Source organism: Loxodonta africana, chromosome 19, assembly GCF_030014295.1.
Source record: "Loxodonta africana isolate mLoxAfr1 chromosome 19, mLoxAfr1.hap2, whole genome shotgun sequence".
Taxonomy (NCBI): Eukaryota; Metazoa; Chordata; class Mammalia; order Proboscidea; family Elephantidae; genus Loxodonta; species Loxodonta africana.
In genome coordinates, this window is record NC_087360.1 from 58,008,694 (window position 1) to 58,236,734 (window position 228,041).

At 40.4% G+C, this 228,041-nt stretch overlaps 5 protein-coding genes and 1 pseudogene across 15 annotated transcripts; 2 read left to right on the forward strand and 4 right to left on the reverse strand.

The window, feature by feature from the left end:
- Positions 1 to 14,733: 14,733 nt before the first annotated feature.
- SMIM19 (small integral membrane protein 19) lies at positions 14,734 to 27,742 on the reverse strand. 3 transcript variants are annotated; one of them, XM_064272777.1, is made up of 5 exons: positions 27,631 to 27,742; positions 23,234 to 23,373; positions 21,091 to 21,215; positions 17,121 to 17,218; positions 14,734 to 15,343 (listed from the first exon to the last, which is right to left on the reverse strand). In XM_064272777.1, exons 2-4 carry the CDS (start codon positions 23,365 to 23,367, stop codon positions 17,151 to 17,153), a joined length of 327 nt encoding a protein of 108 aa, XP_064128847.1. In that variant the 5' UTR covers positions 23,368 to 23,373; positions 27,631 to 27,742; the 3' UTR covers positions 14,734 to 15,343; positions 17,121 to 17,150. The 3 variants fall into 3 exon arrangements, with proteins under 3 accessions (XP_064128847.1, XP_064128846.1, XP_064128845.1); XM_064272776.1 differs by lacking the exon at positions 14,734 to 15,343 and adding an exon at positions 15,466 to 16,541; XM_064272775.1 differs by lacking the exon at positions 14,734 to 15,343 and having other exon boundaries at positions 15,466 to 17,218.
- SLC20A2 (solute carrier family 20 member 2) lies at positions 27,685 to 144,596 on the forward strand. 9 transcript variants are annotated; one of them, XM_064272770.1, is made up of 13 exons: positions 27,704 to 27,798; positions 32,602 to 32,718; positions 34,103 to 34,556; positions 92,896 to 93,447; positions 98,267 to 98,407; positions 99,750 to 99,835; positions 103,299 to 103,395; positions 113,364 to 113,480; positions 119,157 to 119,360; positions 120,895 to 121,486; positions 127,748 to 127,933; positions 129,419 to 129,503; positions 140,444 to 144,596. In XM_064272770.1, exons 4-13 carry the CDS (start codon positions 93,159 to 93,161, stop codon positions 140,606 to 140,608), a joined length of 1,962 nt encoding a protein of 653 aa, XP_064128840.1. In that variant the 5' UTR covers positions 27,704 to 27,798; positions 32,602 to 32,718; positions 34,103 to 34,556; positions 92,896 to 93,158; the 3' UTR covers positions 140,609 to 144,596. The 9 variants fall into 9 exon arrangements, with proteins under 9 accessions (XP_064128841.1, XP_064128842.1, XP_064128840.1 ...); XM_064272769.1 differs by lacking the exon at positions 27,704 to 27,798 and adding an exon at positions 27,815 to 27,882; XM_064272772.1 differs by lacking the exon at positions 32,602 to 32,718 and having other exon boundaries at positions 27,701 to 27,798.
- Positions 144,597 to 153,922: 9,326 nt separating this feature from the next.
- On the reverse strand, positions 153,923 to 167,860 carry VDAC3 (voltage dependent anion channel 3). The gene is made up of 9 exons (XM_003412502.4): positions 167,737 to 167,860; positions 165,390 to 165,458; positions 164,056 to 164,105; positions 160,289 to 160,441; positions 159,086 to 159,138; positions 157,770 to 157,997; positions 156,175 to 156,325; positions 155,297 to 155,354; positions 153,923 to 154,450 (listed from the first exon to the last, which is right to left on the reverse strand). Exons 2-9 carry the CDS (start codon positions 165,454 to 165,456, stop codon positions 154,359 to 154,361), a joined length of 852 nt encoding a protein of 283 aa, XP_003412550.1. The 5' UTR covers positions 165,457 to 165,458; positions 167,737 to 167,860; the 3' UTR covers positions 153,923 to 154,358.
- A 17,930-nt stretch (positions 167,861 to 185,790) lies between these two features.
- On the forward strand, positions 185,791 to 190,415 carry DKK4 (dickkopf WNT signaling pathway inhibitor 4). Its single transcript, XM_003412504.3, has 4 exons — positions 185,791 to 186,195; positions 187,206 to 187,359; positions 187,972 to 188,124; positions 188,967 to 190,415. The coding sequence occupies exons 1-4, from the start codon at positions 186,085 to 186,087 to the stop codon at positions 189,215 to 189,217; spliced, it is 669 nt and encodes a 222-aa protein (XP_003412552.1). The 5' UTR covers positions 185,791 to 186,084; the 3' UTR covers positions 189,218 to 190,415.
- A 109-nt stretch (positions 190,416 to 190,524) lies between these two features.
- Positions 190,525 to 223,743, reverse strand: POLB (DNA polymerase beta). Its single transcript, XM_003412505.4, has 14 exons — positions 223,519 to 223,743; positions 223,209 to 223,266; positions 220,436 to 220,502; positions 215,364 to 215,438; positions 214,708 to 214,766; positions 212,572 to 212,621; positions 207,476 to 207,527; positions 205,508 to 205,562; positions 205,346 to 205,418; positions 200,961 to 201,031; positions 200,191 to 200,277; positions 192,584 to 192,648; positions 191,920 to 192,059; positions 190,525 to 190,661 (listed from the first exon to the last, which is right to left on the reverse strand). The coding sequence occupies exons 1-14, from the start codon at positions 223,577 to 223,579 to the stop codon at positions 190,567 to 190,569; spliced, it is 1,008 nt and encodes a 335-aa protein (XP_003412553.1). The 5' UTR covers positions 223,580 to 223,743; the 3' UTR covers positions 190,525 to 190,566.
- On the reverse strand, positions 196,951 to 200,120 carry LOC111751284 (large ribosomal subunit protein eL30-like; annotated as a pseudogene).
- Positions 223,744 to 228,041: the final 4,298 nt, after the last annotated feature.

Below are 228,041 nucleotides of genomic sequence, written 5' to 3' on the forward strand. Positions count from 1 at the left end.
TCCTTTGCTCTAAGTAGGTTGGGACCAATTGATACATCTTAGATGGCCACTTGCAAGCTTTTAAGACCCCAGATGCCACTCACCAAAGTGGGATGCAGAACATTTTCTTAAACTTTGTTATGCCAATTGACCTAGATGTCCCCCGAAACTATGATCCCTAGGCCCCTACCCCAGGTATTCTGTCCCTCAGAGTGTTTGGTTATGTTCAGAAAACTTCTAAGCTTTTGCCTTGGTCCAGTTGTGCTGATTTCCTCTGTGTTGTGTGTTGTCCTTCCCTTCAACTAAGGTGATTTTTTTTTTTTTTTCCTTTAAAAGCCTTTCATGATGCCACACACTATGGCAGAGACACCTTCCTAAGACCATTGTCTACGACTGCCTGAGACTGGGCCTAGAAATGAAAAGGGAAAGGCCTCTGGCTGTACCAGTTGCCAATAGGCAGAGAATAAACGTAGGAGAAGGCATTCATGGAAAAAGGCAGATCTTATGTGTGCAGATCAAGGTGTTTGCTGACCGTTTGGTAAAGTTCGTATCTGCCTGTTTACAACAATTTCAGGCCAAGCTCCTGGTCATGCAAGGCTACCAACTGATTCCCCAAGAAGGCGTCCCGATAGTGCACATTAACTTAGATCAGGTAGCGAGAGACTTCTACCCTGGTAGGCAGGAACAACGCCCCAGTCCAGCATGAAGAAGTTACAGAAGCAGAGACCTCCATCTACATTCCCATAAAGATTTATGGGTTTGAAGTCTCTCAGGGGGAGTAAGACAGGGAACAGAGAGCCCCTCAAATCTGCAAACAAAGTACAGGAAATGGGCCAGGGTGCAGAAACAAAGCCATCCCCCAGAACGATGGGGCAGGGTATCAGAAAATAGCCAGCAAATTGCTTAAACTTGTAAGATGATTCTTATCTATCTAGTTAGTGAATTCCCCTTCCGTTCCCTCCCCACCCTCGTAACCATCCAAGAATGCTTTCTTCTGCGTTTAAACCTTTTTTTGAGTTCTTATAAGGGTGGTCTCATAAAATATGGGTCCTTTTGTGACTGAGTAATTTCACTCAGCATAACGCCCTCCAGTCATCCATGTTGTGAGATGTTTCGAAGATTCATCATTGTTCTTTATCGATGCGTAGTATTCCATTGTGTGTACCTACCATAATTTGTTTGGATAATTCATATGCTGGGATGGGCACCTAGGTTGTTTCCATCTTTTTACTGTTGTGAACCGTGCTGCAATGAACATGGGTGTACATATATATATTTGTGTGACAACTCTTATTTCTCTAGGATATATTCCATGGAGTGGGATTGCTGGATCATATGGTACTTCTATTTCTAGCTCTTTAAGGAAGCACTAAATCATTTTTCAAAATGGTTGTACCATTTTACATTCTCACCAGCAGTATATAAATGTTCCAGTCTCTCCACAACCTCTCCAAAATTTATTATTTTGCATTTTTTGAATTAATGCCAGCGTTGTTGGGGTGAGATGGTATCTCATTGTAGTTTTGATTTGCACTTCTCTAATGGCTAATGATTGTGAACATTTCCTTATGTGTCTGTTAGCAGCCTGAATGTCTTCTTTGGTAAAGCATCTATTCATATCCTTTGCCTATTTTTTAATTGGGTTATTTGTCTTTTTGCTGTTGAAGTATTGATCTTAGCTTGTAGATTTTAGAGATTAGACCCTTATCGATATACTGTAGCCAAAGTTTTTTTTCCCCCAGTCTGTAGGTTCTCTTTTTACCCTTTTGGTAAATTCTTTGATGAACATAAGTGTTTGATTTTTAGGAGCTCCCAGTTATCTAGTTTCTCTTCTGGTGTTTGTGCATTTTTAGTTATAGCTTGTATTCTGTTGATGCCATGTATTAGGGCTCCTACTGTTGTTCCTACTTTTTCTTCCATGACCTTTATCATTTTAGTTTTTATATTTAGGTCTTTGATCCATTTTGAGTTAGTTTTTATACATGGTGGGAGGTATGGGTCTTGTTTCATTTTTTTTGCAGATAGATATCCAGTTACGCCAGCACCATTTGTTAAAGAGACTGTCTTTTCCCCATTTAATGAATCTTGGGCTCTTTGATTTCTTGACTGCTGCTTCCATGGCTGTTGATTGTGGATCCAAGTAAAATGAAACCCTTGACAACATCAATCTTTTCTCCATTTCTCCTGATGTTGCTCAGTGGTCCATTTGTGAGGCTTTTTGTTTATGTTGAGGTGTAATCCATACTGAAGGCTGTAGTGTTTGATCTATATCGCTAAGTGCTTCAAGTCCCCTTCCCTTTCAGCAAGCAAGGCTGTGTCATCTGCATATCATAGATTGCTAATGAGTCTTCTTCCAATCCTGACACTGTATTCTTCTTCATATAGTCTGGCTTCTTGGATTATTTGCTCAACATACAGGGTTGAATAAGTATGGTGAAAGGATACAACCTTGACACACGCCTTTCCTAATTTTAAACCAGGCAGTATCTCCTTGCTCTGTTTGAATGATTGCCTCTTGGTCTATGTACGGGTTCCACATGAACACAATTAAGTGTTCTGAAATTCCTATTCTTCACAATGTTATCCATAATTTGTTGTGATCCGCACAGTCGAATGCCTTTGCATAATCAATGAAACACAAATAAACATCTTTCTGGTATTCTCTGCTTTCAGCCAGGATCCATCTGACATCAGCAATGATATCCCTGGTTCCACCACCTCTTCTGAATTCAGTCTGAATTTCTGGCAGTTCCCCGTCGATGTATTGCTGCAATTGTTTTTGAATTATCTTCAGCAAAACTTACTTGCATGTGATATTAATGATATTGTTCAATAATTTCTGCATTCTGTTGAATCTTTGGAATAGGCACAAATATGGATCTCTTCCAGTCAGTTGGCCAGGTAGCTGTTTTTCAATTGTCTTGGCATAGACGATTGAGTACCTTCAGCACTGCATCGGTTTGTTGAATCATCTCAACTGGTATTCCATCAATTCCTGAACCCTGGTTTTTGCCAGTTCCTTCAGTGAAGCTTGGACTTCTTCCTTCAGTACCATTGGCTCTTGTTCATATGCTGCCTTCTAAAATGGTTGAACATTGACCAGCTCTTTTTGGTACAGTGACTCTGTGTATTCTTTTCATCTTCTTTTGATGCTTCCCACATCATTTCATATTTTGCCCATAGAATCCTTCAGAATTCCAACCCAAGGTTTGAATTTTTTTCTTCAGTTCTTTCAGCTTGAGAAATGCCAAGTGTGTTCTCCCCTTTTGGTTTTCTAACTCCAGGTCTTACCTACTGAAATCATGGAGCCTTGTTACAATTTGATTCATCTTTTTGAATTAAGAACATTGATGTGCACTACTGTGTGAACTATATTACTGTCAAAGATGATTTTAAGCCTACTTTATATTTACAGTTGCTGGCATCCAAAATTTTCCACATGAAAATGGAAAACTTAGATAGCAATTTGATGTGTTGCTGGAAGGATCCAATAAAAAGGTAGGATTTGGGATCACTCATTTATTTGTTTTTAATTATATTTTATGTGTTCTAAAACATAATAAAACCTTACTCAATCAGTCTTCTCTAGTTTGACCTTTGTAGTAGTTTATTCAGAACTTGGTTGAGTATTTTTTAATTTAAATTTTTTATGTAGTAAAATAATACACTGATATTGAAAACCACACAAAACAAATACATAAGTGATTATGACAAATAAATAACAAATAAGTAATTACAAGACAGACACCCTTGTAATTACCATACAGGTCAGGAAAAGAGCTTGGCCACCCACCCCAGAAGCTACTCTAAGTGCCTCATCCCAATCATAAGCCTCTTGAGGTTAACTTTTAATTGTATAGTTGACGGAAACCCTGCTGGCATAGTGGTTAAGTACTATGGCTGCTAACCAAGAGGTCAGCTGTTCAAATCCGCCAGGCGCTCCTTGGAAACTCTATGGGGCAGTTCTGCTCTGTCCTATGGGTCACTATGAGTTGGAATCGACTCAACGGCAGTGGGTTTTTTTTATATAGATGATAAAAGGATTAGATAAGCAGTAGTACAAATAATTTTACAAAAGGAATGTTTACATATATCAGACTAATTTTTAGTACTTAAAATAATTGTAAAAGCCTACTTGCAGTCAAAAATTTATATTTGAATAGTCACCATTCTTATAGTTTATTGTGTGCTTTCAATATGTATAAACAGATACATACACATATATGTGTATGTATGTGTGCATGTGTGTAGGTATGTGTATGTGTGTGTTTATATACATATACATAAAAAAACATACATACATATAAACCAGTTGCAGTTGACTCCAACTAATGGCAACCCCATGTGTGTCAGAGTAGAACTGTGCTCCATAGGGTTTTCAATGGCTGAGTTTTTGGAGGCGGATTGCCAGGCCTTTCTTCTGAGGCCTCAAACCTCTAACCTTTTGGTTAGCAGCCAAGCATGTTAACTTTTTACACTACCCAAGGAGACATATATATATATCTGTCCTAAACTGTGTGTAACTACCGTATTTTTACTCAAATAACACACACATTCTGATTGTTTGCCAAATACATCCTCCCTCACAGGGTAGTTTTGTAAGTGTACTATATTAATCTTTTTTACACCAAAGTTTTTTTAAAAGTTGGCATAGCAGAGCTTAGGAAAATATCTCAAGGCGGGAGGGTGCAGTGGGCGAGCAAAAGTAGAAGGTACCTTTATTTGTGAAAAAATACAGTATATTAACTACTTTAACATCTTGCAAGATTGTTGTGAGGATAATATATGTGTGTAGGTTTATACATTACATACATGTTACATAAATATATTATCCTTACAACAATTCTGCAAGGTGTTATTCAACAGATGAGAAAACCAGGCATCATAGATAAAGAAATTTGCTCAAGGGACAAAGGTAGAATTGAAATCAGGCACTTCCAGTACATCCTGCTATGGTACTTCTAAGTGATTCTTATCTGTTCTTATCTTATCTCCTAAGTGATTCTCATCTGTTCATTAAAGCAGGTTGGGCATAATTTATGTGTGTAGTTCTGTTACTACGTGTTATTGGAAGTAAGGAACTTCATTATTTTTAAAATTATATAAAACAAATATTTCGTTCCTAAAAATGGCCATTTTCCTGATTCATCCCAGTAATGTGCCACATTACTTTTAGCATAAATAATGTAGACTGGTTTAAAGTGTTTATAACAATAATAACAACGTTAGAGAATACGTATTCTATTAGACAACACGCTGAGCAGGTAACACTGGCTATTTCATTTAATCCTGAAAATAACTCTTTGAAGTGGGTGTTATTATCTCCATTTCACAAATGAGGGCTTGAGGCTCCATGAAGTAAGTTTCCTGAGGGCACAGGGCACTACCAGTAAGAAAAAGAGCTGGGATTTAAACCTCCGCCTGTGTCTGGCCATAGCTCCCTCTGCTAACCCCTACAATATATGCCTACCAAACATACCTGCTTACTTCAGTGATCACTATGCAATCGAGTACGCATGAAGTATAGGAGTCTTTTTTTTTTTTTTTAACTTGGACTTTGAAGATAGTAGATAAAGAAAATGAACAAACCTCAAGCCCTTCATGTGCTCCTAAAGCTCTGTCTCTTGGCTTTCTTTCCCTGATTTTTAATGTGTCAGGATAAGTGCTTTGGAGGACAAGATAGACCACATCCAATCATCAGTTGAAAACCCTGGGGTCTTGAAGAAGGCTGAATCGAATCCTTTAGTCTGCAGTTTCCATGACTTACAAAAAGGAAACACAGGAGAAGAGGTACTGAAAACTTCATGTCATACCTACTCATTACTGTGGATATTTTTTAAAATATCAGAGAGTGTTATGACAGCATGTCAATGAAAGAATGTTTTCAATATGAACTGAAGTTTTTCTGAATTTAGTTTGTGTACCAATTTATATAAACCTGCCTATCACCATAAAAGGGGCCGTCTTCTTTTGTGTTCAGAGTCATAACTTAAATGACAACCAAGTATGTTAAGTGGCTTTTGTGGACTCACTACAGTCCTTGCGTGCCCAGACTTGTCTGGTACACAGTGTACAAAACAGACGTGCGATTTATAAACTACAGGGTAATCAAATGAATACAAAGAAAAAAGAATCCCCTGTGTCTGACTGTTTCGGAGATATTTTTTAAATAGGATAAGGAAAAATTACTTGCTACCATTTGCTTGACTTTTCTTTTATCTCAAAAGGACTTGAATAAGGCTGTTTTGTGATCTGATAAATTAAGCATGCTACATTATTCCCCGGCAATTATATCTGCATTATTTCCTGCTGGAAAGAACGTTTGAACCTCCAAACCATTACGTTTCTATTATGAGAATCGTAGTAACAGAGAGTGGAAAGGGACTCAAGAGAGAGCAGAATTCTGGTTGTTGACTTTGGGTAATCCCCCTAATTTCTCTCTGCCCATATTTCCATTTCCATCTAAAAAAAATGGGAATATTACCATGACCTAGAGGATGATACAGAAGAATGAAAGTTGTAAAAATGTAGTTAAAGTGAGTGAATGGAACCTAGCGGTGTACTCATAGATGACAGCTTTGTTTAGATATTTTGATTCATGCACTTGGTAAGTTTTCATTAGCTAGCTGTTTTTCCTGGCACTGCAGAGAAACCCAAAGAATGTATGCTCTAGTGTTCTAGAAGGATTTGGGACTCCATCCATTTCTGCCTGCCTTCCAAGAGGCGCATATGGTGATCTCATTTAGTATATGAATACTACTGGGGTAAAGGCAGTCTTATGCCAGTTGACAGATGAATAAACTGAAGCCTGCTAAGTTTGACAATATGCTCAAATTCAGATAGATAATGGCACAGATTGAAATAGGCTGGAATTCACGCTTCCTATTCTGTGTTTTATTAACTAAACCCTTTCCTAGTTTATTTTCTGTGCACACAGGTGCATTCAAAATTTTCCCAGAATAAACAGAGATATAGAGCCCCCTTTGATTGTATTAAATGTGACTTAATATAACTAATCTGAATTTAATTTTTATTTTATCTTCTTAGGAGAAGGATGAACGACACCCTTTTGATTGGCCGTTAATGACCAGTTATAACAGAGTTCAAAAGGAAAGAGATTCGTTGGACCATGAAGTGACTTTCCTCCATTCAGAATTGTTTCAAGCTAAATTCACTCTCAAACAGCTTGAAAAAGCAAATGTCAAGCTTCAGTCAAAGCTGTTAGCTAACAGAGCTGTAAGTGTCTACGTTTATCAGATGTTGGTTAATACAGTCACCTCAAATTTTTCCATTATAATTAAGGACTAGAGTTCTAAAGATTTATAATCCTTTTCAAGCATACTAGATTTTCTAGGTTCCTTTTTTTTTTTTTTTAAACAAAGAAAGGGTATATTTTACAAGTATTAAGTTAGCATAAGTAGGGATGGTTATTAATTCTATTTCACCATGACAACAAACCACAGGCCATTAAGTTAAGGCATCTAAGAAATGGCCAAAAACATTCAGAACCTAAAGTTAGAGTGCAACTAAATAAACAGATTTTTGGGTAATTAAGTTTCCAACCACTTCTGTTCATTTATGATTTGTAGATAAATGAGAATCTGTCTTTGGAACTGGCGTTTCTAAAACCCAATCTCCGGTCCTCTGAGGAAAACATCACAGGTCTTGAAGCGGAAAAGAGAGAGCTAACTCTGAGGATTAAGAACCTCAAGGAAGAAAGGGAGCAACTCCTTTCCCAAAAAAAATTGCTGATAAAAACCTTGACATCCAGAAAGGATGAATAAAGTTTGCCTGGAATGAGCCAGGCTGGCGTCCCCTCCCGTGCCCTGGACTATTGGCACATTTTCAGTTCAGATTGGTTTCCAACAAACAATATTTTATTAACCAATGTTTTACAGATATTCAAGACAGTAGTGGCATGTTTGACTTTGCTTAAAAAAAAAAAAAGGACTATAAATTGTGGAATTTGAATTGTGTGCCTCAAAAACAAGTGTTGTAAATCCTAACCCGTATATCAGTGGTTATAATCCCATTTGGGAATGCTTTCTTTGTTATGTTAATAAGACAGTACTAGTGTAGGGTGTATTTTAAGTCAATCTCTTTTGAGATATAAAAGAGATTAAACAAGCAAATGAGCAAGCAGAGAAGGGCGAAGTTAGACGCCAAGTCACATGAGGATCCCTAGGAGCAGAAGCTCAAAAGAGACAAGGACCTTCCCCAAGAGCCGACAGAGAGAAAAGGCCTTCCCCTAGAGCTGGGACCCTGAATTTGGACTTCTAGCCTCCTCAGCTGAGAAAACAAATTTCTGTTTGTTAAAGCCGTTCACTTCCGGTACTTCTGTTATAGCAGCACTAGATAACTAAGACAGATGGTGACTTACAAATTCAAAATGTGATGTTGTAACACTTGGACAAATAAAATTTGCCGTATATGATTTAACAATGGAGAAATTAGTTTGTAAAACAAAACAAAAAAACACTCTTACCAGGGCTACTCACCTGAAGATGTGATTGGTCCAATCAAGATTGTCCAAATACCAACTGGCGATTTGTAGATTACTTACACCCCCTTTATAGTCCCAGCTTCCTGCTCTTTGGAATTCAAATGGCTTTGCATTTGCTGTCTTTTTTCATAGGTTATAAGGAGCCCTAGTGGCACAGTGGTTAAAAGCTTTGCTGCTAACTGATAGGCTGGTGATTCAAATTCGCCAGCTTCTCCAAAGGAGAAATATGTGGTAGTCAGCTTCTGTTAAGATTTGGAAGCAGTCTTGAAACCCTATGAGGGAAGCTCTCCTCTGTCCTCTAAGGTCACTAAGAGTCAGAATCAACTTGACAATGGGTTTGGTTTTTTGGTTTTACCATATGTTATAACGAGCCTAGAGATAGCAAATCAATTAAAATACTGCTATAACAAAACTGATTTGGTATATAACAAAAAGTTCACTTTTTTTGGATTGTTTGCTTTTTTTTCCATGCAACCACTTTCACTGGCATGATAAAAAAAAAAAACTAGTGCCATAGAGAGTTAATTACTAGAAATTATTGAATTGAAGAATAATAACTATATAATTTTAAAAATTATAACTTCCTAAAAATATATAGTACACTGTGCTCTGGAATTTTTTGAGAAAAAATTTAATTTTTTTTTTTTTTTGCTTTTTTTGAGGGTGATAATATGATAGGTTGTTGGTACTTAACTACTTTCCCAAAGTGTACTGGACTGTCAGCAAAGAGCTGCAAGGATGGTTGCTTTCTTTTGCACTGGGGAAAAAGAAGGAAAACTATTAAAACTGTGTTACTCCCCAGACTGCCTGCTTTCTGGGGTGCACAATACTGATTCAACTGAATTTAATTAAGCAAAAATTTGTTAAACACACTACTATATATATTTTTTTATATAGACAATGTAATACAATGAATAAAAGGTAACCTGGGGGGTGCAAATGGTTAAGCACTGAACTGCTGGCCCGAAAGCGTGGTGGTTGGAACTCACCCAGATGTGCCTTGGAGGACAAGCCTGGCAATCTGCTTCTGAAAGGCCACAGCCTTGAAAACCCTATAGAGAAGTTTACTCTGTAACACATGGGGTTGCCATGAGTCAGAATCAACTAACAACATTAACAACGTGAATAAAGAAAATAATTGATACATGATTGGTATGACATAAAATATAAACTTTGGTTTATTTAAAAATGGATTTACAAATACTTTTTCTGTGACTTTTAATTTTGAAATTATTTCAAGCTTATAGAAAAGTTATAAGACTAGTATAAGACATTTCTATATACTCTTTACTTCCATTAATTCTCCCCCTCCCCACCTTGCTCTATCATTGTCTCGCCCCAACTTTCATTCAGTATACCTAAATTTTTTCTAGACCTGAGTTTACATCTGGTATCACTTCTCTTTAGCCCAAAGAATTTCATTCAGTATTTCTTATGCAACAGATCTGCTGCAGACAAGTCCTTTCAATTATCATTTTTCGGAAAGTATTTCATTTATTTAAACATATTTGTAATAGCTGCTTTAAAACCATTGTTTGCTAATTCAGCATCTGGGTCATCTTGGGGTCAATTTATATTGGCCATTTTTTCTTTTGACTATGGATCACATTTTTACTTAATTGTGGGTCTCATTTTCCTGTTTCTCCTCATTCCTGCAATTTTTGTGTGCGTATTGGACACCGTGGTTGATATGGTGGAGAGACACTGGATTCTGTTATCTTCCTCTGAAAAGTGTTGATTTTTATTTTAGCAGGCAGCTAGTTTGGCAGAACTCAAAACTCTGTCTCTCCTAAGGTGGGTAGCAGATCCAATATCTTCGTTCTTTCAGCCTTCGAGGTATTGGCTTTCTGATATGCTCCTTGGAGTTTCCCCTATACATGAGGTAGCTCAGGAGTCAGTCAAGCACTTGGGCAGAGTGTATATGTAGATTGAGGATTTCCCCCCTTCTGTGGCTCACTGATTTCTGTGCTGTCCCCTCACTTTCTAGCCTTCCTAGATACACTTAAGTCTGTTCTTTGACTCTTCAAAATAACTTTAGCTCTCTGCTCAAATTCTAGCTACTCCTCAAGTGGTGGACTTCAATGTGCCTTCAGGCAGAAATCCATACAAACATAAATCGCATCCAGTACAGTTCCTGTTTTTCCAAGGGTTGTCTTCCCTTCTGTTTCTCTCTGCTTACGGTTACCCTCCAGTACCTTAAAATGGTTATTATATTTTGTTCTGAATTATAATTGTTAGCTGTAGGAGGGTGAGTCTGACATAGCCACTCTGCCATTATTGAAGCCGACAACGAATAGGTTCTGGCCCAGCAGACCAGGGAACTGAAGTCAGCCAGACTTGGGGTTGGAAGAACAGAAACGTTTATTCACAATTTGCAAACTGGGAGGCAGACAGGGTCTCAGGACCTAAGGCTGCCAGCTCCCTGAACTAGGGCAGATTTGCTCCTTAGCCAGCCTCCCTGAACTAGGGCAGATTTGCTCCTTATATAAATAGGGAGTGACATATATATTCATGAACAATGAGGGGAGGATCTTCAGTCCTGCCATACGTGTGCAGTCTGCATAATTTTTGTGAATGAGTTTTTGGGTGCGGCTCTAAAAATACTGCGCACTGCCCTAAAAAAATGGCAACAGCTCACTACTGCCACCCCAGGAAGGTCGTAGAGCGGGTAAATTTGGAGTTGGTGCACCTGCACCTTGGCCTCCTGTCAGGAGAGAAAACCTTGCGACTCAACCAATCAAGGTGAAGTGTTGTGAAAGTTGTAACAAAAATGTAACAAGAGTAGACTTTTCTGAAAAACAACTATTATGGGGTGGTCAATAACCATCTACCCACATCACTATTAGAAGGAGATCCTACAAATAAACCAAAAAAACCATTAAAATAAAACACTGATTCTACAAACACAAGTAAATTAATTAATTCGACATGTAATTTACTGTGCATTTATTTTGTGCTAGCTCTGGAAATCCTTAGGGTATAAGAATTATGATAAATTGCAGTCAACTTGAATGGGCCTGGTTTTTTCAACCTCATAATAAAAATGTTGGAACCCTTTCCAAATGTATAGTCATAAAAGGACCTCATAAACATACATTTGCTTGTTCTTTCGTAAATATTTTACATTTATATGGCGTCTTTTCTCCAGAAATTCACATTTCTGAGGTCAAAAGTATTCATGGTTAAGTTTAACAACACCAGCAGTTGGTTGCAGTTAAAAATCTTCAACTTTATTCAGCTGCTTTAAAATTTGTAAAAATATACTTTTAATAAAAACCCTAGAGAAGAAGCCACTCTTCCACGGCAGTGAGAACCTGTCATTTCTCTTTTTGGAAGAAAAGACAGAAACTCTGGAGCTAGAAACATCAAAAGTAAATGATCAAAACAGTCCTCCTTTGGTATCAGTGTCAAAAACGGGGCTGAACTACTACCAATAAGCTCTGCCAGTGAGTGGCCTCTCCTTTAATTTATGTGGTGCAAAACTAGACAAAAAAACAAACCTGTAGCTGTTGAGTTGATTCAGATTCATAGTGATCCTACAGGACAAGGTAGAACTGTCCCATAGGGTTTCCAAGGAGCAGTTGGTGGATTCGAACTGCTGACCTTTTGGTTAGCAGCCATAGCTCTTAACCAGTGCACCACATGGGTTCCCTTATGTGGCTTTTTTGTCCTGAGTTTGTGAAAACAACAACAATGGGAGATTTCCTGAGTTGATTGACACTTCCTGGGTAAACTATAAACAACTCGGTTACTTTTGTCCAACACGGCCCTAGTAATTGATAAGGGCTGAATTGATTGATTTTTCCTGGGTAATCAAGGATTTGTTGGGCTCCAACCCAGCTAGGGAAGTCCCACCTTGAAATTGACAATAAATGGCCTACAGAAATGGCTAAAACAGAGGCTTTTGGGGGCTCTTGGTTGACGATAATCTGGAGGGGAGGGCATCCTTAGGGAAATGGGGCCCTGCGGTTAGAACATCCCATACCCAGTAAGGAGCTGTACACAGGTGAACAGCTGAAACACGTTTAGAAGTGTGACAGCACCAGAGACAGAAGAGACCAAAAGTGGGCTGGGAAGCAGCAAAAATCCTAGCTGGGAGCTGTAACACTTGGTGGCAAGAGGCCCAGAGGCAGTGCCAAGAGGCCACACTAGCCCACAGAGAGACAATGGCACAGGGCCAAAGTAGCCCACAGAGCAGCTCGTAATTAATTACCTTGTGTCCTTGGTGTTCTTCATTCTCCTTTGCTCCAGGTGGGTTGAGACCAATTGATGCATCTTAGATGGCCGCTTGCTAGCATTTAAGACCCCAGATGCCACTCTCCAAAGTGGGATGCAGAATGTTTTCTTAATAGATTTTATTATGCCAATTGACCTAGATGTCCCTTGAAACCATGGTCCCCAGACCCCCACCCCTGCTACGCTGGCCTTCGAAGCATTCAGTTTATTCAGGAAACTTCTTTGCTTTTGGTTTAGTCCAGTTGTGCTGACCTCTCCTGTATTGTGTCTTGTCTTTCCCTTCACCTATAATAGTTTTGTCTACTATCTAATTAGTGAATACTCCTCTCCCTCCCTTCCTCCCCACTCTCATAACCATCAAAGAATATTTTCTTCTCCGTTTAAACTATTTTTCGAGTTCTTATAATAGTGGTCTTATACAATATTTGTCCTTTTGCAACTAATTTCACTCAGCATAATGCCTTCCAGATTCCTCCATGTTATGAAATGTTTCATGGATTCATCATTGTTCTTTATCAATGTGTAGTATTCCATTGTATGAATATACCATAATTTGTTTATCCATTCATCCACTGATGGGCACCTTGGTTGTTTCCATCTTTTTGCTGTTTTAAACAGTGCTGCAATGAACATCGGTGTGCATATATCTGTTCATATAAGGGCTCTTATTTTTCTAGGATATATTCCACAGAGCGGGATTGCTGGATTGTATGGTAGTTCTATTTCTAGCTTTTTAAGGAAGCACCAAATCAATTTCTGAAGTAGCTGTACCATTTTACATTCCCACCTGCAGTGTGTAAGTGCTCTAGTCTCTCCACAATCTCTCCAACATTGTGTTTTTTTGGATTAACGGCAGCCTTGTTGGAGTGAGATGCAATCTCATTGTAGTTTCGATTCGCATTTCTCTAATCCTTTATAGCCAAACTTCTTGAAAAGGCTCTTTATATATGCTGTCTCCACTTCCTAAACTCTCATTCACTCTTATGTTACTATATTCTGGTTCCTGGCCTCCCCACTCACTGAAACTGTTCTTGCCAAAGCACTCTCTGGCCTCCATGTTATACAAAGTTCAGTGGACACTTCTCTGTCCTCATCTGACTAACTTCTCAGCAAGAGCATTCCCTATTCTTTGAAACCCTCTTATTCTTGCTTCCCAAATCCACCCTCTTGCTGTTTCTACTCAGTTTTCTCTAACAGTTCTGCCTCCTTTACCCAAATTTAAACTTTTAGGATTCCTAAGGGTTTTGTCTAAGCCCTTTTTACTCTTCTCTCTGCATTCTTTCCTTAAATGATTTCATCAATTCCCAGTGATTTATGTATGATTGCTACAAGGAAGCCTCTCAAATTTATATCTGAAGCTACTGAGTTCTCTGAGCTAAACTCATTAAAAGAAAAAAAAGTGAGCAGGGCTTTGAACCGGTTGATTTGGGTTTAAGCCCCTGCTGAGAACTGACATTTCTAACAAGTTCCCAAGCAATGCTAACGCTGCTGGTCAGGGACCAGTTCTGAGAACTACCAGTACAACTCAACAGCAATGGGTTTCGTTTGGTTTTGGTACTAGTAAGAGCAGTGGTTCTCAAAATTTATCACAATTAAGAATCACCTGGGGATCATGTTAAACTGTAAATTTTGATTCAGTGTATCTGGGGTGGAAATACAAATTCTCAGCAGGGTTTCGAACTGGAACGGACTGGTTCAAAGCTCTGGAGATAAACCAAGTGCCATGTTTATTTCCAATTAGTTTTCTGGCACCCAGTCCCATTCTAATGTTGCTATGAGAATAGAATGGTCTATAGAAAAGAATGGAAACCCTGGTGGCACCGTGGTTAAGTGCTACGGCTGCTAACCTAAAAGTCGGCAGTTCAAATCCACCAGGCACTCCTTGGAAACTCTATGGGGCAGTTCTACTCCGTCCTATAGGGTCACTATGAGTCAGAATCAACCTGATGGCAATGTTTTTTTTTTTTTTTTTCTTATAAAAAAGAATCACCATGTGGCTAGCACAAAGTATATGCTCCATAACTGCTGAATGAATAATTTGGCTCTGAAGTCCCTTCTAATTACATTTTCTAGATTAAATTTATTCTTATATCATCTTCATATCTGAAACTATTTTTATTACCCCTATTTTACCTTTTATTTCTACTCAATACTTTAAAATATTTGACCTTACAGAAATTTTACCATAGACCCTACATTTCATTTTCTGATGATATCATATAAATAACTCAACCTGAAATAGTATGAGGTCCACAGCAAACATCTGTGCCCTTTGGAGGCTAACTTCTTCCCTTAGTGCAGCTGCCTGGCATCAGCTAAACTTCCAATTATTTAACACACTCAAGCTGTGTACCAATAGAGGCTGACCAGCGCTCATGACTGAATGTCTTATGCATTAAAGAGAAATGAGGAAAAGAACACAAGCAGTTTATTAGTCATTGCATTTTTTCTTCCAAAAATAGTTCCACTGAATCCTTAGAAGCAGGACAATCAGCTGGTGTCACTTTGAAGTGTGGCTGCAGGGCTTCCACCCCTTGTCCAGCTCAGCTGTTGAAGCAGTGAGGAAACTTCAAAGCCAGACTTGCTGTTTCTGCCAGTGGGGTGCCTGTGATTCCCATCAGTTAGCTTTAGAGAAAAAAGGGGGAGGAATTCGTTCTCTCTCACTTGCCAAGGTTTGATGCTCACCAAACTACCTACCAGTTTTTAGTCATGACTGTCTCTATCTACTGGACACAAATAACACAATATTTCACCATGTGATTTGTATTTATTTATGAACATTATTTTTACAAATGAGCTGAGAGACAGTTTATGTAATTTGTCCAGATTGTGTCCTATGTCAGTGATAAGTAGAGCACTTCTCTTGATTCAATTCTCTTCAGAGAAATATGCAGTTCTCCTAAGCAAAGCAAAGTTTCAGACTGTTTGCTTGCTATCCTGCCCCTCATCCCAGATTACACGTTTACAATCCTTTAGCCAGTTTTTTATTCCAGGTATAGGTGGTGCAATAAAACTCATCTGTGAGTTAAGAAAGACTTACTCTATTTGGTTAACAACTTATCTCGTATAATACATACATTTTTGAATGATAGAATTAAAACATAAAAAAATAAAAGCAATTTTCCTGAATGATTTTATTTGGTCTAAACCTGAATTTTATCACTTAAAATTTATATTCTTTATTTCAAAATTATAAAGGGAAAAGGGAATAAGACTTGCAATGATTATTAACCCTTAAAAGAATAGCTTGGATTCAAAAGCAAGTTTTTAAAAAAAAGTTATATGGATAATTGAACTTCCACACCACTGCCTTCAACCAGTCTATATTTAAATAAATGTGAAAAATGCTGTAAAAACATTGCATTGTACAGTACAACATGGGGTACAAGATATGGGGGCCTCAGGGAAGCTTATTATACAGAAAACGCATAAGTAACCAGAGCAAAATATTAAACAGTGATAGTAATACGGCTGGAAAGCAAGTCGCCAACATCAAAATAGAGATGTCCATTTATACAACAGCATGGCCCTAGGACAGCCTCAAGAAGATCCATCTGGTGGAAATAAAACTGGGGGAAAAAAGCAAGGTAGCTCCTGTGAATATACTTGTTGTTAGCTACCAATGAGTTGATGCTGACTCATAGTGACCCATGCATACGGAGTAGAATGGCTCCATAGGGTTTTCAACGCTGTGACGTCTCAGAAACAAATTGCCAAGCCTGTCTTCTAAGGCACCTCTGGGTGTGTTTGAATCTCCACCTTTCGGCTAGTAGTCAAGCACTTAAAAGTCTGCGCCATCCAGGGACCCAGCCATAGAAAGCTTCTAAAATGAGCAGAATGGGATGGATCATGAAGCAGAAAAGACAGTCTATGGTGCAAGTTCTGAGAAAGTCAGGATAGTCAGTTCAATTAAAGGGGAGTTAACATGGCAGGAAGAACATCAATTAGCCATCGTTCGTATTACATTTACCACACAATATAATCCAAGAAGTTATCCCAATGACTGGATTTTTATTTTTGAATTTTGCAAAAATTTTCATATCAAGCTGGCCTAAGTGCTGGAATTCTCACTTCCAAAGATGAGTTTTCCTACTTGACTCATTGTATCCTGAAAACAATCAAAGCTCTTTACAAGGTATGATCACCTGTCTTTGGTTGTTTTTTATGTTCCTAGGCATGGGCAGGTTGTGTGTTTTGGAACCTCTGAGCCATTTTTATTTGTGTAACAAATGACTCAATGATTCAATTGAAAAAAAAAAAAAAAACACAAAACCACGTACACAAAAAAAAAATTGGGAAAAGTCCTAAGTAAAATAAATTTATGGGGCCAGAAGTTTTTAAAAAATGCTGTTTGTGATTTAAAAGAAAGAATTAGCAGCGTGCTACTGCACCGGTTACCCACAACTATTTCTGTCGCTCATTTTCTGCGATTTCATTCCAATGAGAGCCGCACACTGTCGGCTTGGGTCTGTTGTGGCTGCTGATAGTCATACTTCCTCGCTGTGAAAAGAAAACAAACAAGAAGACATAAGAAGTAATAAAACTGCAAGATAAATTATTAGCTAACAGTAAATCACAATCATGACTCTCAGTGAAGAATTAGTCTCACATTAAACAATTTTATTTCTTTATAAGAAAGTTATTATTCTTTGTGATTTTCTAATTTCTCCACACTGCTGATAACCATTTTCGAATGTTTCACAGACTATTTTTTTGGGACATATCAGGATTATTTAACCCATTAGAGCTCTAAAATACAGAGTAATCATTAATTATGCCATTAAAATTAAATGACTGTTCTATAATTTCCTTCTTTCTCACTCTCTATCTCAAGTGAAAAATAACACTTTTATCAACACTATAAGGACTTTGACTGTATTTTCACTTACAAACATTAAGAAACTTATTATTGAACAAAAATATCATTAATGTAAACTAGATAAGCAATTCTGTATTCTTCTGGTACTTCTAAAAAATGTGTTGAAGAAAAACTGAATTAGTCTGAAACTACAGAAATACACCTAACTCCTCACTTATCAACTATCTTGTTATCCAACATTTCTCATTTACATCAATAATAAAAAATCTACTATCTATCTGTTTTGCACATTAATGACGTACGTCTGGCAGTAACGAATGCTGAGGTGTGAGGTGAGAGTAACACTGAATATGATGGTATGGGTTATGTGTCAGCTTGCCTGGGCCATGATTCTCAGTGGTTTGGCAGTTGTGTAATGATGTGGTCATCTTCCATTTTTGCATAACACTGATTTCTACCCTAACCATGTCAATAAGTGAGAAGTGAGTGTGTGGAGCTAAAATCTTGGTGAATGTCATCCACTGCTTAGCTTAAAAACTTCCAACCTCTTACTTAGCTTTTTAATAGCCAGAAGAGAGATGCTATTTGTTTATGCTACTCAGGGTGGGTCCAAATTTTGTGAGGTCTAAAGCCGTGGAGGTGCAGTGGTTAAGAGCTATCGCTACTAACCAAAAGGTTAGCAGTTTGAATCAACTAACTGCTCCTTTAAAACCCATGGGGCAGTTCTACTTTGTCCTATAGGGTCGCCATGAGTCGGAATCGACTCAACGCCAGTGGGTTTAATTACAGAGCCCTGGTGGTGCAGTGTTTATGAGCTATGTCTGCTAACCAAAAGGATGGCAGTTCTAACCCACCAGCCACTCCTTGGAAACCCTATGGGGCAGTTCTATTCTGTCCTATAGGGTTGTTATGAGTTGGAATCAACTTGACAGCAATGGGGGTTTTTAAAGCTTGTATCAGGAGCCCTGGTGGTGCAGTGATTAATGTGCTTGGCTGCTAACCAAAAGGTTGGTGGTTCAAACCCAGCAGCTGCTCCATGGGAGAAAGATATGGCAGTCTGCTTCCATAAAGATTTATGGCCTTGGGAATCCTATGGGGTCACTATGAGTTGGAATTGACTCAATGGCAGTGAGTTTGGGTTTTTTTTTTCCTTTAATGCTTATTTAATTTTGGGAGTACTCTCCAAGAGAAAGAATTTTGTTTCCTGTTTCCTCTTGAACCACCAGACTTTGTCAGGAATGGTCTAGTATGTTGGAATGCATTAAATATGCAAATCCATGCATATATTCACTGCTTCTAAGAATGACTCCCTATCGATGTCAACATCCTAATCCATCTTCCATCGCAAATGGGAATATCCTAATCCATCTTCCATCGCAAATGGGCCGTTGAAGATGTGATTAAGGTAACAATTTTGAGACGGGAGGTTATCCTGGATTATCTGGGTGGGCCCAGCCTAAGCACATGGGACTTTAAAATCAGACAACCTTTCCCTGCTGAGTTCAGAAAGAGAGAGAGATGTGAATACGGAAAAATAGTTAGAAAGATGCAATGCTGCTAGCTCTGAAGATGGAGGAAGGGGCCACGAGTCCAGGAATACAGTCCACTTCTAGAAACTGGAAAAAAGAAATGGATTCTACCCTACAGCTTCGAGAAACACAACCCTACTGACACCTTGATTTTAGCCCAGTGAGGCCCTTGTAGAATTTCTAATCTACAGAACTTAAGATAATAAATTTATGTTGTTTTAAGCCACTTAGTTTGTGGTAACTGGTTACAGCAGCAACAGAAAACTAACACTCGATAAACACAGGAATTTTGATAAATCTTATTTTATGCCATTCCCATAAAAAAAAAAAATTCATATGGTGGGTTTATAATTGTATATGGTATATTACTGAGTATACTACTGATGAAAGCTAACTTCTGTTTTGACTAAGCATTGATGAGAACTTAATTCTTATAATTTTCCATATGAACTTCTGGCTCTCTCTATTTGTTTAGAATACTGAAGTTTTATTCCTTATTTTAAATTGGTTAACACATGCACGTGGTACAAAATGCCAAAACAACAAAAGGGTCAACAGTGAAAAGCATATCTCCCTCTTACCCAGTCGGTCCCACAGCTGCCTACCCAGCTCCCTTCCCCAAAGGAACCTCTGTTGTCAATTCTTAGGATAAAATTTATGCCGAGCAATTTATTTTTCAGGTTTTACTTGTTTGATACATATATATTTTTATTCTACTTTTCACCTCAAGTTCCACTCCCCTGGGGATATGCACCAGTTAACATTTTCCTGACCATCCTTTCGTGCTTCTTTCTATGCATACGTGTGTGCATGTACCTGTGAACATGTGTGCAAGCGCACACAAAATTTTATCTAGAGGGATTACAGAGTACATGGTTTCACTGTGGACACCTTTCTTTAAAAAATGTCCAGTTTTTTTTTTTTCCTTAAACCCCACACCGCCCCCACCAAGGTAACCAATGCTAATAACCTAGCGTGTTATTCTTTGATGTCCCCTTCCATGCTTGCATAATTATATAAAACCAAACCCACTGCCGTCTGGTTGATTGTGAGTCATAGTGTAATTATACGGAACGTTTATATTATGTGTCGATAAGCGATGTTTTGGTCATTTCATTTTACAACAGTGGCATCCTAATATACATATTACTGCATTCTTACTAACAATACACCATGGAAAACACCTCATTCTTTTAAAAGGTGGCATGAAGAGCTATGGTTAGATGTGCAATGGACTCTGGCTCTGTACATTTTAAACTGTTTCTTCTCCACTATCTACATGCTCCCAGTGCTCCGTACTACAAAAAAAAAAAAAAAAAAAAAACTCGTACTACAGGACACATTAATACTGATATGACCTCTGGCCTTACCCCTTCATGTCACAATGCCGTATTTCTGGAAGTCACCTCTATACTGTTTTGGCTCGCAGTAGTTGTAATAGGAGTAACTGCAAACCCCATAAATACAGACCATCAAATCCACACTAAACATAGCTCCCACTCAACTTCTCCTTAGCCAAATCCCCCAAATTCTTTCAGCCACTTCAATGCCTCCTGACACAAGAAGTATAAAAAGGGGGAGAATGGAATAGGAAGAGATAGCAGTCTTAACCGATTATAGTTAAAACAGCTGATTTTGCAAAATTTAATTTGTATTAGAAATTATAAAATTTACAGAAAAAATTTTACAAAAATATGATCACGTGACCACACTGCTAGGATCCTTCTCAGGGTCTTAAAGGCTCTGTACAAGCAAAGGGTCCTGAAGCATTGACTTCATGGTAAATCTGCCTTTGCTGGTAAAAAAAAAAAAAAAGTACAAAGTTTTCCTTACTATTTCTTATAACCTTTTGCTAATTGGATTCGATTCCAGAAAATCTATTTTAAATATGCTTACGTTTTTTTTTTTATGTTTACGGGGCAGTTCTACTCCGTCCTATAGGGTTGCTATGTGATGGTATCGACTCGACGGCAATGGGTTTGGTTTTGGTTTTATGTATCCAGTTCAGCGCAGGATATACTTACAAATAGAATGCATTTCCAGTTGCTGTCTTAAACGAATTTTGCTTATGGTGTCATAGAAGTTGGGTTCTGACAAAGTTTCTGCTGTAGGCGGCACACTGAATATCCTCATGATTTTTCTTTTATTCCTAAAATACAAAACCAATGCAGAATTGAGATTTGTATTAATGTCTACGGGACTGCAATATCCTCAAGATCGTAGTCATCAGGAGCTACATTAAAAGGGCCTAAATGACAATAAGCCCATCTCCTATTTGGTCTTTGTGACATGCTTCTTTGGCTCAAGTATTCTTTCTTTCACTGAAAAGTTTGAGGATGATCAGGACACTTCCATTTAATACAAGGTGAAGTACCCCCACTGTGCCTTTCTCCTATCCTCCCCACCCCCTTGAAAAGCCAAATAGTATCTGGAAAAATGCACACACACACACAAATCTGATTTTTCGTCCCCCTCATGTCATCTAAATAAAGCTAAATTACTGAGTTAGTGATTAAACGGAAATTCAGTAGACCTTAATTTTGGAAAATAATGAATAAGCATATTTCTTAAATACAATAGCATGACCTTAACGGGGCCATCTTGTTAAAATTAAAGAACAGTGTGCCTCTGCTTTTAAAAACGGGAGGTGGGGAGGAAGAGTTGCTATTTTCAGTGCTGTTACCTGTAAATGAGTCAGTGATGATACTGGAGCCCTCGCTCGCCCACCCCTAGAGTCTAGGCAGTCAGCGGTACAGCTGCCCAGGAGTCACGTTGCCGAGAAGGACAAGCATGCATGTCTGAGAGCAGGTGCAGGTCTGAACTATTCCCCAAGTCAAACAAATTATTTTTGGATTACCAGTTATTTTTAACTATTTAACCTTTTTACCTTGATTGAAGACACGCTGAACAATACAGCTGTAACCAGAAGTAACTCAGTCCAACTAACACTGCTTCTTCCTTTTCAAAGCATTTCCGCTTCCCCCTCCCCACCCCTTTTTAAAAACTCTACTCCAGGGAAAGGAGCCAGGGGGTGTAGAAGGGAGTAGTTGAATTAAGCTACAACATCTGGAGTTAAGGCAGCTGTGGCTCACTGGCTCGGGAAATATTTATTGTGGATTTACACTACCTTGCACGCCAGGGACACAAAGGTAAAGACATGGTTCTTGTTCTCAAGTGAAACCAGTCTGAAAAAAGCTACATATTGTATGATTCCGATTCTATGACACTGCGGAAAAAGGAAAACTACAGAGATGATGATGGTGGCCAGAGGTTCTGGGGGTAGGGGAAAGGATGGGCAGGTGGGGCACAGGGCATTTTCAGGGCAATGAGACTATTCTGTGTGATACTGTCATGATGGGCACATGACATTATGCATTTGTTACAGTCTATTTTTTTTTCCAAGTCGATTTTTTGGAATCCATCCAGTTAGATTCCAACTCATGGTGACCTCAAGAGTGTCAGAATAGAACTGTGTTTCATGGGGTTTTCAAAGGCTGATTTTTCCGAAGTGGATTGCCAGGCCTTTTTTCTGAGGTGCCTCGGGTGGACTCAAATCTCCAACCTTTTGGTTAGCAACCTATTATGTTAAGCTCTTGTACCACCCAGGGACTTGGTAAAAACCCATAGGGCTGTACGATTTTTGTTAATAATAATGTATCACAAAGAATGAACCCTGATGTAGACAATGGACATTTGTTAATATTAATAAATTGGTTCATCAGCTGTAACAAATGTACCACAGGAATGCAAGACGGTAACAAGAGAAACAACGTTCAGAGGGAGGAGGCACTCTCGGGGGTATTCTTGGTACATTTTTCTGTAAACCTAAAACTGCTCTCAAAAATAAAGCCTACCAAGGAAAGTGCTCATCTTAGGATGACAGTGAACCAGGCTGTAGGATAAAATTGAGTTATGTTAGAAACGATAGAATTGGGAGTTCAGAGCAGTCGGCGCTGAGAGCGCTGCGCCTAATACGCCTTCATCTCTGAAAGCAACGAGGTTTTAAAAGCCAAACCTTGGCCAGTTTAAGTAGACAGTGCTTTTGGAGCAGGAGCAAAAATTCTGATGATACTATTTTCAGTGACTCAATTCAAATTAGAAATAACACACGCAAACGTTGTGAAGGCCCAGTTTCTTATCTACCCTGAGATATACTCTGAAATTTACCTCTTGGCATACATGAAGAGACCAAAACTAACAAGGATCACTATCAAGTAAACGTTGGTGGCTTCATTCCAGGCTTCGTGAACGGTATAATCAATAGAACCATCGTCATCCATCACTCCGTAGCCTCCAGCCATGGGGGTCTGAGAGAGAAAAGACAGGATTGCTTTTAATTACCATACAACCTGTTTCTGTGTGGCTCACAGGCCAAGAGAGGTTTTTACATTTTTTAAAGGGTACATTTTAAATGGTTATACAAGAGTCTACATAATATCTTCAATTTTGCCTCAGCCCAAGAGGCTTAAAATATTTTCAGTTTGGCCCTTTTAAGAAAAAGTTTGCCGACCTCTGGCCAAGATAATCAAGGCATGTAATACAGGTCCATCTATTTTTCACTGAGACATTATATAGTTCCTACATAAGGGTTAAAACTCAGGATTAAAACATAATGTTCCTAAAAGCACACAGACTGAAACATCATTGCGCAATTTCCAAAATGTAACTATGGCCGAGATGAGAGCAAAAGGATACTTGAAAACACAGACTCATACAACTGGCTGTGGTCTGAAGGGAACAGGGTTGCACTCCTGATGACAGCAGCCTTAAAAAAGATGTGCTAGCCAGAACGATGCTCCTCCACTTGCCTCCTAACAGGACTGAAAAACATCAGGGAGCTTTATCTAGCTTGGGCCTATTGGCCAAATTTGGTTCACAGAAGCTATGCGATAAAAAGTTACTTTTTGCTATTTACACAGCTGTGACTTCTATTCAAAGACAAGCATTCTTCCAACTCCCCACAAAAAGTAAGAGTGGTAATAGCAAGTGTATCAAAGAATAGGTTAAAGAGTAATGATTTCATATTTATGTTTGAGAAGTTAATTGAATTTTTCCCTATAAAGTATCTTTCTAGTGTCCCACATAAAAGTCTAAGAAAAATGACCTTACACATGAAAGAAATCCAGAAGTGTTGTTTTAGACTCTAGAAAAAGGAGAGACTGAGCAAATAATAGCTGATAACTATACTGTAATTTCTAAGAATAAAGTCATTTTCTAATACCAAGAAATAAATATATCTGGAACGTCCAATAAGTTGTTTTGCCACTTTTTTTTGTCCCCTAGACTGCCTACAGCAATAAAGGCATTGCAGAAATCTTCACACTAAAATTATCTTGTGGTGTCCTGTAAGCCTCCAAAATGGGTCATCCATGTGGATTTAGCCCAGAAAGATAATAAATACGAATTAAGGGCAGACTCTGTTTTCTTTCTTATAGCTTGCCTCCGTACAAAATGAATGAAATTTCTCCAGAGGTCAGCTCCTAAGCCAGGTGACACGTTTTCTCCTTTCTGACATCTAAAGTCTTTGTCAGAAGTTTGGAGACATGCTGTAGTCATTTAGAATTAAGTGAATATCATGATGGTATTTAACTTAAACTCTTAACATTGAGGGTAAGAGCAATTCATCTAACTGGTGTCTGAGGAATATAAAGATTGGTCTTGTGAAAATGAGCCAGGAACAATAAAAATAGCACTTGATATTATAAAAATGTGTAAATATAATATCTAAATGTTAGACTATACCCAGTTCCTAGATATTGAAGACTGGCTATGGATTTTTTTTTTTTTGGAAAGAGAGGGAAGGCATGGGGGGATTTGGTATATTCACAGTTTCAAGTCTTAAAACTGAACTCTGAGCCTCTCTGAATGTCACATGGCTGATGGTTTAAGTCAACAGCCTACTTTAGAAATGGAAACTTCTGGAAGCCCAGAGACTATAATTGTCTTTACGATTTATGGAATCTTGTACATTGTCAGTGCCAAATGTAAAGTAACGACGACAGCATATGGCAAAGACAGATGGCTCTAGATGTCTGATTTGAGGTGTTGCAGAAGGCCCTGGACAACGATTTGGCAAAGGTTGTAGCTTTCAGGACTGGGAGTCATTCACAAATTGGGGAGGAAACAGGGAACAATATAGCAACGACCCCTAGAACATCTCGCGGATGTCATTCATGTGATAAATTATGAAAGCGTTTCCGGGCTATTGATCACCTGAATGGATCTAAGCCAGGTTACTTTCTTGCTTCAATTTTTCACAAAATTCTGTTCATGTGCCACTCAGTAAATGGTATATATTTACCCAGGGCCTGGCTTCCTCCCGCTACAAAGATGCCACTCTTTAATTACATTTACAGAAGAATCGCTAAGGACTGCTGACCCAGAAAGGTATGCAAGGCCACTACTCTTGCACAGTTCCAGAAACATACACTTGAGTTATTTTCAGTGGCGTAGTTGTGAAAGACTGGCATTAAGGGTAGGCCTTGCCTAAGCAGTCCTTCACGAGGACCAATGCCATGAGTCTGTAAGGCTGCCAGGAATAACGAATGGTCTAGTCCAGAGTCACAGTACAGACGCAAGGCCCACATGTGGCCTGGACTATGACCATGTCCTCCCAGCACACCACCGTCTAAGCAAGTGTACACACGTACGAACCAGCTGAATGGTTCCTGCCTTCTACCATAGCCTGTCTCGAGTACTAAAGCGAAACGCCCAGGGGCATTACAATGATGGTTCATTCCTGGCAAGTTAATGTTTTCAAGTTTACTGACACAGCTAGTCATGTGCTTGGAGTGTCACTGAGGGCTCTTTTAGGAAAACTGACCTTTTTCACATATTTTGTATAAAGTAAGGCTTGAATTACAACTATTTCAGTAAGGCAGTGCTAGGATGAGCTGAATTAAGTCCCAAGTAAACATGGACTTCCAGAGGTAAAGCTGCCAAAATATGATAGCTAGCGCTTGCTTTTAGGTTGATAACTAGGAGACATTTTCTAGGGATCAAGTGACTATCACAAGTTTTAAAATTCGTTTCTTGATTTTGGGTTCCTGTTTAGGTAGTTCCAAAATTGAGCATCGTATCTTAACGCCATTACTTTCTCTCACTTAGATCTTTCCTATTTTCTGTACAGGTTGTTGTTAGGTGCCTTCAAGTTGGTTCCGATCATAGCGACCCTTTGTACAACAGAATGAAATATTGCCCAGTCATGCACCATCCTCACAATCATTGCTATGATTCAGCCCATTGTTGCAGCCACTGTGTCCATCCATCTGTTGAGGGTCTTCCTCTTTTTCGCTGACCCTCTACCAAGCATGTCCTTCTCCAGGGACTGGTTCCACCTGGTAACACGTCCAAAGTACAAGACACAAAGTGTCGCTGTCTTGGTTTCTAAGGAGCATCCTGGCTGTGCTTCCAAGACAGATGTTTGTTCTCTTAGCAGTCCACGGTATATTCAGTATTCTTGGCTCATACACAGCGTCACCAAGAATCGACTAGTGGCAACTTTTTTACAGCTCCTTGGAGCCCTGATAGCGCAGTGGTTAAGAGCTTGGCTGCTAACCAAAAGGCTGGCAGTTTGAATCCACCAGCCGCTCCCTGGAAACCCTACAGGGCAGTTCTACTCTGTCCTATAGGATCGCTATGAGACAGAATCGACTCGATGGCAACACGTTTGGTTTTTTTTTTTTTTAACAGTTCCTTATAACAAAGACCACTGCATACATAAATGTGATTTTGCTTTTCTCAGCCCTCTGAAACACTAAAGAATTGGGCTCCTGATCAGAAAGGTACAAGGTAAAAGGCCCTCAACCAAGAGAAGAAAGGTAATTAACATTTGAGGGCTATGCACTGAGCAGTCCACATATTCATTTAATTTTCAGAACAACCCTGCTGGGAGGCATTAAAATTCCATCTACATAGGAGGCACCGGAAGAGGGGAGATGGAGGAGCAGGAGAAGGCTTAAATAACTTGCCCAAAGTCACGCAGGGTAGGAAGTACAAGAGCTGGGTTGTCACACACACTGACTTACAAACCTGAACTCTTTTCACTATAAAAGTGTCGCCTTTCCGGCTTTGACCCTAATTTTCTAAGACCTGCTCCTCCCGGGAAGAAATCAGGCCGAGCAGGTATAAAACATAACCCTCTCTCAGGAAGCAGCCACGGGCAGGCGCCTTCACAACTGCCTGGAGATCGTACACATTTCCGCCACTCGATGGTTGCAAGGGATTGAATCCCAACACACTCCTGCTAAACCCAGACAGCCCGGGGCCGTCTCGCCCCCCGCCTGCGTTGCAGACGGGGCTGTTTCCGCTGTTCTGTGCGCATTTCTGGAACTCGGAGCCTCCCAGTTTCAAACGACCTTGAGAGGCTACAGGCAAAGGGCTACCAGGGGAAAAGGCCGCACAGCCCCGAGCTGGGGGCGCGGAGACCCGCGGGCAGGCCCGGCCCCTCTGCTCCCCGGCGAGTCCAGGGGCGGGGCGGCAGCGGCGCGCGATCGGAGGCGGGGCCCGGGTGTGACGCGGGCCCGCCGGGGGCCGGGGAGGCGCGGGGACGCGGTGGCACTCACGCTGCTCGCTCCGGAGGCGGCACGTGGCCAGCGCGGCTCCGCTCCGGGGCCCTTTCTCCCCGCGTCGGAGCCGGGCACGCGGGAGCCGGTTACCGAGCGGACTCAGGCGACCTCTGCCTTCGTCATTTCCTGCCGGCCCGTCAGTTTCCGGATGGAACGAAGAGCCAGGTCTTTTTTTTTTTTTTTTTTCCTCCCCTTTTCAGTTTTGAACAGGAGAGACGCTGCGACGGCCCCGGTGCCGCCCCCGGGCGTGTGAGTGGAGGCGCGCTCCCTTCCCCTCCCTCGCGGCGCGTCACCGCCGCGCCCCGCCCCCGCCCCCCGCCCGGCCGCGCGCGGTGCCTCCCGGGACCCCCGGCCGCCGAGTTGGGGCCGCCGCGGGAGGGGCCGGGGGTGCGGGCGCCGGGGGGTCTCGCCGCCCAACCCCCCGGGGGTCTCGCCGCCCGCCCCCGGGGGACTCTCGCCGCCCGCCCCCCGGGGGTCTCGCCGCCCGCCGCCGGGGGTGCCTCGCCGCCCAACCCCCGGGGGGTCTCGCCGCCCGCCCTCCCGAAGTCCACGTGGACCTGTGTGTGCGGGGCGGCGCACGGGCTAAAGGCGGGCGGGAAGCAGCGGGAACTGGTCCTTGCCCGGGAATTCCGGGCCTCTGCCCGCCGGCTTCTGCGCCCCGCGGGTCCCTAGGCGTGGGAGGGGGGCATGTGCCTCGTCCCACGAATCGCGATTCAGCTGGGAAATGAGTTTGTTGTCGATTTTTTTTTTCCTTAATAATGTCCCAAGGTTACTTTTAGTACTTACGTGGACGCTTAAGAAAACATATGCCCTCTAAAATGTCTTTATTTTAGTTTTTCCATTTTCCCCATGGTGATAAATAATGCGTGGCTGAGACTATGAAGTTGTTTTAAAACCTAGATGTGGCCAGGATGTTCTAGTACTGCCAGTTTAAGCGACTTTTGGGTATTTCTAAAAAGTTTTACCACAATGACGTGAAAAATGTATTTTCCAGTATTAAAATGGTAACGGATTTATGTAGTTCCCTATCAGTATTGAAGTGATCAGATTCAGTGATCCGTGCAACCTTGAACGGTGACTTATTTGCACACGTGCTTGAAGTCTTAATTCATTTTGAGCGAATACTCTTGGATCAGCAGACTGCTAATTATAATTTATACTAGGTCATGTAGAGGTTATATTATTAATTGACAAACAGATAAGAGCTAATATTTAATACTATACCTCGTAGCAGGTTTTCTCTGCTCTAAAAACCGTTCTGCTTCAATGAGACTCGTGTGTCTAGTTTAAGAACAAACATCACTTAGTACAGTAGCATATTTTGTTGTATTAATATTTTGGTTTACTTATATATTATACATAATAATATGTATCATTTGATAACCATATACTTTGATTCTACCAAAGTCGTAGATTTCAGTCTCCTGGGACAGAAGGTTGGGAAATCAGTAATAATAGCCAATGTACTGTTTGTTTGCCAGTGGGCTGTGCCAAATGGTCTACGTCCTTTATCTGATTTTGTCCTCAGAGATGACTTTTCACTTAATCGTAGGTTGCTTAAAAATATTTGAATACGTGAACCTGATTTAAACATTTCCGAATTTGGAATATAAACGTTAAATACTGCCGTTTCTGCTTTTTTAAATAAGGTGATGGCAGTATAAAATGAGTCAGTAGATTAGTGTGTTTTTCAAATCGGCAGGTGGCTTTAAAAATTCATAGAACTGCAACCAGTACCTTTACTTGGGGTTCTCAATAGCTTTCAAACCCCTGTCTCTAATTTACTAAGTCCTCATTACCTAGCATTGAACAAGCAACATCAGCTTATTACTACCACACCACCCATTGCCATGGACTCATAGTGACCATATAGGACAGAGTAGAACTGGCCCCTAGGGTTTCCAAGGAGCCGCTGGTGGATTTGAATTGCTGACCTTTTGGTTCACAGCCATAGCTCTTAACCACTGCACCGTCAGGGCTCCTATCAGTACATTGGAAAATGGTAAATGTTCGGAAAAGGCTTAACGACCCCTTCTTAAATGGCCCGCTTTCATATTTAATTTCTCAGTGTCATTCCTGATTAAGGGTAAAAAAATGACCTAATGAAACATGACTGATTTTCCAATACCATACTAAAGAGATGATAATGGGCAGGCTGCCCCTTTGCTGATGAGTCTAGCCCAATTTCATAAGCATGTGAATGTTAAGAATATTTAAATTATCTAAATCTTAGGAGTCCTATTTAATTTTTCAGTTTGCTTTTAAATTTCTTAAGCCTGTGCTTGGTTTTGAGTCTAGTACTTTGTGTGTTGAGAAGTTAAGTTTTTAACTGGATTTCGTTAAGTAATTTTGGCTTCCTTAATCAAAAAAGTCTATTTTGACTATGTTTTGAAAGATACAATTTAATGATTTACGTAGGCAAAACGGTTAAAATTAAACACAAATATTCCGAGTGTGATGGTGTAACGCAGCGTCGGCTGTGAGAGTGAAAGCCCTTGGAAATGAGGAAGTGCTTGGAGGTGTCTCTTATTTGTGATGAGAGCATTTTGGACTTACCTGGCTTCTGCTTCTAGTGGTCCATTGTTGGGAAGAGAAAAGGTCGAGAGTGCTTTGCCAGTCAGTATTTATAAGAGGGTTCCTTTACTTAAGGACATTGTCTTTGGGGGGAAGGTGAGGGGAGAGTTGTTACCTACAGAAGGATGTAGGAGTTAATAATTTTACCCATTGTGATTCACTGATTCTTGCCACCACATGCATCTCAGGCACTTCTCCAGCTTTGATATTTGTGGGCAGCTACGACTCGACGGCACTGGGTGGTGGGTTACTAGTAGATGAAGTATAAAAAGCAAAAAAGATAGGGGGAGGGGTGAGCAGAGCACAAGGTTATATTAAACCCAAAAAGCCCCAATCCCATTGCCTTCAACTGGATTCTGACTCATAGCGACCCAGTGACAGAACTGCCCCATAGGGTTTCCAAGGATGTAAATCTTTACTGAAGTAGATTGCCACACATCTTTCTCCCATGGGAGTGGCTGGTGGGTTTGAACCGCCGACCTTTTGGTTAGCAGCTGAGCGCTTTAACCACCATGCCACCAGGGCTCCTTGCCTTGTGTGAGGTGCTCCTTAAATACATATGAAATGATCAAACACGTTGGAAATCCCCTTCCCTCTTTGCAGTAGTGAAGATCCCACTTATTTTAGGACCCACGCCACTTGTGGCTTATCTACCGAGTCAGCAGCCCACAGTGAGCTCTTGGAATGTTAGCACTTTATACCACACACTGGCATTTAATCTTTTATGTTTTGTATTGTTACCTAAATGTTTTATGTGTCTTGTTTCCCTATCTAAAATACAAGCTACTAGAGGGCCCAAACAAAAAAGACCCATTGCCTTCTAGAGGGCAGGGAATATATATTTATATACAGTAGTAGTTTTGAAAACTTCTTGGTATCCAGCACAATAATAGCCCTGGTGGCACAGTGGTTAAGAGCTATGGCTGCTAACCAAAAAGTCAGCAGTTTGAATCCACCAGCTGCTCCTTGGAAACCCTATGGGGAAGTTCTACTCTGTCCTATAGGGTCGCTATGAGTCGGAATCAACAGCAACGGGTTTGGTTTTTTTTTTTTGTTTATGTATACTGATTGAGAGACTTAGATTCCATAGGAAAACATCTAAAATATTAAAAATGTGGAACCAGCCCTCAAGTAGATGGTATTTTAGTTGGGCAAACATTGTTGACACACATGACGCTGTATGAGAATTTGGAGCTAAATAATGCACACAACAATCCTTTGAAGTAGGTACCATTATTATCTCCATTTTGTAAATGAGGAAACTGAGGCACAGCAGAGTGAGTAAGCTACTTGCCCAAAGTCATGCAAGTGATAATTAGCGAAGACTGGATGTGAACCCAGGCAGTCTGGCTCCAGAGTCAGTGTGGTTTCTCTGTAGAGTTTTACTTTATACGTGGAAGGAGGATCTGAAAGTTGAGGCTACTTTCTCTTCTATAAAGATGTTCTTTTTTTAAATTTCAAAGTCACGTAGAAGATCGCAGTGACCCTGCATTGCAGAAACAATGCTAGATTTTCTAGGGAGAAGAGGTTGATAACATGGGTAAAGGCTACTATTTTGAGATGACTAAAAACAAGTGGATAGAAACCGAATTTTGAATCTCAGAGCCGAATGTGGATTACAACTCTTTGTAGGAGTTCAGTGCTAGGACAGTGATGCACCAGGACATAGGACAATGATTGTATAAGACACTAACACCAATAAACGTACGCCAAATAAAATAATATTGAACGGCACTTGACATCTTACAGCCGTTCTTGCTTAAACACTTACTAGATTGAAAACCCTCCTGGTGGTAATGTACCAGAATGTGGGTGTCCTAAAGGTTTCCAGTGCCATTCCATCCGTTTGGTTTGTCATTATGGGGAATTTTGAGCCACTTTTTCAATTTGTATTGAGCAACAGTGAACACTGATGGGGCAAGGAGACCTCTTCAAATCAAGTAATACTTCTTTGGTGAAAAAAAAATGTAAAATTGTGCTGTTGATTTGGTGACAAACCTGAAATAATCATTACATGAGGGTCTGCAAACAAAATACAACAAGATGAAGAAAAAGAACAATTTTTTTTTTAATTGTGCTTTAGATGAAGGTTTACAGAGCAAGTTAATTTCTCATCAGACAATTAATACACATTGTTTTGTGACACTGTCCCCTTCTCGACCTTGAGTTTCCTGTTATCAGCTTTCCTGTCCCCTCCTGTCTTTTGGTCCTTGTTCCTGGGTTGGAGTGCCTGTTTAGTCTCGTTGTGTTTTATGGGCCCATCTGATCTGTGGCTCAAAGGAAAAATGGTCTTTTCTGAAAGCCCACTTATGTATCCTTTCTGTTGGGAGCTGACAACATTATTTTGGGGCCACTGAGCATCAACAGAGTCGCTCAGTCTAAATGACTCTACAGATCTGGGAGTATGTACATCTCCACACCCGCTGTCCAGGAATCAGAGAAGGAAGTGCCCTTGAATGAAGCATGGGCCACAAACCTGGTGAGCAGCCAGAGAGGACATGTACCTTACAGGTACGGTATTCTGTGCTATAGATTATTTCCACTGGGTAGAAGGTCATGATGTAATTTATCTTTAGAATAGCTTTATGATTTGATTCTGTAAAGAAGTGATATGTTCTGGTGTTATTTTAACATCAGCACATATTTTGAGATGGCCTGACATAAAAGCAACTTATGAATATTGGTCTACAGCTTGTGTTCTATTTAAATACTCAAGGAAATAATTTGGAAAGTCTGAGTTAAAATTAACTATAGATGTATTTACCAATTGGCACATCAGCCTTAATCTTAATTTCAGGCTCTTTGCTTTCGCATATGTTTTTCGAGAAAGAGAAAATGTTATGCCGATACAGTTTTTTTTTTTTTTTTTTAAGCCTATTAGGCCGAGATGATTTAGTAAAACCTTACGGCACCATTTATGAATTTTAAGGTTGTAGAGCCGGACCCTGAATATGATCTAGTGTGGTTGCTCTGTAACCAGGCATGCACGTCAGAATGACCTGGATTTATTAGAAAAGCAACAGATGTCTGGCCCTAAACCCAGGGATTCTGATTCATTAGAGCTGGGGTGGAACCTGGGCTTTGGTATTTTATACCTTCCCCAGGTGATGCTGGTACCACTTCCGCCTATAGGAAGACTCACCCCTGGGTTGTATAGATAGGGCTGCCTGGGTGGCACAGATAGTTAAGCACTAGACTACTAACCGAAAGGCTGGCTGTTCAAACCCACCCAGAGGTGCCTCGTAAGTAAGGCCTAGAGATCACTTTCTGAAAGGCCGTAGCCGAGGAAACCCCGTGGAGCAGTTCTACGCTGCACACAGGAGGTCACCATGAAGTCGCAATGACTCAACAGCAACGACAACAACAAGTTTTTAGATAAGAGAATCAGGACGAGTGAAATGACCTGTGTAAAGCTGGTTCAGTGGTACTAAGATGTTATCACCAGGTAGTATGTAATTTCAGAATTTGATAGCTGAAAGAAATCTCCCAGATCTTCAACTCTGTGATTCATTTTATAGCTGAATATCAACCAAGCTTGTTCATTCCATTTCCAAGTAAGATACGAATGCAGAGAAACAGGGTTTTCTCGCATTCTGTCTTCTGCCCTGACCATAGTAAAGGTCAAAAAGTCAGTCCATCTAAATTTCTTTATAATTTTAGTTGATTTTTAAAATTAATTTTAGGAATTATTGCCTATTTACAGTATTTTTTATTATGTACCTTGTGACGACTTTTTAATTTTTTTTAAATACAGTATAAAGCTAAAACGAAAGATTAAATTTTTTTATTTCAATTACTTTTCAGTCTGCTAGAATCTGAGAATTTACATTGCATTATTAAGTTTAGGTTTTTGTTTTATTCTGGTTGATTTTAACTTTATTTTATCTTATTTTAGACATCTTACTTTGGAAACATAGTCTGGCTTCCTTGTCATCTTTGAATCTGAGGGGTAATCCTAGTTTCAGCATGTCCTCAGTAGAGACCAAAGACCAGGTTTGGGCCTTTAAGAAGTCTTCGAAACCTGTGAAACAACAACCATTTCCCTGTGAAACAACAACCATTTCCAGAAGAAAATAATAAATCAGATGTCTGTGAACGGAATATATGGCCAAGGGACTTATTAAGATATTATGGAAGAATGGTTAAAAAAAAAAAAAACCCTGAAGAAAAGGCAGATTTCAAGAACAGACTCCAGTGCCATTTAGCATTTTCAAGCAGCTGAGAGAAGATGGTTCTGAAAATACGAATGCCAAGACTCTAGCAGACTTCTTTATACGTTTCTCACATTATCGTTGTTAATCCATCCATTTTTGTAATAAAAAAGCCATTTTCCTCTACTGCACCAGCAGGTAATTAGAATTTTATTCTATGTAAATAGAGAGAAAGTGAATAACAAATAGGAGGAGAAATAGTACCAATTCATTGGGGAGGGCAGGCCCCAGAAATTGACTTTCACAAATTAATGAAAGTGTGGTATAGTGATGATCGCTTCTTCACATTAATTGCCCCTTTAGTTTAGTCTTCCTTTATCTACTCCCAGCCTCTGCATACGCCTGCTGTTTTCTTGAACAATTTTTTGGCAGTGATGACTTGATTACCGTGTGGGGTTGGTTTGTTTGTTTTTTCAGTTTAAAAGTAAATATTGTATCTTCATAAATAGACCTTTGGCATGGTGGCTGTTCTACCCAAGGCTATTTTATAGGATTAAGAATAGAATAATTTCCATTCTTTTGCAGCATTGGTCTTCTTTCCTCTTTGTATGTTATTGTTAAGTGTTTTCTTGCTCTTATTTTGTAGACAGAAATGAAGGGTGATCCCTTGTGTTCGGAAACCCTGGTGGTGTAGTGGTTAAGTGCTACAGCTGCTAACCAAAAGGTCGGCAGTTCAAATCTACCAGGCGCTCCTTGGAAACTCTATGGGGCAGTTGTACTCTGACCTGTAGGGTAACTATGAGTCGGAATCCACTCAACAGCAACAGGTTTTACCTTGTATTCTGTTTTCCGTTATCTGGGAGTCCTGAATAGTCTAGATGGTAGAAATTTCTAGAAAATGTGCAAAATCTTTTAGTCACTGTTTTAAAGTTCCATCATACTTCTTTTTAGAAGTGCTTAGAAGTAGCAATATTGATTAAATGTTACTTTCTTATCCTGTCCTCTCCTTTGGGAGGGGGCGTTTTAAGAAGCAGGAAATTCTCCAGATGATGGTAAGCAGAGACAGAGAGAGCGAACAAGAGTCTGAGCGAGCAAGTGCATATTCCAGTGAGAACCTTTTGTGATTAACAAATGAAACAATCAGTCATTAAGTAATCTGTAAGATGGATGTACACATTTTCAGTATAAAATTTGTGAATTAAAGTTTAAGAGAATAACTGACGTGAGTCCACTTTATTGCATTTCAGCGCTTGTGACTGTCAGTTGACCTCCTTAACGATTTTCTCCTCTGTAAATTAAAGAAAGCTCTTGTTCTTATAAATCAGGTTTTACCAGCAAGGGGGAATATAAGCAAAAGGACAGATTTTTAACTTAATTTAGTTGAATGAAGTAAAATTCCATAAAGCATTTGGTCTTTAATATTTCCTTCCCCAGTAGGCCTGTTTTGCTTCATTCCTTCTGTCACCTGTTTCCTTTTTTACCTTCTTCTTGCCTCCCCAGAATTTCTTGTTTGGTTTATTTGTGTTTGCCTTTCTGTGATTCAACTTTCCATTTAAAATGCTTTCTATTGTCTTTACACTCTGTTTGCTTGGGTGTGCCTCCGTCCTAGTTTGTCCCCTGCACTCCTGTTGTTGTCCCCTGTAACTCAGCTCCTGTCAGCTCTCGTTCCTTTCTCTTCCACATCTCACCTCTTGTCCCTTTTCATTCCACTCGCACCCACTGTCATTGGTGGTCCTTTCTCTCCCACCACCTCAGTCCTCTTCTTCCTGGGGAGCTCACTGATCTGTCATGTGTTTCATCAAGCTCTGATTCCTTCTCATCTCTAACCTGGCCTTGTTTCCTCCTGTACTTTTTAGCCATTGTGTGTTTGCTACTTGAGGTCTTTTTTCCATTTTCCTTGTCCCTGGGTAGTAGGCACCCTTAGATGCATTTGTTGACAGAATTTGCATAGAATGCAGATCCTTGCTGTGTATTTGCTGGGTAGCCAGGATGGGTCAGTTATTGTTAACTTTTCTTGGAAAACCTGAGCTTTCTGCATTTTCTGCCTGGAAGAAACAGACTGGTGTTCCAGAAGACTAACGTTACTTTATGAGAGACAAGTTTGTCCTATGATACTATCATTTTAACTCTTTATTCAAGGACAGCTAATAAGTTAGTGACATTTGAATTAACTCCTATGTCTTGCTGGGTTACAGAAGGTGTCCAGAGCAGCTGTGTGGGGGTGGAGGGGGTGGTAAGCACTAGTAAAGACTGCAGAGTCAGTGAACATTTATTAGGTTAAAGGTCCCCTAAAGGAATAAAAAATATCAGTAATTCTGTTACCTAGTTTTAGGTTTGGGTCATCTGTATTGCTACACTTTCCATTAAATTTAGCTGCAAAACATTTTTTATGTTTAGCAAAACACAGACTTAATCTTATAAATATTCGTTTTATTTTAAGAGATTGGATGTCTGCTTATGCATTAACGTTTATCATTTTGTAATTATGCTGTAACATTCTTAAAATGCCATTAATAACTGATCCTATTAGTTTCTGTCTGGGAAAGTATATAAATTGTGTGGTCTTGCCCCTTCTGGACACTAGTTGTAGCTAAGTTTTTTGGTAAAGCTTTATTATAACTTTATGCCGTTAATGATTTACACTGACTTATATTTTTCCTTTATTCTTGTATATACTGTGAATGGGATGCTGTCTTGTAATTTAGTTTTCTGCAGTGTATATCACCTGAGGTAGAATGATGATGTAAGCTTTATTAAAGTTTAAAAAAAAAAAAAAACCCTGTACGCCACGTAAGATTCCTGGGTGGTGCAAAAGGTTTGTTCTTGACTACTAACCTAAAGGTTGGCAGTTCAGACCCACCCAACGGTGCAGTGGAAGAAAGCCCTGGCAATCCGCTTCCATAAAGATTGCAGCCAAGAACACCCTGTGACCCCATGGAGCAGTTCTACCCTGAAACACACGGGGTCGCCATGAGTCAGAGTCGCCCGGACAGCAGTGGGCTTGGTTTTTGTTTTTTGGTATACAGCACATATTGTAGTGTTTAAATAAGATTTTAAGAACAGTCCTACAAATTGAGGTTAACCGTTATTGAATATTCTTTCTGCCTGAGCCTTCCTTGGTTTTGGTGGTGTTTTGGGATGTCTTATAGCTAAAGGAGTGGCTGATGGACCAGAAACGGTATTGTAATATTCACTGCCCACGAGCAGCTGCTAAAAGTGGTGTCAAAGCCACAGTTAGGCTCCTAACAAGGAATTTATGTGACGTGCTGAGTACTGGCCTGTGTTCTGGGAAAGATGATAGTGCAGTCTCTCTGGTAGCTTGTAGTTGAGCAGGGGATATTGATAAGTGAATGATTGCAATACAGCGTGGCAAATGCTACAGTACACACACACTGAAGCTGCAATAGGAACAGATTAATTGGAAGAGTTAGAAAATATAGGTCAAAAAAGTCAGGTCCACGTATATAAATGCATTTTTTTTGTTGTTGTAAAAATGTATATACCACATCTGCCAGCTTGACACTTCTCACATGTATGATTCAGTGACATCAGTTTCATTAGTTGTGTTCTGCAGCCCTCACCGATATCTGTTGCCAAATTTTCCATCACCATAAACTCACTTCACTGCTTCCTAAACAATGACTCCCCTTGCCCCTTTCCTCCTGCCCCTGGTAACCACTGTTAAACTCTGATTTCTATGCATTTGCCTATTCTAGATATTTCGTATGAATGAGATCATACAATATTTGTACTTTTGTGATTGACATACCTCATTCAGCATGATGTTTTCAAGGTTTATCCGTGTTGTAGCATGTATCAGGACTTCATTTCTCTTCATAACTGAGTAATATTCCAGTGTATGTATATACTGCATTTTGTTTACCTACTTGTCAATGGACATTTGGGTTGTTCCCACGTTTTAGCATTTGGGAATAGTGTTGCAGTGTACATTGTTGTACATGTGTCTGTTTTCGTTGCTGTTTTCAAGTCTCTTGGGTATATACTGGTATATATACTATGTACCAAACCAAAAAACACCAAACCCAGTGCCGTCGAGTCTATTTCGACTCATATACCAGTATATGCTATATACCAGTTTATACCCAAGAGACTAGAAAGCAGCGATATATGTAAATTCTGTGAGGTAATAATCCCTGTTCTTCCCCTTACAACCTGTATGAATTGGGCAAGTTATTTAAAAGCAATGAGCCCCTTAGTGTCTCATCTGTGAAACGGTGATAACGCCTATCTTGTAGTGTTGCTGTGTGGATTAAATAGTATAAGGTGCCACTGTTTTCTTCCTTCAATTATTGTTTAGAATTTGGAGAACTAAACAAATGGCAGAGAACACAGTATAGGAAAAAAGAATATTCGTTTTGAGGAGTTATACACTAATTCCAGAGACACTACTGTCACGCAAAATGAATGGACTTCCTATTTTGTTTCTGTCGTTTTTAAGAAAACCAATCTTATTACCTTATCATCAATCCTTTTTTTTATAAATCAAAAATTTACTTATGGCTTCATCCATTTACCAGATGTAGCTCACAATGACTTTTGCCTCTTTCCATAAATCAAATCCAGTCTCAGAAAATTTAAAATTTGCCCCAGTTGAGCATATTTGATGAAAATATGCCACAGATTTCTGAAGTCTTTTTCAGCAAGACGAATGTCAACATCATTGGAATAGGCTTCCATAATGACTACTTTCAAAAGAGTTGGAGCAAGAATTTGTTAGATGCAGAAATTATGGAGTGTGTTATAAAAACAGTCCTTGTATAGTGGTAATTCCAATACTCCGTTTTATGTACTCATCTGACTATAGCTCCTGAATTATGTCTGTGCTTTTGAGACTTGAGCAGAGTTAACTTTTTGTAATTTTAAAAGATGTTGATTAGATTAACTTTCTTTAACAGAGCCAAACTGTACAGTAGAAGAAAATGGTACAGAGATTCAATATTATTTTGTTCAAGGTTGTTTAGTTTCTTCTAAACCTAGCAGGTCTTTAATATAAGGGTCTATGACCTGAAAAAAAAACCATAGCATAAATCAGATTGGTTAAACTCTTCGCCTGAAAGAAATTGATCCCCCTGACTTAATGGCTTGGCCATATTGTAAATAGTTCACTAGTTCATATCATGGTCAGACTTACCTGTTCTATTGTAATTTTGTGTGTTATAGGGTTATAACTGGAGTAATAAAAAATGTCAGTGTTGACATAGAACTGCCAGTTCAGGATTTTGATGATATCTGAAGTATATGTCTTGTTTAAAGCCTTTTTCTTTTAAATTTCCTTGTTTACAATCAAAAAGTTTAAGTAGCTTAATTTGTATTTGATGTGCTAATTTGTATAGAGAGCCCTGGTGGCACAACGGGTAAGCGCAAGGCTACTAACTGAAAGGTGGGCGGTTCGAACTCATCAGCCACTCCAGGGGAGAAAAGGCCTGGTGGTCTGCTCTTGTAAAGATTTCAGCCTAGGAAACCCTATAGGACAGTTCTACTCTGTCCTGTGGGGTTGCAATAAGGTGGAATCAACTCACGGGCACACAACAACTGTTTGCATTGACATTACAAATTCATAGATAGGCAAACTGTATTCCCATAGAAAGAAAAACTGGGTGTATAAATATTCCAAAACTTAGCTTAAGTTGCTTATAATTAGAAAAGTGGCTTTCATTTGTGTTCTGTGACAGATTATCAGTAGTCCTGTAGACATGTTAACAATGACATGTTTCATGGCCATAATAAATACCTAGTTGGCAGAGGTGTTTGGGCAATTGCTACAGGTGTTGTAGAATGAACTGAGGTACTGGTTTTGTGTTTCACTGCTCTCCCCTAGTTATTCTTTTAGAAACCTAATTTTTTCCTGATAGTGTTTTATTTCTTCTTGAATTTTATTTATTAGTATTATTGATAGCAATAATAGTTACCATTATGGAGCCTTTATAGGGCCAGGCTGTTGACATACATTTACTCATTATTATTTTACTTAATACAATTTTTCTAATAAAAGTTGATGTTATACAATATATTTTATATTTTCTGTATATACACGTGGAAACCCTGGTGGTGTAGTAGTCAAGTGCTATGGCTGCTAACCAAAAGGTCAGCAGTTCGAATCCACCAGGTGCTCCTTGGAAACGCTATGGGACAGTTCTACTCTGTCCTATAGGGTCGCTATGAGTTGGAATCGACTTGATGGCAGCAGGTTTGGTCTGGTTTTGGTATGTATACATATATGTTAATACAGTATGTGTTTGCATGACACAAATGGGCGAATGAATGAATGAATATGTATATCTGTTAGGCCTGTTCTGCAGATCAGTAGTTTTGTTGTATTACCTTGTGCCACTTTAAAGTGAAGAGGGACGTTATGAAACTGACCAAGGGCACATAGATAGTAAGCAATGAAACCAGGATTTTAATGTAACTGATTAAATTCCCTTCTTGTAACCACTTTTCTATAAAAACCAAAACTAAACCCAGTGCCGTAGAGTCGATTCTGACTCATAGTGACCCCATAGGACAGAGTAGAACTGCCCCATAGAGTTTCCAAGGACTGCCTGGTGGATTCGAACTGCCGACCCGTTGGTTAGTTGCCATAGCACTTAACCACAACACCACCAGGGTTTCCCACTTTTCTATACCATGTTTTAAAATTAACATTTCCCCTTGAAAAGTTAAGATTTAGCTGTTCTATAAATGCAGATTAATTTGAGCTAAGGAGTGGGCGGTCAATTCTGTGTTCTACACATGGTTTTTTTCCAAAGTAAAATAACCTTTTTTTTCTGATTACAAAAGTAGTAAGGCCTGATGTAAAAAAAATAAGCAATGCTTAGAAAAAAAAATTCAGATAATTCAGAAAGGTATACAGAGGAGGCTGATGAAAATCACCAGTAATTCTGCCAGAGGTTAAGAGTTTGTTGTATAGTCTTCTAGACTTTTTGATATATACATGCATATACATATTGTTTTAAAACAAAAATAGATCGATAGCTTGCATGTTGTTTAAAATCCTTTTATAGTATATCTTGGCCATCATTCCTTATTATCATAAGTTTATATCTTCATTTTTTAAATTTACTTTTAAAATAAAAAAAAGTTTATTTTAGGACAGTTCTAAATTTACAGGAAAATTGCAAAGATAGTGCAAAGTCCCCATACCCAGTTTCCCTAATTAATAGCATTAGTGTAGTACATTTCTTAAAATTAATGAACCAATATTGATACATTATTGTTAAAGAAAGTCAGTGCTTTATTCAGATTTGCTTAGTTTTTTATCTACTGTCCTTTTTTCTGTTTCAGGATCCCATCCAGGATGCCACATTGCATTTAGTCTTCATGCCTTGATAGTTTAGAGGAGTACTGGCCAGGTGTTTTGTAGAATGTCCCTCAACTGGGATTCGCCTGATATTTTTCTCATGATTAGAGTAGGGTTATATGATTTTTGACAGGAAGACCGGAGAGGTTAATGCCATTTCGTCACATCGTATCAAGGGAACATGCTATCAACATAACTTACCATGGTTGATGTTCGCCTTGATCACCTGGCTAAGGTAGAGTTTGTCAGGTTTCTCCTCTGTAAAGTTCCCGTTTTTTCTCTCCCCTTTGCATCCTGTACTCTTGGAAGGCAGCCATACTTAAGGAATGGGACCTAGGCTGTGCCTCCTTAAGGACAGAGTATTTAGATAAATTATTTGGAATTTTTCTACATAGGAGATTTAGCCATTCTCCCCCGTTTGTTTCTTTATTCAGTCATTTGTATCAGTGTAGGCAAATGAATATTTATTTTATATTTTGGGTTTCAATCTAATACTACTTTATTTATTTGTTGCCCATATTGTTCCAGCTTTGGCCATTGGGTGCTCTTTCAGTTGGCTTCTGTGTCTGTCATACCCCCATTGTTCGTTTATGTCTTTATTGCTTAAATAGCTGCATAGTTTTCCACTGTAAGGATGTACCTGATTTACTTAACTAATCCCCTATTGATGGTAATTTCGGTATCAGATTTTTCACCGTTATATAAACAGTATTGTAATGAGTGATCTTCAGAAGACATATTTATGAAACTGTCTAATAGTTTATTCAAGGTGAATAGCAGTATTAAATAGTCTGCCTATTTAAATTTTATGTATATGTGACTTTTGTCCTTAGACATATCTTAAGCAGGTTTTTGAGGAATTTTCACTTTACCTACAGGTGTTGGTAAGGTTCTGTTGAGTTCCTTCCGGTTCATAGTTGACCCTATGTACAACAGAACAAAACACCGCCTGGTCCTGTGCCATCCTCACAGTTTGAGCCCATTGTTGCAGCAACTGTGTCAGTCCATTTCATTGAGGGTCTTCCTCTGTTTCGCTTCAGAAAACAGTGGTGTTTTTATCACCACAGTTGCCTGCCTTCTGTTTTCTTGTTTCCTATGATCAGAGCTTGATGGTACCAGCAGTCCTGAGGAGCTGCTTTGAGATCACACATTGTTTTGAGACACCTGTTGCCATCTCAGTTTAGATCAGTTACAATCAACAAATTGTATTCAAACTCGTTTTGAAAAAAAAAAAAAACAGAATTCTCGAAGAGTAAACAAATTTTAGAGCTGGAAGCAACCTTTGGAGACCATCACGTTCCATCCCTCCATTCTAGAAATAGAAGGTGGGGTGCCGTTTACATCAGATGGCTTCCCTGGGATTAGGCAGTGGTGGAAGTATTCAAGAACCTAGATTTCTTCATAAGTCTCAGAATTCCTTGTTTTGTGGGTATGTTTTACATCCGGTTCAAGGAAATTTTCAAACAAACTTTTTAAAAAAAGTTTATTGTGCTTTAAGTTTGTTTACAAATTAAGTCAGTCTCTCAAACAAAAACTTAATACACACCTTGCTATGTACTCCTAGCTGCTCTCCCCTGAATGAGACAGCACACTCCTCCTCTATACCCTGTATTCTCCCTGTCCATTCAACCAGCTCCCGTCACCCTCTGCCATCTCATCTCGCATCCAGGCAGGAGCTGCCCACATAGTCTCATGTGTCTACTTGAGCCAAGAAGCTCACTCCTCATCAGTATCATTTTCTGTCTTATTATAGTCCAGTCCAGTCCCTTTCTGAAGAGTTGGTTTTGGGAATGGTTCCAGTTTTGGGCTAACAGAGGGTCCGGGGACCATGACCTCCAGGGTCCCTCTAGTCTCAGACCATTAAGGCTGCTCTTTTTACGAGAATTTGAGGTCTGCAGTCCACTGTTCTCCTGCTCCATCAGGGATTCTCTGTTGCATTCCCTGTCAAGGCAGTCATCACTTGTAGCCGGGCACCATCTAGTTCTTCTGGTCTCAGGCTGATGTAGTCCCTGGTTTATGTGCCCTTTCTGTCTCTTGGGCTCATATTTACCTTGTGTCTTTGGTGTTCTTCATTCTTCTTTGCTCCAGGTGGGCTGACACCAATTGATGTATCTTAGATGGCTTCTTGCAAGTGTTTAAGACCCTGGACACCACTCACCAAAGTGGAATGCAGAACATTTTCTTAATACATTTTGTTATGTCAGTTGACCTAGATGTTCTCTGAAACCATGGTCCCCAGACCCCCATCCCTGCTACTCTGGCCTTGGAAGTGTTTGGTTGTATTCAGGAAACTTCTTTGTTTTTGCTTTAGTCCAGTTGTGCTGACCTCTTCTGTATTGTATGTTGTCTTTCCCTTCACCTAAAATAGTTCTTATCTACTATCTAATTAGTGAATACCCCTCTTATTCCCTCCCCACCTTTATAATCATCAAGGAATATTTTCTTCTGTGTCAAACAAACTTTTTATATGTTTAATATGTATCAAAGAAGACAAAATTGCGTATTTAATCCCCATGTCCCCATCACCCAGTACTTTATCTGTCAATTTGTGGCAAATCTAGTTTATTTTATTCCCATCCGCTCTCCTTTTCCATCGTATTATTTTTGAAGCAAATCCCAGACATTAAAGCATTTCATTTGTAAGTATTTAATGTATTCTAAAATATAAAAACTCTTATTTTTAAAAGTAAAAACGTAGTTGTACACTCACATCCTAAAAGCATCTCTATTCAAAGATATTTATTAAAACTTCCAGAATTTTTATTTACTGTGGATTAGAATTTGGCATTAATGAAAACACAATTCCTTGGTATAATCCTTGAGTGAGAGTCTATGAGAAGAATCTGTGAGAGAAAATGACCTGGGTTATGGCTTTTACCAAAATTTGAGGATCTTACCTGGAAAAAATAACCTCTGATGCAATAAAAATTATATGACAGATATCTCTGAATTATATATATATTTGCTTTTTTACCGTTCTCAACTTTTACTTTGTCTACTCAAGGGGAAGAAATTCCAAGGACATACAACAACAAGAATTCTTTTTTCAGATTTTATCAGATTAATGGAAGCTGTGCGTGGAAGTACAGTGGTAGAGCCATACCACTCCAGATTCTTCAGTAAAGAGTTTTTTTTTCAGTTTTTTTTTTTTTTAATTGTTGAGTAGAATTCCTGAATGTTGCTTCCTGGACTGGGACTTCACAAAGCTTCTAAGAAAACTCACATTTTGATGACATCACTACACTTGCATTTGCTTTTAAGCGGATGATTTAGAGGAAAGAATACTTTTGATCTCAGAGACGATCCCAAGGGCAGAACGGATAGCAATTACTCTGCTGAAGCAACACTTTAAAGTGGGTTACTAGACTGTCTACAACTTGAAAGGGTGATTAATACGCCGAATGTTTTCAATATCGTCTTCTCCTGGGACTTCACTTAATCTTTAAAATTAAAATTAAATGAGATGATATTCCTCTAGAAAAACAACCCTGTCTCAGAGGCTTTGTAGCCAGACTAGCAAACTTCCTTTTAAATACCCATTTACTTGCATTGAATTTATTCTAAAATGCCTCTGTTTTTTGACATATATGATGATCTAAGTTGGAGATGGGTCAGCTAGAAGGACAGAAATTTTCCTTTTGTGTTTTCTAATCCAGACTGAAGCCAATCTTAATTGCATAATTTAAAACTATTTTATTGCAAATAAGTATTCATCTTGCTAGCCCGTTTTGTTCATTATATGTAGATTCATGTTTTAACCTAACCTAATTTAGGCTTTTCTACCTTGAGTTTGACAATACTACTGACTTGACTTGGCCATTTTCTTTCATGAGTAGGCTTTGCTAGAGTCAGTCAGCTTTATTTTCCTCCCATTTTGAGTGCCATCTTTGTATTATTTCTGAATTTTGGCTCTTTTTTTTTTTTTTTACTTATTATTTCCATTCAGTGAAGTACTTTAGAAGAGGAGAAATCTTTATCCAATATTAATTTTCTTCTAGTTTCTAAACAAAAGTAGAAAGATTAATAAAAATAACCACAGATTGAATACAGGTCTGGCTAAGTGTGTTCGGTTCTCCTAGGATGCTGTATATCGTCGATTTTAAGTTCCTGGATGACAGGGTTCAGCATAGTATGCTGTGAATGTGGGTATGTTAAGATTCATCTCCAGCATTCCATCTACTCTACTGATTTTAAGCAAAGTTTTAAATCTTTTCTTGATACCATGTTGTTGTTGTTGTCGAGTTGCTTCCAACTCATAGCAACTCCATGTGTTGCAGAGTAGAACTTTTCCATAAAATTTTCAAGGTCTTGACCTTTTGGAAGCAGATTGCCAGGCCTGTCCTCCCAGGAGCCTCTGGCTGGGTTCAAACTGCCAACCTTCCAGCTAGTAGTCAAGCACTTAACTGTTTACACCACTACTTTTCTCTTAAAATCCTCTTTGCTTTGAAATTGCCTTTCTTGACTTTGACATCTTTGCTACTTGCCAGCTGTGTGACCTTGATTGAGTTACTTCTTGGTTCTTCAGTTTTCTCATCTGAAAAGTGAGGATATTAATTAGCAACCACTGCGTCGGATTGTTAGCTTGTTGGGTTAAATGAGATAAGCTGTAGTGCCTGGCATATAATAAATGTTCCATAAATATTAGTTAATATTATTCTCTCCTGTTCTTTTTTTAATTTTTCTTCCACTTACTTGTTTATGCCTTCACTTAGAGCAAGAAAAGAATTTTTATATCTCAATGAGTGACTCCCATCACAATTTCCTGAAAACCTTTTTTTAGCTATTTGTTTTGAAATGATTGTAGATTGAAATGATTATCAATTCCCAGGAAGTTGGGAAAATAGTACATAGCGGTCGCATGGACCCTTCACCCAGTTTCCCCCAACTTCATATAACTTTAGTACAGAATCAAAACCAGGAAATCCACAGAGCTTATTCAGATTTCACCAGTTTTGCACAGATACATTGCGTGTGTGTGTGTGGTTCTATGCAGTTTGAGCACATGTGTAGATTTGTATAACTGCTACCACAGTGACCATATAGAACACTTCCATCACCACAGAGTTTGATCTTGCTAACCCCTTTATAGCCATTCTCTCCCCACCCCCATCCCTAACCCCTGGTAACTACTAATCTTCTATCCTTCTCTCTGATTTTGTCATTTTGAGATTATGTAAGTGGAGTCAATGTAGTATGTGATCTTTTCAGACTGGCTTTTTTAACTCAGCATAGTGCCCTTGGATCCATCCAAGTTGTTGAGTTTATGAGTACTAGTTTATTCCTTTTTATTGCCAGGTAGTCTTTCATGTTATGGCTGTACCAGTTTAAGCATTCACCTGTTGAAGGCAATTAGAGATGTTTCCAATTTTTGGCTATTATAGATAAGGCTGCTGTGAACATTTGTGTACAGGTATTTGTGTGGTCATAAGTTCTCATTTCCCTGGGATAAACGCTTAGGAGTATGATTGCTGGATAAGAAATTTTTTTTTTTTTGACGCACCATTGTAGGCTTCTTTGAAAATACATACAAGTGCAGTCTGTACTTGTAGATATATAAAGGCAGTTATTTCTTAATGCCAACCATTATAAGTGATATACATTGCCTTTTAAGAAATCTATCTTCCTGTGTAATTTGCATCATGAGTCCAAAGTATAGAATCCCATCTTATATATTCTGCAATGTAACGTGTTTTCAATCAATATTAATTTTATTTTCTTGATGAATTCCCTTTCATATTTTATTGACGTTTTTCTTGTAGGGTATACCACTGTTCTCAGATACTAACTTTGAATGGGGGTGATATTTCAAGTAATGGGTTTTCTTTTTATCAGTTATTTGCAATCTGGTAGATGTTGAATTTTTAAAATAATTATAAGGACTAGCCTGAAAAATCAAAACGTCTGTTAATTGACCGATGTCTGGCAACATTACAGCCACTTGATAGAGCAGTGCTGGCACTTCTGTCTTCCAACATTATGTTTGGAAATCCTAAGATGTTTTCAAAAACCCACTCATTGTCTCACAGGCATTGTTAGGGTAAAGCTTCAAATACTGTTTTAATATGTGAAGGGTTATGAAAGCTGTGGGTTTAGGTAACATACTTGGGCATCAAAAGTTCACATAAGGACAGTATAATTTATGGGTGGGACAGGCATCAGCTGGTTGATATGTTTCGGTTTTCCCAAATGTATCTTTTAGCCTTATAATAACTGATAAAGGTAAAGCCCTTTTTAAAAAGTTGGGAGAAGGAAAAGGATGAAATTTAAAAAAACAGTTGTTCTGAATACTGACTGCGTATTTGAATCATCTACATAGCTTTAAAAAACAAAAAACCACTATGCCTGAGACAATTACAATCTCTGCAAGTGGGGTCCAGGCATTGGTGTTTCTTGAAATGCCTTATAGGTGATTCTAAGCCAAGACTGAAAACTACTGAACTAACAGGAGCAGCTTCTGTGCTCTGATTTCTTCACCCTAGAATTTGATAGTATTTGTGCTGCATGCATGGATTCTCTATGTCTTGGACTAATATGGGTTCCACATGGCCCTTTCGTTTATGGCTCTCCTGAGATGAGTGTTTTCCTGAGGGCAGGGAGAGTCACACTTGTGATTTATACAGATTTAAACTATGAAACACAACTTTCACATGGATAACAGAGAAGCATGTATGAAGTAGAATCAAATACCCAAAACAGTAAGAAACTCAGAAACATTTAAAATTCAAAAAGGAAAGTAGGCTTTATCCAGGACATACTAGGGGTGGGAAACATTTTGGGAAATTAAGCACTCAGAAAACTGCGTGGACTGTGTAGGACGAGAGATTTTTGAGTCTTTGGTGATTGATCTAATTGTTGGTCTTCTTTAGTTTTGCTTTTCTTTTTCTAGTTTAGTGTTCTACTTTGCAAAATAATATTTACTTGTTGTAACAAGTGAGAGGATACTAAAAAACAAATACCCTAGGCTACATGAAGAAAAAGATAATGAATTCTTTCCAGTGTTCATAACCTAATGTATATTCTTCCACACCTTTCTCTATGCTCGTAAACGTATGTAGAATGTCAAGGTTTGTGTGTTTTTTTTTTTTTTTAAGGTAGGATCATACTCTGCACATTATTCTTAAGCTTGCTATTTCTTATCCATAGATATCCAAGAGGTAAATAGATATACATTTAATGGTTCTTTTGGAAAAAATGAGTAAGACTTAATAATTCAATATGTCATAATTTAATCAGCCATTTCTCTGTGAATGGACATTCAGGATGTTTCTTTTCTTCCCCCCTTCTTTCCCTCCTTTCCTCCCTTCCTTCTTTGTTTTCTTTCTTTCTTTTTTGTCCCTACAAAATGGTGCAACAAATATCTTTGTACATATAACCTTAGGTATTTGTGCTTTTGTTTCTAAAGTTTTATAATCAATGGTTTGGTTTTCATCAGATTTGTTCGTTTCTGGATACCTTCTCTGGTAATGAGAATTAATGAGTTAATGTCAGTAGATTTCCAGTTAGTTGTCTTCTTCTGGGTGTTAAGTTGGGGGCTATTGCCTCCCAAAAATGTTAAAAATTGATGATATATATATTAGATTAATCCTAAATCTAGAGAACACAAAAGAACTTTGAGTTCCCATGAAATACCACTTTTTTTTTAAATTGAACTTTAGGCGAGGGTTTACAGAACAAACCAGTCTCTCATCAAACAGTACATACATTATCGCAGATACCACATTTTTTATCACAGTGTTCTTTCTGTAAAGACCTAGATTGAAATAAGTTTGGTTGATTTCCAGATGGCATAAACCTAAGGGAGATAATTAATACCATAGATAGCATACTCTAGATTGATAATAATCTGGACAAGTTATAACAATGTTCTAAAATCAGTAAGATTAAATATACTAAGGATAAACTATCTATGGGAGTTAAGGAATATTTGGGGTCGAGAACTATCTCAGATCGAACAGGAGATGAAAAAGACCTAGGAGTTTATTTGACCACAGGCCTGAGTCATCTCTGTTGATGTGGCTGCTAAAAAAGGGAACAATCTCAGGCTATATCACTGCAGGCCTACGTCGCGTTAAGTCAGTTCTTTTTTTATGGGCTAGTTAGACCACATTTGATGAATTACGTTGACGTCTATTACCCACATTTTAGGTGAGACATTGACAAAGGAGGAGACCAGCATACTGATGGATCAGGAAATGAAGTCACATGAGGAACTGCTGCTAAACTAAGAGTTTGGTTGTTAGACCTGAAGGACAGGGTATAAAAGAAAGATGGTAGCAACCCTTATAGATGGGGGAATAGGAAGACCAGAGGCAGGTGTGTAGAACTTTGCACTGTGGGTCAAATAAGTGCTCAATAAATGTTTGAATGAATGGATGGGTGGAAACTGCAATGCAAAGGATTTTGACTTGAATTAAGATGGACTGTTGCTGGTAAGAGTTCTCCATCCAGGAGATGGGCTGCCATGGAAAGTAATGACTTCCATCCATGGATCCCTGCAAGCCTAGTGATGGGTGACTGTGAGGGGCTATAGAAGGAACTGCTGCTCTAAGTGAAATGTGTAGCAGAACCTCAGGAACTCTTCTTCACTGTAATTTTATATTCTCTCAGATACCTTAATTCTGCAACAGAAATTTCTCAGATAGTATTGTAGGCTCTTCAAAAGTACTTTTATGGAAGGAATTCTTTGACTCAAAGTTCACATGGTTGTCAGTATTTTCAAAAGGCGCAGTAGAAAGGTGCTGGAAAATTGAAATAGAGTTGTCCTTTTTTTACTGAAATTGCGACGTATAAGTTACTCCTCTATCAGACCTGATGTCGCTAATCTAGACTTGTGGTTTTTAAGTTTTTGTTTTTGTCACTTTAGAGAGGAGAAAACCACATTCTTTTCAAGTTACAAAAGAAAGAATAAAACAGGACATTTCACCACTTTCTATACTCATGGTGGCCTCAGGAAACACAGGCCTTCTGTCTACATTAAACCAATTGTTCTGAATTCCGACTCGAATAATGATAATCCTGGAATTTGTGTCCCGCTTTCTCATTTACATTGGTTTACACCCAGGTTTGCAGACTGACTTGTGGAAATGTATCTCCAGTATTTGTTGAAGTTGGTTAAGACAAAAATATCTCTTATTGCCCTTCAAATAATTGAAATACAGCCCTTCAGGTTATGCAAATGGCTAAATGTTGTCAAACTTTTTTTATATATATATATAAAGTTTTTTAAAACTCTTTATTTCATACTGTTGGAGCCCTTGTGGCACAGTGGTTAAGAGCTTAGCTGCTAACCAAAAGGTCAGCAATTCGAATCCACTAGGCACTTCTTAGAAACCCAATGGGACAGTTCTGCTCTGTCCTTCAGGGTCGCTATGAGTCAGAATTGACTCCGTGGCAACTGGTATACTGGTATCTTACACTATTAGTTTTTAGAACAAGGTTGGGGGCTGCTGTCACTTAGGACACCGTGGTTTCTACTCCTTTTTATACTGACAGGTGTAGTTTAAGGATTAAGAAGATGGGCTCCTGTGTTCAAGTCCAGGCCCACCACTTTCTGGCTGTGTGACCCTGATCTCCCCATGTCTGTTACCTTACTGTAAGGGGAAGCTAAGGATCCCTGGCAGTGCAAAAGTTAAGCACTCGGGTGCTCACCTAAAGGTTGGTGGTTCAAACACACCCGTCTGCTCCACAGGAGAAAAGACCTGGTCATCTGCTCCTGTAAAGATTACAGCCTAGAAAACCCTATGGGGCAGTTCTACTCTGTCACATGGGGTCGTTATGAGTCAAAACTCTTAACAAAGGGAAGCTAATCATAGCACACAATTGTGAGAAGGCACTTAGCCCAGTGCCTGGCACAAAGAAAGAACTCAATAAATGTTCTGTTACTGTATTTTCTGTTCTCATTCTCCAGCTCCTTTATATTTTTTTTTCTGATTTCACAGAGTCACCATATGTATGTCTATACTATCTTGAACACGTGTTTAAAACTAAATTTTTTATGCCCCCCACCCCGTCCTCTTCTGAAAGCAAACCTACTCCTGCTCTATCCTCCTGTGTTCTCTGCTTAATCAGTGGGTACCATTCACCAGAAGTAGTGTGGGAACAGATAACACCACACGCTGTGGACTCACACTATTTGGGATTTAAATTCCTGTGCCGCTGCTTATTACCATGTGACTTTAGACAAGCTACTGAATGTCTCTAAATCTCAATTTCTTCAACGATGACATAGTTTTGATAGTATCTATTTTACAGAATTGGGAAATTCAATAAGTGCATGTTAAGGGCTTATTGTGGTCCCTGACACTTAAGTGCTTTATACATGACAATTATTATTTATAATTCTCAAGCTAGAAACAGTAGTGTCATCTTTAATGCTCCTTTTTTCCCATCACCTGAAAGTCATCAGTGCCATTGAGTCTTCAGAGTCTGAATGCCCTCTTCTTCATCACTGCTTTTAGACCAGGGTGTCTTAACTGGAAGCCATTCTCAAAGAGGTTCATAATTCCCTGAAATTATACGCTCATGTTTTGACATGTGTGCATTTTTCCTAGGGAAAGGCTTTTAGCCTCTGTCATTGACTGGCACACTAGTCAAACCAAAAACCAAACCCAGTGCCGTCGAGTCAATTCCGACTCATAGCGACCCTATGGGACAGAATAGGGTCAGCACTCTCCCTTCTCAACCTTGGGCTCCCTATTACCAGGTTTCCTGTCTCCTCCTGCCTTCTAGTCCTTGCCCCTGGGCTGGTGTGCCCCTAAACCTTATAAACTTTTTATATTTCTGATGACCAATACCTCTGTCATAGGGAGAGTTTCTCCTAAGATTGGATTTTACGTCATTGAACAAAATAGCTACAAGTCATGTCACGCGCCCCGTGAGACTCTCTGAGGGTTTCTGAATGAGAGATGGAGAAGCAGCCGTTACGATGATGCAGCTGTTTATTTTGCTTAGGGGCCTCTACTAAGTCACTGATCTAAAGATGCCCTTATACGGACAGTTCTCCAGATGTTACATGTTTCTAATTTTGATCTTATTCCTGGCCTTTGTGTTTTAGCTGCTGCCTAATCCTTCTCTTGGCTATCTTTAATAGACTTCTTTTATTCCGCAAGTCTCAGGATTGTCCAACACTTTCTAAAGAATCATAACCTAAATGTAATTTATTCTTGTTTCTTTGGTGTCGAGAAACAGCTTAAGTTAAAGGTGGTTTTGAGGGAGAATACTTTCATAAATGTTCTCAGATTCTTTTGGATATTGCTTGGGGGAGGGGGTGTTTCAGGTTGTTTGCTCCCTTTATCTTAATTATTTTTCCTGAACACTGACCCACCACAAAACTCTAATGAGAAGAGATGGCTTATTTAAAGCCCCTACAATGAATAGTGAGTACTAGTCTGATGTTGTAATCTGAGTATACTTAGTTAGGATATGCTGTGTATGAACGCCTAGCATACCCTTTGTCTAATTGGCTGCTTATTACTTTAATGATCTTGACTAAAAATAAGATTTTCTTATTAAAAATCAAAATATTGGTTGAAATTTATAAATTATGGTTGTCATTAGCTGCCATCAAGCTGACACTGACTCATGGTGACTGTCTTACTTATCTAGGGCTGCTATATGTAACAGAAATATCACAAGTGAATGGCTTTAACAAACAGAAATTTATTTTCTTGCAGTTTAGGAGGCTGGAAGTCTGAATTCAGGGTGCCACCTCTAGGGAAAGACTTTATCTCTCTGCTGGCTCTGGAGGAAGGTCCTTTTTTTCCACCTTCTGTTCCTTGGCTCCTTGGTGATCTTCGTGTGGCGTGGCATCTATCTCCCCTGAACTGCTTGCTTAATCTGTTCTTTTATATCTCAAAAAAGTCTGACTCAAGATACACCCTACACTAATACTGCCTCATTAACGTAACAAAGGAAACCCATTTCCAAATGGGATTATAACCACATAAACTGAAAAAAACCGAAACCCGCTGCGTGGAGTCAATTTCGACTCATAGTGACCCTATAGGACAGAGTAGTACTGCCCCATAGAGTTTCCAAGGAGTGCCTGGTGGACTCCAACTGCTGACCTTTTGGTTAGCAGCTGTAGCACTTAACCACTACGCCACCAGGGTTTCCTGTAACCACACAGAGTTTAGGATTTACAACACATTATTTTTTGGTGACACAGTTCATTCATAACAGCCACCTATGTTTAACAGAACGAAACATGGTCTGGTCCTGCGCCTATCTTCACAATTGTTGATATGTTTGAGCCCTTTATGCTACCCTTTTATGCTTTTTTTTTTTTTTTTTTAAATTTTTATTGAGCTTCAAGTGAACATTTACCATTCCAATCAGTCTGTCACATGTAGGTTTACATACATCTTACTCCCTTCTCCCACTTGCTCTCCCCCTATTGAGTCAGCCCTTACAGTCTCTCGTTTCGTGCCAATTTTACCTTCTTCCATCTCTCTCTATCTTCCCATCCCCCCTCCAGTCAAGAGTTGCCAACACACTCTCCCGTGTCCACCTGATTTAATTAGCTCGCTCTTCATCAGTATCTCTCTCCCCCCCACTGACCAGTCCTTTTCATGCCTGATGATTTGTCTTCGGGGTTGGTTCCTGTCCTGTGCCATCAGAAGTTCTGGGGAGCATTGTCTCTGGGATTCCTCTAGTCGCAATCATACCATTAGGTGTGGTCTTTTAATGAGAATTTGGGGTCTGTATCCCATTGGTCTCCTGCTCCCTCAGGAGTTCCCTTTTATGCTTTTATCCGTCTTATTTAAAAAGAGTAAAAAAAAAAGCTTTCAGACAACCTGGACCTATCAAAAGCTCCTCTTTCAACATGCTTTACATGAAAAAGGATACTTTTTAGTCATTTAAAAAACAATTCATTGTGGTAAAATATATATAACTGGAAATGGATATGGCGAGGGTTGAACATGATAAACACAATGTCACTGAATTGTACACGTGAAGAATGTTGAAATGGCAAATGTTTGTTACATATATATTTGCCACAATAAAAAAGCTGTATATATATATATGTGTAGAAGCAAGGATGGTGAGACCGTGTCTTACATACTTTAGACATGTTATCAGGAGGGATCAGTCCCTGGAGAAGGACATCATGCTTGGTACAGGGTTAGCGAAAAGAAGGAAGACCCTCAAGAAAATGGATTGACACGGTGGCTGCAACAATGGGTTTAAGCATAACAACGATTGTGAGCATGGCAAAGGACCAGGCTGTGTTTCGTTACGTGGTACATAGGGTTGCTATGAGTCTGAACTGACTCAATGGCACCTAACAACAATAACATACATACGTGCGTATAAAGTATATATATCGTAAAATAACATACATATGTGTGTATATATATATATATATCATAAAATTTGCTGTTTTAACCATTTTTACACATACAGCTCAGTGGCATTGATTACATTCACAATGTTGTGCGACCGTCCCCACTATCTATTACCAAAACTTTTTCATTACCCCCAAAAGAAACTGTCTCGGTCATCTTTTAAGAGCATTTTTGTGGAGAGATCTTGAGTCAAGAGAACTGGGACATGCATCCTCTCCTGCTATTTAGAGAGACAGGAATATAATATCAAGAAAAAGAAGAAACCAGCTGTTACAATGAAAGCATTAAGGTCTAAACTAGATAATTATCTCTTATTTCACGGTTTAAAATCAACCACAGATATCTCGGTACTGTTTGTCCATCCTTCTTTATGTGAACCAAGGCTTTTGTGGAGGAACTTGTCTCTGGTGTTTCTGGGAATGGCTTCTTGGGCTACTCTAATTATTGAGCTATTAGAGTTGTTGGAGCTGAGTGTTAATCCTTCTGGGTTTTTGCTTATTGCTACTACTTTGAAACATAAACACTCATTGGAGCACATATTTAATAAATACTTAGTGCTAAGAGATAAGATTGTATACATTTATCATCAGAAGAGGTAGGCTGTGCTCCTCTGTTGAAAACTAGCTACCTACTGGGTTTTGTGGCCAAGTAAAATTAGAATATCTAATGGATCTTTTATTGCTTTTAATTTGAAGTGGATTTTGAAATCCTTACCCTAAAAGTGATCACTTCTCAGTTTATCTCGTTGGGAGTAGACCACATCCATTTACAAAACTATTAAAAATACTTGGGCATCTGCCCTTGAAACAGATCTTACAAACGCTCAGAGACTTGATCATGGAGTAGCAGGAACCATGAGAACATAGTTGAAATTATTAATAGTAAAACTGGCAGCATTGGGCTGTTATTTATGAGGACCCCTTTCAGTCCTACCCTGCAAGTTTCCTGCCCTCCTGAAATGAGTTACAGAGGGAACCTGAAAACCCAGAACCCCAAAGCAGAATCTCTAACTGCCATGTACAGATAGTTTGGCCAGGAATTCCCTTTCAGTATTACTTTATATAGCTAAAATGCATAAAAACCCATGTCAAGCACTGTTCTACATGTTGTTGTTAAGTGCTGTCGCGTCAGTTCAGACTTAGAGCAACCCTGTGTACAACAGAATGGAACACTGCCTGATCCTGTGCCATTCTCACAATTGTTGCTATGTTTGAGCCCACTGTTGCAGCCACTGTGTCAATACATCTCATTAAGGGTCTCTCTCTTTTTCGCTGACCCTCTACTTCACCAAGCGTGATGTCCTTCTCCAGTGACAGGTCTCTCCTAATAACGTGTCCAAAGTACATGAGGTGAAATCTCACCATTCTGGCTTCTAAGGAGGATTCTAGCTGTACTTCTTCCGAGACAGATTTGTTTGTTCTTTCTGGCAGTCCATAGTACTGTGTGTGTATAAACTTATTTTTGCAACAATCCTATAAAGTAGGTTCTTATCCTCATTTTATAGATGAGCAAACAGAAGCAGAGAAAATTCTGTTAAGTAACTTGCCTCAAAGCTACTAAGGTCTCAAAGCTAGTAAGTGTTGGAGCTGAGATTTGAATAAACTCACCAGTCCAGTTCTACAAAAGTACAGCCCTGTTTTCCTCAGGTAGTCTTAAATTTCAAGTTAGAAAGTACATTTTTAAAAAAAGGTTTTGCAACAATAACAACCACCAAAAAGGGGGGGGGGCTATATATGGTGATGCTAATTAGATACAACCAGTCACCTCATGGGATTAGTTTCCTTGGTTTGGGGGCTTAGAGCTGTACTCTCATGGGACCGTCCAGTCAATTAGTATAATGTAGTTCTTAAAGTTTATGTTCTACCTCCCAGTATGGTGAGTAGTGCCTGGGGTCTTGAACACTTAAGAGCAGCCTTCTAAGATAGAACTCTTGATTTTGATTCGTCTGGAACAAAAGAGAAAGAAGGAAACCCAAGAATCAGAGAAGGAACTGGGCTGCAGGCCTGTTTCCAGAAACCAGTGCCTCCTTCACCTTGAGACCAGAAGAACTAGATGATGCCCAACTACTGCTACTGAACTGATCAGGAGCACAGTAGATGAATCCTGATAAAAAGGAAGAAAAGTGTGGAACCGAACTTCAGATTCTTAAAGAATCCAGGCTTATTGAACCTGTTGAGGCTGGAAGAGTCCCCGGGACTATGACCCAGAGTTACTCTTCAAATTTTGAATTGAACTACCCACTGAAGTTACCTTTAAACTAAGTAACAGTTTAGTCCAAAGAGTAAAGATTGTCACCCTTGAGTATTGTGCTTAAAAAAAAAATTATATAAAACCAAAGAGTCACCAGCTATTTTAAAACACAGATGAGAAGTTTGGGGGGCAGGGAGTTTAAGTAAATGGAAGTTGAAACAACTAGAACAGAAATAATGAGACTGTTGACATAATGTGAAGAATGTAATGTGTCACTGATCATTCTGTCTGGAAACTGTGGAATGGGAACGGGTTTTGCTGTTTATATTTTCACCAAAAATAACATTAAATGAAAATATATATATGGCAAAAAAAAAAAAAAGTTGCTATTGAGTCAGTTCCGACTCATGGTGGCTCCGTGTGTCGCAGTGTGGAATTGTGCTCCATGGAATTTTCAGTGGCTGTGATCTCTCAGAAGTAGATTGCCAGGGCTGTCTTCTGAGGCTCCTTATACACCTTACCAAAAAAGATTGTAAGTGCTCTTGAAGTAGGCTCGATTGCTGTGAAACAGTGTGGTTGACATTGTTTCATGACAAAATTAGTATTTGTTACCAAATTTGTACTTGTGCTGGAAGATTTGGGAAGTCAGTACCTTGTTGCCTCAGTCTTAGTAGTTTTGCTATAATTGGATGGACTAAATTGAGAAGTGGACATGTAAGATTAGCAGTTCAGCATAGCTCATTAATTCATATTCCATCCACCAACGCAGAACTGGCAATAAAGTCTGACTTACAGTGGGTGACGTTTACCTTTGCACTACCTATTAAAAAGAGATTTCTAAACAAATAAGTTAGTATAAATTGTTTGCAGGAAAATGTTACCTCAACATAGAATATTTTCAAGTACTTTTACGGTTTTGTTTTTTAATGTAATCTGGTTATTCCAGCATTATCTTTAGTACTTTCATCTTAAAGATGGAGGTACCTCGGTTTAACATTCGTAGATTCTAGTAATAAAACTGCACATAAAAGTATTTTTCAATTTAGATATATAACTACTTTTAGCCAAATTAGCCTGGAATTAGTAAGGTTTTGTTAAACTACCTCTGGAAATACTGTGGATATAAATCTAATGTTTGTTACTTTTTCAAAATCTCAAAATTACAGTACATTTAAAGGTTCTTATAGATTAGCTTGGATACTAATGCAGTATAAAAGTTCAGATTTCATGTAATAAGCCTATGCTTATTCTTCCATTTAAGGTGTTTTCATTTTGTATTATTCCTCTTTTATTTTAAAAACTGGAAGCCCTGCTGTGTCTGTCTGGCAGTCTGGAACCTAGTATCTTATATCAAGTTAAGTGCAGAATTGTTGTTCCCCCAGAGAAAGAAGGGAGCCCACAATTGCAAAGAAGAGAAGGTACAGCTTCTTTTAGCTGAATGGAGGCTGGTGTTGAAGTACCTGTAAACATGTCTGACCTTTGTGCTCTAGTGAAAAAGATTTATGAGCTCCAGATCGAGGAGGAGAAAGAGAAAAATTAAAATATATTTAGCACCTTATATAGACCAGGCACTGGGCTTGGTGATACGTTGTTGATGTTAGGTGCCATCGAGTCAGTTCCGACGTACAGCGATCCCTGTGTACAGCAGAACAAATCATTGAGGAGTCCTGTGCCATCTTCAGAGTCATTGCTGTGTTTGAGCCCATTGTTGCAGCCAAGGTGTCAATCCATCTCATTGAGGGTCTTCCTCTTTTTCACTGACCCTCTACTTTACCAAGCATGATGTCCATCTCCAGGGACTGGTCCCTCCTGATAACATGTCCAAAGTACAGGAGATGAAGTCTCACCATCTTCGTTTCTAAGGAGCATTCTGGCTGTACGTCTTCCAAGACAGACGTGTTCGTTCTTCTGGCAGTCTGTGGTATATTCAACATTCTTCACCAACACCATCATTCAAATGCATCAGTTCTCCCTCGTCTTCCTTATTCATTGTCCAGCTTTTGCATGCATATGAAGCGATTGAAAATACCATGGCTTGGGTTAGGTGCACCTTAGTCCTCAAGGTGATATCTTTGCTTTTTAACCCTTTAAAGAGGTCTTTTACAACAGATTTACCCAATGCAATACGTTGTTTCGTTTCTTGACAGCAGCTTCCATGGCTGTTGATTGTGGATCCAAGTAAAATGAAATCCTTGACAACATCAGTCTTTTCTCTCTTTATCACGATGTTGCTTATTGGTCCAGTTGTGAGGATTTTTGTTTTCTTTCTGTTGAGGTGTATCCATACTGAAGGCTGTAGTCTTTAATCTTCATCAGTAAGTGCTTCAAGTTCTCTTTGCTTTCAGCAAAAAAGGTTGTGTCACCTGCATATCGCAGGTTAATGAGTCTTCCTCCAATCCTGATGCCATGCTCTGCTTCATGTAGTCCAGCTTCTCTCATTATTTGCTCAGCATGCAGACTGATAAGTATGGTGATATAGCTATATCTATATTTTCATATCTATCTGTCGTCATCTATATTGTTTTTTAACAGAATTTTGTGTATTAAGCACCAAACACTTTTTACATGCTTTACAAATATAAACTCATCTGATCTTCATAGCAACCCTATGAAGTACGTGTAATTATTATCACCATTTCAAAGATGAAACTGAAGCATAAAGACAGTAAGTAACTTGCCCTCAGTCAACAGCTAACCCCCAAGTAATGAGCTGGAATCGGAACCCAGGCAGTTATTGCTATAAGTGTAAAATCCATACTCTCCTTTGATAGCCTATGACACAGACTTGGAGAAGTTAAGTAATGTGTCAGTGGTCAAAACATACTATTTCATAGAGCTGAGTTTTAATCCAAGCCATTCCCCAGACACGCATTCTAACTTGCCTTTTCCTCTCTCTTTGCTTGTGTTGTTGGTTCTGTATAATGTTCTTTCCACTCCTCTTGCTGTGGAAAGCTCATATCATGCAAAGGTTCTATTCAGATGTCACTTCCTCCAAGATGCATTTCCTGATTACCCCAGCCGGAAGCCTCCTGTTTTCTTAGGTTCCTATTAGAATGAGTTTTTACCCTTTGGGATGGTTACTAATTATTCCCTTATATGGTAGAAAACTTATGTGTTCTCTTATATCTCCTCTCAGACCATAAGCTTCTTGGAGGCAGAACTGTGGTTTACATCATTTTCTACTATAGTTATGGGCTTTCTGCCATTCATACATATCTCGGAGGGTTCATAGTGGCAGGAACAAACTGTCTAACAAATGTGTATTAAATGGGTTACTTTCAGGAATGTTTGGTAGGGTGAAATTTCCCAGAAGAATTCTAAGATACTTTAAAATGTTAAAATATGTATTCAAGAACTAGCAGTAATGATACTGCCTTTACTTTCACAGTTCTGATACAAAGTATGTCACAATTATGCTGAATTAGCTATTTATGGAAGTTTTAGAAAGAACTACCCTGAGTTTGCTGCTGTGCATGAATATCTTTTTTTTTTTAAGCTTACAAAAAAATGAATGCTGAAGGAAAAGATATTGTGTATTTCTGTTAGAGTTGGATTTCTCTGTTCATGTGTGTGTAAATTGGTACTCTTAATTGAATTCAGAAATACAAAGACAGACTGAATAGCTATGAATTATGTCAGTGTAGTCACTCTGAAGGCTAGATGGAGGGATCTTTTCTTCAGCATAGCTGTAACGTTGAAGGCCACATATATTTGTTTCGAATATAAGATGGAATAATCGCTTTAGTTTGATTAACATGATGATTGATATGACAGAAAAAAAGTAAATATAGTAATCAGAACTGTAAATTTTAGGAATTAGGTAAGCATAGATTAGTTCGAAAGGATTTCATTTAGAGATAAAGGGATGGAATATTGTAGACTTTTTGAAAGTATGTATATTAGTGAGCTTTTGCTCCATAACAAACCACCGTGATACTGTTGTTGTTATTAGGTGCTGTTGAGTTGATTCCAACTCATAGCGACCTCATGTGACAGAGCAGAACTGCCCCATAAAGTTTTCTAGACTGTATTCTTTACAGGAACAGATCACCAGGTCTTTCTCCCTGGAGCTGCTGCGTGGGTTTGAATCACCAACCTTTCTGTTAGCAGCCAAGCACTTAACCATTGTGCCACCAGGGCTTCTTCACCCCAGTACTAAAAAAAACACTGTTGCCGTCGAGACAGTTCCGACTCGTAGCGACCCTACAGGGCAGAGTAGAACTGTCCCGTAGGGTTTCCAAGGAGCGGCTGGTGAATTTAAATTGCTGACCTTTTGGTTAGCAACCAAACAATTAAACACTGTGCCACCAGGGCTCAACCCTAATACCAGTGGCTTAAAAAAGCCAGCATTTATTATTTCTCATAATACTGTAGGTCACCTAGGTGGTTCTTCAGGTTTAAGCTGGCAGCTTGGCTAGGGCTGGATAGTCTAGGTTGGCCTCAATCACGTGTCAGGTAGTTGACAAGCCAGGGCTACTTCACGTGATGGTCTCAGGGTTCCAAGGAGCAGCAAGAGAGGACAGGTCCTGATGGGTCTCGCTTCTCAAGTCTCTGTTATACTTGCTATCGTCTTGCTGGCCAAGCCCACAGTCAGTGTGGGAAAGGACCATTCAAGGATGTGGATAAAGGGAAGGAGGAACAAATAGAGGGTCCTTTGTTCATAATGGTTGCGACCACTTATCGAGTGCTCCTGCGTGCCAGCTTCTGTACATTGACTCATTTAGTTCCAACACTGTCCTTTGGTGTAAGCATTATTGTCCCCACTTCACAGATGAGGAAACAGACTCACAGGGATTAGCTAAATTTCCAGAGGTCATGTAGTTAGTAGATGGTGGACTATGTTTTAAACCTAGGTCTTTCTGACTTCACACCTACAGTCCAAAAAATAGTTTCTTTCTTCCAGACTCAAAAAAAAAGACTAGACTTACTGGCCTGACAGAGACTGGAGAAACTGCGAGAGTATGACCCCCAGCCGCCCTTTTAGATCAGTAATGAAGTCACTCTGGAGGTTCACCTTTTAGCCAAAGATGAGATTGACCCATAGGCACACCATCCCAGGGGCAAGGACTAGAACGTAGGAGGGGATGGGAAAGCTGATAATAGGGAACCCAAGGACCAGAAAGGAGAGTACTGACGTGTCATGAGGTTGTTTATCAGTGTCGTAAAACAATATATGTACTAACAGTTTAACGAGAAAATAGTTTGTTCTATTAACCTTCATCCAAAGTACAATTTTTAAAAAAAAGAAGTTACTGTCTTAATGTGTTGATACAGTTTTTTCCTTCAGCATGAAGCCTTTGTGTATTATATGTTATCCTCTGTAAAACTGGCAACTATGGTGAAACCTGAATTTTTTTTTTTCCCCTTCTCTTTCCTTGCCCTATCACCTTCATTAGTGTCCAGTTGGACCAAATAACCAGGTTTAATTTAAAGAGAATAAATAGCTTAGAATGGATTTTTTTTTTTTATTGTGCTTTAAGGGAAAGTTTATAAATCAAGTTGGTCTCTCATATGAAAATTTATATATACCTTGCTATATATAGTCCTATTTGCTCTCCCCCTAATGAGACGGCGCACTCCTCTCCACTCCCTATTTTTGTGTCCATTCAGCCAGCTTCTGTCCCCCTCTGGCCTCTTATTTCCCCTCGAGACAGGAGCTGCCCACATAGTCTCATGTGTCTACTTGATCCAAGAAGCTCACTCCTCACCAGTATCATTTTCTATCCTATAGTCCAGTCCAATCCTTGTCTGAAGAGTTGGCTTTGGGAATGGTTCCTGTCTTGGGCTAACAGAATGTCTGGGGACCATGACCTCCAGGGCCTTTCTAGTCTCAGTCAGACCATTAAGTCTGGTCTTTTTATGAGAATTTGAGGTCTGCATCCCACTGTTCTTCTGCTCCCTCGGGGGTTCTCTGTTGTGTTCCCTGTCAGAGCAGTCATTGGTTGTAGCTGGGTACCATCTAGTTCTTCTGGTCTCAGGTTGATGCAGTCCCTGGTGTATGTGGTCCTTTCTGTCTCTTAGGCTCATAATTACCTTGTGTCTTTGGTGTTCTTCATTCTTCTTTGCTCCAGATGGGTTGAGACCAATTGATGCATCTTAGATGGCCGCTTACTAGCGTTTAAGACCCCAGACGCCACTTAGAATGGATTCTTAACTACTGGTTCCAGTGGTAATCTTTAATGTTTTGGAGGACCTGATTTCTCAAAGAATCTCCCAAAAAATAAAGTCAGTGTAATCATTTTTCAGGGTTCAAATGATTTCCATCCATGACTCCTTTGTTGTTGTTGTTGTTGTTAGGTGCCATTGGGTCGGCTCCGACTCATAGCAACCCTGTGTACAACAGAACAAACACTGCCCGGTCCTCACAGTCATTGCTATTCTTGAGCCGTCGTTGCAGCCACTGTGTCAGTCCATCTCGTTAAGAGTCTTCCTCATATTCGCTGACCCTCTACTTTTCCAAGCATGATGTCCTTCTCCAGGAACTGGTCCCTCCTGATAACATGTCCAAAGTACATGAGACGAAGTCTTGCTATCCTTGTTTCTAAGGAGCATTCTGGCTGTACATCTTCCAAGACAGATTTATTCGTTCTTTTGGCAGTCCGTAGTATATTCAGTATTCTTCATCAACACCATAGTTCAAAGGCATCAATTCTTCTTCAGTCTTCCTTATTCATTGTCCAGCTTTTGCAGGCATATGAGGCGATTGGAAGTACCATGACTTGGGTCAGGCACACCTTACTTCTCATAGTGACATCCTTGCTTTTCAACACTTTAAAGAGGTGTTTTGCAGCAGATTTCCCCAACAACGCAGCACATCGTCTGATTTCCCCGGCAACGCAGCACATCATCTGATTTCTCCAACAACGCAGCACATCGTCTGATTTCCCCAACAACGCAGCACATCGTCTGATTTCCCCAACAACACAGCACATCGTCTGATTTCTTGACTGCTGCTTCCATGCATGTTGATTGTGGATCCAAGGAAAATGACCTGTAATAAAACCCAGAATCCTGAGTTCTTTCAGAACATATATGTAAACACGTCACATCTTCATTAGAAAATAACCTTCATTTAAAAAATAAACCTTGTCCCTTCTGTATGCTCCCACAGCACATCGCACATAACTTCATTTTCACACTTATACATGTTGTATTTGCCTGAACGAGTCTGTCTTTCTCAGCGTAACTTGAGCTCCTTGAACACAGAGACCTTGTCTTTCATCCCTGTATCTTCAGCACCTAGCAAGTAACTGGAACATACCAATATTTGTTACATGACTTTTATAATTGAATTTCATGTCTAAGGATGGAATTATTTTTCTTTTTCTCTTCCACTCCCTTTGACCTATTTGTCTTCTAGTCCTTTCTCCTTTCTGAACCATCGTTTTCCCCTAAGTTCCTCATCTTTCCATTCCTTAGCTTTCTGATTCTCCACCACCTGCTAGTCTGTGCTCATGGCTCTTTACCTTTTGGGGTCACAGATACCTTTGAAAACGCTGTGAAAAAATTTATCTCCCCAGGAAAATACACACAGTGAACACAGAGCATTTTGCATATTATTTCAGAGGTTAAGAATTTTGGAGCTCTCAGGCTGTAAGTTCTTTGAGGACAAGCTGTTGTTGGGTGTTGTCGAGTCGATTCTGACCCACAGTGACTCCATGTGACAGAGTAGATAAGAACTGGGCTTTTTAAAGCTTATTTCCTCAATATCACAGTTTATGTTTGTTAACTGTGTGTGGGTGAGCACGTGCCCACATATATGAGCATGTTAATGTATGTTGTGGAAGAACTGCTGTCAGGAGGCTGTTTCTAGACTTGTGCCGTCCAATATGGTAGTCACTAGCCACATGTGGTTACCGAGCACTTGAAAGGTGGGTAGTCCAATTGAGATGTACTGTAAGCATAAAGTACACACTGGATCCCGCAGACTTACAAGAAAAAGAGTGTAGAATATCCCATTAATATTTTTTTATATTGATTACATATTGAGATGACAGGATTTTGGACACACTGAGTTAAATAAAACATTCTGTTATTATTAAAATCAATTTCAGCGGTTTCTTTTTACTTTTTTATTTTCTTTTAATGTGGATACTAGAAAATTAAAAATTATAGATGTTGCTGCTCAAGAGGATATCCAGGTTAATTCATTACCACTAAACCCCCCCCCCAAAAAAAAAAACTATACCCGTTGCCATCAAGTCGATGCTGACAGCTCATAAGAAGTCTCTTTTTTTCATGGATCTGTTGAACTAAAGATCCCATTGATCACCACCCACACTTATGTGGTGCTGCCTATCCCTCCTCCCCACTACCACAAATGTATGAGAATTAATGGAAAGAATTTACCTTGCTTTTAGTGATACACATGGCTCTTTCTCCACTAGCAGGAGTGTCTGAACAGGAGTACAGTTGGCTCTTAAATTATTTTCGCTAATGAGAGGAAGCAGCAGAGTGACTAAGGCAGATTGGAGGGGTACAGCATTTTCTTTGGAATGTTTTGGTTCTCGCATTTTGGAACAGGTGTGGGTGCTGTTGAAAGAAACGGGGGAGCCATCCTCAGTGTGTTTGACATGGAAGGAGCTGGAGCCCTGCTCGCTCTCCTCCTGCCTTCAGTGTAATCAATGTGGATTCTTTGTGGTGTTCTGCTCGGATGCAAAACAACAGTCTTGAGTTGAAGGATCAAAAATAAACTTCGTGTATTTGCTTTTTCTTACTTTCCGGTTTAGGGAAGAAATAATATTTTGGTTTAAAGACTCTTCTACTGAGTCGTAGCATAATGGGATGATAAGGATCATAGTGTCAAAAATAGCCTCAGTATTCTCTTTGGGCATTAAGAACTCCAGAGTAAATTTGCTGTGGATTATTGAGAATTGATGATACTAATCGAAGTCAGCCACCTTTGGTAAGTGCTCGCTTCCTCCCTTTTTGCATGGAGCACGTAACGCCCACCTCCCAGCAACTTTGGGCCGGGTGGTGAGTGCACACCAGCTCTGTCTCGTGTGGTGGCCTCCGTTTGGGCAGTGGGGGTGGAATCCCAGACTAGCAGCCAGCAGTTTTCATAAACAAAACGGAGAGGGGATTATGCTGGCAGTTATCAGTTGATGCCAATGAAAATCAACCCCTTTGCCATTTTGATGTGCGTGCCAGAGATGGACAATGCCTCATAAGGGCACGGTCGTGTTTTAAGGATCCATGTTACAGAATGCAGAATCAAGGGATGTTTTTAGAGCCCCTGGAGCTCAGAACTGGGATTTGGGAGTTGAGTAGAATAAATCTCTTGAAGTCTAAACTGACATGACATTTTTAAATTAGAAAAACAAACAGCTTGAAGGAGATCTATAGGATTATAGCTAAGTTGTTAATATAGAAGAATTGTCTCAGGAGGCTGGCAGGGATGGAGTAACGCAGTATGGATTCAGAGAAAAGCCTTGGACAAGTCCCTCACTTTCCCTGTGTTGGTGTATCAATCTGTTAAAAAAAAGAGTGGGAAAATGACTTCTCCCAGAGATGTTTGGAGATTTGATTGTTGTTTGTACAGTGCTTTGATATCCTTCATAAAGTATCTGGTAAGAGCAGACTCTTTCATGAGAACTTAAATGTCCAAAGTAGACCGGTAAAAGCCATTTTGAGTAACTAATAAGCAGTTCTGTGTCTTTGATATGTTATACTTATTAAGAGAGCCTGTATTTTCTAAAGAAAGTTTCATGTCCCTTCCAATTTCCTTTTAGATTATAAGAGCTGTAGATTTAGGGGTCTTTAGAGTTTGCTTGAGCTTCACTGTGCATTTGTAGATGGTCAGTCGCCTATGTCACTGTTGTTGTTGGGTGTTGTCAAGTTGATTCAGACAGATAAATCACCTCAAGCAGTTAAATGCATTTCAGAATGCTTTTTGCCAAAGACAATGGCTTTTGCAGATATGTAAGATGTTTGTTCTCAGTTGTAACTCATGAGTGAACCTGTATCCTCATAGCAACTCCTTGGCTGGGGCGGGGTGGGGGCGGGGGGTGGCGCGCAGAAGACAAAGCCGAAAATCGGGTAAACTAAATTAGTTCATTATACGTAAGGAGAAAAGCTTTTATCTCATGGCTACTTCTTTATCGACTTTTTTGGTATGTGGATTTTATGTCTATTTAATTTCACAAACAGTACAACATCTACTGTACGGTTGAAATAACCTGACAGCATTGCTTTTACTTTTCCTAGTGAAGAGCATACAGTACTGCCACCTTGTTGCCAAAGTTGTGTCTCATTTGAATGTTGCTGAAAAATCAAGTGACTGCCTGTTTCCAAAGGAGCTTACTCTTTATCTTTGTCAGTACTTGCAAAAGCAACTTAAAAGAAGTTAGTATTATTGGACAGACTTCAATAATTAGCATAACCATGATGCTGTGTATTGTTCACCAGAACACGCCCCTTGGCCAAATTTCCCATTAAGAGGACACTGATGTTGTCCTAGTGAATAAATCCCGGCACACATGATGCAAATCAGCGTGTTCCTGCCTGCTGCTCTGTGGCAGTTAATTTTAGCTGGGGTTTGTTCTGTGAGTTGTAAAACTGTTTACCCAAGTAGAAGTTGGTACGCTGAAATGTGACTTCTCGGCCTAACGTGATAGGATATCTATTTTAGACTTGAGATTGTGTTTATGAGCGGGAGAACAGCCTTCTGAATTGTGGCTCAGATTCCCTTTCAAAACTGCTTGTAAGTACTGGGTGAATTTTTTTAACTTTGTTCTTTTCACCTTACGTCTTCTTAACGTTACTATTATGGTGATTTTTTTTTTTAATCTCTTGGGAAAAGTGGAAACTTTGAGGTGGGTACTTTAGAGAAAGCTAAGAATGGTGGCAAAGAGTTTTTCTTCAAATGTATCCTACTGCAAGAAACCTGCCTTACTCAGTTTTCCTCAGGGAAAGTGTTTGATTCGGACTTATTTTTATCTTTACAAAAGCAGTTGCTAGCTTGTTACTTATTTTCTGTGATAAAATACTTGATTAATGGAAATGGTCCCTGCAAATATGGAAATGTTATGTTGTGGCATTGAGTTTTATTTTCTATGGTAACCTAACTCTTAGGGGAAAAAAAAATGTGAAAAGTGAATTCCTGTTATACCGTATTTACTCTTAGCTATGAGTTTATGCTGCAGAAATAATATGGGTGTTAAATGTAATTTTTTTTTAAATAGATGGGCAGTTTTTTGTTTTCTTTTTTATAGGAGAGTTTGTATTTAAAAATAGACCCATGGACTTCTAGAGAGAAATACTTGGAGGAAAAAAAAAATTAGGAAGAAGGCTGTAGAAAGTAACTGAAAGTATCCTCTGGAAGAATGAGTTATCAGAATTAACTAAAGGCCATAAAGCTCTGTAATTTTAACTGTTCTTAATCTAACAAATTGTTGCGAGTTTAAATTTGGCCTGACAACAAAACAAAAAATTTTAGTTTTAAATAACAAATCTGCATCACCTTGCCTAATCTGAAACAAGTTTTAATTCAGCGTAGCCTGACCTTATGCCAGACAACTTGCTTATAACACAGAAGCAGGTACGAAGTTCTTTGTTAATTAAAAGATAAATTATGTCAACTCGAGGAATATTGATTTTAATGACACAGTTCAAACAGGCGGGACAGTAGCTGCTTACCAGCCATCCAGGTCTCTGTCATCTTTATGAGCAAGGAGGGAGGCATGCCTTCAGCTAACGTTGTGAATGTCATTCTCCCATTAAGTAAAATGACATAAGATATTAACAATGAAAGGAAATGTTTTAGTGATACACTTAGTTGGGGAAAAATGTAAGAAAGGAAAATAGAACTGACTTCTTAGGCTATTTTTAGAAGGAAATTTTATTTTTTTAAATGTATTATTTTATTGAGGAGAAGAGAAATTTGCTGTCCAGATGAATTGTAATTATAACAGAAAAGTCTATGTTTTAACCCAAAACAGTAAAAGGAATTTTCTTCCAGTATATGCTGTATAATAAATAGATCCTTTTACGCAAAGAAGGTCACAGTTCTTATTGTTACTTTCAGCTGCTGATAAGGCACCATCAGAACTCAGTGCGATGTTTTTAAAGCTGTGCTGTAGTCGGATATGAGATCACTTCCCGAGCTTTTAATTCATTCGATCAATTGTAACCCAGTCCCGTAAAAAAGAAAAGCTCTTTAGAATTTATGTATTTTTTAATTGACAGAAAGAAATTTTTACAGATAGCCTTTTTCTACGAAGAAGCATGTTTTCTTTTAGGAGGAGTTGCTAAAATGCTCATAAATCCATTCGCGGTGTTTGTTTTGTTGATTTATGTGCTGTGAGAGTGGGAGATCGGTGGATGACAGAGGAGATTGTTCCAATTATGTAAGTGACAGTCCCGGAGTCGCTCGTGTTGCTGGTGCTGTGGTTCTCGTCACTACTTCTTCCCCTGTGTGCCTGATGAAGTGATCTTGGTTACGGTTGCCTGTTGAGCCTTGTTGACTGGTCATGACCTTGGGTGTGACAAACCACAGTGAGCTCGACTAGAGGCACAAATGGGGAATCCAAGTGCTGAGAAACATGGGCAGCTTTGTGACCTACAGAGAGTCGCTGGTTCCATCCCACGTGCTGTGCATGCCTGTACCTTCCACTGCCGTGGTCCTCACCAGATCTAACTGTGAACATACGTGTCCTCCAGCCCTGTTGCTTTCAGCTGTTTTCACTGGCGGCCTGCCGTCTCCTCCTCGTTCTCTACCTCTTAAAATAGTTATAAGACCCAGAGGCTCTGCCACAGTGGCTCCTGATTGCCGTAGATTTCTATTACTGTTCCTTTATTCCTAGATGATAGCCTTCTGCTCTGAAGCTTTGAGGGACTTTCAGAGAAGAGAGGAGTTTGTGTCCCTTCATCCATCTCAGGTTGTTAATAGGTAGCTTGTCTGCACAGCGTTATGTATGACAGGTTGCCTTTTGGTTTGGAGCTGAAGGCAAGTGCTCAGTAATCACATCTGTAGAATGCTCTCTTTCAAAGGGCGGTTTTGCAGGAAGAATCTTCGTTATATTGAGTCTCACCTGTTATATCTAAAATGAAAGAACAGTGAGCAGAGAGGTGCCCTCAGCTGTGCCTGTCTTGTACTCAGCATGTGGAAAGGAATGCTGATGTCTCCTGGGAATACTGGCACTGCTGTTATTATTTAGCATGTATTAAGCACCCACAGAGCACATACAATGCACAAAGAAAGCATAGTTTCCACTCTCCAAGAACTCACGTGCTAAAATTAGGCAGTACACGGAGACTGGCGCCATGACATAACACACTGAAGAAACTGTTGGGAGAAAGACTATGAAAATGAAGAAAAGGAAAACAAGAGGGAGTGGGGTGGGTGAGGGCAGTTTAGCTTTAGTTCATCTGGCCTTTTGCCAAATAGGATTACGGCAGACCACAGGGCCACTGGGGGTGCTGCTTCCCTTTCTCTCCCAGCAGTTGGGGAGGTGGTGAGGATATGTGAGAAGGTTCACCCCAGGAGCCTTATGCCTCAATTCCAGCTCTCCGTTACAGTTCCATCGCAAAGGGAAAGAGGAGTCAGTCATTTCACCGGAACCTGGAACTGTCGTTTATTATTATTATGAGGAGGGGGTAAACTTGATATCCTAATAAGTCCAATAAATCTAGAAACATCTTTCTCTACTAAATTATATTTACATAAAAAACAAACCCAGTGCCATCGAGTCGATTCCGACTCATAGTGACCCTATAAAAAAATAGACATCTGAAAATCCAGGTATTCTCTGTCCTCCTCAACTGATTTGCAAGGTATTCTTGAACAAGTTTCTTAACCCTACACAGATTTAGGATGTTGACTCAACTTCTAAATTAGTTAGAGAAGTGTTTTAAGCTTCTCAGAAGAAAGGCATTACAGAAGCCTACTAAGCATTACAGCAGCTCATGAAGGAGCCAGAAGAACATGAATCAGAAGAGTTAATAAGGCAAGCTCAGGTATTAGAGGTTAATAAATAGGAGTCCACTGCATGAATCTATGAGTCACTCTCCCCTTTATACTCATCTTCAACCAGTCTCTGACTAAGGATCTGGGGCTAGTTCATGGCTCCACAACTAAGAACCTTGGAGAAAGCTCAACAAAGAACTTCAAAAAACAAAAAAAACAATTGAAGGGTTGAAACATGATAGCTATAATAAGAGGCTAGGGAACTTGTATTATTTAGCCTGGAGAAAAAAATGACTCAGGGACTCGAATCTTCAAGTGTATATATGACTCAGTATCAAAGAATGATGGCCGACTAGTACCTCTTTCCATTGAGAAGATAAGTACTAGGTCCAGGGAGGGTTAGGCTAGAGCAGTGGTTCTCACAGTGAGCCTGAAGCATCAGCATCGCCTGGGAATGCGTCAGAAAGACAAATTCTCAGTCGCCAGCCAAGACCTATCAATTCAGAGACTGTGGGACTGGGTCCCAGCAAACTGTGTTTTAACAACCCCTCCACGTGGTTCTCAAATTTAGTTGAGTTAGATGTTACAAAGATGTTTCCGACAGTGGGTATTAGACAATCGGCTGTTTTGATGCAGGAAAATATAATCTTTTTTTCCTGAAGTCGTCTAAAAATGAGTTTATATTTGTTCATGGGGCGTTCAGTAGTCTCTCTGATATCAGGAGATAAATGACCTCTCAGAATCCCTTCTAGCCCTGACTTTGCTCTGGATTTCCTTTTGTCACTTAAAAAAAAAAAGTTTTTTTTTTTTTTTTTTGTCACTTAGAGAAGACTAGTTATTAACCAGGAAATTTTTGCAGTTACTTTTCAGAACTCCCTAGTTGAGAGAGAACCCTGTTTCAAATGATCAAATGAGGTGCTGCAATAATAGTGATGTTTTCTTCTCATATGCATCTTACTTTATTCTGTTACAGTGTTATTAAACAGACTCCCCCCTCCGCCCACCCCACTGAGTTTTTCACAGCCGCCTGAAAGGAAATTTGGGTGAAAGTAATATATGGTCACAATGGGGAGCCCACTTTCTCTTAGCCCTTGGCTGTTTCATATTGATAGTCTGCTGGTTAGACCTGGGTGAACTCTTCAGGAAACCCATTTCAGAAGAGGAGGCGAGGCTGTAGGGGAAGTTGGACTCTACCCTGTTTTCTATACTCTGTCACTTCCATGGGAGGAAGATCAGTAAGCTGTCATACCACCTGTGGGGAATGTCATTCTTCATCTTACAATTGTGGAATTCCATTTGACACCCCAGAAGTAGGGGTCAAAGTGGGAGAACCTATAGAGAATCAAAACACAGTATAATGTGTTAATAAGTTTCTTGGGTCTCCCCCACTAAAGGAGGAGGATTTAAAAAAACCTAAACCAAACCCCGTTGCTGTCAAGTTGATTCTCACTTATAGGGACCCTATAGGACAGAGTAGAACTGCCCCATAGGGTTTCCAAGGAGCTGCCGGTGGATTCCAGGTGCTGACCTTTTGGTTAGCAGTTGCACTCTTAACCACTGTGCCACCAGGGTAGGGACCTATTTTATCTTGACATTTTTGTATCTACAGCAAATAGCCCAGTGGTACACTTAGTAGCTACTTAATGTGTATAAGTTTTTAATTATGCAGTTGAAATGCCCAAGGCCATAGGTGCTCTTTCTTCTTCCATGTAATTAACTATCTCGGTTCAAGGGAAGTTGGTAGTTCTTAACCTTCCCAGTCAAAATAGTTACTCCCGAGAGGCCCTTCTACTCTTCCCTTCCCCCTTTTGTAAACGTAATAGAAATGCATCTTAATTTAGTTATGTCTTTGCTCTTTTGTATATTTTCCCATGGTGCTTTTGCTTGAAAGAATTGTCTTGGGTTGAAAACAGAGACTGCTGCAAATATGTGTATTTGTTATACTTCATATAGCATTTAGTACAATAAAAGCTTTTTGTGGTCATAATGAAGAAAGGATTCTCTGAGGACATGTTTTGCCAGTGCTGTTTAAAAAAGTATCACCCAGGTAACACACTGCTATCTCCAAAGCAGACGTGCCCTACTTTAACTAAGGAATTGTGGCCCTGATACTTTAGCACCTGAGAATGGAATAGGTAGAATCTTTGACTTTTATAGCTGTGGTTAATTACATGTTTGCAGAGTATTAAAAAAAATTCCTTGAAGTGAGGAAACGTGAGGGCAGTTTGGCTCATACTCTAGTTTGCTTTTAATGAGTCACAGAGGGTTAAAGGTAACGACCATATATACTGATGTTGTCACACAGTCTTTGGACCCCTGGTATGTTTAAGGAAAAAAAAAAGGACCTCTCAGAAGAGAAGTTGCACACTAATAAGATAGATGTGCCTCGCCAATCCAGAGGACTTAGATAACTTATTTTTAATACCCTGAATAAATCTCTGAATATAAACATTTCTTTGAAACCTTTGAATGCCCAGTAATTATATATCCAACAGGGAAAATTCCAAATGTCTGGTCCATTTGGTTCTTAATTAAAGCAGGCAAAAGGCTACTTTCAAGTCTGCGTAAAGAAAAATTACTACATAGTCCTTCTTTTTGGTATTTACTCCTAGCAAAAATAATTTTGCTTCTAAAACCAATCTTACATCAAGTCCACATATGTGTTATTAAATTAAAAATAAAAATGGTTAAGTGGTTTGGAATCAACTTCGTCTTATTACAGTTGTTCTATCCAAAAAAAAAAAAAAACAATTAAACTTGAAGGGAAAAAACCCTTTTGCTTATTATTAGACAGCACAAGAATTACTGATTTAATAATTCGGTAAAGTATCCGCCACAAACAAACTAATAAGGTACAGGTGGAATCATTTATGGTGTTGGCATATAATGCAACATTATGCAGCCATTCAGAATAATGGTATCAGATGTGTATTGAGTAAAAACAGCAGTTTACAAAATACCATGTGTCTATGACCCCATGTTATGGAAACAAAGGCGTATATATGTACACGAATAAAGAACACTCCTCATCAAACGAAACCAATACTTACCTTTAGGAGATGAGCTTATGTGTGATTTTTTTTTTTTTTTTACTTTTTGGTTATATATATATCTTTTATTCTTCAGTGAGCATTTATTAAGTAATAATGAAAAGCTTTACCAATTTTTCTGTATGAGAACATTATTATTATTTCTTTTAATGAAAAAATACGATCTCTTTTCAAGGCAGAGACTTGGAGCCGTGGATCTTGGGAAGAGGGCCACACAAACTGATATGTATCCAGTTATTGATAAGGGTTAATTCTGTCAGTTCTGCCTTGATGAAAAGTATTCTGCAAGAGTCTGCTTTTATTCTTTGGATCTTGAATGAACTCTAATCTGCTCTCCAATTGGCCAGGACCTCAGAATCGGTAGTTTTTTGAGCGCAAAGCAAGGGAATTAGAGAATTCACTTTTTTTCTTTAATCAATTAAAATAATACATCTGGTGTTGTGATTTTCCGTTTGAACTTTGTAAGGGACCGGAGCTCAAGATCTAGAATAGATTCCGAGGAGCAAATGGTGGAGCCATATGCGGTAATAGGCCTCAGATAATATTTTGAGCGTTGATGATGGAAAGAACAAGTCACCTAGCTAGTATTTCCAAAGGACTTATCTTTGTAGTATCAAAGTATATCTCACTGGTGTTTACTAAAAATGACAGCACTTTAAGAGAGTACTGGCTTCCTCAATTATTTTTGTCAAATGCTGTTAGTATGTCCTTGTGGCCTTCATCAGAAGGTTATTTTGGGTAACTGTTTTGGTGCTGGTGGCAGTTGATTTCTTGAGGAAAAAGAGTAGGCCTCCCTTTCAACTACTTCGTACTGTAACACGTGAACATAAGTACTTTTGATGGTTATTTAAAGAGTCTGTCTTTTTTTTTTTTTAATTGTGTTTTAGCTCAAGGTTTACAGAGCAAATTAGTTTCTCATTAAACAATTAATACACATATTGTTTTGTGACATGGATTGTCAACCGCACAATGTGTTGACATTTTCTGCTTCCCAATCTCGGGTTCCCATTTCCATTCGTCCAGCTTTCTTTTTCCCTCCTGCCTTCTCATCTTTGCCCCTGGGCTGTTGTGCACATTTAATTTCATATATATGGTTGAGCTATGTGTGTTATTGCTTATTTTATAGGCCTGTCTAATCTTGGGGCTGAAGGATGAACCTCAGAGTGACTTTAGTACTGAGTTAAAGGGCGTCTGGGGGCCATACTCTCAGGGTTTCTCTAGTCTGTATGAGACCATTAAGTCTGGTCTTTTTTTTTGTGAGTTTGAATTTTGTTCTACATTTTTCTCCAGCTCTGTCTAGGACCCTCTATTGTGATCCCTGTCAGAGCAGTTGGTGGTAGGAGCTGGACACCATCTAGTTGTGCTAGACTCAGTCTGGTGGAGGCTGTGGTAATTGTCTTCCATTAGTCCTTTGGACTAATCTTTTCCTTGTGTGTTTGGTTTTCTTCATTCTCCCTTGCTCCAGATAGAGTAGGACCAGTAGACATATCTTAGATGGCCGCTCACAAGCTTTTAAGACCCCAGATGCTACTTACCAAAGTAGAATGTAGAACATTTTCCTTATAAATTATGTTATGCCAATTGAGCTAGATATCCCCCAAGACCATGGTCGCCAGTCCTCAGCCCAGTAACTTGATCCGTATAAGAATTTGAATGTGTCTAAGAAGCTTCTATGGCTTTGCCTTGGACAAGTTGTACTGGCTTCCCCAGTATTATGTACTGTCCTATAAAAAAGGTCTCTCTTTGAAATATGTTCCTGAGCCTGGGCTGAGAGTGAAGTGAAATCTGTTATCAAGTTTACTCTGGGCACAGAGGTTTAGACTGAGACTGAATTGAATCCACTTTCTAAAGAACCAATACCTTAGACTTAATTTAAAACAAAGTATCTTGAGAACCCAGAAGGAATCCAGTATAATGTACTGTCACATTTGCCTAGCCTTTGGTTTGAAATCTTTTTACTCATAGAAGAGTGTTTCCTGGAATACTTGGAACTCAGAAAGCTGTTTTTTCAAGTTTCTGTCTGTCATGGATTGAATTATGTCCCCCCAAAAATGTGTGTATTAACTTGGTTAAGTCATGATTCCCAGTATTCCGTGGTTTTCTTCCACTTTGTAATTTTATGTTAAAGAGGCTTAGGGTGGGATTGTAAAACCCTTACCAGGTCACATCCCTGATCCAATGTAAAGGGAGTTCCCCTGGGGTGTGGCCTGTACCACCCTTTATCTCTCAAAAGATGAAAGGGAAGCTAGCAGAGAGTGGGAACCTCATAACCACCAAGAAAGAAGCCTGGGAGTAGAGTTGTGTCCTTTGGACCTGAGACCAAGGGAAGACTGATGATGACAAGGACCTTCCTCTAGAGCCGACAGAGAGAGAAAGCCTTCTCCTGGAGCTGGCACCCTGAATTCCGACTTCTTGCCAACTTGACTGTGAGAGAATAAACTTCTCTTTGTTAAAGCCATTCATTTGTGGTATTTCTATTACAGCAGCGCTAGATGACTAAGATACCATCTTACCATTCGTCATCCTTGTAAGGAGTACTCATCTTTTCATCCTCTCTTTATTGTCTCTTTCTTCTGCAGCTGTATGATAGGAGTAATCATGTCGTTCCTTTCTGCATTATTGACTCCTTATGGAGTTGAAAACATGCCCCACATGGGTTTATCTTCATTTTCTTGGGGTGGGGGGAGACCCAAATATTCGGATATTCAATGGATAGAGTATGTTCCCACTAAAAATTGTGATGGCCATGTCAACATGTCCTAACTGCCAAGCAGCCTCAACTTCATTGAGTCACAGAGCTCTCCTGCACATAGTATGAGCACAAATGTGTTAAGTGCTACATCAAGATGGAATAATTAGGTGATTAAAATTTGGTTAATGAATTCTTAGCAAATTGAATGCCTCAAAAGAAGAAAGAAAACACATTTTTACCTTCTCTAAAAGGAGTAGAGCAGATACAACATTTTATGAAACTATAGACTAAGTTAAGGAACCCTGGTAGCACAGTAGTTAAGCTGTCAGCTGCTAACCGATAGGTTGGCGGTTCAAACCCACCAGCTGCTCCAGGAAAGAAGGATGTGGCAGTGTGCTTCCGTAAAGATTATAGCCTTGGAAACCCTATGGGCAGTTCTACTCTGTCCCGTAGGGTCAATATGAGTTAGAATTGAATCAATGGCAATGGGTTTTTGGTTTTATAGACTAACTTAGAAAAGGTAGGAAAACTGATGGCTGTTAAGAGAAATGGTGGCTTTTGTAAGAAGAAGAGGAGAATGGATCTCAGTTTAAAGTTTTGAATTGAGTATTTTCTTTCTTGTTTTTGTCTGTTCATCTGTGTTGTCTGTTTTCATTATTTGTTTTTTTTTTTTTTTTTTTTACTTTTATCTGAAGACTAAAAGTAAAAGGATACAAATGTAGTTAAGATAGTAAGGTAGTTGGGAGTTATGCATGAGCTCATATATTATAAAGACTTTAAAAGATAAAAGAATGATTGCTTTAGACGTGACTTGGAATTAAAGTTGTGGCTAGAGCAAGGAAGAAGGAATAGCTGGAATGTTCTGTCACTTTATGTCTCAGCCTGATGGGCAGAGTTGAATGTCCCTAGGGACTTAGGGGTTGGAGTGTCTGGCTGAGCACCTCTTTCTGTCAGGTCTGATTTTTTGCTATCTCTAATTTTGTTTACGTTTCTTTGGTTTTTTTCTGATCTTTAAGTCATGGTGGCTTCAGACTCTGTGAGACTTGTTGGTAGCAATTAAATAAATCGAGAATTTGTATTGAAAAAAATGACTCAAAGCCTGTGCCAGAAAAAACTTCTCTTGATCAGATATAGAAGCTTGGCATTCTCATAACAACTATTAAGTAATAAAGTGATACTTTAAAATAAAAAAGTTTTTTTTTTTATTGTGTTCTGAGAGAGAATGACCCTCAGCAGGCGATAGTATAAGAAAGATTTTATTTTCTATCACCTCACTAAATAAGTTAATTAGGGAACTTCTAAGAACTCAAGTGATCATATTGGATTCAGCTATGTAAGAGCAGTATAAGTGTAAAAATATCCTTTTTTTAATAATTTCTCTTTGATGATAGTTTACATGTAGTAAAATTTGTTTTTTCTGGCTGTACAGTTCTATGAGCTTTTTACTCATGGGCAGATTTTTATAACCACCACAGACAGGATACGGAATCATTCCACCACGCCCATCCCCTCCCTGCCCCTCCCCCCCAAGAATTCCCTTGCGCGGTCCCTTTGTTATCAGCCCCTCCTCCCATTCCATACTCCCTGAACTGTGAAGGCAGTTTCCAAGTCATGCACATATCCATTGGTAAAGGGTGGAAATCTAAACAGCTAAAGGGCTTAAGGCTTAAGCACAACCTTTGACGAATAAGTGACTTATGCAGTCCAAGGGAGATCCCTAGGAAGCCAGGCTAAAATATAAAAACAAGAGAAAACTATCTGATCAGGGGCATCATAGGTTGAAAACTGAAGGGAAAATAAACTACACAGAACTAGTTCAGCAAAATAAATAAATGACCAAACAAACAACAACAGTAAGCCTGGGGAGGGAAAGATCAGTAATCAGAGTTTCTGTAATATGTTATCTAAAACGTCAAGTTTTCAACCAAAGTTATGAGATAACGCAAAGAAACAGGTGTGACATTTACATAGAAAAAAAAAAGTAATAGAAACTGCCTTTGAAGAGGCCCAGATATTTGACTGAGTAGACAAAGACTTCAAAGAAGCAGCTGTTATAAATATGTTCAAAAGCTAAATGAAATCATGCCTAAAGGATTGAAGAAAGATGTGGTCTCAATGACTCATCAACTAGAGAGTATCAATAAGGAGATAGAAATTATTTTTTTAGAAAAGAACCAAATGGAAAATGTGGAGTTGAAAAATACAATAACCAAAATGAAACATTAATAAGTGGGATGGGTCTCAACAGCAGATTTGAGTTAGCAGAAGAAAGAATCAGTGAATTTGAAGGAAAGTTGATTGATTAGACAACGTAAAGAACAAAGAAAAAATAATGAATAAAAATGAACAGAGCCTCAGGGAAGTGCGGGACTATTAAGTGTACCAATGTATGCATAATGGCAATTCTAGAAGGAGAAGAAAAAGAGAGGGACAGAAGAATATTCAAAGAAATAATGGCAGGAATTGATTTTGAAAAATACTAATCTATGTATCCAAGAAGCTCAAGAAACTCCAGGTAGGATAAACACAAGCAGACCCACTCCCAGCTATATCATAGTCGAATTGTTAAATGCCGAAGATATAGAGAAAATTTTGAAAGCAAAAAGAGAGAAGTTACTTAGCATATACAAGAGAACACCGGTAAGATTAACAGCTCACTCCTCGTCAGAAACAGTGGAGGCCAGAGGGCAGTGGGATAACATATCCAAGTGCTGAAAGAATCTTATATCCATCAAAGCCATCTTTCAAAAATGAAGGCAAAAAAAAACAACATTCCCAGGAAAACAAAAACAGATAATCCATTGCTAGCAGACCTGCCTTGCAAGAAATACTAAAAGAAGTTCTTCAGGCTGAAAGGAAGTAACACTAGATAGTAATTTTAATACACACACACACAAAGGAGCTTTGGTAAAGGTAATTAAGCAGGTGGTGATAAAAGAGCGTTTAATTACATATTTATTTTTCTTTCTTCTCTTAACTGACTTAAAAGATCACTAAATAGCCTATAGCTGTTTGCTTTGTGGTTGTTATTAGAAAGATGTTTATGTTCATAACAAAGCGTCCTCCGTAGCTCCAGGTTTTGTAAAGGAAAAACAGGGGAAGGAGCTAGTCACTTGGCCTAAGAAAGTTTATCTTGATCATGTAAAGGAACTAATTCCAAGGAACATTCTCAGAATTAGGTAACAAATCTCAAAAAAAAAAAAGAAAAAAAATCTTCTGAACTGTCTTATGTCTTTTTAAACTTCTGTCTACATGGTTCTTTGAAGGTGATATCAGACAAATGCTTAAGGTTTCTTAATTTGATAAAAGGGTTTCAACTTCAGGAGTCTTGAGTGGGAGATGTGAAGAGCTGCTAACTTTTCGCCTGAGTTACCAATCAGATTAACTTTTTGGGAAATGCATTACCTTTTTCAGCCTGTTAACACTGGTAGTTTGGCAAGTTGATAGTGGAGTTAAGTTTCCTGACTTGATTGGGACGCTTTAGAGAAATGGAGTTTTTCTACAGAGCAAAGAAGATGAGCCTGGCCAAATCAATTTAATAATTATTTGCCCTCTGTTGCTTTTTCTGGTGCCTAAGAATGACTGCTTAAGAATCTGTGGAATGAGAACAAGAAATATAGGGCTGTAAATTGAGCATGGAAAATAGTTATGATAATAATCTTCATCTATCAACTGTTCTATTTATATTAATGTTGCATTAATAAAAAGAATATGCATTAGTAATCAGGAGTCAGTTTTACAAGTGCCATTCTTATTTTTATTGACCTTCCACTATAATCAGGACAAAATTAGCAAATAAATGTGTAAGAACCAAGATGTCTATTTACATACGTGGTTCTGTTTTAAACTGCGGCTGATGGGAAAGTATTTGCCCAATATAACTCTTGGAACTTAGCCAGTCAGCCAGCGCATCGGGGCACAGAATTGCAACCAGTGATGCTAGGTTTGCCATTTCTGGAAGTTTCATACCTTAAGTGATTTGCTTAAGAAAATCTCTTTTTGGTTATGAGTGAAGAAAAATATATACCTAGAATATCTGGGGGGAATCTATCTACAGTGCATATAAAAAGGGAATAATAAAATTTTTTTTTTTTTAATATTTAGAAGCCATTCCTATCTTAGAGTGGGAATAAATATATTGAACTCACCTATTGGTATGCCTTGTTTTCAAGTAGTGTTGTACCTCACACACTCCAGCAAGACAGTAATCTATTTTAAAAACCTCCATTGCAGGTGATTCCACATTTCCCAAGGGAGCTCATTTCAGTGTGCAACAACCCATTCAGTTATAATTTTTCCCCCTCCTATCTGGATGTAGTCTTATTAGAATGAAAGACTGTTTCCTTGTGCTACATCCTCAAATTAGATAAAGAGGGGCTGATAAGTATCTCTTATAATAATTTATTCATGGAATCATTGAATTATAATTTTAAGATGGGAAAAAAAAAACTTTCTTACAATAACCCATCATACAGTCATTCAGTTCCATTTGAACATGTCCAGGTAAATGATACTTATAATTCCTGCAGTAGTCTGTTTCATTTTAATATGTGTGTGTGTGTGTGTGTATTCTGTTTGTTTCCATATAAGCTATGTCCCAGTTTCTACTGAGTCAACTTGGACTCATAACAACCCCATACGTGTCAGAATAGAACTGTGCTTCATAGAGTTTTCAATGGCTGATATTTCAGACATAGATCACCAGGCCTTTCTTCTGAGGTACCTCCGGGTGGTCTCAAACCTCCAACATTTTGGTTAGCAGTTGTTTTAGTTATCTATTGCTGCTATAACAGAAATACCACAAGTGGATAGCTTTAACAAAGAGATTTATTCTCTCACTGTCTAGGAGGCTAGAAGTCCTAATTCAGGTGCCAGCTCCAGGGGAAGGCTTTGTCTCTCTGTCAGCTCTGGGGGAAGGTCCTTGTCATCAATCTTCCCCTGGTCTAGGAGTTTCGCAGCACAGGAACCCCAGGTCCAAAGGACACACTCCACTCCTGGTGCTGCTTTCTTGGTGGCGTGAGATTACCCTGTCTCTCAATTGGCTTCTGTTCTTTTATATCTCAAAAGATATTGACTTAAGATGCCACCTAATCTTGTAGGTTGAGTCCTGCCTATTAACATAACTGCCTCTAATGCTGCCTCATTGACATCGTAGAAGTTTCAGATTTACAACACATAGGAAAATCACATCAGATGACAGAATGGTGGACAGTCACACAATAATGGGAATCATGGCCTAGCCAAGTTGACACACATTTTGGGGGGACACAATTCAATCCATAACAGCAGCTGAGCACATTAACTGTTCACACCACCCAGGGACTCCATGTAAGTCATCTAGGACTTTCTAAATCTTCTCTTCTTCAGGCTAAATCACCCTAACTTTTTAAACTTTATCTCATTTTAATTATTTTTGCTGTTTCTTGATCCTTCAAAAATATATATTTACCTTAATTATGTAATGCCTTCCCCGAGAGCAAAAGGCCATGTGGAAAATGTTTTATTAACAGAAAAGATAGCTAAATGTCAGAATGAGAAAAATGAAGGCAGGAGAATGATTATAGCAAGAATGAGGCCTAGAAAGGAAAAAAAGGATTTTAAGGGCTGAGCCCTCAAGAGCCTGAAGTGGAAACTTTAGATAGAAGACCAAAATAAGTTTGTCCATGTTCTGTAAATTCACCAAAAAAAAAGTCCCTGCTCAAGAAAGGGTCAGATATTTCCACTTTCCCCACTCCCCACCCCACGACAATCCTGTGGTTCACAGTTTCAGGCTAAACTGTCCTTCCCTGGTCCTGTGGTCCCTGACTGATTTGCGATAATAGAGTTGGGCAGGACGTGAAGATACCATCTGCTCTTGAAAATTTCTAGGGATAAAAACTCTGCAGGATCCTTAGTAATCCATTCTCTTTATCACCCTTTCCTCCTTCCGTATTTTCTCGCCCTCCCCAGCCCAACATAAGCCAGGACCGTAAGGAATCGCAGTGCCCAAAATGTGAACTAGTATCATCAAGATGGCCTGGTGAATGTCAACCAGGAGCATCACTTCCCAGCTTCTTTTTGGTGTTGACTAATAAGAACTAGGTAATGCACTTAGGAAGCACTATCTAAACTATACTTACAGAAAAATGAGCCACTTCAGTTATGACAGTCACATCTTAATATGACCAAAATGGCACTAGGTGACTTCTAAAATCCCAACTCTAATCTTCTATGTTTCTCTAATTCTGTGAACCAAAAAATGAATAGAAGAGTAATTACAGGTTGTTTCTTATAAGCATTAACCTCACATACTATTTCAGTGAAAAGGTTTGCAAAGTTCTTGGCACCATCGAGACATTTTCTTATTCTTTGGGTAAAGTTCAGGAGTTCCAAGGTGGTGTAAACACTTAATGTGCTCAGCTGCTAACTGAAAGGTTGGCTGTTCGAGTCCACCCAAGAGGCACTGCAGAAGAAAAGCCTGGTGATCTACTTCCAAAAACTCAGCCATTGAAAACCCTACGGGGCATAGCTCTACTCTGACACACGTGGGGTCACACCCATCTGAGTTGATTCGGTGGCAACTGGTTTACTGGTGGGTAAGGTTCAGTCCTAATGGCCAGGCCTCATGAGAAGCGTAAGGAAGATGAATGATGAATCCCAGAGAAGAACACATGAGATCAGTAGAAGGACCGAGTGTGACTGGGGATGGATGGACTTTAAACATATCCTGCAAATAGGATATAATAGAAAGCTCTAGAGAACTTTGCACCAAGTGCTCAGACACCAGAACAAAAGGGCATCCTTGAAACTGAAAAAGCAAAAATAAGATAAATAAAAGGAGTGTAAGATGTGTTTTCCATCTTATGTTGTAGGTAATAAGCTGAAGGAAGAATTGCCTGAAAGGCCCAGGCTGAAAACATACATAGATTCCTGGGAGATTCATTCTGTTTATTAGAGAAAACTGAACATATTTTAGTTGTACATCCCCAACTTTTGAAAATGTATTTTCCTTTGTAGCGCTTTTGAGGGGTTTTCCAGTGATAATAATTGCTCATTGTAGGAAATGTTGGATAATATCAAGATACATAAAGCAGTACCTGGAAAGGGCCACCTTTAACCATTGGGCATAGTTTTTTTAAGTCCTATTGCCAGTGCGTTTTTAAACAGTTGAGATCATATGGTACATACCATTTTTGTATACTGATTTTTTACTTACATCACTGTGTTCCAATGTCATGAAAACTCAATTTTTACATCATTTTAGTAACTACATTATATTTTATCTATGGAAGGTGCCAGTATTTACTCAGGCTTTCCACTGTTTGGGGACATTTAGAGTGCTTCCTCTTTTTCAAGATCATAATAAATGTCACTGCAAAAATTACCTTTGTATATCAATATTTGCCCACATTTCAAATTGCTTATTTTCTTGAACTTTTGAGATGAATCTCATAAATAAAACTCATACTCTACCTGAGTACTCCTTGTTCAAGACAGAATGCTGGGATTACCTGCGTCTGACCCAGCATGGCAAGTTTACAAGAACCATTTTCTATAGGAAAATAAAATTCTATTACTTTTTGTTGTTGTTGTTAGCTGCCCCCAAGCCGGCCCCCGACTCATGGTGACCCCGTGCACAGCAGAATGCGATGGTGCCTGTCCTGCACCATCCCCATGATCGGCTGCAGATCGGACTGTTGCAGTCCATAAAGTTTTCAGTAGCTGATTTTTGGAAGTAGATCGCCAGGCCTTTCTTCCTGCTTTGTCTTAGTCTGGAAGCTCTGCCAAAACCTGTTCCACGGCATAGCTTGGAACTGTTTAGATCATTTCGGAATGTACTTACAGGAAAAAAATTACAGCCCTGATTTCAGAGTTGATATTGGAGTTGCAGACCAAGGTGGCACTTTTATTATTAACTTGCTCATACTGAAACTTTCTTTAATTGAATTCCTTGGAGTTTTTGGTATATGAGATACCCGTAAGTCCAGATAAAAGTGCCTTCAATCTGTGCTCGCCTGTAGAAGTGATTTTCAGCTGAAATGTTTCTATTTGCCTCTAAACTAGAATGCTAACGAATGGGTTTCCACCTTTTGGATCCATCATGAGCAGTGTTGAAGACTTCTGGTAGGAAAGGCCAGCTTTTCTTTCCCTGTCAAAGTACCGAGTCCTGTATTTGAAGAGAGGTCAATAGTCTGTCTTAGTGTAGGCCTTTTGTCTGTGGCCTCAGAGGGCCGTGTCTGAGTCCCTTTCTGTGGAAATCTATATTTGCAAGGCTAAGTCAGCTGTCTCTCTAATTGATCAGTAATTTTTCTTTGTTTAAACATGGTGCGATGGACCTGCCCCTGTACCTTGCTTGATTGGTTAAATTGGTTGGTTTTATTGTGTCTGATTAGAACATTCCCCTTTGTGTTGAATAAGAGAACTATTCTTCTTTAAAAAAAAAAAACAACTATATGACTAATTCCAGGGGACTTGGGGGTAGGGGGTATAATGCTGGCATTATAGGAAAGGAAAATATCCAACTTAAATATACTACCTTTTATGACCAGTGTTTGTTTAATCAGCTTTGTTGAGGTATAACTTATATACAATAAAATGCATCAATTTTAAGTGTATAATTTCATGAATTTTAACAAATGTGTACAGTAATGTAACCACCACCACATTAAAGATATAAAACAAGTTTCCTTGTAGACATATGTTTTCATTTCCCTTGGGTGAATGCCTTGGAATGGGACTGCTGGGTTGAATAGTTATGTATGCTTAATTTTATAAGAAACCACCAAACTGTCTTCCAAAGTGACTGCACCATGTTGAATGATTTATTTTTTCTTAGCACCTTATAGTTGTTTCTTAACCCCTTCACTCCCTCCATCCCTCAAAAAAATTTCCTATCCCTTACAGTGCATGACAGTCATTAACCACAGATGAGGCCAGAGTTTGTACACTGAGGAAGAGGAGTAGGACTAGAGGGACTTGGGAAGAGGAGTAGGAGGGAGGTGGGCTGGGTAAATTCACCTGCCTGCTGGAGGAGATGGCCGGTGCAGGGGGAGATTTTTTTGCAAACTCAAGTTGATATTCTTCCTGTGACTGTATGAGATACCAATAACTTCAAGTTGCCTGAGATCAAGCACAATTTATAAGATACTTTTATATATATTACGTTTGATCCTTGCTCTGTAAACTACATCCTCTCCTCACTTAACAACATAGTTAGGTTCCAAAGGCCAAGTCATTATGGGAAATCCGTATTGTGTGAAAATGGAGGATGACCACATCAGGTCACAGAATGGAGGATGACTATATCATTACATAACTGCCAAATTACATCATTTCAGAACTGCCAAACCACTGAGAATCACACCCCAGCCAAGCTGACACATAATCTTAATTTTCACAGCCATCATTACTCTCGCCTTGTACTTCAGCATTCTCTACTGCTATATGTATGTTGTTAATGTACAAATTAGTCAGATTTTTTACTATTGTCATAAATATGAAACGTCAGATAGCCGATAAGTGAGAAGAAGGCGTACATGTGTTATCACCATCCCCATTTTACAAATGATGACCCTTGATTCAGAAGGTGGATACTACTTACCCACAGTCACACACGCTGTTAGTAGCAGCCCTAGAGTTAGACCTTAGGTTTCCTGACCATAGTCCCAGGGCTTTATCTGCTAATAATTATAGGTCGCCACTTAACTGATTGCCAGCACTGAGCTAGTATGTTAGACTTATTATTTCCATTTTTTACAACAACCATGTTATGTACCATTATTCCCGTTTTTCAGATGTATAGCCAGTCATTGGCAGGACAGGAATGGACCAAGAGCTTCTGACTGCAGGTCCTGTGTCCTTTCACCTTCTCCATGTAGGAGAAGCAAATGCTCCTTTTTAAACAGCAAAGAAAAAAAAGGCGGCAGAGGACACACAGCGCAGCCTGGAGCAGCAATGTGTTAGCAAACCGCCCTTGCCACTTTTCCAGTTTACATTGGGTTTCAGTCTGAGGCTCGTTCACTTTGGATGCCTCACATCTTTACTGATCGGGCTTTATATTTGTGCTCTTTGTTCCCATGAGTCAACCTGCCTTCTTTCTGCTTCCATTTATCTGTCTCCTTTGTCCCTGTGTCCTGGTGTCCAGGCCTGATCTCACGTCTGGTTTGAGTGTCTTGCCTTTCCTTCTGACCCAGTTTGCTCCTCCTCCTCTTCCTCCTTCTTTCTTTCCCCTTCTCTTTCTGCCTCTGCCCTTCCTTTCTTATTTTCTTCCTTGCCTCTCCTCTGTCAGAATATCACCTGCCTTTCTCCAGATGCCTGTGCTCCTATAGACTGTTTTGCACATTTGTAAATATGCTGTTTAAAGACAGCTAAGGCACATTTCAGAGCGGTTTTAGTACAGTTTTTATCATTCATGTAAAATTTGAAGCTCAGTATTTTCTATCACGAATATACTATTAAAAAAAAACTTTTTAAAAAATTAAGAGGGTGAAGTAGATATTCTCTTGAGCTGTTCAATAATGGTGTTAATAGAAACTCCTATGATAAGATTTACATTCTAAATGTTACAAGGAAAAAAAATTCTGCTCTTCTACTCTGCAAAAAACGAGTCTTCCATTTTATTTAAATATTATCAGTTAAAGCTAGTAATTTTCACGTCTCAGTAGAGCAGTTAGATTCACCCATATGATGCCAGAGAGCCAGTCACTAGATTTGACTTGGTACCATTGAAGAGATACCTGTATTTTATGTTTCTACCTAAGTGTCAGAATTCAGGATTCAACCCTGGCTTCTAGGACAGTGGATTTTACACTTTTAGAGTGTGGGTATGAGGCACTTTGGGTTTTAGGAGAAGTTCTGGAGAATTACTTCAGAGCAGCAGGGTCCTCTGGATGGAGGAACTAAATCCTGATTCCATCCCCTGTGTGACAGAGGGAGAGCTTGGCCGGGGTGCAGGCTATAAAACCTGAGGTACAAAATCTTCACAGGCCAGTAGTAAGCCCTGTGGAAAGGAGACTGATTAGAGACTATGCACCAATCCTCTAAAACTTCAAATCCCCTGATAGGAGTAGCCACGATCCGCTGCAGACTTAGTTGCCTGGGACTAGTAGAACGTTGAGATGATTGGACTGTGAGGCTGGGAGAAGAGAAGTATGGCTGGTGGGAGGAACCAAAACCAAGATGACTCCTCAGCCCAGTTTTGCTTTGACCCACACACATAGTTATGGGTCTTGTATTCCAGAGCAGGATCCCTTTCACCCAGACTTCTTTTTGCAGAAAGTCCATTTGGTGAGTGCTCCAACTTCCGCAATATACCTGTTTTTTTAAACGGGGTTCACATCCATCCAGAATATTCTGAGAATGTTTATTTTCACATTTTAAGAGGGTATCGGGTAGACTTGATGCCGATGCTTCACCTTGTTCAGAAAGCATTGAGAATGGTGAGCAGAAAGTGAGCTCTTGTTAACCTATGTCAAGTTTGGAAGACAGGACTTGTGGAACCCATCAATACCTATTGCCAAATACTCTTAAGATCCCTGTTGCTGAAATGCAGAAGGGCAGTAGCATTTGAAAATTAAAGTCTGCCTTCAGTCTGCGAGTTCTAGCCATATTGAGGGCTGTCATAGGAGTCCCTAGTGGTGCAAATGGTTAACATGCTTGGCTGCTAACCGAAAGGTTGGAGGTTCATGGCCACCCAGAGATGCTTCAGAAGAAAGCTCTGCCAACCTAATTCCAAAAAATCAGCTATAGAAAACCCTATGGAACACAGTTCTACTCTAACACACATAGGGTCACCATGAGTTGGAATCAACTTACAGCAACTGGTTACTGGTTAGTTCACACTAGAGGAAGGACAGAGAGAGGCAGTTAAGAAGCTTGTTCTAACCCTCCTTAGTGTTCTGATTCCGTAAATTGACCTTATTCAGAAAAGTCCTTGTAGGGGAATTAGAAAGAATCAAGGCATTAGTTGGAAATTCTAAATAGCACTGGTCCTTTGTTGAGACTCTTTCCTGAGGAAGAGAAATGACATTTCCGTGTAGTGCTTCCATACTTAAGACCTTCCTGGCTCCTAGCAACATGATTTTTATGAGCTGCAATGTGTAATTACCTTTGATATCATGCCTAGGCTTCCCCCACCCCAATATTAAGTCAGTATTTACCTGTTTTTTCTTATTCTCTTCAGGCTTAAATTTTAAATTTAAAGCTTTAAGTTATTTTGGTGTTAATAAGGAACTAACATCCTTCCCCCATCCCCCCGCCCCATAGTTGGTAGTTAGCCAGTTGTTCTAACATCATTTGTTGAATAAGCCATCCTTGCCCCACTGATTGGAAATCCAACGTTCCAAACCCAGCTTTAAAACATCCAGGACTCCTGTGTATCATACCTGATCATACCTTAGCCTCTCTGAATTTGGGCTTTTATTTATTTTTGACAAGTTAACATTTTGGCCTTCTGCATGGTGGTTCTCTGGCCTACCAACAGCTCAATGTCAACAGCATTGCCATCTTTGTCTCTGCAGCAGTTTGTGTAGTTATGAAAGCGTTTTAATTAATTTTACCCATGTTTGATAAAAATGAATGGAAAAGGGAGAAAAGCAAACAGTTGTACTTCCAATTAAAGAAACAAATAGGCCTAGTAAATATAACATGATTGATACAAAGATAGAAATCATTTAGGTCTCTAGGTCCCTGGATGGCACAAACAGCCTGCGCTTGGCTGGCAACCAAAAGGCTGACAGTCTGAACCTACCCAGAAGCACCTCGGAAGAAACAGGCCTGGCAATCTGCTTCCGTAAAGATTGAAGCCAAGAAAACCCTATAGAGCAGTTCTACTCTGTAACAATGGGGTCTTTTAAGTCACAAATCATTAGCAATAACAAAAATAAACATTTAGGTCTCCAAGTAGTAACAACCCTTTCTGCTCAACCAGATGCTAATTAGACTTAAAGTGGTTAGCTTAGGGTGTGATTGTGTAGGAGAAAGGCCAAAGTAAAGAACATCGACACAATTTTGGAAATTTGTCATCTAAGGTGATCTAAGTAGGAGAGGGAATCCCTGCTCTGAAACAGTACCAGAGGTAACAAAGATGACTAGTGACCTCCTCAAACAAAACTAGACTGAGGATATAGCTACTTCTGGTCCCTTCCACTAGGCACCCTGTGATTTACCTGTATGTGTCACGTGTCGAAAAGTGAACCTGTGGTCCAACAACATCCTACTGGCAAAAAACAAAACTAAAAACATCACAAAAAGGGGGAAAAAACCCATTCATTTGTTTTCCAGCCCGGTTCCACAAGTCAGTTACCATCTGTCGTCTCTCAGCCCCTGTATACAAATCATCACCAAGTCTGTCTTTTTTTTTCAGCACTGAAATACCCTTAACTCATTTCACTTCTCTATCTACCATCACCGCCTTGGTCGAGGATATCAGCATCTCGTGTCTAAACCACAGCAGTAACCTCATAATTAGTCTCTCTGCATCCACTCTTCCAGTCTGTTCTCTATAGCCAGAACTGTCTTGGAGAGATGGAAGTCTGGTCACGTCACACCTCCCTGACTGAAACCCATCGTTGACACCCCATTGTTCTCATGGTGGCCATGGTTTCTAATATGGCCCACCTCAACTTACACCATGGTTTCCCTCACATTGGCCTGCCTCTAGTCTCCTCTGTCCACCCTGCTCCTTCCTACCATGGAAAATGCCCAGAATGCCCCCTTCAGTCCCAGAGGTAACTCTCAACCTCCTTGGATCAAAGGTAAGCCTTTCCTGCCCTTTCAGGTGAGGTCATGCCCCCATTCTGTGCTCTCAGGACACTGCGTCCCCTTCTTTCATAGCACTTACTGCAGTTTATAATTATACATTTATGTGCTTATCTGATTAGCATCTCTTTACTTCACTGGACTGTAATGTAAGCTCCATAAGTGGAAGGACCACGTCCATTTTTACTCATCATGGTCTTCCCAGTGACTGGCATAAAGGAAGTTCTCCACAAATACCTGCTGAGTGTGGTTCTTGCTTGGCAGCCTGGCCTGACACAAATCAAGACTTTTTTCAAGAATTTCGTTAAAGACAGATAATACTGGTCCAAAATATTTTTTATTTTATATTGTTGTTTACCGATTTAATGTGCCTGTCATATTAACAAAATACCCTCTCAGAGGAATACTGCCTTTTAGCATTAGAATGGCCTTCTCATTTGTCTCACTTGGCATCTGAATCTCCAGAATCACAGAGGCTAAAGCCTTAGAAAAGGAAAGGGTCTATCAGTATACATGTTCTATTTCATTGTATGCCTATAACATTGGATACATAGATGTCGCTTAATATGTTTGTTGATTTGTTATGTATTATTTTAATTTGAAAAGTAAATAACCACAGTATACCATTTGGAGAGGAAAGAAAGAAAAAAAGATTATCCATAACTGTACCAATTAAACTCCACTACCTTTTTTTTTTTTTTTTTTGTACCAATTAAACTCCACTACCGGTAGGTTTTGGTATATGACCTTTTGTGATTTTTATATGCATTTTTAACATTGCCATAATCACAATGTACATGAAATTTTGTGCCCTGCTTTTTTTCCTAAATAACATGGTTGGTTGATCAAAGTATTATATTGTGTATGACATGGTGTATGAGTCTAATTTATTCAGTTCAATAAACGTCCATTAGGAGCCACATTGTGCTGGGCACCATTCAACATGCCTAATAACCTTTCAAAGAAACTGTATAAATTTGGTACCTTGCTTATATAATTACAGAATACTGTAGTTCTGAAGCTTTTGGTGGTGTTTTCACTTTGCAGATGAATTAATTTTGTGGCATCTCCTCTCCTTCCCAGAAAGAGAAAGAAGCAGTACTTTTTTCTCATTTGTTTAATAACCTCTTTATTCATTCATCCAGCATATTTACTCAGGGCTAACCACAGGCCAGGCACTCTTCTAGGTATTAGAGATACAGCAGCGAATGAAACAAAGTGCCTACATTCTAGTGAGGGGAGACAATAATAAGTGAGCCAATGAATGAATGAAAAGGTCAGGTGGTAAGCAGAAAAAGAGCAAAGATAGGGTGGGAAACATGGATAACGGCGTGGAGATGAGGGCTGCTATTTTAGTGAGGTCAGGGAAGGCCTCCAATGGTGACATTTGAGCAGAGACCTAAATGGAGTGAGGAGCGAGCTGTGCAGCTGTCAGGGGGGAGGTTTTTCTAGCCAGAGGGATTATCGGGTACAGAGGCCCTGAAGCAAGAGTGTGCTTAGTGTTTTCAAGGAATAGCAAGGCACCAGTGAGGTGGGAGCTGAGTGAGGAAAGGGGCTTGAGGTAGATGCTGAGGCCAGTGAGCAGGGCGGAGCCAGCAGGAGAGTTGGAGGATCCGACAGGCCATGGTAAGGACCCTGGCTTTTCCTCTGAGTGACAAGGGAAGTCACTGGAATAGTGACAGGATCTGACTCACGCTTTAACAGGATCACTTCATTCTGCAGCCTCCCCGTTTCTGTGAGGCCCTTCAGTCCCCCACCTTTATCACTGTCTGGATGAGTCACTTTGTACCAGAACCTGCAAACCTTCTCTCTGACACACACACTGTCCTCGTGGTGTCAAGTGGCTCATTTCCTATGCGTGTACATGCAAGAAGATAATTCACCACACCCTGTGATATCACCAGATTGCTCCAAGAAATTCAACACCTTGCATATATTTGAAAACCTATATGACACTGAATTTTGCATTTATCTCTTGCTCATGTGAAGAAATTGTCCCTTGCAAATAATAATGTTGAAATATCTTTTTCAAATTGCTTAAAAAAAAAATACTCATCGTGCTAAGGTGTACTATCAGTCTGTAATTACAAAGCATGCTTCAACCTCTGACACTCCAGAAACCGGCTTTTTGGGGGGTTAACCTAATTATAATCTTCCTTGAGTTGCTTTATGGTTAGATCTGTCACATGCTGAAGTTAGATCCCATTAGCAGGCTTAAAACATTTATTTCTGAAAGAACAAACTGTTACAGGTTGCTTAGGGTGATTGATTTCTTCTGTTTTCATTCTGTTACAGGAGGAGACATCACAGCTTTCCCAGATTGGGAGAAAAATATGGAATGTGTTTTACTGCTGACTGAACACAACCAAATGAACTATACTGACAGTAGTTTCAAAACCAGCAGTTAGCAGTTTGTTCAGGCTCCAACATTGCCCAGTACTTTCCAGAACAAACTCACTGTTTACAAGAACTCTCGGCTTTACGAAGTTTATAACCTCAAGCTTTGTTTATTTAAAATATTTCTGCAAAAGAAAAGTACCCGGAGCCCACTGTCCAAAATGGCCATGGATGAGTATTTGTGGATGGTGATTTTGGGTTTTATCATTGCTTTTATCTTGGCATTCTCTGTTGGTGCAAATGATGTTGCCAATTCCTTCGGTACCGCCGTGGGTTCTGGCGTGGTGACCTTGAGACAGGCGTGCATATTGGCTTCAATATTTGAAACCACTGGCTCAGTGTTACTGGGAGCCAAAGTCGGAGAGACCATTCGAAAAGGTATCATTGATGTGAACCTATACAACGAGACGGTAGAAACACTAATGGCCGGGGAAGTTAGTGCAATGGTTGGTAAGTAGCTTTATTCTTAACACTGACGAGAATGTGATTTTTTTTTACCTATTCGCTCGCAATTTTGTCATACCCATGAATGCGATTTTTCCTTTAACTATACAAAACTGGTTTAATGTTTCATATTTACTATCTTATTTTTACTTTCTGCATTTTAATTGGATTTTTTTTTTTTTAGTGCTTATGTATCAAGCAAACATTTTCTCCAATTTCGTGCAAACTTGGTTGTTAAAATAGATTTTGGCTTAGTGAATACTTTTCATAAAATACAGAAAAAGATATTTATAGAATAGTGCTATATAGTTTTGCAGTGGTTTAGAAGCTACCAAAGAAATAACTGTTCTAAGCATATTATTTTAAAAGTTTACATGTGAACTTTCCTTTGAGATTAATTTATGTGTTTTCTTAGATTTCTTTTTTTAACAATTAGAAAGCAAAGTTTTGAAAAATTGGATGCCATAAAACAATATTTATTAGTTTGACTTTTATATTTTCAGCTTAAATACTAGAGCAGTTGTCAGATGAATCTTAATTAAGTGCTTACGTTTCAAGAAATTCTGGTCGGCTACAGCATTGGTAGTCCTTTTATTGAGATTTTGTTTTGATTTCCCGATCCTACCTCTGGGAGCTCCATTTGGTATATTTGTTTCATTTTCCCTCCAGAAGCTTTTTGGGTATCACCTGTTTGTAGTGTGAGTTTTTCTTGGTAGTTTTAAGTTACTTAGATGAAAGTGAGGTATTGAGGTAAGTGAAATATGTTAATAAGCAAATTTACTGGTTGTGCAGTGTAATTTCTCTGTTCCCCAAGGCAGCCATAGACCTGAAGCACTGTAAGGGAGCTTCCCTTACTTTCCTTGCTACAGCTGAAAAGAACATCCTAGGCAGGCATGTGGTAAGTGCAGCTGACAGGACTCTCTCTCTGCTTGCCTCTAGGTAGAGATGACGTCACAGCAGACAGCTGATCTTTACGGGTAATTTGGTTAGGGAGAAGAGGGTTAGAGAGGAGTTGTACCACCTGCTTTCCACAGGACAAATCCTTTTGTAGGAAGAGTCCTGCGGTAGGAGGTAAGATGCTGACATACCAAGAACATAGGTACACTCTAGTTATTCTATCACAAGCATTTCTTCAGCACCCAGAATATGGAGACCATTTGCCAGATTTAAGATGGCCATATTCTTTTTGTTACAGCAAATTAGTTTGAGAAGTTGTTGAGGCGTCTGATCAGAAACAGACCAATATACTAAGGTCTTAAGTATTACTAAGCACAATAAAAAAAAAAAGCACAATAGGCTGGTGTTACATGCTCAGGGTTCCTGTTTCCCAACGGAGCATTTTGTGTCTTAAAGACAACGTAAAATTTCTCTTACAAAAATGACGGCTGTTTGTAAAATTCACCCTTAATAGTAGTGAGTGATAGCTGAGACTTAACCATACCAAACTGAAAATAAGATTTTTGCCAGTCAGGATGATGTGGGCAAGGTGTTTTGAAAGTATGAGAGAAATAAAGAAACACACTGGTAAAATAAAATCTTAAATGTTTTTCCCTCTGTTGAATAAAACTTTTGAGGAAAGAGATTCGGTAGGATCTGCTGAGGACCTCAGTTAGAAAGCTTTGTGAACTGAGCTTCGTGTCACTGCTGACTTTTCATGTGGACGGTGTAACTTGTCCAGTTTTTCAGTTTTCCCACCCTGGCCTTTGGCTCTTTACTGAAAGAAGGAAGGATACTTACCTCAACTAGAATTTAGGTTTACCAAAGCAATTTGAGGTTTTGCTTGAATAACTTGATTTTGTTTGCTTTGGTTTCTTACTTCTGGTGTGTGCTTGGATGAGTCTCAAAATCCATTTTGTTGGGAATTTGTGTAAGTTACCTAGATTTTTAAAGTTGGGTTCCTTGCAAATGGCAACTTTATAAATATGAGGGGGTGGTATAATGATTGTTGACCAAAACCAAAGCTGATTCTGTCCAGATGCCTGAATTCTTCCAATCTTCCTCTTCTAAATTCAATATCCATTTCTTCTTCTCCCTCTTTCCCTGCCCTTTATTCTGTATTACTTTATTTTCACTCTTTTCCTCTAGAGTCTTCTCCCCAAGCCCATGGGCCTCTGTGCTTTCTGACAGACTTGTCTTAGAGTTAGGTTGGTTGGGTAGAAGAAATTGTTAATGCCAGCTAAACTTCTGTACACCTTATCTTTCAGGACTCTAGCTAATCCCTAAAGCGATAGTCAACCCATTTAGTGTGAAACCATCCATGATTCCAAAAATCTGAGAATTCAAAACTCTGGATCTTCTCAAATACCTACAACAACATGAAGGACCCTGAGAAGCTCACAGCCCCTTTAAAGTGCCCTCAATACCCATAACTGTATGCTGAGCCCTGCCCTGCCACTGCTGCTACCCAGCCTTCTCCCCTGCTCTGTACTTACGCCTGTCTGTCCTCCTTCACTACGACCCTGAACCTTTCTCTGCCATTTCCTTCATCTCCCCAGGAATTGTTGCTTCAGAAATGCCCATCCTTCCCCCGTTCCCCTAGGTTTTGTCTTGCATATATTTAATCGTTGTAGGATGCCACTATTTTTCTTTTTCCCACCACTCTTGTTGACATAAATGTTATCCCATTGACCTGCAGAAATCCCCAAAGTTAAGGAGGCCTCTCATTCCCTGCGACACCCCCATACAAACACTGCCTTCTCCTTTCTCCTCTTTCAGGTGCTTCTTCACTCTTTCCCACCATCCCTCTTTCTTTCCTTCTTCTCTCTCAGGCATGGAAACCCTGGTGACATAGTGGTTAAATGCTATGGCTGCTAATGAAAGAGTTGGTAGTTCATATCCACCAGGCACTCCTCGGAAACCCTGTGGGGCAGCTCTACTCTGTCCTGTAGGGCGCTATGAGTTGGAATTGACTCGACGGCAACAGGTTTGGTTTTTTTTTTTTTTTTTGGTATCCCAGGCAGTCTCCATACTCCCTGCCTTTCTTTATAAACTCTCCTGCCCCAGGACATATTTTATAAAGTCAACCAGAGAAAAGACAGCAGCTTTCACGAAAAGGAATCTCATGGTCTAAATTCAGCTGGGTGAGTTTATCCCATTCTCTTACATCACTCGATTATTTTAAATTTTGTAGAAATACAAATCATAAAGTTTATTTTCAAGTTATGATCTTAGGCCATGAAACATGCTCCAAACTCTGGTTTTATTTTTAAAGCAACTAGTCCCTGAGGAGCCCAGGGCTCAGATGTGAAGGCTTAAGGAACTGTCCACCGGGAAGCTTGGGTGCTACCATGGAGCTTGTTACAGGTTTGGCAGCACAATGCTGGCCCCTACTCCTCCCAGCACATGCTCTGGGCATGGACTTGGGGTCACAGCCTGCCTCGGCACGAAGGTCATCACGCCCAGACTCCCTGGAACAGCTGTCAGTGTTGCTTCACAAACTGGGACCTGTACAGCCATTGGCGATCCTTCTGTAACTCAGATATTTTTGAAGGAAATGCCAGGGGTCTGCTTAAGAGTGCTGCTGCTGCTGCCAAGCAACGAGATTTCCAGAATTAACATTCAGGATTAATAGTGTGCCCTGTTTATCAGCCAAGCCCTTTGTTCCTGTACAGTTCTGTTTGAGCTTTTTAGCAACTGTTTCTGAAAGTGATCTGGCCCAGCCGATGCTTTTAATACTCACGGCAAAATTGGATCTGCTTATGAAAATATTCTCAGATGAACTGTAGCCTAGAAAAATATTAGGTCTGGAAAAGAGTGGTGAAATGCCAGAGCTAAAGGATCACCTTAAAACCAAAAAAAAAAAAACAAAAAACCCAGTGCCGTTGAGTTGATTCTGACTCATAGTGACCCTATAGGACAGGGTAGAACTGCCCCATAGAGTCTCCAAGAAGCACCTGGTGGATTCAAACTGCCAACCCTTTGGTTAGCAGCCGTAGCACTTAACCAGTGCGCCACCAGGGTTTCCAGGGATCACCTTAGCTCCTAAGAATTAGAAGGTGTAAGGGACCTAACAAATAAAAAGCTCAGCATTCTGGGCTGGGCCTGGAGCTGATGCCCAACTTTGGGTCAGTCACCTAGCTATTTCTTATATGAGATGTAAAACTCAAAAAGCAATGTGGTATTATGCGCTCCTTTGTACAGACTAGAGGAGCCATGGTGGCTCAGTGGTTAAAGCACTTGGATGTTAACCAAAATGTCAGCAGTTAGAACCCTCCCGCCATTCCATGAGAGAAAGATGTGGCAGTCTGCTTCTGTAAAGATTTACAGCCTGGGAAACCCTATGGGGCAGCTCTACTCTGTCCTGTAGGGTCTCAGTGAGTCGGAATCGACTCAACGGCAGTGGGTTTGGTTTTTTTGATTGTACAGATTCCTGTGACATAGCCAGTAGGTAACTATCCTTATTTCGTGACTACAAGGCATGACTATAACAAACTCTTTGGCAGTATGTTGCCTTTCTTGTTTTCCTGTGTTCATTAGAACCTTTAATCTCTTGCTTGGTTTTGGCCAAACTTCATACCAGAACAAGTTTATCATTACCACCCTCACCTAAATTTGACAAAAGCAGTTAATAACTGGCATTTGGAGACTTTTCTTCAAATACAGCATCCTCATTATCCCTTCAGTGTTGAAGAATGATTCCTTGAATAGAGTTAATTGAGTGATTTTTATCAGGATGTTAGCACTTTGTAAAGAAACAATCCATGGAAAATTAAACCCAGGGAGATGTTGTTATGAACAGCAGTTCTGGCTTTCTTCCTTAGTGGCTATTGAAGACTCTGTACTCTGTATCTGATTTTTTTTTTTTTAAATCTATTTCAATCTATAGGTTCAGCAGTTTGGCAGCTGATTGCTTCCTTTCTGAGACTTCCAATCTCAGGAACGCATTGCATTGTTGGCTCCACGATAGGATTCTCACTTGTTGCAATTGGTACAAAAGGTGTTCAGTGGATGGAACTTGTCAAGATTGGTAATTGCCATTTTCTTTTACCTATAAGAAGGAAATTTACATTTTCTTGAGTAAATTTTATTAAAAGTTACCTTCATAATATGTTTTTCCTACAAATGTGAAGGTTTAGAGGCTCTATATGGGTAGTGCATTTTCCTTTAAAGCTTCTGTTCCTGGAATTGTGAGCCGTTAGGTGTTAGACAGTTTTTAACACCAAACACTCTTTTCAAATGTTACATTGCCACCCAGCTTTGAAAATCAGTATATAGCTGTTGTTCCCAGGCAGGAAATCAGTCTATAGGTCAGAGAAAAACTAGGCCCAAGTGAGGAAAATGCCTTAAATGTACAGGAGTCAGAGTTCATGGTCAAGAGGAAGCCTCAGAGTGAACTGCATTCGAGAGAGTCTACCCTGCCCCTGGAGAGAAGAAAGCACTCTAGTGTCCCTTCTAGTTTGTTTGCCTGGCCAGTAGGAAACAAGACGTAGGTGTGTACCCATTCGTCGAGGTCTAACAGTCTACTTCCTGGTTCTGACTTTTAGCAAGAGGTAAGTCCACTCAACCCATGTAGTGTGACAAATACTCATTCATCCTATCTCCATCCTTTTAGCAGAATCACAGTGGCCTCAGGAGCCCTAGGTCAAACTGGATCCCTGGCCTGCCAAACAGGGACACAGACTGCCAGGAAAATCACCTTGTATCCCAGACTTAAAACAGTGGCTCTCAATTGCAGCTTTATATAATACTAACTTCAGAATTATCCCAGGGAGTGGTGAAAATACCAATGCCCAAGCCCCATTCCAAACCTTGTAAATCATAATGTTAGGGGTGGGGCCAGAGCATGACCAGTTTTTGAAAGCTCTCCAGATGGTTCCAACGTACAGGCAGAGTTGGGAAGTACTAGAGTAGAAGCAAAACGTTTCAGAGCCCCAGAGAGTTAGACTCCAGGAGCGCAAGTGCCAGCCTAGACTCAGAAGATAGACTGGGAGGTGGCCCACCTTTTAAATGACCATGCTGGTACGACAAGGACTCCCTATATGCGGGGATAAGAAGAGCAGACAAAAGGGGCTCAGCGGGAGTCAAAGAAATGTCTTCCAAGGCAGGGGCTCAGGAGAATGATCACTTGACTGCGCATTGGTCATATCTTCTGTTATGTGTGACTCTGTGTGTGCGTGTGTTTGTGTGAGTATAGTTATAATTTTGTAAAGGGCAGCTTTGCCAAGGGTTTGTTAGGCTCTGAATGAAAGTAAATATTTCAGAGATTTTTTATTAACATATATAATATATGTTGGTTATCATTGTATTATATGACCATAACTATGTTGAATTTTAACATTCATTAAATTTTTTTTTTTTTAATTATTCAGTTGCCTCTTGGTTTATCTCTCCACTGTTGTCTGGTTTCATGTCTGGCGTGCTATTTGTACTGATCAGAATTTTCATCTTAAAGAAGGTAAGTGAGGCTATTACGTTTTATGAAATTTTAGAACAAATTTAGTGCTCCTTGATAGAAGGTAATAGTGGAATAGAGGAATAATTGTATTTTCACATGGTTAAGGCACAGCACTCTGGAGTCAGACGCAGACATTGTTAGAAGTAGCCAGAAAGAGTCAAGGTAATTACTCAGGGACTCCCCCAGGAGCCAGCTTTGCAGATAGTGTTTTTTGGCTGGCTGATATAGTTCATTAGTCAGTACCCCCAGGCATTGTGCTCAGACCTCAAAAAGGAAAGGTAATTATTTCCTGAATGTTAAGTTGCATGGAATAAAGACAGTGCTAAGATTTTTAAATTGACTGCCATTAAAAACATCTAAATCGTTTCATTGCCCAAATGTAAAGGTGTTGTCTATTTTTTTAACAGAAGAAGGAAGCTCAAAATACTGAATTGATTTGAGGAAAGAATAAAAAGAAAATATACCTATTGAGAGTGCATTTTATCTACAAAATAAAATGAGATTAAGTTAAAACTTACTGAGATCAATATTCTAGAAAGAGGCTTGCTTGTATTTTTTTTAATTTGACTGGCAAGGGATCTTTGCAATATTTTATAATCTGAAAAGCATGCCTCTGGGCATGGTTGTAGCATGCACTCAGCATAGCAGGGACATGCCTTTCTTCAGCTATATCCTTGCTTGAAAATGGGAAAAAAAAGTTTTTCTTAGGGCTGCCTATTCAACTACTGAAGGACTCATTCCACTGTATTAAGTACAGAATCACCAGCCTCGTTTCTCACCATTCCCTCTCCTGGGCTCCTGCTATAGTAATATTTGTTTAGATCCTGGAAGATGCTACTGGCTCTTGTCTGCTAGCTTCTCTAACCCCTGCCTGGAACCCATCTTTGCCTGGCAAACTCCTACTCCTACTCAGCCTTGAGGTGTCACTTCCAGGAAGCCTTTCCTCTGCCACCCCTTTCTCATCATTGCACTTATCACCTCGTACGGTGTTTTGTTGCTTGCTTATTGTCTGTCCGCCATTTGACTATGAGATCTGTGAGAGTAGGGACCGTGACTGTCTTGTTCACTTTTGTGTTCCAGTGCCCAGTACTGTGCTGAACATGTAAAGGATACTTGTTGAAGATTTGTTGAGATGGAATGGTGGATGCTTGGGCGGGTGGGTGGATGGATGGATGGATGGCAAAAACAAACGCAGGAAGGAGAAGGGGGAGGGAGGAAAGAAGGTAGGCCTCAATAAGACATTTATCATTTGAATTTTAACAATCAGTTATTTAAGAAAAAAATAAGGTGATTTGGTTAAAAAACACAAACTCAGAACTTTAAACCTTCAGACATTTTTTGGTTCTAAGTCTTTCTTTAGCAACCTTTGTCACCAAGGAAGTAACTTTTTAGAAATCAAAGGCAGTAGGCAATTGAGCATCCTAATGTTTCATTTTCCATTCAGCTGGGTTCTTTTCATGTGATCCAAGTGGTCATTTCATCACTGACTGTGCCTCTGATCCCTGGTGCCACCCTTTGTTTTTGTTGTTGAGTTGGGTCATAGAGTCGATTCCAACCCTAGTGACCCTACAGGACAGAGTAGAATGCCCCATAGGGTTTCCTAGGCTGTGATCTTTCTGGAAGCAGATCACTTGGACTTTTATCCCGCAGAGCCACTGTTGGTTTCAAACCACCAACCTTTCAGTTAGCAGCCAAGCTCTTAACCATTGCACTACCAGGGCTCCTTTCCTGCCCATTAGTTCTTAGTATTTGCTGTTCTTCTACCTCCCCTGCCTGGCTCTGGCTGTGACTCTCACACAGTGGAATCACTTTCTACCCCTGTTGTTACTGTTCCTTATGCCTCACTACCACTACACAATTCAAGGCCCTTGACAAGTGCTGATGGGTACTCTGGACGTTCCAGAGTAGGTGCTTGACGACAAGTACTGCTCTGCAAACATACTTGATTTCCACACACGTTTGCATTTGGCAGTAGGTGTATTTGAGATATTCTCTACTTTTCCATAGTTCTATACTATAAAAAAACTATAGCTCGTATCAATTTTTAGACTAATTTTCTTTTTATCATGGAGAGGTAGCATGTTCATATAAATGTGCAAGAGTGCCTTACGTGGTGTTGTGGATTGAATTATGTCCCTCCCAAAAATGTATGTATCAATTGAACTGGGCCATGATTCCCGGTATTGTATGATTTTTATATATGTTGTAGATACTGCCTCTATGATGTTAATGAGGGAGGATGGGTGGCAGTTGTATTAGTGAGGCAGGACTCAATCTATAAGACTGGATTGTGTCCTGAAGAAATCTCTTGAGATATAAAAGAAAGAAGTGAGCAGAGAGATAGGGGGACCTCATACCTTCAAGAAAGCAGTGCTGGGACCAGAGCACGTCCTTTGGACCTAGGGTGTCTGGCAGAGAAGCTTCTAGTCCAGGGGAACATTGATGAGAAAGCTGACGGAGAGAGAAAGCCTTCCCCTGGAGCTGAAGCCCTGAATTTGAACTTTTAGCCTACTTGACTATGAGAAAATAAACTTCTCTTTGTTAAAGCCATCCACTTGTGGTATTTCTGTTATAGCAGCACTAGATGACTAAGACACATGGTTATGGGAAAATTAGTCTGTATTTTGAATTATTTGAGCAACATCTGTGTGCCAGTGCTGCCTAGAGGAGCTCCCAGTCTGTATTTTTGCTTAAGAGTCCTTTGTAAATCTGCTTAAAACTCTGTTTCTAATATTCTCTCAGATACTATTTAACATAAAACATGTGTTGTACCATTCTTGTTGAAGAATTAGACATAGGAATGTTGTAACACAGCCTAAAGTAGTAAATAAATGTTTTATTAGATAAAGGACCCACAGTTCTGTTAACTTCTAATAGCTGAAAGTTAGATATTACACCTTGTGAAGAGATTTTTAAAATTATAGCACAGGGTAATATTTTTGCTTTCAGTATTTTAATATGGCTAAAATTTATCATGTAATAGATTGGTGTAAAATCTGGTAGCCATGCAGTGGGTTTAAGTCATTCGATTATTTTAGGGCATCCTTAGAGGTTAGAGTCTGAAATTATTTATTGAAAGTAGACTTTTAGGGCCAAAAGTTGAACTCACGTAGAGAAGTGTGCTCCATAGGTTTTGAAGCTGCATTCTCGGCATCAGTCCCCTGGAACTGACCAAAACTAACAGTTCTTTTTTGTTTCTGAATCTGACATCAGCTTATGTGATTCTGATGCTCTAATGTGTCTGCTGGCCATAATAGTGGGCTCTTTCAAATAGCATTTGTTTAGGAGAAACAGCCCATGCTGAGGCCATTCCTGTAGATGTATGACGTATCACAGGGCAGTGAAGTGGCCAGCCTCAGGGTCTGGCGAGACTTTCTTGAACTGTATTTTATGTTATTTTGTTTATGTTGACTCCAGGTACTCCTTGAATCCTCACCTTCGCCTTTATCTTGTTACTCCACAGGAGGACCCTGTTCCCAATGGCCTTCGGGCACTTCCAGTGTTCTATGCTGCTACTATAGCAATAAATGTATTTTCCATCATGTACACAGGGGCACCAGGTAAGAAGCCTTTGGAAGCTTAAAGACAGAAGGCTAAGTATATTATGTTTTAACAGTATTGACTTATTTGGTGTTTCTACACTGGGCTGGCACTGTTGTCGGCTGACTGTAAAAAACATTACTCATGGTCATTATGGAGTAGTAGAAACAGTAGAGTCCCTTGATGGTGCAAATGATTAATGTGCTGGGCTGCTAACTGAAAGATTGGAGGTTCAAGTCCACCTAGAAGTGCCTTGGAAGAAGGGCCTGGTGCTCTGCTTCTGCAAAACCACCATTGAAAACCCAGTGGAGCACAGTTACACTCTGACACACTTGGAGCTGCCATGAATCAGAATTGACTTTATGGCAGCTGGTACTGGTAAAAAGAGGAGTATACACATTTACTTGTTTTAAATACCCAAGTGATAAGTGTAAAGGACACAGGGTTTCAAATTAAAAAAAAAAAAAAAAAACCTAAATCCTCACCTCATTCTGACATTTAGTCAGCTGTGTTATAGTAGCAGCTTAGCCTGTATCGGAGCCCTGGTGGCACCTGTGGTTAAGCATTTGGCTGCTAACCAAAAGGTCAGCAGTTCAAATCCACCAGCTGCTCCTTGGAAACCCTGTGGGGCAGTTCTACTCTCTCCGATAGGCCCGCTATCGGAATCAACTTGACAGCAACGGGTCTTTTTTTTTTTTCAATTTCTATATTAGTCACAGAACATGTTGATTCAGTTCCACTAACTTACTGAACAGTGGTGCAGGTCAGGAGTGGGCTGTGGGGCACCTGGCACCATACCTGGCACAAAGCTAATTAGCACTCAGCTAATGGAGGCACTATGAGTAGTGTGTACATTGGTGGTTCAGCAGTGGAAACTCTGAAGTGCTCTGAATTATAGCTACAAATACAGAACTCCCTGGAATTGTCAGACCAATAAATCCAGTGACTGGAAGCCATTTTTATTAAAGATACTAAGACCAACGATGATTTTGTTTTCAGAATTACTCCTCTTTTGCCCCATTCTGATGACTTTCTTGCTCTTTCCAAAGAGTTCGGGGTTTTAGGTGTTTGTTTGTTTGTTTTTTAATTAATTCTTTTACATTGTGAGCGGATAAAGAAGGAAGCTTAAATACAGTATTTTAATTGTACTCATTTCAATATTGATGAACTAGTAACAGTCTAATAATATTTTTCACATATTTTGGTAGGGAGACTTCATCCTCCATTTCTTGGTCAGCTGTGCCTTTTATAGCCAGATGCTGAATATACCCATCAATTGTGGGGCCATATGGTGTCAACAGATACGTTAGTTTCTGTTGCTTTTCTTTTTAATGTCCTTTGTGGATGACGACTCATAGTTCAGTTATTGATTGTATCTGACAGAAAAATCTCCTTTGTTCAAAACATAACATTTCTGCAAAATACCATGTCATATAGCATCTTGGAAACCCTGGTGGTGTAGTTGTTAAGCACTGCAGCTGTTAACCAAAAGGTCGGTGGTTTAGATTCACCAGGCGCTCCTTGGAAACTCTATAGGGCAGTTCTACTCTGTCCTATAGGGTAGCTATGAGTTAGAATCGACTCGATGGCAATGGGTTTATGTAGCATCTTGGAGCCCAAGTTAGCCAAACAGAAAAGCAGAGCAGCCCTCGATAGCCAGGCACCTCCTGGGTTGAATGATTTAAGAAACTAAGCTTGTGAAGGCATTGGAGATTGCTATAAATAAGGCCAGTTTCTTTTTGTTTCTGCATTTTATTTTGTTCTACCCTCCATTCTTCTTTCTTTCTGGTTCCTCCTCTGAATGTCAGGAGAACTGTGTGGTTTTTATAAAACTTTGCCTTTTTTCTATGGTTGGCCTATGCTTCCATCTCTTCTTTTTCTCTTCCCCATCTGTTATGGATTGAATTGTGTCCCCCAAAGATATATATATATATATATATATGTGTGTGTGTGTTGTAAATCCTGACCCCTACACCTGTGATTACAGCCCCATTTGGAAATGGATTTTCTTTGTTATGTTAGCAAGGCAGAGTTAATATAGGGTATGTCTTAAATCAATCTCTTTTGAGATATAGAAGAGCAGATTAAGCAGGCAAGCAAGCAAGCAGAGATGGAGGAAGATAGATACCAAGCCACATGAAGATCTCCGAGAAACAGAAGCTGAAAAGAGATGAGGACCTTCCCTAGAGCAAACAGAGAGGGAGTCTTCCCCTAGTGCTGGCACCCTTAGTGTGGACTTCTGGCCTCCTAAAACTATGAGAAAATAAATTTCTGCTTGTTACAGCCACCCACTTGTGGCATTTTTTGTGATAGCAGCACTAGATGGCTAAGACACTCTCTTTTACTGCAGTTTTATTCCACAGTTGCAAAAATGATTGTCTTACCGGGAGAGTAAATGATTCTAGGGAAAATTAAGCTATATGATGAATGACACAGTAGGGTAATATAAATACTTCCTAGGGTTGTTGTGAGCAATAAATACTATAAATGCTAACTTCTATTGAGCTGAGATTTCCATGAATTAATCCCCCCAACTCCTCTAGGAGATTGGTACTATTGCCAGCCCCGTTTTATAGGTGGAAACAAGCACAGTGAAACTAAGTACCCAAAGTCATGTAACTAGTAAGATGGTGATCCATAATTTGAACTGGGCAGTCTGGTCCAGAGCCCAAGGCTTTTACTCATGACACTGTACTGATAGGTGTGATAGCATAGATAAAGCACCCAGTATAGTACTTGGCACATAATGTTACCGTAAATGATAAAAATTGAAACCTTGGTGACATAGTGGCTAAGAGCTGCGGCCACTAACCAAAACGTCGGCAGTTCAGATCCATCAGGCGATCCTTGGAAACCCTGTGGGGCAGTTCTGCTCTGTCCTATAGGGTCGCTTTGAGTCAAAATCGACTCGATGGCAGCGGTCGGTGGCGTAGTGGTTAAGAGCTTGCCTGCTAACCAAAAGGTCAGCAGTTCAAATTCACCAGCTGCTTTTTGAAAACCCTGTGGAGCAGTTCTGCTCTGTCCTATAGGGTTGCTATGGGTTGGAATTGACGTGACAGCAAAGAGTTTGGCTTTTGGTTTTTCGAGTACCCAGCACATAATGTTACCATTAATGACAATAAAAGTTACATCAACCCTTAATTAGTTCATTCCTTTCCCTTGACTGCCTTTAAGAAATGTTTTCTTTTCCAGTATATTCAGGATAACCCAAAACCAAAACCGTTGCCATTGAATCGATTCCAGCTCATAGCAGCTCTATAGGACAGAGTAGAACTGCCTCAGAGGGTTTCCAAGGAGCAACTGGTGGATTCGAACTGTCGACCTTTTGGTTAGCAGCCTTAGTTCTTAACCACTGCACCACGAGGGCCCCATATTTGGGATACGGATTATATACTTTTGCATATATTCAATACACTAGCTAGTGTGAAGAGAGTGACCACCCCTTTTAATTAGGGATTTAAGCAATTTATATAAGGATCTCGAAGGTCATTATTCAATTGAAAGCACAAACAGTATTCTCAGTCCTAGTGTTAGTGTTAATTACCTTGGTTGGGCAACTCTTATGTCAGGAACGTAACATCTCACCTCCAGAGCCTCTGTTCCTCATTATAAAGTGGCCTTCGTTAAAGGATTACATGAGAGAATGTGGGCAGAGCCCTTAGTGCAGTGTCTGGCTAGTTTGCTATCATCAGTCATGATTAGTCTCATCTCTTTGGCCTTACATTGCCAGCATATTCTGAGTCATCCTATCTTTCTACTTTTCCCACACATTTTTGTATGAAATTTTTCTTTCTTGGAGTGTTCAGGGGTGGTTGCCTAGAGGAGAAGGAAGGGAAGGAGAAGAAGGCCATGACACTGAAGGCCCAACCATTTTGTTCCTCCAGTGAGTCAGAAAAAGACTTTGCTAATATTGGTTCCTGGGAAATGTTTGTAGAATATCCAGTAGATGAGTCCAAGTTTTATTTTTATTTAAACATTGAAGGTTATTTTTTTCCCTTCAAACTAGACTTGAATTACAAACTATTTCTTCATAGGATACGTCTCTGCTTGTCCAGCTCTTGTAAATAGCCTCATTGTCATGTTTGGTGAAGACGTCGAGCTAAGGAAAGAGTCCCATCAACAGTCACCAACGGTCCATAGTTCCTTTCCGCAGATGTCTACCTGTCTGGAATGTATTCTCCTGGTTCCCTTTCTTCCTTAGAATATTTCCATTCGGCACATACGGGGCTCAGAGATAAAAGGAAAGACAGAAATTCTCTGAGAAAGATGAGTGGGACATTAATCTTACCCAGCTTTAACTTTCCGAGATTTTGATAAATAGCATTTTTATACATGGAAATGGAGTGGGGATGTGTTTGATCATGAGTTATGGTGTTTTTTTTTTTTTAATTTCCTCTGCTCCTCCACTCTAAATCATTATGAAGTTGCTTGTAGCTTTAGGCTTAGTTTGATTTGTTTTACTTTTATCTGACGTGACTTTTCTCAAAGAAGTCATTCTTATACTTCAAAGACAGAGCTAGCATTTGAAAAAACTGTCTTTGTATTTTTGTTTTTTTAAAAAAATGATTTGCAAGGGTCAAAAATAACTTTAGGAAATAAAGTGCTTACTTTAGTTGGATACAAGCCTAAATAAGTTTATTTTTTTTAGGTGTATGGGACCTGGTTTTTATTCAGTGTTTAAACAGTGAATCGTGAAATTCATCACGTGCCTCTTTGAATACTCGAAGCAGGTCACCTAATTAGGCCTCTGATAAGTCAGTGGTTCTCCAGGTATATTCCCCAAACTGGCGTCTTCAGCAGCATTTGGTAACGTGTCAAAAATGCAGGCTCTCAGGCCCCCCCGAGCCGCAAATCAGGAATACTGGGGTTCAGCGATCTGTGCGTTAACAAGCCCTCTAGATGATTCTGATACAGCTGCAGTTTGAGAACCACGGCTCTAATCACCTCTTTTACCAGAAATTCCACATCGCTACCTCGTTAAGGCTCTTAAGTAATAGATGCCCTTAAAAGTTCTGACTAGCACCCGCTGTTCGTTGTTCGCTCTTTTTTTATCAGCATGTGAATTCTCACACTTAACCAGGCCTTGGTTCTGGTTTCCCCAGAGCAAGTCTGCACCTGAGAAAAGCCAGTCTCTTTCCCCTCCCCTTCCTTCTCCTCCTCATGCTTCCTCTTCTCTAGCCACCGCTGCTGCTTCTGGTCCAGTCCCAAGGAAATCAGAACATTACACCACCCTCAGCCCCCAGCTGGCTTGGTGAAGGAGCTTTGTTGAGAGAGGGTCTCTGTATTCCATGTTACAGTTTTACAGTGCCCAGCTGTGGAGAAGCCAGACATTGTAACGGCAGTGATTCCTAGCCCTGGTTTGGAAAAGCTGTGGGTAAGAGGAGTCTCCAGTTATCACCAGGGGTTGGAGTCAAGACAGGGTGATTTAAATTCACTTCTTAAAATTATTATAAATGAGCTCTGGTTTGAGAAAGCTCATACCATATGCCACGGGGTGGTGGGGGAAGGAAAATCTAAATTATAGTGCAAATTAGGGAATATCTTTTTTAAGAGTGTTTCATTTTCTTAAGTTGCTCCAAGATTCATTTTGGAGTGAGCACCTCTAATGCTTTGGACATGCTGATCTAAAACAAGAAGAGAAAACAAAAAACTAGTAACCCCGGTTATCAGGTGACGCAGGGCTAGTAAAGATTGATCTTGCAAATGGCGCAGACCTTCACTTACGTACACCCGTGGAAAAATGTCGCGATATTTTGTTAGGTGAAAAATGGAAGCACAGAACAGTATGTATAGTATAATTCTGTTGTTGGGTGCTCTCAAGTCAGCTCCACTCATAGCGACCTCACGTGACTGAGTAGAACTGCCCCATAGGGTTTCCTAGGCTATAATCTTTACAGGAGTGGATTGCCAGGTCTAAAACCCTGGTGGCATAGTGGTTAAGAGCTATGGCTGCTAACCAAAAGGTCAGCAATTGGAATCCACCAGGCACTCCTTGGAAACCTCATGGGGCAGTTCTACTCTGTCCTGTAGGGTCACTATGAGTCGGAATTGACTCAGCGGCTACAGGTTTGGTTTGGGTTTTGGTTCCTCGGAGGAGCGGCTGGTGATTTCAAACTGCCTATCTTTTGGTTTGCAGCCGAGTGTTTAACTGTTGCACCACCAGGGCTCCTAGTATGGTTCTGCTTCTGTTAAGTTTTTTAAAAAGGATGTGGGTCCTCACACACACTCCATACTGCGTGCTTGTGTGTATCTAGAAAACGACTAGAAAGGTAGCCACTGTACAGAATCAGTGTTTCTCTGGAAAACAGGTTCAGGAGGGAAGGGTGATGGGGAAATGTCATATTTTTACATCAGACATTTTTGTATTGCTGATATTTATTTATAAAATTATAACTTAAAAAATAACAGATCTGTGTACTGAATCAACAGGTCTGATTTACTTTATGGGCCCCTGGTGGTGTGGTGGTTAAGAACACAGGCTGCTAACCAAAAGGTCAGCAGTTTGAATCCAACAGCTGCTCCTTGGAACCCATATAGGGCAGTTCTACTCTGTCCTATAGGACTGCTGTGAGCTGGAATCAACTCAGTGGCAATGGGTTTTTGTTTTTATTTACTTTATGGACTGTATTAATGACTGTGACATATGAAAAACACAATGTGTAGCAAAGTGGTGGACTGTGAGTTTTTAGAAAAAGTTCTCTTTCTTCCCCCAAATCACTTGACTATTCTTCTGATCTTTTAGGGATTTGGAATAACTTTGTAAAGATGTTTGAGGTTAGAACTAAATCACTATTCATCATATCTTTGTTGCTCAGAAAATGAAAGGAGCTTGAGATGAAAGGCCGTAGAGTGGCTGGAGCCGGGAACTGGGATCCAGAGCTCCCAGCAATGGTTGCTGGCAGCTGCTCTTGGCTGGGTGAACGCCAATAATTCAAGCTGTGCCCTACTTTGTGCACCCACAGAATGTAATGGTATTCCATGTCTGATGACCCTCTTAAGGTGTCATTATTTAGAAACAATTTGAGATCCTTAGCAGGAAGGGCAATTTAATGCAAAGTATGTTTGTCAAAAATTTTGTTTTACTTAAGTCAACCTGAAATTTTGAGGGGGGAAAAAAGTTTGCCTTGGGTGTACATTGATTCAAATACTTTTCTATGCAGAATTTTTGTATTTAATTAGTTTTCATCCATGAAATTTGATTTTATATATTTAGTACAATTTGGAACTGTATAACATAAACAACTATTTGCTTGCATTTCTCAGGCTTTCAAAATAAAAGCCTTGTGTCCTTTTGATGCTCTTTTAAATTATTAAATTGCTGAAATAATTTGGTAAGGCCCCTGGTTCCATTCTTCTCCTCTCTCCTCTCTTACTCCCTGTCAGCAGCTTTTCCCCTGTTTTGCTGGACTCCCTTGTTCCTTTTCTTTCCCCATGATTTCTTCCTCTGCCTCCCCACCTCTCCCACTCTCAGTGATGCTACCAGGGTTTCCAAAAAGCTTTATAGCTGACCTCATTTTCTCCCTTTCAGATGTTGGTCCTGACACCCTCTAGGACCCAGTGTGACCCTAGTGAGAAGCAAAGAGGGAGGCTTGCTTTGGGGCCTTGCTCAGCGTGGATGGAAACAGGGCCAGACAGCAAAATTGTTCACTCTTGTTTTTTTAAAAATTATATCCCAAATTGTTTCCCTCTCCCCCCTCCAGTATCTAGGGCTTGCCCTGCTGAGCTCAGGTGAACACAATAAAGCCAAAAGTAGCGCAATTAACAGTTTTGTCATCCACCAGACCAGGAGCCACAAAGCAAACAGGGACAGCCTCTTCAAAAACCAAATGCTTTGAAGCTCCAACAATGATTAGTTTTGATGCTAATTGATCAGTTTAATGTTGGTAATTGACAGCACTCAGTTTGGCAGGAAACAGCTTGGAGGATACAGGCCACAGGAAGGGCTGTGCCCATAGCTTTTTGATGTAACCAGGAATGTGGGAGTGGACCAGTCCTGCATTATAAGTGCCTATAAACCCATCAGTAACAACTTAGCTATAATTAAGTTAGGTGATTCTGGGTTTTTTGTTGTCGTCAGTTTAAAAAATATATATATGTTAATGTCATTTCCCCATTTATGTCATTAGCCATCTAGTCTGTAATCTACAATGATCAAAATGTTTAATACATACCTTAATTGAATAACTTTGAGCTGATTTATATGTGTAAGATGGTTCGCGATACAACAAAGCCTGCATCATGAAGGATGTATCCAATCTAAGAGCAACGTTTTAAATAGTTTACTCCTTTACATTTTTCAGAATTGTTTAGTAGTTTACAAAAGTGACATGCTTGTCGTGTATTTTAAAAGAGTTAACAGAACAGAAGTATATGTACTAAGAAGCGAAAGCTCCACTCCAGTTTCCCATAGCTCCACAGAAATAACCATTGTTAGCAGTTGAGTGTCTTGCCGGAACGTTTTTGTAGACTTTCACACGTGACGGGGCGTAGAAGTGGGGATGTTTTCATTTTAAACAGAAATTGGATCAAGTTATGTATATTGTTATACAGCTAGCTTTATTATCTACTTCAAATCCACCAGCCGCCCCTTGGAAACCCTATGGGGCAGTTCTACTCCACCCTGTAGGATCGATGTGAGTCGGAATTGACTCAACAGCATTGGGTTGAGTTGGGTTGGGTTTTCCCTTTGTTATCTTGAGCCTCTTTCCTTTAGTTCATAGAGATGCACCTCATTTTTATGACTGCACTAAAATCATTTCACGTTTCCATATGTGTTGCATATATTAGTTGTTTTGCTGATTTTTACTGTTACAAATGATGTTTGGATGATTACCCTTGAACATATATCTTTGTGCTCGTGTGTGAGTGTGGGCTTTTAAATCACGCCTGCAGATGAGTGTGAAGCGCATCCACAAGTGACAGAAGATGCGCGACATTCAGAGCGATGAGCTTTGCAGCCATTGGCAGCGCTCTGAAAATATGGGACTCTTAAACCACGACATGCAATTTCACCTTTTTGTTGGCTAATGTAATTGCAACTTAGCGTGCATTATTTGGTGTTAATAAAAGGTGTTTCTGTCTTGTAATTCCATGAGTTTGAAGGTCAGTGCCTTTTTTTTTTTTTAAGTCATTTTAACCATTTTTAAGTGTACACTTCAGTGGTATTAAGTACATTCACAACATTGTATAACCATCACTACTGTCTATTTCCAGATCTTTTTTAAACATAAATTGGATCAATTGCCGTACAGCCAGCCTTTATTTACCCACCTATTACCTTTATTACCCTTGGCCTCTTTCCTTCTGTTTCCCAAACAGAAACTCAGTATCCATTAAGCAATAACTCTCCATTACTCCCGCCCCTCATCCCCTGGTAACCTCCGTTCTACTCTCTGTCTCTATTAATTTGCCTATTCTTTTTTTTAGATAGAAGGTCAATGTCCTTTAAAATATGTGTATTTCTAAGCTGATTTTAAAAAAGATTTGAGTATGAGGTCAGAATGCCATGTCCATCTGAGCAGGGCTGCTTGACTGCTGACGAGCCGGAAGAGGTAGCAGTCGTTGGCGTGTACAGCTTGCCAGACCTCAGCCTCTCACTGGGCTGGCCCTTAGGATGGAAGATGGCGGACTCATTTCTTAACCACACATGTTCACTGGTGAATTCAGATATCGAGATAATATGCAAACGGTTTTATTATCAACTTAATATGCTGTTTGTGCCAAATGGGAAATGTTTATCTTACTAACCAATGTAACCACATATCCACAATGTATAGTGAACCTTAAACACACACCATTTGTAGTGTCTCTTAAATACTACCCCAGAAAGTACAGCACTTTTTTTTTTTTTTTTTTTGGCAGGGAGTTTTATTACATACAAAACCCAGGTGGTTAGTTTTAGATTTGGGGAATGGAAAACATACTGATATGAGCCTTGACCTTTCAGAAAGTTGCCAATAACAACACTGCTGTTCATTTACATTCCCAGTGCTTGGCCTGGTTCTTCCCATGTGGGCAATAGCACTCATTTCCTTTGGCGTTGCTCTCCTCTTCGCCCTTGTTGTGTGGCTGTTCGTGTGTCCATGGATGAAGAGGAAAATAACAGGTAAGAGCTTTTCTATTCTTCTGATTTACAAAAACGCTTCTGATTCCTAAAACTTCAGATGCCATGTGTAATCATGCTTACTAATGGAGGGAAGAGGGGGCGTGGATAGCTCTAGAATGTACACTGTGATACATCCCTAGTCCTCTGTCTCCTGGCTTTCAACCACTTTCTGACTCAGACCTTTTCTAGATAAGTGGATGTTAACTGTGCAGTCAGGTTCTTCCAGCCTCGTGAAAAACATTAGCTTTTAGGGAAATGCAAGTTAAAGTCACAGTGAGATATCATGTCACACTCACAAGAATGGTAAAACTAGCAATTCCAAGTATTGGTGAAGAAGTGGGGTAACTGGAATTCTCACACCTTTATGGTAAGAATGTCAAGTGATGCAACCAGTTTGGAAATTAGTTTAGCTGTTTCTTATAAAGTAAAGCATAGACATGCTACATGACCCAGTAATTTCACTCTGAAGTATTTATCCAACAGAAATGACAACATACATTCATAAAATGACTTGTACATAACTATTTAGTCATAATAACCAAAAACTGGAAGCAACCCAATGTTCACCAATAGGTGAATGGATAACCAAATTGAGGTATATTCATGTAATAGCAGACTAAGCCAAAAATCCAAACCTGTTGCTGTCAGGTTGATTTTGACTCTTAGCAACCCTATAGGACAGGGTAAAACTGCCCCATTGAGTTTCCAAGGCTGTAATTTTTAAGGAAGCTGACTGCCACATCTTTCTTCTGCAGAGCAGCTGGTGGGTTCAAACTGCCGACCTTTCAGTTAGTAGCCAAGCACTTAATCACTGCATCGGCAGGGCTCCTTCAATAGCAGACTACTCAGCAGTAAAAGAAATGAACTACCAGTAGACACAACAACATAATGAATTTCACAGACATTAGGTTGAGCAAAACAGTACATACTATATGATTGTATTTTTATAAAATTGGAGAACAGGGGAAAATATAATGATTAAAATGAGATTACTGGTTGCAAAGGAGCACCAGGGAATTTTTCAGGATCATGGAAATGTACTCTGTCTTAATTGGGGTAATTTTATAGGTTATATGTAGTGGTTATGGCTGTATATACTTGTCACAGGTCATCAGCCTATACACTTAACATATATGAATTTTGTTATATGTAAAGTGTACCTCAGTAAAGATAATTTTTAAAAAAGAAGAATATGGCTTGGAAAGTCAGCCATGGCTATTTTCCTGGCACCAGTGACACAATTAAATTCCAGGCCCTGACGCTGCATGTTTTGTAGGGTTTCTATATTTAAAAAAAAAATTTTTTTTTTTTCCATTTGGCTTTGGAATGTGTTTGCAGTCATATTTCAAGATGGCTGTATCTGAGTTTGAAAATCCATATTTCAAAGAATGCCTAAATAAAATGAAGAGACATACCATGCTTATGGATTGGATGTCTCAATATAATAAAAGTATCAGTTTTTTCCAAATTCATCTTTAGATTTAACAAAATTTTGATAAAAATCCTAGCAGGATATTTTATAGATTTAAACAAGTTGCTTCTAAAATTTACAAGGAAAGGCAAAGGAACTAGAATAGTCAAAACAATTTCGAAAAAGAATAAAATTGGAAGACTCACACTACTGACTTTAAGACTTACTATAAAGCTACATGATGTCCCTGGAGAAGGACATCATGCTTGGTAGAGAGCCAGTGAGAAAGAGGAAAACCCTTAACAAGATGGACTGACAAAGTGACTGTAACAGTGGGCTCAAGCATAACAATTTGAGGATGGCACAGGACTGGGCAGTGTTTTGTTCTGTTGCACATGGGTCACTATGAGTCAGAATCGACTTGAAGCCACCTAACAAGGACAACAACATAAGGCTACAAGCCAGTATGATATTAGCGAAGAGACAGACACATAGATCAATTGAATAGCATGAGTCCTGAAATAAACCCACAGAAATACAGCCAGTTGATTTCTGAAAAAGGTACAGAGGCAATTCAGTGGAGAAAGATAGTGTTTCAACAAATGGTGTTGAAACAATTGGACATCCATAAGCCAAAAAAGGAGCCCTAGTGGCTCATGGCTAAGAGCTCAACTGCTCTCTTAGTTATCTAGTGCTGCTGTAACAGAAATACCACAAGTGGATGGCTTCAACAAACAGAAGTTTATTCTCTCACAGTGTAGTTGGCTAGAAGTCCAAATTCAGGGCATCAGTTCCAGGGGAAGGCTTTTGCTCTGTTGGCTCTGGAGGAAGGACCTTGTCATCAGTCTTCCCCTGGACTAGGAGCTTCTCAGTGCAGGGACTCCGTGTCCACAGGACACACGATTCTCTTGGCTCTTGTTTCTTGGTGGTATGAGGTCCCCATGTCTCTCTGCTCGCTTTTCTCTTTTATATCTCAAAAGAGATTGGCTTAAGATACAACCTAATCTTGTAGATTGAGTCCTGCCTCATTAACATAACTGCCGATAATCCCACCTCATTAACAACATAGAGATAGGATTTACAATGCACAGGAAAATCACATCAGATGACAAAAATGGTGGACAATCAGACAATACTGGGAATCATAGCCTAACCAAGTGGGCACACATTTTTGGGGAGCACAATTCAGTCTGTAACAGCTGCTAACCAAAAGGTCAGCGGTTCAAACCCACCAGCTGCTTTTCGGAAACTCTATAGGGCTGTTCTGCTCTGTCCTATAGGGTCACTATGAGTCGGAATTGACTCAACGGCAACTGGTTTGGTTTTTGGAAACCACCCCCCCAGAAAAGGAAAAAATGAACCTCCATCTAAATTTCCCACTTTATAAAAAATTAACTCAAAATGCATCATAGATCTAAATGCAAAATGAAAAACCATAAAACTTTCAGAAAAAAGGGAAAACTTTTATGACTTTGAATTAAGCAAAGTCTTTAGATATGACACCAAAAGCACAACCCATAAAGAAAAAAGTTGATAAATTGGACTTAATCAAAATTTAAAACTTTTGCTCTATGAGAAAAACTGTTAAGGGAATGAAAAGGCAAAGTACAGATTGGGAGAAAATGTCTGGAAATCACAAATCTGATAAAGGACGTGTATCTAGAATATATAAAGAAATCTAAAAAGTGAACAATGAGCAAACAGACAACCCAGTTAAAAATAATCAAAAGATTTGAACAGATACTTCAAACAGTGGTGACCCAGTCCCACTCCTAAGTATTTACCCCAGAGAATTGAAAACTTACATTCACACAAAAACCTGTACATGGGTGTTTCTAGCAGTTCTATTTGTGATCACCCCAAACCGGGAACAGCTCAAATGTCCTTCAGTGGATGAACGGATAAACAAACTGGCAAACTGGTATCTCTATCCAGTAGAATACCATTCAGCAATAAAAAGGAATGAGCTATTGTTATATGCAACAACATGGATGAATTGCAGAGATATTATACTGAATAAAAGAAGCCAATCTCAATTTTATATACTGTATGGTTTCATTTATATGACATTCTGGAAAAGGCAAAACTACAGGGACAGAGAACATATCAGTGGTTGCCAAGGATTAGAATTGGGCGTAGGATCTGACTACAAAGGGAATTTTAGCGGGATGATAGAACTTTTCCGTGTCCTGACTGTGATGGTGGTTATACTAATCTATACATGTGTTAGAACAGAGTTGTGTATATACACAGGCACCCACACACACACACAATTCAATTGCATGTAAATTAAAAAAAAAAAAAAAAAAAATTTAAAAGCTAATCATAAAAAAAATTCTTATTAATACATACAACTTCAAAACAATAATGAAGCCATGTAGATCCAGAACCAAAAACCCGTTGCCATCAGGTCAATTCCAACTCATAGCGCCATTACAGGACAGAGCAGAACTGCCCCATAGGGCTTCCAGGGAGCGGCCAGTGGATTAGAACTCCTGACCTTTTGGCTAGCAGCCGAGCTCTCAACCACTGCGCCACTAGGGCTCTGCCATATAGATAATGGGCTGATAATCAACTTCTTTATCCTCGCCTTATGTAGCCGCATCCTGCTGTATGCTGAGAATAAATAGCACCTTTACATAAATACAGAGTACGGCCCTAAGATGGGAAACCCCGGTGGCATAGTGGTTAAGTGCTACAGCTGCTAACCAAAGGGTCACTAACCAAAGGGTTGGCAGTTCAAATCCGCCAGGCGCTCCTTGGAAACTCTATGGGGCAGTTCTACTCTGTCCTATAGGGTCGCTATGAGTCGGAATCGACTCGACGGCACTGGGTTTAGTTTCTTGGTTTGGGCCTAAGATGAACCACCCGTCAACATACTGTATATCTGGTTCAGCCTCATGGAAGTGATAAAATATATTTAAATGCTTTGATTTTTAAAGGCTTTTCTGATAGCAGAACCATCATGTCAAAATAGACTTCAGAAATCTTTGTGTTGGTATTCTTCCTCATCCTGAAGTCCCAGGAGATTTATGGTCAATACTTTTTGATATTTCAATATGGTTTCCTGTTTTAGTTATTTTTTTAAGTGCGGCCTAACAGTTAAGTCTAAGCGGCCTGCGTTTGAATCTTGGCTCTGTCTGCCACTGACTAGCTGTGTGACCTTGGGCAAATTACTTATTTTCTCGGTGCCTCACTTTGCTCACTAATAAAATGAAGAAAATAACAGTAATACCTGTCTGATGTAAGTGTTAACTATTATTGTTACCATTAGATGTCATGTAACATCGTAACTTATATTATCATAGTTATCATCTTCTGTCATCTATCTGTCTCATGAATAGTATCTTCTCTCATCTATATTGTAAGCTGAGGTCAGAGAAATTTATATACTCTTTGTGTGTGTTCCCGGTAGTATATAAAAGAAATTTAGTTTTTAAAAAATCTCTATATATCTGACTCTCTAGGTAGATACAGAGATTAGATATGATATAGGTTATAGATATGTTGTTGTTGTTGGGTGTCATTGAGTTGATTCTAACTCATGGTGACCCCATATGAAAGAGTAGAATTGGCTCATAGGGTTTTCTTGGCTGTGATCTTTATGGAAGCAGATTGCCAGTTCTTTCTTCTGTGGAAATGTATATAGATTAAGTATAGATGTAGTATTTATCCACAAGAGGAACTGAAGTATATTTCCAATTCAATTCTATAGGCGAGAGCTTAGAAATTGGCTCAGGATAATTTGTAAGCAATGAAATAATTAAATTAGCAGCACCGTGTATTAGATTTGATTAAAAAGAATGCTAGTGGTCTTTAAAATCCTTTTTAAAATCCCTTGTTGTGTTTCTTCTGGAAGTAAGTGATTTTAAAAAGTAAATAGGATCTCCATGTTTCTTTTGAAGAAAATAATTTACTCCTTAAAATTTGATAACCTGAAGAAGTTTGAGACCGATCACTTAAAGAATTATAGAATGTTAGATCTAGAAGGGACTTGGATGATATAACCTAACCCTCTCTTTTTGTTGTTTTTGGATAAGATATTTCAGGTCCTAAGCCCTCATCTTTTCCCTGACAGCCTCGTTTTCTGGCTTGAATTTTCCAGATAATTAATTGAACTTTATACTTTATTTTCCCTGGTTCTAGATGTAACTTACTTTTTTTGTTTGTTCCCAAAGTAAGTACTGAAGTATACAGATATATGTTCATTTTTTAGTCCAAGAATTCTCTTCCACAATTTTCAGTCACGACTTTGTTTTCCTTAGGCCAATTGCAAAAAGAAGGTGCTTTATCGCGCGTATCTGATGAAAGCCTCAGTAAAGTTCAGGAAGTGGAGTCCCCTGTATTTAAAGAACTGCCAGGTACCAAGGCTAATGATGACAGCACTGTTCCTCTCACGGCGTTGGCTGGGGAGACCTCTGGGACCTCAGAAGGCACACCAGCAGGAAACCATCCTCGGGCCTCATATGGTAAGACATGGGCTGAGGGCTTGGGTTTGCACGGTGGCAGAGAGAAGTTCCTCAGGGGGTAACCAGCTGGGTCTGGGGTGGGCAGTCACGTTTTTAAGTTTCCCCCAATTTTATATTTTGAGAAAAACTCAGAGGCTAAAAAGGCCTTGGGAAACCATTCTTCAGTCAACAGAGCAGGGTTATGCCTGTCCTGTGACTTTCTTCCAAGAGATATTTATAGTCTTATCAGAGGCGCCAGGGGCCCACACACTGTGTCTCTGTACAGTGCTTACTCAGCTACACGTGTGTATTGTCCATGCTTTAGGGCTTACCTAATTGCTGAAGACGGGTTTGCTCAGCTTACTGAGGATCCCTTCCTCATGGAAGACAGGTAGAGAAAGCTAACGTTGGCTCAAAAGAGCTTGTTCCCACCATAGAATCATAGAAACCTTAGAAAACATCAACATCATCCTGGCATGTTCTTTTGTTCCATAACATTTGTGGACAATCTTGGGCAAGCCCAGCCTCTGCCCAAGGCTCTCTAGGCTGCTTTTACCTCCCTGCAAGGTGGCCCCTGGCACCAGCCTTCCAGAGGTGCGGCCCTTGACTTGGCCCAAAGAAAGCCAATTAATTGTTCCCTGCCAATATGACAGGTCCTATGTTCTGACTGTCCTGATTGGCCTTTTAAGGAGCACCTGTAATGTCCCTCATATATGGAGTTTTTATAAAATAGGTTCCTTTTAAGGACTCTTCCTTTTTTGGTATCTAGAAACAGGACACAGTGGTAATTTCAGAAAGACTTTTTTTTTTTTTTTTAATTTTTATTGTGCTTAAAATCTTCTTTTCTTTTAAGTGAAAGTTTACACATCAAGTCAGTCTCTCACATAAAAACTTATATACACCTTGCTGCATACTCCCAATTACTCTCCCCCTAATGACACAGCCCACTCTCTGCCTCCACTCTCTCTTTTCGTGTCCATTTCACCAGCTTCTAACCCCCTCTACCTTCTCAGGAGATGCCAACATAGAGAAAGACACTCTTTAGGAGAACTTAAACAACAGCCTTTAAAAAGTACTGTGTTAGTAGTTACACCCTTTTGTTATGTTTGTAAGTTTCTTTTTTTTTTTAATTGTAATGGGCTTTAGGTGGAAGTTCACAGCTCAAGTTAATTTCTCATTCAAACATTTATACGCATACTGTTTTGTGACGTTGGTTGCAATCCCCACAATGTGATAGCACACTCGCCCTTCCTGCCAAGTTCCCTATGTCCATTTGTCTAGTTCTTGACCCTTCCTGCCTTCTCGTCTGGCTTTTCGATAGGAGTTGCCCATTTGGTTCTGTTTCTTTTATTTTATTTTAACTATATTACATGTCCTTCATAGTCAATTTAGAAAAAAAGTTTTAAATATATAGAAAAAATAATAGTCACTCATAATCCAACCTTCTAGAGATAGCCACCATTAAACACAGGAGGCGGTGGGAGAGTGTTTCCTCCCAGACATGATTTTATATTCAAAAGGCCAGAAAAGTAAAGATGTGTTTAACCCTTTTCAGGAAGGGCACTTTCCATGACTCATGGCTCTGCGAAGTCACCCATCTCCAACGGCACATTTGGTTTTGACGGCCACACGAGGAGTGATGGCCACGTGTACCACACCGTGCACAAAGATTCGGGGCTTTACAAAGACTTACTGCACAAAATCCATGTAGACAGGGGGCCTGAAGAGAAGCCTGCCCAGGAAAACAACTACAGGTTTCTACGGCGAAATAACAGTTACACTTGCTATACAGCAGCCATTTGTGGGATGCCAGTGCACTCGACTTTCAAAGCTGCTGATTCGTCATCTGCACCAGAGGACAGTGAAAAGCTGGTGGGTGACACCGTGTCCTATTCTAAAAAGAGACTTCGCTATGACAGCTACTCAAGCTACTGCAATGCAGTCGCGGAGGCTGAGATAGAGGCAGAAGAGGGAGGTGTGGAAATGAAGCTGGCGTCTGAGCTGCCCGATCCCGAGCAGCCCCAGGAGGACCCCATAGAAGAGGAAAAGGAGGAGAAAGACACAGCAGAGGTGCACCTCCTGTTCCATTTCCTGCAAGTCCTTACTGCCTGTTTTGGCTCCTTTGCTCACGGTGGCAATGACGTGAGGTAAGTACGTTGATTCCTTCATTCAACAAGGATGTGCTGAGGGTCTGCCATGTGCCAGGTACCAGTGTGGGCACTGGGGTACAGCAGTGACCAAGTCAGGCAAAAATCTCTGCCATTAAGGAGATCACATTCTAGTTGCGGGGTGGGAGTGGTAACAGACATTAAACAAATAAGTAGCATGTCTAGGATGATACCCAGAAAACCAAACCTGTTGCCATCAAGTCGATTCTGACTCCTGGTGACTCCATGTGTTACAGAGTAGAACTGCCCCATAGGGTTTTCTTGGCTGTACTCTTTATGGAAGCAGATCACCAGGCCTCTCTTATGTGCTGTCGCTAAGTAGGTCTGAACCACCAACCTTTAGGTTAATGTCGTAAGTTGCCATTGACTCACTTCCAACTCATGGAACCCCATGTGTAGGTTAGTAGTCGAACACAAACCGCTTGTGCCACCCAGGCACCATCTAGGGTGATGAACCAAAACCCATTGCTGTCGAGTCAATTCTCACTCCTAGTGACCCTACAGGACACAGTAGAACAGCCCCATAGGGTTTCCAAGGAGCAGATGGTGGATTTGAACTGCTGACCTTTTGGTTAGCGGCTGAGCTCTTAACCACTGTGCCACCAGGGCACCATATCTAGGATGACACCAAAAAAACAACCAAACCCATTGCTGTCGAGTCGATTCTGACTCATAGGGACCCTATAGGACAGAGTAGAACTGCCCCATAGGATTTCCAAGGAGAAGTTGGTGGATTGGAACTGCTGACCTTTTGGTTAGCAGCCAAACTCTTAACCACTGCACCTTGATAAATGTTAAAGGAAAAAATAACAGGAAAAGGGAATGGGGACACTTGGGGGGGTGTAGCTTTAGATTGGCTGCCCAGGGAAGGGCTGGCCCAGTGTGACCTGAAGGGAGTGAGGGAAGCAGCCATGGGCATCTGGGACAAGAGCATTCCAGAAGAGGGACCAGCAGGCACAAAGGCCTGAAGCAGGAGCGCGTCTAGAGTATTCTAGAAACAGCAAGGAGGCCGCAGAGGGAAAAGTGTAGACAGTAAGATCATCGAGTCCCAGAGGCCCAGCATATGCAGGGCTGTATAAACAGAGAGGAATTTTTACTCTAGAGAGAGGGGAGCCATTGGAGGTTTTGAGCAGAAGTTGACATGATCCACGTTTAACAGGATCACTGGGGCTTTGTTTTGTGAATGGACTCATGGGAAACCAGGGCACAAGTAGGGAGACTAGTTAGGAGGTTATTGCAAGAATCCAGGGGAGAGTGATACGGCTTAGACCAGGGAGTGGCAGCACAGATAGAACCTGCATGTATTTTGAAGATAGAACCGATAGGATTTGCTGACAGATTAGATATGGGGTGTTAGAGAGAAGAAGCAGGCCCACCGTTCTGGCCTAAGAAATATAAGAATGGGGTGGCCACGTATTAGGAGGGGCTCCTATGGGAGGAACAGATTTGGGTCAGAATAACCGAAGCTTGGGTTTGGACATGTTAAGTTTGAGATGGAGTCCCTGTGTGGTGCAAGCTGTTAGTGCCATTGGGTACTAATTGAAAGGTTGGCAGTTCAAGTCCACCCAGAGGCACCTCAGAAGAAAGACTGGCAGTCTACTTCCAAAGAATCAGCCATTGAAAACCCTACAAAGCACTTGTACTCTGACACACAGGGTGGGCATTGCCATGAGTCAGAGTTGACTCCACTGCACCTGGCTGGCTGGTTTTGAGTCTGAGGTGCCTTTGATATCTGAGTGACACGGCCGAGTGGGCCCTGACCCTGGGAGCCCGAAGTGCAGGGACGAGGTCCAGGCGGGGACTCCTTTGTCTGCTCGGAAGGAGTGTGCGAATGGGAAGGAGCACCTGGGGAGTGAGTGTAGCTAGAGGAGAGAAGACCTGAGCCCCGAGCACCCTAGAATTTAAGGGCCTGGGAAACGAGGAGGCAACAGCAAGAATGAGATTTGTCAACTCTAAGTTATGAGAACTTTCAGAGAGGTTACTTGTCGTGTGTACTCGGCATCAGCGTGGAAGCAGACGTTTGTACACCCTCAAATCTGTTCTTTATTCATTTAAAATTTGTAGTGTGTTTGTTTTCAGAACTGCAAACAAAGCATTAAACTGGTCACTTAGCAGCTTCCTGCTCATTCCCTTTGTCAGCAGACATTTATTGAGCACCTACTGTGTGCAGATGGTGTATGAAGCCCTGGAGCTAGAAAGATGAATAAAATATGGTCTGTGCACTCCATTTGTTCAGGGCTTAAGAGAGAGCAGACGTGTGAGCAATAACTAGTGCCATGAGTGGTAACTGAGCCCAGGGAGAGGACAGAGGAGGGGGACCAGCTCTGACTGAGGGAACTGAGAAAAGCTTCCAGAGAGAGGGGACATTGTAGCAGGGCCTTAGAGGGTTTAACAGGAGTTTGTCAAACAGAAACGGGGCAACAACGTTTTACATAGAGGAAATGCTATATATTTACTCACCCTCTTTTTTTTTTTTTTTTCTTCTGAAGACACTTTAATACAGTCATTTTTTTTTCCTGACAAGAACTCATACACATACACAAAAACCTGAATCTAGTTTAATTTGGGGCTCTCAGAATTACTGCTAATGTGATCACCTAATTCCCCTTGATTCAGTCGTAGAGTTCTAAAATTTTCTGGCTAAGATTTTCTTTTGCTGGAGGCAGCATAGCAAGGAGGTTGAAAGTGTGGGTTCTAGGGACACTGTTGGAATTTTTTTAATTGTACTTTAGATGAAGGTTTATAAACTAGTTTCTCATTAAACAATTAATATATAGTCTGTTTTGTGACATTGGTTGCCAACCCCAAGACATGTCAACACTCTCCCCTTCTTGACCTTGGGTTCCCCATTCATTAACCAGTTTTCCTGTCCCTTCCTACCTGCTCGTCCTTGGCCCTGGGCTGGTGTGACCATTTAGTCTCATTTTGTTTTATGGGCCTGTCTAATCTTTGGCTGAAGGGTGAACCTCAGGAGTGACTTCAGTACTGAGGTAAAAGGGTGTCCAGGGGCCATACTCTAGGGGTTTCTCCAGTCTCTGTCAGACCAGTAAGTCTGGGCCTTTTTTTTTTTTGTAAGTTAGAATTTTGTTCTACATTTTTCTCCAGCTCTGCCCAGGACCCTTGGTTGTGATTCCTGTCAGAGCAGTCAGTGGTGGGAACTGGACACCACCTAGTTGTGCTGGACTATTTACTCCCTCTTGCCTTGTTTCCTCACCTATGAGATAGGGAAAGCAGCACCTCCCTGGCAGGATTGTTTTAACCATTAAAAGAGTCAGTACTTACATTTTGATCAAAGATTCTGTAGGAGAATCCTGATCAAAAGGGGGATGAATACAGACCAGAATTTCAAATCCTCAGTGGAACCTAGACTTTCTCAAGCCGTTGAAGCTGGATGAGCCCCCAAAGCTATTACCCTGAGATATTAAACTTTAAACCTTAAACCAAAACTGTCCTCTGAAGTCTCTGCACCAAAAAATAGTTTATCTTAATAAATAAAGTATGTCTGCCTTGAGCATTGTGCTCTTTTAAAGAATTATCTACGTGAGATCCAATTGGTCACAGCAGCTTGAAAGGTTAGATGAGAAACTTAAGGGGCAGTGATTGTACGTCAGTGGTGGTGGAATAATTTGGAGAAGGATGGTGAGAATGTTTGCACAACTTGAAGAATATAATCGATGCCATTGAAATGTACACATAGAAATTGTTGAAATGGCGTATGACAGTATATTTTCACACACCCACCAAAAAAAAAAGTCTATATCTATGAGTCAGAATTGACTCAATGGCACTGGGTTTACTGGATTATATCTGTGAAGTACTGAGAGTCCAGTGCTGACAGCAGGTGGCAAGCATGCAGCCATGTCCACTATTCTCGGTGACAGCAGACATGCTTGCAGCAGTGATGACACACACAGACGTGGGACCAGAGCACGGTATACCTGGGCACGGACTGGCCCGAGGACCATGCTGAGTAACTGCCCACAGGCAGAGTCTACCTGGGGGAGTCAGGGATGTGCAAGGCCCAGGAGCCCCAACCTGGGGTGGAGCGCCAAAAGAGGGCTTTAGTTCAGGGACAACTCCTGGGGATCTTTCCAGACTGGGACCAGCCCACAGTCAGACTGGACTCCCTGGGTGAGATGACTAGTTGGGGCGTTGCCCAGTAGCTGAACAGTTTCCTTCTGTGGAATGAGAACTGGTACATTGCTTGCACCACCTCGATTCTGCAGCCTCTCCTGCTCCAAAAATGCTGACTCCGCAGCTGCCCTCCATAGCTTTTGGGTAACCCAATGTAATAATGTAACAGTCTTTCTTTCCTCCTGCTCGAGAACCAAACCAAACCCGCTGTCCTCAAGTTGATTCCGACTCATAGTGACCCTATAGGACAGAGTAGAACTGCCCCATAGGGTTTCCAAGGAGCGGCTGGTGGATTCGAACTGCTGGTCTTTTGGTTAGCAGCTGAGCTCTTAACTACTCTGCCACCAGGGCTCCCCTGCTCAAAAGAGGGAGTTCTAACAGGCGAGGAATGTAACCCCCCTTCCTCAGCCTCACTTGGCCCATCTCTGTGCCCAAGCCTGTCCCTGTGGGAAGCAGGCAGCCTCCTGGAGTCTGAGACCCTCAAGTGTGAGTCTGTACCCTCTTCTTACTAGCTGTGTGGCCTTAGACAATTTCCTAGATTTCCCTAAGCCTCAGTCTCCCGTCTGTAAAATGGAGATGAAACCAGTACCAACATTACAGGGATTCCATGAGGATTACTAAGTGAGCTCCTTGTATAAAACACCTAGGACAGTGCTCCGCACATACGATAATCAGTTTCAACACATTTGCACTCTTACAATAATCCTACTATGATTAGCTTGTGGGGCTAATATCTCATTCAAATCAGGAAAAGGCACACTGTTGTTGAGTTTTTTATTGTCCAGGTTTACAACTACCCAGGTTACAGCTCTGGGTCTTCCCATACGCTGTTACCCACGTGCGACTGCATTTCTGTTCTTTTTGAAAGAAGTCTTGTCGCCAGACTCTTCCAAAACCTGGGCATCTGGTGTTTGCTCAGTGTCATACAAGTCTTTCCATGTCATTTTATTTGGGCACCATGTTCTGTTCTCTTTTCTATATGATTTGTCTGTCCTTCACGTCACCACGTTCTCCCCCGCCATCAAGCACTCTTTATTGAAGGCTTGGTGCTGGCAGCGGGTTGTGAATCAGGTCTCTGTCCTTTTGGAATTTAAACTCCAGTTAGGGAGATAGGAAAAATATATACACGGAAAAATAACAAGCCAACCAAAAACAGGCCAAAGGAAGAGCCTGGGCAGTAACTGCTACAGGTGAGCAGTTTAGAGCAGTGGCTCCCAGTTCTGGGGCTGGTACTGAAGCCTTTGAGCAGGGATGTGGTCTGAAGAAAGGAAGGTTCTAGAAATCCGATAGTGGAGAGAGGGCTTCCACTATTTATTCGCTTATTCAACAAATAGTTATTAAGTTTGTACCAGGCCTCAGTAAGGAACCATTTATAACTTGTTTTAATCCTCCTCAAAACAGCCCATTGAGGTAGATGGGTACATGGTGACCTTCAGAGACAAGGAATCTGAGGCCCAGAAAAGTGAAGTTACTGACCCAGGCCCACACGGCTAGACAGGAGCTGACTGGAAAGCCATTCCTTGGGATGCTCAGCTCACACTCTTCCTACACAAGCTGGCTGGGAGGAGGAAAACTAGAGCCAGAGAAGCCCAGACAGGCCTGTAGGCCATGCTCTGCGTGGCTCCTGAGGACCTGAATGAAGATAGCATGCCTGGGAGCGGGGAGAGAGGGTGTGAGCACCTGAGTTAGCCTTCCACTCAAGGCCCACTTCTGCCTCAGTCTCCTCGTTGATGAAATGGGAGTGACAGTAGCTAGTTTTCAGGGTGGCTGTGAGAATTAACAGTTAGCGGTTAAGCTTGTAATCCCATAGTGTGGGATCTGAAAGGTCTGGCCAAAAATGGTAGCTGATATTAGTAGCAGTAGCCCGGGGGTCAGTAAAAATGGAAAGAAAATTCGGGGAAAAGAAGAAAGAGGCAACAGAATTTGGTTTTTGTGTTATTTCTTGTGTTTTTAAAAAATGAACAAATCATTTTTATTGCCACTAGGTTATGTAGGTGAGCCACAAATACAGTAGAATGGGTGTTCTCAAGACTGGCAAGTCTCTGCACATTGGGGACTTTTTGTATACATTTGTATACATAATGAATTTTCATTCTTCTTTTGCAGTAATGCCATTGGTCCCCTGGTGGCTTTGTGGCTCATTTACAAACATGGTGGAGTACTGCAGGAAGCCGCCACTCCCGTTTGGCTGCTGTTTTACGGAGGAGTCGGAATCTGTACAGGTCTCTGGATTTGGGGGAGAAGAGTGATCCAGACCATGGGGAAGGACCTGACTCCCATCACACCATCCAGGTGGGCACAGGGGTCTGGGCCTGGTGGACAGGGCTTGTCATTTGAGGCCTGCAGCTGACTCAGGGTTGTTAAGTGTGAAAACCTTGTCATGTTCACCTTCGTCCCCCACTGCCCCTCAGCACAGCCACTGTGAACTTGGTTGTCACAGGGAGGAGGGGCCGAGGGTAAGAACGCCTCCTCTGATCTTTGTTCTCCACCTGAACACTCTCAATACCACCCATCATCACCCTTTCTCGCTGCACTCCTCTGCCCCCCACCCACAGGGGCTCAGAGATGAGGGAGGGGAGAAGATGAAAGGGCAGGGAGATGGAAGGAAGGGGAAGCAGAACAAGAGGGAAGAGAGATGAAGAGCCCTGCCCTGCAGCCCCCCAGTCCACTCCCTCTGTTGGTCTTACCCAGTTTGAGGGCCAGAGTACACGTGGGCGGGGAGAGCACACACCAGGTCATGGGCCTAGGTCTGCCTTCCCTGAAAATCCTCCAGCCACCAGCCTGCCTTCTCTGCCCTCTGGGGAAGCTCCCATCAGACCCAGTCTGACCTTTTACCAAACTCTCACCTGTCATCCTTCTGGGGTTATCTTCTGCATCTTTCCTTGGCCTCATCTGGGTGGAGGGTGTGTTCCACCATCCTAGGGTGGGGTTATGGAGGGTCTCGCAGATATTTTCATGTGATCATTCTGTCTTGTAGACAGTTACTACTTTCTTTAGATATGTTAGGAGTTAAATAACAAACTTAGACGAAAATTTTCAGAAAACAAGTAAAATTTAGAACTACTTATCGTAAGAAGGAAATCCAGCTGGCGTAGTGGTTAAGAGCTATGACTGCTAACCAAAAGATTGGCAGTTTGAATCCACCAGGCGCTCCTTGGAAACTCCATGGAGCAGTTCTACTCTGTCTTGTAGGGTTGCTATGAGTCGGAATTGACTCGACAGCATCGGGTTTGGATTTTTTTTTATCGTAAGAAATCATCTCTTTCTTTCTCATTTTTTCAAACGCTATAGGTTTTCTTTCCTTTTTATTTCTAATTTTAAGTTTTCTTACTTGAAGTCCATCTTAATAAAAGATTCAGAAGATTGATTTGAAAAAAATAAGTAATCTGAGAAAAATTTACCTTTTTTTTTAAGCACACATCTTTAAAATGAAAACATAGTTTTTCCTAGGGCACTTTAGAAATTACTAAGTTACTATTTAAATGTCTCCATTTTTTTCACAGCAGGAGTTTCTGACCCAGTTACTACAATGTGTGGTTTTTGAAAAGCGTATCCAAATAGCAAGGCTATTTAGGGCCGTAAACAGTGTAATGCGAAGACTTCATGTGAATTGCTGCCTTTTCCACAGCAGTTTCTTGTTCTGTTAATGTTCTGGCCCAGCCAGCAGTCAACAATCGGCCCACAGAATATTCTGGTGAGACTCTGGCTCCCACAGGGTGTCAGTGAAGCCGATACAAAGAGCACTTGTGACGTGTCTCCTTGTGTTCCTTCCCGCAGTGGCTTCACCATTGAACTGGCCTCAGCATTCACGGTGGTAGTTGCCTCCAACATCGGGCTTCCTGTCAGCACCACACACTGCAAGGTAGGCCTCTGCCAAGGGACCACACCGCAGCAGGGCCGTAGCCACCAAGCAAATTGGAGAAAAGCTGGTGCCGCTTTGTATGTGATTGCTTGTGAGAAAAATTCATCTCAAGGTCTATTGGAAGCGAGCATCTGCCTTTCTCAGACTGCCATTCTTGTATTTGATCCACAGACCTTCTTTCTTGTTCATCAGTGTGACACCTTCTACCATTCAGACTTTGCTTTCTCAATGTGTGCACGGCAAGGACTTTCCCTCTGTCCTTGTGTGCTTCCCACTGTCCGTCTGTCTCGTTTCTCTCTCATTGTTTCCGCAGTGGATTTTGTGTTGAAGTCTTCTGTGTGCTAACCGTACTTGTAGGCTTAGATGGGTGTATGACACTCGCTCGTAACCATTGCCGAGGACTGGGAGTGACTGGAGATAGAGATGGACAGAAATCACCTCAGGGGAATTGTACGAATTGGTTGTTTCAGTTTGTTTTGTTTTTCCTTCTATGATGTTCGAAGTGACTTTATCGACTTAAAGTCCAAATGCAGGGTAATTCCTCCTACTGATCAATGTCCTGTGCTCCACAACACAGGGCTACGCAAAGGGGGATTCCTGGACGTAGTGTTGGAATGTTGGAGGTGTAAGAACCCTGGGAGATAATGATGAGAAGACAGGCTCAGGGAATTCTGGGTAGTTGTCCAAGGTCACTTGGGGCTGAGGCAGGACTAGAACAAGGCCTGCTCAGTGTTGGGAGACAATTCTAAAATATCTTCAATGGGCTACCTACATATAAAAGTATTTGCCAACCTCAACAAAGCAAAAGCCATTTCCAGGTTTTTCACAGGTTCATTCATTTTTATTATTCACGAAAAACTCAGTTAAGGCCTGCTGTGTGTTAGGCACTGTTCTAGGTGTCAGGAAGTAAGCAGCGACCATCCACATATACCTAAGATTTCAAAATGCCAACCGATAATGTTTATAAACAAATACTTACAAAACACTAATGGCTTAGTGCTTTAAATAGGAAGGTGAGGCAGCATTTATGAGAGTATTTTAAGTGAGCCAGCATATTTAAGACAGAGCTGGGCTCTACGGCATGAAGCTTCGGTGTCATTGGAAAGAGGAGTTTTTTGGTTTTTCTGGTTTTTCTTTGTCTTTTCTTTTTTTGCTGCTATATATTAAAAAAAAAAAAAAAAAAATCCAACAAGTTATCATTATAAAAATCATTACCACTTACTGAGTATATACCAAATGCCAGTTACTGTGCTTAGTGCTTTATACATACATAATACATCATTTAGTCCCAATTTACAGATGAGAAAACTGAGGCTCCCAGAGTTAGGTCTCTTTCCCATGGTCACAATTAGCTCGTTACGGAACCGAGATTCAGAACTTCATCTCACGCTGTACTGTCTCCTAATCATAACCACAGTGCTCATGTGCATGGTAACTGACCACAGCCAAGATGTATAGATAAGTACTCTGTGCTGGACGTTGTTTTTAGTGCACCGTGGATATTAACCAGCTTTTCCTCCCAAGAACCTTCTGAGGTAGGTAGTGATGTTAACCCTGGTTTTACAGATAAGAATACTGAAGCACACCCACTGCCATCAAGTCCATTCCTGCTCATAGCGACCTTATAGGGCAGAACAAAACTGCCCCGTAGAGTTTCCAAGGAGTAGCTGGTGGATTCGAACTGCTGACCTTTTGGTAACCAGCCAAGCTCTTAACCACTGTATCACCAGGGCTCTGCTGAAGCATAGAAAGGTTAAATAGCTTGCCCAGTATTCCACAGCTATTAAGTGACCAGCCTGAGGTGCCAGCCCAGGCAGTGAGGCCCAGAGCCCTGCCCTCAAGTGCTCTGCTGTTCTGCCTCTCAGGTACAAAGAAGGAAGGCAGGGAAAGGTGAGGCGCACGCGTGCCGTTCATCAGTTGTTCTTACTTTAATTTTACTGGTTTAAAAGCTACAAAAGAAGCACATGCTTATGGACATATTTCAGATAATACAAAGCATCACAGAGTGAAAAGCGAATGCCTTCCTCCTTCCCCCACCTCATCATCAGTGCACTGTATTGGGGGGAGCGTCTAAGAAATGCGTGCTATTAAATATAGTCTTTCTCAAAGAAGTAGGCTTTAACTCTCCTGTAGGCGTAAATGGCGTTGGGGCTGCTTTTAAATAAATATTACACTGTCTTTTAATGATTAACTTGCGCAGAAGCCAGCCTAGTGAAAGCAAACTCTTTCACACCAGTTGAAAGATCTCCTGAATAAACAAACAGTACAAGTTTGGTTTTTCTATGTTGTTCTTGCTTGCTTGCCTAACTGCATTAGCAGTCTTTACCTATACTAATGTATAAAGTGTTAAAATTCACAATATTAATTTTGCTAATATAACTAAATCCCAGTGTTAAAATTATGAATTTAAGTTAAACTCTTATATTTTATCTTTAAATGTCGTTTCCCCAATACTTACGTTTATAATACTATAGTAGGAGGAGGGCATAATAGAAGGTATTTGTATCTAGTTTGTATAGGACCTTAATGAATAAACATGTATGTTATCATTATTCTAAAATATCTATACAAACAATATAGAACTAAAACCAAACCTGTTGCCATTGTCAATTCTGCCTCATGGTGACCCCATAGGACACAGTAGAACTGCCCCATAGCGTTTTCAAGGAGCAGCTGGTGAATTCGAACTGCCGACCTTTTGGTTAGCAGCTGTAGCTCTTAACCACTGTGCCACCAGGGCTCCATATAGTAGGTGTCATTTCCTTAGAGTTCATAATAAGTAGTATTAAGATAGTCTGTTGGTACTTGAAAACAAGCCTTCTTAACATGGGACTACAGTGGGTGTCATCTGTAAAATACACTTGAGACAGAGATCAGCTTGGCTTCTAGTTGATTCGGTCAGTATCACTGATCATGGATTTCTGGACAAAGCCCAAAGCTGGTCACTGCAGTAGGTAAGGGACAGAGTCCTGCTCTCAACTACTTGGCAGTGTTATAGAAGAGCAATCAACTGCCATCAAAGTCCAAATAATATAAGTGCTAAGAAGAGTTGACAGTTGCCATTCACCCCTTAACCCTTTTTCTCTTACACCACATATTTCTTCTGTATGCAACAGTCTCAGAATGGCATGTGTGGGATGAAGTATGAGAAATGTAGGATGGGGTCAAGAATGAGGCCCTGTGTAAGTGCAGCCATGAATCTGGAAACATCCAAAGGGCATTGATGTCCATATAATACCATATCTGAATCCGTCTGTTTTTTCAGGAATAATTACCCTGTGTTTGATTTAGCCAGCTCTCTGCTCCCTCTCCTGCCTACTTTTTAGTTTTCTGCTTAGAACCCCTCCACTAGAAATAGGCCCTAAGTTGGGAACTTAGCAGGAAAAAAGATGGACACTCTTGTTTAGAATAAGCATTTGAAATTATCTGGGTAGGTATTATTTTTCATGCCTCTTTCTGTCACTAAGTACATGTAGATAAGTGCATAATTTAAATTTTGTTGTACCCTGTTTAAAACATTTATAAAACCCCATTACATTAAGTGGTATAAATGTTAGCTAAATGTATATTTTGAAAAAGAATAGTTAGAAAAATCATATCATCACATTATATTCTAGAAGCCATATATGTTAAGGGAATCTGCTTGGAGTATAAGTTTTGCATTCTGTGTTTCAAGTTTATATATTTTTTAAATTTTATATTGGAGGACTCAGTTCATTAGATATTTTTCTGGGGTAGTATCTCCAATCAAGATCAAAAGTTTAATTAAGGAAATAGAAACTAATATTGAAAATAAAATTGTCCACAGATACATGTGAACTTTCCCTTCTGTGAACCTTAATCAAGTTTGGTCTGTAGCCCTAACATATAAAACACAGTGACCACTACTGAACATAAACATGTGTTTGTGAGCTCTTTAAAAGAAATTCGGAGTGGTGGTATCTCCATTTCTTAGTTCCCGATCGTGGTGATTTATGTTTATTCATTTTGTGAGTTATCTACTTGTCATCTCGCTTGATGACATAGATGATCTCCCGTCAAGCCTTTGAATTTGGACCAGCATGTATAGGAAACACTACTGATTTAAAAATTTAGGATTATAATTTCTAAGTCAATTTTACAACTCTTGCTCTCTAGCTCTCTGACCACTCAATAATTCTATTGCTGTTAATGTGTAAAAAAAAAGAGACCTTAAGCTGGAAACATACTCAGTTTATGAAAAGGGAAGTTAGAACATGGCAAAGAAAAGCCTTTTGTATTAACAGAAGACAAATCGTATTATTATGCAAATAACGTGCATGTCATATTTTTTGCCAGCCTCACAGCCTCCCTCACTGTTTTCATAAGTGAACTATGCCTCTTGTTAGGTGTGGGGGCACATTATTTACATGGGTGTATCTATAAGAATTTTTTTTTTATCTATAAGAATATGGTAATCAATAGTGAAGACCTAATACTCCTGATCCTTCATGGTCCAAATAACATAGCAACTAAATACATAAAGCAAAAGGTATTAAAACTCAGAAGTTAACATGTCTAAGCCTATGATAAATGAAATAAACAAAATTACTTGGAAATACAAAGGATTCAAACAATATATTTTTAATTAATAAATATATATTATATTTTGTACCTAGCTGATAATATATCTTATCAAGTATCATGAAACATTTTTAAAAATTAATCATAGATTCTGAAGGCCCTGATAAGAATCTCTACAAATTTTTGAAAACCGAAGTTGTGCTAACCAGAATCTCTAATCACAATAAAATTAAACTAGAAATTAGTTATATGTTGAAATAAGAAGGTATCCCCTTGGAAATTTCTAAATATTCTTTTAAGTAGCCGTTGAATCAAGGAGTTTTTAAAAATACAATAATAGCTTTCTTGTCAAATAATAAAGAACAAATACGCGTATGTATGTATGCGTGTGTGTGCAGTGTGCATATGTGTCCACATAACAAAGCCTGTGGCAGCCAAAGTTATGCTCAGATAAAAATTCATATTTTTAAATGCTTTAATTGATCAAAAGGAAAATGAAAGAACCAAACATTCAAAGTAGAATTTTACAAAAAGTGCACAACAATAAAAATTCTGAGCAGACAGGAAGAAGAACATAGTAAGTATGGAAGCAAAACAAATTAAAGACAAAATGGGGAAGGGCGGAGGAAAGGGCTGCCCAAAGTCATATATACCAAAATCACATCACAAAAAAAAGGGAGGGAGGTTGTTAGACGTGGAAAAGACATTATAACATCAGATATAGAAGACAATCTTGAAGACTATAAGAAAAACCACACAGCTTTATACTAGGGGCTTGAAAACCTTTCTGAAGTAAATTATTTTCTGCAAAAATATACATGACAATGTTGACCCAAGAAGTGAAAAAACAAAATGGAAAACGTGAACAGAGCAGTAGGCAAAAATTAAGGAAATTGCCCCAAAACATTTCTTCTCCCCTAAAAGTGCAAAGAGGAGGGGAGCACTGCTGACTCCTATTCAGATGAGTTCATTAGCCAGGCTTTTGAATTTTAGAAGAACAGATAATTCTCATGTTATAAAAACGTGTCCACAGTGTTAGAAAAAAAAACAAAACAGAAGCTCTCCAACTTGTTCCGTAAAGCATATCAGTGGATGACCCTAATACCAAAACCTGATTTAAAATATCATTAACAGTAAAAGCTGTATTCACATATGAATATAAAACCTTAAGTAAGGTGCTAATAAATGACATCAACAATATTACAAAAGAACAATTCATTGGGACCAAATCAACTTTTAGATCACAGGAAAGTGTGCTCAGTGAACAGGACAGGATTTCTCACCCACGGCCGGTGCCCCAGTTCTTGCTCAGTGCCCGGCCCACTATACTCATTGCGGCTGAGTCGATTACAACTCACAGTTGGAATTCCAACTCCTAGTGACCCTACAGGACAAAGTAGAACTGCCCCATAGGGTTTCCAAGGAACAGCTGGTAGATTCCAACTGCCCACCTTTTGGTTAGCAGCCAAGCTCTTAACCGCTGTGCCGCCAGGGCTCCTGGCCCACCAGAGGTGCTCAATAAATATGTGCTGAATGAATGCCAAGAAGGGTATATGGGCATCTTCAATATGATATGCCATCTCGATCCATTAAAAAATGTACATGACCATCTACTGAGATATATGCCAAAAAGACAGTTGATAAAATTCCATGAAAAAAAAAACTACTAGACTTCATTAAAAATGAGTAAATCCAAGAAAAAAATACAAAGATCTAGAGCTTGTTTGTCAGCAATAAAACCAAACCTGTTGCTCTCAAGCCAATTCCGACTCATAGTGATCCTACGGGACAGAATCGAACTGCCCCTTAGAGTTTCCAAGGAGTGCCTGGTGGATTTGAACTGCCAACCTTTTGGTTAGCAGCTGTAACTCTTAACCACTACACCACCAGGGTTTCCTTGTCAGCAATAGCCAGTCAGAAAATTTATTTATTTATTTTTAAAAAAAAAAAAGCTCCATAATTGCAGCAAAAATAAAAGGTATTTCAGAATAATCCTCATAAAAAATGTGAGTGATGCATACGAAAGAAACAGCACACTTTGAGTAGAGGTATAAAAGAAAACCTGGCTGACTATTATGAGACCCACTGTGTTGCTGAATGGAGAAACTAGATTTTGCGACAAAGATAAGTTCTCTCCAAATACAGAATTTTTCATGGAAGTTTAAAAATGAGACCAAAGTTATTTAGGTAGAAAAAAATCTAACAAGAATATGAGATGATTTAAAAAGACAAGTGATGAGGAGGGGTTAGCCTTACCAGATAGAAAGTATAAGAAAACGAGAATTAAAAGTACATACTTGTACAGGAATAGAGTAAATGACCGAGAGACAGAGCCCGCTATTATATCTGAGTATTCTGAGGAGAGGAAAATTTAACCAATCAATATGTTTAAAGACCGGAGAAAGAGTGAAACTGGCTAAATGTATACAAGACAGAATTCAGCGTTAGTAATAATTAAAGATATGCAAATTAAAGCAGCGATGAGGCATCTTTTTGTAGGTAAGTTAGCAAAAAGGAAAAAAAGAACAGCTTACGTGATTGGTACAGTGTTTGCGGAGGACATTGTACGTTGGTAACTGTTGGTAAGGCTCTTTGGTGTATGTGTGAAAACCCACTGCCGTTGACTCAATTCCGACTCAGCGACCCTGTAGGACAGAGTAGAACTGCCCCATAGAGTTTCCAAGGAGCACCTGGCGGATTCGAACTGTGTGTGAAGAGGCTAAAAATGGCCGGCCTTGGGAGAAGGGGGAGGGTTATTTCCTGAAAGTAAAACTCCACCTAATAAACCAGCAGGGAGTTGGCAGATCACTCTTGCAGCCATCATCATAAAGATTGGACTGCTACTGGGGAGAGGGAAGTTGATGAGAAGCTTGCTGTTCACATGGCCTTAAAACATTTCTTCATAGATGATGGCAAAATGTTTAAAAATTGGTAAATTTGGGCCAAGGGTGTATGAGGGTTCTTTGTATTATTCATGTAACTTTTTTCTTAAGTTTCAAGTTATTCCGAGATGTTTTTCAAATACTCCCTTTAATGAAGAATCAATTTTAGGAAATAGTTTTTAAAACCTAAATATAAGCTATATGAATGAACGTTAGTCACGGAACTATTTCTAATAGGGAAAAATTGGAAGCAAATTGGAAGTGGTTAAGTTAATGGTTAAGCAAATTGGTAATGGTGACGTAAATTAAAGCACACACCGCTAAAGGGTGTACGATTTTACATGATCATCACAAAGGCTGTGCAGCATTACAGGAAGACGCTTATAATGTAATGCTTACTTCTTAAAGAAAGGAAGTCGTGTATCCTACACTTACAAATATAGGTATGCTTATAAAAACTACTGGAAAGGAAGGTATAAATATGGTGATAGCAAGGTACTGGATAATTGTTTGCCTCTCCTATCACATAAACTTGCTGTAATATTATTATATTCTTCTTCTTTTTTTTTAATGTATTAAGAAGAGAGCAAACTTGAAACTTGAGAGCATTCTCCCTAAAATAACCCAGAGCAACTGAACGGGCACAGAAAAGGAAACGCCCTGGGGAGACCGTAACAGGAAGAATTTAATCTCAGAAACCAGTATTTGTGGATTTGACCAACAAAACCTAACTGAGTTGTTGAAGACCAAAAGAACCTAACTAGTCCACATGCATGTAGAAAAACTCGATTGGCGTGTTCTAGGAACTTCTAAGCTGGATTTTCAGGTTCATACAGTACACTGGTGATAGACAAAGAATTGAACCCTATGAGGCAGTCCTACTCTGTCCTGTGGGGTCACTGTGAGTCAGAACTGACTCCATAGCCCGCAACAACAGTCATTTTAGTGACTCAGAAGACCGATGATACAGGTTATTATGTTGGAGAGAAACGGACACTACCGGTTGCCATGGAGTTGACGCCGACTAATGGCCCCTTGCGTGTCAGAGTATAACTGTGCTCTATAAGGCTTTCAATGGCAAGTTTTTCCGAAGTAGATCACCAGGCCTTTCTTCAGCGGTGCCTCTGGGTGAATTCCAACCTCCCACCTTTCATTTAGCAGCCAAGCACACTTACCGTTTGCGCCACTCAGGCTCCCCAGAAGTGCTGTTTAATTGCAACTTGGGTCTGTATTCACTGCCTTTAAGTGTGCTGCTGTTTGGGGGGTCCTCATTCACTTCTACATAGAATTTAAAATGCTGGATTTTATTTTTCTCTGTTGAGACCTTGGTTGCTTTAAGGCTCCTTTCCTAATTGAACCTTACTTAAAAAAACAGAACAATAAACTCATTGCCATCAAGTCGATTCCAACTCATAGCAACCTTATAGGACAGAGTAGAACTGCTCCATAGGGCTTCAAGGCTGTAAATCTTTACAGAAGCTACTGCCACATCTTTCTCCTGTGGAGTGGCTGGTGGGTCCAAACCGCCGACCTTTCAATTACCAGCCAACTGTTTAACCACTGTGCCACCAGGGATCCTTTTGAACCTCACTGGCTACTGCTAATTCTTAAATCTTTGAGGATCGGTAGAGACAAAGTATATGAGAATCTTCAAAACCCACCTCGCATGTCACCAAGGGCACCCCACGAAGCTCTCTTTGGTTTTCACCAGTCCAGTCTGAGGTGCGAGATGTTTGGGCACTGTATTTCCTTACAGTTTTTCTATTTTCTAGGATACTTTTCACTTAATTGTGCTCATGAGGAACCTATACACAGTCCAAGAGGCAGTCGTTCGAACAGAACAAGGGAGTACTGTGTGGTTTAAAGTCAGGAAAGGTGTGCATCAGGGTTGTATCCTTTCACCGTACTTATTTAATCTGTATGCTGAGCAAGTAATCCGAGAAGCTGGGCTATATGAAGAAGAACACGGCATCAGGATTGGTGGAAGACTCGTGAACAACCTGCAATATGCAGATGCCACAACCTTTCTTGCATGTCAACCTAAAGAAAACAAAAATCCTCACAACTGGACCAATAAGCAACATCATGATAAATGGAGGAAAGATTGAAGTTGTTAAGGATTTCATTTGACTTGGATCCACAACACCCATGGAAGCAGCAGTCAAGAAATCAAACAACACCTTGCATTGGGCAAATCTGCTGCAAAAGACCTCTTTAAAGTGTTGAAAAGCAAAGGTGTCACTTTGAGGACTAAGGTGCACCTGACCCAAGCCAAGGTGTTTTCAGTCACCTTGTAGGCATGTAAAAGCTGGACAATAAATAAGGAAAATCGAAGAAGAATTTGAATTATGGTGTTGGTGAAGAATATTGAACATACCATGACTGCCAGGAAAGCGAACAAATCTGCCTTGGGAGAAGCATAGCCGGAATGGGCATCAGAACCAAGGATGGTGAGACTTCATCTCACATACATTTACGTGTTATCAGGTGGGACCAGTCTCTGGAGAGGGACATCATGCTTCCTAGAGGGTCAGCAAAACAGAGGAAGACCCTCAACGAGATGGATTGGCACAGTGGCCGCAACAGCAGGCTCAGGCATGACAATGATTGTGAGGATGGCGCGGGGCCGGGCAGTGTCTCTTTCTGCTGTATATAGAGTCACTATGAGTCGGAACTGACTCAGCGGCACCCAGCAACAGCAAGGATACCTTCAGTGTCTTTTTCTTTTTTAAAAGTTTCAACAAACCAGAAAATGGACTGAGTGTGTTTAGAAAAATACTTGAATCAGTTTTAAAATTCTGATTTTCAGGGTGTAACTCATTTCGTAGGCAGGATTGACAGTCTAGCTGTAATATTTATCCTCCATTTCATTGTAATTAGCTAAAGTACAAGGACTACAAGGCAGTTTGAGATAGTGGAGAAAACCAGTCTAAAATCAAGAGGCCTTAGTTCTAGTCCTCAGTCTGCTACCGATCTATACTGTCTCCTCAATCCCTTAGAGCATAAAACAGGATCATATTGGAGGGCCTGAAAGTGGGTGAATTGGATGAGATGTTCTCAGAGGTCTTCTCCAGCTCCGACGTTTTATGATTCTGGTATTCTCAGAGAAGGATACATTATTACCATTTCATTTTGCAGTTAAAGCAGGTTCACATAGTGTAGTAAGCCATATCCTCTGTGGGGAATATTTAAAACAAGGGCATTCGTGGTTGGTTTATAAGGTACAGAGAGAACAGAAATCATTTCATTGGCTTACGTTTCATTCAAGTAGATCAGAATGAACATAGGTGGGGCAAGGACATCAGAGCTGCATGCTGCCACGATGATCCTAAAATAAGCAGTCCTAAAAACTGAACTTTTTTAGAAGCTTTGAGAAAAATTTAGGGGGAAAGAAATGGTAGTTTAACATGTCGTTCACTTCTGAGATGAGCCAGTTCACATTGGCTGAATGTAGGTTTTGCATGTCATCTTTTAAGATGGCCTCTATTTTTATTTTAAAACGTTTGTGTTTCACAGGTGGGCTCGGTGGTGGCTGTGGGCTGGATCCGCTCCCGCAAGGCCGTGGACTGGCGCCTCTTCCGGAACATCTTTGTGGCTTGGTTTGTGACTGTGCCTGTGGCTGGGTTATTCAGTGCTGCTATCATGGCTCTTCTCATGTATGGGATCCTTCCGTATGTGTGATTTGTCTTCTTCCACCCAGTGAGCCAGTAAAGGGATGGTCTGGTATGGGTATGCGTGGGAGGTGTGTCCCACGTATCACACACACGCACACACACACACACATCCTGTCTCCCCACAGATCCTTTCAGATGGTTCCATAGGACACTGTGCACCTAGGCTGCAGAGATTCATCTTCCAGAACTAACTTAACTACTGTACATAATAATGTGTATTAAACTGGTATCGTGGTGATATAACGTGGTGCAGTTACTTATATAGTAAATATATATTGTATACATAGAATAGGTAGCATTATTTCAGACATATTCAAAATGGGAGTGGAGATCGTTGCCTAAAATGAAACATTCGTTACATTTTTGTACATAAGATTTTGGTGGCAATTTTTAAGAACCTTTGTAAAAGGAAAGTATAGATTGGGAAATGATTTTATTTTTCAAATGGTTTTTTTTTCCCGTTTAATATACTGTAAGATAAATGAGATACAGGATGTGTGAGACAACTTCGGGAAGGTGTGTGGAGGTCAGTGTGCTATGGAATAATACTGGAACAGGAGTTCACAAGTGCTTTCCTTGAAGAATTTGTTCATATACTGTGTATTGATTATTGTGTAATATATCGTAATTGCTTCTGTAAATACTTAAAACTGTAATTTTTTAATGGTGTACTTCCCTTACATTTTTTGATCAGAGAATTTTAGAAAGTACCAAAGAAGCAGGGGAATAGTTCGCCAGTATTATATTTTCATATCGTTTATCTCCCCTTGTCGTAAATCACTACCGCTAACCTGGGAGGTAGTCACACCAGCCGTGTTTTAACCTGCCCCAGAGGAATGTGGAGGATCCAAGGCGCCCGTCACCCATCATGTCCATGCCATGCTTTGGGTCCCCCAAACCCCAGCACCACCCACCACTGCCGTCACACACCAGGTGTTGGTGAACCCATGGTGGACTTCCGCCCGTCAGCAGTGCGGAGGACGCGCAAACATTGGGGGTGTGATTAAGCACTACATATCAAGTCCAGGTGAAACGTGCATCCCTGTCCTTCCCAGCAGCCTGAAGAGCAGAATTCTTGTCTCAAACCTTGAAGCAAAGGAGTGAGGCTTTTGATGTTTTGACATTCTAGAAATTCAGGGAGGGGGGTTTGAAATACTGGAAAATACACTGGATTTGAGGATTTCTTTGAGGCCTTTACTAAGCTGAACATCTTGAGGCTCTCTGGTAGTCCCATTGGATGCTCTTCTTTTTTGATAGCGGGGGGAGAAAGGATGACTAATGTTAGAGCCTGAAACTATGGAAATGCTGCTAAAATTTTTATATTGACAAACATTTTATCGGTACTTCATTGCGATTTTTCATTAATCAACCGTATTAAATTTATAATAAAAAAATGCCCCTCAAAAGCTTGCCTCTGAAGTCTTTTTTTTCTAAATATCGACAGAATATTTTCCTTCAGAGTTGGCACAAAAAAAAAGCTATATGATTTGGTCACTTCTGTTTTTCAAATACTTTTTTATCCTTTTTATTTTACTACAATTGCATGTTTGCTGCCAAAAAAATGAACAAGGAAAGAAAAGAATGACCCGCACACCCAGCATCCTGAAATGCCCACTGTTGACTTACATGCTCCGATAACCATGGGGTTTGTCCCTGGGTCTGGTTTTTGTTAAAGGGGCTCTCACACATGTGTACTTCGCCTTTCCCCCTTCACTCTCAAGTTAGCCAGACTTCGGAGGAGCCAGAGTGGCCGGTGGTTGTTGGGCTAGTGGATTCAGGTGTTGTATTAGTTTCTGAGGGCATCACAAAGTAGGTGACTTTAAACAACAGAAATTTATTGTCTAACAGTTCTGGAGGCTAGAAGTCCAAATTCAGGGTGCCAGCAGGGCCGTGCTCTCTCCAAAGGCCCTGGGGAAGATCCTTTCTTGTCTGTTAGCTTCTGGTAGCCCCAGGCGTTCTGGGCGTGTATATGCATCTTCACATGGTCGTCTGTGTCTCTTCTCCTATAAGGACATCATTTAGTTGGGGTTAGGACCTACGCTAGTTTCTTAAGGCCTCTTGTTAATTTAGCTGATGACATCTTCAAAGACTTATTTCCAAAAAAGGTCATGTTCACAGGTACCAGAGGTTAGGACTTCAACATATCTTTTGGGGTCGGGGAGGCTACAATTCAATCCATGAGAGAAGTTCAGATCTGAGGACCTAGCAGGAAAATGCAGATCCTATCTCTCCTTTTGGTCAAAGTCCCCACAAAAAACATCTGCTTGGAGCTTTAGAAGAAACTCCTTAATCCTCTGCATCAGGGTCACAAGCTTCTTTTAGGAGAGGAGGGAAACTGGCCAGGTATAAAAAAAAATTCTCCCTACAAAGAAATTTGCCCTCTTGCATTCTTAAAATGGCATTTTCAGCCCTTTATTTCCCCACTTTTGATAAAGCTGTATTTTTAAAGTTCCTTTTTCTCCTAAATATATTCATAAGAAAAATAATAGCACAACACAGTGCAGGCAATGTGCAGACCGAACACCTTGCTGGATTCTGACAGCAGACAGTTTGCCAGACCTGCCCTGGGAGAAAGGCTGCTGTCTGAGTCTTGGCACAGCCGGACCTGGCCAAGTGGCAGAGGCAGAGTCCCAGGACATGAAATGGGACAAAGGTCACACCCACAATATGCATGAAATGTCTCATGTCCAAAGACCTCACCAGCACTGGTTTAGAAGGCATCTTGTCCACTGCACTCCCTCCCCGTTGTCTACTATCAGGTGAATGGAACACGGCTACAGGATGGCTGCTGCAAGCTGATGGTCTACAGAAGAAAAAAGCTTCCAGCTCCAGGGGTGACTAGGGAACTGTTCGCCAAGCACTGGGGAAGCAGAATACCCCTTTGGTAGATAGGTCAGCTTCAGGCAGAGGACAGGTCATCCTAGGGGCGGGGAGGCAATGGCAGAGGGCTCCCTGGCCTGGGACCACCAACCTACAATTCTACCCTGAGTCTTCATCTTTCCTTTATTGTTGCTGGGTGCCTTCAAGTTGATTCTGGCTCATAGTGACCCATGTGACAGAGTGGAATTGCCCCATGGGGTTTTCTTGGCTGTAATCTATGGAAGTTAATCACAAGGTCTTTCTGCCAGAGCCACTGAGTAGATTTGAACTGCCAAACTTTCAGAGCCAAGGACTTAACTCTTGTGCCACCAGGGCCTCCTGAGTTCATTAGTCTCTTCTTAAAATGCAAACGCTCTTCAGAAAAAGGTAACTCCTGAGTCCTTGGTATCTTACTGTGATTTTGTTCATCAAACCATGTTCCTGTGCTTAAGAGAACTATCTGTAGTAGCAGGAGAGCATAGGCCTGGGTGTGGAGGGGCCCTGAACTCTGCTGGCTTCTTCCCACAGTATGTCTGGGCTCCGCTTCTCACAGGGGCAAAGACGGGACAGGGCACTGCTGAGCATCACAAGGAGCTTGCGCTCCTCAGACAATGTTCTTCTACATCATTTCCTGCCTTTTCAAAGGGACTGAACTTTTGAGCAAGTATCTAAACACATTTATTCATTTTCGACAAGATAATTTAATAAATCCTCTCATTCAGAAAATGGTGAAATGTAAAGATCAGTAGCATCAATGAATTTATTCAATCACAAAAAAAGACCTCCTTTGCCATGAGACCAGAAGAACTGGATGGTGCCCAGCTACCATTACTGAACATTTTGATCAAAGATTCCATAGAAGAATCCTGATCAAAAAGGGGTAAGTGCAGAACAGAATTTCAAATTCTCATGGACTCCAGACATCCTGGACCCATGAAGGTTGGATGACCCCCTAGAACTAGTGCCCTGAGATAATCTTTAAGCCTTAAACCAAAAATATCCTCTGACATCTTCTTAAAACCAAACAAGTTTAGCTTAACTAGTAAAAATGTCTGCCTTGAACATTACACTCTTTTAAGAACTATCTACATGGGATCAAATTGACAGCAGCAACTAAAAAAAAAAAAAAAAAAGAAGGATTAAATAGGAACCTTAGAAGGCAGTGAATTTATGTTAATGGGGGAGGAACAACTCAGAAAAGAAGGGTAAGAATGGTTACACAAATTGAATGTAATCAGTGATACCGAATGGAACACATACAGACTATTGGTGTATGTTTTGCTGTGTATATTCTCAACAAAATAAAATTATTTTTAAAAATAGAAGGAAAAAAAAAGGGCCCTCAAGGAGATTATGCAGTGTGTTTTATTGAGTCCTTAAAAAAAAAAAAAGCTTGGTATTTGGACTCTGCTCACCTTTGGTAGACCAAGTAAATTTGCTCGTTGCCATTACATTCCTGAGAGAATGGTTCCTACAGCCAGGTGGAACTGGGTTCAGATTTCAGAGCCTGCATTCACTAAATCATCTTGGGCAACTTCCTTAACACCTATAAACTTCAGTTCCCTCCTATAGGAAACGGGGGTAGCGATGCCACCGCAGAGGAATTAAATGAGACCGTGTATATGAAAGTGAACCGTCCAGTGCTTGGCACAGAGTAGGGACTCAATGAGCACGTGTTTGTTTTCTTTCTCTTTCTGGATAAAGGTGGATGGAGAGTTTATTCACTACCTCACTTGTTTCTGGGTGATTCCCCCCAGAGGATTGCTCTGAGAAGAGCATTAAATTGGATGATGGGAGAAAGGGATAGAAAATAAACCGCAATTAGCTCAATAAGACAAAACAGCTAGAGACTAAAAGAAACTGGAGACTAGGCTATTTGCATGGTTGGTGGGTGAGTAAAAAGATTGGTTAACTTCCCATAAACGGGAAATGTAGCTGTTGTGGATTGAATCATGTCCCCCAAAAATGTGTGTCAACTTGTGATTGTAATTTTATGTTATAAAGAGGACCAGGGCAGGATTGTAACACCCTTACTAAGGTCACATCCCTGATCCAAAGTAAAGGGAGTTTCCCTGGTGTGTGGCGTGCACCACCTTTTATCTTACAAGAGATGAAAGGAAAGGGAAGCAAGCAGAGAGTGGAAACCTCATACCACCAAGACAGCAGCACAGGGAGCCGAGTGTGTCCTTAGGACCCAGAGTTCCTGCACGGAGAAGCTCCTAGTCCAGGAGAAGACTGATGACAAGGATCTTCCTGCAGAGCTGACAGAGAGGGAAAGCCTTCCCCTGAAGGTGACGCCCTGAATTTGGACTTCCGGCCTACTAGACTGTGAGAGTAAACTTCTCTTTGTTAAAGCCATCCACCTGTGGTATTTCTGTTATAGCAGCGCTAGATAAGTAACCTTGTTCTTGACACAGACTCAAACACCTGGGGAGCACATCGCAGTGATGGCACTCCTTTTTAATAGTCACCTTCTTAAGTATTCTTACAGCACATCGTCCTTTCTATTACTGAAAAGACAATAAGACCACCTGGTAGGTGTTGGGGAAGGGGGCGAGATGCCAAAAGGAAGAAGATGGACTAAATGACCTCAAGGGAACAAAGCATGGACCAAGTAACTATGCCATCATCTTCCGTGCCAGACAACAGTGGCACCTAGTGGAATCAAATTTAGTTGCAACTATTACCATCTTCCAACCCATTGCCGTTGATGGGATTCTGACTCATAGTGACCCTATAGGACAGAGTAGAACTGCCCCATGGGGCTCCCAAGGGGCAGCTGGTGGATTCGAACTGCCAACCTTTTGGCTAGCAGCCAAACGTTTAACCACTTCTCCGCCAGGGCCCCCCTTTCAAATTGCAGCAGTGAAGTCCCCTCAGAGAATGTTAACTGTATCGTAATTCAGAGTTGCAAGAAATGCCAGGGTTATCTGGCTTTTTTGACAGTTACAGGGAACTGTGAGTTCTTGCTGAAGGAAAACTTCAATCTTTATGCAGGAATCCCCATGACTTGGAAGCCTAGGCAGCACTATGGCCAACACAGGCCTTCTGCCTGATGGCCCATTTACATTCATTTGATAAACATTTATTGAGTGACTATTATGTGCCAAGCATGGGGCTGGGCACTAGAGGTAGGAAACAAGATAGGCCTCTAGGTGTTCAACAGAAGAAGGTAAGGAAATGAGAGGCAGCGTGATTGTTGCTGTCATGAGGGCATTTCCACGGAGCAGCAGGAACCCCAGGGAAGGGCCACTAAGGGCATGGGGAGGTCAGAGAAGCTTTCAAAGAGGCAGAAATTTGGCTGAGACTCCAAGTGTGAAGTGGACATCAAGAGCGTTGGTTCCGTTTGAGATATGGCGAGTTCTGGATGCTTGCAGAATATCCAAGTAGAGACGTGTGATGTTGGGTCCCGTAACGTTGATTCCAATTCATAGCAACTCCATGTGACAGAGCAGAACTGTCCCATAGGGTTTTCTAGGCTGTAATCTTTACAGGAACAGATTGCCAGGTCTTTCTCCCATGAAGCCTTTGGATGGGCCAAGTGTTTAACTGTTCCACCACCAAGGCTCCTAGAAACATCTGATACCAAAACCAAACCGGCTGCCCTTCAGTTGATTCCAACTCATAGCAACCCTATTGGACAAAACAGAACAGCCCCCTAGGGTTTGCAGAGAGCACCTGGTGGATTCGAATTGCCAACCTTTTGGTTAGCAGCCAAGCCCTTAACCACTGTGCCACAAGGGCTCCAAGACATCTGATAGGCAGTCTGAAATAAAGGTTTGGAGTTGAGTTCTTAGCTGGATAAGCTTTGGGAGTAGTTAGCTTTAGGAGGCACCTATCCAGGAAGCAAATGGGAGCAGTGGTGTTCAAAGGCAAAGCAGAGTACAGGAGAATCTCCAGGAAGATGTTTCAAGCACATATTCCACACACCCCAACACCTTAAGATTTGGATACATTTCTCTAGGTGGGCAAGCCAAATCCCTGGATGGAGGTGGGGACTGACCATAGGTTACAAGTGTACAGACAATGAATGTAGTACCTTGTTCTTGACATCTTCGAGGTGACTGGACCACACTTAGCATTACTCTCCTAACCTCTCTCTACGCGTTTATTCACTCCACCCCCAGGGTAAAGGAGTATATTTGGTTGGTACATTTGGGAAGAATAAACAGGGCATATTGGAGTCAGTTCCTCTTTGGAGGGAGACTGACCTCAGAGCACCAGAATTTTCCTCTGCTCCATGCCATCCAACCTGGGCAGACGGAGAGGCAGCCCTGGCCCAGCAATGCATGTGACTGGTGACTGTGTTCTCCTTGTTACGGGGTTAAGTATCAGAAAGCCCATCTGCTCTCACCCTGAGCGCTAGCACCAACCTAGCCTTTATCAATGATACAGATGTTTTCGGCCTCTGTCCACCACCACTTTGTCTTAATGTACAATTTGTTTAAAACCTGGGCAAAGACGAATGGTGCTGTTATCAGATTCTCTCAGAAGGGACAGACCAACAATGGCTTCCTGCATAAGGCAGACATCACGTAGGCATAAGGGCTTCCTGGTGTCTTGCGTAAGTAATTAATATTGAAAATACCATGTTGTGAGCGTTAACCTCTTACATGCAAAATTTAATATAAAAAAAAAAAAGAAAACTGCATGTCTATTAGTTTCTGAATCTCCCCATTTGGGTCAGCTTTCCTAAGGATGGCAAGTAGGGACACGTGGTGTATCCAGCTTTGGCAAATGCCTCGGGACTCCCTGCCTCTTGGAACGAGGAGTCCCGTCATGTACTGAGATAAACCGCTCATCACTGTACATTATACACACTGCCTCCTGTGCGGCACTCCGGGTCCCTCTGCCTTTTTCAAAGAATATTAATTAGAAGCTTTTTTTCTGAATTACAAAAATAAGAAATTGACTTTAGATGCCTGAAAAGTACAGGAAAGTGTAAGTAAATCAAAAAATTACTTACAGTTCCACCTTCCAGAAATAATTAACATTTTGGTGCATTTTCTCCTGTATTTGCATATATGGTTTAAAAATTAAGTTTTCTACTTTGCTTTTTCTATTTAACATTTACATTGTGAAAATTTCCTCATGTTACTATTCTTCTCTTCAAAACATGATTTGTAATAGCTGAGTAACGTCCCTTTTAATGAACACACCATCATTTATTTAGCCATTGCCCTCCGGAAGCACGCTTGGATGGTTACGAATTTTTCACTATTATGAACAGTACAGTGAGATACCTCGTACATATATCTTTTTCCATCTCTGATCAATTCAAGGTAAATTCCTAGAAGTGGAATTCCTGAATCGAAGAACCCACTGATACTAAATCCATCGACACACATATATATTAGATGTTAATTCTCTGCTCCCAGGTACAAAGCTCTATCACACAGGCTGTGGTGAAGGCCAAACTGAGTTCCCTTGAGGGTAAGGCTCAAAAGGCAAAAATTTCCAGTATGAGAAACCACAACCAACTCCTCCATCTAGGATACCTCTCATGACTTTCCTACACTACTAAACTCCAAGGTGTTTGCCATTATTGTTATGAGCATTGAACAGGTTATTTCATATAAAATGGCCAGCACAGTGCCTGACACAGAAGCTCAAGAAATGTGTTTTCCCTTCTACTGCAGTATGACTTCCTCATTGATGAGGGTACTTAGAACAGTCTAGCTTATGTCTTACACACCCCCTACCCAGAGCCTCGCTCTGATCCCCATACCTGGCAAAGTTTCTGGACTTCCTCTTGCACTAAAAAAAAAAAAAAAAAAACCAAACCCAGTGCCGTCGAGTCGGTTCTGACTCATAGAGACCCTCTTGCACTATCTCTGGCCTAATTCTCTGCCTTCACTCCAACCCTGCCAAGCACTCCTGCCTCATTTTGCGTCTAACGCCTTATGCTTCCCTTTACTCTAGATCAGAGGTCGGCAAACTTTTTCCGTAAAGGGCCAGATAGGAAATGTTTTAGGCTTTGCAGGCCATACCACAACTCTGCTGTGGTAGCATAAAAGCAGCTAAATACGATACATAAATAAATGAGCAAATGTATTCCAATAAAACTTTATTTACAAAGTCAGCAGGCTGAATTTGGACACGGGCTGTAGTTTGCTAATTCCACTATAGGTCAGTATTTCCCAAAGTGTGGGCCCCAGACTAGCAGCATCACCATCAGTGAAGAATCTGTTCAAAATGCAAATTATGTGGCCCCTTCTGAGACCTACTGAGCCAGTTTTACAGGCTGGCAGATGGGGCTCAGCCATTGGTTTTAACAAGCTCTCCAGGTGATTCTGAAGTGGGCTGCAGTATGAAAACTCTACAGTAGGGCACAGCTGCCTATGCAGTTCATCTGGTGAGACCAAGGGTCCTAGTCAGAATTCCTATTAGAATTCAAATGAATCATCCTATTTCCACAAAGTCTGCACTCCTGAGCATTCAGAAGTTCACGAACTGGGACTCACAGGGACTCCTGATCATCAAACAGGATCCCCAAGCCATCAGTGCAGGGTGGAAGCCCCCTTAGGGCCTGAGATCAATCATTTCTTTTCATACCTGCTATATCAGTGACAAATACTTAAAGACAAAACTGCCTCAATCCCAGGGATGTCCTTGTCCTTGCTTTTACAAGTGGCAGAAGTAGACAGCCTCCAATGCAATGAAGCCAGAAACCTTTTCAAGTGATCTGATTCCACTGAGCTAGGGGCCCTCCAGGGCAGATGTGATCCTGATACTCTTCAGCATCCCCAAGGCCCAGCTGCGTGAGCCTATAAAGTTACTGAATAAAGGGGGAATTTAAACTGCCTACGTTCGTACCTGGATTATTCTATCAACACATAAAATTTGGCTCTTCAACTCTGAAATATCAGTTAAATAAATGAAAAGCAATAGCACAAGACAGGGAAAAAAGTACACACAGCAATCCCCTCCCCGTCTAATTCAGGCCATAAACACAACAAACCTCATCAGATACATAACTAAGAACTTCAGGGTCCATCGTATCAGTGTTTCCTTCTATCTCTTTATCTTCCACCCCATTTCTGTCCCCTACCCCTACCACCCTGAGACAGAAGAGAACTGCCCCACACTAACATTCCTTTAACACGCAGCTGCTACCTTCCTACTTACATGGCTTATCCCTCCACTCTGTCACGTAACGGAATTCTTACGTGCAGCAGGGGTTGGCAGACCTACAGGAACCCACCCACACTCATGCTGCTTATAAACTTCTTCCAGGAAGATACAGAGTTAATCAGACCCAGGTGTCAACAAGACAGAACTATGTGTTGTTTATCCCCAAACCCCTTTTCCTTCCCTGTTTTACTTTATCCCATCTACAAAGACAATATTAGAGAAAATAAAATTTATCATCATGCAGTTGGTATCAAAGATACTGCCTACATAAGAACTGGTGGTTGTAAAGTGAAGATAATCTTTGGTGGCAGTAAGCAGAAATACCTTGTACTGAGATTTTTCAGAAAGAAAATGTGTCTAGTTGTTTTTAAGACAACCCATCTGGAAACTGAACAAGAGATCTGAATAGGCAAATCAGAGAATTATAGATGACCGGTAAACATACAAAAACAGGCAATCAGGGAAATGCAAATTAAACAAGGTACCATTTCTCACCTATAACCAAAAAAGACCTGTTGCCATCAAGTCAATTCCGACTCATTGTGACCCTATGGGACAGAGTAGAACTGCCCCATAGAATTTCCAAGGAGCACCTGGTGGAGTCGAACTGCCAACCTTTTGGTTAGCACCCAGCCACTACACCACCAGGGTTTAGAACTGGTAAAAATTTTAAAGCTTGGTAACAGTCAGCATTATTGAGGATGTGGGGAGTGGTACAAATATAAATTAGTGCAAAAATTTTGAAGGGAAAATTTGTGCTACTCATTAAATGCACATGCCCTATGACTCAGCAATCCCACTTCTAAGTTTATGCTATAGAACTGCACTGTCCTACATGGTAGCCACTAGCCACATGTGGCTATTTAAATTTAAATAAAATAAAATTTAAAATTCAGTTCTTCATTTACCCTAGTCATATTTCCAGTGTTCGACAGCCATGTGTGGCCAGCGGCTACCATGCTGGACACTGCACATGTAGAGAGTTTCCACCATCACAGAAAGTTCTATTAAGCAATGCTGCTATGGAAATATTCACAGAGTAGATAAAGATAAACAGACAAAGAAATTCAATGCAGCATTGCTGTAAAGCACAAAACTGAAGATAGCAAAAGGGGAATAAATCAATTACATTACATTTATACAAAAGTATGCAAATTATAACAAACATGAGGCTGACTTATAGGAACAGAAGACAAAGACTCTGGTAAGGTTAAATTTGAATTTAGACTGCAGAATAAGATAGGCATTTAAAAAATTATATATATACAAAAATATGTATTTATATAACCTCTAAAGACATTGAAAAATACCTGCAACGATATATACAAAACTGCTAGTAGTGTGGAAGAAAGTGGGACTAGAGAGAAAAATGGGGAATTTTCACTTTCGTTAAACCGACTTCTGAACTGACTGAATTTTTTGCAACGAGCATATGTAACTTCTGTATTTAAAAAGATAAGAGATTTTCAAAAGTAGTTCTAGTTTAAGAAAGAATGATAAATTATCAATAAGCCCTGAAGGCAGTATAGTCCATTTCTTTTCTAAACTGGTATTTCCATTCTTTGGTTAGAGTTGTTCTAAATTTAGTCGTCAAAAATATTTTCCTTACTGACTGCTCTGATGGGGATCACAGTACAGGGAGGGTCCCAGACAGAGAGGGAGAAAAATGTAGAGCAAAACACAAATTTACAAAAAAAGACCACAGTTACTGGTCTGACAGAGACTGGAGGAATCCCTGAGACTGCAGCCCCCGGAAACCCTGCCAATTCAGAACTAAAGATACTCCCGAAGCCCACCTTTCAGCCAAAGATTAGACAGACCTATAAACCAAACAATAACACATGTGAGGAACATGCTTCTTAATTCAATCAAGTTTATGAGACCAAATGGGCAACATCTGCCCAAAAATAAAGACGAGAAGGCAGGAAAGGACAAGAAAACTGATGAATGGACACAGGGAACCTGGAGTGGAACCATAAACCAAACAGTAACACATGTGAGAAATATGCTTCTTAATTCAATCAAGTATATAAGAGCAAATGGGCAACACCTACCCCAAAACAAAGACAAGAAGGCAATAAAGGACAGGAAAACTGGACGAATGGACATGGGGAACCTGGGGTAGAAAGGGAGGGTATGCTGACACATTGCAGGGATTGCAATCAATGTCACAAAACAATTTGTATATAAATTTTTGAATGAGAAACTAATTTCTGCTGGACTTTCACCTAAAGCACAATACAATTAAAAATATATACATATATATTTTTCTGAGGCCCTGGAAGAGTCACAGACATGTCTTCCTCTAAGCTTTGGCCTCACCCTATCCATATCTCTTCCCTACAGTATTTCCCCTAATGGTACTCTTGCCTTTGCCCGGTCTTTTGCCCACTCACACCCTTACTCTTCCTCAATAAATGTGTTCGCAAGGAAAACATTAGCCCAAGAGACAGAAAGGGCCACATAAACCAGAGACTCCATCAACCTGAGACCAGAACTAGATGGTGCCCGGCTACCACCAATGACCACCCTGACAGGAAATGCAAGAGAGCCCCTGATGAAGCAGAAGAAAAATGGGGTACGGAATTCAAATTCCAGTAACAAGACCAGACTTAATGGTCTGACTGAGACTAGAGGAACCCCAGAAGACATGTCCCCCAAACTCTCTGTTAGCCCAGAACTGAAACCATTTCTGAAGCCAAATCTTCAGACAAAGATTAGACTGGACTATAAGTCATAATATGATACTCATGAACAGAGTGCGTCGTAGCTGAAGTAGATACTTGAGGCTAAATGGGCAGCTCCTGTCCAGAGGTGAGATGAGAAAACAAAAAGAGACAGGAGCTGGTTGAATGGACATGGAAAATCTGGGGTGAAAAGGAGTGTGCTGTCACATTATAGGGAGAGCAAGTAGGGTCACATAACAATGTGTGCATAAATTTTTATATGAGAGACTAACTTGAACTGTAAACTTTCACTTAAAGCACAATCAAAAAAAAGAAACATGTTTGCCTTTCTACAAAACTACCAAATTATAGTATCCTACTATTTTTCTTTTTTTTACTACAATAGGAGGCAAGTATACCTCAAGAGATGTACTTCTGCCCAGCAGAATAAAACTGCTTCACCCCTCTGCCTGACTGCATGAGAGCAATAAACAAGGGAGGTAAACAAAAGCAGAAGGGACAAGCAACAACGTAAGGGAAATAGAGTATTATTTTGACTCCCTGACTACTTTAGACATATCATTTCTACATGCAAATTCCACCTATTATTTTTCAAAACAAATTAAAACACACCAAATATAAGAAAACCACTCTTGCAAGTCTTATGAGGAAAAATGTGATGGATTTATTTTACTCTGATGCAAAAACCAAAGATTCCACTACAGCACAGAGACCAATATATTAAAAGGTCATGAAAAAGTGGTGTGGGACATGCAGGACGTGATATACAAACCTGAGGATGGGGTCATTTCCTTTATAACAAGACACTACACTGTCGCAGAGGAACACATTTAAAGTAACACTGAGGAACTGAACTGAAACGTGGCACAAACATGACAACTTCCATGCATGTCTTCAAGTACCTCCCTTGGGATGGACCTGCAATCTCTAGACTTCAGCGTGGGAGGAGTACGATTCTTTGGAAGAATAAAAAGTTCACACTTTTGAAATTTCACAGAAGAATTTTAAGGCCAAAACATAGTGGGTTGATTACTCTTCGCCTCCAGGGCCAGACCTGCTGCTTTACTCAAAACCACGTTAAGCTTCTAGTTCAAATCCCAACCCAACTTTGTGACCTCCTGCATTGAAGTTCTTTCCATCAATTAAAGCTGATAGGGTCAGTTTGACTCCTAGAAAGAAGAAAACACCACAGTCACTTATAACAAGTATTACAATCAGATCTAAATTTTCTAGAAAGGATGGATGGCATCAATGGCATGGATTATTGTTGGGTATAAGAGTTAAAAGGCTACAGCTATTACTAAATCTACACAATGTTGTTGTTGTGCGCCATCAAGTAGATTCCAACTCACAGCAACACTATATGACAGAGTAGAACTGCCTCATAGGGTTTCTTAGGCTGTAATCTTTACAGGAACAGATCACTAGGTCTTTTCTCCGGTGGAGGTGCTGGTAGGTTCAAACTGCCGACCTTCCAGTTAGCAGCTGAGCACTTAACCACTGCGCCACCAAGCCAAAAACCAAACACAATGCCGTCAATCAAGTCCAACTCATTGCAACCCTTTAGAACAGAATGCAACTGCCCCATAGGGTTTCCAAGGCTGTCTTCTTTACTGAAGCAAACCGCTGCATCTTTCGCCCGCAAAGCGGCTGGTGGGTTCAGATTGCTGACCTTTCCGTGAGCACTTAACTACTGCACCACCTGGGCTCTTTAAATCTACTCAGGGTTATCTATAATCATCTGATCTGCAATGAATAACACATGATCATGGCAAACTTCATTTGGAGTTCAGAGTTAAGAACAGTAAATGATTAACCAAACTAATAAGGCAGAGCAACCAAAATGACAGTTAGACACACATAAATATTTTTTAATCACAAGTTTGTGATCAGTTTTACTTTCTTTCTGAACAGCCAAATGTTACAGCATGGTCTGAATCGACCTACAGTGAAAATTATTTTCATTATTTATCTATTTTTACTCCAATCCCACTGTTATTAATTCCTTTACTTGCCTGGTCGAAGGGTCTGAGTATAACCAAGTCCAATCAGGCTGGCGTTGTTTACTTTAGCCTAAGGTTTGGAGACAGGATAGAAACAGAAAATAGTCAATTTGATAGGCAAGTCCAATACAACCATCACTTCATGCATCAGGTTTCCAAAGGTAGAACATGTTAGGGCCAATAAAATTACTGAAACTGAATTTTAATAAACAAAAGATAAATCTTTAAGAAGTCAGTCGGGAGTGGCAGGGATGGTGGAGACCTTGAGAATGCATGCTTGAAGGCCTCAAACAAATTTTTCAAAAACACTGCACAGTCAAACAGCCCTAATCGTTGAGTTCTTTATGCCAGTTTATAACCTCTGACAACGGTTAGAGCACAGATTCTGGTAACAAACATATCTGAGTTCACATCTATGGCACTGTACTTAATGGGTGACTCTGGGCAAGTTATCTGACCTCTCTGAGCCTCAGTCTGTAAAATGGGGATGAGGATAATACTATTCGCCACACAGAGTAGTAGTGAGGAATAAATGAGATAATACCTGAAAAGCCCTTAGCACAATACCTGAAATTTAAGTGCTCAATTAGTGTTATTATTAATAAGAACTAACAGCAAAGGGATAATACTCAAATCCCACGAATTTACAGATAAGGAAATTTTGAGGCCAAAGAGATAAAATTACTTGAAAAGGTCAGACAACAGCCAAATACTGGAGGAGCTGGGACGAAAACCCACATTTCCTGACTTCAAGTGTAATACTCTTTCACTACACAAGAGCTAGCTCATTAAAGTTAATAAAGAACATGAAAACTACACCATATCACCACATTCGTTTACAGCTTAGATGGAAACCCAAGAACAGATCCACTCTGGCAGCCCATTCTTACAGACAGAGAAGTTCTACAATCCAACTTGTATTTCGCAGCAATGCCAAAACGGGTGTTGTTACTGCCAGCTGTCCAGGCAAGGTTTATTGAAGTTTCAATCTTCTCATTAACCTTCTGGTAGATAGAACCTCCAAATTCAGTGCCATCATTCCTGTTTTCAAGAAACAGCAAAAAGGTACAAATATCTAATTCATACTGTTCTCATGATATGGAAACAAATTCTAAGACTATCTAAACAAGGCTCCCGTATTGCAACTACAAATTTCAGCCAACTTCTAGCATAAATGACTACTAAAAAGACAACTCAATGCATTTGTTTTTTATAACTGCCTAATTTGAATGTGGTAACAACTGCTTCATTTACTTGGGTCCTCCATGTAACACAAATTTCTCGGACACAATTCAATTATGCACAGAGGCAGACACCTCAGGCAAATATGACCTATGAATCTCTGAGATTTTCATAGAAATTCAGAAACTTCAGAGTGGAAGTCAATAAAAATTATGCAAAAAACAAATGAATAAAAAACCGCAGAGAAACAAAGTACAGGAGTAAAGCCATCCTGGATTTCATTTATAACACACTTCTAGCATTATAATACCTAGAATGCACTGCTCCAGAGAAGTACATACAGTATGGCTTCAAAGCATCCCAGCATTTAAGCGGAGTTTTTTACAGTTTTCCTGACACTACTGCTTCATCAATATCAATGCCCGTCTATACCACTAAATTAGAATGTCTCACAGAGAGCTGTCGGTAAAACTTCAAAAACACGTAGCTCACCCTTTGCTTCTTCTTCCTGGTAGAGCAGTAGTGGAAACCCTGCTAGTGTAGTGGTTAAATGCTATGGCTGCTAACCAAAAGGTCAAATCCACCAGGCACTCCTTGGAAACTCTATGGGGGCAGTTCTACTCTGTCCTATAGGGTCGCTATGAGTCGGAATCAACTTGATGGCAATGGGTTTGGTTTGGTTTTTTTGGTTGAGAGCAGTAGTACCCAGTAGGCCAAGACATAAAATACAACTTAAAAATTCAAATTCATTCAGCCAACAAGGTGCAGCCTGCATAATGGAATCTCAGGACTGCTTTAAGAACTCCTGCTACTTCTAAATGCACGAGGGGAACTGGGTTCTGACCAAGGGTACGGGAAACCCTCCAGAGAATTACTGGGGATGTTCCAGGACGCTCAGATTGATTCAGTGCTATTCTTGGTTATCTGAACAAACCTGCTTCCAGGCACTGCCAAGATGAGGACGCCAGAGAAAGCAGGAACATCTCCATAGGAACCCTCGTATCAGGCGGTAACCCATGCCCTAGGTTCTCTCCATCCCCGTGGTTCTATAGATTGGAGAGCTTCTCTGAAGTCGGGGGTAAAGGCTGCGATGCCCGTAACTACCAGCAGCGCAGCACTATGCACCAAGCACACCTAACCTCCTTGCAATGTTTTGCTGACTATGAACACAGTGCAGTGAGGTTGGCTGTCCGCCAAGGCATATTAGATGCGAGCGCCATCACTTCTAACCTTCTCTACACACTAAGGGCTACCATTTTTCAGGGAGACGGCACTAACGAAGGGATAAATGATAAACACTCACACGTGAGTGTGCAGCTGGAAATCTGCAGCCTTATAACCCAGGGCAAAATTATTCTGTGACAGTTTGGATTTGGCTGTGTCAAAACTCATCTGATAGCCAGCAAGCCAACCTTCAAAGGCCAACACAGCCCAGCCATAGATGGTTGGTCCAGAAAAATCTATATCAACACTACTGCCAACACTGAAACAATCCCGTTTATAGGAGGCCTTCAACTTCCCACTCTTCTTTCTGTAAAAAACAACAAAATGAAAACGACGTGAGTTTGTACTACTGTTCAGCCATCTTTACGGGAAGATCCTATTGCCCCAGTTTAAGTATTATTCTGGTAGACTGCACATGCAGAGTAAAAGCTTCAAATGACTTAACTCTACAAATACAATTTTGCTAGAGTCACAAATGTATGTACTGGTCAAATTCAAATGATAGGATACTTCATCACTAATTTCATCAAGGCATGAACTAAAGTACAAGGAGGAAAAAGGTACTTCAGTGCCAAACTAATAATGTAAAGATAAACATATATGGCCATGTGAGAAACCAAATCTCTTTAAATGTTTCCAAATGCCCAAATGTCACAAAAGGCTAACACCCAACACACTTCTAAATCATTAACCTGTTATGGAGAGAAGTGTACTTTTTTGAAGGACAATACTAAAAACAATGAATTAGTTAACAGTCAATCTCCTCTCCCAAAGAGGCCTCTTATGAGAACATTTGTCCTGAAGATAAGTGAGGTGTGCAGCAGAAAGGACACAATCTGCTGTTACAGCTGAAAGAAATGCCACTTTGTATTCAGCCGGGCTAACAGCGGCCCCTATGAGGCAGACAGGAAGCAACATTATACCCATTTTATAGGTGAGGAAACTGAAGCCCAGAAGTCAGGAGAGTAATAGGGGCAAAGAAAGCAAACCAAGAGCAGAATTACCAGTATGGTGTTCCAGAGCACGGAGATTATACTCTTTTCTTAAGAAATTAACTTCTCAGCAGAACGCTACATCCAGGAATCTTTAGAATACAGTTTAAGAAATGTCTATGGTCTCAGACTCTTCTAGCTCCTAAACTTTTCCTATTATGTGCCCCTTTGGAAGAGACTTATAAATTTCTGTTCATCTTTTCAATTTTCAAATTTCAATTTCATCCTGCCTCAAGCAAGTCTTCCTTTATCTTTACTACATGTACCAGGCCTCCAGTATTCCTAACAGCAGCCTCCTAAGCTCTTCCTGCCTCTACGCTTTAAATTGTAACTCCTTATTTGAAAGCTCTCTATCCCCTTCAGGCTACAAAATTATTTCAGAAAGTAGGGTTTAGATAATTACCCTGTGTTCGGTACAAATATGGTATCAAGAGTCAGTTTCAACCCTTCAGCCAACTGAAAAATAAAGATTTAAAATTAACAAATTAGTGATTTTCAACTCTTTTTTCAACTCAAGAGACCAATTCTAAAGTTTCCCCTCATTTCCTAACAAAAAGAGAAAGTCATTAAAGGAAGTCACACACTAAAGTATTATATTACATATTAAATTACCTCCCCGACCTCCCCTTTCCCCTGGCCCTCCGCCTTCATCATGATTCTCCTACCAAAAGACAGGTTGAAATTTATAGGTCAAGTCCTATGATAAAAAAAATAACATAAATTACAGTACAAAAACAATACAATTCCAACACAATATTCTTGTTACTGTCTTGAAATTGTTATAATGAGATAACCTGACGTTTAACAAGCCAACCTAAGTAATTTATTTAGCTATATATATATTTTGGACATGTTATCAGGAGGGACCAGTCCCTGGAGAAGGACATCATGCTTGGTAAAGGAGAAAACCAAAAACCAAACCCACTGCCATCGAGTTGATTCCGACTCACAGCTACCCTATAAGACAGAGTAGAGCTGCCCCATAGGGTTTCCAAGGAGCGCCTGATGGGTTCGAACTGCTGACCTTTTGGTTAGCTGCAGAACTCTTAACCACTTTACCACCAGGGCTTCCTGGTAACGTAGAGGGTCAGCGAAAAACAGGAAGACCCTTAACGAGATGGCCTGACACACTGGCTGCAAAAATAGGCTCAAACATAACAACAGTTGTGAGGGTGGTGCAGGACTGAGCAGTGTCTCCTCCACAGCACCTAACCTAACACCAAAAACAACAACATACATGTATATTGTATCTATACGTAATAATGTACATATTGACACAGCTCAAAAAACAGTGCTCTGTACACAGCAGGCACTTGACAAATACTTGCTGATAGACTTTGCCTTTGAAAACATCACAGAATTTTAGAAACATTTCTCGGTGGGGCCAATTTTGCAACAATAACAAAACAGAGGACACAGAAACAAAACACAGAACAAAGGCGCAGTGTGATAATTAGTGTATTCACAAAGTCTTACTTTTTAGGAATAATAAGACATGGCAAATCAGGCCACAGACGGATATGCTGTGACATCTCGTCCAGTTTGGTCATCACAGCTTCTGTAAAACATATTTAACCTACAAATAAATCCGAGTGCTTTCTCTTACCTTATTCTCCAAAGAGATTTCTGTCCCAAGAGTATTGTCTGTGTTCCATTTCTGGGTGAAGGTAAGTCCATAGCTACAGACCTTATACTTGGTCTCTAGGTTGCCTGATGCTTTCCCTGTATCAGTGTAAGCATGACCAGAAGTAGAAAATTCCTGGTGAGCAAGAAAAAGTCATTAACTTAAAATTAGCTCAGCAAATTTCAAACAAACAAAAAGTTCAGTTCAGAAAGTAGTGCTGGATGCATCAGAAACCAATACAATTTACTCTTTATCATGGCAACTTATTTCCGACTTTCCTTCTTTCTCTACAACCGAAATGCAAAGGTTAACCAGTTTTAGATCTTTACATGGTTAACCAATTTTAGATCTTTCCATTACTCCACCTGTCTGATAATTCCTGTTCCTTATACTCTCTTAGTAAATTGAAAACTTAAATTCTCTACTTTAAAAGAGTAGATCTTTACTAAAAATAAATGTCTTAACTAAAAAGACAAAAATATTGAACCTTAAACAGTTTACTTCCATGATCTGAAAGATTATCGGTTCTCTATCACACCTTTCAAACTATTAGTTAATTTAAAACTAAAAGTCCTTAAAAATCCCAAAACACTAGAAGCACCCCCACCCCCTGCTTTAGTAGGGTCAAAACTTTATTGCTGCTGTCTACTAGACTATCTGTAAAGCTTTCAGCACAAACAGTTTCAATATTTGAAAGTATCTGCCCATTTTTCACAGTAAAATGGAATGTTACATGGAATGGAATTTCTCTTTTCCTCATCTCACCCAGTCTACCTTTTAGGGTGCTTTCTATCAAACAGTTACTGTAAATGCCTTGAATTACATTCGCCCTGCTAGTTAAGTTTCCCTTCAGTCATATGACAACCAACAATTAGAAACAGATCTCCTTCTAGGGGGGGAAACAGTCAACACCTGTCACTATCTATCTATGAACTGTCAAGGGGAAAAAAAAAAAACCCATCCTGACTGACTTTGTTTTTAAGGAACATCTCTGAGCTACTGCCAACCCCAGCCTGTTCTGTTTTACTGCCTGCAATGTGAAACCTCCCTTTAACAAATACGTGGCTCTAGTTGCACACGCTGATGAAACAACTGGGAAATTATGATCTGTTTATCAGCAGGAGACAGAAAGTTTTAAAACTGAGTATCATGCTGCACATTTAGGGCAAGGCCTTAGTAAAAATGATACAAAACATCAGTCATGTTTAACAGTTCACACGATTCTTTTAATGTGACAAGTTTCCGACAAGTTTCCTTTAGAAAATCCTACTACCCAGTCTTTTTTTTTTTCTTTTACATTTACCTTCACAAACTTGACAACTACAGCAAATATGAACATTAATTTTGGTGTTATGGGAATTTTATGCAAAAAATTTAGGTAACAGTATTTATTCCACATTTCTTCCTTATTATTATTGTCATTTCTTAGTTTGAAATTCTACGAAAATTCTAAAATACCAGGGGTACAAATGTTAGAGAAGGCCAGAATTTTTGTAAGTTGAATTCCAGGCTCCCAATTGCTCCACTTTTTGTCTTATTCCATAATTTAGGTCAAACAAGTGCAAAATACATTTATAACATGCATATTACATGTATAGCTCTACACTAAATGCCAGTAAGCAACAAACCACTGTAAAAATACTACTGTTAACTAGACAGCATGTAATAAAAATTATCAAGATACAATCTAAGAAATTTGAAGCAATTGGTGAAATCTATCTTAAATTGATACCAGATACCAAAAGCAGCCACGAAAGCAAGCACACAAATATGCTTTGTTTCCTTACCATCTGAATGAATATTCCCAAACAACAGCAGCATGAAAGGGAGAGAAAATGGTTTAACTGATGACTTTTGCAACAGGGACCAAACCTGAACAAGTTCTGAAACTATATTCAATGTGAGTATAATTTTCCTATTTTAACAGAACCCTACAACGCGCCCATCCTAGTGAGGATACCATTCCATTGCCACCAAGTCAACCCTGACTCACAGCGACCCTACAGGACAGAGCAGGGCTGCGCCACAGGGCTTCCAAGGCTGTAATCTTTATGACAGCCGACTGCCACAGCTTTCGCCCCAGAGCGGCTGGTGGGTTCAAACTGTTGACCTTACGGTTAGCAGCTGAGCACTTTAACCACTCCGCCACCAAGGATCCTCTTAGTGAGGATTCCATTGGTGCACACGTTTGTTACCACTAGAGAAACCTGGAGCCCTGGTGGTGCAGCAGTTCAGAGCTCAGCTGCTAACCAAAATGGTCAGCGGTTTGAATCTACCAGCCACTCCTTGGGAACCCTATGGGGTCTGGTTTAGGGAAAGAATGTAGTGACAAACCAGGATTTTGTCAAAGTGTCGTAAGAATTCCATGTGCCTCTTGACCATCTAACTGAACAGCTATCCAGAAATAAAATGTGCACTGGTTTGAATACGTAAATGGTAAAAATGATGCAGTCAATGAGAAGAAATTAGAGAATAAGGTGAATATCAAGTAAATCTGTTTGCTGACATCTGTTGAACGAAAGCTCTGGTTAAGAACCCTTTGGAAATGTGTCAACGTACCTTTACTGTGTTAACTTCCACCAAAAAACGCCTTTATAAATATCAGTAAAACTGCAGAGTCTCCTACACGCACTTTACTTCTAACATTTATTTCAATTAATCATGAAGGGACACAGATTCATATTGTTTTTTGTAAAAGGGCATTAAAATTTGCATAGACCTCTGAAACTACTGTCCTAAAATAATCTTTAAAATGTAAACCAAATATATCCCCTGAAGTCTTCTTAAAATCAAACAATAGTTTAGCTTAACTAGTAAAGAATGTCTGCCTTGGGCCTTATACTCTCTTAAGATCTATCCATGGAAAAAGTACGGCCAGAATGCTCATTAGAAGCCAGGACAGTGAGACTTCCCCTCATATACTTTGGACACGTTACCAGGAAGGACTAGTCCCTGGAGAAGGACTTCATGCTTGGTAGAGGGGAGGGTCAGCGAAAAAGAGGAAGAGCCTCGACGAGACAGACTCACATAGCGGCTGCAACGATGGGCTCACATATAACGACGACTGTGAGGATGGCACAGATCCAAGCAGTGTTTCTTTCTGTTGTGCATGGGGTCACTGAGTAGGAACTGACTCTATGGCACCTACCAATAACACAGCAGCAGCAAGGTTTATCTCTATGGGATCAAACTGACAACAGTGGCTTGAAAGATTAGATAGGAACCTTAGGGGACAGTGAGTTTATGTTAATGGGAGAGAAACAACTCGGAAATGGAGAGTGAGAATGCTTACACAACTCGAAGAATGTAATCGATGTCATTGAATTGTACATGTACAAACTGTAGAACTGGGGTACTGCTGTGTATATTCTCAACAACAAAATAAATTATAAAAAAAAATCTTGCATGAATTCATTATAATGGAAGTAAAATTTCTAGTGTCCATATGCATATTCAGAAAAGTATAAAGATATGTCAAAGGTCAAAAAATATGTATTTTATGTTTTCCGGGAGTAAGACTCAGAATACTCTTAAAACGAACACCTAAAATCCCATCAAATTCAACCCGATCATCTATGGGTTTAAATGGCTGAGTAAGGACGCTCGCTGAAACATGAGAGTAGGACAAATCTGCAGGGAACCCAGCCTAGTGCCAAAAGTACACTGTTTCACATAACAAGCGTGATAATGGTTTTTAAATGGGTTTCTTTAATTACATTACATCTATTAAAAGAATAATAGGTACTCACCACTCCACTACAAGACTTGGTTTTTAGGTCGATTTTGACCATGCCAAACCCTAGACACACACACAAAAACACAGTAATGTACAAAATGTGACATCCAGTCCAATTTTGCAACTCAGAAATTAAGAAAATAGACTGCAATATTTTCCATATAGAAAATACATAGTATTTTCATTAGCTGAGAATTCTGTAATGAACTGAATTTACAACCAGGCAATTTAAGTATATTTTTTAAGCCCTCCAAAATGAATAAACACATACTTTAAAAATATAAGTTAAAAATGAATGAAAACAATATGCATTATTCCAAGAACCAATATTTCTAGAAGATATTATGCTGATATACACACAAGTTTAAAATATAAATTAACAATACTGGTTAAGAAGAAATCAAATGTGTTCAGCATAAAAATTAAGAGTTTAAATATTAAGTTTTAAAAAACTAAAAATAAATGTGCATTTAGGATCAATGAATATATATTACTCGAAGGAAGTCAAAAGTTGTGTCTTTACTCTCATAAAAACACTGCCATTATTTGGACAGGGAAAAAGCACCCCTGTTTTAATTGTCCACAAGGCTAGCCAGAGGAGATATAGATATTATAGATTTATATTATTTTATCTTATCAATAACATTTTATACGCACATACACACACACACACACATATATATATATATACACACTTGATTTTAATGGTTCTAAGGGCTCTAAAGGAGCCCTGGTAGCACAACACTCAGCTGCTAACCTTAGAGGCTAGCAGTCTGAACCCACCCAGCAGCTCCATGGGAGAAAGACCTGGTGATCTGCTCCCTTAAAGATTCCAAAACAAAAAACAAAATCCATTGCCATCAAATCGATTCCAACTCATAACAACCATATATGACATAGGAGAACTGCCCCACAGGATCTACTGCCAATTGCTAGGCTGACCGCTTAACCACTGCACCACCAGGGACCCTCCTTAAAGTTTAAAACAAAAAAACCCCACTGCTGTCTAGTCAATTCCAACTCATACAACCCTACAGGTCAGAGTAGATCTGCCCCACAGGGTTTCCAAGGAGCGGCTGGTGAATTCGAACTGCTGGCCTTTTGGTTAGCAGCCAAGCTCTTTAACCACCAGGGCTCCGCCTTAAAGATTACAGCCTAAAAAACGCTATGGGCAGTGCTACTCTGTCACACAGGGCTGCTATGAGTCAAAATCAATTCAACGGCACCTAACAACAACAATAAAGGACTCTACCTTTAAAAAAATCAAGTCTAATAACCTAATAGTTATCTCCTTAAATCACTAATCCTTACACCCCAAAGATGGAAATTTACAATAGCATTACTTACCATATCCTTTGTTGAAGACATCCTTGGCAGCCTTCCCTAGGTCACAGTAAGTCGGTGTGTTACACATATCTTATAAAGAAAAATGGGACAAAGGAATAAAAATAACCACTGAGTATTTATTCACCCACAGTTTTTCAACATTTCATCCTGGGAGAAGTATACAGTTTTCTCTTCCTTTGCATCATTAATGCTTATACTCTAAGACAACTGAAGTTAAGAGAAGGCATTCTGTCCTCACAAAAGAACTTTCCAGAACACTGGAGAAGAAAAGGTTTTCCCATGAGAGTCACAGAGGTCATCTTTCTGAGTGCATCAGAGAAAAACAAGTTCTCACAGGCTGAAGGAGATGCTTTGTTAAACTGGACTTCTCATTTTTTAAAAAATATGCCAAATTCACTTAGAAAAACCTTTCTCAGGCTGTGATAAAAGCCAAAGAGCAATACAGGGCAACAAGGTAAATATTTTAAGGAACTGTAACAATAGATGCAAAGAAAATCCTTAGGGTTCACATTTTTGCTTCTCTGAAATTCAGTTCTTAAAATAAGAAACCACCATACTAACTGAAATGTATTCACCCAGAATACACCCCCTCTCAAAGCGCTTCTTAAAATGCAGCGCTGCAATCATACCTATTAACCAGAAATAGGATGGATTCTACCTACATAATCTGTTTACCAAAAATTGGTGTAAACTACAAAGCTAAAGCCTTCAAAAATCCAAGGTGCCTTGACTTTTCATCTTGCCTGCTTAGTATTCAGCCAGCTTTTCTACCACCAATATGACCCTCCCAACAAATTCTCAGAAGCTATCAACATTTCAGAACATACCACTCCTTTATACTCTTTGTACGCTGGAAATTTTTTTCCTGCAACAGGTTCTGTTGTTGCAAACTCCAAAGCCATATCTAACAAATTACAGAACCACCTCAAGTAGCCACATTACCTCGATGACTATACCATGAAAAAGTTCAGAACACCAGGTAGCCTTTGCAATTCCCATGCCTACACCATCTACACATAGTCAAACCATATTCATTTATATTTAGCCTAGCTCTTAATCTGGCCTTCTGCTAAGCTTCTGCCTATACCATCATACCTGAAGAACATGACATACACTTATATTGCACCTCTCAACTGTGAATTTATTTACACCTTGTCCCATAACCTAAACCAGTGAAATGACAGACATCATGATATAAAGTTATGAGGAAGATTTTACACATATCGTATAAATGTACTGACTCACATGGTCTTAAGACTTTGCTCAGAAGCTACAAGATTTCAGAGTTCACCTCCAGAGTAATTATTTACAATTCAACCGCTTTTGTACTCAAATGATCAATTTACATTATTTCCAAAGTGACGTTATTACTCTTTATCATCACAATTTGGGAAATATAGAAAAGCAGGCCCTACATATTCAGAAATGTTAAGGCTTTACATTCTGGCTTTTCTTCTAACTGCCAAGAAGGGAAAATGTTCAGAAGCACCCATATATAGAGAAGCTATTTACAACCTTTTAGTATTTTCCTTTATTATTTTTTTCAAAGCCACTGCCAGGTATTCTGCAAAAGCCGCATAGCAGGTTTAGTTCACCTACTGATGTCAATTCTGCCTATTTTTAGGTGACTTTTTCAGTCCCACGATTCTGATGGGAAACGCACTGCTGGTATGATCAAGCAAAAAACCAGAAGGCTTCATGTTACTCCACAGTGCGATCACATATTTCTATCCGCTCCACAAATGCACTTATTTTTTGTAGATAAGCACAATATAGCGGTGTTGCCCTCGATGCAGACCGGGGGAAAGGCGTTAACTGGGTAATACTGCTTTACACAATTCCTAACTTGACAGTCAGCCAAGAGCTCCTTTTGTTCCTCGTTTCTGTTTAAATTGCACGTGCAGCGTCCTTCCTTTGGCCTCAAGGAGCGAAGAGCTCCCGATGTTTGATAACAATTCCAGAAAGGGGGCTGGAAACGGGGGAGCGGGTTTGGGATTCCAGAATCCAACTTCCCCAAACATCAATCCTAGCCTGACGCCTAGAAAGCAAGCCCGGTCCCGACACCGCCGAAGGGAAGGTCGACGCTCCGCGCTCGCAGCAGCTCCTCTCACCGCCAGGCTCCATCACCTGAGGCGACAGGCGGAGCAAGGTCCCCGGCGGAGCGCAGCGCCCCCTCTGCCCCTGCTGCCCGGCCGGCCCGCGCCGCTCCCGCGCCCCGTTAGACTGCTCCGTCCCTCCTGAACCCTCCGTTAGGTCAGTCCCTCGCCGGGTTCCCTGCTCTGTCGCCACCCGCGGCCCCCCGGCCCCTCCGCCAGTCGCGCCGGCCGGCGGCCTCGGCTCCTCTCACCTCCAGCCAGAGGGCCCGTCTCGGCTCGGCGAGGGCAACAGCGCAGAAGGTCTTCTCCCCACCAACGCCGTCCGCGCCTGCGCGACCTCACTCCCCCCGCGGCGCCTGCGCGCCCCACCTTCTGCCGCCCCGCGTTTGCGCCGTGGTGGCCGGCGGGGTTCGCTCACCGCCGATCTGGGCGGGGGAGAGGAACAGCTGGGGCGAACAAACGCGGCCAACTGTCCGGCTCCGTGTGAGCGCGTGCGCAGGAGGGCCCAGCGCGCAGGTGGCTGGGGGCGGGGGGGCACACGCGGCAGACCGCACTGTGGCCCGGGCAGGGGCTCCTCTCGCGAGAACGCCCGGAGGCTGCCCCTCACTGTTACCATGGGAGGGCCGCGGCGGGGGCAGGTGGGAAGACTGATGGATGCTCGGGTCTGATGCGTCAGATCCAGCCCGTTTCATTCCTGGGCGGATGCCGTTGCAGGTCTTCATGGGAATTTCATCTCAGACGGACCAGAATTCAAGAATGTGACCCTTAGGTCATCTCATCTTAAGGATGAGAAAACATAGGTTCCAAGGGCGCAAGTGATTTCTTGAAGATCACACAAATACAGATTCCAATTCAAGGTGGGGTGGGGCGACCCTTCTTTGTCTAAGATACCAAGCCAATGAATGTAGAAGAAATTATAGAAACAAAACCACCGTTTGGAGCCACCATAGTGAGAACTGGTTCAGGCGAAAATTATCAATGGATGCTAACTGTTGAGAATATTCGTACTGTTTGTGAGTGTCGCCCCAGAGATTATTTACTAAATTACAGAAAGTAAGGGTTACTTTTAAAAAAAACACCATGGAAATCACCCTTAATCAATGGATCAAACTAAACATCGCCAGCGTAGGACGCCCAGAGGACACAAAGGTAGTATTCTTGCCAAACCAAACCAAAACCGAACCCACTGCTGTTGAGTGGATTCCAACTCATAGCGACCCTACAGGACAGAGTAGAACTGCCCCCAAAGAGTTTTCAAGGGTAAGTGGTGGGTAGGTGGCATATTCATGAGGAAACAATTGGACAAATCAAATTCAGGAACATTCTGCAAAACAACTGCCCCGTCTCTTAAAAAATGGAGATTTCATGAAATTGTAAGAAAAAGGGTAGTGGATTGTTCTAGATTAAAAGAAACAAAAGACATGACACTAAAGGCAATGTGTGATCCTAAATTGGACTCTAGATAAAAACAATTAAAAAAAAAAAAAAACAGCAGTAAGGGGCATTATTGGGACAATTGGGGAGCTTTGAATATAGACTGTGTATTAATATTGTAACAATGCAAGATTTTCTGAGGATAATTGTGTTGTGGTAATGTGGAAATACTCTTGTTTTTAGGAGATACACCCTGAAGCCTTTAGGAGTAAAATAGCATGGGTCTGCAACTAACTTAAATGGTTCAAAAGAAGAGAGTGACAGCGAGCAAATGTGACAAAATGTTAACAACTGGGGAATCTAGGTGAGAGATATATACAGGTGTTTGTTGCACTATTCTTGAAACTTTTCAGTGAGTTTTAATTTTCAAAATAAAAAGTTGAGGAGAAAAACACCTACAAAGTCTGTGAGGCTCAGTCCCCAACACCAGGTTGCTGCTTTAGTCAATAGGCAGATATGATTAGTCTTTAAAGTTAATCACAGATAAAAAAGATAAACGCTCCCAAAGGACTCATTATCTAAGACTTGGACAAATAACTGCTGAATGAGGCAGAATATGATAAAGGCCGTAAGCAAAGCAGTATAACCTAATAAGCTGAACAAAATGAGTACTGGAGTCAAAAGAGGCTGGGCTTGTGCCTCAACTGTGCCAAATCTGTGCTTTTGGGCAAGCAACTTAAATCTCTCTATGCTTCAGTTTCCTCATAAGAGAAACAGAACTAAGTAATATATACCTCAGAGGATTGTAATGGGTATTAAATGAAATAATGAACCTGTAGCATGTAATCCACCTGGCATATGGAAAATATTCATTAGTTAATAAAACTGTTGAAAATTAATATGCTATGAGAGTTTAAAAGCTATAGAGGCAAAACCCATATTTATGCATACACAGGAGACCTGTTCACCGGAGCCACAATTCCAGCCTATGCTTTGGCTCAGCGCTAGCCTTCGTTGGATACAGCTGGCCATTAAAGGCTATAAACAGCACTTTGAGCAGGAATTTGGCAACATTCCTTTCTTCATCTTCTGTTACCCAAAAGTCTTTCTTCTGAAAAGACCTGACAACCGTCATCTCGCATCATCCAGAGAGACTTGCTCTCTTTCGCAACGCCTGAAACAGGAAGGTGGTAAAAGAAACTGCGAAAGAAACCAGTGCTGCTGCAGGAGAGCATCCTTCCTTTGTTTCCCGTCCTTCTGGCGCTGTCAGTTTAGTGGGTTGCAGATTAAACGCTCAATGTCCATATCAAGACTTTGGCCTTAGTCACCTCAAAAACTGCACCAGAAATGGTACAGCACTGTGGAAAACATTTTGGCAGTTCCTACGAGCCAGTAATTCCACTTCAAGGTATAGTTTTTACCCAAAAGAATTGCAAACAAAAACCAAACAGATACAGTTACCCCAGTGTTCATTGCAGCACTATTTGCAATAGCAAAAAGATGGAAACCACCTACATGCCCATTAACAGATGAATGGATAAACAAAATGTGTTACATACATACACTGGAATAGTACTCAGCCATGAAGATAAATGAAGTTCTAATATGTGCTACAACATGAATGAACCTTGAAAACATCATACTGAGTGAAACATGTCAGTCACAAAAGGACAAATATTGCATGATTCTACTTACATGAAATATCCAGAATAGGTGTGTATACAGACCTAAGTTTATGAGTGGTTACCAGAGGTGGGTAGGAGGGAAAAGAGGACTCATTGCTTACAGGACACTGAGCTTCTGTTAAGGGTGATGGAAAAATTAGGAAACAGATGATGATGCTTGCACAACTGATGATGAATAGAATGTCACTGAACTGTACATGTGAAGAATGGTGAAATGGCAAATGTTTTGTTACATGTATATTTACCACACAGAAGAAACAGGAGTAGATATACATAAAATTATAACAAGGAAAACAAATCTAAATCAGAGAACTAAAGCCAGTTCTCATTTCCCCCACCTCCACTGGATGTAAACTCTTCAGAAGTGTAGATAGGACTCTCAGTCCAAATCACAATAACATGGTATTCTTCTCCTATAAAATCTATAGAATTACAGCATTATAGAGCAGAGAAAGGACTTTAAATTTTTTCATTTGAGAGACATTTGCTAAGTGCTTGCTATGTATGCTCCAAGGTGAGGTATGAGGAAACACCTCACGACATCACTGCTGTGCGGGTCCAGAGGCCCATGGCGAACCTCATGAGCAGGTTCCCCATTCAGGTTACCCTCCTGAGTCAAGATAGCCTGCTGAACAACTGGACTAAACCAAAAGCAAAGAAGTTTCCTGAATACAACCGAATGCTTCAAAGGCCAGAGTAGCAGGGATGGGGGTTTAGGGACCATGGTTTCAGGGGACATCTAGGTCAGTTGGCATAAAGAAATGTATTAAGAAAACATTCTGCATCCCACTCTGGTGAGTCGTGTCTGGGGTCTTAAACACTAGTAAGCAGCCATCTAAGATGCATCAATTGGTCTCAACCCACCTAGACAAAAGAGAATGAAGAACACCAAAGACATAAGGTAAAGATGAGCCCCAGAGACAGAAAGGGCCACATAAACCAGAGACTATATCAGCCTGAGACCAGAAGAACTAGATGGTGCCCGACTACAACCGATGACTGCCCTGACAGGGAACACAACAGAGAATCCCAGATGGAGCAGAAAAACAATGGGATGCAGATCTCAAATTCTCATAAAAAGACCAGACTTAATGGTCTGACTGAGACTAGAGAGACCCCTGAGGTCATGGTCCCCAGACCCTTTGTTAGCTCAAGACTGGAACCATTCCCAAAGCCAACACTTCAGACAGGGATTGAACTGGACTATAAGACAGAAAGTAATACTGGTGAGGGTGAGCTTCTTGGCTCAAGTAGACCCATGAGGCTATGTGGGCAGCTCCTGTCTGCAAGCGAGATGAGAAGGTGGGGGGAGGCGGGACAGGAGATGGTTGAATGGACATGGGGAATACAGGGTGGAGAGGAGAGGGGAAGAGAAGCTAGGAGTACATAGCAAGCTGTGTATGAGTTTTTTAATGAGAGGCTGACTTGTAAACTTTCACATAAAGCACAATAAAAAAAGATAGCCTGCTGATCTATGTACATTAGTTTTTTGAGAGAAAATAACAGAAAGTTAGTATAGTTTTACCCAGAAATGGTAGTGGTGGGGGGACTGAGAACAGGGACCCTTCTGTGAAGATTTGATAGTTCGACTACCGTAAGTGTAGAGATATTATAAGACTTTGAAAACAAAAGTGTTATTTAATTCTCTGTTTCGTTAAAGAAAAGGGTACTACTTGCTTGTTTTCAAGGCCAAGGACCCCAAAAACTCTGATGAGGAGTGCATCTTTGAAGAGAAGGTGGCAGCAAGCCAAGCCCCTGGGCCTTTACAAGGAGGCAGCAGAGCACAGAGACTCTGGGGGAAAGCACATTACCTAAGCCTGGGGAGGCAACTGAAGGCTTTTTAGAGGAAGTGACAGCTTGCAGTGGTTCAGGTGGGCACAAGAGAATGGCTTCCAGAGCAGAGGGACAGAATGATCAAAGACATCATACTTTTAATCCTGGAATTCCATATCTAGGAACTCACCTCAAGGAAAAAACCATAGATTTGTGCAAAGACATCTTGAACAGCTGGAATGGTTTATCCAAAAAAAAAAAAAAAACCCCTTTGCCGTCGAGTCAATTCCGACTCATAGTGACTCTATAGGTCAGAGTAGAACTGGCTCCATAGGGTTTCCAAGGAGCAGCTTGTGGATTCGAACTGCTGACGTTTTAGTTAGCACCCGAGCTCTTAACCACTATCCCACCAGAGCTCCTGAATGGTTTATAGTAGCAAAAAAAAAGAAAAGTTCTTTTCTTTTTTTGAAAAATAAAAAAGCAACCTAAATGGCCAATACAGGGGGTTCATTAAATAAACAGTAAAAACCAAAAACTAAACCCGTTGCCATCGAGTCAATTCCAACTCATAGCAACCCTGTAGAACTGCCCCATAGAGTTCCAAGAAGCAACTGGTGAATTTGAACTACTCACCTTTTGGTCAGTAGCCATAGCTCGTAACCACTGCGCCACCAGGGCCCCAAATAACTTAAAATCCACCCATATTCTAGATTTCAGTACAGCCAGTAAAATGTGTTCTAATAATTTTTGATGTTCTGGGGATAGAGCTCTTAATGTTATATTCTGGGAAAGAGAGAGAAAGGAAACAAAAGTATACATACAGTGTAATCCTGGTTGTGTGTGGGTGTATGTGCGTGTGTGCGTTGTAATTTCACTTCAGGAAAAAGCAAGGGAATAATAAGCATAGCATCACTGTTTACCTCTGCGGGAGCTGGACTTCTACTAAAATTTAGCAGTGACTAAAAAAAAAAAAAATTTTTTTTTTTTTTTTTTTACCACAGCTGGGTCAGAATATATGTGACTTTTCTTTCCTTCTTCAGGCTTCTCTGTATTTTCCAGAATTTCTAAAATGAAAGTGGGTTTCCTTTATAACTGAGAAGTTAAGCTCACTTTAATAGGTGGGGAAGTACCTAGATTTATGAGATGGGAAGGGCTGTTCTCTGGGGAATTTCCACCAGAAGGGAGATGCTTCCGGAATGGTGAACATAGAATTCACCTTGGACCTTCTGAGTGCTCACTCCACACTGAACCACAAGGGGGAGCAAGGAAACAAGGTAAAAGAAAAACTATATCTGTTGGGCCACACGGGGCTTCAGAGACACAAGGACCCTATTCCTTCAAGCCCTTACTCCCCAGGAGCCTCATCCAGGTTCTTCATAAGGTTGTGAGCATGGTTATGAATTACAGTTAACTGTGTGCCTAGGGCCTCCCTACTAAGGTCAGATTCTAAGTTTAATGTCAATAATATTTGCAAGGCGTCTTCACAGGGAAACCAATTTTGTCAAAGTGATATGTGTAGTCTGACTGATCCAACCTGCAAATTATTTCATCTTAACCACTTCCTTGTGAATCACTATAATTCCATTTACGTAAAGGATAATTTAGGGAGAAAAGAAAGTAACATGCTTCTACAGTGATATGCCATGGAAAAAATAGCAAAAAAATGAAAAGTAGTTCCCTTCTATTTTTTTTTTTTCCTAAGTATATAGCTGTGATAAGCAGGCTGGATATGTTCGGGAATGGACTTCAGTTAGCGAGCTGTATCATGTGGTATAAAGGAAAGTGTAAACCTTAGAGCCAGATAAATTATGTTAAAGTCCTAGGTCTGCAACTCACTAACCATGTGACCCTAGGTGAATTATTTGACCTCTTTGAGCCTCAGTTTCTTCATTTTTAAAATGGAGATTCCTCAGAAGTAGATTCCTCTTCCAATGCGGCTCTCCAGAGGAAGCCTTCATACACAGATAGCTTTCTTTGGCCAAGGTCCTGAGGAGGCTCGGCCTGCACCCGGAGTAGGAGCCTGGAAGACAGAGAAGCCAAGTCATACCCAGTGAGTCAGCTACATCACAACATCCAAAAAATGGAGCAACTAGAGGAAGACTTGCTCTGCAGGGGAAGTATAGGGACTGTGGTAACTCTAACGGGGAAGATATTTCTGGGGTTCTTTCATAGGGGACACTAAAGAAAGTAGGCCGGAACCTTCAAGGTGCCTCTCCACCCTGGCCAGGATTGTTGGTGTTAGCTGACATGAAGTCGGCCCTTGACTCATGGTGATTCCAAACCCAGCTGAACGAAATGCTTCCAGGTCCTGCACCATCCCCCGTGGTTGGTTGCAAATCGGACCACTGTGATCCATAGGGTTTTCACTGGCTGATTTTCTGGAAGTAGATTCCCAGGCTTTTCTTCCTATTGCAGCTTAATCTGGAAGCTTCATAGCAACAAGCAAACCTCCACTAATAGAAGGTGGTGCCTGCATGTTACATTCATTGGCTGGGAATCGAACCTGGGTTTCCTGCATGGAAGGCAAGAATACTACCGTGGAACCACCAATGTCCCTGGAGGAAAAACCAAAAAAACCAAACCCAGTGCTGTGGAGTCAATTCCGACTATAGTGACCCTATAGGACAGAGTAGAACTGCCCCATAGAGATTCCAAGGAGCGCCTGGTGGATTTGAACTGCCAACCCTTTGGTTCACAGCTATAGCACTTAACTGCTATGCCAGCAGGGTTTCCTGGAGGGAAAAGCAGGGAAATTCAAGGTGTGCAGACGCTGTTCTCCAGTAGGGGCTGTCCAGAGGCCATGTGTGCGGAGGTCATGGAGAGCCACTAATTTTTTAAAGTTTGCTTTTTCTGAGTTGGGATTCAAGCAGCAGGTAGGTTTGGGGGCTCCTAATGCAATGAGATTTACCCCCTACTTTGAGGATAAAGAATCAGATCCAGTTTGATCTGAATCTTAGTGTCCAGACCAAAAAAGGCAGAACCTGTTTTGTCCCTAGGGAAGTGGCTGAAAAAAAAAAAAAGGCTGAAGGCTAGTAGAATTCCTGTTTGCTTGCTCCTTGCCTGAAATAGGCTTCCTAGAATGTATTGAACCAACGCATAATGTCCACTCTCTGCACCTCAAAGTCATACGCAGACTCAGGCCTGACAGGAGACACCTCCTAGACCCACCTGCAGGGTCTTTGGGCCAGACAGCAATATGAAGATAAGGAAAACCTGACAAAGAAAGGGTCCCAGGAGCTGCTGCAGAGACCCAGAAAGAGCAAGCATTTCGGGCTCTGAGATTTTTCTTGTATACAGAAGAGTACTCAAGCTGTCCTATCGAGAGTGAGCACAGCAAAATGATTCTTTCTCTGACTTTTTCAGAGTTTGAAAAAAAAAAAAGGCGCTGCTTTTGGAAAATGTGCACAGGGAGAGCAAATGTGTTTGGGTACAAAGCATAACTTACAGAGAAATTGTCCAGGAGCCCTAGGAATTGGGGAAGGAGAGGAACCGGGAGTGTCAAATAAGCAGAGAACTGGCCACAGAGCTTGGCGTGGAGCCTGTCGCGGTGGGTCTTCACTCTGCTCTCCTTCCACACTTCCAGCCTCCCACTTACAGGGTACTAGAGAAAGGCCCTAGATTAGGTGCCTGGAGACACCTCAAATCATAAACCTATAGATAGAGGCCACTGCCGCCACACAGAGAGCAGCCACAAGGTGACAGACGCAGACCTGACCATTAGTCCAACATTCCCTTCAGGCTCTGAACATCCCACAACATCTTTAACATCGAGAAGACATTTGGATTGAGGGAAAAGAGAATAGTTGGGATTAAATATCAGGATGTAACGAGAAAAATAAGAAGAGAAAGGGAAATAAACTGAGGCAGAAGAGAATTAAATGATGAAAAAAATATGAGACAAAGTTGTGAAAGAAAGACAGTGAATTTCGTGGAAAAGAATGGAGACAAGACTCCACTCAGCTTTTTAGGTTTCTGTCCTCCTAATACCTCCCACCTTTCTGTACTGTGTTTACTATTAAATTACAGTCAGTCTGGTGGTTAGACGACATTGTGAACATACTTAATGCCTCTTACTGAGTTATTCACTTTAATGTGGTTAATTTTATGTTACGTAAATTTCACCTCAATTTAAAAAAATTATTGTCGGTAAAGAGAATAAAACAAAATGAACTCTGTGAAATATCCCTTGCTGTCTAAGTTCTTGCATCGTATGAGAGAATTCCACAGTCATAAGGTTGAAATGGCCTGAAGAAGTTAATCTTAAACTACTCTAGAAACATCAGTAATAATTCAGTTAAAAAAACACACACCAAGGAAAATTAAAAACATACACCAAAAAAAAAGAAAACTAAACCCACTGCTCTCAAGTCAATTCTGACTCATAGCGACCCTATAGGACAGAGTAGAACTGCCCCACAGGGTTTCTAAGGAGCAGCTGGTGGATTCGAACTGCTGACCTTTTGGTTAGCAGTCGTAGCTCCTTACCACTGTGCCACCAGAGCTCCAAGATACACACACCAAAATGTCCCATACATCATCTGTAAAATTCTGCTGGACACACAATGGTATCTGTGAAATGATACCACATCACAGGGACAGAGAAATACTGACACTTGTCCACACAAACACACTCATGGCCTCTTAACTCACCGATTCCTGAATTGAACAAATGAAGAGCATCACTACGTTTTTCAACTAATACACGTTAAGACAACCTAAGAGTTCCTGTGTCTTGTCTTCGCATAGCATCTGCTGCCATCTGCCTGGTGTTTTGTGTAACCTGAGTATGTCAGAGATTACGTGGCAGAGAGGACTGTGGAGGCGGCCCAGGAATGGGGTAGGCTGGACAAAGCATTTAGGATTTATCATATCACAAACAATAGCATCTAAGTTTATACACAAAGAAAGCACTGCTTATCCTTGGGGAAGAAAGGCTCAGAGATACTGGTGTTGCTCCCAGCCAGAAGCTGGGAGTGGAGTCAGGAGGCTTTGGAGGCTATTGCTACTAAAGAAGGAGGGTCTCAGCACCACCATGTTGCACAACTCCAAAGGGCCACCACTTACATAGAATACAGTGTCAGTGGGGCTTCCTGGAATTATGCAACGCGGCGGCCAGGTCAGACCCCATCATAGACTCTCCAAAAACTGGTCTGAAGAGGCCCTCAAGATCATGAGAAAGTGAGGCCGAGAGGTGACAAGACCTACCCAAGGCCACACAGTTAATGAGAGAGGCTAGAGCCCAGTTTTCCTGGTTCCAGGTTGTCTCCAATGTTGCCCCCACGCCGTCAGGTAAACTGCAAGGCATCTGATAACCTACTCCTCAGCGAGTGGTTTGCTTTACCTTCTGACCTCAGGTAACTAAATGGTAATGTTTGCATTGGCTCCAGGATTATTACATTCTGCAATCTTTGTCTACTCTCATCAACATGCCCTTTCTCATCTTTTTTTTTTTTTCATTTAACATTTCCTGTGAGATTCTGCCAAACACTTTGTTTCAGTTACTTTGATTTTTTTGTTTAAGAAAAGCAAAATTTATGGGAAATCAAACTAGTCACGACACAGACGCCATAACAAATAAAAAAATTTCCATTCCTAGGTGACTATTAGTCATCGTCTTGACACTCTGCCTTTGACCTGAACTACAGCAGCTGTAATTCTGGAGGATACAGGTGTGGGCTCTCAAACATATATCTGGGTTGTGAGTCACTGAGAGAGTGGAATCAAATCTACTGTGCTGAAATTAAGCCCTTTAGCAATTTCTTTTGGGGAATTTTCTTTTCCTCTAAGCTCAGTCAAGATTGCTCCATTTCAGTGTTCCTTTGGCCCATGTCCTCACTATGAACTAAGAGGCTCAACCTGAGATTTCCAGTTGAACCCATACATCCTTGCCAGGGGGCATCAACATGGCAGCCTCTTGGCCAAAACTGCTTGTGAGGGCTTCCTTTGTTCTGTGTCTAAAGTAGCCTACAGTGTCTCTTTTGGAGTCCCCGGGTGGTACAAACGGTTAATGTGCTCAGCTGCTAACTGAAAGGTTGGGGGTTCGAGCCGACCCAGACACAACTTGGAAGAAAGGGTTGGAGATCTACTTCCGAAAAATCAGCCACTGAAAACCCTATGGAGTACAGTTCTACTCTGACACACATGGGGTCGCCATGGGTGGAGTGGATTTGATGGCAATGGTAGTGTCTCCTTAGGTATGGCAATCACAATTCAAAGTGCAGTTCAAGGGGTGGTGGTTTGAGTGGGTTCTGCAAGTCCTTTGCTGCTGCAGCCTGTGTTTGAACTTCAGTGGCCAGAGCAGACAAAATGCCTTTCAAGCAGAAATAGTTTTAAAACCTAACTCTCTACCCTACTTGCCCCTGTTATCCTGTCCCACTGCCCCATCATCTCTAACCCCCATATAATTGAGGTACAGGATTGTGGTGGTAAATGCTGCCACAGAGGCATCTCACTTCTGTGGTTGGCACCCTAGCTGAGGAACACTGGGATTATTAACAGGCAAGCAGCCTTGGCAGATTTGAAAATACACCAAAAGTCAATTTCCAGGAAGTATTTCACATACCTAAAACCAAACCAAAACCAGTGCCGTTGACTTGATTCCGACTCACAGCGACCCTATAGGTCAGAGTAGAATTGCCCCATAGAGTTTCCAAGGAGTGCCTGGCGGATTTAAACTCCTGACCCTTTGGTTAGCAGCCGTAGCACTTAACCACTACACCACAAGAGTTTCCTTCTTTCCTCAAAATTGCCTTGGCTTTTTTGGAGAAGTAGAAACAGTAGTTGTGTTGTAAAATGAGGCCTCAGGTTAGGGGAGCTGTTCTTTGATAAGTTATATTGAACAAACATCTATTGACAGGATGCCATCCATGTAGGACCATGCATTAAGCTAGGTACTAAAGTTTATGTGATGAAGGAATGTTCTGGCCTGGAAATTGGATGGGAAACTGACATCAGAGTTTTATGAATGCCAGTTATTGTGCTATACACATTGTATTGTGTATTGACACATTTGATCCTCAAAATATAGTCGTTAGGGGGTAGGTATTGCCAGTTTTGCAGTTCCTTATAAAATCATCTATTCGTGCATTTATTAGTCCCATAAAAATTTATGGAGCTATATTATGTACCAGGTACTCAAAGCATGGGATTACAAAGATAAATTAGCTACCACTTTGCCCTTACAGAGTTTATAATCTAGTTGTAGAGACAAATAAGTAGACCATTAGATTAGAGTTTTGTAAGTGCCATGGCAGGCAAAGGGATATATGGGGGCTGTGGGAGCCAGCCTGGTGTTCAGATCAGGTCTGTCAGGTCTGCTTGACTCCAAAGCCCACGCTCTTTCAGTGCCGAGAGAGACGGAGAGAGACAGACGGAGAGAAAGAAGTCTGCTCCTCAGTCTTGTTCCATCCTGTTTGTAAACTTCTAGTGTCTGGTGTCCGTTCTCCTCTGTTTCTGGGACGCAAAATTGACAACATCATGGAAGAAATGGTGGTTGATTTCATACTTCAGTATTAGATAATTACTTATCTGATGTTGTTAAGGAAACCCTGGTGGCGTAGTGGTTAAGTGCTACGGCTGCTAACCAAAAGGTCAGCAGTTTGAATCCACTCAGCGCTCCTTGCAAACTCCGTGGGGGCAGTTCTACTCTGTCCTATAGGGTTGCTATGTTAGGTGCCATCGAGTCGGTTCCAACTCATAGTGACCCTATATACAACAGAAAGAAACACTGCCCAGTCTAGCGCCATCCTGACGATTGTTGTTATGCTTGAGCCCATTGTTGCAGCCACTATGTCAATCCGTCTCACTGAGGGTCTTTCCTCTTTTTTCGCTGACCCTCTACCTACCAACCATGATGTTCTTCTCCAGGGACTGATCCCTCCTGATAACATGCCCAAACTACATGGGATGTGATCTCATCATCCTTGCTTCTAAAGAGCATTTTGGCTGTACTTCTTAGTCTTCAAGGTGACATCTTGAAATATAAAATCAAGAGGACAAATATTGTATGATCCTACTTATATGAAATGTCTAGAATAAGCAAATGTGGAGAGACCAAAGTTTCTTAGTGGTTACCAGGGGCAGGAGAGAGGAGGAAGCATTGTTTAGGAAGCATTGAGTATATATTTATGGCGATGGGAAACTTGACAATGGACACTGGTGAGGGTTGCCCAATATGATTAATGTAATTGATATTGCTGAATTGTGTATATAATAGTGTTGAATTGGCAAATGTTGTGTTATGTATATTTAAAAAAAATTAAAACTGTACCATTAAAAAATAGAAAGATATCTGGCACATAAATGAGCAATCAATTGACTTTGGTATCATTGTTGCTTTAAAAAAAAATTAGATATCCAGAAAATACTTGATTATTTGAATAGTTTTTCTCATGGCAAACTGTTATCCTGCCCCTGTCCCCACTTGCTTTTCATCCTGAATTCTCTGTCTACAGTGCCACCACTATTTGCCCAATTGGCCAAATTAGAAATGTCAGAGTTATCCTCAAGTCCTCCCTCCTACTCAGCCCCACTTCCCCCATCACATGATTCAATTTCAGAATCCATCCTTTCCTTGGTTCTCATTGTCACTGCACCACCGCCTTAAATTGGACCTTCTCACCAGCATCAATTACAGCTGATTCCTAAGTGATCTCTCGCTTCCCCTGTCTCCCCAGTACAACCCAGCTCCACACTACCATCAGCACTATCTTCCTAAAAAGCAAATTAGATCATCCCATTTTCAAACTTAAAAATCTCCAATGACTTTCTGTTGCATATAGACCAAAAAAGAGAATTTCCTTAGTGTGGTATGTTAGGTTCTTCACAGCCTAGCCTCATCTCCTCTCTTCACAATCAGCCACTGCCACACCGAATCTCTCACCAGAACCTAGATGCACCTCCCTGCCTCTGCACACACTTCACCCTCTGCCTGGGAGAAGACCATCTCCTACTTCTAAACTTTGTTGTTACTAGGTGCCCTCAAGTCAGTTCTCACTCATAGCGACCCTATGCACAACAGAACGAAACACTGCCAGTCCTGCACCATCTTCATGATTGTTGCTATGTTTGAGACCATTGTTGCAGCCACTGTGTCAATCCATCTCATTGAGGGTCTTCCTCTTTTACATCCACCCTGTACTTTACCAAGCATGATGCCCTTCTCCAGGGACTGGTCCCTCTGGATAACATGTCCAAATTAGGTGAAACACAGTCTCACCATCCTTACTTCCAAGGAGCATTTTGGCCGTACTTCTTCCAAGACAGATTTGTTCCTTCTTCAGGCAGTCCAATATTCTTCGCCAACACCATAATTCCAATACATCAATTCTTCTTGGTCTTCTTTATTCATTGTCCAGCTTTCGCACGCATATGAGGTGATTGAAAACACCATGGCTTGGGTCATGTGCACCTTAGTCTTCAAAGTGACACCTTTGCTTTTTAACATGTTAAAGGGGTCTTTTGCAACAGATTTTCCCAATGCAATACATCATTTGATTTCTTCGCTGCTGCCTCCATGAGTGCTGATTGTGGATCCAAGTAATATGAAATCCTTGACAACTTCAATCTTTTCTTTGTTTATCATGATGTTGCTTACTTGTCCAACTGTGAGGATTTTGGTTTTCTTTATGTTGGGGTGCAATCCATACTGGAAGCTGTAGTCTTTGATCTTCATCAGTGTTTCAAGGCTTCTTTGCTTTCAGCAAACAAGGTTGTGTAATCTGCATATCACAGATTGTTAATGAGTCTTCCTCCAGTCCTGATGCCACTTCTTCTTCATATAGTCCAGCTTCTTGGATTATTTGCAAAGCATGCAGATTGAATAAGTATGGTGAAAGGATACAACCCTGAAGAACAACTTCACTGACTTTAAACTACCAGGTATCCCCTTGTTCTGTTTGAAAGACTGCCTCTTGGTCTATGTACAACTTCCACATGAGCGCAATTAAGTGTTCTTAATTCTTCGCAATGTTATCCATAATTTGTTATGATCCACACAGTTGAATGCCTTTGCACAGTCCATAAAACACAGGTAAACATCTTTCTGGTATCCTCTGTTTTCAGCCAAGATCCATCTGACATCAGCAATGATATCCCTCGTTCCATATCCTCTTCTGAATCTGGCTTGAATTTCTGGCAGTTCCCTGTCGATGTACTGATGCAATCATTTTTTAATTATCTTCAGCAAAATTTTACTTGTGTATGATATTGTTTGATAATTTCTGCATTCTGTTGAATCAACTTTCTTTGGAATGGGCAAAAATGTAGATCTCTTCCAGTAGATTGGCCAGGTAGCTGTCTTCCAAATTTCTTGGCATAGATGAGTGAGAACTTTTGGCTTTGCATGGGTTTGTCAAAACATCTCAGTTGGTATTCTGTCATTTCCTGAAGCCTTGTTTTTTGCTAATGCCCTCAGTGCAGCTTGGACTTCTTCCTTCAGTACCATTTCTTGATCACATGCTGCCTCCTGAAATGGTCAAACTTTGACCATCTTCTTTTGGTGCTTCCTGCATTGTCCAATATTTTGCCCACAGAATCCTTCAATACTGCAACTCCAGCCTTGAATTTTTTTCTTCATTTCTTTCAGCTTGAGAAATGCTGAGTATGTTCTTTCCTTTTGGTTTTCTAACTCCAGGTCTTTGCACAGTTCATTATAATACTTTACTTTGTCTTCTCGAGCTGCTTTTTGAAATCTTCTGTTCAGCTCTTTTATTTCATCATTTCTTCCATCCACTTTAGGTAATCTATGATCAAGAGCAAGTTTCAGAGTCTCTTGTGACATCCATTTTGGTCTCTTTTATTTGCCTGTCTTTTCAATGACATTTTGCTTTCTTCGTGTATGATGATGTCCTTGATGTCATCCCACAACTCATATGGTCTTCGGTCACTAGTGTTCAATGTGTCAACTGTATTCTTCAGATGGTCTCCAAATTCAGGTGGAATATACTAAAGGTCGTACTTTGGCTCTCATGGACTTGTTTTAACTTTCTTCAGCTTAAATTTGAACTTGCGTATAAGCAATTGATGGTCTGTTCCACAGTCGGCCCTTGGCCTTATTCTGACTAATGGTTCTGAGCTTCTCCATCATCTTTTTCCACAAATATAGTCGATTTGATTCCTGTGTGCTTCATCTGGTGAGGTCCACGTGTATAGTCACTGTTTACATTGTTGAAAAAGGCATTTTCAATGAATAAGTCATTGGTCTTAGAAAATTCTAACATGCGATCTCTGGTGTCATTTTTATCACCAAAGCCATATATTCTAACTACTGATCCTTCTTTTTTGTTTCCAATTTTTGCATTCCAGCCATCAGTAATTATCAGTTGCATCTTGATTGCATGTTTGATCAATTTCAGACTGCAGAAGTTGGTAAAAATCTTCAATTTATTCATCTTTGGCATTAGTGGTTGGTACATAAATTTGAATATTAGTCATATTAACTGGTCTTCCTCTGTGATCCTCCAACCCTGCGATTATACCATTATTTTAGTGCTGTTCAAAATACATTGAAGTCATTCATACATATTTGTCTTCTGAGTGGACTGTAGTTCCTTAGGTGTAAGGATCATGTTTCATATTTTATTCCCAACATCCAACCACAGGTTCTGCTACATAGTAAGTGCTCAGTGAATGCTTGTGCCATGTTACAGGATTTCCCCAGCAGTCCTCTTATTTGTGTATATTGCCAGAGGCCTTTCATACCCTGACATTTCTCTTCACTTAGACAATAGGAAGCAGAGAAACCAAGACGAGAGAAAACCCTGGGGCCCTCTCCTTTATCCTAGGTAATAATTGTCCAACTTCAAAATAAACTGTAACATCTCTAGTCACCTGTGCTATCATATTATCCAAGACTGTTTGATGTTGTCAGTTTAAGTGAATAAAAAAATTACTCGAGGAGGAAGTAACTCCCATTACACCATGAGTAACAGAGAAGAAACAACCAGCACAGGGGACACAGGGAGATAACGGAAAGAGTCATATCACCTGCATTGACTTCTCCATGGCACCGTGCATAACACATCGGAGACTTCAAAACGGAAATAGTTTTCATTGCCAAGAAAATGTTGAGATACACTTCAATAGACAGATGTTAGTTTGTTTTGGAAGAAGATTCAGTAATACTAAGATTGTCATTTGTGGCATACAGAGGATACATTTTTAGATTTTAAACAATACCTCACACCTGAGCTATTGGGCTGAGTTTACACAGAGGACAATGCAAATCATGAAGAGACAAAAATAAATCTTTGACCCAGATCTAGATTGTTCTACCCTTAAAGTACTTTAAGGAGCAGTAAGCACATGTCTAAATTTCTTGACTTCTCGAACAATCTGCCTTAAAAAAAAAAAAAAAGACAAAAAAAGGAATAAAGCAGAAATTTTAATAAAAAATTAGGATTAGAAAAATTGGAAATGCATGAAATTCCATTTAAATCAGCTACATACTTGGAGATCTGTTCTGTTTAAGTCAATTTAACACAATGCAATACAAATTAAATGCATTGCTCATAAAATGGGTCCAAAAGACCCCACTCAATTGTATAAATCTGTACAAAATGGACTTTCTGTGGTGGTCTCCATTCTTGAAAAAGATTTTTATAAATCCCATTATTTTCCTAATTAAATAGCTCTAACTTCAAACAGGAAACCCTGATGGTGAAGTGGTTAAGTGCTATGGTTGCTAACCAAGAGGTTGGCAGTTTGAATCCACAAGGCGCTCCTAGGAAACTTTATGTGGCAATTCTACTCTGTCCTATAGGGTCACTATAAGTCAGAATCGACTCGACAGCAGTGGGTAAGTGGGTAACGTCAAACAGGAGCTCTGGTGGCGCAGTGGTTAAGAGTTCAGCTGCTAACCAAAAGGTCTGCAGTTCGAATTCACCAGCCTCTCTTTGGAAGCCTATGGGGACAGTTCTACTCTATCCTATAGGGTTGCTATGAGTCAGAATTGACTGAAAAGCAACGGGTTTTAACTTCAAACAATTCAGTTTTCATTTTAAGGAGAGTCATTTCCCAATTGAAATGGAGTAGGAACAGGTGCTATTATGTTCACGGCTTTTAAGCTATTGGGATTTTCACACCTGGATGCCTGAGCGAATCAGAAAGCATTTTCTCTCCTTTCTATCGGTTCTCACTCTCTGAAGCACAGTTTAAAGGTTCTCAGTCTATTTTGTAACTCATTAGTTTTTGGCATCCTCCATAGCATATTGGCCAATATGATTCATTCTTCCTTTGAGGACAATAAGCTGCGAAAACAGATCTTAGAACAGGCGTCCTCACCCCCTAGAGGATTATTGAAGGTAGGAAATGCAGGTGATTATCACAGTTTGTCTTTGATACAGACATCCTGCTCTCCCGCTACCCTTTGAACTAACTTTGATATGCAATAATTAAGAGGGATTCAACCCCTGGAGGAGAAGCCACTGTGGCCCTGCCTCTTGTCTCCCGCTATCGAGTCCTTGTTTTGAACTATTGATCAAACAGATTTGAAGGGATTTGTTGAAGCCTGTGTGGGCTAAGACGGAAGGAAATGAGGGCAGAGGGAGGCAGAGAGAATGAGGGAGCACATCTGGCTATAAATAGGTTCGGAAGAAACCTGCTGGTCACATCTTGCTCATCTCCTTCCACATACCTTGCTTAGACTAAGATTTGCTTCTGTTTCAGGAAAAAAGCATTTACAGACTTGTTAAGTTTTCATCTTGGCAAAGCTCTGTTCGGAGGACGCATAGAGTCCTGAGAACCTCAAGGAGACAGGGCAGCTGAAGGATGGTGCTGGTGTTCCTGCTGGGACTCGGCTGGTTCTGCTCTCCCCTGGGAGCACTGGTTCTGGACTTCAACAACATCAAGAGCCCTGCCGATGTACAAGGGGCTCGGAAGGTAAAGCTCCGCTGGGGAGAAGGAGACAGTGCACAGGGGTCGGGGGCCGATGACAGCATGATGGGTGTTGTGTTTAAGTTTAGGTCACTCATTCAAACTAATGTGTAAAATATCTTATCTAGCTATTTTTTTTAGAGGGGAAGTTGGCCTGATTTAGGAATTGGGAAGGCAGCTTGATAGAATCCATTTGCCTTAGCATTAACACATTATTAAAGGTTTTCAGGGCATTCCACCGTAAATGTAAATTCAGGAAGTAAACTACCATTGAAAAAGCTATACCATGTGCCAGGCCTTTTATATATAAGACCTCAATTAATCTTCACAACTTGAGGTAGGTATCACACTTCCTAATTGCAAATGAAGAAAATAAGACTCAGGATGCCAAGAAATTTACCCAAGGCTACAGTCACTAAATAATGGGAGTTAGAATTTAAACGCAGAGTGTCATGGTGCATTCTTATTGCCACTGTCCTACGTCACAGAATTGTTTTGAGTATCATTTCAGACACATATATGAAAAAGCATCAACTGTGGACGAGAAGAATTGATCTTTGCTGGTATTGGGCATTACTAAAAGTCAAAAGGCCAGTTTGCTTGGGTAAGGCTCACAGAGGTGCTAGTTGGCAGGTGGACACAGAGATTGATGTGACTCACTGGAATAAGCAATCAAATAGAAATGCCACAAACATCAGTCATACTTAATTAAACTGTAGCACAGCTTCTAGATTTAATAGATATGTATTGAAAATCTCACAGATGTAAGGTACAAAAAGGAAACATTTTCTTCCACATTCGCAAAGAACATAAAAAAATCAAATTTGGGGTTTTAAAAGTAGGACAATTTTTCAAGCACAAACCACCTTTTCAGCACCTGGGACTCTTCACTGGTGATTTGATCCCCCCTTTGTGGGGAAAAAACCAACTATATTGAAAAATTACGGTGCTACGTAATGTTTGCCACAGCATTCAAAGTGCCACTATGATTTGGCTTCCTCCACCTGCCTTCACAGGGCTCACAGTGCTTGACTGACAGGGACTGCAATACCAGGAAATTCTGCCTCAAGCCCCATGATGAGAAGAAACCTTTCTGTGCCACGTGTCGTGGGTTACGGAGGAGGTGCCAACGTAATGCCATGTGCTGCCCGGGAATGCTCTGTATAAATGGTAAGCTATCAGAAACTCGTTACAGAACTGCTTGGCTCCAATGGACTGTGGTTTACAGAGTGAAGACAGAGAGTATCTAAATCTCATTGATTAGAATATTCCAAGATAGGCACTCTCTCTCAAGGTTTATTGGGTTTATGCTTGAAATAAATTTATACAACTGCCTTTTCTTGACCCAAAAAATTAATTTCCTGCCAGCAACTCTTGACAGCAACTTGGAGATAGTTTTTCTCTCTTTTTTTTAATTGTACTTAAGATGAAGGTTTACAGAGCAAACTTGCTTCTCATTTAACAATTAATATACATAATTGTTCTATGACATCGGTTGCCAATCCCATGACATGTCAATGCTCTCTTGGGAATAGTTTTTAAAGGAAGGATTCAAGTTGGCACCTTTTGAATTATTCCATTTTCCCTTGGATTCCATTGACGACTTAACTATTTTTTGCCATATGTGCGTATGTAAATATTTAGTGCGTATGTCCCAGGAACCTAGAATGTAGAAACTGAAGGCAGAGGTGTTGCCAAACTGTATTACAGTGTCACAATTAGCATGTCTGTGTTCTCAATGCCTGAAGTGAATAATTCTAATTACCTACGGTTGTCACTCAGATGTTTGCTCTACAATGGAGAATGCAACCCCAAAATTGGAAAGACAGGTTGATGACCAAGATGACATTGACACAACAGGAACAACTGAGCACCCGATTCAGGAAAACAAACCCAAGAGGAAGCCAAATACTAAGAAATCACAAGACAGTAAGGGTAAGAGCTACACTCTGAGCACATTTTATATAAGAAAACATTTTCTCCTCCCAGGCTCTTATGAATAGGCTAAAACTGACTTTATTCCTCTCCACACCAGAAACATATAGGGAGCATGTCCTATTTCTAATCTTTTTCGATCAGAACATACAGAGATCATGGAGGGATTGGCATAAGGTAGTTAGCAGGCCAAGAGGACAGAATAGCCACAATTGACTGGTTAGCAAGAAAGCCTTAGTTTAATTCAATTTTACGCACACACACACGCTCGCACACACCTTTCAACAGTCTCTAATTTAACACATGGAAGTTTACTTTCCTGGATCCTCAGGATACAAAATAAAATACAGATGGAAGTAGGTGCATTAACTTTTCATCCTTGGGCAAAACACAAACTTCACCAAGATGAGCCTTTTTACAAAACTGTAGTCTCAAATTCCAATCTTTGACATAAAGATTGTTTGAAGTTGGCGAAGTGGCCACTCTTGTCTTCTGGTTAACTGGCCCTTTTATATGTAACGGCCTCTCTTTTTATCAGTATAAATTCTATTTAATAAAATATTGCTGTGTGACACTGATTTCACTTCTCAAGATTGAAAATTCCAACCTCTTTGATAAATGTTTTAACTTTATAAAGCAAACGGAATAAATTCTGTCAGGCAGGGCTGGAATTTCCATTTCTTTAGGGCTTTTAGCATAAGACCTAACTCTTGAGACCTACGTGCCGTTTCTACTTCTGCTTTGTGGTCTCCAGTCCCCTATCTCATATCCTTCTCCCTGTAAGAACTCCCCCATGTACTACCTTCCCCATTTTTCTAAAGCCCATATTAATCTTGTTACAGGACAAGAAGGAGAAAGCTGTCTTAGAACTTTTGACTGTGGCCCTGGATTTTGCTGTGCTCGTCATTTTTGGACTAAGATTTGTAAACCAGTCCTATCGGAGGGACAGGTCTGCTCCAGGAGAGGTCATAAAGATACTGCTCAAGCTCCAGAAATTTTCCAGCGCTGTGACTGTGGCCCTGGACTATTATGTCGAAATCAAGTTACTAGCAATCGACAGCACGCAAGGCTAAGAGTATGCCAAAAAATCTAAAAAGCTGCAAATATTTCAAAACAAGGAAGACTCCTCATTGTACTCAAGCAGAAATCTCAGACATCAACTTAAAAATGCTTTCACACAAATATCTCTTAAAATAAGATCTTGTAGCAGCTGAAGTAGACAGACGCTAGAGAACACTGAGATACTGCCTTGTGGTGAATGAAAAATAGCTTTGACTTTTTGTCTATTTCTCCAGAAAAAAAAAAATTAATTTTGAATCTAGTGACTCCATTAGTTTCAAATAAATCTTTAAGTAATTTCTGGTGAAGGGCTGGTACCTGACAGCAGCTTGGGAAAAAAAGTGATAGTATCTGAAACGAAAGGTAAACGCATTCTTGTATCTTACCAGTGAAAATCTTCACAGCAGGTGTTTCTTGAAAAACCTTGTTTGTTTTCCTTTATTTCTTGAAAGGGAAATGCCATTTCACAACAAAATAATATGATCAATAAAGAAATAAAATTCAAAAGGTATTAACACTTTATATTTGTATAGGCCTTTACAAGTTACAAAGCATTTTCACGTAGTTTGTTTTCAATAGCTTTACTTACCATTTGATTATTTTTCACATTTTATATTCATATAATTTTTATATTTGAAAGCTAGAACTTTCAAGGAATGTTTCTACTTATGTATTTTGACCATCGGTACTTAAAAGTCAACCTTGGAGAAAAACTCTGGCAAAAAAAAGTGACATTTTTGTTTGTTTGAAATTCAAGAGGCCATATTTTGTGATGGGTGCATATGAGAAGTGGTTTTGCTTAGGAATCTCTTTCTAATAGATTAAAACTATGTGCTACAGATTTCGTTTAAGAGATAAGCCATACGCCTGTTTTTCTATTTAAGTTATATGTTAAAAAATCAAATATGGGCCAAGAAAGGAAAATTAAATTTCTGAAGGTCCCTACTTTCTAAAAATATACTGAATTATCTTCCAGAGGCTAGGCTCTGGGTGTGCATTGACTGGCTGATCTGTAATCAGTAAGTAGGAGGAAAGGGAGTGAGGAAATGCAGTCTGCGGCACAAGGAAAGAAGATGAGAAAACACAAATTCCCATTAAAGACTTACTATCAGCTCATCCCTTACGTGCTTCTCCGACACCCTTAGACCCTTAGTACAGGGTGATCATGAACACAGTACGTCAGTTTAAACTGAGGATCTCTGCTAGTAAAACAAGGACAACATCATCTGGTAATAGTACAAGAGGCTTTATTGACTACAATGCAAGCTAAAGCATGAGGAAGAAACAATTATTTAAAAACACCAAAGACCCTTACATAGCAAAGGTTAGGAAATAAATTAAGACTCCTGCTGGGCTGTGCCTGGGAGGGAGGGAGGATAGGCCTCACTCGCTTCGGTCCTTGGGTTCTCGGTATTTCCACTGGATGTAATCAAAGATGTCTTTCTCGCTATCCACTGGCAGGGGTTCTCCAGCAACTCCTGCAAGTAGAGAGAGAAAAGAAACATATTTTGAGGACCAGTTTTGGAATTTAGTTATAGAAGATTCAGGATTGAGAATTATGTGGGACCTGTTTTGGGGAAGAAAAAAGTAACCAAGAAAAGAAATGGTAACTAAAAACCAGTGGATCCTCCCACAGGAGCCTGTGGCTGAGTTCCGTCATGTATACTATCAGCTACACAGGGACCTGAGTATCCCCACTATGGCCACTGAAGTGACTCTAATTCATGATTTTCCTTCCTACGGGCTCTCCACTGTAGCACAATGCATTACATAGGATGCACTAGTTCCCCTGCAACTCAAACTGTGGTCCCTGGACTAGCAGCATTGGTATCACCCGGGAACTTACTAGAAATGAAGAATCCTGGGCCCCCAAATGCAGAATCTTGGCCTTTACCTTAAACTCACTGAATTAGAATCCAGATTTTAGTAAGGTCCCCAGGCGATCTGTATGTGCACCGAAATACAAGAAGCACTGACCTGTCTACTAGGGATGAAAACCATTTTACATGCTTTTTAGAACAAAATGACAAAATCTTCTTTTCCTGGTAGAGAATAGTAAACTACAAAATATATTGTGAAACGTTTACAAAATCCATAAAGCAGAAATTAAGTAATCCTTCTCCTTTGAGCTTTAAAAGCATGGGGGCCAAAGCTACCCAATTTTGCCTGGCAGTAAAATCAATGACACCCGGGCTCTTCAGAAGTCTTGGAGGTACATTAAAAAAAAAAAAAAAAACTTTAGATCAGTAAGATTCTTTGTTGACTCTCACAGGTAGAAAGGACTTCATCCATTCTAAAAGAGCTAGAAACGCGGTTAGGGTGGCGGGCTTTGAATTAAGGGCCTGGGAGCTCCTTACGGATTAAAGTCCCATTTTGTTGTCTGAGAGACTCACCACTACCAGTTGCTGTTCTGGCAGTTTTGGCTCATGGCGACCCTATGTGTTGCAGAGAACTGTGTTCCATAGGGTTTTTAAGGCTGTGACCTTCAGAAGCAGACCACTAGGCCTTTCTTCCAAGGCATCTCTGGGTAGGTTTGAACCGCCAACCTTTCAGTTAGTAGTGAAACACTTACCCTTTGTGCTGTCTAGGGACTCCTTGCCTAAGGACTACCAGTACAATTACAACTGGAAGGCTTTTTAGAGAAACCTAAGTTGCTAAACCAAAATATCTTTGAAAATAACTTTCCAGATGACCAGTATTGCCTCATTGTCTCTTAATACAGGCATGAATACTCACCAGTGACTCCCAAGGGGCGGATTGTGTATTCGTTGATTGTAAAGCCCTTTTCTAGGGCATGAGCTCTCATATTCTTATTGAAAATATCACTCCCAGTGAAATAGAGCACACCACAGTAATACTGATCCTTGGGTATCAACCTGAAAAGTTAAAAAGGAAAAAAAAAAAGGATAAATCTTTTACCACACTTTACAAATTTGATAAAAATAGGAATTTGAAACCAATGTTTTTTTTAAGGTACAAAATACTAAAATAAATCTCTGTGGTCTAGTAACCTGTAGAGAAGAATATCATTAGGTAGACCGTTAAAATCACCCCAACCATGCAGTGAGTTTAGGATTCAGTCAACTACGCTCTGCAAGAGTTGAAAAGAAATTAAAAAGCAACATCATATTACAACAATCTTTCCCCAAGCAGAAGACCACTTCTGAGCTGTAGAAGGGATGATGGAGAGATGGAAATAGAGAAAAACGAGAGTCTATAAACAGGCATCAGTCTTTATACATTCTCAGGGCAAACACTATATACAGCAGGAACATATGGTACTTCAGACTAAAAACGGGTTCTGGACATTTATATGAACTCCAAGATATACTGGGCGGTTGTGGGGGAGAGGAGAAAAGGAGGGAAAAGTTAATAGGCCGGCAACAAATTTGAATAATACCTGATATCAATTCTCCTGTGTGGATATTCTTTTTCATCATTTTTACTGGGAAGCTGGCAAACACCCTAAAATAAATATTTTAAGAATGTTTAAAGATATTTTAAAACTTAAGGCTTAACTTTAATCAAATATTAAATGTGCAGCTACTTGTACGTTTAACGGCTACAGTTGCAGAATTGGAGCACTGTAAACTTCCTAGCTTTCCTGTGCCCTATCTACCATCACCACCTTCCTATTATACTTCATGATGATTAGAGAACCACATGAAACAGCAGGGAAGCAAGGATCCTAGTCATGAGGATTTGGCCCTTATGTGATTTTAAATAAGTCAACTAAGGAAAGCATCAAACATGAAAGACAGAGATCAAAACAGAAAAAAGCAACTTGGAAGAAACAAGGATTACGCAGGGAGAAGAAAACAAAAAAGCTATCAGTAACATCCTCAGGGGAAAAAAAAAAACACTGCCGTTCATTCGAGTAGATTCCGACTCACAGCGACCCTACAGGGCAGCGTACGACTGCCTTATAGAGTTTCCAAGGATCGGCTAGTGGATTCAAACCACCAACCTTTTTGTTAGCAGCCAAATGCTTAACCACTGCGCCACCAGGGCCCCCTCAGATCATGTTGTTGTTAGCTGCCATTGAGTCAGTTCTGACTCACAGCAAGCCTATGTACCACAGAACAAAAACACTGCCCAGTCCTGGGCCATGCTCACAATCGTCGCTATGCTTGAGCCCACTGTTGTACCTGCTCTGTCAATCCATCTCATTGAGGGCCTTCTTCTTTTCCACTGACCTTCGAATAATAGAACGTACTAAATCCATTACATAAGAACAAAATGTTATGGAAAAAGATTACTCAGGGAAAATACTTAAGACGAAAATATAATAATAGCTGAAGTAGAAGAGTTTGAAGTTGGGGAAATCTCTCAGAAAATGAGAAATGAGAGACAGAGAGATGGAAAATAGAGTTTTTGAATGGTAAACAAAGCAGGGAATCATTTTCTTCCTTCCCCCGAGTGAATTTTCACTATACGTCTACAGTTTTCAAACAACAATTACCAAGGTTTGCCTTGTAATAATGTTTCTTCCCCTTCCAGAAAAACTGACAAAAATTCTGGACTGGGCAGAGACCCATACATACGTAAAAAGAGCTATAAACATCACCAAATTTCAAAATAAATGTTTCAAATGCTACATTTTAAGAAAAATTCACAAGTGACAGACTTTTGTTGTAGTCAGTACTCCTGTCATTAAAACCATACTTCTTCACTCAGCAAAAGAGAAAAAGGAGCCCTGGTGGCACAATGGTTAATCACTCCGCTGCTAACCGAAAGGTCCATGGTTGGAACCCACCACGTTCCCTGGAAGAAAAGACTTGGTGATCTGCTCCCATAAAGATTACAGCCTAGGAAACCCTACGGAGCAGTTCTACTCTGTCACGTGGGGTCACTAAGAGTCAGAATCAACTCCACGGCACCCAACAACAAAAACAGAAAAACGAAAATTTAATACAAGTATTTCCTTTCACTGTTCGTATGGCTGAAAGATTAATGAAACCTGTTTATCTTCAAAATATGAAACTTACCTTTTTAAGCCTTAGCAAGTTCCAACTCAACTTCCACCTTCCAACGGACCAGAAGTGATTTCCACCTGGAATTAGCACGCGGCATTACCCGTGGATATGGCTGTTTGGACACCACAGGCAATGATCTTGCTGCTGTCACATCAGTAACAGGATTTCATCAAATGGCTTTGTTCCTTTCCTCGAGGCGAATTTTATTTCCTGTGCTTTTTCTGAAGTGCTAATGTTGAAAAATTTCTCTGCACTATTATAAATGCTTTGTTAGATTGAGCGGATTAGTTTTGTTTGGCATTTCAATTAGGTTGCTTCATGTGGAGTGTCTGAAATAAATCCTCTTTCATTTCCTCAGGGCAGTCAAGGTATCTCCTGTTGTCCCTTAAATCTTTACTGTAGATAGTTCACAGAAAATCACCCAAGGCCAAACTTGAACAAAATACGAAAATTTGAATGGTACTCATCATACATGAAGCTATCAGGCATCTCAAAGCGCACGAAATTGTATTTTCTTCCAAACGTTATTATATTCACAGGAAGAACAGCTCAATTACCTAAAGACCTTGATTTTACAAGAAGGTCTGGAACACCCTGGCTTTCCTAAGGTTTTGATTACTATCAGCTTAAAGTAATTCCTGTTTTGAAGACAACTTGCAAAACACAAGGATGATCGTGCTTTAAAACTATTTTGTCAGTGATTATAAGCAACAAGAGGTCTTGGAATCAAGTCGATGCAGAATAAGCATCGCTTACTCCACTTTATAAGTTGAATTCATTTTATAGACAATTTCCTTTCAGACCTAGAGATCTTCACTTCTCTGAATGTCACGGCTAAGGTTCATTCAATGAAGGTCTGTGCTCTGACGCCTTTTGCCAGCATGTATCTCTTCCTCCAGATACCAGCTTGGCAAACTCCCCCACCTCAAGTCTCATCTCAGTGAGGCTTTCTCTGACCATCCTCCTGAATATCACCTCCTGCACATCCATCTCCCCATATCCTGCCTTTAACAAAAATAACACTTATTACCTTAACCTAAGATACTGTATAATTTACCTACTTATTATGTTCACTGTTCACTATCAGTCCCCTCCTCCCATGCCCCCAAAATATAAATTCTACTTAAATTCATTGCTGTGCCCTAAGCCCCTAGAACAAGCACCTGGAAGGCAGTAGATACTTCATACAAATTTGCTGAGCTGACTGAATACATCTTGTCATTCCTCTTGGTATTCATTCCCCCAATTCTGTTCTCCTTGCATATCACCATCCTCTCTCACTTTTTTTCCATTCTTTTGTTCCCTAATTTTCTCCTTACTAGGCTGCCTTCCTCTACTGATCTATTTCCAAACAGATTATACCTTATATTTGCACATATTTACGAAGAGTTTCCACATATATTATTTGTGGACTAATTTGATCTGCACAATAGCTCTTTGAAATAGGCAGAGAAATACTATTACTATTTTATAGACACAAAAATTAAGGCCTTCTAGAAGTAAAGCAACGCGCCTAATGTCACACAATGAATTTAGTAATGGGGTCAGAGTAAGATCCTCCATCTTCTGGACCACATCTATTTTTCCACAGTGCAACATACCAACACCCACTCTTCCTGTGCACCGAGATACAAATCATCCCTTACTGGCTCCAAAATAAATTGATTTGAAAGCTGACTGACGTATTCCCCATCCTACCAAATAAAACCCTAATTATAAATGTCAAAACAGCAAGCTCAAACACAGCATGTTTTTAAGCTTCAGGGAACACATGAGCAGCGTGTATAACATTCAAACTTTATTCACAAACCAACCACTGAGATTGATTCCTATGTCACACACACAGGCCTTACTTTCTTGTTCTTTCATTAGTTTTCTACACTTAAAAAACGTTTTTTCTTTTTCTTATCATAAACCTGTTCTCTTCTGGATGTAGTTCTGGGCGCTTCCCTTTCTTGTTGTTGTTGTTAGGTGCCATTGAGTTGGCTCCCACTCACAGCAATCCCACGTACAACAGAATGAAACAATGCCTGGTCCTGTGCCATCCTCACAAATGTTGTTATGCTTAAGCCCATTGTTGCAGCCACTGTGTCAATCCATCTTGTTGAGAGTCTTCCAGTTTCACTGACTCCTTACCGAACATGATGTCCTTCTCCAGGGACTGGTCCCTCCTGATAACACGTCCAAAGTATGTGAGATGTAGTCTCACCATCCCTTTCTGGCAATACCTGTACATGTGTTGCTAGGTGTATGACTGAGAGAAGAGAAAGGGAAGGTAGAGCAAAGTTTCCTGCAACCCGTTTCATCCTAGAATGGGTTAGCAGCCTTAGCTTTTCACATATCACGTGTACAAAGGAGGTCTGAACTGGCCCAGTTTGTGGCCTTCACCGAGATTGGGATGCCCTTGCACTTCCTAGAAGGTCCCCAGGTGGCTCAGGGTCCCCTGTTTGCGCTTGACTGCTAACCTATAGGTTGGCTATTAAACTCACTCAGCAGTACTGCAGGAGAAAGGTCTGGCGTTCCGCGTCCATAAAGATTATGGCCAAGAAAACCCTATGGAGCAGCGCTACTCTGTAACACATAGGGTCGCCATGAGTCAGAATCAACTCAACAGCAACAGGTTTGGTTTTTGTTTTTGCACTTCCTAGGTAAAGTCTCTTTCTTTGATTGAGTAGCTACTGAAAAAAAACCCAAACCTGTTGCCACAGGGTCAATTCTGACTCATAGCACTATGAGCAGCTACTAGGATAACTCAATTCCACCATTAATCAGCCCCTATGTTCACATGTACTTGGCTACCCACCTTTTTTTTTTTTTTTCAGGTTACACCCAGCCCACCAGTTTGTAATTTTGCTAGCTGGATTACTTGTATTCTTGCTAGCTGATTACTACAGCCTCTGGTAGTTTTTCCTGGGGATCTCACTTTGAGCACAGTGGAACACTGCTAAGGCTGTAAAAAAAGAGTTTCTTCTATTGTATCGTGTAAACACTTTCCTGGCCAGTACAAAGTTCTAGTGCCTTTTCACAGAGATGACTATTTGAGGACAGATTTAGGCCAGAAGAGATCCCCAGAATATGTCCAGGGGGACAGGGAACCAAGGTATTTTCCTACTGTTAAAAAAATGCGAGCCTCATGAACCAGAGACTTACATCGACCTGAGACCAGAAGAACTAGATGGTGCCCGGCCACAACCGATGACCGCCCTGACGGGGAGCACAACAGAGAACCCCTGAGGGAGCAGGAGATCAATGGGATGCAGACCCCAAATTCTCATAAAAAGACCAGACTTAATGGTCTGACTGAGACTAGAGGAATCCTGGTGGTCAGGGTCCCCAAACCTTCTGTTGGCCCAGGACAGGAACCATTCCCGAAGACAACTCATCAGACATGGAAGGGACTGGACAATGGGTAGGAGAGAGATGCTGACGAAGAGTGAGCTACTTGTATCAGGTGGACACTTGAGACTGTGATGGCATCTCCTGTCTGGAGGGGAGATAGGAGGGTAGAGAGGGTTAGAAACTGGCAAAATTGTCACGAAAGGAGAGACTGGAAGGGCTGACTCATTAGGGGGAGAGTAAGTGGGAGTATGGAGTAAGGTGTATATAAGCTTATATGTGACAGACTGACTTGATTTGTAAACGTTCACTTAAAGCTCAATAAAAATTATTAAAAAAAAAAAAATGCAACTTGCCCAGAAGATAATATTTTTAGGATTTCATGTTTTTTTTCAAATGTAAAATTTATGCACACATTCATTTTGAGTGAATTAAAATCAACCTAAACTTTAAAACGATGTTCATGTGGCATATACAAACCCCATTTTTAATACTATCTTATATTTGTTATACTTCTGTGCATAGAATAGGAGCTCAAAACTCAACAGATTCAGGAGAACAGATCATAGGTTTAAGTCGTAAAGACAACTAGAAGTTTTATTTTTATCTTTCCCAAGGTTCTTTTGTAAACATTCAAAAGGTGTGACCTGCGTAGGCAGTACACTTTCATAGCCCATTAAAATCACCTTGCTGAATTTAAAGACATATTATCTTTCTCAACCATCTGCCTTCTACTTTGGCTAAAAGTACTGCATAGAATCTATGCTTTGAGATTGTCATGGTTTAAAATGTGTATATCAGTTTGGCTGGGCCATGAATCCCAGTGTTGTGTGGCTGTCCTCCATTTTGTGATTACAATTTTATGTTAAAGAGGATTAGGGTGGGACTGTAACATCCCTGATCCAATATAAAGGGAGCTTCCCTGGGGTGTGGCCTGCATCACCTTTTATCTAACAAGAGATAAAAGGAAAAGGAAGCAAGCAGAGAGTTGGGGACCTCATACCACCAAAAAAAGCAGTGCTGGGCGCAGAGTGGAAACCCTGGTGGTGTAGTGGTTAAGTGCTATAGCTGCTAACCCAAAGGTCAGCAGTTCGAATCCACCAGGCGCTCCTTGGAAACTCTATGGGGCAGTTCTACTCTGTCCTATAGGGTCGCTATGAGTCGGAATCGACTCGACGGCAGTGGGTTTGATTTTTTTGGTTTGGGAGCAGAGCGCGTCCTTTGGAATCGGCGTCCCTGCGCAGAGAAGCACCTAGTGTAGGGGAACACTGATGAGAAGGCCAACAAAGGGAAAGCCTTCCCCTGGAGTTGACGCCCTGAATTTGGACTTTTAGCCTACTTTACTGTGAGGAAATAAATTTCTGTTTGTTAAAGCCATCCACTTGTGGTATTTCGTTATAGCTGCACTAGATGATTAAGACAGAGACTCACTAGTTTCAGCGTGTTCACTCTTTCAAAGCACGCCTTTTTTCCTTTCGGTCATATAACTTGGGAAAAGGGGACACAGAGAAAAGGAGATCCAAACGATGCATTTAAGTGACCAGTAGAATAAAGAGAAGCTGAAGAAAGAAGTAAAGGTCATGGTATGAAATTTCCATTTGCTTTCCTGTTGGTTTTTATAGAGATCAACTTATTCATCTGTTTTGAATCCATTTCTCATTTGCCTTGGATTTTTTTTTTTTTTTAAACGAGCTGTGTCCAGTGTCATTAAAGAAAAAATTACCTGATTTAGTTGTCACCAGTCTACTCTGGCATGTTTCTAATGATCCCGGAATCCCCTGGATCAATGACGGCCAGTGTGCATGCTCTGTAGTATTTTTCCACATGCTGTGCCCAGTTTGACATTACTGCCAGTTTTGGCCAACATGGTGTAGTACTCTATCTCAGACTTCCTCAAGGCCGGGCAGCTGGGGGTGAGGGTGACCAGTTTCGCTTTGCCTTGCCTGATGGTGTCCAGAGTCTGCTTGTATCCCAGCACGTCTTTTCCACTTTTCATAACAAGCTGGAGCTTAGAGTTGATCGGCTTCAGCAGTTTTTCATCTTCTTTGCGGTCGGTCACCATCTTCCTGCCTTAGGTGTGTGACAGCTCCCAACTGAGAGCAGCTGCCAAGATGGCCAGTGAGGGAGAAAGGACACCTTGAATCTTTAAATCTTAATCACCTAGGAAGACTATAGGATTTTGACAGTTCATCAGGATGGGTTTTACTGTGAAATCTCTACGAGTGTCCCCCTCTACTGACTCCCAGCTTTATCATTCCACATGATACATTTCTTCCCCTGTGTGTTTGTACCCTAATTCCTTTTCTTTGGTGTGGTAATAAATTAACACTCCTCAGACATTTCTAACCTCACTTACTGAAGAATTCTGAGTCAGAGGATACGAGAACATTTGCAATTTTAGGAGTAAACTTACTGTATGTCAGAGTCATTACAGATATTTTAAAACAGTAGATCATGCCTGATCATTCTGACGGCATAGATTGTTTACAAGTGGGGGATTTAAAACAAAGCACCTTACTGAAATATTCTGAGGTCGGCTGGGAGACTGAGGTATCCTGCTAAATATTTTTCTCTAAGGTCTCACAGACATCCTGTTTGTTGACTGTCATACTAAACTACAGTGAGGTCACACATTCAGGACGGTTACTAACCCGTCTCCAAGGTTTTTTTTCAAATGTGTTAGACAAGTACTTACCATGAACTTTGTTTCACCTTTTGACAAAGTGTCTGTAATAAAACCGACCTTCTGTAACTGCTCCACAACTCGATGTAAGAGTTTTGGCTGCAGAGTCATAGCCGGGGAGTAAGAAAAAGAGCAATTACTTTAAGGCAAGAAAACATTTTTAACATGACTTTTCTGAGTATCTTTGGCGAATGCCTACTTTTCCTATGTTCTAAGTACTTCTTTTCCTCTGACAGAAGATTCATCTTATCAAATGAAATATATTTTTAGAAACCACAGTTTCTCACTAATAGCTTATCTCAAAACGAACAACGTGTATTTATCTGTTTCATTAAGTCAGAGAGTTAGCCAGCAGATATGTGAAAGTATATATTCCAAAATCAAAAACAGTTTGCCTTTGTGGGCTTTCTAATAGAGGTAAAGTTTCATAATACCATATTTTTTTAACAGAAAAATATTCTTTTAATGAAAACCTGAATATTATTACACTGAGTATTTCCAAAATAACTGTGCTGGGCAATAAATTATTCTGGAAATACTTTACTAAATTTCATCTCTTTCAAATGTCAGACTGTCCCTCTCCCAATTCCTTGGAGATAAACACGCATCCCTCTCAGTAACTCGCTTTGCCTCTCACAGAATTCAGTTGGTATAAAACACTTCAGCTCCCTTTTCAGAAAGATTAAAGCAAAAACTTATTCTGGAAATACCAACTGCCATTTACAAAATGCCGGCCACTGCCGTACGGGGCAGATCACACCTGATGACAGACCCCGAGGCACCTGTTTGGCTGACTCAGAAGTGAAGCTTGGATGAGTCAGAAGAACATCCATGTCGCCACTGGACTCTGCGCCTGTGAAGACAAAGGTACGCACTAAATTCTCCACGGAAACGGGACACTTAGGCAAACACAGAACCAAGTTAATGACACACACAGAGGAGCCTTACTTCTTACAGCCTAACTTTCTATTTCACTGTGCTTCATATTCAGAATTAGTTAAAAGATTTCAATTTTCTGTCCAACTATTCAGGTGCATAGATGTAGACAGCAGAATCTGGGATGACAACAGTAATTGACATTAGACACACATTGCATACAATTAATTAATGTATTCAAAATACACCTAAAGCAGTCAATACTGAATAAAGACGATATTTAAAAATTGCTTTCAAATAGATCTAGGAACAATGACATGTCTAAAAATCTCAAAGGTAAACAACAGACTAACTCTGTGAAGGTTCATCAGGAAACTCATTTCAATTCTTATGACTGAGATCATTTAACAAATATTGGTAAAAATCCCACTGCAGCATCATGACGAGGACACAGGCCTTTGGAAGGACTTCAGGCTTCGGTACTGATTCCCACTCTACCACCACATAACTTCGGGCAGGTTATATACAGCTGATCAACCCTGTCTTTTACTATATACTATGAAATTTTGTTTCCATATCGGTGGATTTTTTTTTTTCCACTTTAAGTATCTCTTCCTAATTGCAAATGAGAACTGTATATTCCTCTAGACCTCAGTTTCCTTGTCTGTTAACTTCTAAAAACTACTTCATAGGCTACTGTATGTCTAAATAAGAACACATGTAAAAGCATCTAGCACAGTGCCTAGCACACAGCTGGCATAATACAATCCTCTTTACCTCTTTTTTTTTTGGAAACCCTGGTGGCGTAGTGGTTAAGTGCTACGGCTGCCAACAGTTGTACTCTGTCCTACAGGGTCGCTATGAGTCAGAATCAACTCGACGGCACTGGGTCACTGGGTGTTACCTCTTTTATTTTTAATAGACTTTATGTCTTAAGAACCAAACCCATTGCCATCGAGTAGATTCTGACTCATAGCGACCCTACAGGACAGAGTAGAACTGCCCCATAGAGTTTCCAAGGCTGTAAATTTTTATGAAAGTAAACTGCTACATCTTTCTCCCACAGAGCTGCTGGTACGTTAAGCAGCCAAGTGCTTAACCACTCTACCACCAGGGCTCCTTCTTTACGTCTTAGAGCAATTTTAATTTTACAGGAAAATTAAGCAGAAAGTACAAAGAGTTCCCATATACCTCCTCATCTCCCCTACTGCCCTCCTCCTACTCCCCTGACCCCCGCCCAGCTTCTCCTATTGTTAACACCTTGTATTAGTGTGGTCCATTTGTTACAAATGACCCAATATTGGTATATTACAGTTAACTAAAATCCAAATTTACACTGGAGTCCCTGGGTGGCACAATGGTTAAGTGCTCAACTACCAGCCAAAAGATTGGCCATTTAACCCCACCTAGAAGTACCTCAGAAGACAGGCCTGGAGATCTGCTCCCGAAAGATCACTACCTTGAAACCCCCAGAAGCAGTTCTGCTCTACACACATGGGGTTAGTATGAGTCGGAATCAACTCGCCGGCCACTAACAACAAAGTTTACAGTTTTATGGGTTTTGACAAATGCATAATGTCATGTATTCACCATGACAGTATCATACAGAATAGTTTCACTGCCCTGCAAATCCCGTGCTCCACCTAGTCATCTCTCCTTCTCTCCCCATCTGAACCCCTGGCAGCCACTGATCTTTTCACAGTCTCCTTTTAAGTTTTGCTTTTTCCAGGATGTGATATTGTTAGAATCATATACTATATAGTTCACCGGCTTCTTTTGCTTGGCAATATGCATTTAAGGTCTCCGTGTCTTTTTGTGGCTTGATAAGTTCATTTTTTTAATCGCTGAATTCCATCACCTGTCAAAGGATATTTTGGTTGCTCCCAATTTTTGGCAATTATGAAAAAAGCCGCTATAAGCATTCGTGTGCAGGTTTCTGCGTGAAAATTTCAATTCATTTGGGTAAATACTAGGAGCATGATTGCTGGATCACATGATAAGACTATGTTTAGCTTTGCAAGAAACTGCCAAACTATCTTCCTAAGTGGCTGCGGTGTAAGGAATTACTTAATACGGCTCTTCTAGCCATGGTCTTTGAGACTCACACACAATGATTGAGTGAGACTCTGCAAAATACGGTGTGTGGAACCTGTGATGGTTGTTCTCCATTTTATGTGTTGTGGATCCTGACCTCTACATGTTGATGAGGCAGGATTGGTGTAAGGTCTGTCTTGGGTCAAAGCCTTGCAGGAGGGCATGACTTAAGCCCCACTCTTACTAAGGTTATACTCTTCCCTGGGGTATGGCCTGAATCTAAGATATATGTGGGTGTCTTGGCGAGGCTCTCTGTCTCTGTATCTGGATCCCACATCCAGTCTGTGATCAAGTGGCCTTCCCAGAGGCCTGCTGTCTGACCGGCTGATTCTGGGATTCATTGGCCTCCACAGCCCTTGGACCAGCAGCCTATCTTGTGACCTGACTTGTCGGCTTCTGTAGCCTTGTGAGCCAGCAGCCTGTGGTCTGAACTGCCACTTTGGGTTTGGCAGCTCCTGCACCCATGTAGTTTGGGAGAAGCCTACACCTGGCCCTTGAAATTTGGGACTTGCCAGCCTCCACAACCATGTGAGCCATTTCCTGTACATGGTTTGTCAGTTCTGTGAGATGTTGCAGCAAATTAGGGAACCCAAAGATGTGAGGGAGAATACTGAGGGGACAGGGAGTAGTTGATGTTAGAGAGGATGGAGTCCCAGCATGGAAAAGTTGGACACTTGGGACATCTTTAACCTCCACCTCATAGGAACCAGGTTTGTGCTGATCCTTGTAAAAGAAATTATTCATTTAGTGGCTATACCATTTTGCATTCTCACCAGCAAAGAAGGAAAGTGTCTGTTGCTCTACCTCCTTATCAACATTTGGTGTTGTCAGTGTTTTGGATTTTAGTCATTCAAATAGGTGTGTAGTGGCATCTCATTGATGTTTTAATCTGCAATTCCCTAATCACACATGATGTTGCGCATCTTTTCATCTGCTTATTTGCCCTGTGAGGTCAGGTGTCTGTTCAGATCTTTTACTCACTTTTTATTTGGGTTGCTTGTTTTCTTATTGTTGAGGCTTAAGTGTCTTTGTAATATTGTGGATACAAGTGCTTTATCAGATATGTGTTTTGCAAATGTTTTTTCCCAGTCTGTGGCTTGTCTTTTCATTTTCTTTATATACATAATTTTAATTTTTCTGATTCAGACAGACTAAACAACTGGTTAACTCCAATCCCTCATTTCGAAATGCAGAAACTAGGACCTGAAAAGGAGCACTGGTAGTGTGGTGGTTAAAGTGCTCAGCTGCTAACTGAAAGCTTGGTTGTTCAAATACACAACCACTTCTCAGGAGAAAGATGTGGCAGTCTGCTTCCGTCAAGACTTACAGCTTTGGAAACCCTATGGGACAGTTCTACTCTGCCCTACAGAGTTGCTATGAGTCAGAATCAGCTTGATAGCAATGGGTTTGGTTTGGTTTTTTAGGACTAGAAGGACAGGCTTACCTAAAATCAGATGGTAGTAGTAGATTTGGCTTCAGCACTCAGGTCCTTGGACCTCAATCCAAAATCCTTCATACATATCAGGAATTATAGCTTTAGTTCATTCATCTCCCTAACTCTAGATTCTTACAGCAGCCCCCAGAGTATTTCTGATACCCCACCACCTACTTCCTTGGCAAAACCTCATAGGTGGCCCAGAAGTTCGCTCAAGTATCTATTCTAAAATAAAAATTTTTAAGGAAGTTTTTCCATTCCAATTTTAAAAGTTAATACATTTAAACTTATACTGCCCTTCCAAAATTCTGAGCCAGTAAGAGACCAAGATGGTGTGGTTCTCACTTTCCTTGCATTCACATAGTAAGTGCAGATCTTCTAAAGAACCTGGTTGTTGTGAAAAATGGTTTTGAATTGGTGCCTCTGAGACATCATTCTTAGATCTACTATAGAAAACTTGGATAATAGAGAAAAGTAAAAAATAAAACTACTCAAGCGATATTAGCATTCTGAGATACCTAAAATTATTTTGTAAATTTTGTTAAAACTAGTCATTAAAATATCATCCTATAATAAAATCAAGACGAATTTCCCCTGGTTTTTAACAGCATATTACCATTATAAACAAATAAACTTAGTTAATACAATTGGGTGTTAGTGACTCTATGAAGTAATAACACAAATTACATTTCTGATCCATGTTTTTTGTATACATTAGGCAATTTTAATATTAAGGCACAGATAACATAAGAAGTGCTTTACCTCTTCTAAAACTGCCACAGACTGTAGCAATGTATTCAGAATCCACTTTTTCAACTTCATTCAGTACAATATCCTGGCAGAAGAAAAACGTAAGTCAGCATTCCAAAATTCCCTGGTGACTTCTCAGATCTAATCAAGGAACACAGTTCAGTGTACTCTTACTTGCATTTGTAACATCTCTTCACGAGGGATTCTTTTCTCAAAGTCCTCAAAATATCTATAAAGACAGAATAAGTAGATAAAAGATTTAGGTAAAATTAAAATCTCTTAACAATTAAATTGCCTACCATAAACAAGGGTCCTGATCCCAGCAAATTATTTAAAAATTAACACTAGAATTCATTAGTAAGCCAACTATAAAATTTGGAGCGAGCGTTATTCCTTAACTTGCACCCAAATCCTTAGGTGTCATCCTTTGTAACATCTGTGACATCTACACTTATTTGTGAATAAACTTCAAATTCGTGTTCTAAGAAAGAGTAAAGCATATTTAAGTTACTGCATGTTTCCAAATTAGAGTGCTCTCTACTGACAATTCCAGGGATTACTTTGTTGCTCTTAAATCCTGCAAAATTACTGAGTATTAAAATATTATTCTACAACATGGATGAGCCTTGAAAACATTATGCTAAGTGAAGGCAGTTAAAAAAAAAAAAAAAGGTTACATGTTATATGATCCCATTTACATGAAGTGTCCAAATAGGCAAATCTATACAACACTGAGGAGCCCTGGTGACACAGTGGTTAAAAGCTCACCTGCTAACCAACAGGTTGGCAGTTAGAATCCACCAGCCGCTCCTTGGAAACCCCATGAGGTGGTTTTACTCTGTTCTACAGGGTTGCTATGAGTCAGAATCGACTCGACAACGAGTTTGTTTTTTTTTTTTTGGTAGAGACTGAAGGAACCCTAGTGGCGCAGTTGTTAAGAGCTTGGCTGCTAACCAAAAGGTCAGCAGTTCAAATCTACCAGCCGCTCCTTGGAAACCTTACAGGGCAGTTCTATTCTGTCCTATAGGGTCACTATGAGTCAGAACTGACTCAAAGGGCAATGGGTAGAATGGGTATAGAGACCAAAAGTAGGTTAGTGTGTGTGTGTGTGTGTGTGTGTGTGTGTGTGTAGTGGAGGGAGGGAAGTGATTGCTAGGGGGTACAGGATTTCTTTCTGGGGTGGAGATTGTAGTGATAGTCACACAGCTCTGTGAATATACTAAAGACCACTGAATTGTACACTTTAAATGGGTGAATTATATAGTATGTGAATTATATCTCAATAAAACTGTTATAAAAAATATCTCAGTATAAAACAACGTCTAAGAATCATGTCTGAGAATGATGTCTCAGAAGCACCAGTTCAAAGCCAATTCCCACAACAACCAGGTTCTTCGGAATATCTCTACTTACTACGTGAATATGAGAAAAATGAGCACCACACCATCCTGGTCTCTTACTGGCTCAGAATTCTGGAAGTGTAGTATAAGTTTAAAAACATTATGCTAAGGCATAAGCAGGGATGTTCAGAAGGTTATTAGGATCGAATCACCAACAAAACTATATAAAACTAAAGGAGGGACATACACTGCTTATACACTGTGTATTGTAAATAGTCAATTAGAAAGGGCCTTCCCAGATTATATCTGGCACACAAAATAATTACTGATGCTAATAGTGAAGCATGCCTTCTAGTTATTTCTATGCTGTTTTTTAGGCTTTTTTTTTTTTAATTTACTTTTTCATGTTCATGTCCTGACTTCTCAGGTAGATGATGAGATCCTTAAGGGCTACACTGAACCTCTTTACACCGTTAAAGCCTAACGCAGTGCTTCACGAAACAAGCACTAAATACCTGCTGACTGGCTGATGCACTCAGTCCTGTGTATTTTAACAGGAAGTTCCCTACTAAAGTCAAGAGAAAGAGAAATCCTTAAGACAATCAAACAAACGATAAAGCAATAACAAAGTGTGTGAACACAGGCAGATCCTCTACAGAAGCTCAGAGCAAATCTTAGCATTTCTGAGTAGAGAACTGGCGTATTCAGCTGATTTCAAAGAGTTATTATGGTGTATGAAAGAATGGCTAAAAATTTTTTTACTTTTATATTTCAAGTGTGAAAAGAAATTTTGCTATCTTACTTCAGCCCAATTCGCTGATGATGGTTCAATTTATCTTCATTTTTTTTGAGATCTGTATAAAAGATAAAGTGTTAATTTAAACTTTTTTGTTTTTTTAAAAAAAATGCTAAATTCAGTAACCCTTTTGACAAAGACTTGCCGGGGAAAAATTACATCGAAATGACTTTCAAAAAGATAATGAGAAAAAATTTCAGATATTAAGAACTAGGTAAAGGTCCTTTGAATCGGTGTAGCAAAACCTAAAGTTAGTTTTATGATCATTTTCATTTCCTAAAACAAAATTTTAAGTTGTAGTCACATGAAACAGTAGATAACATACCAAAGTCACACCAAAATTCACTGGCGATAGCAGGAAGCAACCTTGTAAGAACCTATACTGCTTTCTTCACCATTGATAGCGCTGTACTAATCACAACTTCTGAATGTTTTATGAGTACGTTCACTCATATTTTTCATTTGCTCATTCACTATTTCACTCAATTAGGATTTATTAAGTACCTATTTGTGCAAGTATTGTGCTAAAAATACTGTTGAAAGGAAAGGTATTATCTTCACCTCTTAATTAAAAAAACTGTCATATCATAACATCATATCCTAAGTCTGAAAGTGACCTACAGGTTCCATTTAGGCATTCCTTTTTTTTTTTTTTTACTGGGCACGAGCCACGGGTACAGAAGTGAGCCCGGTTAAAGAAAAAAGATAAGTATGCTTCAAAAGCCACATCCTAACCATCACCTTTACATTCACACATATAAATTCCCTCTGGAGATATAAAATGGAGAAAAATAAACATCTTCATAACACACAGAGCACTTAATATTTCCCCTGGTTGTGTGGACACAGGAAACACTAAAGGATATGACTGAAAACAAAATGGAAGTCTTCAGCTTGCACACACACACACACACAACACGTTTGTTTATATATTTGTATATGTATATGTGCATATTTAGTTTTTGAAATAATTTATTTTATTTTTTGTTGTTGTTGAGAATATACACAACAAAACATATACCAATTCAACACTTTCTAGACGTACAAATTCAGTCACATTGATTACATTCTTCAAGTTGTGCAGCCATTCTCACCCTCCTTTTCTGAGTTGTTCCTCCTCCATTAACAAAAACTCACAGCCTTCCAAGGTTCCTAACTAATCTTTTGAGTTGCTATTGTCAATTTGATCCCATATTGATAGATCTTAAAAGAACACAACGCTCAAGGCAGACATTCTTTATTAGTTAAGCTAACCTATGTTTGGTTTAACGAAGACTTCAGGGGATATTTTTGGCTTAAGGTTTAAGGATTATCTCCAGGTTGCTGATTGCTTTTGGGGTTCATCCAGCCTCCATGGCTCCAGAAAATCTGGATTCCATAAGAATTTGAATTCTGTTCTGCATTTTCTCTCTTTGGATCAGAATTCTTCTATAGAATTTTTGATGAAAACTTTCAGTAATGGTAGCTGTGCACAACCCAGTTCTTCTGGTCTCATGGCAAAGGAGGCAGTTGTACACGGAGGAAATCAGCCACATGTTCCATTTCCTTCTCCTGTTCCTGACTCTCATGCTTTCTCTGTCGCTCCTGGCAAATAGAGATCAATCATTGTGCCTTGGATAGCCACTGGCAAGCTTTTAAGACCCCAGGCACTATGCAACGAGGTAGAACAGAAGCACTAATCAGGTTATCAGGCCAGTTAGCTGGGATGTCCCATGAAACCATGACCCTAAACCTCCAAACCAAGAAACTAAATCCCATGAGATGTTTGATTATATATACGCAGCCTCGGCAGCTATTTTCTTTTTCATTGTTGTAAATATATCTATCACACAACTTTTGCCAATTCAACTTTTTACAGGTGTACACTTACTGACAGTCCCCCTTACCTTTCCGCCCCTGGAAACCGCTAATAAACTTTGTTCTCTATACATTTGCCTGTTCTTGTCTTTTCATATGAGTGAGGTCATACAATATTTGTCCTTTTGTGATTGACTTATTTCACTCAGCATAATGTCTTCAAGTTCCATCCATACTGTAGCATGTATCAAGATATATACAGTCTTTAATTACATATCTGTGAATCATGAAATATAAAAATCAGGACAGTAGATGCTCGACATTTCCAAGGGATACAACTGAATACCTTTGAGAAATCCACAAATTCTTGACTGCAATCAAATCACTTAGCAAATCCTTTCACTCAGATAAACAACATATACCAGAAGCACACAAAGCCAAACGCCCTCTGAGATGCAGATGTGGAGTTCATTCTCTAGCGATGTTACACACAAATTCTTCACTTAGTAATATTACTAATTAATCATGCCTCTTAAGAGTCAGCTACCATTTCTAAGGACTTACTAGAAACCAGGAGCCCCAATGGCACAGTGGTTAAGAGTGCGGCTGCTTACCAAAAAGTTGGCAGTTTGAATCCACCAGCTGCTCCTTGGAAGCCCTATGGGGCAGTTCTACTGCGTCCCACAGGGTTGCTGTGAGTCGGAATCAACGGCAACGGGTGTGCATGGAATGTACTAGAAACCAAGTACTCTGCTAAGCACTTTACATACATCCGTGCACTCAATCATATGAAGCAGAGATTATGATTCCCATTTTGTAGTTGAGAAACTGATGCACCAAAGCCACCCATCGAATTAAGAGGCGGAGCAGGGATTCAAACTCAGGCGTCTCCAAAACCTGTCCCTCTAATCATTTGGGTTTCTTGCAAATAACTGAACCCACAAATATTAAACCCATAAATATTAAATCCCAAATACCATGAAAGTGCTGTAATGAATCCATACATATTGTATACGCCCTTGAAAACGATAAGAAGATAAGTTATATTGAAAGGTGGCATAGTGGTTAAGAGCTCAGGCTGCTAACCAAAAGGTTGGCAGTTCAAATTCACCAGCCCCTCCTTGGAAACCCCATGGGGCAGTTCTACCCTGTCCTGTAAAGTTACTATTAATCAGAGGCAACTCATCAGCAACAGGTTTGGTTTTTGTTTTTTATATTAGGTTTGGAGTCCCTGGGTGGTGTAAATGGTTAACACGCTTGGCAGCTAACCCAAACGTTGGAGATTCGAGTCCACCCAGAGATGCCTTGGAAAACCAACCAGGTAATCTACTTCTGAAAAATCAGCCACTGAAAACCCTGTAAAGCACAGTTCTACTCTGACACACAAGGGATCACCATGAGATAGAATCGATTTGGTGGCAACTATTTTTTTATTTTTTTTAATTGTTGTTGTTGTTAGGTGCCGTCCAGTCGGTTCCGACTCATAGCGACCCTATGCACAACAGAACGAAACACTGCCCAGTCCTGTGCCATCCTTACAATCGTTGTTATGCTTGACCTCATTGTTGCAGCCACTATGTCAATCCACCTCATTGAGGGTCTTCCTCTTTTCCACTGACCCTGTACTCTGCCAAGCATGATGTCCTTCTCCAGGGACTGATCCCTCCTGACAACATGTCCAAAGTGTGTAACACGCAGTCTCGTCATCCTTGCCTCTAAGGAGCATTCTGGCCGCACTTCTTCCAAGACAGATTTGTTCGTTCTTTTGGCAGTCCATGGTATATTCAATATTCTTCGCCAACACCACAATTCAAAGGCGTCAACTCTTCTTTGGTCTTCCTTATTCATTGTCCAGCTTTCACATGCATATGATGTGATTGAAAATACCATGGCTGGGTCAGGCGCACCTTAGTTTTCAGGGTGACATCTTTGCTCTTCAATACTTTGAAGAGGTCCTTTGCAGCAGATTTGCCCAATGCAATGCATCTTTTGATTTCTTGACTGCTGCTTTCATGGATGTTGATTGTGGATCCAAGTAAAATGAATTCCTTGACAACGCCCGTCTTTTCTCCTTTTATCTTGATGTTGCTTATTGGTCCAGTTGTGAGGATTTTTGTTTTCTTTATGCTGAGGTGTAATCCATACTGAAGGCTGTGGTCTTTGATCTTCATTAGTAAGTGCTTCAAGTCCTCTTCATTTTCAGCAAGCAAGGTTGTGTCATCTGCATAACGCAGGTTGTTAATGAGTCTTCCTCCAATCCTGATGCCCCGTTCTTCTTCATATATTCTAGCTTCTCGGATTATTTGTTCAGCATACGGATTAAACAGGTATGGTGAAAGAACACAACCCTGACGCACACCTTTCCTGACTTTAAACCATGCAGTATCCCCTTGTTCTGTCCGAACAACTGCCTCTTGATCTATGTAAAGGTTCCTCATGAGCACAATTAAGTGTTCTGAAATTCCCATTCTTCGCAGTGTTATCCATAGTTTGTTAGGATCCACACAGTCAAATGCCTTTGCATAGTCAATAAAACACAGGTAAACATCCTTCTGGTATTCTCTGCTTTTAGCCAGGATCCACCTGACATCAGCAATGATATCCCTGGTTCCACGTCCTCTTCTGAAACCGGACTGAATTTCTGGCAGTTCCCTGTCGACATACTGCTGCAGCCGTTTTTGAATGATCTTCAGCAAAATTTTGCTTGCGTGTGACATGAATATTTTTCTATAATTTCCACATTCAGTTGGATCACCTTTCTTGGGAATAGGCATAAATATGGATCTCTTCCAGTCAGTTGGCCAGGAAGCTGTCTTCCATATTTCTTGGCATAGACAAGTGAGCACCTCTAGCGGTGCATCTGTTTGTTGAAACATCTCAATTGATATTCCATCAATTCCTGGAGCCTTGTTTTTCACCAATGCCTTCAGAGCAGCTTGGACTTCTTCCTTCAGTACCATCGATTCCTGATCATATGCCACCTCTTAAGACTTTGTTGTTCAAAATTTTATTAAAGGAACAAAGGCAATTTATATCTTTTAGAAATCTGCAAATGATAAATATTTCATTGTCTTTACACAAAGAAGCCACTTCTTGCCCTTCTTGCTTTTCCTCTGAATTATAAGCCTAAAAGCACTTAAGATGGTAAAACAAACTATGTGTCTACTCTCCACTGCGGAATTAAAACGAAAATCTTACCGTTTGCATCCACTGACGGCAAAAGGGTTTTCAAGTTCTAGTTAATGCACTAATGGCCCTTCAGGACCACATTTAACTGGAATTAGCGACCTCTGCTACATACTCACCTTCTAATGTTTTAATTCCTTCATCTACAAACTTCCTTGCAGCAGATGGCCTACAGAGAAAGAAAAGCATTATCTCAGTATTGCAGGTAAAACTCAGGATCCTTCTAACAAAAAACCAACTATGTTTTCTCTTGTCAAACAAAGAGTTGCTATGGAGCTACAGAAGATCTGCTAAAATGTTGAATGATTACTTTGGTAATGTTTAATTTTATCCAAAGGTAAGAATTCTTAAAGCCTTAGTCATTAGGAAGACGGCCATGAACTTGGGCATGAAATGTCTATGCATGTAGCTGTCATATGTTCATGTACTTTATTCCATAAAACAGACATACAGGCACTTGAAAACTGTTGATTCATTCCACTAAGATTTATTGAGGACCTATACATGCCAGCTCTCTTCTAGGGGCTGAAAATACAGCAGGAAACAAGACAAGTAAGACCCCTGGTCTTATGAAATGTATATTCTAGTGGATAGGGAGGAACAATAAATAGATATATAAAAAAAAAAAAAAAAAAAATCAGATGTGCTATGCGATGAGCTATGACGGAGTGGCTGGGTGAGAGAAAACCTCTGAGATTATCTCTAAACTGAGATCTGAATGACTAGGAGTCAATCCTCAGGGGGACTAAGGAGGAAAGCGTATCAGGCGTATCAGGCGGAGGAGACTATTAGTGCAAAGACCCTAAGGCTGGCATGAGCTTCATTTGTTTAAGGAAAGAGAAAAACTAGGATGGCTAGAGTGATGTACGGGATGCGGAGAGGGGAGACATTATATGGGGCTTTTTAAGCCATGGTGGTAAATTTGGATTTTATTCTGAGTGCAACGGGAAGCTATTAGAGGGATTTGAGCAAAGCGGTAATAAAGTCTAATTTAGGTTTGTAAAACATTACTTTGATTGCTGTGTTCATATAAATAAATCACAACATCAGATATGGCTGAAGATATTCTTAAAGACTGTCAGGGGCACAGGGAACCTTAGAGACTAGCCTCCCTCACATTTTACAGGGAAGAACACTTAAACCTAGAAAGATGAAGTGACTTGCTAAGGTTACAAATCTAGCTGGAGGTAGCACTGGGAGCGGCACCCAAATCTCTTTGTCCCTTATACCAGTTCATAACGTAATGAAGTCAAAGCAAAAATAGGAAGAAACACATATACACACCTACAAAAGCACACTAGTCTGCAGCCACAGTGTTTTGAGACAAATAATCCTACAAAGTTCAGTAACCTGGGTGAACAGCCTGATATTACAGTGTGGTACAGTAACTGATATTCATGTCAGCAAGGCAATGTGGCCTAAAACAAGTCGAACTGAATTTGGAATCAGAAGACCTGGGTTCTAATCCTGGCTCTGCTATAGTTATCTCACTTTACATAGTTAAGTCTCAGTTTCTTGCCTAGAAAAAGAGGATAACACAACAAGAAAAAGAGGATAATACAACAGGTGCTTTCTAAAACGACTGCTAACTAAAATTCAATTTCTAATTCAAATGCAAAAGTCTAGTTCTCGCACTTTTAAGTTCAGCCAACAAATCTTATTCATTATAAATCTACTAAATTTTCTTACACATTTTAACAACACAATTCTAAACGAATTGCCCAATTTATATTGGAACCACAAGGCTAATCTGTTACGTATATGCTAAATTATCTTCCAAAATGGCAAATTCTTAACGATACCAAATAAACTTGATACACACACAAAGAAATAAAGTGTCTGCTCCAAATTCATAAGGTACTATGCTAGGTGCTGTTGAAAAAAGCTAAAATGTTTAAGATAAATAGCATGTTCAGAGAGACAAAAGAGGCACAAACTAGAAAGGGTGATAATATGCATACAGAGCAAGCATTAATGGGGTTCAGAGGAAGGAGAGATTATTCCTGGCTGAGGAATCAAAATGGCTTCACAAAGGAGGTACTATTTGCCTTGGAAAAGGCTTTTACTGCAGAGGCAGCATCTAAAGAATTGGTCTCAGACATGGAAGCTACAGAGGAGTAAACTATACGGACAAAGGCAAAGAGGTGAAAGGTACAGATTTTGAAGGGAAGCAGTTTGCGTTAGTATATAATTTAGTTTGGCTGACATAAAAAATAAAACCATCCCTACTACCATTTGCTTAAAATAGTTCTTACCCAATGCCAGTAACTCGAGTCAGGAAATTGATAGATGAACTTGTATCATCCTGCCGAATCTTTGCGGAAAAAAAAAGTAACTATGATTTAGGAATGCTTTGAAGACTCAAATGATCTTACTTAAAATACTCTAGGTGGTTAAGGGACATGAAGAGCCATTTACATTTGCCTGGATAACCCATACACAGGCATTCATACATAACCTATGCAGTTGCATAAATTCGTAGAGAAATGAACAACACAGTTCCTGAAGATGTCTCATCTCTAATCTCTCCAATAATTTAAAAAGGTCTATTCACAAAAGACCAGAGGTGACATAATTACGATTGTTCAGGGTGAAACAAAACCATAAAAATGCCTGGGAGAGTTTAAGCATAGAATTCTAGAAGATACTTATCTTTTAGTCAAAAGATCAGTACTGAAAAATAAGGAGCTAATTCAATCATAACGACAGTCTCGAAAATGCCACATAAAATAAGTGGTGAATATTTCGAACAATATTCAAGAATTTAAAAACAGAATGCTTAAAGCCATTTCTTTTCCTTTCGAGCCCTACTGGCATGTTTAACATCAACCACCCTGCGATGGTGCTACGGCATACCTGTCATAGAGGCAGACACTATAATCAAAGAGTAAACAAGTAATTTAAATATTACCTTTTCCAGCTTACGCAATTTTCCAGTTGCTAAAAACTCATCAATCTTTTCAGCTATTTTTGTTCCTACTCCAGGCTGTATCGAAAATTAAAAATATAAAACATATAAACATGTCCTTACCAAATCACTAGAAGATAAAGTAAAAAGCGAGAAATGAAAAACAAATGATCATCACATGACAAGTTTTGAAACAAAGGACACAGAAAGTTAATCCCCAGAAAAAACTATTTCCTCCCAGAGGCAAAACGCTTAAATGACTGACAAAAGAGAACCCTAAATAAATTATTCTGAATCTTTTTTAAAAATTAACTTTTATTGTAGAAAAATTAGAAATTTAGAGTAGCATAAAGAATAAAAGCACTTAGTAATCTCATCACTGCAACTTCATCACTTAACATTTGGTATATATTAAGTTTTCTCTTATACATACTTTCTTCTTGCAAAAATAGAATTGTGCTGCTTTGTAAAGTACTTTTTTTTAATTACTAATACATCATGAACAATTTTCCATATCAATAAATACATATAACATATTAATGGATGCATGGTATATAATTGAATGAATGTGAATATATCATAATTTACTTAAATATCGAGATGATTTCCAATTACAGTAAAACCTGTGAGAGCGGGAACTCAATGAGATTGCTTGTTTTTCCAGGTCTCTCAAGTTTTCCTCCTTTGCCAAGGTGCAGTCTTGCCACTTTTCTATTGCTCTCTATTAGTTGAAAATATTTGAGGTTTCCTTCTCTGACAGGTTTCCACCTTACACAGGTTCAGACTTCTGCAGGTTTTACTGTAACTGATACTAGGTAACAACGCTCTCATGAACTTCCTCTAGAACTGAGGTTCAAACACTTCTACATGCATCAGCATCACCGAAACCCATAACCTGTTGCCCTCGAGTCAATTTCAACTCATAGTGACAGAGGACACAGTAGAGCTGCCCCACTGGGTTTCCAAGGAGCAGCTGGTAGATCTGAACTGCTGACCTTTTGGTTAGCAGCCAAGCACTTAACCACTGCACCACCAGGGCTCCATATCACCTAACCCACCGCCATCGAGTCGATTCCACAGGGTTCCTGAGGCTATAAACCTCTGCGGAAGCAGACTGCCACACCTTTCTACCTCAGAGCTGCTTGTGATTTGAAACCACTGACCTCTCGGTTAGCAGTCAGTCGCTTTAACCACTGTGCCACCAAGGCTCCTTCGCATCACCTAAGGGGCTTATTAAAGCACAGATTGCTCCACCCCAGAGTTTCAGATTCAGCAGATTTGGGGTGGGGCCAAGAAGCCGCATTTCTAACAAGTTCCCAGGTGATGCTGACTGACCCTGCTGGTCCAGGAACCACACTTTGAGAACCACTGCCCAGTTCACCATGATAGCCACTAGCCACATCAGACCATTTAAATTTTAATTAATTGAAATTAAAGAAAATTAAAAATTCAATTGTTCAGTCACACTAGCCACATTTCAAGAGCTCAACAGCCAAATGTGGCTACAGTACTGAACAGCACTTCTCTAGAATACAGGCTCAAAGAGAGCAGAGATCCTGTCTTTTCACTGCCTTATTCCTAGTACCCGTTAAAAAAAAACCCGTTGCCATCGAGTCGAGTCCGACTCATAGCGAGCCTATAGAACAGGGTAGAACTGCCCCATAGAGTTTCCAGGGTAGCACCTGGCATATAGGTGCCCAAAAAACTATGAACTAAATGAGTACTTATAGACACATATCTCTATTCATTTAATGAAGATGAATCCCTCAAAGTGGAATTGCTGTACCGAAGGATATTCACATCCTGCCAACATTCTAGCAAACTACACTTCAGAGAAGATGGGACAACCAACACTTCTATCAGCAGTAAATGAGAGGATCATTTTCTTCCACAAGACAGATTCCTGGCCAACTGACTGGAAGAGATCCATATTTATGCCTATTCCCGAGAAAAGTGATCCAATCGAATGTGGAAATTACTGAACAATATCATTAATATCACATGCAAGCAAAATTTTGCTGAAGATCATTCAAAAGCGGCTGCAGCAGTGTATCAACCAAGAACTGCCAGAAATTCAAGCCAGATTCAGAAGAGGACGTGGAACCAGGGATATTATTGTTGATGTCAGGTGGATCCTGGCTGAAAGCAGAGAATACCAGAAGGATGTTTACCTGTGTTTTATTGACTATGCAAAGGCATTCAACTGTATGGATCATAACAAATTATGGTTAACTTTGCAAAGAATGGGAATTCCAGAACACTTAATTGTGCTCATGAGGAACCTTTACATAGATCAAGAGGCAGTCATTCGAATGGAGCAAGGGGATACTGCATGGTTTAAAGTCAGGAAGGAGGTGCATCAGGGTTGTATCCTTTCACCATACCTATTCAATCTGTATGCTGAGCAAATAATCCAAGAAGATGAACTATATGAAGAACAGGGGATCAGGATTGGAGAAAAACTCATTAACAACCTGTGTTATGCAGATGACACAACCTTGCTTGCTGAAAGTGAAGAGGACTTGAAGCACTTACTGATGAAGATCAAAGACCACAGCCTTCAGTATGGATTATACCTCAAAATACAACAAATTCCTCAAAACTAGACCAATAAGCAACATCATGATAAAAAAAATGGAAAAAAGACAAAGTTGTCAAGGATTTCATTTTACTTGGATCCACAATCAATGCCCATGGAAGCAGCAGTCAAGAAATCAAAAGATGCATTGCTGCAAAAGACCTCTTTGAAGTGTTAAAAGGCAAAGATGTCACCTTGAAGACTAAGGTGCGCCTGACCCAAACCATGGTGTTTCCAATTACCTCGTATGCACACGAAAGCTGGACAATGAATAAGGCAGACCGAAGATGAACTGGCGCCTTTGAATTGCAGTGTTGACGAAGAGTATTAAATATACCGTGGACTGCCAAAAGAACGACCACATCTGTCTCAGAAGAAGTACAACCAGAATGCTCCTTAGACGCAAGGATGGTGGGACTACGTCTCATATACTTTTGACATGTTATCAGGAGGGATCAGTCCCTGGAAAGGACATCATGCTTGGTAAAGTTAGAGGGTGAGCAAAAAAGAGGAAGACCCTCAAGGAGATGGACTTACACAGTGGCTGCAACAGTGGGTTCAGGTATAACAATTATGAGGATGGTCAGGACTAGACAGTGTTTCCTTCTGTTGTGCACAGCATCACTAAGAGTTGGAACCGACTTGACGGCACCTAACAACAACAGCAACAGAATTATCAAGCAGCACTCATACGCACTGGATAGTAGGGCTGTGATTCTTAAAATAATAGTGAAAAGGAATAATGATGAGATTTTTATGTTAAGTCCAGTATTATGCAAAAGGCGGTTTGGATACTTTCGTGTTCTATTTAGGGATATACCATAAACTCAGATTTGGGATGAAGTGTATCAGAGCTTGTTAGAGGTCTGCTTCTAAGAAATGAGCAAACTATTTGCAATAAACACAAAAAAGAAGTTCAATGGTAATCCCAAATGTTAAAAGGGGAACATAATGGAAGTAGGAGTGGTTCCTGAGGTTAACACTGAGTCAGCTCACCAAAACAGAAACTCAGAATTAAAGTCTAGTGTAGCACTTTTATATCTACAACTTGCTTGGCTAGTCTATCTGGGCAGGATATACCGTAACGTTGAGAACTGTTTATGGCATAAAGGGTTTAAAACCTAAATACAGAATAACAAATTCAAGATTAAAATGTGGTACATGATTACTGTGGATAACTTGTCACTCGATCATAAGATGAGCAAGATTTATGGTAATGTTAGGACTCTGAAGTACGAAAACATAAGGATGGTCATAGTTCATACACTCGCAGCTCTCATGAGAAAGTTAAGGACAATAACATATCAGTACTGTCTAAATTCCAGAGGAACTTTGTGAAACACAAATGGGTAAAGACCAAAAGACTGACTGATAACTCTCAGGACCAGCACTAATCAAAACCCATGTCGGTTTGTCAGACTAGCATTATATTAAGTATTAAAATAAAAGATGAGTATGAGATATTCCTTAATTTTGAGAATTTATAAACTTTTAGTGAGATTTAGATGAGAGAGAACAATCTGACCATCAATAGATAGACTTTTCCAGGATATTCTAAGTGATATTATCACAAGTTACTAAGAGATGTGACCCTCTAGAAACTGTGAAACCACTAGCAAGAAGGGCTTCATAGAAATTACAGTGAACAGGACTAAATGCCATAATATACAAAGGGGGTTAATTATGTACTTACTCGTATGTAATTTGGAAACCCTGGTGGCGTACTGATTAAGAGCTATGGCTGCGAACCAAAAGGTCAGCAGTTCAAATCCACCAGGTGCTCCTAGGAAACCCTATGGGGCAGTTCTGCTCTGTCCTACTAGGGTTGATAAACCAGAACTGACTTGACGGCAACAGATTTGGTTTTTTGGAGTAGGTAAGTAGGAGCCCTGGTGGTGCAATGGTTAAGCACTCAGCTGCTAAGCCAAAGGTTGGCAGTTCGAATCCACCAGCTGTTCTGTTGGAGAAAACACCTGGCAATCTACTCCTGTAAAGATTACAGCCTAGGAAATCCTGTGGGGCAGTTCTACTCTGTCCTAAAGGGTCACAATGAGTTGGAATTGACTCAATGGTACGCAACAAGAGTAGGCACGATCTCACTAACTCACTTAAGTTCCTATACCCTGGGATCAAAGAAAGACAGCCAGGGACCAGATATGCTAGTACCACTCCATCACCCCACTCCTCTTGAGGACTAACACCCACACTGAAATTCAATGTGAGAGTGAGTACACGTGTATATGGCAGAAGTAAAAAAAGAAAAGTATAATCATATGTATTTAAAATTGTTTTAAATTCATCCTCATTCACCCAAATAAAAACACTTACAGTGTGAAAAAGCATGCTTAAAATAACATTAATATTATTTTAAGAAATCAGAAGGCTGTGTGGGTCTGTGTAGGTCAAGGCAGCTTCAGAGAGGGAAATTTAGTTTTGTGGGAACTCATCAAATTTGTACATGTATGAATTCCTGAAGCAACTTATTCACTAAACTTACCAATTTCTTAGCTTCTGCTCCACTCTTTATTTGGTGTGGGTACTTTGCTATCACAGATGCTGCTTTTCTACAAGGAAAAAAAAAAAAAACAGAAATCCAACAAGGTCTTAATTTTTCTTAAGCTGGAACACACAAGCGAATATCCAGTTTGAACTTGCACCGAGATTTCCACCTTCACGTAAAACTTAAAACTCAGAAGAACTGACAAACCACCAACTACTTCTCTGACTTTTTAAGTATCTTGACAATTCTCACATTTAAGGAAAATCTGATTTTAACTATATGTAAAGCTAGAGAGATTCAGGAGAACAGCAGCCTTTCCTATTTGGGAGTAAGCGGAAAATATCGTTTAGCCTTCTTTTCTTTTTAAAAGCCAATTTTTAAAAACTGTTCTTAACTTTATAAAAATGTGCCATCATATTCAGACTACTAGATACTTGATTGGCTCATCCGTGGTGGCTATTTTAAAATTCATGGTTTAAAGTGCATCCCAATATGTCCTTACACCAGTTCTTTTTTCATTGTTCCCATTCCGGTTTGACATACAAAGCAGTGACCTGTGATTCTTGCCTATCTCCACAAACAGCCAGCTCAGTAACCCAGCTGGATTGGGTACCCTACAGGAGCTTGCTAATAGTACCCTGTCTATAATATTAAAGCTAAATGTAGTTTAGTGTTGATGCTAATAAAACGTGACGGTACATCTAAGTCTAAAGCATACATAGTGGATGGTCTTTGGACAGTCTTTTTCATTCTATTCTAGCACACACAAACCTTTAGACTTGGACTTCAACTTCTCTGTAGGAAGCCCTGGTGGTGCAACAGTTAACTACGCGCCTGTTAAATGAAAGGTTGGTGGTTCAAACCCACCCAGCAGCTCCATGGGAGAAAGACCTGGCAATCTGCTCCTGTAAAGATTACAGCCCAGAAACCCCTACAGGGCAGTTCTACTCTGTCACATGGGGTCGCTATGAGTTGAAGTCAACTCAACAGCACCCAATAGCAACAACAATCAGCATATTATTGATGATGAATCTGAGAAGGTAGGTTGAGGGGAATTTGTGGAGGGAATTATTTCAAGAAAGGCATACTTGACACTGTGGGGTAAAGCCTGAAAGGGAAAAAGAATTAGATCATGAAAGGCCTTTTGTATGCCATGATGCATTGGGACCTTATCAAGGTAAAGAGGAAATATCTAATTATTTGATATGGGAGGATGACAAAATCACATAACTGTTTTCAAGAGATCATGTTGGCCCATAATGAAGAGAAATGCACATCAGGGTGGAGTGGAGCATGCATGCGTGGTGGGGCATCACCACCCTTTCCAAACTTAATTCCCACTGAAACCATACTGCTTAGGCAAACGGGATTACTGACTTCCAGAAAATGCTATAGTCCTTTATCTCTCCATGCCTTGGCACATTTTGTTTCTTTTGTCTGGGCTGTTTTTCCTCTCACTTATCCTCTGATGTCTCCTTCAAGACTAAACACTTCCTCTTTGGAGCCTACTGTGACTCAAATAAAAGATGGGGTTCAATGTCACTCTGGTTTCTAGATCAAATGTATGGATGATTTCTTAGCACAGGAAATCATAGGTGGGAAGGACAGGAGGGAGAGTATTCAGGTCTGAACAGGTTGAGTGGGACAGGCAGGAAGGAGTTAAGTTACAGGTAAAGGGAACATAGGACTAAAAATATGGAGAAGAGCCCAGTAAGGCAAAAATTTGGATCCACTGATGTAAATGGTATTCAAAGCCAAGAATGGTAAGATAGCCAGGGAAACTACGAAAGTGAGAAAAGAGGGCTAAGGGCAGGCCCTGGGGACGACCACATTAAAAGCTAAGAGAGAAGAAGAGGTGCAAGAATAGAAAGAGTACCATCAAATAAGCCAAGGGAAAGTATTCTGTGGAATGAGCTAGTGGCGAATGCCCCCGAATGTCCAGTAAGATGAAGTGTAAACCAAAACCAAACCCGTTGCTGTCGACTCGATTCTGACTCATAGCAGCCCCACAGGACAGAGTAGAACTGCTCCATAGAGTTTCCACGGAGAGGCTGGTGGATTCAAACTGCCAAACTTTACTGGCTAACAGTTGAGCTCTTAGGTGAGAGTATTTTCAGAGAAATTATACTGCAATGAGTTAAAGAATGACTAGAGATGAGGAAGTTCAGGCATATGAACACTGATTACTTTTCAAGAAAGTTAACTGTAAAGTGGAGGGATGAGATAAAGTGTTAGCTAAAAGGAAGATTTAAGAAGATTGCTTTGTTTTTGCTTAAGGCTGAAGGACTCGAATGCGTGCATAGGCTAAAGAGCAGAAGCAGGTGGATGTGAGAATAACAGCCAGGACAAGGCCTCTGGTGAGATGAACAAGGATGGGATCAAATTAGGGTGACAGGATCCGCCACAGACCAATCAGATGGAAAGATGTGATTCCTTGAACCACATCAATTTCACAGCACAGTCCTCGTCCGTCCCCTGCCTTTCATTATGCATTTCCAGTAATTCACATTTCACGATAGGAAAAATATGGTATCAGGTTATACCGAGTTTCACTCAGAATTGGAAACTGATCATAATTGATCCTACAGAGCTCTGCCCAGATTCTTTCAGACATATTGCAGTAAGGTACCACTACGGAGTCAAACCCTGGATTCTCGCTTCTTCCTCTTCTGCAGATGGTCCAAATATCCACTGGACCCACCAAGCCCGTAAACTGCCAAACGGGGGCATACGAGAACGCATGCAATCAGCGAATGCCGCACCGTCCCACCTGTAAGCGTTGTACTTGTGGATAGCCTGGTTCACGTTCTTCTCAAAGTTTGCGAGTTCTGAAAAGGCAACGAGAACCACAGCTAAACAAACAGGAACTGAGTTTCCTGGAAAGGGACGGGGGACAGTGAGCACTCTCTTCGCCGGCCAGGCCCAGGAGCTCCGGGCAGGACTGGCTCGGGCCACGGGTGTCGAGGGAGCGGGGGCCGCGGGCCCACCCACCCCCGGGCTGTCAGGGCGGGAGAGAAGAAAAGGGAGGCAGTGGGATGGGAGGAAAGACGAGAGCCAGCGGAGCCTGGCCCGGTGCTAACCCGTGAGCATGTCGGTGATGCCCCCGTTGAGCGTCTCCTGGGGCGCCTTCCGTTTGCTCATGGTGACCTGCACCCGAGGACCCCAGAGTCCTCAGAGCCAGTGACTCGCCCCCGCGTCCTGCGCTGATAAGGGGCCAGCAGCTGACCGGGCTGGATCAGCCCAGCCCCAGCGAAGCCGGCACCACCGGCTGAACAATGGCCGCCTCTGACAGGAGGCTCGGCACGGCCGGCGTGGTGACGTCACGCGTACGGCGCGGGCGGAGGGGCGGGGCTAGAGAGGCGCAACCTCCGTACGTGAGAAAAGGGAACCTTGGAGCTGAAAGAGGAAGCTGGGCAAGGACCTGGATTTGCCAAGTGGGAAGTGGGTACCTCGGAGTTACATCCCAGTAGGGGCTGTTATGGGATGATCTGGATTCATAACCTTAGAGATTATATTTTTTTCCCAATATATTTCTCTGGAGTCCTCTCCCTAAAAGGAAAAAAATAGGAGTCCGATTTTGACTCTGAAATATGTAAGATAAGGTGGGGAGATAAAATACTGACGACTGCTCTTGTGCACATACGGTATGTGCGCTGTAACAGTTACTGACTGCGTGACGTATTTTATATGTGGTAAGAGGCAACACCAGCGTTGTGCTTGTCAAAAGCTTTCTGTAAGAATACAGCGCAGTCCACACCGCAGTGGAGTTCTGTAGTGGACTGTGAAGTGCAGATGTAGCCTGGATTGAAATATGCCGATAATACGTATAAAAGCCTTATTTTAATCTGCCACACAAAACTTCGTAGCAGATCTGCCAACCAATATCAAAAAATACTTTTTTATTCCCCTGCCTGTTGAGGTAGGGATCAAAGGGATGAAAAGCAGAAGTACTTGACCTAGATAATTAGCAACGATATCGTTGTAACATGATGACCTGCATTTGCGAAACAATTCTGCTTGAAAAATAGAAGTGTGACATCAGCAATATTTTGTTTCATAAGCTTAACTCCTCGGGCTCATACTGAACTGCAATTCTAGGCAACTGCTTTGTGCGTAAATGAATTAAAATCTTATTACAAAATGATACATAGTTGCCATAGAAAAATGTGTGGAATAGGTAAAATGACAAAAGAGAAATTAAAAGCAGCGATCATCTCACCATCCTGATTAAACCCACTATTAATATTTTGAGACAAATATTTCCAGTCTTCTAATCCAGTATTTTTTTAATTTCCATTTTTTTCAATAGTGGAATAATGATTTAGGTATAATTAGTTGCTTTGATTAGCAAGGTTGTGGTTGTTTTTTACTAGTATTAGTATGCACCTTAAGTTACGCTGATTGATTGGACATTTGTATATCTTCTTTTGTGAACTATCTATTGATGTCCTTTGCTGATTTTTCTAATGGGAGCAGTTATCTACATTAATTTGTTAATCTTTTATGTACTATTAACCCTTTTTTTGTATCTTGCAAATATTTTCCCCATTTGTCTCTTACCTTTTACCTTTATTCCTGCAGTTTCTTATTACCTTGATTCCCACCTTCATTTAGATATGCGACTCATCCTAGACTTTTTCTCTTGTTCACACTTTTTTCTCCCTGACTTCTAGGCTATAATCATACTATTTTATTCTGAAAAATGATCATTCCTCATTAAATAAAAATGTTTCTATTCACCTCTTAGTAAAAGTTACAAATTCAGGGAATTGTAGGATCGTTTTTATATGAGTATTATGCCCACCTTTTAAAAAATCTAAGTAAGACACTCTGAGAATTAAAAAATCGAAGTGTCAGAGAATCCAAGGAAAGCGATCAGTTCTCTGTCCTTACCTTCTCAGTCCAGTGTGCAACATTTGATTCACTTAACTACTCTCTTCTTGAAATATTGTTTTTACTCTTGGCTTATACCACACGCTCCGGATTTTCCTTCTTCCCTACTGGCCACTCCCTCTCAGTTTTTTAGACTAGTTCCCAGCTTCTACTTCACTCTCCAGTCTTCTTGGGAAAGTGCCTCAGGCCTGGATCCTGTAACCAGCTTTTCCACCTTTTTCAGTTTCACCTTTTTAAAGCCATGTTTACTTTGACATTTATATTTCTTTCCCTGATTGCTCCCTTGAGCTCCAGTCTCATATATCAAACTGCCTGCCAGATGTCTCCTCTTTTCACATGCCCAACTCATAGCGACCCTATAGGACAGGGTGGAACTGCCCCCATAGAGTTTCCAAGGAGCGTTCACATAGGCATCACAAAGATAAAATACCCTAAAGAACCCTTGATTCTTGCCCCACTCCAACCCTCACTAGCTTCTCCTTCAGTTTTCCCAGTCTAGGTTAATGACAGTTTCATCCACCCTTCCATCAAGTCAAAAACCTACAAGTCATTCTATTTCTCTCTCTATTTTTTTCCTTTTTTTTTTTTTGCGGTTAAAAATATACACAGCAGAGAGGCAGAACCAACATGACACCCTAGATAGCTACACCATGCCATCCCTCTGCAGATATATCTGCAGATATAATACGATACTGATCCAAATATCACCAGCATTCTTTAATGAGATGGAAACACTAATCACCAACTTTATATGGAAAGGAAAGAGGCCCCAGATAAGCAAGGCATTATTGAAAAAAAGAATAAAGTAAGAGGTCTCACACTACCTGATCTCAGAACCTACTATACTGCCACAATACTCAAAATAGCTGGGCACTGGTACAATGACAGACGCATAGACCAACTGAGCAGAACCCAGACAGAAATGCATCCACCTATGGTCAGCTGATCTTTGACAAAGGACCAAAGTTCATTGAATGAGAAAGACAGTCTTTAACAAATGGTGCCTTCAAAACTGGATGTCCTTCTGTAAACTAATGAAACAGGACCTATACCTCACACCATATACAAAAACTAACTCAAAATGGATTAAAGACCTAAATATACAACCTAAAGTGGTAAAGATCATGGAGGAAAGAATAGAGACAACATTTGTTGTTGTTGTTAGGTGTTACTGAGTTGCTTCTGACTCAGCAACACTATGCAGAATTGTTTCGCAAATGCAGGTCATCATGTTACAACGATAGTTTCGTTGCTAATTATCTAGGTCAAGTACTTCTGCTTTTCATCCCTTTGATCCCCACCTCGACAGGCAGGGGAATAAAAAAGTATTTTTAGTCCTGCGCCACGCTCACAATCATTTCTACGTTTGAGCCCATTGTTGTAGCCACTGTGTCAATCCATCTCTTTGACGGTCTTCCTCTTTTTTGCTGATCCCGTACTTTACCAAGCATGATGTCCCTCTCCAGGGACTGGTCTAGCATGTCCAAAATATGGGGGACAAAGTCTCTCCATCCTCACTTCCAAGGAGCACTCTGGCTGTACTTCTTCCAGTACAGACTTCTTTCTTCTGGCAGTCTGTGGTATAGACAATATTCTTCACCAACACCATAATTCAAAAGGCGACAATTCTTTGGACTTCCTTATTCACAGTACAGCTTCGCATGCATATGAGACGATTGAAAATATCATGGATTCAGTCAGGTGCACCTTAACCCTCAAAGTGACATCTTTGCCTTTCTACACTTTAAAGAGGACTTTTGTAGCAAATTTGCCCAGTGCAATACATCCTTTGATTTCTTGACCTCTGCTTCCTGGGTGTTGATTGTGGATCCAAATAAAATGAAATCCTTGACAACTTCAATATTAACTCCACTTATCATGATGTTGCCTGTTGGTCCAGTTGTGAGGATTTTTGTTTTCCTTATGTTGAGGTGCAATCCATACTGGAGGCTGCAGTCTTTGATGTTCATCAGTAAGTACTTCAAGTCTTCTTCACTTTCGGTAAGCAAGGTTGTGTCATCTGCATATCGTAGGTTGTTAATGAGTCTTCCACCAATCCTGATGCTGTGTTCTTCTTCATATAGTTGAGCTTCTCAGATTATTTGCTGAGCATACAAATTGAATAAGTATGGTGAAAAGAAACTAACCTGACACATACCTTTCCTGATTTTAAACGAGGGAGTATCCCCTTGTTCTGTTCAAATGACTGGCTCTTGGTCTATGTACAGGTTCCACATGAACACAATTCAGTGTCCTGGAATTCCCATTCTTAGCAATGCTATCCATAATTGGATAACATTTACATAGTGAATAAAACACAGCTAATTCCTTTACACAGTCACTAATCTGAGCCTAGAAGACCTAGATGGTGCCCGGTTACCACCACCAACAGCTCTGACAGGGATCACAATAGAGGGTCCCAGACATAGTGAGAGAAAAATTTGGAACAAATGATCAAATTCACCAAAAAAAAAAAATAATAATAAAAAGACCAGAATTATTAGTCTGACAGAGACTTGAGAAACCCCTGTGGCTATGGCCCCCAGGTACCCTGCAAACTCAGAACCGAAGCCACTCCCAAAGTCCACCTTTCCACCAAAGATTATACTGGTCTATAAAACAAACATTAACACATGTGAGGAACATGCTTCTTAGTCCAATCAAGTATACGAGACCAAATGGGCAACAACTGCCCAACAGCCAAGACAAG

Bases quoted from the DNA above. Each gene is read 5' to 3' on its own strand.
- SMIM19 (XM_064272777.1), bottom strand. From the start codon at position 23,367: ATGGCTGGAGGCTACGGAGTGATGGATGACGATGGTTCTATTGATTAT. The intron at 21,216-23,233 runs GTAAATTTCAGA...TTTGTATTTTAG, and splicing joins CTCTTCATGTATGCCAAGAG to GAATAAAAGAAAAATCATGA. The intron at 17,219-21,090 runs GTAAGTATATCC...TTCTTTTCACAG, and splicing joins ACTGGAAATGCATTCTATTT to CGAGGAAGTATGACTATCAG.
- SLC20A2 (XM_064272771.1), top strand. From the start codon at position 93,159: ATGGCCATGGATGAGTATTTGTGGATGGTGATTTTGGGTTTTATCATT. The intron at 99,836-103,298 runs GTAAGTGAGGCT...GTTACTCCACAG, and splicing joins GAATTTTCATCTTAAAGAAG to GAGGACCCTGTTCCCAATGG. The intron at 127,934-129,418 runs GTGGGCACAGGG...TCCTTCCCGCAG, and splicing joins ACTCCCATCACACCATCCAG to TGGCTTCACCATTGAACTGG.
- VDAC3 (XM_003412502.4), bottom strand. From the start codon at position 165,456: ATGTGTAACACACCGACTTACTGTGACCTAGGGAAGGCTGCCAAGGAT. The intron at 164,106-165,389 runs GTAAGTAATGCT...GTGTGTGTCTAG, and splicing joins TGTCTTCAACAAAGGATATG to GGTTTGGCATGGTCAAAATC. The intron at 155,355-156,174 runs GTAAGAATGGGC...TCCAAACCTTAG, and splicing joins ATTGTAGAACTTCTCTGTCT to GCTAAAGTAAACAACGCCAG.
- DKK4 (XM_003412504.3), top strand. From the start codon at position 186,085: ATGGTGCTGGTGTTCCTGCTGGGACTCGGCTGGTTCTGCTCTCCCCTG. The intron at 187,360-187,971 runs GTAAGCTATCAG...GTTGTCACTCAG, and splicing joins GGGAATGCTCTGTATAAATG to ATGTTTGCTCTACAATGGAG. The intron at 188,125-188,966 runs GTAAGAGCTACA...ATCTTGTTACAG, and splicing joins GAAATCACAAGACAGTAAGG to GACAAGAAGGAGAAAGCTGT.
- POLB (XM_003412505.4), bottom strand. From the start codon at position 223,579: ATGAGCAAACGGAAGGCGCCCCAGGAGACGCTCAACGGGGGCATCACC. The intron at 215,439-220,435 runs GTAAGTTTAGTG...TTTTCGATACAG, and splicing joins GAGCAGAAGCTAAGAAATTG to CCTGGAGTAGGAACAAAAAT. The intron at 205,563-207,475 runs GTAAGATAGCAA...CTGTCTTTATAG, and splicing joins CATCAGCGAATTGGGCTGAA to ATATTTTGAGGACTTTGAGA.